The sequence below is a fragment of the Solea solea genome, chromosome 11 (assembly GCF_958295425.1).
Source record: "Solea solea chromosome 11, fSolSol10.1, whole genome shotgun sequence".
NCBI lineage: Eukaryota > Metazoa > Chordata > Actinopteri > Pleuronectiformes > Soleidae > Solea > Solea solea.
In genome coordinates this window covers 21878099-22085294 of record NC_081144.1, presented here as the reverse complement: position 1 = coordinate 22085294, position 207196 = coordinate 21878099, and the positions used below count along the sequence as shown (strand labels likewise).

The window sequence follows — 207196 nt, the reverse complement described above, 5'->3', positions numbered from 1 at the left end:
CTGGTACATGCCCTCTGGTGGCTGACGAGTCCAATGCGTGATCTGCAGACTCGGCCACAGCGGCTGCAGGGGAAGGATGAATCTGGGGTATTCCTCGTCTTTGTTCGTCCGCTGGGGAAGATGCCCGTTGACCACGGCAGCCAACTGGGTGAAGTGAAGATGAGCTTTGTTTAGGCCACCTTTTCTAGGCCTGTCTCCGTGTGGAGCAAGCAGTGCTCCCCTTAATAGGGCTGCTTGGTTGTTCAGGGTGCTGACGGGTAATGTTGTCATCTTCAGGTCAACAATCAGACGACCAATATCCTGAACCGCCTGCATGCAGGATTGGGACTGCGGCTTGGGTGACATCTTCCACCTGCCGGTTCGCTCCTTTCCCATCGCTACAGGGCTTGGGAGAGAGGGGTTTGGGTGTGGATTTATCCCCTGGGCCTGCGCAAAGGTTTTTTTAGGTGAGAGACGGTGTGCAGTGCACATAACTGTTCCCACCCTTTACACCCGGGGTTCATCTGCCATGGCCTAGTAAACTAGGACAAACTGTCATCTGAGATTAGCACAGCACCCCGCGACCCTCCAGTGGAGGATACAGCGGTAGATAATAGGTGGACAGATATGAAAGTATGACTATTTTGTGAATTTTTGGATGACATACTAAAGTATGACCTTTTTGTCAAATTTTGGACCACATACTAAAGTATGACTATTTTGTCAAATTTTGGACTACATACTAAAGTATGACTATTTTGTCAAATTTTGGACCACATACTAAAGTATGACGTTTTGGTAAAATTTTGGACCACATACAAAGGCATGGACTGTGGGAGGGTGCCGGAGAAAATCTACATGGTTGGGGAGAAAATGCAAACTACATGCAGAAAGGCCCTTGTTTCTACCTGGGTTTGAACCAAGATCTTCCTGTTTCAAAGGCAACAGTGCTAACCACTACACCAACATGCAATTGTTCACTATAAATACAATTTATTGGACGACATACTAAAGTATGACTTTTTGTCAGTTCTGGACGAAATACTAAACTACGATTTTTTGTCAATTTTTGGATGACATACTAAAGTATGGGCTGCACGGTTGGTGTAGTGGTTAGCGCTCTTGCATTTGCAGCAAGAAGACCTGGGTTCAAGTCCCGGTTGGAACAAGGACCTTTCTGCCTTTCTGCATGGAGTTTGTGTTGGTGCATGGGTTTTCTCCGGGTTCCTCCCACAGTCCAAAAACATGCAATATGTGGATTAGGTAAATTGGACACCCTAAATTGACTATAGGGGTGTGAGTGAATGATTGTTTGTCTCTGTGTGTGTGGCCCTGCGATGGACGGGCGAACTGTCCAGGGTGTACCCCGCCTATCGGCCTATGTCAGCTGAGATTGGCACAGCGACCCTCTGGTGGAGAATAAAGTGGTAGATGATGGATACTTAAGTATGACTTCTTTTGTCAAATGTTGGACAACATACTAAAGTATGACTTTTTTGTCAAATTTTGGACGAAATACTAAACTATGACTTTATTGTGACTTTTTGGACGAAATACTAAACTATGACCTTTTTTAAATTTTTGGACAACATACTATGACCTTTTTGCCAAATTTTGGACGACTAATTAAACATGACTTTTTTGTCAAATTTTGAAAGACTTACTCAAGTATGACTTTTTATCAATTTTTGGACGAAATACTAAAGTATGACTTTTTATCAATTTTTGGACGAAATACTAAAGTATGACTTTTTTGTCACTTTTGGACGACATACTAAACTATGACTTTTTTGTCACTTTTTGGATGAAATACTAAACTACGATTCTTTTGTCAATTTTTGGACCACATACTAAAGTATGACTTTTTGTCAAATTTTGGACCACATACTAAAGTATGACTTTTTATATATATATTTTATACATATACTTTAGCCCTGTGTATAGTTAGAGATCCTTTTAAAGAAAAACTATGCAACTTTCAAACCGAGATTCATCACTCATATATTTACATTTTTGATGCATCACTGATCTGCAAAAGATACCTCCTTACCCCCACCTGGTAGGAAAAGGAAAAGGAAAGGAAAGCAACTTTATTGTCTTTATACTGGTATTGTACAACGAGATGTCGAGGTCAGATTGAGGGTTGATCAGAGCCGCTGCGACTGAGCGCGCCGCCACAAGGGACCAACCTGACCGAATGTAACTAACATTCTAACATGTTTTGATGGTGGGAGGAAACTGGAGCGCCCAGGGGAAACCCACGCAGACATGGGGAGAACATGCAAACTCCACACAGAAAGGTCCCAGACCAGGAATTGAACCCAGCACCTTCTTGCTGTGAGGCAACAGTGCTAACCACCACTACTAACCACTCCGCCACCATGCCGCCCATGGTGGCGGAGTGTCCTAGCTTTTGTTTTTATTATATTATTATCATTGTTATTATTAATATTATTATTGTTATTATTATTATTGTTGTTGTTATTAATACGATGATGATGATTATTATTATTATTGTTATTATTAATAATAATAATAATAATAATAATAATAACAATAATAATAATCATAAGAGGGAGATGAGATAGAGACAGAAGAAAGAGACCAGGAGCAGATACACAACCACAACAACTGTATAGTCAGTGATGACATGTTTATAGTCATAGAACTACAGTGTAATTTGCATAAGCAGCAGCAGCAGAGATTTAATTATCTTTAATTATAATAATGGTGATGATATGTATGACAATAATAGTAGTAGCCTCAATCTGGATCCTACAACCTGCAAGATGAGGACACAGAGGAAAGGTAGGAAAGACACCAACTACGGGGAGACCATATCTAATATATTCAACAACACTATTTTATTCACCTCCTTTTCCATTTGCTTTTTTTCCCCCACACTGGACACTAGATGTGTTTGTGCTGGCTGTGTCAGTGATCTGCTGTGTTTCACACACCTCTGCTGTTTATACAGTGTACCAGGTGCATGTCTGCTGTGTTTCCTCATTTACCTGGTCAACTTCCTCTCCTGCCTGCCCTATACTATTCAACCCATTTTGTAAATAAACCTTTTACCTCCTACAGCAAAGGCTCTGTGCTCACTTTTGGGGCCTAATCAAATCCTAACCACAACAAGAATTGGTTATTATTTCACTCTTCACAACTTTTGACAATCTACAATTGTATAATCTATAATTTACAATATACAAATAACAAGAGCAGTCAGAGAGTGAAGACGTCCGCCAAGGCTTAAACACTTTTAACAATCACGATTTAGTTTTACATTTTGATCCACTGGATCTAGAAGACTTGATAGAGATGTACAGAACTTTACTTGCTTCACGCTATTACCAAGCATGACAAAATTCATCCTCATCTGTTAAGATGTCGCTGAAATGTATACATCTGAACTCTTTAAATGGGACTTCAATTTAAAAATTAAAATCTTTGTCTGATGGAAGTGTATCTGCTCCTCCATACACATACCAAATTACATTTAAATCCAGCGGTGTAGAGTGGTTAACTGTGGTGAATATGCTGTCAGCCCGCTCTAACCCCATCACACAAAAAGCTACTCACTCAAAGCAGCATGGGTTGCCAGACCACCAGTGCAACTGCCTACAAAAACAGTTTGCACATGATGAACTGACTGACATCTTCACCTTTTATGGTTGGTACGTATCATTGTGCATTTCTAAGTGGTTACACTGAAATGCTGTCCCCTTGGAAGTGGTTATAAAGAGTATACATAGACTACATCACTGTTCAAATCCAATGACTTTCGACATAGGTTTTTTTTACAATTACAGTTATAAGAGATAGGGATTTCTTAAAAATGTGATAACTTTTGTGATGTCATTCTGATTTTTCTTATACTGAATAGTGCAAAGCGACATGACCGGGCGACAGAAGCAACATGATCTGTAAAGGTCAGCTGGTCATCAATCATGACACCCAAGTTTCTTGCTATCTTGGAAGGAGTCAGAGATAGGGGATCAATATTAATGCAGATGTTATGATGCATCTTGGCTTGGCTGGGAAGACCAGCATTTAAGTTTTGGAGGTGATGGGCTTTCATCCATGCAGATATGTCAGAGAGACAATCTGAGATTTGTGCAGAGACCGTGTGGTCGTCAGGTGGGAATGACAGATAAAAACATTTTAAATTCTCAAAATTTAACGGGAACATAGTTGGGTGATCACCAACACATCACAAAAAAATTATGATTGATCCATCAGAAAATGTAGACGCGAAGTTGCTAACAGAAGGACAAACATATCCATAAACCAGTGCGATGAAAACATAACCCCCTCAGAGGAGTACCAGACTAAACCAAGTGGTGGGAATGAGGCGCTAAGTGAGCTGCAGTCATGAAATGGATATATAGTATATAATGCAATATATGTAGTGCACAAACACAATCTTTATATTTCATACAGTATTAACTGTTCACATGACAGTACTAACTTTCCTGCATGATATTGTGCGCACCAGACAAACAAGTTCTCTTCTGGGACTTAAGGGGCTTGATGTATATAAATCTGTCATGATTATTAATTCATTGGAGGCTGACACACCAAACACTGACAGAAATAATAGTAATTCTCACAGACTCCTGAAAGTCTGTGAAAGACTCTGTTTGGGAACTTTGTTTTCAGCAGTAGTGGCTAAAAAAAAGGTGCAGTGACCCCTGAGGGTTCATCCCACTGTGAGGGATTGAGGTTATTATGGGACATATGTCAATTAATCAGACACTGGGGCATGGACAGAAGAAGTAGGTTAAGTTTGTGCCAGTAAGCAGAAGATAAGCCGCAAACGTCTTAGTGCATCAGCCCTTCTTCAGCAGACAGCGCACTGTCACACGTCCATTCAGCAGATGACTTGTATCACTGCAGAACCCCGGCGTCCCTGAACGCATCACTGCAGCCCTCCTAAAATGGACAAAGATTAAAGAGGATCTTATCACTTGTAAACACAGGAAACCACGTTCAAAGGTCAAAGCTGCATTTTTTCAGAACCAAAACTTTATTTACTCAAGTTCTTTCTTTACTCTATCATGGACTTAAACCTAAATATCCCTCTTTCATTTTCCATTATCTGACAACCAAAACAAATCACATTTTGAACAATTTTACAAACGTTACCTTGATGGAAAGTACCGGTGTTCGACAGGTTCATTAATGATCAATAAAGTATTTATTAATTCAGTAACAACAAACAACAACAGAACCAATAAGCTAAGTGCTACTCATGTGTGGTAAATCCGTCCCCCCTGGTGCTCTGCTGTTTAGGAATCCAGAAAATCTTAGGTTTTCCTACATTTTATTGTTTTTTATTATTATTTGCATGCTCGTCAACATTACCTTCTCCATATTTTAACATAACTTATACTTTTATTTACAACTGAACACCACCTATAGCGATGTGGCAAGGGAGCAAGAGCTTGGCACATGCAGCACTTTGATTTCTCTCCCAGAACCGACGGTGGCGTTTGACACCAAGGAGCCAACACACACACACAGACAGAGCCACCAAAAACAATGCGTTTAGATCTTGAGTCATTCCAGTATTATTTTCATGCTACACAGATTTGTTTAATGTCATGACAGATGGAGGCAGCAACAACAAGTAACAAGTAACAAGTACAACAAGTAAATTCCACTGCAGGTCAGGTCATTCATCAGCAGTCAGGGATACCTGCTTCTTGTCCCCATTCGCCCCTGTTCTGTTGCAATGTACACACAAACAAAAAGTCCTCAGCACAAACAATTTAATTATAACTTAGTATTATAATAATAATAAGTTATAATTAAATTGATTCATTGCCTCACCACGCACTATATCATAATCAACACAATGATCATTGTGACGGAGCGGCCCCGTCACTGAGTGAGAGCGCACATACACGCCACACACACATACACGCCACACACAAACGCAACATGCCAAACAATTCCCCGTCCCGTTCCGCCTCTCTGCATCCGACATAAACGCAATCATAATATATTCCCCACAGTTCCATAGCGAGGGTGCACACTCGTTAGCGAGTGTGCAATGAGTTGGGTGTTTGTTTGTGCAAACACCCAACTCATTCTCTCTTTTCCCAGCTCCGACACACATGTAGCAGAACGGTTCTCCGCTTGTCTGACCGACATCTCTCAGTGAATGTCTGACCATCACCTGAAACTCAATCTCGACAAGACTGAGTTTATTTTTCTCCCAGGAAAGGGCTCTCCCACCACAGACCTAACCATCACCCTCGACAACTCTGTGGTAGCTCCTTCTCATACCGCAAGGAACCTGGGTGTGACACTTGATGACCATCTCTCCCTCACTGCCAACATTGCTGCAACAGCTCGATCTTGCAGATACATGTTGCACAACATCAGAAGGATACGGCCTCTTCTAACCCAGAAGGCGGCACAGGTTCTGGTCCAGGCTCTTGTCATCTCATGCTTGGATTACTGCAACTCCCTCCTGGCTGGTCTCCCTGCGTGTGCCATACGACCCCTGCAACTCAACCAGAATGCAGCAGCTCGACTGGTCTTCAACTTACCAAAATTCTCCCACACTACACCTCTCCTCCGCTCCCTTCACTGGCTTCCTGTAGCTGCTCGCATCCGCTTCAAGACTCTAGTGCTTGCGTTCCATGCTACAAACGGATCCTGTCCAGCCTACATCCAGGACATGATCAAAACCTACACCCCAGCCCGCCCACTTCGCTCTGCATCGGCAAACCGGCTCGCTGTCCCCTCACTGAGAGGATCGCAGAGGCATTCACAGAACTCGAGACTGTTCACTGTCCTCGCTCCCAAATGGTGGAACGAGCTCCCCATCGACATCCGGACAGCGGAAAGCCTTCACATCTTCCGCCGCAGACTAAAAACACATTTCTTCCGACTATACCTCGACTAAGACGATGACGACAAAAAAAACCAAAAAAAAAAACGTATACATCGCACTTATGACTAGCACTTCATAGTTTGGTTTACTTGAAGCTCTTACTTACTTCTAGCTCTTATTTGTACCCAAATGTTTAAATGCACTTATTGTAAGTCGCTTTGGATAAAAGCGTCTGCTAAATGACATGTAATGTAATGTAATGTCATTTGTTTGTTTGGTTCTCATCTATTTTTTTCTTTTGTTACTTTGGAAATATTTTTGTTTTTCGTCATTGGTTCTTTGGGGGCACGGTGAATATAAACTTCTTTTGAATGTAACAACTCGACTAAGCCATATCATCCCGTCACAATCATAGTATAGAATGTCACTATGAATGAGGTAATATAAGCACAGGAGAACAGAAGTGTTTTTATCCTCGGCTGATTTCAGTTCTGCTGGTTGTTCCAAAGCTGCTTCACCATGTTTAGTTTGAACTCTGGGCTCCACTATCTGACCTGAGTCAGTAGATCTCAGAGCCCTACTGGGTTTGACATTCATGTATTCTGGACCAAAACCATTCAGTGATTTGCAGGGGTGGAAATTAACGAGTTACATTTACTCTCGTTATTGTAATTGAGTCGTTTTTTTTTGTACTTTTTTGAGTAATTTTTAAAATCAGTAATTTTACTTTTACTTAAGTACATATTGTTGGAAGTAATTTACTTCGCTACATTTGAAATAGCTTCCGTTACAAAGTAAAAAAAAAAAAAACGTGTCTGCATGCCATTAAGTGTCCATCTGATTGGCTCTGGAGAACTGCATCGTCAGAAAGTCAGAAACGTCGAGACGTTGGTGCCATAGAGGAGCTAGCTAAAAGATGATGGAGACGGATGGAGACGCTTTGTAACCATTTTGCTGCAACCAATTTGGAACATAGAGACACGCACGGAGAAGGTGAGGCCAATCCCTGGCCATACTTAAAGGACTTCTTTGAGTTCAAGTCCGGGAATAACAACAATTTCATCATGTGATGTAAACTTTGGATGCCGAAAGAGACGCAGCTATCCACCTACAAAAACTCTGCTTCCAACCTGCGCAAGCATGTACAGGTAAGATAACCTCACATGAAGCTAAATAACGCTACATGCAATTAATCATGGATCCGTGAAAAGACACAGAGCCGACGACTTTCACTTCAACTGAGTTTGTTAATATTTATTTTCATATGTGGGATAATCTTGTTCTGCTTTTATGTCTTGATGAGCTAAAGACAGTTTCCTGTTGATTTTCTGTTCTTATACAGCGAGATGTGAATGAAAGCTCAGGCATGAATCAAGTCATGATTATTTTGTGAAATTTGGATTGATTTGTGCAGTTCTTGATACATGTGTATCTCTGTACACCTGAATATGTGACAGGTGCGTCGGTGCAACTTGAAAACAATACTATTTCTGATTATTATTTCTGACTCACCTGATGGTGCCGAGTCCTGAAAACCAGCTCCTGTTCAAACTAAGTAGCAAGTTTATTGAATAATTAAAGAGGAACTGTAATCTGGATCTATCTGTGATCTACTGTATGTGTTTGCTTTAAAAAAAAGTGAGTTTGAGCTTTGTGTATGTTCCCCCAAAAGAAGTAACTGAGTAACTTTTACTCTGAGTACATTTTAAATTAGCTACTTTTTACTTTTACTTGAGTAGATTTTAAATAAGCTACTTTTTACTTTTACTTGAGTAGATTTTTACACCAGTACTTTTACTTTAACTTCAGTAAAATTTCATCAAGGTAACAGTACTTTTACTTGAGTAGATTTTTTTGGTACTCTTTCCACCCCTGGTGATTTGTAGACCAGTAGCAGAACTTTAAAAACTAGTCCGGGCACATCCGGTTGCGTACATTCAACCGCAGAAGAACTACTCTCGTTGTAGCTGCTGAGATGCAGAGCATCCACCGTGCCAGAGGGGGAGCTGTGTATCTGAGAGCTGGCCTACCAATTACGTCACTTCCAGGTACCTGCCCAATCACAGGACAGTGGGAAAGCTCTCGTTGGCTGGCCAATCACAACACAGTCCACGTTCTGGGGGTGACGAGAGCGTCGGTGAGGAGATATTTTGATCGGCTCGTTTGCAGCGACTGGGAGGTTTTTAACCATGAAAACAAGTTAATATATGTAAGTAGACCTCCATAACTAACATATATGTTCTATACCAGCATTTGATGTCACCTTTAATAAACTCGAGCTGCAGCGTTCTGATGCTGTTTAAGGCTTTTTTGTGGGAGTCAAAAAGAGTAAAAAGACTGTTGCAGTAGTCAAGTCTACGTGAGATGAAAGCATGAATCAACTTCTCCTGGTCTGTTTGAGACATAATACCATTCACTTTGATTTGTTTGATTGATTTAATATGACTGCTCAAGGTCAAATCTGAGTATATCACCACGCCAAGGTTTCGGACTTGGTCCCTAGTATTTAGAGAGAGTGACTCAAGATGTTTACTGACAGCAATCCTCTTCTCTTTATTGCCAAAAACAATGATCTCAGTTTTATCCTGATATAATTGAAGGAAATGTTGGTCCATCCAATTTGTTACTTGCTCTAAACAGTGACACAATGACTGTATTGGACTGTAGTCGTCTGGGGACAGTGCTAAATATATCTGTGTGTCATCTGCATAACTGTGATAGTTTACATTAGATCATCAGAAAGAACAAGAATGAGGTAGAGACCGTGATCGTAATATGAGTAAATAATGTATCATTAGTAACAATTAGGAGAGGGTTTTGGGGGGGGGGATTAAGTTTTCAATGTAATCAAAGTACAGCATGTGCCAAGCTCTAGCTCCCTTGCCACATCGCTATTGGTGGTGCTCAGGAACTTGTTGATCTGATCTCAACACTTCAAAGGTAGATAAGCAAAAACATTGAGCTACCTTAAAGCGGACATAGACCGGAAGCTCCAATTAATGCTGTGTGTGTGTGTGTGTGTGTGTGTATCTGCGTCATTACCTCGTTTATGAAACCCTAAAATTTCAGAACAAACAGTTCAGCCACTGCTGAGAAAATAGGGTTTTATTGTTTTCCTGGGCTCTGCGAAGCGGATCGGCACTTCCCTATGCTGATGATGGTATCAGTAAACCTCACCACTCCTCTCACCACCGTAGCGCCTCCCAGTGCGGGCACTAGTCCGGGCACATCCGGTTGCGTACATTCAACCACAGAAGAAGAAGAGCTACTCTGTTGTAGCTGCTGAGATGCAGAGCATCCACCGTGCCAGAGGGGGAGCTGTGTATCTGAGAGCTGGCCTACCAATTATGTCACATTATCACAGGACAGTGGGAAAGCTCTCGTTGGCTGGCCAATCACAACACAGTCCACGTTCTGGGGGTGTGATTTTGTTCTGAAACAAACAAGGGCGTCAGTGAGGAGATATTTCGATCGGCTCGTGGAGCGACTAGGAGGATTTTAACCATGACAGCAAGTTAATATATGTAAGTAGACCTCCATAACTAACATATATGTGCGATACGAGCATTCGATGTCACCTTTAAAAAATAACAATGTTTTCTGGTTGATAAAACAGCGCTATATACATAAGGAGATATTGATCTTAGATGGTTTAGTTTCTTTGGAAACATTTGCACATTTTTATTATCACCGACATAAATCTGTCCAAGACAGTCCTGCTTCTTCCTCTTCAATGTGTCCTGCTTGCAACACCACACCCAACATAACATGTCTCTTAGTCGTCACTGCCAACAGGAGAGTGGTTATCAGATATAGATCTCAGATATCATTGTTTAGAAAATTGTGCTGTGAGGACTGTGTCTACAGAACAACTATATATTTAATGTTTACCTTTAGTTATGTTAGGGAATCATGAGTTTACCTACCTGCTGACAATGTGACACAGGGACACTCTGGCGTTCTCTGGCATGAGGTTTTATTGCACACACAGCACTTCTTATACTTTTATTTAAAGGTGACATAGAATGCTTGTATCACACATATATGTTAGTTATGGAGGTCTACTTACATATATTAACTTGTTTTCATGATTAAAAACTTCCTAATTGCTGCAAACAAGCCGATCAAAATATCTCCTCACTGACGCTCTTGTCAGCCGCGCTGTTTCAGACCAAAACCACACCCCCAGAACGTGGACTGTGTTGTGATTGGCCAGCCAACGAGAGCTTTCCCACTGTCCTGTGATTGGCCAGGTACCTGGAAGTGACGTAATAGATAGGCCAGCTCTCAGATACACAGCTCCCCCTCTGGCACGGTGGATGCTCTGCATCTCAGCAGCTACAACGAGAGTAGTTCTTCTTCTTCTGCGGTTGAATGTACGCAACCGGATGTGCCCGGACTAGTGCCCGCACCGGGAGGCGCTACAGTGGTGAGAGGAGTGGTGAGGATTTCTGATGACAACATCAAATTAAGGAAGTGCCGATCCGCTTCGCAGAGCCCAGGAAAACAATACAACACTATTTTCTCAGCAGTGGCTGAACTGTTTGTTCTGAAACTTTAGGGTTTCATAAACGAGGTAATGACGCAGATACACACACAAACGCAGCGTTAATTGGAGCTTCCGGTCTATGTGGGCTTTAAAACTTATTTGTTTTGGATTTGTTTTTTCATACTGATACTTTTTATCCAAGCGCTTATCTGTCTTGCACTTAGAGGTTTTCATACATTTAAAATCATTCCTGTAATGACATAAATTTGTATCTGGTTGGTTTTGTTTATGAGCATGGACATAATTGTACTTAACTCAAGTTTTTGTTCAGACTTCTTTTTTGGACAGATTTTCTGGTTTGGTTCTACTTCCAAAAATGAGCTTGTTTTTATGGTCAAAAACCTCATAGTTCCCGCGAACGAGCCTGTCAACTTCTCCAGGCCTGTGGGGGCGCTGCCTTGCAGCTCTACGACCAGCCGTTACGATACTCAGGGACTATATTCATTCAAAAGATCTGTTCAAGTGAACCAAGAGGATACAGATCTCCTCCTGTAACCCTGCAGTTTTTCATGATCAGTATTTTAATTTGGCAGTAGCTCTGGGCATAGTGAGATCTTGTGTTAAAGCAGCCGTCACATGACAGGTCGCTATGTGTTTTCTTTTAATTAAATAATTACCTCACCCTTCTGCTATTGTTTTTGGTGGCTCTGTGTGTTTGTGCGTGTGTGTGTGTGTGTGTGTGTACTACCTCCTCAACCTCCTTCAGTGTTGGCTCATTGGTGTCAAACGCTACCATCAGTTCTGGGAGAGTAATCAAAGTGCTGCATGTGCCAAGATCATGCTCCCTTGCCACATCCCTATAGGTGGTGCCCAGGAACTTGTTGATCTGATCTCAACAGTTGTCACCACACCCAACATAACATATCTCTTAGTCGTCACTGCCAACAGGAGAGTGGTTATCAGATATAGATCTTAGACATAACAACTATATATTTAATTTTTACCTTTAGTTATGTTAGGGAATTATGAGTTTACCTACCTGCCGTGTCTTTTTATTTTTGACAGATGATATATTTGTGTTGCAGTGTTGTTGATCCCTTCAGATCACTTTTTGCAGACTGTGTGAGTGTTTTCCTCATCTTCACTACTATTAACTGAGATTGGATTGTGTTTCCAAAAAGCTGCCACCTTATTGGTCTAGTGCGGTCACATGACGGCCGCTTTACCAATTCCGTGATTAAATATGCTGGCGTTTTCTCTCCTGCAGTTGTTTTGAGATTTGTGTGTGTTTTTGGTTTTGAATCGTTTTGTCGTTTTAACAGCAGCAGCTACTAAAATGTCTTTGCTCTACATTCCTCTTCTCAGAACATACCAGAGAGTACAAACACTCGTTAACCAAAAATAAATAATAGGCAACAAGTGCAACGCCACCTTCTGTGGCTTGGCATACATACCTTGCTCTTCTGGTTCTGGGCTGGTTTGCATGGCGTTGATGCTGTCTTGCATCATCACACACTGTTTTCAACTTTACAGCGACCTATTACCAGTCATCAGTCATTCATCATCTACCGCTTTATCCTCAACCAGAGGGTCGCGGGGGGTGCTGTGCCAATCTCAGCTACATCGGGCGATAGGCGGGGTACACCCTGGACAGTTCGCCAGTCCATCGCAGGGCCACACACAGATAGAGACAAACAACCATTCACTCTCACACTCACTCCTATGGTCAATTTGGAGTGTCCAATTTACCTATCCCCACATTGCATGTTTTTGGACCGTGGGAGGAAGCCGAAACCCGGAGAGAACCCACGCACACACGGGGAGAACATGCAAACTCCATGCAGAAAGGCCCTTGTTCCAACCGGGGCTCGAACCCGGGTCTTCTCGCTGCAAGGCGAGAGTGCTAACCACTACACCACCGTGTGGCCGCGACCTATTACCATCATTATTTATTATTATTATTGTTATTATTATTATTATTATTATTGTTGTTATTATTTTATTATTTCTAATATTGACCAGTCTAGTGTGGGAACTGTGGAATGTGTGGAGCGTTTAGGCCAGTTGGGTTATTACTACTGATCGACCTTGAGAGACAGTTGAGATTCCCGGACATCATTGCTGCTACAACAATCCGGCCAGACATGGTCTTGATGTTCGGGGCAAACAAGCAGGTGGTGCTACTAAAGCTAACTGTCCCCTGGGAAGTTCGGATGGAGGAAGCACATGAATCGAAGAAGGCTGAACTGGTGGATGAGTGTCGGAGGAATGGGTGGAAGGCCTACTGCGAGCCCATTGAAGTGGGTTGCAGGGGCTTCGCAGGCCAGTCTCTACATCGGGTCCTGGGACTCCTAGGGATCTGTGGACTGTACAGGCAAAGGGCCATGAAGAACATCTTGGAAGATCTGGTTAAGGAGGGGGGATGCATGGCGTAGTGCACTACCTGGACACAAGTCGGGGCCTGATCACCCCCAGCTGAGTCACCTGGGTGAGAGTGTCTGATGTAGGACCCGAAACACCCCGTGACCCTGGGTACATCACTGAAGATGTGTCCAGGTTGCACCACAAGGTGTATCCAAGTACTGTACAAAAGCCTTAGGCCATCATTAGATTTGTGTTTCAGAATACATCCAGAAAATTACTGGTAAAACCTGTGTAAGTCCCACTATTTCAAGAAATATCTGCCGTGAATAAGGTCTGCAAGGCTAGCTTTATTCAAGACATTCACTCTCACATTCACACTTATGGACACTTCAGAGTGTCCAATTATTATCTGTATGTTTTGGACTTGGGAGGGAACTGGAGTACCGTGATAAAACCCATGCACACGGGGAGAACATGCAAACTCCACACAGGAATATGTTGTATGTTAAACTCATTGACCATTTGCTAATATACAAGACCACCTTTTCAGTCACATCCTTCTATTTCAAATGCCAACAATAACACAATTCGACAGATGCTGGTGGTGAGATGTTTGGGAGAAAACTGTATGTGAAGTGCATGTAATATGTTTCCATGTTAATGCCCAGTTTGGTTGGTCTAACACAATAATAAGACTTTTAATAATGAGTCATGGCTGTGAATGAAGGAATGTCTCTTAATTATATGGGAACACAGTTTAGTTGCATGGGAACATAATTTGAGTATTTTTGTGTTGAAATCAAATTTAAAAAAAGGTTGGTGTGGTTGTTTGCACTGAAGGATTTCAGGCCAGAGGTTGTGTCCTGCATAGATTTAGACTGTCTTGTTGTTAGAGGTCTGTCTAAGGACAGACCAGTCACGTGGTAACAGTGTAATCCTGTCTCACATGCAGACACTGTTTGGATATATCTCTGCCTCTATCTCTGTAGAGCTGGCTCAATTCCCCAACCTTGTGACTTAACATCAGGTGTGAGCTTTACTTTGTGTTAAACTCAAACATGACAGACAGGCTGAACAGGCATAGTGAAAAATGGTACGATCTTGAAGACATTTATCAAACCACTGATGTAAGGTATGTAAGAAATTGAGGTTAATAAACATTTAATTGGAAATGTGAGCTCAAACAATACTTAAACACTTCACAAGTTAAAACAGTGAAGCCAAGCTAAAGGTAAAGAAAGCTAGAAGTAATTGCTTCATAAGGACATAATATAAGATGAAGAATGGTTCAACTACAGATCGGTTTTCGACCATGGATGTCTGGTTCAGCCTGCGTGGGGGAGCATGTGGCTTCTGCTCGTCCATTGTGATAGTGGATCGATCAGTGTGCGTGTCTTTCTTTTCTATCACTCCCTTTTACAGGGGCGCAACACTGACATTACTTGTGTTGGTTAGGTCATTTACCTATCACCCACTACAACTTGTAGTGGGTGATAGGTAAATTACCTAAGTTTCAGTGAAACCCCACGGTACCCCACGGTACGCTGCTGACTACAAGCCATTAAAGGTCCACTGTGTAATATTTAGGCAGTCTTGTATAAAGTACTTGAAAGCGATACTTGAGCAAAAGTACAAGTATCTTACCAGAAAATGACTTTGGTAGACGTTAAAGTCACCTTTTTAGAATATGACTTAAGTAAAAGTCTTAAAGTACCTGACATTTACTGTGCTTAAGTATCAAAAATCATTTTCAATCAAGTATTAGAAGTAAAATTAAAAGTATTTAAACAAAGTGAGCAATTACAATTTTGAATATGACATTTATTGTGGCTTCTTAACAATGAAAGCATTATAGAATAGGTACAGGGGAACAACATTAAAATGAACCTTCTGTCATGAATGGTGACAAGCCCTCTCTCTCTCTCTCTCTCTCTCTCGCTCTCTCTCTCTCTAAACTTCCCTGTGTCTGCTTGTATTTTTTTAAACTTTTGGAGTCTGTGGAGCTTCTAGACATTTGAATTCAACTTGGAGACAAAATCTGCGTCCGGAGTGTACAACAGAAACCCGGAGACCAGAGCCTCGGTGTCGGACACGGTAAACAACGAGCCGCTGGTGTGTTTTAAGTCCACTTGGAGCCTCCACTTTTATTTTGTAGTAATGAGTAACAAAGATGGTTATGTATCAGAGTAACAGTACACTTTTTATTTAGGACATGTAGTGGAGTAAAAGTAAAATTTGTCAGAAATATAAATAACGAAGTAAAGTACAGATGTGTTAAAATTCTAAAACTAAGTACAGTAACAAAGTATTTCTACTTTGTTACATTACAACACAGTATTTGGGTGGGCTTTATTGACAGAAGCTTGTCAGTCCCTCCAAGAATTCATGATGTTATAATTGCAACATTAACGCAAATTCATCCAATAACCACAACCTTACATTTTTGCCCAATCACTGCAACTTAACTGCAACTTTGACCAGTCAGTGTAACAGGCTATTCTTAATGAGTTAGATTGTAACTCAGCAGTTAAAAAAGTTGATAATTAAAGACTGTTGTTAGTCATTTCTTTTAAGAAAAGAAAATCTGAATTATTTTTTGAAATCTATCATTTTACAAAAACGGCCCACACAATTCTGGAAGAACTGATTTGCAACATTAAACTGTATAAAACTCAAAACTGTTTCGTTTTCATAGAACAAGCCTTTTATTTGTACTTTAAGCAAGGGCCTTGATTCACGGTTCACCATTTTGCTGCATTGTTTTCACAGCAGCACAAACTAAAGTTTTGTATATTAACTTTGAAGAACTTGTGAGCGTAGTCAGAAAGAAAAGAAAGGAGTTGGGAAACAGCATCATAAATCACAACAATCAGTGATAAGGACACTGGAAAGTCGCTAAAAAATAATCATAATCTTTGAAGATAAATCAGCAGGCATAAAAGAAGATAAAAATATACAAGGTAAACAGGGAGTAAAATTAACTAAAAGATAATGGATATACATCGGAAAATAGTGTATCGGATTCAAAGGTACAAACGCAAATATAAAATAAACTGAATTGTATGGGTAGATAAAAAATAATAAATGTATTATAAGTAGACTTAAATGTGGTTCAAAAAATCAAAATGATGCATCAAATATTAAAACTAACTGAGTCGTGCCCTGCAAGCTGAGGATGCTTACATAATTTGTGCGAGCAAAGGCCAGATATATTTACTCAGCTTTCTCAGAGAGCCCGCGGTCTTTGTCAAAGCTGACTAATGCGACCACTGCTCATTCACTCGTCTGCGTCCTGGATGCTAATGCTTCCAGGCAGCGTATAAGGCTTAATCCCATATTACTGTGGCTATGTTAAGTGTAAGCATCTCACTCACACAATTCCAGGAGGAGCCTCCACGCAGAGCAAGGACATAAACATGCACTTGTGGTTGACGATAAGGTTAAGCAGTGTTCAGGATCTGTGGGACGTTACATGGGTCACGGGGTAGACCTGTATCATCTGCTCACTTTCACACCACCTCACCTTTATTTTAATGCACTGAAGTGTGTGTGTTTTGTATGGGTATCTTTGAGAGGACCATATGGAGGGTTAGGGTTGTGTGCTGATTCTTTGTGTGCTCCTCTTAAGCATGCCAAGGTCCACTTCTGCCGCATCTTAGTTGTGTTTGGCTCCTGTAAAGCAGAAGGTGTTCCAGCTTTGTCTACATTTAAGATTGTTTTGGACTGTGAAAGGAGCAGCTAAACTGTGGCACAGCTGAACTTTGGCTTTGGACTTCACCTTTTGGGCACAACAGAGACTCTTCCTCCAACCCCAAGTTCCCCTTACAAAGACTTTTAGCTGTATAGACCCTCAAAAAATGTTTTGTCTTAATAAATAAATAAATAAACCCCTTTTTCTACAGAAACCTTCCCACTCTTGATCGTTTGCCCTGTGCATAAAATGGTCTGGCAGATTTGAATCCACATCTCAAGACACCTTGCTGTGTGTGTTACATATGCACTACAGACTTCACGAGTCTGTTGTTTACATGACATGACAGAGGACATGTGGGGGAGGAAAGTGGCTGGCAGCTGAACCCCCTCTCGTTTCAAGACAATCCTGTAAAGAGATCTTCTTGGCAGGAGCCTCTTGGTTAATTTAGTGCGTGCACATTCTTTGCTGTGCCATTTCTTACATAATGTCTGGCTGAGACGAGAGAACTCTGAACTCTGATGTCCTAACACTGCCTAATGAAATGTAAACACAGGATTTATCTCCAATCTATGCCTGTGCCGAGACAAGTGTATCTATCAATTCACGATACCAGGACATCTGATAAAGTGGCAGGAGTGGCCCCCAGTGCAGTTTGCCAAAACAAAAAATGTTGATTAGATTAACAAGCAACTGACCAGGTGAACCTGATGAAGTGGTTAGTGAGTGTGTTTAGTGTAACTGTATTTCTATTTATTCATTTAATCATGGATGAGGCAGATTCTATCTTGCGGACATTAGAAAACCGAGCTTGTTGTTTCTTGGTTACGTAGATGTTTGGTTTCGAAGCATGAGAACATTCTCTGTATATATCCCCTTTCACTCGGATTGCGTGTGTAGTACTTTGCATTCCATCACATTCCACTTCTCTGCTCGTGGTGTGTTCCAGTGGCCCACTTCTCATCAGGCCGCACCGATCCCTCATCACCTGACGTGGTTCTCGTTGACCAAGGCAACATCCAAGCTGGTATAGCTCTATTAGTTGCTTCACTCTTATCCGATGTGTAGGCATACAACATGAAGGGCTCGAGGAGACATGGGTGGTAAAGGCTGCAGTGGTGCCAGTTGTAATCCGAGTACGGGAGGCTGTGACCCACAAACTGGGAGAGTGACTCCAGTAAATTCCAGGAACAACATCTGAGATCTCTGCGCAGAAGAGCCCTGTCCTAGGAACAGCTAAGATACTGTGCAGAACCCTCAGGATCCCAGGCCTCCGGTACAAGACCCATGACTGAGAAGGACACGCAGTAATATTGTTTTTGACAAGGTGTCCAAAATGGAAGACCCAAATGCAGTTGCAAAAAATGAAATTGAATTTTCACAACTTATGTGTGACACTCTTGTATGATGAAGTAGGGCAACAATTCATGAGAAAAACTGTTGAAATATGTTGGAAAAAAAGTTGAAGAGTTGAAATATGGAGATAAAATACTATACTTATACCTAAATGAATTTGTTAAAAGACTATACTATTATTATGTTTTCACTAGAACTGGACTTAAACTATCACATATAGAAATGACTAAAATTTGACTAAAACTAATAAGCATTTTAGTGCAAATGACTAAGAATAAATATAAAATGTCTGCGAAAAACAACACTGATGCAGACCAGGCTTTGACTGGGGTACAATTCACCCTGTTTTAAGTTGTACTATCGAAGGGTTAACCCGAGACATTATTTAAAGGATGAAATCCTACACTGTGTCACTTCAGTAAATCAAAAACTAAAGGCAAAAACAATCCAAAGGCAAAAAGTAAACCACAAACAGAAAACATACCGTGAAAGCAGAGAGGAACAAAAAACGTCCAAATAGCTCAGGGACAAACCGGATGAAGTGATCAGAAATCAGACACAGGTGAATCACATTAGGGCGGGGCAGACGATCAAGAGGGAAAACAAGACAGGAAGTCAAACTTAAAAGGGTACCCACAAGGAAAAACTACAAAATAAAACAGAAAAAAGGGAAAACAGAAACGTGGAAATAAAGGGCTAAAAACCCAGGATAAAGAATAAAGAAAGAAAAAGGGAAAGTCCAGAGTGAATACTGTCCAAACAGAAAGTGCCTGCAGAAACCCAGGGTTTTTGTTTTATATTGTGTGGGTGGAGACAAGTGTCAGAGGGACAGCAGCAAAAGTGAAAGGTGAGACAGGACAGAATAGAGTTAGTTGAAATTGAACAGTTTGGAGATGAAGTAAGAGAATCAAGGTTGAGATGGTTTGGTCACGTGCAGAGGAGGGATAGTGATTATACTGGACAAAGCATGTGGAAGATGGAGTTGCTAGAGGAAGACCACAGAGGGTTCATGGATGTTGTGAACGAGGACACGAGGAATGATGTTGTCACAGAGAAAGGTGGAGGCAGATGTTCCATTGTGATGACTACCTATTAGCAGTGACAGAGGAGTCATGCGCACACTTCTCTCGCTGTTGCTGTAAAAAAAAAGGTTGAATAAACGTATAGAAATATTTCCCTCAATACAAACTGCAGTGAAACAATTACACACACAGCTTATTTGCAACAAAAGTCCTGTTATCAGATTGATGACTGATCACCTGCAGCTTCTCCATCTGCACAAAATCCCATGAATCATACATGTGAGCCACAGGACATCATGGCCTGTTCCTGGAAACACAGGCAGACAGTAAACGACACCAGCCAGTGGGAGAAAATATGGTGTTCATTTATTGTTATACCTTTTAAATGCTCATCTTTTTTTGGTAATAACTGCATGAATGGAGCTTGGGGAGTTTATGACAACAGAACTTGGCAGATAATACCTTTACTGGGGCCTGAATGAATAAGCTTAAACATTCTTCTCTTAATTCTTTTTAGATTTCTGTAAGAAGACAGATGAGTCACACAGCAACACGAGGTCAAGAGATTTTAGCCTTTTCTGGTCCTATCCAAGATTTTCATTTCCCCAGCAGAGACATATGGAAACTGTCATGTTGTCTTTAAAAGAAGGAACAGAAATGTTAAATACAACACAATACAACAGGTCAGTGTCCTTTATGAAGGAGGCTGCTGCTAGAAGTATTCAGTATATACAGTTTACCAGTGCTGGTAAAATCTCCATACAAAGAGTTATAGTATTAAAGAGCCCCATTGTAAACACTTACAGAAAATACCATTACATGTATAGGAAAAAGGGGCAATTAAATGAATGATTTGATGCATATTTTTTGGTATTTATACTTAAATAAATGAGATAATTCACTAAAAATGTACTGTTGTTTTATAGTGACACCGAGAGAAGACAAGTGCATGCAGAAAAAGGCTTGACGTGGGATTTTAAAGATTCAAAAGATTCAAATTGAATCAAGTTTTAAAGATGCTCTATGTTGTTAGAGCCAGCCTTTGCTAATTCTCTTACGGGACACTAGTGGTATGGTTGTTAGTGCTGGGTCACACTTACCACATGCTGTGTTTTCATTACGCCTTCCATCATTTTCCTGCCCAGTTTGTGGCTGTTCAAGCTTCGTCTGAGAGTAGACTGCAGGGCGATTGCCTCGACTTCCCTGGGATATTTACACTGACTGCAAGGGACTGACATTTTTCTGTTCCTAACCATTTTACTCTGGACCAATTGAACGGTTGGGGGGGGGGGGGACCTATCTTAAATGAGGCTCTGCGTCAGTCTAGCGTTCCAATTTCTCACCAGGATTCCATGGTTGCACTTCTTCCTTGTCTCTTTTGGCTCTTATTCCAGCATCAGCAACAACTGCTTGGGACAATTGGGACAATATGCAATACATGTTAATATTCAGAGTTTCATACATGAAGAGATTGCATTGGGCCATCTGCAGTGTATGAAACCAATGTGACGGTATCTGTGCTTATTTGATGAGAGGAGCTCAGTACATAGAGCCATAATAATAATAATCGTAACAACCTGCAGATGAAGATCACTGTCTACTGCACTTTTAATATCCAAATTTCAAAGAATCCAATCCAGAATGTTTAATTTATAAATGTGGTGAACTAACCAGCCATTTAAGATCAGCATGCATTGACAGTGTGTAACTTTCCGCCCAGTCCAGACTCTCAGTTTTCACTCTGTCCTGCTCTGACACAGGGTCAGTGTAGAGGTGTTAAACAGGAACTAGCTGAAGTGTTAAGCCCAGGATGCACTGCTCCAACTGTTGACAGATGGCTAAGAATGTCAACCAACTGCCATGTTGCCTCAGTTGGCATGTGTTGGGGGGAAAAACACACACACACACACACACACACACCCATCATCGTCTACAGCCAACAAGCTACCAGCACCTTGGTGAGAGGAGACTACTTTCCTTACCAGCAGATGGCAGTAGAAAAACTATACAGAGGCAGGTGGTGCATATTCATTGTTTGCTTATTGTCATCACACAGACAGATGGACTGATAAGAACTGGAGCCGGAGGCTTGCTATGTCTTTTCCATATCTCTTCACATGTCCAACTGTTCCTGTCCCCAGGTTTTAAACCCAAAATAATAGAAGTAGACGAGAAATCTTGCAGGATGTCCTGTGGCTCACTTGTATGATCGGGTACACAGAAGCCAAAGACTCTCATCAAAGATCTCTCAGAAGAAGAGGAGAAGGGGAGCTTCTTGCTCTGTCTATGCAGACGAGACAATAGCTGGGGGACCCAAACAGCAACATAGTGGAACCTGAGCATCAAAATCCAGCTGCATGGAGGATCAGGGAAACTGTTACCCCACCATCCTGAGATGTACTGGAATTAAAAGGATGAAACGTCAAGGAAGGTTGGTTCCCAGCTGATGAAGAGGAAACGCTTTGCAGGAAATTACACCTGTAAATACAATTGAACTGACAAGGTCCAAAAATACTGGACTGATGAGGGGTTAATGGATGGTAGAAGGACACAGAATGGCTCTTGACATGCTAACAACTAGCTGCGGGCTAAAGTTCTTTTGGTCTGTGACTTGCTAGCTGTTTCTCAGTCCAAGGGCTGAATCCTCTGAAGGGTGAGTACTGTGAAACATTTTGACAACGTCAGGTTGACAAATGCATACTCCATAGAATCCAGCCCTTGGATTGAGAAACAGCTAATAGGCCCTCAGAAAATGTCTATTATTAAAGAGTGTTGCCACATAGTGTCGTGGAGGCTGACAGTAACAGGACAATATTCCAATTCAATGGCATAGTTGACCTAAAACTCAACAGCTCAACTTAACCGAGCAGAGAGAACATGCTGACTGTCTCCATGGATCTTGAATCATATGGAAATATAACATCTACATGTAGATTGAGCTGCAGAGAAGTAGGAAAAGCAGAAGACCACAGAGATGTTGTGAAGGAGGATATGAGGACAGTTGGTGTAACACAGTGCTTCTCAAACCTTTTTCTTTCGGGTCTCCGCTTTGGAGGAAGAAACATTTCCATGGCGCCTCCAACACAAACAAAATTGTAACGGTGGGTCACGAATAACTTTTATTAAAACAAACATCTATAGGATGCCAGTTGTGCTTTGTTGTTTACACATGCTGTTATCACAGTATTCACAAAGTTTCCTCTTACTGACGTGACTGGAGTGTGTGTCTTTAAGTGTCTCTTCAATTTATTAGAGTTTTGAGACACAACACACAGAGGAGTCTTTCTTCATCTCCTACCACATGCATGCGAGTCCAAGACTGAGATACACGTCATTATATTTGCTCATCTCTGTGAATCATCATTCACATTGGCTGACAGTAAGAGTGTCCATTCTCCAAACCCACATTCTTTGTCTAGACGAAAGAGAGTGATCACCATGGCAGTGGATTTGTTTCTTCTACATCCCTAAAATGAGTTGCTCCGACGGCAAAACGTTAGTTCTGCCTGCTACACGTTGTGACCTAAAAAAAAAATCACACAACACCCAGGAGTGATCTTGCGTCCCCCCACAGTTTGAGAAATGCTAGTGGATAGGTCAAGATGGAGGCAAATGATCCGCCATGGCGACCTCTAAAGGGAGAAACTGAAAGAAGAAGAACATCTACACTGGACAAATATTTTATTAGTCCAGTCTAACAACCAATAAACTAGACTTACCCTTTCAAGACAAGTCCACAGTGAGTTCCTAAGCAACAAAGATGCAAGAGACACTTGCTGGGGGGATAATTGTGCTGTTTATGTGACTCTTTTTTCAGCATTGGAGAAGCTGGAGGCCGAGAGTTGTGTTGTCTCTCTGTTGCCTAACAGATGGCCTCGGTGTTTTCCGTTGAACTACACTTTAATGTGTTCAACAGCAGCTCTGCTGCACAGTGGACCCACCGCTGGGATCTGAGCTTACATGCTATTCAGAACCTCAGGGCTCCATTAACGTGACACACGGCCTTTGTCTTTGCCTCAAAGTCTCCCGCACAGCCAAGCCAGTTACAAAGTACAGGACGACAACAATGACACAAACGTGTGCACATATTTAAATCGGCTCGGACACGTCGACAGGGCCTCACTACTGACTGACCCTCAGCACGACCCAGTCGACTGGTGATTCACGGGTGATGTGTCAAACAGCCTCATTCAGAAACTCTTCCCATGGGTTCAGAGGGCGACGTGAACCGTTTACTTGTTTCCCCTGAAAAGCTGTTTCACATCAGGCTGCAGCCACAGCCACACTGGTGATAAGCTGAGAGGTGGCGCCATCTTCAGGTGACTTCCTGAACCTGATCGTAAAGGGTTCTTTCTGATCACTAAAAACATACATGAATGCAGGTGTTTATAATAATAAATCAGCACAACAGCAGACAAACAGTAAGAAAAACATGGAGTTCTAAAAGACAATAAATTAATTAATTAATTCATTCATTCATTCATCATCTCATGCTTTATCCTCTACATGAGGGTCGCTGGGCTGCAGACATAGGGCGAAATGCGGGGTCACACCCTGGACAGGTCGCCAGTCCATCGCAGGGCTAAATAGAGATGAACAATCATTCACTCACACCCAATGGTGTCTTTGCATTAGGCACAGCCCCACCAGAGGGCGCTGCTGTGCAGGGGAGGATTAGAAGCGTTTATTGAAGTTTTCCTGCGTCCAAAATGCCGTTGAGCACAAGTTAATAATAAATTCAAATTTGTCCCCAATGAAATTTCCGCAGTTTTCTTTTGATGACGCAATTTCCTCTGTAGACACGTCATGCAGTGTAGCTGTGTATGTCATCAGATTGGCATTATTCAGCTGTCATTTTGTGTCAAAGGTGCGGTGGTCAAGGTATGAGAGTAACACGTGGTATTTCTGGATTGCATTAATAGATTTTCACCAGAATTTCCAGACCAAAATTGCCACTGCTCACACCTATGGGCAATTTTAGAGTGTTGCTCATAGAGTGGAAAATTCTAAAGGAAAATAACAAATGTAAAATTAAATCACAAGTATTAACTACATAAACAATAAAAGGTTTTAGAGGACTGTTTAGAAATTACATTTTTATGTGTGTGTGTCCTTGTATTTCTTACCTCTTTAGGTCCACATGGAGAATTGCTTTGTTTAAGACTGAATGGAAGTCAGTGCTGTGTCCTACAAAGCATAGCTACGCAAACCCCATGTGTGCCTATCACAGATCGGTCTCTGCAGCCGTCTGAAGACCCACACGTGGAGGATGACCCTGGAGACAGGACGGTCATACGCATCTTGAGTGACAGCCTTTGACTCATCTAGGACGCAGCTTTGTGAGTAACAGAAAAAACTTAAACAGGAAATAAGGACATTTTTGTCAAAGTGAGGACAATGTGGCTGTGATGCATTGATTACACAAATTACATCAAATATAAGTCTTTAAGTGTGGATTTAGAGGAAATTATTTTCAAGATTTACACTTGTGCCTTTTATTTGGATAAAACACTGAAATAAATATAATACTTTTATTACTCTTACTGAATGTGTATGCTTTTAATATATTGTTTGTAAACACTATAACAAGCAGTAAGAATGTCTGAGTATTTAATATTGTATTTGGAAACAACTGTAATAATGAATCAGAATCAGGATAATCAATGGCAACGTAGAAAAAAACAGTGACAATGAAAACAAATGAGAAATGACTGAAAATGAATTACAGAAAATACTGTAGAAAACACCATATATTAATAAATACCAACAAATATTTATCATATCATATATTTAATGTTAATACACCCTGCTGTTGTTAATCCTGTGTGTATGTGAGGTTAATGGGATTACTATTACTAATAATAGTAGTAGTAAATATTATTATATTATAAATATTAGACCTGGTGAGGGCGCTATGACAAAGGAAACATCCTCCAAGTAACTACAGTCACTAAACCACTCATCACTGACCTCACCAGCTGATTTCAACAAGTTCAAATAAAGTCACGCTTCAAAATTCATGATAAATAAAAACACAACGCGTGTTTGCTTTGTCACGTTTAATCGTCCAAACAAGTTTTTCCCGTCACCAAGCATTGACCGAGTCATGGATGACATCAATTAAACATATTGTTGCTGTTAGTGGAGAGTTTTTACACGCACACCGTTCACAAACAGTTACCTGTGAGCTCACGGCAGGCGAGACAGGCTGATGTGCAGATTCCATCCTTTAAGCGAACGGAAAACACGCAAGAGTAAGACGAGGGACTCACACTCTCAGGAATGTCATTCGTTAAAGAGTGAACATAAAATCTTTAAATAATCTAACCTCAAAAATAAAAGCTTGGATAAGTCAATGTTTACTGCTAATGTTTACAACACAACATCCCATAATGACCATGACTGAGTCACTGACTGAGTGACAGGAAATGGATATTAAACAGACTTTATTTTGCCTCTGCCTTAAAGGGATAGTTAGGATTTTTTTGAAGTGGGAGGAAATGAGGCACTAATGCATAATCGGGGTGTTACATAAGTGTCTGGTGGGGCAAAAAAAAAAGTATGTGATGTTCTCACTGCACTTTATTTTGAATATTTGATAGTTATCAGACAGCCCTTTCCTTTGGGGCTATATTTTCTCAACATATTCCTGCGTGTATCGTCACAGCTGTGACAGTTTTTATGACACGACAACAACATGATTTCTCTGCCGTCATCGTTCAAGGCATAAAAAAGTGTAAATGAGTTTCTTACATGCATCACACTGTTGACACGGATGATTGTGCGTCAATGCACTGGCAGTGGGGCACGCACCATATTGGATTTTTGTGGAAGACATTTTATCTGCAGTGAAATGATCAGAATATTTTTTGCATACTCGTGTCGCAGCATTTTCTTCATTGTGCAAAAACATAATAGTTGACATAAAGGTTAAGGAGGTTATTCAGCCTACATATCGGGGGATCTCTGCGTGTTTGCTGATACATGATAATACATTTGAAAGCCATTATCGGCCGATACTGATATCGTGCGGATAATATTGCGCATTGCTTGTTGATTTTCCAGTTGCTAGAAGCCGCAGCTTGACTGCAGAAGCATCAGTTTCAGTTGTATTTAAGTTTATTTTTAAGTCCATGTTCATGTGCTTGTACTGAGTGATGAAAAATGAAGCCATGTACTTTAGTACAGAAAATGGAGGACGCAAACAAACGTGTAAACAACATGAAAAAAGAAAAAACTGCGTGTGAAATCACAGCACAGCCGTGGGATTGAAGCAATATTGCTACGTCACATTTTCCAATAAAAGTGCAAGCTGGTGCGTAGCGTGGTGGACTCCTCTGTTCTTCTAGTAACAAAATAAACGTGAGTTCAATACAAGAGCTGTCGCTAAACGGTGTTGGGGTCAAACTTCAATTTTCAGTCCAAAAAACTACAAGCCACAAATTACAGGTAAAATAAATTCATGCATACATGATGCAAAGATATTCCGTTAATATAAAACACACCTTTTACCTCAAGACACATTCAGCAACACTCCAGAGCAGGGTCACATAATAATCCATATACTGCATGTTTTTCACATTTAAAGTCTTTCTGAATATACACCTGTAACATGGCTCCTTTTGAAAATATACATTCTGTCAAATACACTGTAAATAACATAAAACCAACAAACATACAGAATTATATGCTTTGCTTTTCCGCGTCATTGTTTTTTTTCCTGCCAGAGCAAACACATTAAAAACCTCACACGCCACAACAGCTGCAACCTCAGACTTTAAACCACCACCCGCTGACCTTTCAGCAGTCGATATTAATGCTGCACAGCAGATCCTCCAGGGCCTCCAGCTTCTGATTCGCCTCCTCGATTTCACTGTATGTCTGCACGTTGCCCGCAATGTGGTAGCGGATTTCGTCCACCAGGGGGACGGAGTCAGTCTCGTGCCGGTCCTCCAGCGATCCAGCGTCTTCTTTGATGATCTCGACAAACTCTGGCTGCTCCACCAGCTGTGACACACATAATCACATAATTCTCAGTTGTTATTCTTGTTATTCAAATTATAGTTGATGTTAATAACTACATCAACTATAATTTGAAATACAAGAACTCTGGTTATCCTGAAGTATGATAATTGACAATATCAAACAAAGAAAAACAACTTCCTTTCTGATATGTGAAGGCCACCGTAGTTCCCTGAGATGCTTGGGAATGACAGGAGTGAGTGAAGGTTAAAATCTGCAGTGTCACCATTAGATGTCACTAATTCTAACACAGTGGACCTTTAATCCTGTGTGCTGTGATGTAGCTGCTGCAGGACCCCTGACTGACCCCTGACTGACCCCTGACTGACCCCTTTTTTATTGGACAGTTAAAAGTTTTGACTCACCAGCACTCTTTACTTACAGGGTTGTTTTTTTACAGATTTTTTTTTCTCTTGCTTTTGTAAGTTGTATTGCTGGATTTGAGATGTTATATATAAACATTATAATTATTATATTTGCTGCTAGTTGAAAGGTGAGAAAGGGTGTTTTCAGTTCAAAACAAGAGTCAGGCGACTTACTACTATAAATTCACTATCTATCTATAAATTGCAGGAACGTCTGTGTGTCTGTTATTCGCATATCTCTCAGGTTTGACGCTGTTTGGATAAGTAATGCAAAAGATATTGTTAAATACACTGCCTGGGCAAAAAAAACGCTGCCACCTAAAAAAAAGGGTCACATCGTTGGACCGCCTTTAGCTTTGATTACGGCACTCATTCACTGTGGCATTGTTTCCATAAGCTTCTGCAATGTCACAAGATTTATTTCCGTCCAGTGTTGCATTCATTTTTCACCAAGATCTTGTATTGATGATGGGAGAGTCGGGCCACTGAGCAAAGCCTTCTCCAGCACATCCCAAAGATTCTCAATGGGGTCTGGTCTCTATTCAAAACTATGTAAAACATGATGTGCAATAAACTGACACTTTTAATAGCCCTGCCCATTTTGGACAGTCTTTAGACTTTGACTAAACAAACAAACAATTCCAACTGCAAGGTCCAAAAATCACTAAAAACATTTTGCACGGGCACTGCACTACTTACTATAAATCTGATAAACAGAACCCGAAGCTCAGCTTCAAACTCGTTATTATTATTTTATACAAAACAAATAAAAGTAAACAACTTTTTATTGTTTTATGAGGAGTTACGAGTATATAAAGTATATTCTTGACCAATGCAAAATGTGCAGATTAGTCTGTGTGGACTGGACAGCGACTGGTGCGGCCGCAGAACCGCCAGTTGCCTCACTCCCAGTGGAAGAAGACAGGAAGCCGTCTCCCAGTCCAGAGTCAGAGCGCCTCATGCTGAGTGGCATTTGATTTGAGTTTTGTTAGGGTAATGCTGAGTGGCATATGCTGGAAACTGACTTTCCACATTCTCAGCATAGGCTTGATTTCTAAAGTAAATAGAGTTCATTTAAAGTGTGGTTTTATGTCTGTACTAACTATTTTAGCTGTTTCTTTTGAAGAGTCCTTTTTCGTGCAGTTTGAACAGCATCCTCTGCCCATTTCCTTTTGCCTGCCCATTATTTTGTGCACGTACCCTCAGCTCCTTCCTAAAATAATTACTTTCTTTAACCTTATTACATCTTAGTTGTTTATGCTGCTTCCCTTCCACCCCCAACGAGCTGGGACATGACAAGGTTATAAAGGAAAGTATTCGTTTTTGCACTTAAATGACCCAAGCCAATGTATATAAGTCAATAATTGTACAACCTATAACAACCTTGAATTTCCACCTGTACTGATATCAGTCCAATATAGTCTTTCACTTCTTTGAAACTACTGACTTGTTAATAGGATATTTATGCTCCAAAGAAGACAATAAGTCCTTATTTATGTCCTGGTCACATCTTTCTTTACAACATGGCTCCCGTATGGAGGGAAGTTTTTACATCATATTTAAGTTTTTACGGCGTCATTACCCATTATCAAATTGGCTCATCCGTAACTATACAGTAAGTGTATAAAGCAACATTTTCAGCCAATGGGTAAATATTGATTATCATGGACTGACACCTACCAGCTCAATGATCTTGGCCATGTACTCAATGCAGTGATCCTCCAGCCGAGAGAGACGGAAGAGCTTGGCCGTTTTCCACAAGCACAAGACGTTATCTTCACATATGGTCATGGCGAGCGTCTTCCCGCACAGACGCTTCAGTCCCGACAACAGGTATATGTCAGCCACACACAGCACGTCCAACACGTTCTCCACCGTCAGCTGAGGAATAAAACATAGGTGTCAGGAACAGAAAAACAAAAAAGAAAGCAATATAATAGTAACCAAATTAGACTTCACATTAGTAACTAAAACATGTGCATAGTAAGTCAGTGATTTACTACTCTTACTTACTATTGTTTTCCTGTTTCTGCTTGGTTGTAAACTCCTCCTCCTCAACAGCCAATTTCAAAAGATTGAGTTGTTTTTTTTTATACTTAACTTTACTTAACTTTTTTTTACTTTACTTCTTTACTTAAATATTTAATTAACCTGGCAGACCCAGGAAAACCGTTGGGAATCACTGACTCAGCAAGTATTTTACTATTAGGTGTTGTGTACAAATTGAACTGCAATTCCCAACGATCGTTTTCCTATTTTCGTTTAGACAAAGATTCCATTTGTATTGAGTGGAAAGTTTCAAAAAGTATATATAGAGCAGTTGAAAGTTAGTGGTAGCAGGAAGTATGAAATGAGTTCAAATATTTGCTATGTTTCAAAGGTCAAGGAGGCAAACTTGTCAGGCTGTTTAGTTAAACTATGGCTCGTTAGAGCCCTCTGGTGGCTGAATAGTGATGGTGCATGACACTTTGCTCCATGTCACGACCTCATAAACCTTCTCTCTCTCCCCTTGTTTTCTATTTCCGTCGGACTTTTCTGAACCGATTTGAAAATAAAAGCTACATTACTGTGTGGTACTAATATTTTTTCATTATATTCATTTCAAGAATTACTATGTCAATTTAGTTTCTCAGTTGATCAGAAGTTTAGCATTAGTATATTCACATCTAACAAACTGAGATCAGAGAACAAAGAACTACTTTAGTAGTTGATTATTAAATGATTAATTGTTACAAAATTGTAGTAGTGCACAACAATATTTCCAAAAAGAAAACCACTGATAAGCAGCAGGAAATAATAGACATTTACCTGCACTATACTTTAAAGCTGCATTGCACAATTTGGTCTTTGTGAGCCTTCATCTGAAAACAGGCTATGTCAAGCAATACTATCTCAAACTCATCCCACTTGACTATCTCATTTAAAACAAATCACTTGTGCAGCCCAGGAATGTCACAGGGCATTACAACCTCAGCGCTGCCATACTGACACAGTACATTTATTTAATTATTGTGTTAATCTGACTAAAAAAATACTTTTTAAAGACATGCAAACATAAAAGTCCAATTTTTACTAAATCACATTTCTCAAAGTTGGACGAACTGCATGCAACTAGGAGTCAAAATTAGTCAGACCACATCTGTACATGTGTCACAGTTCTCACCCTTGGCTTAAGGCAGAACTATGCTGGATATTTACCCTAATTTAACATCTCTACTGTCTTGCAAGATCAGGGCCGCTGACCCCAAGTCCCCAAGAATCAGGACGTTTCACGAGAAACACGATTGGCTCACAGTTCTACACACACACACACACACACACACACTCTAGCAGGTGTGCTTCTGCTGTTTGGTGCAGAGCAGGAAATAAACATTGTTTTTATTTTAGGGTTTGCCCCTAAGAAAAAAAACACACATTGAATTTTAAAAAGTGATGTGTCTGGTTTGTCATCTTTTCACTACTCCTTGGCTGAATGGTTGACACGGTTGCATCCTTGATGCGGAACAATAACACAAACAAAACATTCCAAGCGCACTCACCTCTGTGGAATTAGTGTAAATGTAATACATGACATGGATGAAGACTTCATGGGAGATGTTGTGTAACGTAATCACTGAGGTGCTGGGCTGGGACTGCAGCTGCTCCCCCTCACTGAAGTGGTCCTCCAGCAGGGCTTTAAAGTAGTCACTGCGCCCGCAGAAAAACGCCTGCAGACAACACACGATTGTGTACGCAATGTGTCAGGACCAGGTTTTACAGAGGAATGTCACGTGACTTTTGTATTTCCTACCTCATGACATAAGAAATTGTAACCCTCGACTCTGAAGCAGATGTCAGGGTAAGTGGGGAATGTGTCAAATCTGTTGAAGGGAAGTTCTCCAAATCCAACCTGGGAGAGAATCGATGACAAAAGACTCGCTAAAACTGCCAAACACAAGCATCTGTAGTATGTTGAAAATGTCATTTTCTAACATATCTTTACAATTAGTTCGCTGGGCAGAGCACAGTTTGCTAACTGAGCCATCTCCTCCTGAAGCTGGCAGCTGCGAGGCTCCAGGGTCAGGACTTTCACACACATTCCTGGCTTGTTGAACACTTCATTGGGGAGAGAAGAAAGAAAGAAAGAAAGAAAGAAAGAAAGAAAGAAAGAAAGAAAACAAACATCGAACGTGTAAAAAAATTGAATGAGGGATTGCGATTACTCTCTGTTAACGTATCGTGATGCCTTTGAAAAAGCTCTAGGTTTAGCTTCACCAGTGTGTGCACTGCAGTGTCGACTGCTGACTGAATGACCCGGATTCACAACCTCGTTGAATCGAGGGCTTTTCTTTATGGAATTTGCATGTTCTCCCCTTGATTGGGGGGATAATTGGACACTCTATGTTTACCATAAATGAGAGTGAATGGTTGTTCATGTCTGTGTGTTGGCCCTGAGATGGACTGGCTACCTTTCCAGGGTGTGACCCTGCCTGCCTTTCGCCCTATGCGGCTCCGCACCAGTGGCCCTGCAACCCTCATGTGGAGGATAAAATGGTAGACAACGGATGAATATTACTACATCATTATTTAAATATTTGTATATGTTTGTGTACTAGTAACAGTGACTAAACACTCAAAAGATACACAAGCACATGTTGAACAGGTTCTGCATTACAGTACAGTACAGTACAGTACAGTACTGTACTGTCAATGTAAATGTAAATGTAAATGTAAATGTAAGGCCTGGGTCATACTTCCCACAGTCCATGTACAAAGACAGCTGCTTTGCATGTCTGCATGCAAGTTCATGGCCGTGGTTCTATTCATACTAAAACAAGGGTGGGCATCAGTGCACTATGCTCTACTACTGCATGAAACCTAACAGACCTTTTGTGTACACGCAGAGAGTACAACCCAGGCCTGAACCAGGAGGTGCATTCTTACCAAATTCATACAGCTGTTTACACTCATTGTCCAGTTCCTCTATGAACTCAGTCATCTTGCACTGTTTGGCAAGTCGCCTGCAGTCCTCCACAAGGCTAATATCAATATCCATCCTTCCTGTGAAATTCAGAAAAAAAAGAGTAAGGAAAGGCAAGAACATGTCTATTTCTGTTTTCTTTTCTTTTTTTTTTTAGTTCAAATAAGGTCTTTGACCAGGTTTCTGTAGTTTTTCACTCAATGTGAAATAAAAATGCCTGTAAACTAGATTACTAGACTAGAGCTGAAACAATCGATTACTAAATTAATCGACAACTATTTTGATAATCGATTGATCGGTTTGAAGCTTTTTTCGTGATTAAAACAAGATTTCCGATTGTTTAAGCTTCTTAAATGTGAGTATTTTCTTCGTTTCTGTTTGTGGACAAAACAAGACATTTGAGAACCTCATCATTTCCGGGTTTGACATTTTTTAAGGTTTTCTAAAATTTTATGGACCAAACAATTAATCAGTGCGATGACAACGAACATCAACATCAAATGCGGCACAATGGACAACATTGTCTTAGCTCTCGTTTATCTCAACAAGACAACAAGCTTTGAGAAAAAACACTGTCGTGAGTGGAGCTGGACTCGCTCCACCCCGTGACATATCATTTTTACTCTGGTACCAAAAACAATTGGAACAGTTTTTTTTTTTTTTTTTGCGATGTATATTGCAATATTAAAAAAATCCAAGAATTCTCACCAGATGGGTATCGTCACAAAAAGAGGGGAGAAAACAAAACCTATTATTATTATAATGCAGTTAGGGCAAAGAAACAGGTTTAGGTGAAGACACACTTTTTTGTCAGAGGGTTTTTTTTTTTTTTTAAATCTCAGGAAAATCTCAAAGCACCCGGCTTCACGTTTCCGTGGAGACAGAGAATATGATACTTTCGGGAAACAATGACCTCATATTCACAGCTCTCTCTTGAGCTGTCAATCACTGTCTTGTGTTTGGAGATTGTTTGACAGTTTTACCAATGACTGTCAATGAAAAGAAACTAAAGTCAGTCTGAAGAAACTAGATATCATATAGACCAGGGGTCCGCCAGTCGATGTCCTGCGGCTCTTATACACTTATTTTGAAATTATTTTCAACATTACATGCCTGTCTAGGGTTTTAATTACAATTGTCTACATGCCTATTTTGATTTAATGTTTCAATTGTGTTTTATTATTAAATCTGTCTGTTTTTGTTATTTACAGATTCATTTTGCATCATAAAGGTTTTTTTAGTGAACTATATGTCAAAATAAACACTTTTACTTTGAAATGGTGTGCGATGTCATCGTAAGTATTTCTAACTGCAACATCATGATGGATTATCAAGATATTATTTTAATTTCTAATCACTAATTGTTGGACTTTTGTAACTTGGCAAAGTAGAAATTCACTGGCCCCCAGGTCATTTTGAGGCCCCTGATATAGAGTGTATAGAGGGGAGGGGCTGACTGTGAGCCCAGAGAGAGAGAGCGAGAGTGTGCAGAGCAAAGATGCAGTTCAGAGATGCTTTTCTGAAGCAAAACAAAATTTGATATGTTCTTAAAAAAGAGAAAACATCAATGTGACTATCTCACATGCGCACATCGCGATGGTGACACTCAAACGTCAGGACTCATTTCTATGCAAAGGTTGCTATTCCAGCATTTGGAGCAACTACCTAGGCTGCAAAGAAACACAAAAAGTGGACAGAGTTGAACAATACACATGAGAGATGGTTTCAAGTCCTCTGACGAAGACAAAGCACCTGCGTATGTCCATGGTTATCTGAGGGGCTTAGGCCAGAGCACCTCCATTTTAAAATGCTATTTTTATTTTAACAATATGGGGGATCAGATTAAACAATGAACAATTTCTCTAGTGATCCTACCTACTGCAACTTTAACTGGACATGGTCAAACCTTATCTTTTGACAAATGAACAAGTGTGTTGCACAAACTCACCTGTATATATAAATTGCATGATCGCTCCAAAGGCTGCAGGGTTGATCTGAAATCACAATAGACATCACATCGTCATGACAAAGTGACGGCCATGTATTGTCGTAGAATACAGTACATGGTAGGATGAAAGTAATAACAGAAAATATATATATTTATTTATTTACCAGTGGGTGTTTGAGGGTTATTAAGTTCTTCCCTTGCCACTTGCTCTCAAACATATGACTGAAGTACTCAGAGCGCGCACTGAGAACGCAGCGATGAGCCTGGAACGTTTGTCCGTGAATCAGGAACTTCACGTCACTGTGTTGACCCTGCTCCAGTAACCTGAAGCAGAAAAAAAACAACCATAATGAGTCATTGGATGCGCTTCATGCACTGTGTATACAGTATGTGCATATTAATGGTAAGCTATAAAGATGCTACACTGCACTTTTTGCAGTCATTTTACATTTTCTTAAATGTCATCTGTCAAAATGACTGAGGTAAGTGAGCTGCTCTGTAGAGAAGGCAGCAGGAACGGTTGCTGGAAGCTCGTTTCAGGCCCAGTTATATAGACATAAATTCTGCAAATGAACTAGCACAAGGAAACGTGATAATTATGTAAAACTGAAATGCTATAATAGTGTTTTTATTTGCAGTGTATGTGTACAAATGAAAATGGGCTATATCTCTGAGCAAATAACACAAACGACCAGCTATTTCTCTCCAGACAGAAAAACTGGTTCTGCCTTTCAGACACTTCCTCCGAATATCATGCAGAAGCTCAGCATCCACACCCGCTCACTGCTCCATTGAATCAGAGAGAAGCTGAGCTTCCATGGAAGTGACGTTTTTGCTGCAACAGTTAAAGCTGTGCCGCTACAGGAATACCAAAATCACGTAAGACGATCCGTCATCTGTGATAAACAGCTGATTCTGAACGGACTAGTGACACGTTCTAATCGCACATTAAGTATTGAAATGTAAATACAACACTATACATATGTGGCGATATTTTAGAGGAAGCCCAGCTTCCCTTGCTATTTTAGAGCAATCATCACAGGAAACCACATATTTGAAATAAAAATAAAACAAAAGTTTGACACTTACATGTGCAGAAAGTAGTTCAAGTCATCGCGCTGCATAGCGTGCATGCTAACGCACTTGTACTCTTTCAGCAGGCGGCGAATAGAGTCTTGCAGGCAGGCGTACATGCACCTCTCGCCATCAAATGTGTTGGCTTCACACTTGGCACCTGGTAGCGACAGAAAAAATAAAAGAGAATGAAATGATTCAAGAGAACATTTCTGTAAAGGCCCTTGTATACGTCCACACACCCAACGCGATACAGTGAACTTCTCCCTCGGGTATTTTTTTCATTAAGGTATGATTTAAAAAAAACTAATGGTTGTGGTCCACAGGAAGTTAGCATACAAAAGAAGTAGCTAAGGGGCTGTTTGATTCATTTCAGTTCAATTTAAAGATGGCAGGTGCCTAAATAGACTCATCAAGTGAAAGGAACACATGGTTGATTTGAATAAAACATAAAAGAAAGTACAGGGAATAATGAATAGATGTATAAATAAAACATGTTAAAAAAGTATTGTAATGAAAAATAATCATTAAAACAATAATAACACACTTAATAGTGATGAACAAAGGGAAATCATATAAAACAATAAAGGTAGGAAAGAAGTATATAAAACCAAGCACAATAGTTATATCAATAGGAAATACTTTATCATCATTCATTTGCCTTACTATTGTTTTCTATAGTGTTATTGTTTGAATATGTATATGTATATACATATACATATACATATACACACATATATCTACTGTTAATAATGTAATCAAATTAAACAACCCTGTAGAAATAAAGCATGAGAGATTCTCAATGGTCTAAAATGTTGTGTTAATTTGTAACAATATTGATCACTGATTATGTAAAAGAAATACTGCTCTTATTTTTGCTTTTGTTTGTTTCTTTTTTACCTGTTGTACACTTTCTGGGTGTGGTTTTTTAAACAACCACACCTACACGTGTCTTCCTCGGCCCCACTCATTCTATTACTTTCCTTAAGTTGTTTTCTTACATTATGTTTTTTTGTTTGTTTTTTTTTAAATCAAAGTTTAAAAAAATAGTGCACTGTTTAGGGTCTCAAATGATGTGTGTTGTCATTGTGTGTTTGATCTTACCACTAGCCAACAGGTACTGGACCAGTTCCTCGTAACCACAGAGGCAGGCATAATACCTGAGGGATAGACGAGGCCACACCTCAGGTTAGGATATGCAGCGTTAGTTACAGGTTTAGACGACTTGCCTCGACATGAACTTACAACGGGGTGCTGTCCCATTTGTCTCTTACATTGAGGTCCACATCTCTGTGTTCAACAAGGTACCTGAGAAAGAGGAAAGACAAGACATGATGTCAGAAGTGCTTGCAGTGGTGTTGTAGTCTACATAGATATGAGGCTGAATTACTGATGGTCCCTGATAGTAACATGCACCCTCAGTGATCTGTGGACAGTCAAAAGTACAACTTTTGTCAAAATGAGGTTTTTAAGCAAATTCGACTGTACAGACGTGTCTGGCGGTAAGTTAATGTATTGCTTTGTTGTTGCTGTCACACACTGAGGAGCACAGAATGCAGCTGCTAGCCCGTCGAAGCTACAGTGAACGACACTGTTCACCTCTTCCTTATATGCAAATACAAACTCTACTCCACAGAAGTCCAAACCAAGGCAGTGACAAACTCATTTGGTTTCATAAAAAAACATGTAAATGAGATGTTAGCGCAAGTAAACAAGCCAAACTGCGCAGCCAGTTGATTACCTGACTCTACTAACGTCGCCCTTCTTGCAGCTGCTAAACAAGTCGTACACATCCATGATGTCGTCGGTGTTGTCGGTGCTCTGTAATGCATTGAGGCGGCCTGTCTGCTGGACAGGAGGGCGATGGTTTAATGAAGTTTCCTCGTTACCTTCTGGTTCCTAGCGGAGATACTTTGCTGGCTGAACCTTCAGTTGTTTACAAACTACTCGAGACCTCTCTGTTATGGTGGTCAAACCCCTTTTCTGCCCCCCCTCTCGCTACGACCCTCCATTGTGATTGGCTAGTTAGCTGTTGTCGTTCGTGTCTGGTTTCACGGAGAGTGATGATTGGTTGTAGCCTGGGCCGTTTCGAGCTAAGTCAATCGGAGTAAGGAAAGGGGGCGGGAGTTCTTTCACCAACAGAGTCACGTGTTAAGAGTGTTTACTTCACTTGCGATACAAAACTATAGGAAAACTATAACCGTTTCACAGGTCGAATGTTTTTGTTTTTTTGTTTTTTTTTCTCCACGTTTATTAATTATCAAACTATATGAAAGACGTCCCCGAAAAGGAATCTTTTTTGTTAATTTATACAACAAACACTGTGTTTTTACGTTTGAAGCTGAGCATAAAGGCCTTCCTTACATAAACGCAGCATTTTTCAGTTTCAGTAAATGTGGGACAGTTCTGTATCTTTGAAATATGAAAAGTGAAACCAATGAAAATATTTGTGTTTCAGTTTGGGAAGTCAAAAAAAAACCCAGATGAATTGAAATTGTGCATGAATCTTGGAAAGTTACAAATAAGCTGTGACATAAGCTGTGTAAAATATTAAAGAACAATTTAAAGTCATGTTGGTCTTTTTGTTTTCTTCTTTCTTTTTTAATCTTTATATTGCTGATATTCTGCGATAGACGTTTGTATAGGAAAAGAAAAATAGCCTATTCCATTTTGGGGTTAGTTACATCGCATATTTCTATGAACCATTTTGTTTTTGTCAGTCTATAACCAAATAATTAATTCATATCACAATCATCACCATTGTTGTCAGAGATAACTGGGGTCTCTGAATGCAGCACATGTAACTGAAGTTAAAAATGGGAGAATAATATGTATATAATTATAAAATGGTTCAATTAAATGATATTGGTATAGCCCCCAATTCACAACATACATTATCTCAAGGCTCTGTAAGGCAGAGACCTTTACAATATTATAGAGCGAAGAGAAATACCCAGCAGATCACACAATGAGCAAACACTAGATATCAAAAACTCCCTTTTAACAGAAAGAAATCTCTGACAGAACCAGACTCAAACATGTGCAGCATCTGCCCTGACCGGTCGGGGCAGACAGGAAAAAAGGGAGACAGAGGAGAGGTGGGGGAGACAAAGGGGGGAGAAAGGACAAAAGGGAGGTGAGGTAGAGACAGGAGAGAGAGACCAGGAGCAGATACAGTATACAACAGCTGTATGGTATGTATGATACAAATTATACGGATATCACCTTTAATTATAGCATCATAATAATGACAATAATACTACTGTTATTGATAATTATAATAGCCTCAAAACTAGATCTGGATCCTGCATTCCGCAAGATGAGGACAGAGAGAGAGAGAGAGTGAGAGAGAGGACAAGAAGGAGACTACAGTAAGGGGAGAAAGAACAAGTTAATGACATAATAATGAGATGGTCCAGGTTTCCCTGAGCCAGCTCTAACTATAAGCTTTATCAACTTTACTTAAACTTAACTTTAAACACAGAGAGAGTGTTCGCCGCCCGAACAGTCACTGGGAGCTGGTTCTACAGGAGAGGAGCCTGGTAACTGAAGGCTCTGCCGCCCATTCTGCTGGGAACCACAAGTCAGCCTGTATTTCGGGACCAAAGTGATCTGGTAGGATGATGAGGTAAAACTAGTTCTTCCAGGTACGAAGGGGTCTGCTCATTAAGTGCTTTTACATGAGGAGAATTTTAAATTGAACTCTAAACTGTACAGGCAGCCAGTGTAGAGAAGATAATGGTCTCTCATGTCCTGAAATAATTGACATCATTTTGTATAGTTCACATTAAAGATCAGCACAAAAGACACAAGTCATGCCCTGCTTAAATCTGATTTTTTTTATTCCACTTTTATATGCAAATCTCATTATTTCACCTGTAGTAGGCTACTTGCATGGTGTTGTATGATCCAGAACTGAGTTTTAACCATGAATATATCACAGGTTTATCTCATATGATTCTTTATTTACAGACTCTTTAACAACTCTTTTTTTACAGAAAGACACAAAAGACAAAAAAAAACAATAGCATAGCTAAATGTGAAGAATTCAAGGTCAACCATTTATTCTTCCACTTTCATTTTGGCAAGTTTCCGTTGTAGTAGAGAGATCTGAAGTTGAAGTTTTTCTTGCTCCAAAAGGAGATTTTCCCTCTGCAGTTTTAACACATCGGCCTGCAAACTCTCTGACAGTAGAAACAAATACATTTAATTAGTAAAGAAGTTCCCACACCTTGGTTGACATCAAATTCAAGCTTTCAAGGACTTTCCAGGACCAATTCATTCAAATTCAAGGGCTGAATATGCTGACACAGCTTATGATGGGAGGACAACTTCTGCTGTATTTCTGCTCCTGGTCTCTTTCTTCTGTCTCTACCTCACCTCCCTCTTGACCTTTCTCTCCCCCCACCTCTCCTCTGTCCCCCATTTTTCCTTTCACCCCAACCTGTCTAGGCAGATGGCTGCACATCTTTGAGTCTAGTTCTGTCAGAGGTTTCTTCTTCTGTTAAAAGGGAGTTTTGTCATTTTGAAGGAATGCTGCATGATGTAGGAGATTCCGAGTTCTGACTACAAATGGAATGCAGGATTAGTCTGAATTTGAGAAATTGACTTTACTGCAGTCATGTAAATGTATTCACTGTGCTTCACAAATATGTACTTCTGTTAAAAATATATATATCGTTGACGACGATAGAAGTGGTGGAAATAGTTTATTTGCTTGGAACTATTTTCTACCTCAGGTTTGGTGCACTGACTACTACAGCAACTACTGTGCTTTACTTTCTTTTAACATAAAATAACAGCTTCAAAGACAGATTTTAGAAGGGTCACTGGTATGGGATTTGTAATAGGGGGTCTCTAATAAGTCTCTTTCTTTCTCACTCTGCACCTGATACGTTGTCCTCGCACTATGTCATTTTGGGGAGCAGGTATGAACACATATGTGACTTAATTATAGTCAGCAACTATATCTATGCCCAACATCTACTATACCAGAATCAGGCCCAGCAGGTTAAACAGTAATGCTGAACTGAGGTCAATTAAAAGGATTTAGAAGTCATCAGATATCTGCCTTTGTCATTGTGGCATGTTTCCTTCAGTGACAGCACACCTGGCAAACATTACATAGTGATGCTTTAAGGAAGTTTAAAGCTAGTATCAAGTGATTCAGAGACATTTGTCTACAAATATTAAATAATATTTTAAATATTAAATAACATTTTACACAAGTAACAATGACACCTAATAAACTATAAGTGGGCTTCAGGAAATGTATGGAGGTATTCATTAAATAAAATTGAACTAATTTACCTGCCGTATAATTTAAAGCTGTAGTGTGTAAGTTTTTGAACAAGACGTCTGCTACTATGAAACCATTGTGAAATAAATGCACACATAACTGATTAAGCGCCACACGACTCTCTCTGTGTTTCTCAGTATAGCAGCATTTCGATCTTATTTTCACATTCCCATTCCCGTGCTACACACAGGAAATTATTTGTTTTATGTCATGACAGACTGAGGCAACAGCAACAGGTATGTGTATGACTGAAAACACAAAGAAGTGCCAACAAAAAGCCTCGGAGGTGAATTCTACTGCTCAAAAATCCCACCTGCCCCTGCTCTGCTACTGTGTACACACAAACACTCCCTTCGTTGACATTACTTCTGGTTTGTGAACACCACTGTAGATTCCTGATGAGTGTAGGTTAGGGAGATTCTGAGTGGAGGAGTCCTCCATTTGTAACAATTTGTATTTGTTAGATCACCATTAGATGGCACTAATTCTTACTCTCCTACTACTCTTTAAGGGCTGGGTCATACATTCCACAGCTGCAGAGCCGCTTCTTCTTCTCTCTGCAAGACCAAACAAGCCCGCAACTCTGTTCATGCTCACACAAGGGTCAGCGTCAGCCTAGCTTGAGGGTGATGTCCCACCCTCGTTTGTGTTTCCTTGTTTGACTTGTCACGTGTGTGGGTACCAGCGGACTTCCTCACATAACTTCATGCAGGTTTGCATGGTTACCATTTTCTTCATTGGCTCTTTCTATGCCAACTGGACTGGAAAGTGTTGGGAGCATGTTGGTGCATACTCTCCTCACACACAATCAAACTGTAGGGACCAGAAGGACCAACGTGGAAAGGGAAAGTATGACCCAGCCCTGACAATGACACTCTGTACGTTTACATGCACAGTTTAATCAAGCTAAGGCCGTAGTCCGACTAAGAGAGGCAATCGGATAACTTGCCAAGTCGGAGCATACTTGCGGAGGAAAAAAACAATTTATTGGCCGCGTACGTCTGACTCCGCCTCTGTAGGTGGCGCTGTATCTCTCTATAAGCTAGTAAGTATGTTTTGAATCAGTTTCCTGTTAACCTTGATGTTTCCTACCTGCTGTACATGTTAATCGTGATACAAATTAAATCGAGTCTGAAGAAAGACGCCGCTGCCATATGATTTCTGGCAACAGGACTGCAGAACGCCTCCAAAGTCCGACTCCAGTCTGACTAGTCATATACATGCAGGAGTAATCGGACTATGAATCGCAATATCCGGGTATGTTAGTCCAACTAAGACAAGCTTGGTTTGAATCGGACTGACATGTTTACATGACATTAAGAAAACCAAATTGTTGTCTCAGTGCAACTAAAACCTGATCTTTACCGTGCATGTAAACCCAAGGACTGTTGCACAATAGGAAACATTATGGTTATTTAAAGACTATTATCTAAACCGCATAACAAATACACAGTGTAAGGAATGTTAATCGTATGTTTTCCTGATTCTTAGTGATCACTATCTGCCTCTGCAAACCAAGTTCAACAAATGCAGATATTATCATTACAAAGGTTTTACCTTTTTTTTACATATTTAAGTCATGCTGTAAAACCAGGAATGTTCCTCTCATGTAAGCATTCCTCTCATTACTGACATCCCGCTCTTGTCTTTCACAGAATCAGCTCCTCATTTTAAATGTCAAGTACACAAATGTCTGAAATGTCTTTGATCTATGTCTGACAATTGACCCACAAAGGAATGTATCACACGTGTCCGTTACCTGTGATTGTGTTGTTGCCTGGTGCATTCTGGGCGTCAACAACATCACACGTTTGGTTGCTTTTACTCATGCAGGGAGGAGGAGCGATGCATAATTCCACCTCCACAGGATAGTGATCGCTTACTCTCAGGGCCTGCGGGGTGATGATGGACATACCAGATGAGTGATGTTGTCGTGACACAGGACGGTTAAAATGAAGGTGTTTTCGTTGCAGTTGTGAAAACATAAACTTACCATTTCTTCCGTCATAGAAAACTCTGTGTGGAAATTGAAGGTCTTGGCTGAGTTCGGCACGATGGCTGCCAACATGTCGTCTCCATACACAACAATCCTGTGGGCAGAAATATTACACTCATGTATAGAAAGTGATTCTGCATGTCATAAATCATTCTTCTACTACTGAAAAACAAACATTTGCTGACAGCATTTCAAAGCCTGTTACGCCCACCTGTCGTAGGTGTGATCGTTGGACGTGTTTGCAGTGGTGTCCACGTCGTCTCCAATCAGCCAGTGGAAATCCGTGTCGCTGCGTATACGGATCGACCTCATTTCTTTGCGCGTGACATACGCACCATCGGCGTTAAAGTCGCCCAGGATCATTATATTCTGGAGGAAATCAACAACAGCCATTAAAACACTAGTAAAAAAAATGCTTATAGTTATTATGTTTAATATAAAAACACAATGAAATGCAATATAAGACTTACTTACTATAATAACGAGATGTAATGTCATAATTATGAGACACTATCTCATAATTATGACTTAACATCTCATAATTATGATTTAGTATCTCATAAATAAGACTTAACATCTCATAATTATGATAGTATCTCATGAATATGAAACCAATTACCATAGAAAATAACTGATACTGCAAAAAAGTCCCATAACAATGTGTTTTTCTTTGTACTTTATTGGATTTTTTTTCATTTGGACTATATAGTATTATATATTTATAACTTATCAGAACTTAATTGGCTTGTTTTGTGTTGACAATCGCTCTATGTGCCTTAAATTTCTCCCTGGGGACAAATAACGATGTTTGAAATTGAAATTGAAGCATAACTGCTGGTTCATAACTAAATATTTTACTTGATTTTACTTGATTTGGATTTGTCCCACTGGATACCAACATGAATCTAGAGAAATTATGCTAAGTTTGAGCCATTTTTTCAAATGTTTCATCTTCATTTGTTCGTTTGTTTGACTAATCATTATTCTGTTACCATAATGGGACATTATAGTCATTGTCTTTGCATTATTGTTTCATTTTTCATCTTTATTTTTTTTCCATTTTGTTTAGTTTGTCCATATTTGAGCATGTGGGCGTGTCAGGATCGTAGTCAGTATGTCCCAGTTTCCTCCTAAAGCTATGAGGGAAATAAGGATATATTGAATGGCCACCAGGGGGCAACTCTGCTAGTTGCAAAAAGAAAATGAGCTTCTAATTTTCACTTGATTAATAATGTCATTAAACATTAGGAATGGTCTCAATCGGTTTCAGCTCCTCCTCAATAAAATATGATATCAATTTTCTAAATGATATTATATTTCTTAACTATATGAGTGAACGGCAGTGTGATTGACAGCTGGTATCATCCTGGTTGCAGGTGTGTCTGTGGACTTTAATTCACTGATCATTCATATTTCATTTGCAATGATGAACTCACATCTGTTTTCCACTTGTCCCTGACGTGCAGGAAGACCTCGTACAGCTCATCCAGCTCTCTTTCTGAGTCTGAAGGTGTGGTGTGGACTGGGATCAGCACTAAGTCCCTCAGCACTGCGACAAGAAACAGTCGGTTCAGAGCACGCCTGCGTATCATGACACAGAACTCCCTGACACAGACTCAATAAACTTGATAAACTCGCTTCCCGCTCGGATTCAAAAGTCAAACTACATTCGAGTGATAGGCTTTAATAAAAACAAACATGTCCGTTACAGGCTCCATATGGACATGACTCATACATACCATGACAACAGTGTTGTGGCAACCAATCAACTCAACCACAAACACATCAGTACTGATGAAATATTCCCGTGTGCTGACCTGTGTAGTGTGGCCTGAAGTGGAGAATATACGGCTCCCTTGCAAAAGCATCCACATCGTTCACCTGGTTGTCTTCGTATTGATAGGAGTCGATGAACTTGACCACATCGTCCCTTGTAGAGAGACCAGATGTCTTTTAAAGCCGCCTTTCAACAAAGTACAACCGGTCTTACAGAGTACACAAGATATCGTCTTACCTGTAGAGAAACAGAAACTGTTCCTTATATCTGTTTCTTCCCAGGCGAGTACTGAGCTGCAGAGAATAGTGATGGCTGGTGTTCACCCTGAGATACACACCAGAGTTCAAATAAAGTGTCTATATACTGTATACATATATATATATACATTTAAGCATTATCAGTAGTATTTGCTTCACTCACCTGTTGAGTTCTTTCATCAACAGTTTGACAGAGTCTCCACTCACGTCCACCACCTCCAGAATCAAAATAATGTCATATCGAGACACAATCTGTTCAAAACAAAGTTAAAAAGAAATGATTTTAGCCTTCTAAGATAAATTTAAAAGCCATTAACAAACAAATAGTGAGAACAAACACTAATAAATATGGGCGTTACTGTCAGAGGAGTCAAATTATGGAATCTTTTCAATAATGGGTTGACAAAAATGCACACCGGGTTTAAATGAATGTTCAAATACAACAATCTAAAAGGATTTTGTTTCTTCTTTTCCTCGTATGTCTTTCTTCATAATGAATGTAACTGAAGCAGAACGCTCGTGATCACATGTGATTTCAAAATTGTAACATTGTTCATCTACAGAGACATGTACTGAAGAACGTACAACATATTAATACTTAAATGAATGAAGTTTAATCACACCAAAGCTACGTTAAAACAGCGTTCTTATTACTTTTTTAGTATTTTTTAACTTTTTCAAAACATTTAAATGTTAGCTACATAGCATTGTTTCTTTTCTTTCTTTCTTTTTTACATTTTTTTTACAAAACTCCATCGGTCTGTGTCTGAAATAAGAAAGGAAGTGTGAACTTATTGAGGTTCTTCTCTACATCATGACTTAAATATTAAACAATGATTGCCACTTCCTCTTTGTTCCCTACATAAGCTAATTACTAACTGGCTGCTTGCCAAACTTTAACCTTTGTTATTATCACAGCACCTTTAATTGCAAACTATTTCAAATGACTAACAAACCACAGAGTTGCTAAAACCAGCCACCTCATGCTCGACTGTGCTTCACCTTAACCAGAGTCGACAGGACGTCTGGGTCTGAGACTTTTGCCAGGCCAAACCGGCGAACATTAAAGGAAGCTATCTTCATGTCTGACAAGAAGAAAGGAAACGAAACAAAAAAGCCAGAGGCATTTAAAAAACATATTTCAAATAATTCAAATTGCTTTAAAAGATACAGCGGACAGACAGTGTACCTACCTCAGTGGTGTGTCTCTGAGTTGTGATTCAAGTGTGTCATGGCAAAGCTATAGAGTAACCCTGCATGAAAAGTGTGAGAAACCTACTCATCTGTAACGTGTTTTCTTAAAGGGAGGCCAGGATTATGCAATCACTGTGAAAAGGGGTGCGAGTTAAGTTAGAGCGTGAAAACAAAGCAAAGACTGAGAGGACAGACGAGTTTCATTGTTTACACTCAGCTATACTGGAAATCATGTCTCCAACTGCACCATTATCCCTCAGTCTTCCTTTGTCTGCAGTAATACAAGACACTCCCAATGCCAGTATGCAATGATTGTGTTAATAATACAAAACATTATTTAGCGTAAGCTACTTAAAAAAACAAAAAAAAAAACAATTCATTGAAATGATGCAACATTATATTTATATGCTGTGTCCTTCACTTAAAAAATGGACAAGCAGAACTATCAGACCTGACGTTTGTTTATATACAGCAGCAGAGCAGGGGTGGGTGGGGTCATACTACTGAATATTGAACATTGTGTGAACTCATTTGACGATGATTTTAATCTAACAGACATTTGTTCATATGTACGTATATGTTTGAATTACAGCTTTAATCTGCCGCTGCCTTTAATCTGGAATCATATGGAATTAGATTTGTGTCAATACAACACATTTCACTAATCACACGACGATGTTGCGATGTACAATGCGTAACTTCCCCGTCGACATCCTCCAAAATAATTGCATAAGTATCTGATGTTTATAATCCGACAAACGTTAGAATTACGTAGAATTATTTTGTTAGAAATGTGGGAAAAATGTGGGGATCTGAACGAGTTCCAGACAGACAGCGACTCCAAGCCCTTGACGACTTCCAGTCCATTCAGCTGTCACTCCAAAACTCCAGCCAATCAGCAGACAGCTTCCTAAGGCCCGTCCACAAACAAAAAACCATGGCGCACTGAACAAATCACGGAGCAAAAAGGACAAGTGTATTTTCAAACAACAAAATACAATATTTTTGAATGATTAAATCCATTTTTTTTAAAAGTGTTGTTTGAAAATATCGACACAAATCTAATTCCATAGAGTCCCATTTGGACAAAAACCAAAATAAAAATGTATTCTGATTTCACAGAATGATCTAAAGTGGCTATTTTCATTTACTAAAGTTTACTAAAGTTTACTATAAGAAAACAGTTTATTGCAGCATACCAGAGGTTGTGAAGCCGGCCTGGAATCCAGTGTGACAACACCGTCCTTTACTTACAGCAGGGGTAGGTGGGAGAACAGGTAGCATACGTCAGACAGGTTAAGCCACATTTGGGAGCCGCATACCTTCCCTATCACCAACCACACCTTGTTCTGTCTATAAAGCAACACTCAAGAGATGAGGGATGCACTGCAGGGCTTAACCACCGCCTGACCTCTTCATTCATCCATCCATCCATCCATCCCCAAAGTCTCCACACATCACTACCATGAGTTTGAGGATCACGCGCAGCACCCGTTCAGGTGTGCAGAGGTCTGCAGGGGGCTTCAGCAGCACGTCCATGGGATCCTACTCCATCCCCCGCATCAGCAGCGGGGCCGAGCAGATGATCACAGCCGTGACCGTCAACAAGAGCCTGCTCGCCCCGATGAACGTCGCCATCGACCCCAACATCCAGGTCGTCCGCACCCAGGAGAAAGAGCAGATCAAGAGCCTCAACAACCGCTTTGCATCCTTCATTGATAAAGTAAGAGTCAAAGCATCTCTGTCTGTTTGTGTTGGATACTCTTGTCATCCTTTTACAGACAGGACAGGATCAACTGTGCCAACTTTGCTTTGTGGTTTTTATGTCTTTGATCAGTGGCATTTGGATTGGAATGATGTGGCTGAAAGATGTTTCTATGTTAGTAAGCTGTCAATCACTTGATATGATATACAGCATGTGTATGTAATGCTCAAGCATGTCTTGAATAAACCTGGAATAATAGGCCTTTTTAGGGCTTCACTCCAGGTTTAAGAGAGTCAGGGTCATGCTGTTGTTCAAGTGTAAGTGTAGGTGCCACCTTGAAGAATTCTTTTTTGGGGTCATTATATCATTGCTTTTACACAATACTGCACATTATTGGCTCACGAAATAAATGTTTTTTCTTTGACCGAATATTTTAAACATGCATTATTTTGTTGACAGGTTAGATTCCTGGAACAGCAGAACAAAATGCTGGAGACCAAGTGGAACCTGCTGCAGGGACAGACGTCCGCGCCCTCAACCGTTGAGCCCATGCTGAAGTCTTACATCCTCAACCTGGAAAAACAGCTGGAGTCGCTCAACAATGAAAAGCTCCGGCTCGACATGGAGAACGGTGTCATGCACAAGAACGTTGACGACTACAAGACCAGGTAAGACGGACTTTGTGATGAAAGACTTGAACTTCTGCAATGAAAGCCATGGCCGTGCGATAATTAAAGATATCCAACACGGTGGTTTCAGGTACGAGCAGGAAATCAGCAAGAGGAACGACGCTGAGACTGAGTTTGTCGTGCTGAAAAAGGTACACTTTGTAGTCATCATGTTCCCTCACTGTGTACACGTTAAATGATGGACGGTGTGTTCAAAGGCTTCCAGCCTGGTTGTGGGGAGTGTAAGTGTTGTCTGTCTCGTGCAAAAGGTCAAGGCTAATTTGTTTTTTCGTGCTGCTTGCAGGATTTGGATTCAGGCTATATGTCCAAGGTGGAGCTGAACGACAAGCTGTTTAGCATCACTGATCAATTCCAATTCCTCAAGGCTATCTATGATGCGGTACACAAAACATTTTAATCTTCACGATAAAAACGGTGCATACAGTGTGTTCTGGACCGGGTCTTCTCACTGCTGCTGCTGCTGCTGTTATTGTTTTGTCAAAAAAAAAAACAGGAGCTGCACGAGCTGCAGGACAGTCTGAAAGAGACATCCGTGGTGGTGCAGATGGACAACTCCCGCTCCCTGAAGATGGATCAGATTGTAGCTGAAGTCAAGGCTCAGTATGAGGACGTCGCTGCTCGCAGCCGTGACGAGACTGAAAGCTGGTACAAGAACAAGGTGAGGAAGTAAAACATGTTTAGAAAAAGATAACATGGATCTCTTTAAAACTTCACAAAAAGAGGAGGGCTCAACGTCAAACACTCATAAATCATTCCGTCATGCCTGATAATTACACGTTTTAATCTGGGTTCCTGTTTCCAGTTTGACCAGGCGTCTGCAGAGGCTGAACAGTATGGCAGCGAAATGCGCAGCACCAAGGGAGAAATAGCTGATCTCACTCGCTTGATCAGCCGTCTGCAGAACGAGATCCAGGCTGCCAAGAAACAAGTGAGTATCAGTTACAGTTAGTGACAACTACAGATGTGAGGAAAAAGGCCAAGGCAGCAGAACGGGCCACTTGATATTAAAGCTGCTGCCAGTGATGTCATCTGTTGGCTAAACTTTGGTTCACTGCCAGCAAACAATCAAAAAGAGGGGCATTAGAGAAAGGTTTCCCTCCTTGGCCAAAGTAATAACTTCCTGTGGAAGGCAGCTGATAACATGACAAACATTACACAGCTGTGCTGGTCGTCTGTTTACATACTTAAGTATTACGAAATACAATGGCATCCTTCAAATATTTTTTTGTCCAGGCGACTTGAACAAAGAGACGTACTCACAGTGGAAGTGCAGTGCGGCGACTGATGCCTGAAATCACTTATCCATGCGCGTCATTTTCAGCGGGAAAGTCTCGAGGGCCAGATTGTGGCAGCAGAGCAGCGTGGGGAGGAGGCCGTGAAGGACGCCAAGGTTCGCATCAGGGACCTGGAGCTGGCTCTGCAGAGGGCCAAGCAGGACATGGCTCGCCAGCTGAGAGAGTACCAGGAGCTCATGAACGTCAAGCTGGCCCTGGACATAGAGATCTCCACCTACAGGAAACTGCTGGAGGGAGAGGAGCAAAGGTGAGTGAGGTCGTTTAGACCAGTGATTCCCAAAGTCTGGGTCGTGACCCACACTTGGTTCATGGGAGATTTTTTTGGGTCCCAAACTAATTTGCAGAATTTTCCCAACCGTTTATCAAAGATTTCTGTGTAAATGTAGTAATGGAAATTCTAAATGATATATTGTGGTAAAAACTATTTCTCAGCCTGAGCGCACAAACTGTGTGCCTCGTTTATTGAAACAGCGAAGCCGAAGTAAACACAAGATGAGGACGTCAGTAACCAACCAACCAGCACAGGGCTCTACGTCATCACTAACATGGTTACTTAAAGGGACCATGATCCCGGAACAGTCCTTCCTACATGCATAACACAATAGGAAATAATCTCATGACATAAGTGTATAGAAACACAAAGTGCAAGGGTGAATTATGCAAGTCCATTCACTACAATGTAATGTTTGGGGCGGAAAATAATATTTTAAAAAAAATTTGGTGGGGGGTAATTTAAACTGATTATAATCTTGCCTATTATATACCTGTATTAATAGTGAATTCTGATACTTTGTAACTTTATACAAACAATGTGCAGTTTACAAATAGGTTTGCAATAAAGTTTCTTAGTACTTATCGCAAGAAAATAAATTCTGATTATTATTAACCTGACTTTAAGAATTTATACCACACCAATCTGTAATAGTTAACATCCTTAATCTTGAACAGTTGGGATTCAATGCAAACCATTGTTCTGGCTTGTTAGTGGTAATAAAAGCTTCAAATATCAGATGTAATTTCTCATTAAGAGAAAGTTAGACTTTTAAAAAAAAAAAAAAAAAATGTAATTGTTATTTTTCTTGTACGAACAATATCCCAGTGTACATCACTGTTTACTGTGTATTCCCTGCTCTTTCCTGAACAGAATTGGACAGGACTCAGTTGTCAACATCCAGACAGTGCCCACCAAAGGTAAACGCTGAAGATGACACCATTAATACCTCTGACCCTAGCGTCATGTTTATGTGAAACTTTTCTCCCCCTTTCCTCCCTCTCTCCAATAGCCATCACGGTAAAGACCCACCAGCGGCGTCGTTCAGGTCCACTTTACATCAAGACAATGGAGACCCTCGACAGATCATACAACAAGAACTAAAAGCCCACATGGAGCTCTCAACTGCTGAATCTCTGCGATTAGAAACTGTGACTCTTACCTTTATGACCTCTGTAACCTGCAATAAAATATCTGCACATATGGGCCAAACGTATGTTTGTTTACTCTGATTTAATGGTATCTTCCATTGATTTACAGGATTCAGTTGTAGCACAATCAGTAGAAACTAAGCTGGGCGTAAAGGCAGTGTAAAGAAATTCAAAAAATCTAAATATTATTTACCCTGCTGTGCAAAAAATAAACATACTTCACAACATCATATTTTGTGTCTTCATTTTTCCACACACACAAACAGAGAGAGACTTTTAGTAAAGTTGGATGAACAAATCTTCTCGTTTGATACCTCACTTATAGGCTTGGACATGGCAAAATGACTATAACGCCCCCTAATGTCTACGGGATATGTTGCATAATGTCAAAATTCATCTGCATTACAGAGGGTGAAGGAGACAGATAGAACTGTTTCATCCCCTTGTCTTTCAACGCTCCAGGCAGCTTTATTTTTGACTTGTTATGGATTACAATGTTTGAATTTGAACTGATTTCTTTCAATTCTGCCTCTGCGTTTAATGTCTTTGTACTGCAACTTGGATCCATCTTAACCTTTGCTTTGCCTTCAAGTCACACAGAAAATAACTTCTTTGAAATATTGACAAATACTTGTGTACTTTGGGGGAAAAAAAACCTAAAAGAAAAACGTTGTATTCGTAGTTTTAGTGGAATCCATATTTGGACTCTGATGACTTTGACTCAGCAATGGGGACTCACTTTGAACACGGGTTCAACACCGAGACTCTACAACACTACAACACTGGCTTTAACTGAAATGGATGAATCTGGGTTTTTATTTGAATGTTTACACTGGGATGTTCTGTTCATATCCCAGAACCAGGTCATCATATCATGTACAAACAAGGTGTGATGAGTTATCCAAACATCCACTCTGACAAGTGCTTCAGCTGGTTCCTGGTGGAGAGGAGGGAGTCAGTCCATGCCCTGCCAATCTTCAATGCACAGACAATAGTAACTACAATTTACCTGTGCATATTTACAGTTAAATATGCAATGTGTTTGTCCAGTAATATAATAAAAATAATACAATATTGTCCACTTTGTGATCAACAATCTGCTCTTATTCCTGCGATGCTGCCATCTGGGCTCGATATTTGCCCGTCATTTCCTTGGGCAGCGGCGTGGTGCCAGGACACGGCACCTGACCGTCCACCTCGCAGATGCACTCCCTCAGACAGTACTTCTTTGGCCCAAAGTTGGCAGGGTTGGACGCCTGCATCTTGGCTTGAGCCTCATCTTGTAACTGTTCTCTGTGGGCAGAGGGAGTAAGAAAAAAAAAATTGTCACTGTTGTGCATACAGTGAAGTTTCAAGGAAATGTTCATTTTTGAGCTCTTTCTAGGGTTGCAAAGGGGCAGAATATTCCCGGGATATTTCTAGAAATTTTGCATGGGAACTTGCGTTTGGGAATTTTGGAAACTTTCCATGGGAATTATTGATTTATTCACTTTTTTTTTCCTTTTAAGCCAATGTAAACACAAGAAATTCCAAGAATTCTTTTTCCATATATTTATTTCTGGGTATAACCTGAAAAGGTTATGTGAGGCCATGACACACCGTGGTTCACTTTAAATGATAAAAACTGAAGCCTTGTTTGTACTACACTAAAATGGTGATGGTCTTTTGAAATTAAACAGGCTATGAAAGCTAAACTAAAGCTATATTAAAAATAGAAATTTTTTTATTCGATTTAGAATCAAATTTTTACCATTATAACATTGTTTAGCTTTGTGTGTGAGTCCTGATTTTGCTACAATAAAATAATACAATACTATCAATTACCAGGACTTTGGAGCTGTTTACAGTTAAGTGAAATAAAATAGTTCTCTGAAGTTATTTGCTCTCAACAAATGAAATAAAAAAAACTATTGTAACTGTATATACATGATGTTTGAACACAAGGACATTATAGTATGTGAATATCTTACTCTGATTTGCCCAAAATCTTCTGAACATGTTTTGCGATTTCTCTGTGCTCCTTGCCCTCCGCATCCACCAGCACCTGTTCACCATCATCTGCAAGAGAGACAGAAGATTAACCTGATGGGATATTGCACAGTTATGATAGAACTGATTATTAAGAGTGGCATCATTTTAATGACCATAACACAGAGTAAAACAACAGTGCAAAGCTACACACCCAGGTAGAACTTCAGAAACGGTGATGGTGTCATATTTTTGAACATCATTATTTGGACCCAGGGGTTCTTGTACTGGATCTGAGGAATATTGAAGAACACAAATTTCCTGCAAAACAACATGAGAAAGTACAACATTTAGCATCGACTTAAATCATAGCTGTTGTGCAGCAATGCGTCGCAGTAACTGAGGAACTGGAGGACAACAACTGCCCATTATTATATGTGTCACTATCCTTGTGAGGTACATGCCATCCGCCCAAGCATTCCCGATATATATGTCCAATATTGTGCATCCCTTTTTAAAACTTAAAGATTCTGGGAAGGTGCATACTTAGATGTAGGTAATTTGTTATTATAAGGATAGAGTTGCTCTATAGGAAGAAAATCTCATGTTTAAAGATAAGGGCAGAGGTTAATGTTGTAAAAAAAGTCTTATCAAATTAAATTCGTAAATGTTACACCTTTGATTGACATGACAGAAAAAACAAACACTTGAAGAGGAAGAATGATATACAGCAGTTTACAGTCAAATATTTGAAGCAACTTTTAGGATAAAGCAAAAATGTGTGTAGATCGTTAGTGCGTGACAGTCTGAAGATGCTCTGTAGCAAATTTCCAGATTCAAAATTTCTTTACCTTGGCTTTACATTATGTAATTCTACGAATAGGACAAGTACATTTAATTTCCCTTGCATGACATCAAAGAATTGTTTAAATTAAAGTCAAATAATAGATGAACCTGTGTTTAGTTAGTTATACTGTTTTTGATCAAACCAAAAATGATGGATTTCATGATTTAATTAGGGTCATATGTTCGTGTGAATTGCAAAGATTACAAATTAGCACGTATTTGTTCTTGTTTTGTTATAAATCTGATCAAGTGTGTTATTATTACATGATTAGGCTTCAAACTTCACACGATAGTTTAATTTACCTGCCTTGAGCACAAGTGGTGTTTTTTTTAGTCGTAACACCGTTTCATATCCCAGTAATAAAATCGCTAGCGAATATTTAACATAATTTATGTAAATACAACGTGTAAATGACACAACTGTGTGTTTTATCTTCCACTTAGACGGAGATTGTTATTAGCGTGCTGCTAGCTCTGACCTTGCTCCTTCGCCCAGCTCTCCGTGAGTGTTGTAATTCACCGTCATGATCTTCACTCTGTTTTTAAAGATGATGTCGCCCTTCTGTAGATACTCCAGCGTCCTCCTGATGGGAAACCTTCCCTTCATCGGCATCTTGGGAAACTAAATCCTTCGTTATTTACAAACTAACATGTGAAGTCCAGCCTCCACTCCAGTCAACGAGTCGCAGATGCGCGGCGAGACGCGTTTTGATGACGTCAAGCGTTGCACAGCAGCGGAGCGAACTGGGAAATGTCGTGTTTCAAAACAATTTCTGTATTTCCTTCACTGGCTGTAAATAAGTCTGATAACATTGATTCCATCATATATATATATATATATATATGTACATATATATATATATACATATACATATACATATACATATTTAAATGTGTATTTAAATATTTAAATCTTTGGATCCCTGCGAAACGCTCTCTCTTTTTGTTGCACTACTTGTTGTATGTACAGCTTAATGACAATAAAAGTGATTTGATTTGATATACATATACATATACATATACATATACATATACATATACATATACATATACATATACATATACATATACATATACATACACACACAGATACCTATATACATATTCATTGATATTTATTATTAACAATGTAATAGGACACAGCTGGGAAACACAACACACCTGTCAGTCACATAAAAAGTCACATGAAAGTCTTCTGGTTCATGTTCACCAATTGTTTGCACCAATTGCAATCAATCATTTTTGATGATCCTTGCATTTGTGTGAATTGAAGGTGGGAAACACCTCTGTTTTGAACTTGCAGCCCCTGAATGGACAGAGGCGCCACTTCTTTTCACTGTAAAATGAGATGAGTTCACATATCTCTCTCGACAAATGGCTCACACACAGGTCAATGTAATTTGATTTTCAAATCATGACTATATCCACTTGCCACTCTTACAGAATGTATTCTTGACAAATGTACTTTCAATGAATTAAAAGCACTAAATGTACACACACAAGTACTGTACATGCTCAGCTCAACTCAACTCAACTCAACTTTATTTATAAAGCGCTTTAAGCAGCCGTAGCTGAGACAAAGTGCTGTACATGAAAAGAAATAAAACAAGGTAAAGGAGACCACAGAAAAACGTCTCACGTCTATAATAGTCTATAATAATGTGCAATATAGAGTGTCTTATATCCCTTTTTGTCAGCACTACCTAGGCAGTCTGATGGAATTTTGACCTGATATAAACACACCTGTTTTAAAAAAAACTTAAAAAAACTGTACTTAAAAAAAAAATCTGAAAGCCATATTTATTTATTCTGCCAATAAACTGTGCTAAATGTTTTTTAACTGTACCATTTCCATTTAAATTATTTTTAATTGTTATTTAAGTAAAGTACTCAGCATACTTAATCTACAGCATAATGTTCACCACGTCTACTGTACTTTAGTTTAATTGCTGCTGCAACTTTATTCTCATCAGTTTGTGTCAAAGTTGGGAAGGTGTTAGTGTTTTAGTAAAACCAGCAGGGGGCGTCAAAGCCACTTCACCCCATCAGCCTTAGTAATACGATAACGGTGTGTGAAATTCTCTCCTTTTATTCTGCTATACAAAATCTAAAGATCTGACACACACACACACACGGAAGGTGAGTAAGTGGAGTGGAATTTGCTTGCGGAAACGGGTAGTTTCCTTTTTATAGTTGTCTAAATTTAGTTAGAATAGAGGTCAATTCTGCCATTTTAGTTTGTTTTGGTAACAGAAGATACACACTGGAACTTTAATACTACAAATAAATAAAAAATTAATTATTTTAGTCGGGTTATAAATCGCACAAGTATATACACATTAGTTGTCAATTACAAACAAACCAACACGAAAAACTGAAATAAACCACTGATTAAAAAACAAATTGCAGGTATGCAAGAGTTTCTCTTCTACGGGAGTTCTGACTTAAAACTCCGAATTCTTAATGTCAGAATTCTGAGTTTAAAGTCAGGATTCTGAGTTTAAAGTCAGGATTCTGAGTTTCAAGTCAGAATTCTGACTATATTCTGAGAATTAAGTTTAAAGTCAGAACTCAAATATTTTTTTCTGTGTGGTCCTAATCCTCCACCATACTCTCCTCTCCGGTCTTCTCTCTCTAGTTATTCCAAAACACGAGACAAATTGCTTTAGTTTTACCTGTTGTCTGTAAAACTAACAGGATAAAACTTAACTCCTAGAGACGTGAAACCCTTCCATCATGTACAGACAGAGTCTTGTTATATTTCATGAATAATTGTTTATTTCTTCCATAATATGTGGCTTCAGGGAAGCCGGCCCCAGAGACAGGAATGCTGTTACAGTCTTTATACATTTGTATTATATTGTCATTGGTATGAGGTAGAAATGTAGGGTTGTGACAAACTTGAGCAAAACTTGAATGCCATAATCTTTTTTTTTTACATGAGCAAAACAAAACATTTATATGGTATAAATCCTTGACAATTGGACATTCAATCCACAATCTGAAAAAGAAAGCCACATTTAGACATTCAAATCAATTTTCTTTTCATATACAGCATTTAATAAAATGGACTTAAGCAACTTCTCCATGCACTGCAATGCACTGTAAAAAAATGACAACAATGTTCCTTATTAGGGCACACGGCAACAAGATTATAAAACCCCGCTTAAAAACAACATGCATTCATTTGAATGAAATTACACGTACAAAGGTAAGTTCACGCCAGTGTCTTTACAAACAGTCTGAACGGGTTTTCAACCCTATTAGTACATTATTGACATTATATATTCACGAGACACAGTCAGTGATGATGTCGTCACTCATGTTGCTGTGGAGGCTTACTCTGAGGCATTAAACAGGGTTCCCACACATTTTTATTTCATTTTCAAAACTTTTCCATTAGATTTTACCAAACCTCCATGACAATTTTTTAGCAAAAGTTTAACAAAAGTTGAATAAAGTAGTAATGAGGCTTTTACTTTGTAGCCCTATCGCAGGCTTTGAAGCGAAAATGTAACATGGATTTTGGAATGGAATATCTTAGTCAACATCCACTCATTTCTGCTGATTATCATCCTGTTAAAGCTTGCTCATTTCACTCAAGAGTGAACATAATGCATACTACAGGTATCACATGTATCATGTGACATAAGTGAGCGACATTCATGCATTCATTTGATATCAGATCAAGCCAAACTTACAAATCAGTTCATGACTGTGGGAACCCTAATTATAGTGGCAAAGACAATGGATGTCTGACAAGACAGTCAGCGTTTCCCATACTGTTGCTTTGGGGGGGATTAAAATGTGAAAAATAGAAAACATATAAAGAGGGAAATATGCAACACTGCCTCACAAGATGTGAAGCGAGGAAAAAATATAGTAGAGTGCTAATGTCTCGGGTAAAAACTGACGTCATACTCCTTTTTCCTGTGTTGTCATGGCTGCCGTTTTGTTGGCAGTTGCATTCGAGTACCGATATTTCCGACTCCGTCAATAAATAGACTGCATTCAAACAGGGTTGTTTGCTACATAGCATCGTCACATTCATGATCTGTTTACTCAACGTTTTCCAAGACCTCAAAGTTCAGGACGTCCCTCCATATGATGTGTACGTCATTACTACTAAGTTTCCCACGCAGCAATAGACACGGAGCGTAACGAGCTGCTCAGTTGTGGCTGAAAGTGGTTTTTAAAGTGTCAGCTGAAGGCAATCTTCAGGGTTTTAATCCCAAAGAAGGGTTATAGTTCAAGTAAAAGGGCTACAGGCATGGAGGGATCAGGGAAGAACAGGGTTTATAAAAACTGCCTGGTAAAAAAAAAAGTCGCCACCTGGACCCATCATGCCTAGTACCTACTGTACAAGTCTGTGGGAGCAGTGCTATGATCTGGGGTTGCTGCAGTTGGTCAGGTCTAGGTTCAGCAACATTATGTGGCCAAAGAATGAGGTCAGCTGACTTCCTGTATATACTGAATGACCAGATTATTCCATCAATGGATTTTTTTCTTCCCTGATGGCACGGGCATATTCCGAGACGGCGATGTCAGGATCATCGGGCATGTGAAAGAGTGGTTCAGGGAGCATGAGACATCATTTTCACCACAGAGTCCAGACCTTAAACCCATTAAGAATCTTTGGGATGAACTGGAGAAGGCTTTGCGCAGTGGTGCGACTCTCCCATCATCAACACACTATCTTGGTGAAAAATGAATGCAACACTGGACAGAAATAAATCTTGTGACATTGCAGAAGCTTATCGCAAACAATTCCACAGCGAATGAGTGCCGTAATTAAAGCTAAATGCGGTCCAACCAAATATTAGTGCGTGACCCTTTGTTTTTTTTGGCCAGGTAGTGTATTTGTTTGCCGTTTTTCACCACAGAGAGCTCTGTAAGTGAAGGATGGGCTCCAAAATGACTTGAGCTACCTTTCCATAAACTCATAAGTTAGCGCCGGGTGGTAGTGAGCAGAGGTCCACTAGTGTACGTAAATTACATCATCCTCCAACGTCTGCTTACATTCACACGGCCAACGTACACACCTCCAGTTTGATTTGTGCCAGCTGCCTTTAGCAAAACACTTTCCCAGTCCAACTGCTGGCCCGCCCTTGTTTTGGTCCAAAGAAGAAGGTAACCATGGAGACTTGCTTGAGTTTATATGAGGAAGTCCACCAGTACCCACACATGTACAACTCAGAACTCAAAGAATACAAGGAAACACAAATGAGGGCAACTTCATGGTGAGAAATGGCTGCTACTGGAATGGAATTTGAGATCGAGTGGGCAGGCATGGAACGCTAGACTGACACGGACCGTTGCATAGCAGTGCTTTTAAAATGTAATTTACTTAATTTATGCACTCTTTTTCTTTTTTCTTAGTAGTTATGTTTGTCTGTGTTCTGTTTCAAAGAGGTTGAACACTCTTAAAGTGCAATTCAAGCTTTTGGAGGCCGTTCCTTTGTTCATTTCTGCAACGTCACTGTATTAATTAAAATCAAAACAAAGATAATGGGTTACGAGCACTGCTTTTCCTCACAGAAGCTTTCCTACTCGATGCATGTGTGGAAAAAGGGAAAACAAACTTGTCATGTCTGGAGCCTCCTCTCCTCCACCAACTAATTCAAGTACCTCAAGCTAATTTAAAAGTAGACAAAGATCAGTTTGATCTACTTCTAGAATTTTACAATTTGGTATGAACATCGACAGTCAGGTTAGTGAGCACATCTGATGTCTGTCTTCATTACAAATGGGTGGAAACGATGCTGAGATACATCCAGTAATCTGAATCTCAGGTCAAAACATCAAAGAAAAATAAGTGCAGTGGATGTCCCGCTCTCTAACAAAACCATGGAAACACTGACACCTAAGACTGGCTTCACTCATGAGCTTTGTATTCCTCACTTTGTTTTTCTGTTGTTATTTTTTTTTTACAATCAGGGTAACCTGCCCAGTACTTTTAAGTACACTTCATATGCAACAAGCAAATTTGTACACACAACAAATCAAAGTTTTTAGAAAACATACAAAACACAAACATTTTAGTCAGAATGACTGCAGCGAAACACCACAAAATCTGATTGATGTGCATTTAGCAGCATACAAATGCAAACAGTATAAAGAGTAGCATAGCTACCCATAAGTAACATTTCTCAACTCAAAGACGTGAAGATGATGCCATATTTTGAAGAAATACTTGCCACTAATGATATATACGGAGTGCAGATTGAGAACACGACAGGAGGGGAAACAGCGTTTCAACTGATTGTCGTAAAAAGATGAGTGACGTGGTGATTGCACTGCTTAAAATATAAACATATTCACAGTGGCCCAGAGTGTATCTACACATAAAAGCTCTGAATGTGTTTCAATATAAAAGAGAACATTTGTTTTATGTGATTCCGAGGGCGAAAATTAAAAGTGAATAATTGGGCAAAATAAATAATTTGAAGCTTAATGGTGTGATTAAGGGCTTATGTTTCAGTTATTTCTTCCTGACTGAAGTGCTGCCAATTATTATTTGGATTTTATTAGAGTGACAACTGTGTCACTATGGAAATTTAAAAACAACAACTTAGAATAGTCGTTAGGCATTTAAGATAATAATGAAGCAGTATTCCTAGAGGCCAACATAAATAAAAATAATTTACAGCCTAAAAATACAGTTAAGGAATAAGATTGGAGTTTAAAATATGTGAACTTTTTTCAAACTGTTTAAATAATGTCTCATTTGATGACACCTTGATAAACTTGAGAGCATGGTTAGGCTTTAAAATGTAAAAGTATTTGACAGGTGTGGCTAAAGGGTAAAGTTCACATGTAACAAGCTTTAAGTGCTATAAATGCATTGCAGGAGATGAGTGTGGCTGCAGCTGCAGAGATTTCGCTCAACATTTCTTTCTCTTTTTTTTTTGGTGTGGCTTAGTTTAGGCCAGAAACTAAAGAGGACCACAGTATATCAGCTCCAGAAGACATTCAGAGTGTCATCCAGGTCCTGAAATGATGGCTCGTCTTAACATACCAAGGATTCCTGCATGACTTTGGACCATGTACCACGTACAGTCAGAAAACAAGAGGTTACTGCTGGATTTAGACTGGAGTTCAAAACTAAACCCTTTAACCTGTGACAGAGACAATGGCATGTCTTAATTAGCATTTGTGAGTCCTGGAGTGGTGGCAATGTCAGTCTGTAGCATCAGAGTCTTGGCTGTTATATTCAGCTGTCTCCATCTTGAGGATGTAGGGAATAATGCTGTCAATAGAAACATTACCTATTAAACCAGTGAAGAAGAGCTCCTCTGTGATACTTGAGTTCATGAGGCGTAGGGCGGGGAGACGAGTCAAGATACGGGTCAACCTGAGGAGACAAACAACACTTCAAATCATCTTTATTTGTGTTGAGATAGCCACATGATATGTCTTTTTCCTCTGTGAGCCAGACACTTAACGCTGCAGTGTGTAACTTTTGGTGATTTTGGTTGTTGTTGATATTATTCTTTTGCTTCTGTTTGGGCTTTGTGAACAGAAACGATGTAACACTATTTGTATGCTGCATCCTTCATCTGAAAACAGACTCTGTCCAGAAAAACTATCAGACCTGACTGAGGAAGCGTTTGTGTGTGTATACAGCAGCAGAGCAGGGCCGGGGGTAGAGTAGAGTGTAAAGAGGTGTTTATCCAGTCAAACTGCTGAACGACAGAAAGGAGAATTCATTTCTGAAACTTTTCACGGACACTTCTTGTTTTCAGTCATTTCACTTCCTGTGTGCAGCGCAGGAATGTTGTGCAACTCTCACAAGAGAGTTGTATAAACTGGCTTAAGTGGCTTTATCAGCATTGTGGTCATTCAATGTTTGTTTATACTTAAAAGCCACACACTACAGCTTTAAAGCGCCTACGTATGGATCATTAGAATTAAAAAAAAAAAGGCCGATAACAACATTTGTAATGTTTTTCACATTTGGCTGTATACAATAAATATCCCTGGCATAAATATTTTTTTTATATTTGTATTGTATTATTTATTCATAGTTGCTTGATTGATTGCTTCAACTGACACAAGACCACTTTTATTTCATCCCATTCATGCAACAAGCCTCTGGTGGCCTCTGTTGGTCATATTGGCAAGTGCAAGTGTGGAAGCACCAACAAACAAACAGACAGACAGACAGACAAACACACAGAGCCACTAAAAACAACACTTCACTCCCACTCCATGGGGTGAAGTGACTAGCATAGATATGGATACATAAAAACAAGCTGAAGGTAAAGATCAGGCTGCTACGATGTAAACTGGCAACTGAAAATACCAACTAAAGGTCTCCGGTTACACAAAGATGACTGAAACCTTTTGCCAGAGAATAAACTGAAAGTGCTAACCCTGTACATTTCTCAACTGTTTTTTGACAGAACTTTAGAGAGAAAGAAGAACATATTCCTTTCTCACTCCAGTTAAACCAGCTGTGTTTGTGCACAGTATGTTGTATAATTGTATGTTGTGAACGGTGAAAATGTGGCTTCTCTACTGGTTTGTTGATTTTGTTGTCGGTTTTGTGATTTGATACCAGAGCATTTACATTTGTTTTATTTTTTGTACAAACACAGCTGTATTTGTTCAAGGCAAAGAGGATAGAATGCCACAGAGCAAATCAAAACAAGTCATCGTATTAAAATATGACAAATTATATCAAACACACATGATATGAAATAAATACCACTGGTGTAAATGATCAGAGGTGAGGCGATTGGGGTGATTGATTACATTCAATCAGTTAAAAAATGCCAAGATTGGCTTTGATTGGATACTTGAGTTCAGGATGGGTACATCCCTTATTTAGGTATATGTAAACATATATGAAAACAGCTGAGGTGTAAAGTAAATTGAATCTCCGTGTTAATTAGGCAGTGATTATAAATCAATAATAAATTAAAGTATAAGTATTATTGAATAAATTTTACTATAGGTAACATGCAACCACTTTCTAAGCAGATTGGGCTGGCTGGTCAGACTGGAAGTATGAGCGCACCTGTACATGTCGTCAGGATATGTTTTCTGCACATAGTCCTGCAGCTCCATCAGCGCCTTCTCCTGTAACTTTTCAATCTGTCCACTGCTGTCCACACCTGGGTGATCTAACACACAATTATCTTCTCACAAAATGAAGTTACAGCTATAAATATTAATCAGATTAAGACAACCAGATGCTTCTATAAGCAGACTCACCTGGGCTGAACAACACTATAGCCTTCAGGTAGGCATATTCGTAGCTGTCCGTCTCCAGCCTTGTCATGCCGTTACAGAATTCCTGGAACTTCCAGATGTGCTCCATCACCTGCTTCACCCTCTCCCCTGAAAGCTTGTCTTAGATGGGAGAAAAGAAAATGTACGTTGTTTTTTTTTTAAGCTTCATCCAAACAGCCACTAATAAGGTAGGAACTCTTGTGAAATGTTCATTTAAGACAGATTGTGGTCATGGTTTGACATAATGACAGCAGTTTCATATATGGACAATGAACCACATATGAAAAATGGACAGAGTTTTCTGGTTTCCTGGGTGATGTCAATCAAGAAGTGAAAATATATTGAATGCACGACCTGTTGTCACTTGGTCAGGACTCAAGAATGCATATATTTTCCAATTTAGGGCATTCAACTGGTGGTATACTATTTGGGCTGTCACCAATAACACATGGAAAATAATGCAATCATGTGCCATCTGTGCATCTGACAAATGTAGTGGTAAAACACGATATGTCCGAGTTCCATCATCATAAAATTTAAAAACACTGACAAATCAAAATTCTCAAGGTTTTTGTTTGTTATTGTATCAACTTCAAACAGCACATTTCATCTCCTGTTTGTGTGTGTGTGTCCTACTGTGAAGTGATGACGAGGTCTGTGGTCCTACCATCCTGGTTGCTGCTCTGTAGGTGGTTAATGATTGCAGTGAGGATGGTCGACAGATTCATCATGTGAGCGCACTGAGCCAGACCCAGAGTGAACAGCTCATTCCAGCAGGCTCGCACCAGATTGGTGTTTGCCTCTTGACTGAAAAAAATGAAATAAAGACAGCGACAAAGAGGGAAAAACAAGCGTGAGCTCACAGACAACATCATATACTGCGAAGACTGGAGAATGGAGCTTGTTGTGTTATAACCTGAGAGTGTAATATAAGTCTGTGAAATATTTTCTCACCCGAGTGCTGAGAAGGCAGGGATAGAGCGTGCCCAGTGCATGGAGAGAAAAAGAAGCCTGGACGCTGACTCACAGATGTAGTGTACATTCAGATACTCCGGCATAGGGCTGGGCATGGTCAGCTAGACAAACATGCAATGACATAATGAGATTATTACGGGGAGATTATTGGACCAATGTTTTGAACATTGAATAGCGTTCGTCTCCATCCACCTTAAAGCCGACATGGCTGTCCGTGAGCAGTGGTCCCTCCACTTCAATGATGGGGGTCTCCTGGTCTCTACCAATCAGCTGGATTGTTGTTCCGCTGATACACTTATCCAACAGACTCCGTCTCTCAGGTGGGTTGAAGACTTTCGCCAGGGTGTCAAAGGCACTTTTTGTATACACACACACACACACACACACACACACACACACACACAGTCCGTTAACATAATTTTATGCAAAGCAATGTGTTAATAATCTATACATTCCCAACACATATTTACTCTGCGTGACACTTTCTAAGCTATCCCAGTGAAAAAATAACTCTATAAAATATTATAGAAAATAAACAATTAAAGATACAGTAGGCATACTACACAACTATTCTATAATAAACAGCATCATGTAAATCAAGTGATTTTGAGCAAGAACAACACTTGTTCACTTCTACTTTACAGCCTGCACTCAATCTGTCCTTACCGCTTTTAACCTAATAAATCACAGAGCAGCTTGGGGAGTGAGAGAGAGCATGTGCTCCTATTGACTGTTCCACTACACCTACTCTGTGTGTATTGATTCACATGTGATCACATCTAAATCACTACGGCAGCAAAGGGTTCCAGGCTGTGACCATTAAGTCACACTTTGGAGTCAAGTGTGAGAAAATGTTCCAACTGGGAGCACCAGTGCCACTTGCAAATATGTTCATAATTGTTGCACAGCTCAGTTGTTAGGCAGAGGTGATGCACATGTGTGTGCCACAGAGCTGTTGTAGTTGTGTTCAAGAATGGTATGTAAAAGTAAGATGTTTCTGTGTGAGAGAAAATTGCTGTAAGCTCATAAACATCATCCTTCCTGGATGTACAGTGCTGACTGACCGAGTTATCTCACTGGCAGACTGCTCCTCTTGTTGGCTGTCCAACGCATTGCCATTGTTTAGGTTTTCTTTCAGCGAGTCGCTCATGTTGGCCAACGATGTCACCACATTGGCTAGTGTCCCCAGGTCCCCATGCCCAGACTCCATCTGAAGACAACACAAATAGTCCAGAATTTGAAGGTCACATGAGACTTGATCCATTCCAGAGACAAAAAATAGAGGCATGCAGCAAAAGGAAACACATGTTGCTTCTTAAAACAAACTGAGGAACTAAATTAAGAGTGAGTCCACTGTAAAAAAAAAAAGGCAGCAGAACAGAGCAAAGAGATGTTACTGACCTTTGAGTCAGTGGCCAACAGCAAAGTTCCATCAGTTTGGATGACCGGCTGCTGGATGTTAACCAGCATCCCCTGGTCCAGCAGGCTGGATCTGCACATGTCAGAAAAAGACATTAGTAAAATCCACTTCACGCCAACAGCTGAGAACCTAGATCTAGGTTTGTTTATGGTACTGATTCACACTGACCTGGATCCATCTGTCTCTGTATCTGAGATAAAGGTCGGTGTAGCGATGAGTGGACTGTTTAGGTCTTTGCGAATGTAGATCTTCTGGGTGGAGGCAGCACAATTGGCATGTTTCTCCCTGGGCAATATGTCAATGGGTTTTCTCTCACTCTGGACAGCTAAGAAAAACCAAGGGGCTCAAATCAATAGTGACCAATACTTACTCAAGTACACACCAGGATAAATCAATAAATCCATTTATTTTTCTTAGATTGGGATACAAACTCACACTCAGTCTTCATTCCCATCTTAAGGCATTTCCTCAGCCGACAGAACTGGCAGCGATTGCGGTGGTGTTTGTTGATGACACAGTCCTGTTTGCTGCGGCAGCTGTAGGTCAGGTTCTTCCTCACACTCCTCTTGAAGAAGCCTTTACATCCCTCACAACTGACTGCTCCATAGTGACGCCCTGAACACAAACACAAGAGATTAAGACTGTGTGTGTGTGCATGTGTGTGTGTGCATGTGTGTGTGTTTGTTGACACTATGTGTGACATTAACTGCCTAAATATCACAACTGTACCTGAAGCCTTGTCCCCACACACCACACAGTACTCTATTGGCTGTGACCGGCTCAGGTCCCCCGACTGTCCTAACAACCGTTCCATAGACACTGGATCTGTGACAATCTAAAAAGCAAAATCAAGGGAAGGTTGGTGAGCTTTTTTGTTCTGTCTGAGCCCCATTCCAGAGTTCAAACCAATCCTGAATGAAACCTGACCCAAGTCTGAAGCATTTAATGTAAGCTACATTGAATTTGTGCCACCCTGTCTCTGACATTAATTCGATGCATCTCCATTCAACCCACAACAACTATTTGAGTGGAAATACATTGGAGACTCCGAGCACAGCTAAAGTGAAAGTGGCAACAAAACTGTGCTACTCTGCTTTTGTTGTTTTTCGCTTGTTGAAGACGACTTCATCCCCTGTGTGAAAAAGCAAAGAGGAGTCCATACAATAGTCCATACAATAGCGCAACTTCACGTGAGGCTACCTCTGTTGGGTTAGCAATTGGATATTGATGTGGACACTGGAGGCGCCTGTTAATACCAGGTGTAAATGGATGTGGTGAAGCGCTATCGGTCCGCTATCTGATCACAGAAACCGGGTTCTAATGCCAGGGTGTAAAGGGTACCAATGCTGCAGAACCTCGACTTGACAAACTGAAGTAAGCCCAGATAAAAACACTGAAGTATATGATTTTTTTGAGTATACTGTAGCCCAAAAAAATCACATACTTCAGTGGTGCAACATATGAACTCTGGTTAGCCCAGCCAGCATGACCAAATGCGACATGAACCTAAATATAAAGTATTTGCCCGAAGTAGGTGTGACCCGGTAGGTATTCGATCATACTCAGCATATACAGCAAATTCCTTCAATATGGCTTACTACACTATGAAATTCACAAATATGGTGCATATGTGCAGTAAGATGCATGATGCAAAAACACACAGTGTATCCAGCTTAATAATGATAATGAACATGAAGACCAAGACATTGCATCATTGCAGTATGTGTCAACTCAGGGTTTGATATTCTGGGTACAGGTGTACCTGTATTCTTCCTGGCATCAGGCTGTCTGCAGCAGTGAAGATCAGCTGCTTAGTGTTGTGGCTGTCTGGTGAGGCCAGGATAACCTTGCCCCCTGAGCTGTCAGCTGTTGTAAGAATAAACTGTTGCTTGGGAGCAGTGGATGATGGGTTCATCGTGGTCACTATCTGAATCTTCTGACCTGTCTGCTGGTCAGTTACAATCTGAGGGTGAAGGTGGAAAAGGGAGATACATAGAGAATGAGGACACACCAAACTTAATTTATTTGACAAAGTTTAGGTTTTTGATGACCCGCGTATGACTGCAACTAATAATTATTTTCATAATTGATTAATCTGTCAATTATTTACCTGATTAATAGACTAGTTTTTGGTCCATAAAATGTTGAAACATGTTTCCCAAACCTCTAAATAATTATGTTCTCAAATGTCCAGAAACTAAAAATTAAAAAATATCTTTTTTTTGTGACATGGAGCAAAGAAACCAGAAAACATTCACATTTTATGATAGCTGGAATTTTGATTTAGCTGGAAAGAGATTGTACTAATCTTAAAAAACAAACAAACACAAAAACCAACTATCAAATTAGTTGACAATTAATTTATTATTAATTAATTAATTAATTTATTATTAATTAATTAATTTATTATTAATCAATGAATCGAGTAATTGTTTCAGCTCTTCAGTCGGCTTCAGACATAGACAAACCAATATCAGTCAACCTCTAACTAACACACCTAAACAACAGGCAAGAGCAGTGTCGCATTATCTTTCATAACTACAGCAAACTGCAGTAGTACCTGTATACGCTGTGGTGTTGTCGCAGGCTCAGTTGAAATGAACTGAAAGCGCTGAGGAGACTCACTCATTGCGGAGTCTGACGGAGAGGACGGAACCTATCAGTTGTAAAGCATTTATGTGTTAAATATAGGACATGTAAAACAACACATCAGCAACACAAATATATTTCACTCGACTCTTTGTAAAGCACAAAAATGTCATTGTAAAACACTTTCATTTAAATTCAAGAGGCAACTATGTAGAGACTGTATCTCTGTTAAATAAAAACCCCTCATGGCTTTTCGGAAACAACTCAAAAAGGCAGCAACTCTTGTCCTGTGCACTCACTCACCTCTGCCTCGTGCTCAGAATCCACTTTCTGCTGAGCGAGCAGATTCAGGCTGGATGCCATGATGATGTGAGGTCATTAGTGAGGTCTGTAAGGAAATATGGCACACACATTCATCTGTGACAAAGGGGAAACCTGACTCAGAAGACCAGGACAACAATGGGACATTTTCAAAAAGAAAAATACCATTGCATTTCTTCTGTACGATTTGTGGAGATTTTATACCTAATTTATGTGACATAACTGACATAATCTATGTCATATATTAATTAAAATGGAGGCCCTACACATCACTGTTTAGTATTTGAAAACATGTGTATCAGCACATGGTAATAACCTTTGAGGACACCAACAATTACAACTAATGGCTGTTGACATGATTGTTTATTCTTACAATTGTTTAAAATGTTAAACACAGTGACAACAGTAATAATAATAATGACTGTGATCATTATCATTATTGTTAGTGACATCTACATAATCATCACAAGTATTGTTGTTGTTATTATCAACATTATTATTGTCAGATACAGGTTATATTTAGGACAAAGAAAGGAAGAAAAAAAAACCCACAATCTTTCAATAGTCCTTAAGTGCTAACAAGGAAAGGCAACTGGACAATGGAAAGATTACCAGTCAAATCTTTCAATATGTCAAGAGAGCTTATTACTTTTCTGTGCGTTGCCTAATCAGTTAGTAACTAATAATTTAAGTTCCTTTTCTTTACTGTATTAACTATGTTTGTTGACCGGGGCTCAGACTAAAACCACACTTTTTTATTACTGATGTTTACATTTTAATAATTCATAAAGTACAACACAAAAATGTCGTAGTTTGGATATAATGTCTGTTTATCTATTACTGAACAGTGATTAATGTTCCTGCAGTACTCCATAGGCGAGCACCATGATGCTACTGTTGCTTCGTATTGTTAACTGATTGGTTCAACACAATGTCCATCAAAATATCTCTGTCCCTGAACGCATCATTACAGCACTGAACAAAATGGAGAACCTGGCAGTCATCCAAAACACTGGAGACGAATACTTATTAAATATACTAGAGGCATTTTCTTTCCACAAATGAAATGAACGACAGTCGGTGTGCTGGTAGTGCGTGTAAAAACGCCGCTTTGGTGAATGAAGTCAGAATTATTTGAAGCCATTCCTGTCCCCGGGGTGGCAAAGGTAAAAGGGTCGAGTTCATCTGCAGCAGCTGCGTCTCTCCACTGTTAGCGCTGTCAGCTAGTGTTAGCTTAAACCTGTTTACCAGACCGCAGCTGCTCGGAGCCCTTTCTGCCCTTCTATGCCCCCGAGTTTGTCACATTAGCAAACGTAGGTCAGTTCAACAAGGCGGTCAAACGTCGACATGTGTGTAACTGTCTCTAAAGAACACCAGCTTCATCATAGCGAGCCCAGCATCCGTGCCCAGACCCCGAGTTACCGGAGACGGACAGGAAGGGGAGCTCCGCATCGGCAAGCTACCAAGCTAACCGGGATGTTAGCTGCACTGCTTTATCATCCTGTATCTTTCCAGAGCTTTCTGCGGTTTTCAGTCCGGAACTTAGACTTACCTGCGGGGAACGGTGCTCGTGGATTTGGGACGCTCTGCTGTTTTAATAAATGTTTGTTTTGGTTTTCTTCTTTTAAAGGTCATAGTTCGTGACCCCGCACCGCTAGGGCGCTGATGATGGCTGAGGTTTTTTTTTCCCCCTCCTTCCTCTCTCGCGTCCCCGTGCGCCCCCCTCCTCCTCCTCCTCCCTCCCTCCCTCCTTCGTGCGAGCGAGCCAGACAGGAGTGACGTCATCGTGTCTGGGTACACTGTGGTTACGTTTTGATGAGGATTTTCACACAAATCAAATAAGTTACACTTCTCTAAATCCTCAGACATTGTGCACCTGACATGTTAGCTCATCTACTGCTTATTACAGCGGAATTCACTGAAAACTATTTCATATTAAAGTATTTTAATTTTAAAATTCAAATATTAAAATTACAGGTGTACATTGAGGTCCTCAAAGGTCATTTTGTTAATATATATTCTGTTTGGCAGAAACTAACATGTATATTTTCTAAAAAAGCAAATGTCCCTTGATTTAATACTGTGAGTCTTTTAAATCATGCATTTATTTAAAATGTTTTTTCTTCATTTATTAGACTAGTTTATTATTACTTTATTATTATTGTTATTATTGTACTGTCATGATCCTTTTTTATTTTAGTTGTAAAACATTAACATACTCAATATAAGAGACAAGGACTCGAGCTATAGATTATAGGGCAGCAACAGTTATTCGATATTTACTATTACTATACTATTTTGATAATCGATTTGAGAGTTTAATGATTTTTCAGCTTCTTAAATGTGAATATTTTCTGGTTTCTTTGCTCCATCTGACAAAGAAATCATTAAAACGGAATAATTTTTGTTTGTGGACAAAAGAAGACATTTGAGAACATCATCATTTCTGGGTTTTTGACATTTCTCAACATATTCTGACATTTACTACTTGCTACAGTATTTGAATAATCGGGAAAATAATCAACAGATTAGTCGATTATGAAAATAATTTGTAGTCCTAATACAGATTAGATTAGGTTATTTTGCATATATGAAATATTATTTGTTCTGAGTTGATGTGGAATACAGCTTTGAAGAAAAAGGATGTTATTTCAGGAAAAAGCATGAGATGGTTTCTTATTCAATGTTATTTTACATAGTAAATCTTCATAATTATACATATAAAACCCAACATTCACTAGCACAGGTGACTCCAAGATGGCGGTAGCTTGGAGTCACCTGTGCTTGACTATTATGTAACAGTATAAATTGGATTAGTTGTGTTATCTGCACCGTGCCACTGTCTCTTTTGTTTGTTTGTTTTACTAACCTTTACTAACCTTTACTAACCTCTGTGTGTACGTGTACCACCAGTGGTACGCAAGCTTTCTGTGGTAGAACTTGGAGGAAAATTTAGACCAGAGTGCGTAGAAAATGAAACAAATAACAACAACAACAACAAATAGTAATTACATAATAACAATTAGAGTCACCTTATCTCCCGCTCCATCATGATCTAATTTCACGATAGATAGATAGATAGATAGATAGATACTTTATTCATCTCACAGAGAAATTCACGATACCAGTGTGTGAAGTATATGTGAGGAAGAGATTGGGAATAAATCTGCCTCCTGTGAAAAGTTGTTACTTCAGGAGCTTAATATTTTCTCAGGTGGTATAATAAGTTTAAGAACCACTGCAATAGAGGGTAGTAGAATCACAAAAGTTGCCTAGTATTAATGTATTAAGTTGCACAACAGCAGACATTGCTTAGCAAGCAGGTTAAACAAACACACTAAAACAAGGTGCTTGAAGATCTCTGGCTTGGTTTTTATTTGTACTGTAAATGTCAGTGTGTCATGTGACCCACTTGTCAGTTTGACTTAGTTCTTGGCGACGGTGCATAGCAGCATTTGTTTGCTCATGGATTTAAAGGTTACCCAAGCGGAATATCAGATCATATTTTTATGTTGTTTGCTGCAAATAAGATTTAAATAAGTTTTAGGGCAGGAGATGTTTAAAAAAAAAATAATAATAATTCAATTTTTCATTCTGTGTTGTTTATTGTGTCTATCGTATGTGGTTTCTGAAGTGTTTGTGGTATCTCATGTCATATAGGGTGTTTTTGTTCTGCAACGCACACTTTTCTGCAATGCATTAAGCACCTACACGGTTATGAAACCCTTTTGCATTGGCGAGCTACAGACTACTTACCGTGTTCATTTTAGGTAATGTACATGTTTCCAAACACATTATAACACAGCACTATTCTGTCATAATTAAGTTTCATGTGCACTCTTTATATGTATTTGTTCCTTCTCTTTTTCAACACATACTTGTATGAAGACAGTAAAAAGCACCACAGGTTTCAATGTCAGGTTTTTGCCAGTAATACAATGCAGTTTCTTTACATTTTAAGTGTTTTAGGGTAGGAGCAGTATTTTGTTGTTTATTGTCTATTTTCTTCTGTATGTTTCTTATCGTTGTAGATGCACACTCTAAATGGAGTGTCAAGCCACCATAGAAAACCTCAGACAGGGCTTTAGCCGGTCTATAGTATCTGACAATGGCACTTGCTTCACAAGCCAAGAGTTTGGGTCATTCATAGCATTCAGCACATGACATCTGAGATGGTCGTGTCATGAGACGGCCTGTCGACCAAGTCAGAAAATGACACGCAACAGTGATCGACACAAACATGCCAGAGGGGCCTGAACAACCCGCCAGTTTTCAGGAGCAACTGGCAGAAGTTTGCCCGGCAGTCCCAGATTTAGGAGGAGGGCATGTGAAGGAGCCTGATGAGCCTGATGTGACAACTCAGGGCCAACCACCAGCTAATGATACAAGAGAGGACCTGTTGCCAGGGCTACGACGCTCAAGATGGACTCTATCTGAGAGACTTTGTGAGTCAGTAGTGAGCTCTCTCAAGCAAGAGCAAGAATGCTACCCACCTTCCTATAGTGAGTTGGTCAGAGGTCCATAATGAAATAATAATGCTTGTGAACTGTATGGTATTTGTCCAGATTTTGACTGATCGATCCTTTCAGCCCAATAATTCCAGCCCAAAGTACGGCGGGAACAACTCGAGTGTCTTTCTGAAGATTTATTTCTCACACACAGATAGTGCTAGTTAGAGAACAGTTAGACAGCAGTTAGTTAGTTTAGGTTGTAAAACCGACAAGTCGTACAGGTTCTGATGATAGTAGTTCTGACAAAGGCACATATGAAGGTTAATATATAACAAAAGAGCTTTGATGACCAATTACAACAATAAATAGATAAATAGAATGATAGCTTTGCCTGCTAGAAAGTTCTACAGTATTGGATGTCTTTAGTTAGTTTAGATTATAATCTGAGATCTATCTATCTATCTATCTATCTATCTATCTATCTATACATGTACATATCTGTATTCTTTTTTTCAAGATGCAGAATGTTTGGAAAAGAAAACAAAACAAAACAAGCATTAGCACTAAATGTCCACTAGGTGTCAATCTGCAGCTGCAAGGACTGGGTATAAAGGGGGAGAGATGTAGTAGGAAATACATATAATAATAATAATAATAACAATAATAACAATAATAAACATGTATTTCTGTCAGGTTTCCCCTTTAGGGAGGCTGGTTTTCTCCTCCAGCTCTGCTCCTTCTGTTGTCGACCTCCAACACTTGAGCACTGCAGGGTGGAGGAGGCCCCGACAGTCAGAAGGTGCTGCGTGATAAGAAAGACGAAGTCATGCTGGAGTCAATGTGCATCGTCGGATATTCAGCTTTTAAAAAAAAAATCAAAAAAAAAAATCGCCACTGCTGCTCATGGTCAGATATTTACTCATTTTTCCAGATTATAATATTCATCCTCCTGTGGACATCTGCTTACACCCCCACTGTATTTCAGATGTTTTTGCAGACCAGTGCAGATTGTATCACATTCGTTACTCAAATCCAATAGGCGCGTCGAGATCAGAATGGAGCCCATTGAGCCAATTACAGTTTCTCAACAACATCAGAGGCTCACTTTAATTGGCTGCTGTCTCATAAAGCATAGGTCACAATCAGCCTATAGGCTGCTGTGCTATCAACTAAACAGATGGTCTGTGTAAACCGGGTTAACGTGTATTGATACAGTTAAGGCTAACAGGAATCAGCGTGTCCGATAGAGAAGGAGAAAAAAAATCAACGAGTAAGTGGTGTTACGAAAAAAAAGCATTACCACCATCAGTGGCGTCATTAGGCCCATTTTAGGGGGGCTAAAGCCCCCCTAAAATATTCTTAAGCCCCCCTAAATAATTTTATGTTCATTTATAAAAAAAAAGATTTTTTTTTTTTTTTTTTTTACAAAAAGTGCTGACAAATTCAATATAATGTGGCGAGAATTTGAGTTTAGATAAATAATCATATAACCAGTTATTATTAACTTAAATGTGATCATAAATCTTAGTTTCCCTTATGGAAGCGGTAGAGAGTCAGAGTCAGTGCGTCGTTATCGAGTCCATTCCACTTGTTCATATAGAGCACGCCCAAATCACTGAAATCCAGTCCACGTTTTCCATGCAACCTAGCTTGCACTCGGTACCTGGGTACCTGCAGTGTGTGTACCGGGAGCGGAGCACACAGAACCGACTAGAGCAGCATTAGGAGAAGAACGTGAGCAAGAATGGATATACGACATTTTTTCAAGAGAGTAAGTATCACTGCTGATAGTAACAATAAGTTAGCTGCAGCCCCCCAGCTAACAGCAGAAAGTCCCACGTAATTGCCAAATGCTCCGTTTGACAAATAAAAACCTGGCTTACACACTCTGTAGCCGAGAGCCCCCTTTACAGGAGGCAGCATGAGATGCGTGCTGTTTATCTCTGTGCACGTCTTACCTTTATTGTTTGCGGTCAAAAGTTACATTTCAGCTCCAAAAGAATTCTGCTACTTACAGTAGCTAGCTAGTTAGTCCGAAATGCAATGTGAAGGTCCTGGTTGTTTATAGAGTTAGGTGTGCACTCTTCATATTATCTTTGGGGTGACTTCCTTCTGGAGCATCAGCTCCAGCATCAGATGCACACCGAGGAACAGCTCATTCACGTATGATTATGTGGATAATAATAATAATAATGATAATACGGTAGTAATAATAATAATCACTCCACCACCCCTATTGACCTGAAGGAGTCAGGGCAGAGGAGCAGAGAGAGTGAGAGGGGAGAAACCTCTACTGGAAAGGTGAGTCTAAAGGATTTCACAGGATAGAGTCATTTGTGATGCAGACAGTCCTGGAATTTTATGGAACTCAATATGAATATGAAATATGAAACATTTCAGTCCAAGTGCACCATACAAGACTTATTTAACTTGAGCTTTTATTTAGGAGAGTAATGATTGGAAAGTGGAGATAGCCAAGAGAGTGATGTATAAGCCAAATTAGCCTGGCCCAAATATTTTCAAGAGTACCTTAATATAACTGTAATTTATGTAATTAAGTTATATTTTTTCAGGGCTTAAAATTACAACCATTTTAGTCACATATGTGCCCAAAATATATTCTGTGTGACTTCAAAATATTTGGGAGTAAACAATTATTGTGTTGTGAGTGAAAGTCATGGCATTACCCTCTTTGTTGATCAGTTATTAATTCAAATCATTGTGTAAACATACAGTACTTCCTGTGTTTGTTGTTGTACTGTGTTAAAAATGTAATGGTGGCCTAAAACATTTGCACAGTAAAGTATCTCTGTTAAATCTGTCCAAAACGTGCCATTTCTCAGTTTTTGTTAGCTGTTTGTGAAATTAAACGTTCGCTCACATTCTGTGCATCTCCTGGGGGCTAAGCCCCCCCTGTCCTTAAAACCTAGTGACGCCCCTGACCACCATCATCAGAGGGAGGACGAGCATCGGAGCGCGTGTTTCCACATGTGAAGGTTGCAGAACAGAGGGCGAGATAAGAGCTGCAGGCTGTGGGTGACCGTTTGATTTGCGCAACTGCATAAAGGATGTGTCCTTTCAGTGGAACTGACTGAGTTGCAGAATCACTACCACTGAAACTGTGCCTTCCTCCTCCTCCTCATCCTCCTCTTCCCGCTGCTGCTGCTGCTGCTGGTCTGGATCTCTGCGCAAAACCGCAATACAGGAGACGCGCAATAACGCAAACACAGAAGAGTCGTCGGGAGAAAGAGAAAGGCGGACAAGGCAGAGACTGAGGAGGCGCAGCAGCTGCAGCAGCTGCAGCAGCAGTCAGGATTCTTCAGAGCCGAGGTCGGCCATGGTCGGACGGGGACTCTGGGCGTGTAAACCCCGGTTAGGAAAGCGTGGGAGTAGACTCGGGGTTCTGCCTTATTATCTGTGCGCGGCTGCAGGGAGCGCAGCTCTGCTGGCGCTGCTCTTCGTGGACTTCATCGAGTCATGGGTGACCGCCATGAGCATGAGCACTGTGCTGGAGCCGCACGCCGGCATCATCCCCCCGCAGAGCGTTCCTCCTACCAGACCCGAGGAGTTCCTCCTCATGCCCAGCCCGCTCGTGTGCCAGCGTGCCAAGCCTTATCTCATCACCATGGTTACCTCGGCTCCTGCCAATCAGAGGGCACGGCAGACGATCAGGGACACCTGGGGGGGAGAGGTGGAAGTGAGGGGCCTCCGGGTCATGACCCTCTTCATGGTGGGCATTTCCTCTGACCCGGGACTGTCCAAGTTGCTGGTGGAGGAGGCCCGGGAGCGAGGTGACCTCATTCAAGGACGTTTTGTGGACACGTACTCCAACCTGACCCTGAAGACCCTGTCCATGCTGGGCTGGACCCGCCGCTTCTGCCCCCAGGCTCACTTCATGGCCAAAGTGGACGATGACGTCCTGTTCAATCCCAGTGCTCTCCTGCACTTCTTGAACAAAAGCCGCAACCCCTATGAACAAGGAGACTTGTACCTGGGCAGGGTGCATCTCCATGTGGCTCCAAACCGCGACCCAGACAGCAAGCACTACCTCCCTGTAGGAGCCTACCCTCCATCCGTCTTTCCAGACTATTGCAGTGGTTCGGCTTATGTCCTGTCCCGCTCTGCATTGCTCAAAATTTCCCTGGCAGCCTCTGCCTCTCCTTTATCCACACCTCTGCCCCCTGAGGACGTGTTTGTTGGTCTGTGTGCTCGGACAGCTGGGGTGCAGCCCTCACACTGCCCTTTCTTCTCTGGTGGGCCAGGCATCCCTTATGGCCGCTGCTGCTATAAGGCCATGGTGTCCATCCATCACATCTCGCCCAGGGAGATGCTACAAATTTGGCCTGACGTTCACTCATCTCCTCCCTGCTCCTGGCTCAGTGTACGCGCTTCCCTGGGTGTGTGCAAAGTCAGGGCGATGCTCGGGACGGCCCTGGGCCTCGAGCGAGGGTTGTAAGAGTGAGACGGAGGAGAACACATGAACAGGCGAAGCTGTGCCTTGCTTCAATGCTGTGAACAGCTCAAGTGCTCTTCAAAATGTGAAGCTACACGGTGTGCACAGAGAGAGTGGCAGTTTATATTTATAGCTTTATTTTTTTATGCTGTATTTAACAGGCTTTTTCTTTCCAGAAAAAGGTGGATGACCCGGCCGGTTGTACGAAGACCTGTCTTGTCTTTGAACTGACTGTTATAGCTTCCTGACACACACACTGTAGATGTAGGTAAACAACACAGGCATGCTGATAGAAAGTAATAAGCAAGCACACCCTTCTAAGTCTGACATCTACAAGCTGCTGCTGTCACATATGAAATATATCACCGGGTACTTAAATTGTAGATGTTAGTCCTAAAAAAAAACACATGATAATGCATGTCTCCAAAATGAACCCACTACAATAGATAATATCCAGTCACAAAATTCATATACCCATTAGTAGGTAAGAAATAATTATTAACAATAATAATAATTAAAAAAAAAAACAATAATAAGAAGGAAAAAGATAAGATGTGTAACTGCAGGGATTGATGGATCAATCAGAGACATTTAGGTCGTCTCACACCATGGACAAAGTCAGTGTTTTTACACTCAGGAAACAGATGTAAGAATCCATTATGGTCACAAATAAATAACTCAGTATCTTAACTAAGATGTGTCTGACGCTTTTCTTGAAGTCTTTTTAAGTTAATAGCATCTCAAAGGAAGGTATTTATCACCACAGGGAACATATACTGTGCAGAACATTAACAGGTTCCTGGTAAAGAGTTATCAGCAATGCGGATACTCTGATGCACAGTCATTATTTCCTGGCACAACTTGATAGTTAACCACATGAGTGCTTCACAAGGACACACGTCTTGTGTCCTCACTGCAGGGAAGTACCCACAATCCTTTGTGCACACATGTTGTGACAAATAGTGAGAAAAACTATTTCCTGTGTTCACACTGTAAATATGTTACATCAGGGGCCTAAAACCCAAATGACCTAGACAAAAGAAATCTAACTTTTTGAGAAAAAGACATCAAAATAGTAAAATTTACAATGATATTCCACATAATTTAAAAATAAGAGTGCTTGTTTTGCTATGGAACGATAAATTGTTCACAATATAAATGTATTTATGATGCAAAATGTATTAAAAAAAATCATACATGTGGTGGGCCACAAAAAAGAGATGGGGGGGGGCCCACAAGTTTGAGACCTCAGTGTTACATGAAAATAAAGCACAACATGCAAATGTGACATTAATACACAGCTAGAAACCACTAACTAAAGCTGTCGTGGCTGTTTGTTAGCCGGCATTGCTAGTTAGCGATGCCAGTTATTAGGAGTTACATGATAGTTTATGTTGTTTTGATGTTGAATTCGGGTGAAAGATGCAGAGGGAGACAGAGACCAGAAACACAGCAGACAATAATAAAGAGGAAAGAGGAACACTATTCACACACTGCATGATTTCAATGTCCTCTCGTCGACCAAGAGCAGCTCAGTCAGGTCCAAATACAGTCACACGGGTCTTTTTGAAGTGAGCAGAGACATCTCTTGTGTCAGAATCAACACAATGGATCACTGGATCACTAGAGACAAATCTTAAACCAAAACAACGCCATTTTAGCAGGAGGCCACACTGTTTAAATCCATAGACTTATTTTGAAAAACCACTTCCTAACGTCGCAAAGACAAAATACCTACTGGGGAGAGATTGTTTCATGCTGCTAGTTATTTCCTCCCCAACACAGGCAACGGATTCTACTTGTAAAGTGATCACCTCACAATCCAATTCTTATTCATTTTAACATCTTAAGTTTTCAGGATTTTATTGCAATGTGTAGACATTCTCGGGAGTAGGATGAGGGAAGGTTCATAAGAAAATTGAAGATAAAATTAATTTTATTTGTATAGCGCCAAATCATTACATGCAGGCAGAGACTATTTAGAGAGGGAAGAGGAACCCAACAGTTCATACAAAATAGACAGTGGAGAGAAAGAAAAACAGAGACACTAGAGGAGCAGATATATATCATTTGCATTTGCTCATGATAATTTATAGTATAGTAGTGTCATTTATTCTCCAGCTTCCTCCCACAGTCCAAAAACATGCAATATGGGGATTAGGTAAACTGGACACTCTAAATTGATGGGGTGTGAGAGTTGTCTCTGTGTGTCCCAGGGTGTGACCCCACCTTTCGCCATATGTTGAGCCCCCCGTAGCCCTCATGTGGACGATAAAGACAAATGTATCCTGGATCCTGCAGACCTGGAGTCACAGGTACCTGCAGAATGAGGAGGCATGATGTGGAAGGTCTAGAATATGTCCACATCAGCTTGGATTTAAAGTGCTCATTTTTGCAGAAGCTTTTCCTGCCACTTTTTCCAGGTCAATACATTAAAGGTTTAAATCACAACCCTTATTTTTTTCCAATACCAACAGCAGCCTTTTCACTCTTTTGAAGGTCAACGTTCTTAAGAACACAGTTGTGCTGATGTCATAAAATAAATCACATACATGCTTTACCCACCACAACCTGTCAAGATGGAAAAAAGGGCCATTAGTGAAGATATTCACAACTACTGATTTCCAACATATCAAATTTCTCTCAGAGCAGAAACTCCCCTGGTGAAGTGAAACCAGCCTCACCACCACGTCACAGCTGAATTGAAGAACTTCCTATACCAACACCTGATGAAGTGAACATGAAATATATATTAATAAATATTGCAGTTGCTTGCTGTCAGTGGAAACATTGCTACCACAAGGACTAACAGACTTAAGAGGCTCCCTTAATAAAATCCACACCTGTTTAGTTGAACCTGATTCCTTAAGAAGAAATGTGCTGCTTTATTTATTGTCACAGCTTGCAGCGTGCAGCGTGCAGCGTGCTGCACGTGCTGCTATAATGTAACGGGTTCTTTGCACAGCTGCCATTTTGACACATTTAGCAGGGAATCCACAGGCGTAACTGATCACTTCGACAGCGGCGTTGTTCAGTTTATAAAGGTCAGGACAGTGGCAATGAACCGAGGAAGCTGAACTGAATTCAGCTGGGATTATTTCTAATATTTTTTACGTGTTTTTCCCACTGAAAAAGTGAGCCCATTTCAATGCCTTACCTGCTTGTTACTTAATTACTCCAGTTATTGCTTTTTATCCATATTTTGGGAAACCAATTGTATTATCAGGCCATAAAAAACCTTTTTGTATAGTCTGGCATATTTACAGAATTGTTCATCAGTATGTAATATCCATGTGTAAATACACAAATACATATTATTTATATATCCATTGACCCAGATTAGCCTGCTCTTCTAACAGAGCTCAAAGTGTGTGCAGGCAGCATATTTTATCCCCTTACGTGCAGATTCTACATTTAAAATGTGTCATGCAACACTGAGTTCAGAGAATTTTCTTCACGTTATTTATTTTTCTAGGACACACTCATATAAAACATTTGACAAACTATTCTCCATCAGTTTCGCCCATGCCAGTGACAGAAACTGACATTATCGGGCCATGCAGACAGGAAGTGCTCCAGGCTACGTGTGTTATATTGAGCTGTTATCCCACTGCACTGATTACAGATGTACGGTCACTATCAGAATGTCCTTGTTACTTATCAATGTCATGGACAGTCAGTGTTTTGTTCCTGCAGGGTGGCCATAAAATGAGCCATGAATGTGAAGTTCAAAAAGGTCACTCCCACAAAAGGTCACTGGCCTCAAAGACACAAAGGCTCCATCTTTTCTATTTTTTAAATCTGTCCAGAGCAGATTTCTGCCCAGATAATGACGACGCCGCCTCCTTCCCAGTGTCCTTTTTTCGCAGTTTGTCCTCCACACTTTGCTTGATTATATCCTGGAGTGGAAATAGATCAAGAGAGGTCAGCTCAGCACTGCAGCTATAAAAATTATCACAGTGTCAAATATAAAACTTTTTTTGCCTTCTGGTTTACTTACCCTCTGGTCTTCATGAGCCACTTGCTTCTTGCGCTTTTCAATATTGCCAGCAGAACTACGTCCTTTTTTCTTGTGCTTGGGCACAAACTTTTCTTTGGCGAGTGGGTCAAAGCCCTGAGAAGGCAAACATTTTCAGAAGGTGGTCATGGACATTCAAAAGCACAGATTTGTATCGGACAATAACATCTGACGCGTCACAAACACTGACCAGGGCTTTGACTCGATCTTGGTGCCGTTGTTCAAAGGTGGCGTAGTCGACTTTTCCCAGTTCACTTGGATCCAGGGTGATGAGTTCGGGCTGAATCTTCTCCAGTAGAGCTTTGACCTCCCATTCCCGCTTCTGCTTCACACTGCGGTACGGATTTGCATCCAAACCGTCAAAGTTAGGTTCACCAGCACCTGTGGATTTTATTTCAGGACAACAGAATGAGAACTGCACTGCACTGCTGCTGTATATACACAAATGCTGCCTCAGTCAGGTCTGATAGTATTGCTCGACAGATCCTGTTCTCAGATGCAGGAATAGGAATGGTGTGAATCACCTGTGGCTTTACTAAGCCAGCTAATTTTAGTGTCAGTATAAACATGAATGGTGTCATTTTTCTATCTCCAATACACTGTGTGAGCGGTTTTACCAACACAGTCACAAGTTTAAGCTACAAAGTGTTTTTCAGCTTTAAATTTGACTCTTTAAAGTGGAACTATGCCGGATTTTGACCCTAATTTAAAGATCCTGTAAAACAGATTCAGCATTTCTTGTCTTCACACATTGTATATGTTAGAAAATAGTGGCTGAGAACATTATGTTCTGAGGTTCTCTCAATGAATTATGAAGTCTTTTCAAAGATTGAAGGTGTGTCTAAAAATACGGCTTCACAACACACAGGAGTCATAGTTAGGTCAACTCCTCCTCGATATAAAAACTCTCAGCGCCTTTAACTGTGGTCTCCTACACTACTGCCTTTGTTTTGACAGCTGGCTGAGATGTCCTTGTCCCACAAATGTGTAACACAGAAAAGCTCTGACACTTTATATAAATTACCTATTTCCGATAAGGAAATGAAGTAGAGAAACAGAACAGAAATAGGAGCAGACTCCTGCTGTGAGGCTGCAGGTAAAAGAGTAAGTGGGAGAGAGAGAGAGAGAGAGAGAGAGAGAGAGAGAGATTGAGAGAGAGAGAGAGGGGGGAGGACTGCTGAACCAGCTCTGTTTGTGCAATATGTCGTTTAACTACAACCAAAATGGTGAAAATGTTGCTTCCCTATACGTTATTGGTAACATATAGTTTACCATAGCATTCTGTACAAACACTGATAAATCCTGACGGTCATGGACTCTGATCCCCACTTGAGTGGGAAGACAAGAAGACCACACACCACTGTGTGTGTGTGTGTGTGTGTGTGTGTGTGTGTGTGTGTGTGGCCACGCCCCCACAGTCTCAGAGCAGAGAATGAAGCTGAATTTTACAGCATATTTACTTCTTCTTTTTTAAATAACTCAAATTTGGGAAGTGATACTTTTATCAATTTACAGGATCTTTAACATCTTTAGTGTCATTGTGATGGTTTAACGGCTTGTTGTGGGGAAACTGGGGGCCGGCCGTCTCCACTCCCCGGAAAACCAGCCTCAGAATCAGGAGGTCTCGTCTCCCGAGAAACAAAAATTGCTTCATGGCACTACACGCGATCCCTAAGCAGGCTACAAGATCAAGGCAGCAATGACATTATTTTAGACGTCGAAAAAGAAAGAGTTGTAGGAGTTAGTGAGGAAGAGGAAATGACACGAGTAAACATGACCAGCATTTTTCAAACGTGGAGCATTGAGACAGTCAACAGCACGCAAAACGGATGCTGACCCGTTATTGCTTGGGCACTTGTAAGCATCTTTGGAATAAACCCTCTGTTCTCAAAGCGCGTATATGTACTTGCACTCTCGTGATGTTTGCTATTGTTGTAAAGACATTTTTATCAACAATGTCTGTTGCTGGTTTGTTTCTCGGTGGGCGACTGCCTGTTCTTCCACTGGCATGGAAATGTGTGCATCTGTGTGTGTGTGTGTAATGTGAAATCATTTGGGACCTGGGACGAGCATGCTGGTGAAACCGTCTCCATGTCCCACACCGAGGACGTCCTCAAAGGGACAGAACTGCAGCCCCCACGCTGTTCCTCGCACTCTGTGGGCCATGTAGGGTTTGGTCACTGGACAGCTCCACACGTCCCTGTACACCTGCATGGAGACACACGGGAAAGGTGGTCGATAATTATTATAAAATATCCTTAAAATATCAATTAATTGATTTTAAGGGTTTATTATTAACATATATAAAAGGCAAAGATGACGATGTATGCCTAAAAATCAGTTTTAAGATGAGATAAACTTAATTTCACTCCATTACAGCAGCAAAAACATTTAAGACAGACGTGCAGATAGCAAAATTAGACAATACACAAAAAGTACACGGAAGTAAAAGTTAAGTGTTTCTTGGCAATGTGTAGACGTGAACACCTGCAGTACTCTGGGAGTAAAACTAGCCACCTAGATTACTTAATCTCTTATCAAAGGTGCAAAGTGCTGAGCTCCTCAAAGACAGCTCAGCAAATACTGTCTCAGAGATAATTTAACATAGGTGAACAAGCCCAAAACAATTCCAGCTCGAAATCCATAGAAATCTGTATCTTAAGTGAAGATAATGGACTGTTTTCAGGGGTCTAACAAAGAAAATGACGCAAAAATAAAATATACATCAAATCTTATTTATACTTTTATTGATGTCCATGTAATGTTATGAATCTGTACGATAAAGCTGGTGTGTTGTTCCTCCCTCCAGCGTCTTTAGACATGTGTTAAGTTCTCCTGCTTTAGCCCCTGGACTGTGGTCAGGAGGTTTGTGTGTGTGGGGGGGGAGGATGTTTCTCCAGGGCTAAAAATGTCAATGTTCAGGCAAAAAGCCTCCCTTCATACTGACAGATGATAAACACACAGACACTTCGATCTGGTGCATTTATTTCTTCCCACTGGCACAACACGTTACACATTAGTGTCTTTCTTCACATTAACTGTGCCTGGGCCCCGGCTCCTCGTGGGCGATATGGCTCATAAATAACATCTCCATATCTTTTATGAGATACAAGATGTATGGGGGGATATAAACCTGCACACAGGTTGTTTCTCTGGGCTCATGTAAAGCCTTCTTTTAAGATGTTTTTTGCACTCTGAAAGAATACTGTTTATCATCTTATTATTATTGTCATAATAATAATATAGATAATTGTCAACATTTTTTTCGCAATGCATTTTTTAACAATGCAACAGCAACTCTTGCTTGACCCACAAACATTCCCACACTTGCATGGTATGGCGTTTCAAGTGAGGGCAATCATTGACATGAGCCTCTAACTCTAATCTAACTCTAACAGCACATAAATTCCTCCCCCTGACCATTAACTGAACCCAAAATAAAACCAATTCTTAAAAGCACTTATTCTGTATTTTCTCTCCTCAGTGTTATTTTAATTCTAAAAAGGAACAAATGTAATGCACAATTAATAAAGTATCTTGATTGTGAAACAAACTTTGTCCTCACAGCCTACACATACACACATTAAAATATGGCTGTAAAGGGAGGCGCGGCTCTCTTACAACACTGGAGTTGTAACAGCATCACTCATAACTTAAAATTACAACCTGAATCTATATCAATGAGTGAACAACCTGTGACAACTCCCAAGACAAACATCCAGCCTACAGACACTCAATACCAGGGGTTTTCCACCAAGTAAGTTACAAGTAAAGAAGCCTCCTGGAGAAAAGGTGACACATCTTCTCAGACCGAACACAAATCATCTCCTTTTTCTTACTTTGCCTCTAATTTCTGCCATGAATGAAACGGTAATAATAATTTTGTTCTCAGTGTGGCCCAGAGCGATGGGCCACACAGTAGAGTAGTACAGGAAGGGCTTTCTGTGTGGAGTTTGCATTTCCTCCACATAAGCTTGAGGGTTTCCTTCCCAGTTTCCTCCTCTCATGCAGAGGTGAATAAGACACCGCTGCCAAACTCAATTTTAAAGGGGACGCAATTAAATATCTCATGTATCTGAGCCAATATTATGCTGCAGTCAACTCTTTCTTATACCTGGCACAAACCTGGTACCTGTCATGCAGATAGCAAATGCTATTTGCTTATCAGTGCAACCGTCAGTGTGTTGCTCTTAAAATGAGGTGTGGTGTAAGGTGCAAATGCAGGGACGTGCACAAGTTTATAGACGCCTTAATAATATGTTTTCAGGCCTTAATAACACAATATGTAGATTAATTCATGTAAAATTCATAAACAAAGTACTTAGTTGTGTATCCTGTGTAGTTGTGAGTGTTATGTAATTGCCATTTCTTTTTTTTATTGTCAACATGAGTTTATTCACATCAGAGTTCTCAACGGGCCTGAAAATTACAACCCGATGCGTCCCAGCCCGCGGGTCTTTAAGCCAGAACCCAACCCGGCCCGACACACCAGCATGAATTGTCTGCCAGAACCTGACCCATTCCGAAAGACATTTTCCAAGCGCGGTGTTTTATTTGCAGTTGTTGTCCTGGCTTGCGTCATCTGGGTCCTTCGGTACCGGCTGCAGCGAACAGGCGAGACTTCACATACTGTTGTACATTTGCCCTTTGGTCAGCGGGCAGCATCCGCAACTGGTTGAATTTTGGCCACAGGAATGTTGTGGCTTTGGGGAGTGGTGCGCAAAACCAGTGTGCATGCCGTTGACGCACAGCTGCCAGCTGTGCAGTATCGTTGGCATTTTGCTGGCAATGATGTAGGAGTCGTTCTTCCCATAGCAGCACAAGATGCAGAGTGGGATATTTGTCCCCCTCCAGTTCCCGCTGAGCATCATAAAGGGCTCCAAGGGTTTGTCAGGCCGGCCCGACCCGTTGAGAACTCTAATTCACATTATCATAATACTGAGGTTTGGAAGACGTGCAATTCAGCTGCAATTCTAAAAAGCTGAAATATGGCTCTTATTAAGCACGTTGAATAAGTGGAACGTGACATGTTAGCCCACACAAGAAAGTTATGTTAATGAATCTATAACTCACAGGTTCAAGTCGCTCCACTGTCACGTCAGCGTTTTTATAACACTTTTTTTTTACATTTTACATTTTTCAGATTTATTTAAGCACAATTTCATGAAACTATGACCAAACAACGCGTAACTTTGATAAATGGGCAAATTTTACAATCTCCCTTGCGGGTCGAATTAATATTGTGAGAATGACTAGACAAAGTCCTTTTTTAGTGCATTCCTGTTCTCATTAATAACGCCTTCTTTGCCAAACTAGACTCAGCCATATCTCAATTTATCTGGAATAAAAAACCTCCAAGAATTAAGAAAGCTTTTCTTCAAGTCTTCATACTGTGTATATTCTGCTGTCTATAATGTACATTCAACATTCTACTTTAAACAAATTTTTTCTAGCCTAAGTGTTAATATCTTAGTATAATTTAATTTTCTTTTTTGGTAATGCATGTTCATTATTATCTTTATCTTTACTGTCTTGCTGCTGTAATAATGCAAAGTTCCCCACTGCGGGACAAATAAAGGACTATCTTATCTTAAGATCTAAATCACTTGGGGGTATGGGGTTGCCTTGCTTTCGGCTCTATTACTGGTCTTGTAACATTCGATCCATGTCATTTTGGTTCCACATGCAGGGGGCTGAATGGGCAAGGATGGAAATCCAAAATAACTTTCCAATACTTTTTTCGGCTCTACCAGCACCAAATGTAAAGATGAAAAACCCAATCATTTCACATTCATTCAAATTTGGTCTCAAATACGGAGGCATTTTTGCTGGCAGACTTGTTCAGGGTTTTTGCCATTAATAAATAACCACTCCTTTCCTCCATCACTTTCCGATCAGTCGTTTCGCAATTGGTATTTACAAGGAATTCTGACAATCAACGATCTTTTCATCGACAACATTTTTCCCACATTTCAGTGACTGAAAGAGAAGTGTAATATTCCCAGCACTGACTTCTTTAGCTTTTGATTTGCAAATCAAACATTTTATAAAAAAGACATTTCCATCCTTCCCAAACAAACCCCTAGTTTCTCCGATGGACACACTGTTTTTGATTGACCCACAAACAAAAAGGGCTATTTCTAAGATTCATGATGAGCAGACACAAATAGATGGTACAACCACACTGGATCATTTAAGAGAGGCCTGGATGGAGGATATAGGTGTGGAACTCACAGAGAGTCAATGGAAAAAAAGCCTAAGAGTTTGTTCACTCCTCTTCTGCATGTGCCAGAAATGGATTGATACAATTCAAAATATTATACAGACTACAATTATCGAAACTGCGGCTGTCGAAGATGTTTCCTATAGTCGACCCTCTATGCGATCGATGTGGTCAAGCTTCAGCCTCTTTAGCACATGTTGTGGAACTGTTCAAGTCTCGGTAGCTTTTGGGTCAATATCTTCAAAACATTATCTGAAGTTCTTAAAATTCGACTCAAGCCAGATCCAGATACTATGATACGTTACGTGACTCTGTTGGCACGAAGGTTGATATTATTGAATTGGAAGCAGAAAAGCCCACCAGCCCATCCAACATTACTGAAAGAAGTGATGAATCTCTTACAATTGGAAAAGATTAAAGGGAATGTAACCCCTTATCAATAATTTTGAGAAGACAAAGTAGGGACTGATAATCATATATCTAGTGGCACCCCAGCCTTTTTTTCCCCCATGGCATCCTGTAAGATTTAGCTGTTTGGTTTTTGTGTGTTTGTTTCGGGGGGGGGGGGGGTTATGTAAAAGCAAAAGGTAAAAAGGTGTGATACTGTGTATGAAAACTTCAATAAATAAATAAAAAAAAAAAAAAAATAAATAAAAGGGGCAGGGCTCAAGCAACCCTTGGGCCTTATGTGTGCATCTGCCTGGTCTACCTATGGCACACCTTCCAGCTCCTCCTCCTCTTCCTCAAATAAATGCATTTTGAATGTTGGTGCAATTCCTTATGCTGTGCAGTCTAATGGAGTTAATGGAGTTATTGATGGGGCAGAGGATCTGCCGCCACTCCATGAGTGAATTGTTATACTGCTGATTCAGCGGAGAATTTAAATACTAATAAGCAAAGTGTTTCACACATTAGTGCCGACGCCATGTGTCGTCTTAAATGTCATCATCATCATCATCCTCCGCTTATCCGGGGCCGGGTCGCGGGGGCAGCAGTTTCAGCAAGGGACCCCAAACTTCCTTTTCCTGAGCCGCATTGACCAGCTCCGACTGAGGGATCCCGAGGCGTTCCCAGACCAGAGTGGAGATGTAATCTCTCCACCTTGTCCTAGGTCTACCCCGAGGCCTCCTCCCAGCTGGACGTGCCTGATACACCTCCCTTGGGAGGCGCCCAGGAGGCATCCTCACCAGATGCCCGAACCACCTCAACTGGCTCCTTTCAACTTGAAGGAGCAGCGGTTCTACTCCGAGCTCCCCCCGGATGACCGAGCTTCTCACCCTATCTCTAAGGGAAAAGCCAGCCACTCTATTGAGGAATCCCATTTCGGCCGCATGTACCCACAAACTCGTTCTTTCGGTCATGACCCAACCTTCATGACCATAGGTGAGGATAGGAACGAAGATTGACCGGTAGATCGAGAGCTTTGCCTTCCGGCTCAGCTCCCTTTTCGTCACAACCGTGCGGTAAAGCGAATGCAGTACCGCACCAGCCGCTCCGATTCTCCGGCCCATCTCCCGCTCCCTCGTACCCTCACTCGTGAACAAGACCCCGAGATACTTGAACTCCTTCACCTGGGGCAAGGAGTCACTCCCTACCCGGAGAAGGCAATCCACCGGTTTCCTGCTAAGAGCCATGGCCTCAGACTTAGAGGTGCTGATCCTCATCCCGACCGCTTCACACTTGGCCACGAACCGATCCTGTGAGCGCTGAAGGTCGCAGGCCGACGAAGCCATGAGAACCACATCATCTGCAAAAAGCAGCGACGTGATCTCAAGCCCGCCAAACCACAACCCCTCTCCCCCACGACTACGCCTCGATATCCTCTCCATGAAAATCACAAACAGGATTGGTGATAAGGCGCAGCCCTGGCGAAGGCCAACACCCACAGGAAACAGGCCTGATTTAGTGCCGAGAACCCTGACCCAGCTCATACTTTGGGCGTATAGGGATTGGATGGCCCTAAGTAGTGCCCCCCTCACCCCACACTCCCGCAGGGAGATACTGTGGGATGTGCTGCGTCTTAAATGTAAACAACAATTTTTTTATTTTTTTATTTTTTTATTTCTTTGCCTTTTTTAAATCGTGGCCGTACATCATGTGAGGCCATGTGAGCTCCTGTTTCAGCTTGTTATCTTCAAACCCGCCTTTGGCAAGTTCCTCATTCCCTTCTTTTTAAACACTGATATTCATCTCATATTTTTTTTATCTTGCATTCTTTCTGCCACACGCAGCTTCATCTCATGCACAAGCAGATCCATCTCGCCATTTAAAGAGCAATGTGCCACAGGCACAGACGTACCTGGCTTTTGAAAGGAATGACAAGCTCTAAATTGGTTTAATTTTATGCCCAAAACACTGTCAACGTATAATTCAGACACTAAATACAATTCCTTTCATCTCACTTTGTGCCGAGATAACACTCGGTCTAAATACCAAATTTGGAGAAGAATGTGCCCTAACTTTGGGTATCCCATAGACAAGAGGAAAGGAATTGGGCTTGTAACCAGATGGTTGCCAGTACAAAAAATCCCTGGACAGGTCAAGGGCAGGACATCCAATCCCTGTTGCTACCCTGTTGTTCACTAGTGCAAAAATAACTCAAACCCAATGCATCCAATGTCTCACTGGCCAAATACAATTGTACTGTATAAAATATCTGATACTTTTCAACATCCAGAGACAATAATCCTACTCTAAATTGTATTCAAAATGGTTGAATTTAAAGTACACCACTGTGTCACTGTGATTATTCGTGACATAATGACAAAGATGTAAAACATCCTTTCTTTCGACTCAGACAAAAAAAGAAAAGAAAAAAAAAGCACTTACTTGTACATCGCACTTATCACTAACACTTTATAGTTGGCTTACTTGAAGCACTTACTTAATTCTAGCGCTTGTTTGTACACAAATGTTAAAAATGCACTTATTATAAGTCGCTTTGGATAAAAGTGTCTGCTAAATGACATGTACTGTAATGTAACAAATGTTTTATCAGTGATTGCATGGGGAAAAAAATATTTTTTACAAGGTGGCAGTAAGATGAGTTAATGGACGTCATGTGTGTTTGCATAAGTGATGAAATTCACAAGGTTTTTGAGCTCATCTTGAAGCTGCTCACTCACTCCATGCTATACATCCCACAGAAGTGATGACATTTACCAGGGTCATTGAATTAATCTCTTTAGCTGCTCAACACACAGTGACCCTGCATTACTTTCACTAGTTCAGAATGGTTCATTAATTGTTCCATGCTGCTCTGTTTTATTTTTGCTTTTTACTTTTAGGGATTAATATAATTAAGAAAAGATAACTATAGTAGGTTCTTTCCTTTTTTGTAAGCACGCATGAGTAGGGGGCCACAATGTATACGATCATAAAAAAATATGGGTACCAAAAAAAAAACACTACTGACCTGCACAATATCTCCTGTAGCTGCAGACAGAAGCCCTCTGTGGCTCAGTGACAAACAGGAAGCTCCAGCGGGGAGGAAGTAGGACTTGAGCGGCTTGAAGGCTCTAATGTCATAAACCTTCAGCTTTTTATCCATTCCAGACGTAACCATGTATCTAGCAAAGGAAGACAGCCAGGAAAAGAGACTGATTACATCGAGCTGCACTCGCTGGCTAAACACAGAAAACCAAACCGACAACAAAGTGGAGCTGATTCATCATTAATAGGTTTCCTCTGGTAACATGTTTGCCTTATTCCCACCCCCGCACAGCCTGGGGACAGCAGCAACAGCACTGTACTAAATTCACACATTCTTGGCTATACATGTATACATACACTGCACGTATGGACACAGACAAGTATGTTTACTACTCCTATATGTACTTAATGAATTGCTGGGGATTGGGTACCACTCACATATTATTTGAGCTTTTTTTCAGGACTTTACCGCTCTTTATATTGACACAGTTTCACCAGGACATCATGGTGCACAGCCAGGAGAAGGACAAATAGTCCATTTTGAAATTCAATTTGTTTCCCATGAAAAGAGATGACAGTGTATGAGATCAGAGTATATTTAGATAAAGGGCATGCCAGATGGGGCCCGTGGGGCCTTTGGCTGCTTTCACACATGATGTGTGTGCGGTGTGTTATGGCTGCAGAGTCTTTCTTGTTTCATCTCACAGCAAATACATACAGTAACTGTGAATTTCTCTGTTAGATGAATAAAGTATCTATCTATCTATCTATCTATCTATCTATCTAAAAATGAGCTTTCTTCACAGTTTTAGCATGTTTATCTCTTGCATAGCAACACATCCTGTTATTGCTTCACAGTAAAAACACTGTGGCATTTCAATTCCCCCGATTCAATCGAAATATGTGCAACACTGACATGTGCGTGGCTTCATACTGTGGTGAAACCAAATTTAAGTTCCATTGTTTTTGCATTCCCATAAGGAATAGTATCAATAACCAGCCCCAACCCTTCCGTTCTTTGGCATCCTTCCCTTGGAGTACCAGAGTAAAATGTTTCAGTAAAGTCTAGCTCCACCCACACAGTCTATTCTCATACAAAGCTCGACGTCTTGTTGAGACAAACAGCCACAAACTGAGCGGGAGAAAAGAGCTGCTGGATGTCCTGCATTGATGTCTGTTGTGTTTTGTATAATGTCGTTGTTCGTCAACATTGCATTGATACGAAGCCAAGCTAAGTAAGAAGTGGGAAAATGGCATAATATGCACCAGGTGTGCCCAGGTCAGCTTGAGTCCGACTCTGGTCCGAATGAACATATACATGCAGTAATAGGGCTGGGTATCGTGTAGAATCAGAGAATAATGTTAAGCTGCAATTGAGCTGCAATTTACGATTATTTTCATAATCGATTAATCTGTTGATTATTTTAATGTCTTGTTTTGTCCACAAACCACAATTACTAACTTTTAATGATTTCTTTGTTATCCAGAGCAAAGAAATGAAGAAAATACTCACATTTAAGAAGCTTAAACAAACGGACATCTTACTTTAATCATGAAAAAAGTTTTGAAATGATCAATCGACTATCAAAATAGCTGTCAATTCATTTAGAAATTGCTTAATAATGAATTATTAATTATTTCAGCTCTACTAATGTAAGTGATTCCCCCGGACGGCTTGTTGTCAGAAGCTAACGTTAGCGTAGTGTGATACCTTGTCAAGTGGTTTCTGAGGTTTGTAGTCTTTCTACAATAACGGACCTCAGTTTGGCAGATCTTGCAAGCCACTTTGGTTTTATCCTGCTCTTTGTCCTGTGTTGTTTTAAATCCGAAAGGGTTCCAGACATCTGACTTAAGTTGGAACGGCTCGTTGAGTGGAGTTTTACCTGGTCAGCCATTGTGTGTATGCACGCTTTTGAGCTTCAACTGGACATAAAAGCGCTTCTGCTTCATCGCATACAAGACTACTAGGGTTCATGGGAAAAAAAAAAACGATCTCATGCCTTATGAATTGATAATGCAAAATTTAAATGAAATTGATCGACTCGATTTTTTTCCGCAGCCCTATGCAGTAGTAGCTTGAGTATCAAACACATTATCTGAGGGGTTTTAAAACACTTGTTAACATGTTCAAAGTCTTTGCCTCAGAGCCAGTGTAGTGTTTAAAATAAGCAGCCCTGCATGAAAAACACGACAGATATCAGGTGAACACTATTTTCGTCGTTGATTTGGATATGGAAAGCAACATTACCAGGTGCTCAGTATAAACAAGTGTAGTTTGGTTTTTCTGTCATCATTGCACTGTGTTATCAGTTTTCACATCAGCATAATGATGCAAAACAGTAGCCTTTATCTGATGGCAGCTTTTTTAAACATGTGAAACATATGATACAGTCTCTTTGTTTTTCTGTGTCAGTGAACAGAATATCTTCAGTTGGTGGACAAAACAAGACATTTGAGGAGGTTCAGACCAAACAACAAAGTGATTAACCATGAAAATGGAAAGATTCATTGAGGTAACTCACGTGCCGGTCTTGTCGACTGTGACTGAGCGAACACCGCCCTGGTGACAGAGCATCTTGACGAGGGCTTCCTTTTGGTTTGGTGACCACAGGGTGACGGTGCCGTTGGAGTGTCCAAGGTGGATGACGGCATTATGAGGGTTCTGGCACATCACGTCCAGCCGACCGGTCTTGGTGCAATAGGCTGCCACCTCTTTACCCACAGACACGTCCAAGTACTGCAGGAAACTTGTAGAACTCTGAAAATGAGCACAACATCAGGAGAGTTTTTCAGAACTGGTGACTTAAACCTCCCAAGGAAATCATTATATTTATGATAAAACCACTATATTGTAAGAACGGTATACACAATTATGTACAAATGATAAGCGATCAGGTTGAACCGTTAAACATGTGTTGTTTTCAATAAGATGTACACAAGGATTTCTAAGATCCATGATGAGTTGACACAAATGGACTGCACAGTCACACTGGACCATCTAAGAGAGGCCTGGATGGAGGATTTGGGAGTGGGGAAAAAAAGCCCAGAAATGTGTCCATTCCTCTTCTGTATGTGCCAGACATGGAGTGATACAATTCAAAATTCTACACAGACTACATTTATCGAAGCTATGGCTGTCCAAGACGTACTGTGACACAAGTGTATATTTTAAGCAGTGTTTAAGTGAACTTACCGCTGTGGCTAGCAAAAAGTGGTAGGGAAGGAACTGCATACGCAGGACATCGTTGAATTTGCGGATGCAGTGAAGCTCTATTCCCTTAGAGTCATAAATATAGAGCCACTTCTTCTGAGCCACTGCATACATTTCCTCACTGTGGAGCCACCTGAACAAAACAAACACAGAGAATCCGTTGACACAACTGCGAACCTCGGCATTTTGTGAAGCACACCGTCGAGCAAGGCTGGATGGCTTACTTTACGTCACTGATGGACTCCATCACATTAATTTCACACATCAGCTGTTTGGACTGCCAGTCTATGCAGGCAACATGACCTCTCCTCCCACCAAGCAAAAGATGACTGAAGAAGACAGAAAAAAACAATCATTAATAACAAAAGTCAAACAATACTTTCACCAATAGAGATTGGGATTATGAGAAATATTATACAACAGTGACAGAATATGGAAGAACCCAACCACATGTTGGCATGGATCCAGTTAAAAGGTCCTGTGTTTAAAATGTTGCGAACAAAATTACACTTGTTTCTTCTATAAGTAGAATGACCTAATTGCTTTTCCTTCCTTTTGAGTTTTGAACTGAACGCTACAGGTTCTCCAACTTATTTGGAGAGGTGAGGGATATTCAGCTACATGTGGTACCCTTATTTTTTCATCAGTTTCTGTAAAATAGGTAATTCTCATTGAGTATGGGTGAGAAGCAGTGGACACAATGTATCGTCACATTAACAGTATCCCAATAAATCACAGCATATATCGTATCGTCGTACCTGTCTACACAGCTCCAGTTATCAGGTTGTGAGGAGTATTTCAACAATTATATAATACAAAATACTACATAAATACAATATAGAATACATATAACAAAGAACCAAGATTGTTAGTAAACTGGCTTCTACATATATAAAAAAAAGTATATATATATACTTTTTATTAATATTCAGCAATCAATGTTCCATGTGCATCAACTTCAATTATTAGTTACTTTAGTTACATCAGCCTGAATATCCTTTTTTTATTTTTTAAAGGACAAAAAGAACATAACAAGAACATGAACAGGTAGGGAGGAGTAAGATATAATTTTTAATAATAAACATGTATTCTCTAAGGTTAGCAGAGTCAAAGTCCGGCCTGTGTGGTATTATATATTCCACCCATTTCTCCCATCTTTGTCCATCCTGTAAATCTCCATTGTGATGTCCATCCACATATTTAAAGTCAGGCTTTTTTTTTTTTTGAGGGCCTTTTTTCCTGCCGCCAACAAAATACTACACAGGATATTTCTCTCTTTGTCCATCCTTCAGGCATGAGTCCAAAAATAACATTTCTGCATTCCAGAGGTGACTGCCTGCCAAGAAAATCTCTTGTATTGCAGTATGTATTCACTTCCAATAGGTTTTAATCACATGACAGTCCCAAAAAAATATATAATGATTTGCTTTTGAATTTCTACAATTTGTCCAGCAAACCAGGGGAGTAGGTGTAATAAAATGTCTTATCAGGTATCTCCAACCAAATTCCCTCCAGCTCTCTGAGCTGCTACATTTCCATTGATATGCCCATAGTGTTTTCCATTCTTGCTGTTATATCTATTTTTAATTTTAATCTTTTCCTGGCATCTATATTTGGTCACACACATTACTCAGCATGTATCACAAAAAGTGCGAGGTGTGAGATTCACTGATTCACATTTGAGGTTTTGAAACAGAAACAGAAACAGATTATACAAATGACTTCGCTGTAAACATGTGGGGGGGAATGTGATCAACTGGGATGACACGTAGATGGTGTAGATATTAAAATCTCTTGGTGACATACATTATACACTATCTAAAACACAATTATAACACATTACTTCATTCATCACAATCGCACATCATCATGGATATCTCGACTCTTGTGGTTACTGCAACGTGGTGGTGAATGTTTGTGTTGTGTTAGGACATTCTTGTGCTGCCCCCAAGTGGTAAAAAAAACACTAACACAGGTCTAAACTGAAAACAATTTGAAGCTGATTTGTACAGCTTTCATCTTCCTAATACTGATTTAAAAAAAAAAAAAAAAGAACCAAAATGGTGATGATGTGAGTGTAGAGTGCACGATACTGACCGTCCAGTTTTGTTATAATCCAGTCGATATGGTCCAAATTGAGACAGCTTCAGGTTAAAATACTAAACAGGAACAAAGAGAAAAGGGGGAAAACAATCAAACCAAGGCAGGAATAGAGGAAATTGATTTTGATATGAAATACGGAATGGATTTCAGTTTAAATGTAACCCAGTGCGTATATCAAATAACTGCTGCAGACCTTCTGTGAACATAAGGTCATAAACTTTATGTTCACAGAACGTCTGCATTTGATAGTATTTTGATAATTGATGAATTAACATGTTTGAGTTTTCTGATTTGAGCTTATCAAATGTGAATACATTCTTACATTATTTGCTCCTCTATGTTATCAGTTTGTGGACAAGACATTTGATGATGTACATAGTCATTTTGAGTTCTGGGAATAAACAGTCAACATTTTTCACCTTTATCCCTGACTTTTATGGACCAAATATCGATTTGATTATTTGAGAAATTAGAAAGACTAACTGACATTGAAACTGACCATTAGTGACAGCCATAGTTTTATATTTTAACCTCATTAATATGAAATGTAGCATGGACCACAAATCAAACTGCACCACCTCATCAACATGGGGGAACAATTATGAGGATTCTACCATTCTAGTCTCTATAAAGTCAGAGACACCGTGAAGAACATACAACATTAATGTTAATCAAACTCTTCATGAACACCACTTTGACTCATGCATGCATACTCAATCTCATTTTCCATTAAAGTAGCAGTGACTGGAAACTGTCCTGATTTGTGTTGTATTCTTTAAGCACCGAGTCATACATGCATGGGCACTGGCGGATTTTCTCATATAACCTCATGGAAGTTTCCATGGTTACCATCTTCGTTGTCTCTGGATAAAAACAAGAAATACCACCAACTGCGATAGAAAGTGATGTGATACAAGGAGAATGAACTGCTGGCACAAACAGTCCATGTAAAATCTAAACAAAAGGTGTGAATTAGTTCCCGTAGTTTCTGCATGGACTGACCAACACGAAAATTAGTGGATTATAAAATTTGGGCCATGTGGATATTGAAAGTATGACCCGGCCCTGGTAGCATTTAAAAGTTAAATGCTTTATGATTTTCAAAAGCAAACTAATTAATACACAGTAGACGCTGTGCAGCTGCTTTGTGGCAGGGGAACAGGAGACAAGCAACTGGTGTGAACGACAGAACTGGGGGAGACATTTCACACCAGAGGTATGCAACACACAACCCTAGCAGGCTCGTGGGTCAGGTGGACTTAAAAGAAAATACAGAGGGCACGGGTGGGTGAAAAGATGACACCATAATAAATAAACCATAAACTCTCTCTTCCTCTTCCTCTGGGTATCCTGAATGCTTTTCCTTTTTTAGATAAACCACTGGTGCCAAAAATCAGAGCGGAGTTGTGTATCCCAGCAACCAGCATCTCAAGCAAGAGTGCATAATCACTGCTGCACATGCATCCAGCGAAAAACCTGCCTAATACCTCAGCACTTAAAAGTGAAATCTTCAAAACACATCCAGTGAGTGTCCCCACCTTTGCTCCAGATGTTATATCCACAGCATCCGCAATATCATCCTGAGAGATAGTGCATGTGTCCTCGTCTTTGTCCCCTTCTAGAAACCTGAGATTTAGAGAGAAATTTACAGGTTACAACGCAGTTTCCAACTTTTTTTTTTCTCCATCAGGTAATCTTTGTTGAATCCGAGTCACATGAAAGAAAATGGCAGCTTTTTACCCTGCGTCCTCAGGGAGAAGGAGGTCAAAGCGAGCGGCTTGTTTCTTGGCCATCTCACAAGTTTGTTCAGAGTGAGCTATCGTTGCCCTCAACGTGCGTTGGCCCTTGCGAGGCTACATAGAGTGAGAATGTGACAAATGAAGCGTTGGTAGATGAACACAGTTTAACTGCATGTAATGTCAATAAAAGAGTCACTGCATTGTTTACCTTTTTTATTTTATCTTTCCTCTTGAACTTCTGCAGCCTTTCTTCAGGAATCGGAGCAGGGCCAGGGAAAGGGTCGGATTTCTGTAGAGTACAACCAAATTTTGAGAGTTATTGTAGATTTATTAAGTACATTTTTATTTACTTATAAACCAGCGGGTTATGCTGCAGATTCAGCAGGAGTACTTCCTCCGACAGCTCAAGATAGGTCAAAGCAAGTTTGGACGGGGACGTCCCAATATCTGAGGAGTTTCAGAACTGCAGCTCAGTGGAGGGGGTGTTTGCAAATGTTGATATTTCAGCATGGCTTTCATGTTAAGGCTGGACATTTAACACAACGTTTACTTAAGTAATGTTTAGTTCTCTTCATCCACTGCCCATGTCACTAACACATGGCACTGGGAATGTGTGTGTCCTCTCTGAAATAAAATCCAAATTAATGGTAGTAGGTGACACTAGATTATCAATTTATGTTTATGTGTTTAGAGGGGTGTGTGGGAGGAAAACTACAAATAACCGCCTGATAATACCCAGCACCTGTCGATTAGCTCCTTTGCTTGAAATGCCCATCCCTCCTACATATCTAGAAATTCACGTAGAGAGGATATGAAATGAATGAAAGTGGAATACTGAAGCTTAGGTGGTCACATAACAACCACCTTTATTCTATCAGAGTAATAACAACAATAATAAATGGATAATTCAAATAGAGTAAACATTCTTACTCCTGAAATGAATTTATTTCTGTCTCGTCGGGTTTCCTCAAGTTTTCTTTTCTGTGTCCGGCGTGGAGCATGTTGGGCTTTTCCTCCATCTTTTCCATCTTTGTTTTCATCATTATTTCCTTCCTCCTGCTGTAGTTTATCCCAGTACCGAGCTGGAGGCTGTTGAAGAGGAGCAGACAAAGGTATGATATTAGAAGCACTGTTGTGACATGTAAGACAACCTACAGGAGCCTATGGATATGAACTCAGGCATCTTATCCAACGCTGTAATTATTCTAGGCAAATATTCTATCTACAACTCAGCACAGAATTTCTGCTGGTGGATTTTCAGAAAGAGCTCTCTTTATATTACAAGTAACTGAAGCTAATGAAATAGAAAGGGTAAACATGTTGATTTTTAAGTGGACTTTAGTCTGCTTTTAGGTTTATTTTGTTTTTTTCCTCACACCATGTCATCTTCACAGGCCTAATATCGCTGTAGAGTTTAGAATTGATTCATGTTTATTGTTTCAGCTTCACAAAGCGTTGATATGGTTTGGTTAGTTCACACTTCGATCTGCTTGCACATTATCTGCTCTGCTGCTGGCGCTAGCGAATACACCACTGTTACTCAGTGTCTGTTCGCACGGGTTAGCGCCGACAATATTAAGAAACTGACTTGGTTGTATGAAAACAATTTTACGGGTAAAATAATCACATTTACCTTCTTCTTTTTCCCCACGTGTGGGCTCTTCACATTAGCCTTGCCAGGAGACGCCATCTTTGTTGTATACACACGTTGTTGAGTTCCTGTGACGTCATATTCGCCAACGTCACTTCCTGTTCTGGATGCGCAAACAACTAATATCTATTGAAACAGATCAAAATATTCAAATCACAGGTAGAGATGTTGTAATATACTTTTTCTGTACGTTTTCTGGAATCTCCCCTAATTTGCTGATGGAATTCAAGGAATTATTCGCACTTTAAAATCTGTTAATACGAATAAAAGTATAAAAACTGTTCATTTCTACACAAATACCCCCAGTCACGTACTTGTTTATTTTAAAATTTATTTTGATATTGTTTTTTGTAAAACCCCATTGACCTATTTTTTTTAGTTCAAATGAAATAAATAATCACGTATACTACTCTATGCTCTGTGTATTGGAAGTTGGAATTTCCGAGTTGGAAATTCCGATTTAAGGAGCGTTTCAGAAGTAAAAAGAAATCAGTCTGTGAATATAAATCACTTCCACTGAGCAATCATTGCATTCAAATGTACAGTGTAGCTACTGTCAATACATTTTCATTACATTCAGAATCATCAGAATCAGAATACTTTATTGATCCCCGAGGGGAAATTCTTGTGTTACAGCTGCTACTATTTAAACTATACATATTCACAAGTTAGAATTAAATGATTGATTAGACAGTTACAAACTACAAATTCAAACCTGATATGGTAAAAACAGCATTATGAGATGAAATGACAGCACCACTGTCTCCAAGCCTAACATCATAGCAGGTCTCACTACTGTCTTGTAGATCTTCCCTTCTAAAATCCGTCAGTCAGTCATCATCCTCTCATTTACCTTCTTATATACGATATATAATCTGTAATTATGCACAGCTCAATCTAAAGATGAGTGTGAAACGTCACAGTGGTGGTGTTCATCTCTTTCTAGTAGTTCATCAAACTCGTCAGACGATCAGTCAGTAACATGATGAGAAATAAATGTCTTCTTCCTCAACTCCCTTTTCCAACATTTAAATGTTATCCTCCATACCTTTTCTCATGAAAGGAGACACCTTTTGATCAATTTCTTGGAAAGTGGAATAGTGAGCCATTTTGTTTTTCTATATATTCAAAACTCATTTTGGTCAGGACACAATCGTTCTCCTCTAACGAAGGAGACAAACCAAGGAAGGTACAGAGGTGGTCGAGCTCTCGTTCAGAATCCTGCACACATTCCACAATCTCACTGTCAAAGATATGTCGGTTCTCTTTTCCAACAATTCTTTATATTCTCTGCAACAATTTTGAGGATTGTGCTTAATAATGATATGTCCTTATTCTACAGTCTAGTATGAAAAAAGCTTCTGTCTTCATGGCTACAATCTGCCCTGTTGAATTTCATCATTCTGTCCGTGTCTTCTGTCATTCTTAATCTGTCCACCAGATGTCCTCAGACTGTTTTATCTTGTTGAACCACACAGGGTCCAAATGTTTCCAGATCTGAATTTTGTAAATGCATTATTTCAAATAGTGATTTTCTTTGGAGATTTATGAATCATTCAGCCCTGAAAAAAGGGGATCAGTATTTGGACAAAAAGTGGGGTACTGGTGGAGTTCCTCACACATGCTCAAGCAAAGCATCCATGGTTAACGTCTTCCCCGTTGTCTCTTTTTTTTGATAGAAGAGGACAGATGACAACAGTCACATGGACCAGAGCGGACCAAAAAAAAAAGAGGAAATGGTAAAATAAACAAAACACTGTTACATTGCAGATTAATTAAATTTGACACATCTGAACTTGTGTCAGTAAATGTTATCTTCTCCATTAATGCTGTGTTGTGTGCAAGTCTGTTGAGATGATGTTGAGTCATGGTAAATCTCAGGTAGGTCTTTATCTGCTTCAATGCTCCTTTGTGCACTGGTAACTAGTCCTCACAGCCACTTTTACCTGTTGAAATACCTGTAAAGGGCTAGTGCAAACAATAACATGCAAATGCTGCATGTTATTGTTTGTGTGTTAGTGTGTTAGACAATGCCTATAAATATGGTCAAATAGGTATCATATCACAATATACAATAAAAACTGTTTTAAGTTTGGTTGCCTAATGTCAAAATGCAAAGTCACTGTATGGCTTCATGTTTTTGAACTCAATTTATCTGTTGCATTGCCAGGTTTTTGCGGCTTTTACAATGTCTCTTTCATACAAAAGTTCAACTAGGGACTGGAGTTGTAATTTAGCAATTGCTATAAACTCTGTGCAGCAAATCAGCTTCATTCTCTGTCTTGGAACCATGTCAGACGGCATTGTCCCTAAATAAATAGATACAATAAATAAAATCGACCTGATTTTTGCCTTGTGCAAACACTTCACTTCACCTCAAACACTTCACCTCCCAACATGCTTGTAACTCAAGAATCATAGATGCGAAATGATTACAAATTCACGATTACATTTCTTCCAAACATAATACATTATAAGTCTGTGGTGACAAAGATATAAACTGTAACCCATAAAGCACCTTGACCTGCTGGCAGAAGCACAGAAGCAGTCAGAGGTGATTCTAGTTAACAATTAACTTTAAACTCGAACCCTCCAAAACAAATGAGAACCAAGAGAGATAAATCGAGTAAAATATGCTGTAAATCTCTTTAAAACCTTCTTGTAAGTGCTGTAGAACATTAACATGGACACTTTTGTGTTTATACAATCCTGTGCAAAGGTTTCAGGTCATCACCGCTGTCTGCCTCAGTTAATGGAAGAGGATTAGGGCAAAACAGGGAAAAAAACTCTGACTTTAATCTCAGAATTCTGACTTTAAACTCAGAATTTCTGACTTTGAATTTAGAATTCCTGACTTTAAGAATTCTGAGAATAAAGTCAGAACTCAAATTATGTTTTTCCTGTGTGGCCCTAAATCTCTTCCGTAATAAATGATACGCTAGGAAAACACTAGTAAAAATAAAAGTGTAAGTGTAAATATTTCTGCTGCACATAATCAGACTCAACATGTTTTAAGGGCAGCCTAATACATGGCCAAGAGGAAAGGATTTGGGCTTGTAACTAGAGGGTTGCCAGTTCAAATCCCAGCGTAACAGACCATAGTATACTCTCAGTTCAGAATAAACCCGGGGTTACGGCGGCCTATGCTAGATTATACGCTGTCTATAGACTAGAATATACCCCTCTTGTGTAAAGAGGTTTTGATTGTATTTACACAAGAATGACTTAATTGTTCAACATGTTATTGTGGTTTCAGGCTGGGTCATATATGTTAAGTGAGAAAATATCACCCTAAGAAAATGTGAAATGTCAAAAGTTTGTTCGTAGTTAGAGATACATTTTGGATAAATGTATGAAACTTGCTAAAGTAGCCGACGACTTCTATATATTACATTTTGTTAGGTTGTATTTTTGGCTTAAAGGTCGATCTTTCCAGGGTAAATACATTTTCCTGTTCCTGTTTATAAATATTAGTAAGGGAATATACTGTGTAAATACAATCAGAATCTCTTTACACAACAGGGGTATACTCTGCCATAGAGGGGTATACCCTGGTTTAGGCCAGTTTATTCCCCGGGCATATTCACGACAAACTATACCCGGGGGTTTATTCTCGGCAGGGGTACATTTGGTCTGTTACACTGGGACTGGTCAAGTGTGTGCTGACCACTGCTCCTGTGCCTGGCTTGTGAAATGCAGAGGTGAAATTCACGATCACTGATTGATGTGTGTGTACAAAAAGGACTAATTCTAGAGCTTATATAAGTTTATGTATCCCAACAATATCATGCACGTAAAAGGTATTTTTCTAGTCCAATTGACCATTCAAAGCTACAGTTGTTGCCCTTCACTCATTCGCATTCATTCACTCACACACTCATACAGCATGGAGGAGAGAGAATCTGCTTACATATGGTCAGGAGAAAGTTACAACAGTCAGAAAATGGTCAGGAGAAAGTTACAACAGAGTCAGAAAATGTCATGAAATGCAAGCTCATTTGAGGGAAATGAGGGAAAACAACTAGATGCTTGCTTCACAGTGCAAAACAAGAACACGATCACATGTGCAGTGTGTGAGTACATGTTTCTCAACATTTAACTGACACTTTTGAAAAAGGGGAAAACAAAGTAAAAGGGGATGTGTAGAAAAGGATGAAAGCATGATCAAGAGGAACGAGGGAAAAGGAACACCCCCTTCGAAACATCTGGCATTGGATGTGAATGATGAAGACCAGCTGTTTGCCTTTAACCACTGACATACTCCCCTCATTTTTGTTCACAAGTCAAAAAACAAACAAAACAAAAACACAACAATATCATGAATGTGCATGTGTGTGTGGTGCATATGCAGGAGAGATGCCTCGATAAGACTAAGCACAAGGCAACAAAAGATTCAAAAATACAATACAAAAGAGGTCAAAAGGCTACAAGTAACTGATCTTAAATATTTTAATTATCTTGAATACGGGCAAGGATGAGATGAGACGAACTGGCAACAGACACGGAAACATGCACAGGTGGAGGGATTACGATAAACAGGTCTAATCACAGAGGAGGGAACCTTTACAGGAAGCAGACAGTGAAACGAGAGGCAATTGTCGTAATTATTTCAAAATAAAACAGGAAACAGAACACAAGACAACTCAGGGTGTTACATGAGGGGAATCTACATGACAACCTTGGGGTGGTGTGTGTGTGTGTAGCTGTTTTCATTTCACAACACAATCATTTACTGCTGTATTATGTCATTATGCCATATCAATCACATAACTTTTTATTATTGTGTCATGCATAAGGAATATGTCAAATGTCAGTACAAGATTCAAAGATTTAATATTTAAAGACTTTTATTGTCAAATGTCTATATGTACAGGACATACAGGAAAAATCGAAATACCGTTCTCTCCTCAGTACTGAGAGTCTTTAAATAAGAAATAATAAACAACACTAATCATCAATATACTTCAAGTGTGTTCATGATTAGTTAACTTGAAGCATGCTATTTTGGAACAACTAATTTTTTACTAAATATATTTTAATTGTAATTAAATTGTAGAAAAGCTCAACTTGAAGTGTATTTAGTGTACTTTTATGTGCTAAAGTGGAACAACTTAAAGTATATTTTGTATACTTTAAGCATATGGCTTTATATGTACTAATGTATGCTTAATTAGTCAAATTAAAGTGTACTTTGTATTATTAGTAAATTCAAAATTATTTGTTAGTGTCTTAAAAATATATAAGCTTTATACATTTAATATCTTCTTACTGTGCTAATAATATGCTTAATTATACTTTTGGCTCATTCCAATTACTAAAAAAACATACTTTGCAATTAATAGTCAATATACTTTATCATTACTTTGCTATATTACTTTCTGCCTTGCACATACTTGCAAATGTATTACCAGTATACTAAAGGCTGAAAGACTTGTGGCACAGTATTTGTACCATATCCTAATTAGAATAGTACATTTTAAATATAAAAAAAACTTGTACTATCTCTTCACAGTCACACAACAAATGTATGAACATTTACATTATGGCTTTTAAACGTTTTCAAATATTGATACTGTAGTACACCTTGTACAAATAGGTCTATTTAAGGCAGCGTACCTAAACTTTACATAAAACTGAGAAATAGTGATTACACCAAAATATGCAAAATTTGAGTACACTTAGCACATTTATTTTTCAGCTGGGTCTTCTTCTCTACTCTCTCTGACAGAAACGAGACTCCCGAAACACCCCCCTTTTTATGACGTCATCCTTTTACTCTATATCCGTCGATGGTCGTAAATCACATACTTTGCAGGACTCTGAAACGCAGCAGCTCGACGGTGCGCTACAGAAGTTGAGGTAGGTAACGTTATTCGTACTTGACTTTCTGGAAGTGTCTGCTGCATCTTGTTATGTTTGAATGCTACAAGTCCATGGTTTATTTGCTCCGTTTTAAAGTGAAGTATGTTTTTACTTCTTTCTCTGCCACAGTTGTAGTGTGAAGGTTGCGTTGTGGCTGAACGTTGTTTTTTTCCCCCACACTTTTAACTATCAAACTAAATCTCCCACAGAAACTGACCAGACCCGTAAAAATGATATTGTGCATATCAAGGGCCAGTAAATGACAGACCAGACCGGTCTATGTCAGAACATGGACCTATAAACAAGACATTATTATAACTTTTACGCGGTTCTCATTTAATTTGGTCACTTTTCAGTTCACTTCTCAGCACTAAAGGTCCAGGAAATCATTACGTAACGACACACACACACACACATTTTTTTGGTGCATGGTCAAGTAACAAATTAATAGTTTAGATTCTCATTTGAATATGGAAAGATCTAATGAACGTCTGTCCAGGGCACGCACACCAAAATGAATAAAGTAAAAAGTCCATATGGACGACATCTGTATGTTGTATGCGCTGCCACACATACAAAAAAAGTGGGGTGCTCAGTATTACGTTATAACAAGAAACTATCACGTTATTTCGAGATAAGATTGTTTTCTCGTTATAACCAGAAACTATCTCGAAATAACGCTGTAGTTTCTCGTTATAACGAGTGAAGTATATGAACTAAGAAGAACACATTAACACAGCTAATGTTTAATACTTAAATGTATTGAAGATTGACATTAATAAGTAAACATGAGACAAGAGGGTCTCTCAGACCATACGCTGTACAATAGGCATCCTGTATAGGACAAGAAGCTTGAGGGTCTGTCTTGGATAAGATTAGTTAGGAAATATAGATGTCTCTTGTTTGACTAAATGGTGATATTGTCCAATTTTAAGATCATGGGACAGTATGGTATATCCGGACCCAACTTGTTTTTCAAGTTGTTGCATTATGGAAACAGGAGAAAGGCGGGGGTCAAAACATGTAATGCCTGCAAATAGGAATGCTAGAGAATCTATATAATGTTAGTTTTGCTTTTCTGAGGCAGAATTGTTTGGAGATTCGGCAAGAACACATTCTCCCGAGCTGCTGCAGAGAAAACAATCTTATCTCGTAATAACGAGAAAACAATCTTATCTCGTTATAACGAGAAAACATCTTATCTCATTATAACGTGTTAGTTTCTCGTTATAACGACATAGTTTCTCGTTATAACGTAATACTGAGCACCCCTGTTTTGTGTATGTGTGGCAGCATTACGCTTCTGTACACATGCAAAAGTAAACAGCATTTGTAGATTTTTGTTCCTATTCTCGCAGTGTATATAGATAAAAACTGTCCTGTGCTTCCATTAAATCAAAACCAAGGTATTGCCTTTTTTTTGTTTTTTTCTTACCGGTGAGTCTTTGGTTCTTTTACGTTTCTCACACAACAGGAACGTGATCAGGTGTTGGCGATAAATAGCACATCACACCTGTCTTCCTCATCCTGAAGCTCAGTTTGAAATTCAGCAGGTCATCTTGACCATGTCTGCACACACACACACACACACACACACACACCTAAATGATTTGAGTTGCTCCTGCCATGAGATCGGCCAACATTGGTGTGACTTTGTCTCACAGATGGACCAACTTCGTCCAACACTCATCGACTTCCATGGAGTCTCCATGAGCAAGTACTTCACCGACAACTGGGACGACATACAAAACTTTCAAGCCAGACCAGATGATGTTGTTATAGTTACTTATCCTAAAGCAGGTGAGACACTGTGTGTGTGTGTGTGTGTGTATATATGTAACCTGGTTCCTTTGGCCTCATGGTTAGAAATCCATAATTTGGTGGCTGAATTGATTAATCTCTGCTATCCAAGCCACTGTCATTAAATGTGTTTTAATTTCAGGGACCACATGGGTCTCTCACATCCTGGACCTGCTGTATTTTGGGCAGACGAGTCCGGAGCGGCAGAAAACCATCCCAATTTATGAAAGAGTGCCCTTCCTGGAGATCTTCATACCCTCTCATCCAAAAGGTTGAACATGCTGTATATATTACACACTCAAATGATATTCATGATGACATTTCATAGAATTTCAAAAGTAAAAGTCCTTGATTTGATATGGAATGGTGTATAATTCAGATTCAAAATATTTATATAGAGAGAGAGATGTGTGTGTGTGTGTGTAATTTAATGTTGAATGCAACACATTTAATAATGTGATTAGTATGATATTCTGTCTATATTTTATGAGCTAGGCCTCAGCCACACACACTGTGTTTAAAGGAAGAGGAGGTCACGGCTCATGTTTTCATTATAATATGATATATTAAGTTCCCAAACTTTCCGCTGTCCATGTAAATAGTTTTTTCGCAACATTATTGTAAGGTAACAAAGTAAATTTACTTAGTGACTGTACTTTGTTATTTGCATGTCTAGCAACATTTACCTTTACTCCACTACATTTCCTAAATAAACTGTGTACTTTAAGTCCACTAGATTTCCTCTAACTATCTTTGTTACTACCAAATAACATCAGAAGAAGAAGAGGTGGTAATGGGTCTGTATTTATAAAGAGCTTTTCTCTATAAGTGTCTTACTCACAGACACAAATAGACTACAGAGCCAGGAATTGAACCCGCAACCTGTCAGTTAAAAGACAACTCACCTTACCACCTTAATTCCTCACTGTTTTTAATATTTTTACTTCTAAAACTAAAGTACATTTCAAATCAAAAAATTACTTTTGATACTTAAGTATAGTAAATGTCATATACTTTTACTTAAGTACTATTATAAAAAAAAGTGACTTCAACTTCTACCAAAGTCATTTTCTGGTAAGATACTTGTACTTTTACTCAAGTATCCCTTGTAGGCACTTTATACAAGACTGATAGTGCGTACCCCCTACTTCGGTACAAAACACTGCTCTACATGATTGGCCAATTACTAAAGTGGCAGCTATTTTACAGAAAATGTCCTGAAAAAGTCCTGATGCACGACTCTGTTTTGGATTTTGTGTGTCAATTGTTATTTTTACCATGACCTCATTGTTATTGGATGCACTCAATATTCAGTTTTACACATTGATCATGTACAGTAAATGGTTAATGTGTGACTTTTTGACTGTTGAAATTCATGATGTTGTAAAATGACTAAGCAGGACATTACCACTGTTCATTGTTTGGCCTTTTTGTGTCATGTTGCTTTCTGTTTCCAAGTTTAAATAAGCAGGTGATGCGTGTAAACAGTCAGTGACAAATCTTTCTCTTCATGAAGGGACAGAGCTGGCAGACCAACTCACCACCTCTCCTCGTCTGATTAAAACTCATCTGCCAGTCCAGTTTTTACCCAAGTCCTTCTGGGAGCAGAACAGCAGGGTAAACACCTTTAAAATGTACATATATGTATGTATATATATATACATACATATATATACATATATGTATATGTATATATATGTATTATTACATTACATTACATGTCATTTAGCAGACGCTTTTATCCAAAGCGACTTACAATAAGTGCATTTAAACATTTGGGTACAAATAAGAGCTAGACTTGTATATATATATATATATGTATGTATATATGTATACAGTATATATATATATATATCTGTATATATACATATATCTATATATATAGATATTCATGTTTACATTTCACATTTCCTCTCTCTGTAGATCGTCTGTGTTGTCCGAAATGCTAAGGACTGTGCAGTGTCCTATTATCACTTTCACCGTATGAACAATGTCCAGCCAGAACCAGGAGAATGGAGCACGTTTCTGAAGGATTACATGGACGGGAAGGGTGAGTCTAAAGTCATGTTTCATAAGAAAGGAGGCTCGTTTACTCACTCTAACTTGGTCCACCTCGCATTGTTCTGTGGCTCCAGTGGTGTTCGGGTCGTGGTATGACCATGTGAACGGCTGGTGGGAGAAGAAAGAGACTTACTCGAATCTGAACGTGGTCTTCTACGAAGATCTGGTCGAGGTAAGCCGAGGGGTGTTAGAGTGTGTGTGTTTTTAAAAGAAATAGAAGGAAATATTTAGTCATTAAATCTATAGTCTGTAATTTTCAGAATATGTTGAAATCCTCTTTATGTCCTCTTAGCCATCAATAAATATTAGGTCTAACTTCTCTGTAGATGTCCAGGGTCCATGTGACATAAATGTTAACTAGTTTTAGCAGATAGATAGATAGATAGATAGATAGATAGATAGATAGCTATTGCATACAATTATAAAGGCAGACAGAGATAAAAAAAACAAGTATGTAATAAATAATTATGTACAATATGTACATAACTGTTACACTGTGTGTAACAGATAAATAGTGAAAGGCGGAACCTAAATAAATGAAATGAAAATTGCACTGTTAATTGTTAAACTAAATAAATAAAAATAAAAATAAAATAAACTTCATACCTAGTTTGTCCAAATGAAAATGAAAATTTGAAACAATACATTTAGAAATTTGCAAAAACTGCAATCTTGTTCTTCAGAGCGTATCTTCCATATAAGGCTTAATAAATACATACATGTTGGAAACAATGTGTATCCCAGAGTTGTCATACTTGCATGATAATAAAGTGTAAAAGAGAAGAATTTGAACACAGGGAATAATTAAACTGAACATTAACAAGAAAAAACATTATCTAATTTAATTGCAAATGCAATTTCAGTCCTACCTGTTAGCCCTGCTTTCACTATGCTATCCTCTTGTCTAACGGGGCACAGTTTTGTGTCAAAATGACAACTATCCATTTTCACAGGCAGGTTATTAGAGGCAGGTGTGCTTAAAAGAAATAAAGTCGTCTGAGGACATCTGGTGGACACATGAAGAATGACAGAACGATGAAATTCAACAGGGCTGAGGAACTGTTACAGTTCATTTCTGTCACAATGCTTTTCTCAGTTTGGAGCTTTTGTCATCTCAGATTCTTGAATAGGAGGGATATGGTTATTACCTGTAGGTCTACATATATTGTGGAATGTGTGCAGGATTCTGGACGAGAGCTCGACCACCTCTGTTCCTTCCTTGGTTTGTGTCCTTCGCCGGAGGAGAAAGAAAGTGTCCTGACCAAAATGACCTTTGAAAATATGAAGAAAAACAAAATGGCCAACTATTCCACTCTCACAGTCATGGATCAAAAGGTGTCTCCGTTCATGAGAAAAGGTACTGTATGAAGGAAAGAAAATATCTGCATAGTGGTGGATCTCATCGTGACAGTGACTGATCGTCTGTGTGGTTCTGCAGGGAAAGTTGGCGACTGGAAGAACCTCTTCACCGTGGCCCAGAATGAAGAGTTTGATAAAGACTACAAGGAAAAGATGAAGAACTCCACCATCAAGTTTCGCACTGAGATTTAGATTGAGCTGTGCTTAATTACAAAGATGCAGTTACCGCATATCGCCACTAAAACACACCAAAGCACCATTCTCATGACTGATAGGGTATACTAGAGTCTGAGCAAGTTATTTTTTTATATCATTTTAAATAATGAGGAAGTTGTCTGATTTACATAAATCTATCAAATGTCGTATATAATATAGTTTTACTGTATAATGTTTGCCTAGTGTATCTGTAGTGCACGTATGATCTCAAGAAAACTTTCCAGTGACTCCAATCATTCCTACTGTTCACATTGATGCGTCATCAAAATCATATAATGTCCGATTTGAATTTTTTAGTGCCTATAATCATTAATCACCATGGTTTATTCCAGGGTCTGGTAGCTGCAGTGTAAGCTTGTGTGAGTTGATTGTGAGCACCCAACAGTGCTCACAGTGCCCGAACATGGGTCGGGATTCCGAGAACACCCGATGGGACGCAGTTCTCGGCATTCCCCGGCCAATCAAATGACAATGTGAAGGCGGTTGTTCAAAATCAATCCTCGTGTCCAATCCTGTAGCAATAATTCCAGTAATGCTAGCCTGTGACTCATGTAAATAGCTTATCCCTGTAAGTATTTACTGAATGAGCCTTTATTCCTGCAATTAATTACCCTAATAAAATTGCTGTGTTATGCCAGTTTTACCCGGAATGTTAAGAGGTGGACATTTAAAAGTAACGCAATAGACGTATCCGGTGAAGTACCGGAAGTCAACAAGCCGCTGCGGTGGTATCTCCCTCCAGTGTACGCGCGATTGAATGGGATCTGTCAAAATAAAGTATACATTTCTACTTTTACCTGTACTTTTTATGCAGCATTCATTTTGACAACGATGTCTAGGAGGTCAGGGAGAACCTGCGCAGTTCTCGGCTGCTCCAACAGCAGTGGAAAACCTCAAATTTGGATAAAAACTGAATAATGACCACTTTGTAAACATCAAGTAGCTGAGACGTGAGAAGAGAGTTGCGGGAGTCAAGATGATCAGCTTGTGTGTGAGACTATGACAAAAAATGACCTTCCAGTTGTCACTCAATTTCTTGACACCAGGTTTGACAACGTTTTCCTGCAAGGTTCATTCATGGTGACTCGTCCAGGTTTTCTTCAATACAGCATGATGTCCACTTTGTATTAGAGGTTTTGCACACACACCCCAAGCCCAATTCCTTTCCTCTTGCCCACGGGCTGCCCACATGATGTAAATCATGATTAATATTTCAAATCAAAGATATGATAAAGACCTGCATGTATTTGCACATGGACACTGTGTGACTGTCAATGACACGTTCAGGACACAATGAAAAACATAGGTTTCTTTTAGTTATCATTATGTGAAAATATGACAGTGAGGTGAATTTAGGTTCCTCGTTTTTATTCAGTATCCAGACACAAAATGCAGCAAGAAATACAAGAAGAAAAGTTCAATGAGCAAAATAAATGAATCAAACTAACACTGTACTTCTGCACTGTGACTATAGACTAGAGGGGGTATGATCTCTCTATGTATCGTCTCTATGTTCTATGGCACGAAACACTTTGTTGAGAGGAAAAACACTGTGGATCCTGGATATACCACTGTGGTCATGAAGAAAAGGAGGTAATGGCGATAACGGGAAATCTTACAGGTTCAGTGGAATGTAGACAACAACACAAGGCCGTTGTAATACAAATATTAATCAACTCAAATCTGTCACATCACTGGGAGGCGCTGCCAGTCACGGATTGGCTCTCACCAGGAACAGAGGCATGGAAACCTATTAGGAATGCACCGATACCACTTTTTCTGACTGAGTACAAGTACGATTACTTACTTACTTACTTAAAACTTAATACTACTTTTCGCCTCCGTCTCTTTACAGTCTTTTACTTTGACATCATTGCTTAGTTTAAAGTATTTCCACTGCTGCCATTTCAAAACATCTGCTTATCGCTGCACACCTGCTCAGCTCACTTGAAGATACTTAAAGTGGTATCAGGTGCAGCAGTATCATAGTACAAATACAAATATATGGGCAACATGGGACCCTACACTGGCATCTGTGCATCCCTAATGGTCATTTTAGAATACATTACACAAGCAGTAATCAGTGTCGGCAAGTCTCACTTTTACAGAATTTAAAACAGGGATATTTTCAGAAACTGTTTTCAGAGTTAATAAATAGACAAACTTAGGTATGTGTTTCATTTCTTCCTTCACAAATGCATTTGTAATCATTCAAAATCAGAAAAAAAAGCCAAACCATGGCCATTTGACATCATTTTGCAAAAACCAGAATCATCATCATCATCATCATAATCCCGAGCACAGCCCAGAAAGTCCTCATCATGCAAGTCAAGTATGGACGGTCACAGCTCTGTCCGATGTCAAAGCACAACAACTGTCCACGTGGCTCACAGACATAAGCAACACCACTTTAGATTGTCTTTCACAGTAACACCTACAACTGTTTCAAATACACCTTTATTCATGAACATCAAAACAAACAAACGGGGGAAGAAAAAAAACAAACAACCAAACAGTATTTACACTGTTGCTTATACAACATTATACTTGAAAGATATTTTCCTCTAGAGTAGTAAAATACTTCAGTCTAGTGCTCAGGCTTACAGTTAAGTGTTCTGCTAATGAGTTAAGCATAACAGTTCAGAGGCTCATGCCAAGTCAGTCTTGTGTGCTGCAGGTTCTGCAAGGCTGGAGATAAATGAGCACACAGTGTGAATTGACTTAAAATGTCCAGGGAAATTTAGGTGAAATTATTTTAATTTAGCAGTAATTGAAGATTAAATAACAGGGCTCTCAAGTCTCACGCATTGGGCGTGAGACACACGAAATTACTAGGACAACGCCCACCAAGGTGCCACACACCAGCCAGTCAAAAAATAGCATTTTTGTATCTGGGTAAAATTTACGTGATCCCGCTACAACTTTCCAAAGAAGACAACGGACCGACTTGGATGACGTGGCAGTGCCATATTGGATGAGTAGCCTACAGTACAGTAAGTCATCTCATCATTTGATTTTTGTATTTCCTGAACAAAATTACTACTTGCATCACAAAAATAACGACAGTTGATGTTGGGGAATATTGTGTTCAGCTAATAATGTTTGACCAGAGTCTGTGAGCTTGTCTAGAATCATAACTAGACTCCCCTTCCCGACGAAATCTCACTCTAAACTGACTAAAAAACTTGAGAGCCCTGAAATAATAATCATTACCGCAGAATGAGCCTTTTAATCTGATATCAGGAGCCGAGTGTGTGTTCCAGAGGTGGCCATTTTCGACCACCATGCTCATACAGTAGCCCACAATGGACAAACTAACCATCTTTATGATCAACTTTGATGCTAACTCAAGGCTACATACAGTATGTGCTCCAACACACTGACATGCAACTTCACCAAAGCGGCTACATTTCACACACTGTACTTTCAATGCAGGATTTTAATGATATTGAATATTCTTAGTTAAATGATGTATAGATGCCCTCATAGATGAAATGCAGTAACCTCACAAGCAGATGCTTGAATTCATTTTTAAATCCAATTTCAGCTAAAGCTAAAAGCCTCGGTGACACTTTAACACGTAAGCACGAGTCTTCAGGAGTCCTGTTGTTTACTGCCTGCCAGTTTCACATTATCATACAAGGCAGACTAGACAACAACAGCAACAACAACGACAACAACAACGGCGGCAGCATATTAAGAGCTTAGAAGTAGTAATCCATAGCTGAGTCACTATGATACCGGTAAGACGCTATAGAGTAAACCCAAATATATGGGTTTATAGGGCATTTAAAAACAGCACAGAACCAACCAAGGTTATGTATATGGCACATCTTTATATCACAGATCAAACGGAAATATGGAAGACTGTCGACAGACTTTATCAAACAATGAAAGTCATGATTGATCACATGCAGAACAGAACAGAAATATGACCTGCAGCCACATTTTTCCTGTCACTCCATAATGGAACTAGGTGTCTTGTCGGGTATATAATCCATCATTTTATGGATTTTAAGAAGCTTTAAAAAGCTTCTCTATATGTAGATCAGGTGTCAAACTCGGGGCCCGCGGGCCACATGCAGCCCTCCATTCCATTCCATATGGCCCACCACTTAATATTTTTTTTAAGTAATAGAATAATTTTGCATCACAAATACATGATTATCGTGAACTAAATATCATTCCATGTCAACACACTTTTATTTTGAAATTCTGTGAAATATCTGTCTATTTTTCACCTAACTGGCCCCCTACTGGCCAGACTAGGTGCTCTGTGGCCCCAAGGTCATTTGAGTTTGAGACCCCTGATGTAGACAGTTTATCATCAACTGTCCAAAGACCAAAGCACATTCTCCCTGGCGTGGGCTAATCTGGTACATAACGGGAGAGTTTAAACAATCACAGGACAGATCACAGATAGAGGGCACTGCAAAGCATCCTTAAAAAAGGAAAAAGAGTGGAAGAAGTGAGACGGACGATAAATGTAATAAAATACAAGTATGTCAGAAAATGCCTAAGGTCGTCAAAGCATTAGGATTTAATAACCCAGCATCGAAACTCAACAATTAAATATTTTTTCCACCAATCTTGCCTCATGAAGCTTCAATGGGAAAAAGAGATCCATCAGCATCACAAAATTCACCCCAACACCTGCTGAGGAACCATTCTCAGCACTTGTTGGAATGTACTTTATACTTGGTCCCATTTTATTCAAGGTCCTGTCAGTGTGATGCAGGTATGTGTATGTCTTTTTAAAAAAAGAGAGGCCAAGAAAGAATAAGAATGTATGTATGAGAGAGAATGGAGTGAAATTCTGTGGTTTATCTGTGCTATAGCTCCCAGTTTTACTCCTAGAGTAAAATGTGTACCATTTCTGTTCAACAAACCCCTATAACAAGGTGAACAGATTTTTCAATGGTCTTCATTAGGAACAATGTCTGTTAAATGGGTACGTCTGACATGCAGTCATTGGTCCTCATGTCCAAGGTTTGGTTCATAAGTCAATTATTTCACTGCTGACACTGGCAGAGTCGTCATGACGGCCGACCTCCAGGTAGCTCCGTGAACCTGCCGGCCTTGTGCGTCTTCCCCGCATTCTCTCTGAGTCCGGCGTGATGAACGGCCGTGTGTCGTCCACTCCCTCGTCTTCCAGATTCCCCGTGGAAATTCTGGAGGGACGAAGTGACACAGGACAGGACACGGAAGAGGGGACATTTCCCACCCCGTTCCCAGCCCACCTGTGACCCTGATGGGAAGGCGTGGGAGGAGCAGTCACCTGTCTGCTGGGTACACTACTGAGTATGCTGCCCCCCAGTGGCATGGACGACTCTGTTGGAGCCTCGCTGCTCTCAGACAGCTGAGGATCACTGTTCCTGCGGAGCCATGGCCCCTGGCTGACCCCTGAGCCCTGGGAGGGGTACTGTGAATTCTGGTTCAGAGGATGAAACAGGCTGACTCCTTCCAGCAGGTGTTCCCTGTGCAGAGCCTCATCGATGCTGCGGGTCAGGTCAATGGGAGACGGGGGCCGCAGATCAAACTCACATAAAGAGAGGGAAGTGTCCCTTTCATGATCCAGGCTGCCACTTGCTGAACGCTGAGGGGGACGTCCCAGTGCCTGCAGTCTCAACAGCGAGCCTGTAGAACCATCAGATACCCCTCTTTCTGCAGACTGGCCTCTGAAATTGCGCCCACTGTTGATGTCTTTTATGTAGCGAGGCTGAACAGAGGCCTGCTCGTGGTTTTGGTTCCTGATGAGACTTTTACTGATGTCAGCTCCAGGACGTTCCTGACCAGCCCAGTTGTTAGGCACCTCCCCTGGTCCTCCTCCACCTCCTCCGACCCCATTACTGTCCGATTTTTTACATGGCTTCCCTTTCAGACTTTGCACTATCTTAGACCAGCAGGTATGTCTTTGAGTGGACCCTGTCGATTGGCCAGGAGACGGCAGGTCTCCTGATGCTCTGCCATCCGCTGCACCCTCCTCCCTTCCCTGGCACCCTTGAGGCCTCCAGAACACCCATGAACCCAGGAGGAGAAGTGAAAAACCCCAGGAGAGTTCTAAGAGCCGGGCCCAGAAGTGGACCAGCCACCATCCCCAGCTGAAGTGTGTCCAGTCTCCTAACAGTCCATAGAGCCATAAGATAGCGTAAACATGCAGTCCACAACATATTGTCCCCAAAACTGCACAGACTGCCAACACTCTGCCAAGGATGACGCCAATCCTCTTGTTTCCTGTCCAAGCCTTTCTGCCACCCCCTTCAGGGACTCCAGGCTGAGGGACAGGAGGGCATCGGATACGGGGGAAGACATGAAAGAGGAAGCCCAGACAGAGGGCCAGGCCCCAGCACACAGACAGGACCTGCAGAGTGACAGGCACCACGGGGGACAGAGCCGGGGAGAGCAGATCAGCCGCCAACAGCAGGGTGCACTGCAACACTGCCAGCACAGCCACCAGAGGAGGACGCTCCATGTTTGAAGGTAACACACTTGTCCCTGCCACCCTCAAGGCCAACAGTGCCAGGGCAGCGTGTGTCCACACCAGTAGGTGTAGAGGTAAGTTGTACAAGGCCATAATTGCAGGGCGAGGAAGCAGTCTCCGCGTGCCGTAAGGATCGATTAGAAAGAGAGCTGCCCTGAGGCCTCCGGCGAGAAACAGCAGAGCGTTGGCGAGCGCAAGAGCACCCCGATGAGGACAGTTTATGCCAGGGGACAGGGTGAGACCGAGAGCAGCTCCAGCAAACAGGAGGAGGAAGAGACTCGCCGAGCCGAAGACATGCAGCTCCCAAGCGAATGCCAGTGTCCTGCTCAGGTCACCCCAGGAAAGAAATGTGCCATTCGGGGATGGGCTGTTGCTGGGGGAGGGGGCTGGATTGGAAGTGGAGTGGGGAGCTTGGTGAGGATGTCCCAGGAGAATAGAACGGTTCCTTTCAACAATACCAGACTGATAGGTGGTGCTGACCCTCAATCTGGTGACTGGGACGACACCAGTGGTAAGGAAGGATGTGGTCCCTGGAAATGAAAACATAGTTTTGAGGGTCAGATTGTATTTAAAGTCAAATGCAACTGTAAAACTGTGTAGTTACAATGATTTTTCTCTCAAAGCCATCTAACTGGGGAGCTACTATGCCATAGAAAGATATGCATTAATATTCAGAGCCACTAGAGGGCTGTAGTTCACCATAAAGGTCAAGAGACACAACCTTATAACTCTAATCAGTTTTGTACGCACCAAACATTTATACAGCCTTAATACCAACTTTAAAATGTTTTTTCTCTTGTCTATGACAGGTTAGTGTGTCACTGCCCATCAGTCTTAACACTGTATCACAATAAAAATAACACAAGGATAGTTTATTTTACAATGTAATTAAAACTACACACCATAAACACACTAGTAGGTGCATTTATACTACTGCATGTGCACAAATTTCAGTAGGATTTGAATAACACATCAGACATTTTGCTGAGCAAAACTCTTCTGTGTGTGATCTAATTGGATTAGATCATATAATTAAGCTCATCTGCTTCACACGCTGCAGTGCAAAGACACCATTTCGCTGAACATGGAAATCCCTGTTGATACGTGCTGTTTTATTTACAATGCTTAAATCCCTCATGAGAACACATGGTAATTCCAGTGTCTCACCTCGTCATGCGCACGCTATCACATACACATGCATGCACGCGCACACACACACTTTGTGTTTGTTCAAGGCCCTGCACCTTGTCCTGTAATACCTTGGAAACACCCAACACTATAACAATAGGGCCATCCATTACCGAGTGCTTCGTAAGCTATTTACTGTAATTAAACGGATAAAGCATTAAAGACATACAATGAAAGAACTAAGTAAGCACTTAAACATTATGTGTCTGTCAACACAACTAAATTCTGTAAAATACGACTCGAGTAAGTGACTTTATCTCACTGGTTGAGACCCTCTTTATGCCCCGCTGATATAGCCATTAACAAATAAAGTTATCTGGAAAAACATCCTAACTGTCACTAGGTGACTGACCTATGTGTCTACTAGGGCTAGGTAGGGCAGACTTTACTACAACAGCAGTTTTATTTACTTTTGACATCAAGGAGAATGGATGTGCACCTTATTTTGATAGTCCATTGTTGACTCCCTAGTAATCAACAGGTATTCAATATCAACAGATAATCAGTTGACACTTATTTATATTGCTACATGGTCCTGACACACATTGTCAGATGCAAGTGTAGTTCCCCTACACATAATGTGTTGTGAATAACTGATCTACTAATGAACTACAACTAATCTATTACATGTTTACTTGACAATAAACATATTGTCAACAGATAATCAAATACGAATTGCAAATAACTAATAAGACGCTGACACAAACTACAGAGAAGTAGTGAAGTGACGGCTAATAACAGTGCAATAAAGAGTATTTCTAGGGTTAAGGTTAGAAACACTTCAAGCACCATTTATAGTTTACTGGCAGCTCGTTAACGGTCCCTTATCAGTGCAATAAGTGTCAAGAAGTGTATTATTATGTCAACTCTGCACGTACACCATTACAGTCTCAAGACAACAATCACAGCATCTGTAGCATCTAAATCAATACTACAGGTGTACAGCAGCCCGAGTGCTTATTATTGTACGTGGGATTCAGACATGATGATGTCATCAGCATCTCTCTGCATTAGTCAGTGTGTGTATGATGGGTTGCAGGTGTGCATGATTTAGTGATTGTACAGGTACAGTTCCAGTTTATGAGTCCTGATCACCGGCATCAGCTGCAGTCGGCTTTTAACTGAACCACTCATAGCCGCCAGACTGTCAGCCATCTTGTCCTTGTTTTTAATACGCATTTTAAAATGCTTTGTTTAATGTGCTGCTGGTGGTTTCCAAGGCAAGGAGTTGGGATCATGTTGCTAATCGGGTTTTCCCTTGGTCTTAACAATATGTTCAAATAAACAAATTAAATATACATTACATTTGCATCACATCTCATTCTAATGGTCTAATGGAAACATATGTATCTATTGTGTGTCCACAGGTACAAAGCAGAAAAGAAACGTGCAAATGAAAATCTTACTCTGATTATTTATATTTTCTTTTTCTTTTTAATTCTTTAATTTAATGCTAATTTAAATGTTTTGTTCTCTATCATTGTCCTGTTACTTTCTCTATATTTAGGTACACTGCTGTGTGTTTTCTGTGCTCCTCTTATTCTGTGACAGCACAGGCGAAGCATCTTCTTCCACCAGAGTGACAAGTGAATCCCAAAGTTTAGCCTCTCTTTTGTGCCCTCCCTCTTTATCAGGAGTGTCCTCCACAGCTCTGAGTGTGACTTGATGTGGAGGGACACTCAGGAGTGAAGTGGTAGTGGTTTGGGACTGGGCCACAGTGTGTGCTCTGTGTGTTTTGATGGCTGAGCTTTGATGACAGATCAGACCGATGTATCGGTTACACTGTGGCCCTGCTATAACAAGCTTTTCCAGACTCCTGTTAAACTGAATTATTTCCACAGACAACTTTATTTATTGATGGCTTTCGGGACGTGAAGAGGATTTTAAAAATGACATTAAAATAACAAAAAAATCTATACTAAAAACACAAGTGAAAATTGGCACTGAATGCAGGACATGTGCACATTTTTGCCCCCTTTATGGCAAAATAACATAATGAGTCTTATTCTCTTTTCAGGTGTACATTCAGCTGAGTTTACTTCCCCTTGGTTGCCTTCTTTTGAGATTACGACAGATTTCTCCCTCGTTTTAGGCTTAAAAGTTGCAATAGGTTTTTTCCTCCAAGGTTTTACCAGCAAATGGTCTTTTTTTGCTTGAGATTTGTCAAGCAAAAATCCATGAAGTTAAGTTTTTATTCGTCTATTTTAATCTGACACAGGAGCGTAGGTTGTCATGTGGAACCTTTGTAATGTTCTGTCCCCCATGTTCACTTTTGGGGAGCCCACCTTTGTCTCACCCTTATCTCTCCCCTCCTGCTGCTGTATTCTGTGGGAGAGGTAAGCGACATGTGCTCGTGTTATTTCCACATTTCCAACTCCACCGGCTACACACGCAGATCACAGACACACTTCTTTATTTTTATAAAGGTATGTTTTACTTCCTTCCCTACAAACTACCATTTTTTTTCTTCAAAGGAGTGACATCCAGACACATTCCAGATGTGCTGATCACATTTCACAGCTGGACACACTTAAAGTTACCCATACCCTTGAGTTTTTTTGTTCTTTTACTGCTTACACAGCTTTATACTGTATGTCCACACGGTGCAATTAACTAAAAAGTAAATATCCTGTTCCATCTCATAGGAAACACAATCATTTTTATGGCTCTGATAAATGTAGACAGTAGACGAAAACATTAAAACCAGTAACTGGCTTTTAGAAGTCCAGTGTGTAACTTTTAGCAGGGGTTTATTGGAAGAAAGTGTATATACTACCCAGAAGGATGTTTATATAAATGTATAATCACTTTAAAATCAAAGTCATTAGGTTTTCTTAGCCTTAGAATAAGAATCTTTTACATGTACTTTAGAAACAGTTTACTACCTTAGGCTGGATATATGAAATGGACTGAGGGGAATGTATCCTTCTTCTGACTTGATTTATAACATTAGTAAACATTTTCCTGAGGAGTTCATTGTGTTTTTATTCAATAGAACATAATTTAAATTTAGTAAATCATGTTCCGGTTTATAGGAAAATAGAGCACAAATAAGTTGACACCCTGTGATTGACATATTGATGTCCAATCATCTGGGAACTTATAGTCAAAATGTGACAATTTATTAGAGCTGAAACAATTAATCGATAACCAAATTAATCGTCAACTATTTTGATAACTGATTAATTGGTTTGAAGCTTTTTTCATTATTAAAGATCCCATAGCCCGGAAGTGCCAATTAACGCTGCATTTTTGTGTGTATCTGCGTCATTACCTCGTTTATGAAGCCCTAAAAGTCCATAACAATCAGTTCAGCCAATTGGTTGTACAGAGCTCAGCAACAAGAGTAGTTCTTCTTCTTCTACGGTTGAAAGTAGCAATATAAGGACACAGCACCAAACTTCACCTAAAGGAAGGAGCAGTGCCAACAATACGTATATAACGGTCTTTGTGTCCTTGTTTAGCAATAGCCGGCTACAGGCTAAGCTACACGCTAAGCTACACGCTCGGCTCGTGTTTCATTTGCATGTGTGTTTATCATCTCGGTAACCACAACGTTATCCAAGGTGTCCTGCAGCAGTCTTTCACTTGTCACAGTGTCTTCTGACTCTGGGTCAGACTCCGGGTCAAATGCGAAAGGGATTACGGCATTACTCAATGTTTTGATAATTGCTAGCAGTACATCCGCCTTTCCAGAGGGGGTGCTGCAGGTCTGAGAGCTGACGTGCCAATTACGTCATTTCCAGGTAACTGGCCAATCACAAGACAGTGGGAAAGCTCTCGTTGGCTGGCCAATCGCAAGACAGTCCGTGTTCTGTGGGTGTGGTTTTGGTCTGAAACGGCTGACGAGAGCGTCAGTGATGAGACATTTACATCGGCTCGTTTGTAGCGACTAGGACGTTTTTGACCATAAAAACGACTTCATGTTTGTAAGTACACCTCCATATCTCACATATAAGTGAGATAGGACCATGCTATGGCCGCTTTAACACAAGATTTCTGATTGTTTCAGCTCCTTTAATGTGAATATATTCTTTCTTTTTTTGCTGTAACAAAGAAATCATTAAAAGAGAACCATTTTGGTTTGTGGACAAAACATGACATTTGAGAACATCACCATTTCCAGGTTTGACAAAAAACTGATCCACATTTTTTAACGTTTTCTGACATTTTATAGACCAAACGATTACTCGATTAATCATGAAAATAATCGACAGATTCATCGATTATGAAAATAATTGTTCGTTTTTTTGTATATCCGGCTAATGTTTAGGAAACAAACGAGGAAGAATGATGTCCTCTCTAGGAAACCAAATCCCCGTAGTTCCCTGATGCACTTGGCAAAAGTTGGGGTGATTCATTGATACATTTCTGTCGCCTTCTTTTGCAGCATCATAACACATCAGTCATCTGTCAAGACTGAAACCAGTTACCAGTTTCTCATAGCCAACTAATACACATACTCTTTTCAATGACCTACCAACAAGCAACTATTTTAAGACTTAAAACGCAGTTTTTAAAAGGTCGGTATGATGTTTTTCTCACAGCATCTAAGAGACTGCCTCATGCGTCCCATGTGTCGTGCTTTTCTTTTTCCATCGACTTTTCCGTAACTCCCTTCCCTTCTCTTCACTGCTTTCCCTCTTCATCTGGTTTTCATTACCTTCCCCACTCCCTCTATTCCTCTGCCTGTACCTTTTGCTCTGCCACACTTTCACCCACCCAGTCTGCTCCCTCATCTGGATTTCCAACAGCTCATTTCGGGACCCTAATTTTTTCCCTCCTGTCTATCTCTCTGCTTGGCTGCTATCCCTCACCCCCCTCCTCTTCAGCCCCCTCTCTTTCCTCCCACTCATAGTTGCTCCCTTTGCTGTGTCTACTCCAAACAACTACCACCCCACTTTCCACGGAAAAGTGTCTCTTTTTTTCCCCTTTGAAGCCCCCCCCCCCCCCCCGATTCCCCCCATTAAGAAAAAGTCCCAGCTGCATAAATAATTCCACTGCAAAAACATTTAAGGACAAAGAACCCATCAATATGTCAAACACAACAGCATGATTGTCTCTTACCTGTCTTGGACGATTGTACAGTTGGGTTAGCTGTGTTCTTTCCAAGTTGTGTTGCTGTTTTGTTGGGTGCATTATCTGATGCTTTTGAGGACCTCCTCACTGCCTCCTCTGTGGTAGTAAGCACACTTGTACGTGTAGATGTGGTCGTTGCTTGTGGTGTTGTGGTGTTTGAATGTGGACTCTTCTGGGTTTGGGCAGAAACTGGCAGCCCCGAACTCTGAGGCTGTTTGTGGGAAGAGCCATTGGTGGCAGTAGTCGTCACAGCAGCAGAGTCCAGCTCTGGAGGAGATCTGTCTGTGGGAGGAGTGTTTGCTGTCAGTTCACCTGAAACATGGCGGAGGAGACAATATTTGGAACATTTGTGTGTTAATATTCTGATCTAACAAAGTTCTAATCTAGGGTTGAGTATTTCCTACAACCTCAGTACGAGACATATCATGATACAGAGGCCACAATACGATAAATGTTGTGATACAGTTGTATTTTGGATTATAACCATGTTCTACAAGGCATTCAATACAACAGCTGTGAGCCAAAGATGCAGAGATGTTCTACAGTCTGTTTCTGCAGACCTTAGCTGTATTTAGCGACATATTTGGTGACGTGTTAGGCGACAAACTAAAGAAATAATAGTGGAGGCTGTGCACAAAGGCATGCAACACCATTTTAATTTTAGGCCATGTTGAATCACTCAGGGCTAACTACTGAAACAACTACTGAAATTTGATGTAAGTGTTTCCAAGACATCGGAAGTTGTACTAGCTAACATTACCTTACAAGGTGCAGGTTTCTCATTAGCAACAACTGACGGGCAGTTTTTAGAGATACTTAAAGGAATACTTCACCGATTTTCATTTAGTTTTGTATTACTAGAATAGGGGTAGTTTACCCTGAGGTGAGAAATATCTTCATTCTTTTCTTTGTTACGTGCCCACCAGTGACACTTTGTCCTGTTAGCGTAACTGTTAGCAAAGATGGCGGACATTGTTTACATTTTGGGAATGAGGTCAGGTCCCCCTACGAGTGCGTCTAAAAAGGGCAGAATTATGAGAGGACCAACTGTCACTGGTGATGAAGAAATTTCTCAACTCAGGGGAAACTGAGGTTGGGAAGCACCATTTTTCAAAAATACTACCCCTATTCTAGTAACACAAAGCTAAGGATTGTATTGACTTCTTAATACCAAGAGTATACGCTGAAACTGGTGTAGCTACCTGTGTAGCTACCTTGCACAGCCCAAGTACATTTGATATCTCACCTGTTAATACTTCATTGCCAGGTGTTGCTTGTGTTACCACAGGGACGTCTGTGGTTAGTGTGTCACTCTGTGCTGTTGCCGAGGTTTTACTGGCCTCGGTGAGCGCAAACAGGGGAGGGTTTACGCTGTGACTATCAGATGGTGGAACCTTCACTTCGGAGACCGCAGTCTGAGCCTGTGGTTGATACTGTGCCATTTCATCACCGACCGTTGGCAGTGGCACAGGTGATTCCTTTACCACAAGCATCACTGTAGGATTACTCCCTGATCCTAACCCCTGTGAATCACCAACCTCTGACTCGTTAAGAGCCTCCTCCTCTGGTACACTTGTTGTTGTTGTCACTGGTTCACTATCAGCAGGCTCAGTGGCAGCAGTAGGCAAAGTTGTAGTCAAGCCTTTTGTAGTAACATCTCTCTGTCCAAACGCCCTGCTGACTAAACTGTCTGTGTCAGTCCTGGGCCTGGAGGCAGGTGGTTGGGTTAAAATTGGCCCACTGCTAAGGTTCTTCGTAGAGAGGGCAGATATAAGAGACGGAACGGACTGTGCAGTGGGACGGGTCATTCTTCGCCCCTGCGGCACTGTATTTGTCAGCCTATCCCAGACTGTAGCTCTGATAGGCACATCACTACGCCCTCTGGGAGGGAAAGAGGACCCGAAACTATCAGTTTGCTTGGTTGGTGGAGGTGCGGCGTTAATCGGCAGGTTGAGAGGAGTAATTGAGGAGGAGGTGCCAGTGATGGTCTGGGCATTGGAAGAATGGAGGGAGGAGAGGACGAATCCCAGATAGAGGAGGGACACAGGAGCCATGGTCTGTCTCTGAGTGGTGAGCAGTGACTGGTCCCTCTGTCTGTGTCTGTATCTGTCACAACATCCTTCCACTGCGCTTCTGTTGGCAGAGAAAAAAAAGGGGGCAGAAGTACAGTTAAACAGCTTTTATTGGTGATTCAGATCAGATGAGAATCCTTGAGTCTAGAGATGCATCTCTTTATTGGCTTTACTTCAGAACTGTACATTCACCGATACGGACCCTGATGCTGTTTTTTCTTTCTTTCTTCTTCCTCTCAAGGGTTGCCCATTTTTATGCTGGATAACCTTTATGACGCAACCCTCCCATTTAGTTAAGAAACAAACAAAACTAGGCAATCAGAGATGGCAGACTTCACGCAAAAAGCCTCTGGCGGCCTCTGTTAGTCATATTGGCAAGTGCAAACAAACACACAGAGCCACCCAAAAAAAAAAACTTCAAATAACAATGGTGTCAACTGTCAACTGTCAACAAACGTTTTATTTTAAACAACAAGTGGTGCCTCGGTGCTTTAGTTCGTTGCAGAAAGGTTGTCTAAGCAGGGGCAAAGGGTCATAGATGGCTCAAACAATACAGTAAATTGTGTGAATAATATGTATGACTTTGCAGTTATATATAACTCCAGGAGTGTACACTGCAGCTTCGTGAGAGCCTGTCAATGAAACACCCACATGGATTCAGCAGCGTGACGCCAACAGACACACAGGGTGTGGTAAGGTATTCTGTTACAGAATAAATGACACACGGACAAACACAAAGGCAAGAGTTCAACGTTTAAGTTATATAAGGAGCACTGTCAAAACCAGAAGGAGACACAGTTGGTTTCGTTCAGTAGCAGATGGACAAATTAACTTTTTCCCCCCTCCACCACACTATCTATTTTCCTGCCATAAAATGTCTCGTGGATGGATATCAGTTTCTTTTTTACTCTACTCCCTTTTCTGCATTGAGTCTGAGTCACGGATGCCAGGGAGCTGACAGCTGTAAAACCGAGCGTGGTAAAGCTCAGACAGTCCAGTGGTACACAGAAACCCCCGGGGCCGTGAGAATTACACAATCCTACGAGTCTTCTCGCTGAATGGCTGCCAGTCGCATCTCAGCGTGCACTTGCTATCCTCAAAATTAAAAAAAAAAGAATACAAAAACACTTCAGCTTCACATAAATCTCCCTCGTTTAAACTATAGCCTCTGACTCACAGTGGAAGATAACCCTCAGGGAGACAGAGTCAGGATCATACTGAAACTTTAGGAGGAGGGAAAGCACAGAAACAAGACATCAGTGCCTGAAGGAGAATCCATTCTGCTGTGTATGACTCACATCAGGTCCCAGAAACTACTGCAGCTGCAGCAGCACTCACAGTTGCTACATACATTTGGACACATGCATGAGAAAATCTGTGTGTGTGTGTATATGGAAAATGTGTTTAAGTATGTGTGCGCATGAAGGTCAGTCACCAAGCAGGAACTTCCTGAGTGTGCTGTAGGTGTGTGAAAAGATTTAGACCAGCACACGCAGCAAAGACATGCTTTTGCGATTGTCCCTTTACAGATGTTTTACTTCTCTGTTTACTCAGTGGCCATGAGTGTGGGAATAATATGTGTGGCGCTTTAACTCAATCTGCACCCACTCACAGTAACCTCTATCGTAGCATTTATATTCTTTTCTGTCTCAACCACCTCCTCCACTCTGGACTGTTAGTCAAGCCCGATCTCTGAGTAATCCCTGTTTTTTCCCCCCCTGTCTTCGTTTAACTTTTCCGCCATTTAAGCACGATATTTCAACATCGCAGTAAAGCATGCTCCTGGATGAAGGTTGAAAGAAGGCGCTGACAGATAAGAAGAGATAAGTCGAAATGGAGGAGGTGGACGTACAAATGTCGAGATAAGAGAAGAGGCTCACAGGGAGGACATCGCAGCTGGAGGGGAGAGGCAGAGATGGAAAAGTTGGAGACACAGTGACGTAAATTAATCTGACAGTGGAGGTTGTTGGCGGGGGGGGGGGCGCTAAGAATTGAAGGGAAATTAAGGGTGAGATCATGTAGAATGGGCAGGGGTGGACACTAAGGCCGGGTCCACACTGAATATGTGCATCACAGAATGTCCTGGTCTTCTTTTAGAGTGATGTCAATTCCGTCATCTGCACATTTCTGCCGCATGGATCCAGTGTGGACAAACACAAGCACAGTCCCAGTGTGAGTCCGGACCATACTCGCCAACTGCTCCCTGTGTTACAATTCAAGGACTCAAGAGCAGGACTCCACACAGGTAAGGATAAATTCAGGATAAAGACAGTCCAATGAGCAGGGGTATCCAATATAACTCTCAGGCAAGAGGCTAAATCCTAATCAACAAGACTGGGTCATACACTAGAAAACTGACACGAGGAAACTGCTGGAACTCTGACTGGAAACAAGATGCTCTGACAGGCTGACTGAAGCCCACCTGACCCTTCTGACAATCGGGAAAAGCTATTAAGTTGACAACACTGACAATCGGCCTCCATATCTGTTTATATTCTTAAGTCACGTTAAATCACGTGAGTTTCTTAAGATCCCAAATCCCCTCCCTGAAATCATTAGATTAAACGTGTGTGGTCCTGCGTCTTGACTGGATCGTCTGGTCTGTGCTTTCTCAGGATTAACACATTTCAAAATCAGTTAAAACGTTTGTCGTGTCTGTCGTCTAACACGTTTTATAATCAAGTCAGATTTAAAAGAATCCTCCAGTGTGGGGCGGGAATAAAACACACGGGGAGGAGGGTTAATGAGACACAGGTGTAGGTTATTACGGCGGGGCAGATAATCAGCACAGGTGGGGAAGACACAGGACGGCAGAAAGTAAAGAGAGGTAAAGAGAGGTACCAAAATAAAAGAGGAGACTCTCCTGTCAGATTTCAGATCCTGAACTCAATGCAATCAGCTCATTCCTCTCCACTGTTGATCCACGCCCCTTCTCATCTGCATCTCATTAGTTACCCTGTATATGTATATGTGTATATACTGTATATATATATGGCTCACTTTCACCTAACCTCTGCCTGATTGTCTTGTGTTAAGCTCTTTAGTTTTCTGGTCTACCTGATCTAACCTGTTTCGCATTCTGACCCCTGGATCGAAGCGTGCTGTTTATTGGATTTGTTTGCCTTATTGGACTGAATCTCTGGTATTTTTGACCCCTGACTGCTTTGACCTGAAAACAACAACAACAACAACAACAACAACTAAGAACTTCTGTGAACTGTTACCCTTTCCAGTCTGGAACTTGCTTTGACGTTAGGAGGTCTGCTGGTACCTACACACCCAAATAATACAAGGACACACATAAGTGGGTGATTTCCGAGCGAGAAAGCGCCACTACTGGCTTGAAATATGAGCTAATGTACACATGCGTGGAACGCTAGTCTGACACACACACTTGTTTAAGTAAGAACGGAACTGCGGACATGTACGCACTTGTGGAAATGCGAAGCGACTCACTGTGGACATAGAAAATATGACCCAGCCCTTATAGGCACACATTTAAACTGATCAGAGCAGCCACACTGCCTGAGTGGAGATGCCCTCACAATAACCCATACACAGCAAGTGAGCCACACAGCTGTTTTTGGAAAGAGAAACACTGCCTCTTTCTTTTTTTTTCATGAGCCACGTTTTAAAGTGAAAACTCCACAATCTATCATCCGTCACATAAATCACAAACACAACACATCCCGTACCTGGTCTTAAAATCAGAACCCAGAATCCACTGATGTTTTTCCACAAAGCCCTGACATTTACGGTAGTTAAAAGCCTATTTTCATGATTTTCAAACCCTGTGTAAAACATAGCAAACGGTCCACAGCAGACAAGCTCCCTGTGAGAAACAAAGCAGATCGGCAAAGGCAACCATCACACATTGCACACACACCCAACCTTACCGTGGACCCAACCACAGAGGCAGAATATCAGAGAAAAAGAACACGAGTCCTGAGGAAACTAAAACAATTTTTCTGGATCAACAGGTGTGTTATGGTCCGAGCAGAGCTATGGCAGTCCGTCCAGAAGGCATGCGGGGGGAAAAGGAGCCCGCTTTACCTTTGCTCTGAAGCTAACTGGCAGGTGCGCAGTCTCTGGCAGCCGGAGATAAACAACCTGACTGTTGAGAAATGGCTTTAAGTAAACACACGACCATCTTGATCCAGAGTAATCCGCCGTGAGTCAGACTATGTGTATGAAAGTTCTGTAGGTAGAAGTGATGAATGAGTCTCCAAAGGCATTTAGCCCGAACACATTGGTGAAAGAGAGAAAACACGCTGCTCCTGCTGCTGCTGCTGCTGCTGCTGCTGTATTTGAAAACGCCGTCAGCATTAATATCATCTTCACACATGGGGCCATAAGTACAAAAACACACACACACACACACACACACTAAAATGTTTTTCTTGACTGCATTTCGACAATTTTACTACATGTTTCCACAAAAGTTAAACTCTTGGAGTTGGAGCGGACTGGAAGCTTCTCTAAACGGTGGGAATTTCAGGCTTGGAAAAGACTTTGTAGGATTTTCATTTCCAACCAAAACACTCCAAGAATCACATCAGTATAATCAGCTGTGTTCTGCGTGTGGACTGAACGTAGACCCGCATGTTCTCAGCCAAACACAGCACATACTTACATATACTACACTCATTTCACAAGGGAGTATAATACAGAGATACACACACAAATAAAACAGCACGTTCCTCTGTGAGTGTCCAGGGGGAGAGTGCACACGAGTGTATTTTTATCCCATTCATCCGCTCTGGGCCAGGCACCCATCCCTTTGTATTTGAATAGCACTGGCTTGTGCATGTTGTCAGTCTTCTCTTGCACAATATGTTCTTTATCCCAGGCAGGAAATGCCCATGGATCATATCCATCATTTGTAATATCCCTTCTTCAATATGAAAGATTCCTGTAAACTCCTCAACCCACAGTATAGACCTGCTGGTTATACAATCATATGACTCATTACAACAGCAGCTGCTTAAGTCGTGCAGTAGTGATTCCATGTCTACACTAATGTACTAATATGGCTGACTAATGCCACTTTACGTAAGGAGCCAGGCAACTAGGGTGGGGTGTGCAGTCGAGATTTAGGACAACCTCCATTATTCTTGTAAATCACTCTCTCCCTGCAGTCACTGTGGTATTTCCAGGGACAGACATACACCCATTAAGGGACAGAAGGGTCTGTGTCTTCTCAACAAAGGCCGCTCCAAGCTACACTCAACTCCATTATCATTGGCTGTGGAGCCTTCCTTTACTGTTTGGTACAAGTTTGCAAAGGCCGGTTTGCAGCGACAAAGTATTTCAAAACATTTTGACCCTAATTTGAGCGCATACCGATCATTCTGAGGAGAACATAAACGTCCATTAATCCATTATCTATCGTGCTTGTGCTGTAAGGGTCTCACATTCACACCTTTCATCAATTGAGAATGTCAAATTAACCTAAACCTGATCTGCATGACACTGGGAGGAAGTAAATACAAAAGCCAAGTGGTCCACACTGCAGTTCAGCTCACCATGGTGCACTTTGAAACGGTAAACCCTGATCTGGTTTGCGTACTGTGTAGGCTGGATGGTAAATGGTTTGTATTTAAATAGCGCTTTTCTAGTCTAATGGGGGTTCAGTGTCTTGCCCAAGGACACATCGGCATGTAGACTAGCAGAGGTGGGAATCGAACCCACAACCTCCGAGTTGCCTTCGCTCCTGGCGGTAGATGCTTCAACATCATACCAGCATGACATAATGTAGCCTACGGAGAAATCAAACAAAGAAGAGCGGTGTGATGCATTCCTTGGGTCATAATTTCGATGAAAAATACAATTTTTGATTCAAACGTGTTTTAGAACGTAGAGCTGCTAATTTGAAGGTCTACTAATCATAATATCAGAGTTAAATGTTTGCAAGATTAGGTAGCTTTTATGATTGGAAAAAGGCAATAAACTTGCACACTTAGTGCTTCCTGCATGACCTGAGCACAGACTCCTCTGTTGAATGTTGAGATTTTAAAACTTTTAAGTCTGACACTCTGCCAATCAGGGGCAGGCAGTCTGTCGACGTCACACACATGGTGGATTTCCACCGGCTCTACACGCCTCACCTCGCCATGCCACGGCACATTTTAAGTAGCGTTTCCACTAGCATAGCACCTGGTACCAGGTACTATTTTTAGTACCCGCTCAGGCGAGGTTCCAAAAGTGTGCTGAGTAGGTACAACGCGATGATTGGTTCAGACTGCCGTCACAGGAAGAGACGTCCCACACACAAATCAAGCCGAACAGCGCCGAACTGTAGATCACTTAAAACTACTTAACAATCCTAGAAACGTGGGAACAACTACAACTACCTGGGAAATCTCTATATTTAACAGAGGAGTCAGGTGTATTTAGGGACAGCACTGCCGATCGCAGACCCTGCAGCTGTAGTCTGTGGAGTAGGAGGCTGTACTCTGGAGATGTGTGGACAGTGCCCAACTGTAGATCAGTTTAAACTACTTAACAATCCAAAAAAACGTGGGTTATCTCCAACAACTACCAGGAGTCTGGTGTAAAGTCACTAGTCACTTGTTTGTGTGTCACGTATAAAACGAAGTCAACGCAGTTTCACGCAGCCGTGCAGTGATGACTCCACCCATGTTAAATATGTACTTTTTTTGTAGTGGAGACCTAAACCGTGCCGTGCTGAGGCGAGTAGAGCCGGTGGAAATACGCCAATAGTATCAGCTCCGCTCGCTTGGAACCTTGTCAGGTACTAAAAAAAAGCACCAGGTACCAGGTACTAGGTACTTACAGTAAGGCAACAATGCTAGCCACTTCACCAGTGTGCCGATTTATATACCACTTTCTGGTGTAAAGATGCAATACAAATAGTCGACATACAATAAAATACAACGTTAAAGCAATAAAATGAATAAAACTAGATACAATAATTAGCTTAAAATAATGCAAATGACGTTGAATTAAGAGAACGCTAAGCTAAAGGCACACAAGCATGAGATTACAAGGTCAGGTCTGACTGTGTGCCCAGTGCAGTATCCAGTGTCAAGGTGGCTCACAAATGAGCAGGACCTAATGGGGTCATTACCGGAGAAACGCACAGCTGAGAGGGACAGCTGGTTCACGGAGGATGGGGATGGACCCAAGAGACACCAGGGGAAATGATGAGCTAATAAGCTTTCTAATAAAAAACAACAACAACAACAGGAAACTGACAGCAAGAATTTCATTACAAGGTGAGAGGAGGAGTACAGTAACAGTATTTCTGCAGTGACAGCAAGGATGAATGGACACGGAGGAAAGACAGAGGAACAGTTAGGATGGAACGAGAAGGCACCGATGCAAAAAACGTGACTGCTTCACCATCAGCTCGCTGTACACATGTGTGACTTATTTACACGGCACTGGCCGGGGTGGTGAGCTGAGACTGTGAAGAAGTGCATGTTTGTTCATTTGTGTGTATGTGACACGGAGCGAGAGCGCGAGAGAGAATCAGGGAGAGTGGGGAAATGGGTGGGGGACTGTATGTGGTTATGCTGGTATGTGAGCAGTGGGGGAGGTCGCTGGTTTGACCGTTGAAAATTCCACACCTTGAAATAACATATGTATAGCAAAAACAGCACCCACATTATTTTCTTGCCCTATTTGAATCTCACTATCACAATTTTTTTTTTTTTTTTTTTTTATAAAACAGACACTTCAACCTCCAACTCACAGTTTAACCTTCAACTAACAGTTTCAAAAATGTTTTGATTGGCCACTGACGTGTAAAAGTGAGAATGGAGCCTCTTTCATTCCACCCATGTACGTTTTTTGAGTAGGAACACAGTGAGGAGTGTGTAACTTAAAGATACTGTCAGCGATATAATTTTTTTTGGGCTAACTTCCTGTTTGTTACTGTCCTGCTACTAAAGGCATTCCCCTATCACCATCATCTAACGACTACTTCCAGTTGGTCAGTAGGTATTGTCAAGATCTGGCTCTTAGTTGGAAAACGTGGGATACTCGAAAGACCTACAGTCTAAACAACTACTCATTCACTTTGAATGGGTCAGTGTGCGAATTATGAGTCATTATAAATTCCCCAAAAGTGAAAGGTTTAAAAAAAAAAAAATCTCGAGGGCTGCACTTCTGTTGAGACGGACAAAAACACAGACCTTCAGAAACTATAACCTCGTTATCTCCATTCATTTCCTGAATTGTTCTTATCAGCCGTGACTCATCCACTGTATCTGCTGTGAATGAAAGGCTCCATTGACACTAACTTTTATTTTCACCTCGTCGTCAGTCTAATAAGACAAATCCATCTTACTTTTCACCATTGTCATTTCTGGTTAGCAACTAAAGCCTGTCCCACACTAGAGGATTTTCTGACCTGATTTTAAAAAAAACTTGGGAGACAACAGACACGCAACAAACTTTGTAAGCATAATGTTTTAATCCTGAGCAAGCACGGACGAGACGATCCAGTAGGACCACACACACGGCATTTAATCAGACGATTTCAGGGAGGAGAGTCCAGGGATTTGTGATCTCACAGAATCTTGTGTGATTTAACGTGACTTCAGAATAGAGCTGAAACAATTCATCAATTACTAAATGAATCGACCTATTTTGATAATCAATTAATTAGTTCGAAACTTTTTTTCATGATTAAAACAAGATTTCCGAGTGTTAAAGCTTCTTAAATGTGAGTAAATTCTTAATTTCTTTGCTCTGGATAACAAAGAAATCATTTAAAGTTTTCATTTTGGTTTGTGGACAAACTAAGACATTGGAGAACATCATCATTTCTGGGTGTAACGAACACGATCAACATTTTTAGAGGTTTTCTGATATTTTATAGACCAAACGATTAATAGATTAATCGAGAAAATAATCGACAGATCAATCGATTATGAAAATAATCGTTAGTTGCACCTCTACTTCAGAATACAAACAAACATGGCGGCGGACTGTTGTGAACGGGCAGTTCATACCTGTTGTGTGTGTGCGATTTTCTGAGCTGAGAAGACGGGATCAACTTTGAACAAGTTACGGTTCTAAACAAAAGTATGCAACATCTGTTTGTCGGTCAACTCGTTCTCATTGGATATTGAGGGGTTCTGCTCACGCCCCCATCGCTGTTCACTCGTAAATATCAAACATGTGCACGCATCTGTTGAAATCAGTCGAAATCAGAAGACACTAATCTGTCCAATCATCTTGTAGTGTGGGGCAGACTGAAGCAAACAACTGCAGAGTACCAAAACACTTCCTGCTTTCATCTGCATGCACATGCACAAGTGTACCCGGATGGTCACATGATATACAGTAAAGTCGTGTTTCCACCGAGTAGAACAGTTCTTTGGTACATATTATGGTACATATTTTTTGTGTTTCTGTTTGGAATAGTACCAAAATAACTGGCCTCGACTGTTCCATTCTTCGGCACCCTACCCTTGGGGTACCAGTACGGTACGATCGTGATGGAGCTGGACCAGCTCCACCCATGAGAGGCAGCTGATTGGGTGACAGAAAAACCCATGGAAGTCGAGGCACCCGCAGCCTATCCTCAAACAAAGCTTGACAACTTGAGACAAACGGCCACAAACCGAGCAGGAAAAAAATGAGCTGCTCTTGGACGTCCTCCATCTGTCTGTGTCATGTTCGATGTCGCTGTTCATTATTGCCGCATCAATTTCGCGCTACGCAGCTATGGGGCAGAGACCAAGCCCCGCCTACCAAGTTAAGGCACTGCTCTCAGTGGAAATGTAAGCCTGACCCAGGACTGTACCACGATGGAAACTAAGCATAAGTTAATAGGCAAATTAGTATGCGCTGCATCGCTAGTCTGGACAGAGATCGTATCACATATCACTCTTTCATTGAGGCTACAGTGATAGCATGTCCAGCAAAACTTACATAGTGTTGCTTTCTCTTTTCAGTTCATTCTACATTGATTTAAGAGACAGACAATATCTTCAAGGGGTTTTTCAACTATCTTTGAGGCCTCTGGTCCAGACTAAAGCAGTCTATTTAGCTCCTACGTCAAACCAAAGCCTTTCAAAAAATGCCCCTATCCTAGTGACCTGCTGCCCCTGGGGGGGGCAACCGACCACACAGCGAGGTCATGCTCTAGGGAGAGAGGAGGCTCCAGAACCAATCACAGATGCTTTTGATCCTCATCTGAAACGGATGTCCAGTTTAAAAGTGCTGAGCCTCCACAACATCTTTGACTGATGTCCTGCCGTCATGTGAACCACAGGCCAAAGGCTGAAGAAGGTCAGCCTTAAAGGAGTAAGGCATTTAAACTGTCACTCCACCACACACACACACACACACACCTAGCCAGACACAGCCCTCCGCATAAAAACACATGCTCCAACTACCGACATATGATAGGTGAGCAGTTTACCAGAGAGCTGACACAGTCCACAAAGATCCAGTAACTTATCATGACAAAGTGTGCGCTCCCATGTTCAAATTAGCACGCACACACATTCCCAGAATTACACCCCAAGAGAGAGAAAGTGAGGTGACTGATGAAGACAGCTGCTGCACCACGAAACACTCGCAGGAAAACTGGTTACAGGCATCACAGAGTCATAAACTGTGTGTCTGCAACAGGGAGTGAACCACGGCTCCACATCACCCACACTCTAACAGCTGCATTCAATAAAAACACTGCTGTGTTAAGTGGTGTGTTGCGTGGCAATCACTCAATTTGCAGGCAAATCGTATCATATAAACACAGTATTAGCCTGGGCATGGGCCTTGTTGGTACATATTTACGACTTAAAGCAGGGAATTTACTGGATATTCCTCAGATGCACGATATTGGACTTTTTGCCGATATCGGACATCGGTGCGATACCGATATATAAACTTTTATCCTCAGGTGCTTTTGTCTCTTCTGTAGTGAAATTAACATAATATTTTTCGTAGTTGCGTTATAGCAGATGTAAATCTAATTAATCCTTATTGTGCAAAATAATTAAACATTAAAAAAAATAGTTAGACAGGGGTGCAAGCATAAAAGTGGTTACAGACACTATATTTAAAAGTCAATATCGGCCAATGTTGACAATACCGTGCATCAGAACAATCATTGTAAGTGTATTTTTTTCTGTTTGCTCTCCTTTGACAACAAGCTGAATATCTTTGGCTTATCGCATTTATTCTGAAGGCTCGAGAAACATCTCAGTTTGGACATTTTGTGGGCCGAACTAAACAAAGTGATGAATCAGAGAAAAACATTATCAATTCATCAATAAATGAAAACAATCCTAAAGTTGCTTCACTGATTGGGTTGTGCTCCTCTGACAGTTAGGACTTTCTGTTCTGAGAGGTGTGACATGCCTGCGGTGTCATGGCAGTTTAAAAGCATCTGACCTGTAATATGAGTGAATAATATTTTTTACAAGGTAAGCCATGAAAGACAGTCGTCATGGAGCATCGTCGGCCCTGGAAACCCTTTCAAAACACACTTCTCCATTAAAATACACTATCACAACAGCTTATAAATCCTTTTTATAGCTACTTAAAACCATAGTGAGGCTTTTCCCTTGTCAGTGCACTGGAAAGTAAAGTGATTTGGCTGTGCCTTACATGCCGTAGCAATCTTTCGCCCCGTGAATGTGCTCGGCTCCTGATGAGGAGCAGGTGCAGACTCTGACACGCCACCACAACCTTTCTCCTACACATGCTGAGGTTTGGCCAACCCTCGTAAACACAACGTACACATGCGGACAGACACAACACGCTGCATACCTCCAAGCTGTGGCCAAATGGAGAAACGTTACTCCACTTGTTGCTGTGTCGCCACATAAGTGCACAGTTATTTCCACTCACTGGACACACAGGCCCCTTTTATTCCCTCATATATTTGAGTGCATTTAAGTGCTCCAGTCCAGTCCCAACGCCAGATTACCCGGTTTGTACCTTTTATACTTAAAACTCTGGGTCATTTAATGAACCCACAGTATCCATAAGCAGCTAGCTAAGTAGTTGGCTGAAGAAAGTAGGGATGAGCTGATCTAATGCTCAATATCAGTACAATCTGCATGGGTGGCTTTGGTAACAACAACAACTTCTAGACTGAGATGCCAAGGTAGAAATCTGATATGCATTGTATTTCAAACCACCTCCAAATGTGGGTTGAATCAGATTTGTTAGATTGTTTTTGGCCCGACTTTCAAAAGCCATTGTGGATAAAATCTAGATAATCTAAATGATTTTGTTTCCTGACGGTCTAAACAAGGCCAACATGTGGGGACCAAGCACAGGTAAAACTCTGACATTAAAGGGCGGTTTTACCCATTTTTTTCCCCACTTGGTCAAATGAAGATCAAACTTAAAATCATTATGTTGCTGCTGTATTTGTTAAATTCCCATTCTATTACAGAGTCGGAATAAATTTGACAAATTTTTTTTGTTTGATGAGACATTTATCTCAGATCCTCTGTCTGATGACCGAATAACACATTTATCTCTGGAAACATTTATCTCTGGAAATGAGTAAAAAACTGTATATTATTTGAGAGAAATGACCCTTTAACAGCCTGTGAAACCCAATGACTGTGTGGCTAATCATTTTGGGCTAGCGATGGTCATTATTTGCTTTATTACAAAGATTAAAAAGATACAAAACAAATGTTTTTATAAAAGATTGCATTAATAAAAACAAATATCTCCACTACAATGACTCCCTAATTTGTGCTGCATCTTTTGTCACAAGGCAGCAGCTGCATTTGGCTAGTGGACTTGAATGAGTGTTCTTGAATGCATCTTGTAGCTGCTCCTCCAAGCTCAACACACTGTAGATCCGGCAGAAGTGATTAAATTTACCAGCATCTTTGAATGCATCTCATGTTAACTCAACATACAGTGAAGGCTCCATAACTTTGTCCTTTTTAACGTCAGAATGACATATCACAAATTGAAATAGTGACCAGTCAAAAATACAGTATTCCAAACTGCAATTATGGATAGTTATATTATTGTGGATATCGATAATATGATGGATTTGGAGGTTTTTTGGCCCATAAAATTACAGAAAATGTAGAAAAATGTTGATTGTGTTTCCCAAACCTCTAAATGATGATCTCAAATTGATTCCGTTTAAATAACTTGTTTGGTGTATGGAGGAAAAACACAAATCTAAATATAATTGAAGGCAGCTTAAATTTGAGATATCTTTAACTTTAAGTCTGCCTATTCAAATGATATCTTCATTTGAGACTAAATGTAATTACGCCCAGTCAAAAATGATGACGCTGACAGTTGTGATGTCAATTCTGGTCAGTCAAACACAGCCATTCCACGTTAAAACAGCTTACTACATCGTGGACACACAGTCTCGTACCGCGGCACAGGTTGAGTGCGCGTCACGCGTGAGTCACTGCGCAAAGTATCGCCGCATAGCAGCCGCTTCACAACTGTTCAAAAAAAAAAAAAAAAAAGGAAAGTCCGTCACTTACCTGCGGCACTGAACGCCCCGATGGCGCTCGCTGCGGCAGGATACGAGGACTAAGACATAGCAGGTTATCCAGAGAAGAGGAGGAGAAAAACAAACGTGTTTTTAATACGATAAAGAATAGAAACGTTCCTCTCGCGCACATGTACGCAGACGCTCGCGCTCTGAAGCCTTGTGCCACTGCCAGCTCCCTCCAGTCATGAGCTAGTGAGGAGATGAACGCCCCCTCCGCTCCTCCGACACCTCCATCTCTCCTCACATCGCTCCCTCCCTCCCTCCCTCTCTGTCTCTTTTTTTCCTTTCTTCACAAGCGGATAAACACTGCCGACTACAGATCAAGCTGCCGCGTGTTACGCAACCGCGGTGCGACACGCGGCCTCAGCCTCGTTAATGTGTGTGTGCGTGTGCGTGCGTGCATCATTTACCTTTAAACAGCAGCTTGTTAAAGCGGTGCCCGCTGGAAATGTGACGACACTGGCAGTGACGTCATCAGAGCCCGCAGTGCACGTGCACATTTCGTGCTGTATTGTGTGTGGGTTTGTTTGGGTTTTTTTTTTACAAAAAAACAAAAAAATGAAACTTGTGCTTGTCATAATGGCCAAAAAGTTACTGAAATAAAAAAATATTTCATTCAAATGAATTGATACTAGGGCTACTTAGTCCATAAATCGATCCCTAAATCAATCATCAGCATTTTTGATCAATTAATTGGTTTAAGTGTTTTCTTTTTAATAATTAAAACATGTTTTCCAGCTACTTAATTGCGTTTTCTTTACCACGCTGAAATTAGCTTCCAATGTGGCACTTAAGGGGAAAGTTAAGCGGAAATTAACTTAATGTGCAGTGCGACTGTTTGTCCACTGATTGCCTGGTTTTTGTCTCACTTTTTGATGTAGAAAACACCGACACCCACTATTGTATTTGTGAAAGTCTATATTTTATCTGTGAAAATGCTAAAGGGGATATTTCACTATTTTTGTTTTATACCTAGACCTCATTAGACCAGGTCCTGATCCAAAGCCACTGTATCTAGCCTTCTCAAATCTGCCCTAGATTATCCTACAGACCCTGACGATTTAAAAAAAAAAAAGTGAAAGCAACTATTTCTTCACCATCATACAGTTTAATGTCTTTAAAATGGCTACACACGTCATTAGTCTCCTCTAGATTATAATCCAACATCTATAATGTACTGAAATGTACTTAATATTATCGCCATAATTTAGTGTAGTGTCTATAAAATAAATATAGACTTCACTGGTCTCCTGTAGATTCATTTTGATACAAAAAACACCTTTTCACAATTTTCTGGGAGTTTTCTTTTTCCAAATATGTTTTTGTAGTATGATTTTGCTGTGTAGATTTGAGGATTGTCATGTTTCAATTCCTGCCAATAACCAGCTATCCCACGTAGCCACTAAAGAGGAGTGGACCAATATTCAGCCACAAGCAATAACCTGATCCATCTGTGTAAAGATGTGTGAGGCCAATTGTGGTCATAACCCACCCTAAAAATGCTCTATATGCATTAATTCAGTGCCTAATATGGGGTTTCTTCAAGATAAACTGCATAGTTTGTGCAATAATTATGCTATTTAATGAGCATTTTAATATGCCTCGCCTGCCAGGTGCATGGGTTATTGTAGAAAGGTGTAGTCCTCATTAAAACACATTTATGAAGCAAAAACAAAAGTGTTGCATTCATATTTTTTATTGAGCGTACATGTGTGTGTTTTCAGCCCAAGAGGGATGTCTAATTTGTGGGAAGATTTGAGGACATGCATATATGAGCGTCTGTGCTCAGATCAGTCACTGCTGTGTGTGACTGTATACAGTAACTTTGTCTATGCTGCAACTACCACTACAACTGCTCTGCACTGAGTTTTTAAAGTGGCCAGGTGGTGTCATGTGGAGACAGGTGAGGGGAGGAGGAGGAGGAGGAGGAGGAGGAGGAGGCACCTGACATTTCTGGTGCAGCAGCAGCAGGAGCAAATGACTATAAGCTGCAGGGAACAGAGCTGCATGTGCATGAAACTCTAGCCTCCCTCTCCTCTCCTCTCCTCTCCTCTCCTCTCCTCTCCTCTCCTCTGCTGCCCTCCAACCAGGGTTTGGCCAGTTTGAGCCAACATGATACTGCCTCCTCATGCTGCACCTTGGCTCAGTGCCTCCCACATCATCCATCGCCCGATTGTCTCTGCCTTGCACAAACACCACACTCCAGTTGGGACATGTCGTTGGAGCCCAAACTGTGCTGCTGAAAGCGGTCAAGTGCTGATAAAGACTCTGAGCTTGTTTACCCCTCCAGATAATCATCACACTCTCATATTTTTTCCCCTATATGCGTATGTGTCACTCTCATTAGACTGTGCTGTACAGCCTCAGAGTCCTAAAATAACCCGCGCAGCTCAGAGGATTGTCCCTAATGCCATTATCTTACTACTGAACCAGCAGGAGAGACAATGACAGGGGTGGACACTCTGAACAGGGACACTTCAAGATAGTAATCAGATTTATTACACATGGATTATGACTAATAGTCTACAGGTACAGGAAATAAGTCAGCAAACTCTCACTTACATAATAGAAAAGACCAGAGCATTAATATCTATGTGACACTTTTACATGAAATGTAATATAATTTAGAATATTAGCACAATATTATGAACTCTATCCATGGGTGTAGTGTGTATTATATGAACGGAATTGTTATTCAGTTACATTTCTCCTGTAACAAGCTTACTGTAATCTGCTGACAAAGCTGCAGGGGTAAAAGTAGTTTGAAATGCTTGTTGTACTATGACCACATAGCTTGCATTGCACAACTCAATGCATTCGTTCACTGTTTTTGTCACACTTCAACCAGTTTGCAGTCGCCTCACTTTACTCGCGCAATGTTGCTGTTGCCTCCGTTTGTGTTGACCTTAATCAAATCACTTCCTGTGTACAGCCCAGGGACGTTATGCTGAGAAGCACAGAGAGACATGTGGAGCTGATAGACTCCCTCAGCTCTGTGTGAACTCATTTGACGATGAATCTACTGAACAAAATCGCCCTCACATCCTGATAGCATCAATAAACAACGTTGTCTGGGGGGAAAAAAGGGAAAAAGAAAGTGGTAGTACAATACTCTCCCAGCTGCTTTCTATTGGCTGTGCCTCAGTGCTCTGTTATTATTATCATCACTATTAGTCTGGATGGTTCATTCTTCATCTATGTTTGTGTCTTAGTCCCAGACCAAAAATGGGCTCCATGCACATCCACACTTTCCGCCGCTTTCAGTGATGTGTGTTATTGCTCCTGAGCAGTAACAGATGTTTTATATAACAGCATCTGACACAGTACCTAATATGGATCAGATTTAAAGGGAGTCGTGTTGATTCACCTTAGATGTGGTGAAAACCCAGTGTAGCTGCAGAAAGTCATGGGGGAGCCAGTCCCCACATTTGGGGCCCAGATTTGGGGGAGATCATTCATTCTTTGGTGTCTAGACAACCAAAGAGGCAAAGCCACAGAAAGACAGACAGAGACAGAGCTGGTGGAGGTGTTTTACATCTCATGTGTGCATCTTAGGCTTATACTGTGGTCAAATATTGGAATACTTTCTCCCATGTACTGGAGTCACTTGTGAGCTGACTGTGATCAAGCATCAGTGTCTTCTAGATTGAGGTGAAAGAAACACTTCCGTCTGCTCCGGTATTACATTTCAGAGCCTCCGGCGCGATCAATTCAAACAACCAAGTGGAATGTATTCTACACATTCCTGGACAAAGATGGTATAGAAACACAATCCACACTATGTGAGATAGCATTAGCTACTCACATTCCGTGTGTTGTGTTAGGTGCACATCAGCGTTGGTGCAGCAGAACCTTTCCTTTTTAAGGAACCGTTCATTTTTGAAGCTTTAAATAGGGCTCTGCTCTGACTTTATTTAAAGCCCACTAAAAACTCCTCACATGTATCAAGTTGTCAGGCGAAGGTGATGTGACATACGTATACGTTACAGGACTGACCTGCATTATTTAAGATAGGTAGGAGGACACACTGGTGGAAAGTATTTTAATCAAGTTCTGGAATTAAAGCTTGAGTTAGTCATTTGTTTCTGAAACATGTTTTCATTCGTCCACATCTGGATAACCTGGTAGACCAAATTAACCCTAACCCTAACCCTTTACTGTTTCATTTGTTTCCCCTTTACAATCATTACGGATGAAACCAATCAGCAAAACAGAAATATACACAAGATTTGAAGATACGAGTAAACACATCAAACAAAAAAAAAATCCCAACTTGAAATCTTGAGTACTGAATCAATCTCAAAGCCCACTGGAGATCATTACATAAGAAACTAATTAGATCTTGTAACAGATAACGCTGTCACTCAGCATTACTTTACTTTACTTAATTAATTACTTAATTACTTAATTTGAACATTATTACTGTTTTGTAAAATGTAATCTCTAAAGCTGTTCTTAACTTCAACCAGAGTTCTAAAATTATCAGTTTATACCTGAAAAGGTGCTCAAAACAATTGCACAAACACCTTAACATTTGTGTATAGCATTTTTAGTGAGGACACTCACCTTAAATTGTCTAACCGTATAACCCTTAACCTCAATTCTAGCCCTAAAACTTAAACCACAGTCTTAAGCCTCAAAAAGGCCTTAAGAGTTGTGTGGATCACTCAAGGTGTCCTCACAAAGATAGGTTTCAATCAATCTGGTTTCCATGACTTCAGAGGACATTACATTAACTTACATTCACTTCCTGAAGACCTTAACCATGACTACTATTGGCCTAACCTTAACCTTAACCACAATTCAAATTCAAATTCAAATTCAAATTCAGCCCTAAACTTAACCAGTTCCCCAGAAGTGAGGTTCTGCCTCATTAGGACCCGGTTTTGGTCTCCATGGGGACTACTGGTCCTCGCAAGAGAGGTCCCAAATACAAGTACACAAACAGGTTCCACATTTCTCAGACTCATCTACCACAGAATCACCTTCAGATGTTGTTGTCCTCCACAGTCTAACTGCTGCACATCAGAAACAGACAGAAGCCTTGTGTCACTGTTGCTGACATCCCCAATGTGGCGCCCCCTGGTGTTAGTCAGAGAGGCTTTTCGAAAAAGAGGGCAAGTAGAAAGATGAACTCTGCACTCAACAATTCCTCAGGGCTGAACACAAGCTGTGACCCAGCACTTACATAACAACACAGACTAGTGAGGTGTTGTTTTTGTCTCTGTGTGTCATCCTGTGTGCACATGTGGCTTCTTCTTTTAAAATACATGCCCTCAAGAGCACGTTCACCTTCCATGTTCTCCAAACTCCACACTTGTTGTTTTGTTTCTGTCTTCACTGAGACTCTGTGTCCCAGCTTTTGTCCAGCTCATCTGGAGTGAGGATGAAGGATGAGTCAGTCATTAACTCACATGGATGGCTGCACACCATTCCACAAATATAACAAATGCCCTTATGGTTGTGTGCACGGATGCAGCAACGGCACGCATAATGTGCCTGCTCACATAACATGTCAGATATATATAGATACATAGACCCTAATGCTGGACAAAACAAAACTCACCACAGAAAACGTGTGATTTGCACTGCATACTGCCACCCTGTGGCCACTTCTGGTATCATTTAACCTGAGATAAATACACTGAAAAACAATAGGACAAAATATTTTGCTTGTGTCCAGGTATGAGACTGGACAGACCCCCCTTGAGTGGAGATCCAGAGAGGTAAGGGGGGGGGCATGGCAGATTTGTGTCCGAGCAAGGAAGGCCGTAGCCTGGATGGGGGGTGTATAGAGCCCCTGGAGCAGAGTGGAGGTCCAGGGAGGGAAGGCGAGCATGAGACACCTGAAGCCAGGCAGAGGCCCTAACATTAACAGCTGTTGAGATATGAATAATGTTATAATGTAATATAAAATATTATTATAGCATGATAATTCATTTATAAGAATTCATTTTGTGTAAATCTGTACTCTCTGAGTGTTTCTACAAATTAAGCTTTGTGTCTTCTTGTAATCAAGGAGCTGTACAAGCCTGTTAAACTTTCATTCACTGAGCTGCTTCAACAAATCCTAAAGCAAGATGAAGATAAAGTAGCAGGTTTGTTGTTTTGTTTTTATTTTTGCCCAAATTTACACATGTGATATTTGAGCAAACTCCTCAACAGAGCTTTTGTGCTATGAACTTCAAAGTTGGTCATGTCAGTCTGGACATGATAAGGATTGAAAAGCTTAACCACCTAATGTCACATGGTTTGGGAGCTAAAGATGACTTTATCACAACCAAACTTGCTATGATTGATAATTAGAGTGGTTGGCCGACACCTGTGTCAAAGCGACACCACACCCTGGGTTCTCCAGACGATTATGTTGGACTATGCTGTGTGTTCTAGTCTTTGATGTTCTATTTTTGTTACCTCAGGTTTTCCTTGTTCCCCCGATTCATTTTGTAGTATTTCTTTATGTATACCTAGTCACTTCCCTCTTGATTGCCTGGCCCTCCCTAATATGATTCACCTGTGTCTTATCAGTCTCACCTGTGCCTCATTATTCCTGCCTTCCCAGTGTCTGCATTGGTTCATTTGTTTCAGTGAACCCTGTTTACAGATTTTCATGCATTACTGTTGCCTGTGTTTGTCTCTATATGTGTCCCTGTGATGGACTGGACACCCTGCCTTTTGCCCTATGGGATTGGCACCAGCAACCGCCACAATCCTCAGGTGGAGGATAAAGCGGTAGAAGATGAGTGAGTGCGACTTATTGTAATTGTAGGAAATCTTATTATTTTTCTAAATTGGCATGCAAATCAGAACTGGAGAAAAAGCAACTATTTAGTAGATGAGAAGATGATAAATACAAAAAAAATTAACATCACGATACTCATGATACACTGCCTGGCCATGAAAAACTCGCCACCTGGATTTAACTAAGCAAATATGTAAGGGGGTTGCTGCAGTTGGTCAGGTCTAGGTTCAGCAACATTATGTGCCCAAAGAATGAGGTCAGCTGACTACCTGAATATAATGAATGACCAGATTATTCCATCAATGCATTTTTCTCTTCCCTGATGACATGGGCATATTCCAAGATGATCAGGCTCAAATTGTGAAAGAGTGGTTCAGGGAGCATGAGACATCATTTTCACACATGGATTGGCCACCGCGGAGTCCAGACCTTAACCCCATTGAGAATCTTTGGGATGTGCTGGAGAAGATTTGCTCAGTGGCCCGACTCTTCCATCATCAATACAAGATCTTGGTGAAAAATTAATGGAACACTGGATGGAAATAAATCTTGTGACATTGCAGTAGCTTATGGAAACAATGCCACAGCGTATGAGTGCCGTAATCAAGGTGGTCCAAAGAGTATGTGACCCTTTTTTTTTTAGGTGGCAACTTTTTTTTGGCCAGGCAGTGTATCACAACAACAACAACATTTGTGATGATAATTCGCCCGAATTTCAAAATAAAAGTCTTTGTTTTTGTGCGGAATGGCGTGCAATTCATGATAGAACACATTTATGATGCAAAATAAATCTGTAAAATTAAAAACATACAGAAAGAAGGGTTTATTGTGGTTACACACCACTCTCCCTCATTTGTGAATAAGACAAAAACAGCTGTGATTTCATGTTTTTTTCCAGTCATGTCTCACCTGCTTCCTACATTATCATAAACCTTGACAATTTTAAAATGAAACTCTGAAAATGCATGTCTGCAGCCATGGTGATTTCACCATGTTAAAAGACAACTGTCAACTTGTTTACATCATAGCACCCTTTCATTCTTGACACACTTTGTTGCTTTCTTACAACATGCTGACTTAGTTTTCCCATGCTTCACTGTCTCTTTGCCCTCCGTCTTCATCTTAGTCTTCTTGCACTTTGTCCTCACTTCTTCTTCTTCTTCTTCATCCTCTTCCTCTTTCTTTGGCTGCACCAGACTTAAAGTTTCTTTCATCTTTTGGAACTTTTTCAGGTCAGCACAGAACAACACCTAAAACAGAAGCAGACACTTGTTATAGGACACTGTAAAGCCTGAACTTAATAAAAGATTGTGAATTTTAAATAACACTTACAGACTGTGCCCAACCTGCATAGGGACCCCACAGATTTCTGAAAAACTCCCCTGTATTCAAAATACAACATAGGACTGTATTAAAAACAAGTTGTTGTTTTTGCTTATAATCGTCTTAAAGTAATGTGTGAAGACCGACCAATATCTCTATGAAGTTTGTCAGTGATGGTCTTCTGTGTGCTGCCAGAAGCAAATTTGTAGTCGCGCTTAGCAATCTGCCACACGTGAGTGTCGACAGGCACGGCCTCGGCCTTGTCCAGTGACATCAGACATACACAGTCTGCCACCTACAGGATGAAACAAAGCGTTCATTAAATTCATTCATTTAAAAATTAAATAAATAAATAAGAGGCTGCTGTACCTTAGTGCCTACACCGGGGAGAGTACGCAGGGCATCACGGGCCTGTGGGTACGGGACACTGCGCAGACCTTTGAGCCACTGGAGCCCATGAGTTTCCAGAATCTGCTTCGCACTCTGCTGCAGGAACCGAGCCCTGTATCCAAAACCAAGATCCCTGAGACGTGCCTCTACACTGCTGTCTGCCCGTTACGATTCAGAAAACATACAACAGCAATGTGTTTTGAAATCTGGTACATTTACACACATACTACTGATTGAATACAAACAGAAGTTTGTATCACTTAGAGAAAATCAGCTATTTTACATGTCGGCAAACAGGAATTGTTAATCCACTGCTGCCCCTGTCAGTAAGTTGAAATGTGTTATTTTGTGAGTTCAGTGTTCGAAATCCTTCATCAGGATTTAGTGAAACTAACTTACCAAACAAGACAGCAATGGACCAGCAGCTCCTGTATCTTTGTGAGCTAAAAAAAAGCTGATTTTCTCTACGGACTTAGGTGTGTGAGAGTGAAAGGTTTACAGACTTCAGTCATAAAAGGCTGTTTAATAGTGAGATAAAGAGATATAAATTATCACTAACAGTGCTTCATAAAACCACATTTAAAAGAAACGGAACTACGATAGACATTTTTTTTGAGAAAGAAAAAAAAGCACCTGCAAGTGCAGTCAGGGATGGAAAATCATAGTAAGTGGTTTGGTCCACCTGGCACAGTGGGCTGCCCAGAGCCTGGCACAGTCTTTCCACCATGCCCTGGATACGGGAGATGTGGTTGTTAGAGGTGCAAATGAAGGAAAACAGGCATTCAGTGGGGTCCTGGCGCAGCATTCGCACACCTGAGCAAAACCATGTTACACATTTAAGACACAAACACATAAAACTGGACTTAGTGATATCGTGACTGCACCAGTTTGCACTGACCTGTGAAGATATTTGCAATTTGCTTCAAGTGAGGGTCTGCTTTTCCCCAGTGAGTGTGCAGCTCCTCCAGATTCACATTCAGCTGGAAGTAATCTCTCAGCGTCTGTTCTTCCTCCTTCACCGGAGTCACAGCAACTTGCTCATCCTCTTCCTCCTTCACTTGCCCTTTGAATTTCTTTTCTGACTTGTTTTCCTCCGGGGACGATATACCAGCTCGCCTCTTCCTGTCACATCCCTTAGTCTGTTCTGCTTTGTTTTTATAAACATGGTACCACAGGGTGTCATCGGTCTGGGTCAGGGTCCACACTCGTCCCCCTATCACTCCAGTCCAGTGGCCCTCTGACGTTTCTCTCCATCTATGGGGGGAGATTTGTGTCAATGCATCTTGTTACATGTAAAGATCAAAGTAGGGCTGCATGATACATCGAAAATGTATTGTCATCATGATGTCAAGATGTGCAATATACATGTTTGTTTGGCCGAGAAATTACCATAAAGGTTTTTGTTTTGTTTTTTCCACTACTTGTTGCAGTTTTAATTGTGTTTATTATTTTATAATTACACATACTAAGAAAGAATGAGAAAGACACTATATGTAAATAATAAATGGGGGAAAAAACATAACAGGGAAAAAAGAAAGCAAACGCATCATAAATAAAGTGATACAGGTGTCCAAGAGGAAACGATATTGGGATTTACAAATGCTAAAATTATGTTATGACAATCAGTGAGGGATGAATGGTGAATTGGTTCACGATAAGAAAACTATGGCTTACTTATTTTATTTCTTCTTAAATTTAGAAGACAGAAATTCTGTTCTAAAGAAAATGAGGTGAAGTTTATGGACTAACCTTGTATTATAATTGTGGATTAGGGAATTAAACTGAAATACAGTACAGTACATTTGGAAAATAACTGATTGAAAAATGGTTTAGGGGAGAATGCGTAGAATGGGCAAATGTTTTAGAGACTGTCACTTTTACATTTTGGTAAACTTTTTAGTAGTTTTAATTCGCGACATCAACCAAGATAATTTTCCTTAACCAAAACAACTTATTCTGGATGAGCAAAAATATTTTAACTAGATATTCGTAATCTTTTATTCCCTGCATGACAACTTGAGTAAACATGTAGTTCAATCTAGTTTGACTTTGGGTTTGGAACACGAGATATTCACAGTTCTGATCTCCTGCGATCACAATATTCAACAACGTTAACGTGTACCACATGACTTCCAAATGTAGTGCACTCCTGGTTCAAAATGTGTAAAATGTGTGATTCTGCTCATCCTACCGAAAAGACTGTCCACAGGCGAGAGTGAGCTCGAGACGCAGCTGTGACTTCACACAGCCCACAGATTTCCACAAATGTGTCCCTGATGAAAACACCGCATGTTTGGCCATTGACGCAAACCTCTTCGTTTCTACACACTACAACAATGCTACACTGACATACATTGGTGTCTTTGTGAAAGAAAATGCAAAGTAAAGCGACAGTGTAAGTGTAAACAGCGTAATCATAACATTAGCAGCATTTTCAGTTATGCTACACTTGCAGCAGGAAGCGTTAACAACTTTCACGGAGTTTAGCTAGCATTTTTGGATGGACAACAAAGACCTTACACTGCGCTCGAAAGACGCATGTAAGACACTTGTTATTTAAAACGTTATCGGGTGCAAATAAGAAGTGATTGTTGAACTAAACGTGTTCAATTGTTTGAAACTACAGTAAATGTGTTAACGCCATTATTGTGAGCATGTTAGTATACCTCTTGTGTTACGGCGAGCGCTAACCTGCGTCAAGGTGCATTAGCGCCACCTACTGTATTGGAGTGTGGACCATTATAGCTATCCCCATCTTCTATCCATCCATTTTCTACCGCTTTATCCTCCGAGGGGGGGTCCCGGGGTACCGTGCCAGTCCCAGCACACCCTGGACAGTTCGGCAGTCCACATGGGACACATATACAGACAAACAACCATTCACACTTATGGTCAATTTAGAGTGTTCAATTTACCTAATCCCCATAACTAATCCCCAGAAAACGTTAAAAAAAATAATATATATGTATATTAAAAAATCTACTGATCGTACCGTTTCCGTCAAATAATGAAATAAGCTTCCCCAGTAAGGAAATACACTTTTTTTTATTAGATTCAGTTGTTCCTTCAGTGTATCAGTCAGAAAATGTGTGCTTGTTTATTTGATGCATTACGGTATCAGTGTTTGCAGCAGACAAATATCGAAACAGGTGTTTTCATTTCATATTATTTAGACAATTATATTGTCTGTAAAAGGTTGATTTTTAAGTCAGCTTTTTTCATGAATGAATGATATAGAATGATATCTATGAGCCCTAAAGGGTCATACATACATACATACATACATACATACATACATTTTGTATGACATGTATGTATGACCCTTTAGGGCTACCGTACATTCTTACTGCAATTCCCCCCCCCCCCCTAATTTTGCAGCCAGCTGCAAGAAGATTTAAGAACTAAAGTCATCAAAGGACTCATGAAATTGTTGCGGACAGACTGGTTGCATTGCATCATAGTCTGTCGGAAATGATTTATTAGAAGAAAAGTTTCCTGTGAGCACACTTCTCTCCGCGGATTCCAACAGGTGGCCTTTTTAACACTCCATATTTCTACAGTAGCACACAGGGGGGAGAGCCAGGAAGAGGTTTGTTAAATATTAAGGATTGTATTATATATATGTATATATTTTACAGTATTGCCCACTGAGCAGAATTAACCTTTAGTTTTCTTTATATATTTAAAGTGAAATTGCTAGAACGTTGACAAGAACAATGTGTTACCTTAAAAAGAATGGATATTTTACAGCTGTAAATTGTGGATTGTACTGATAAAAAATATAGCCGACTCTCCCTTTAGCGGTTATGTTATATATTGTTAGATTTAATAATAATTTCAGTGTTGTTCTTGGCCGTTTAAATGCATTATAGCGGTCAGGAGGTCGATTTCCGATTTTTTTTTGTACTGTGAAACTGATGCAACATTACGGTTTCCTGTAGCTCCTCCTTCACAGTGTCATACAGCCTCTGATTGGCTCCTCAGTCGTAGTAGGCGGGTTCGTTGAGCCCAAACAACTTTACGATTGGTTAATATCTCCCCACCCGCTGTCGCCAGTTGGTTCATATTTTTGCTCACCTTTTATTTTTTCCTGCGTTGGGTGTACAGGAAGTGACCGTAACCGACTCGGCTCCTTTTCCCAGCAGAGAAGTCGCGCAGGCAGCGTGTGTGTCTCCAGTCTAGCCGGGGATTCTACGGTGGAAAATGGCGGACACGTTGATACTCTTCACTTCCATAGGTCTCAGCGAGCAGAAAGCGAAAGAAACGCTGAAGAATGAAGCGCTGAGTTCTGCGCTGAAAGAGGCTATTACTCAGGTAAGAGCCAGTGTGTGGAGAAACTGAAGTGCCTGAAGGGACAGCTGTGACATTCCGTAGTTTATGCTCTCTCTCTCTTTCTGTTTAGTTCTTATTTTCTCTATATATGGCTTTACAGATAGCTGATTATATAGAAATAAACCTTTCTGGAGACTCTGAGTAGTTATATGGTCACTGTTGTTTCACTTTCGTTAAGTTGTATACAATAAAACAACATCAACAACCAGAATCCAAGGAGCCCTTAAAGCCTTTATTTCATATCGTTTTGTTCCTATGTAGTATTTTATAGTATGCAATTGTTTCATTTCAACAATTTCTGAACAGTTTACAGTTACAGGACTTGCAGTGGAACTGTGTATACATTTAGTTTGACACTGACAGTAGATGGGGCTCAACTCACAAACCCATAACCAGAACTCTATTGATGGATTGTTTTGATATAACAAATTGCATAGTAGTCTTGTGAAATAAAGCCTAATTGAAACAAACATCAATAACATTGTAACTGTACACTGAGTGTTGTTTATTTTGAGACGACTATGCTTTGAGGTAGCCCTTGTTCATAATGCTCAAATTGCAGTAGTGAAGAAGATGTGCCCTTTCCAAACACTGCTGGAAAATAAGCATTTACTAACATTTATTTTTGATATTTTTTCAGTTGAGTTTCAGTTTCTGTCTCCTAATACACCTTGCTCTCAAAAAAAACCCGACAGTTTCTCAGCATTTTACTTGATACTGTGCACATTTCATCTTTTCTCACTGATTTAAATAGGCCCAGAATGTCAAAGGAGTATCAGAGGTGGACAAAGCCATGGGCACGCTGCTGTACAGCATGGCATCTCGTCTCAAAGACACAAAGTGTGTGGCGTTCCTCTCGGAGAACATAGCCCAGCGCAAAATCTCCACAGAGCTACAGTTGGCAGGTAACTTGTGATATCAAAACGGTGTGATCAGGAAGACAATAGGAGAATAAACACAATGTTTCAGATTAGTCACTACCATAGAGGAACAGTTAAACAATATTCACTTTCCCACTGTTGTGCATCACATTGTTTCAACCAGGACATGTTTTTTTTTCACCACTTTAATGTGACTCTGTTCAAACAATGTTCTGAGTCATTTTGACACAAACTGCTTTAGAGACACAACATTTCATAAATGCACAGTGAAAGTGTCCTGCATTGTGTCCTGCATTGTGTCCTGCATTGAGGAAGGCAGAGACTGTTAACGGGATTTATTAGGTTGTGGATAAGGATCTATGTCATGTTGCTCCATTAACCATTAATTTATTCTTTCTTTTGATCTTTTTTTTACAGCTGCCCTAGAGTTTTTGATGAGTCACCCTCATGACCCTATCAACCAAAAGGAATTTGAAGACGCATGTGGAGTGGGTGTGGTGATCACCCCCGAGCAAATTGAAGATGCAGTGAGTGCACTGGCTCGCGCTGGTCAGACGTATGTGCTTATATTTGAGCTGTGGTGCATTTAAGTGACTGTGGAATCTTGTGCAGGTGGAGTCAGTGATCAAGAAGCACAAGGAGGAGCTGTTAAAGGAGAGATATCACTTCAACATGGGACTACTGATGAGTATGTTCTCACACGTAACGCCTCGCCATACTTTTCCACATTCTACGTCAGCACTCGCACCTCCTTTTTAAAAAGAGTGTCTGCATCTGTCTTGCATTCCACACGTGTACCTGACTCCACATTCTATTCCAATGTATTGTCTTATCCGTAAAAGCAATGGTCCACGTGGTCACAAAGATTTGGGCTGCACGTGGATGAACAACTTTTAACTGTTTGTTACCACTGTGTAGCCAGTGTTAACATTCACATCTTATTACTTCAGCATAGACCTTTATTTGTTCACTTGCAAGAGTGTTGGAAGCAAAACACATCATCTCTCATTTTGTGCACATTTCTGTCACTTTTTATCTCTACTGTACTTGGCACATTCAGCTATATCCTGGGTTTTTAATCCTGGGTTTAAATTTTTCAAATACACGTTCACCCCAGGGACAAACAGCTCTGCAGTGCAAGCTGGTTTTAGTCGGTTTTGGCTCTGATCTGATAATGGCATACAGTAAATGTGGACTACATGGTTGCATGTCTCCTGTCAGCTTTATTGCTGAATCCCCTGGCCAACAGTCCTTACTACCTGTCAGGAAACCACAGTGTGGATGGACATCAAAATGTGGAGTCACATTGATGCCGCAACACATTTTAATGTCATTGTTAAATCATTTTAGCCAGCAGAATTCTCTACTCATGGTTTCATTGCAGTCTTTTACTGCACCAGCAGCCAAGTAGACCTTGCCCGTCCCTTTTTAATTAAAACAAGTCCAACTGCGATGTCTCATTGAGCTGTTGTGTCTGTTACAGGAGAAGCACGTGGTGGCCTAAAATGGGCCGATGGGAAAGTCATCAAGAATGAGGTGGACATGCAGGTGAGTTGGAGACAGGGCTGCAACTAAAAATTATTTTTTTAATTGCAGAGTAATCCATGGATTATTTTCCAGATTAACTGAATAATCATTTGGGCCATAAAATGTTGACCAGTGTTTTTTTTCAAACCTCAAAATGGTGATGTTTTCAAAAATCTTGTTTGTCTATAAACTAAAATGATTCAGTCTTAATGATTTCTTTTTTTATATGAAGCAAAGAACCTAGAACATTTTAGAAATCAGAGAACTTGTTTATCAAAAAAATATTTTAAACAATTATATAATGAGTTGATGATTAATTTAGTAATTCATTAATAATCAATGAATCAATGCAACCCTGCTAGGAACTACAACAATTATTCACCTTTAATTATTTCTTTGTTATATGAAGCAAAGAACCCAGATAGTATCCTCATTTAAGAAGCTAAAAAAATCACAGAGCTTTTTTCAATTATTAAAAAATAAATTATTAATAATAATAATAATAATAATAATAATAATAACAACAATAATAATAAAAAAAACACCCAAACCTATTCAACAATTATTGGAATAGTTGACAAGTAATGTAGTAATTGATAAATAATATAATAAGCCCTAGTCTGAAACAGTATTTTCCAAGTATTAGTAGTAGTATTGATCTATTGTTATATTGATCTGAAGTAATGATGTTGTTCTCACCACGACTAATTCTGGTCTCATAGGTCCTACACCTTTTAGGACCCAAGACAGAGGCTGACCTGGAGAAGAAAACGAAGGTAATGCTTCAACATATTTCTTGCACCTTCAACGGGAAAGCTGATTCATCTTACTGTGTGTTGAAAACTTAAGTGTACAGGTGCTATTGGATTGCAGTCCAATCACAGAAAACACATTTTAATGGCAGGTTTAAAAGGGGCCTATGAGTTTAACAGCAGCTTGCATCCATGATGTTCCATCACTGCTTTCCTCTGGAGTTCGAAAACTTCTACTCTACCCAGTGCATCATATTCTTTCTGTCTCTTTCTGTCTTGAACAGCCACTGTCTGTTCCTACCCTGTTTGCCCTAGTTCCTCCACCATATCCTTCCTCTCTTTATTTTTTATACAGTCAATAAGTATGTCCTGTACTGTCTCATGTATGTGACAGTGTTTATGGTTGCCTGTTTGATGTTTCTCACATAGAATAGACAGTTGTTCTTCTGCTGAGGGTGACCTTCTCTGTCCTGTTTATCTCTACGTTCCTCTTTTAGGCCCCGAAAGCGAAAGTTGCAGAGAATGACGTGAAGCCGAAGAAGGAGGAGTTGGCAGTGAATGGTACGGCAGGCAAAGTGGATGGTAGATGAAAGTGAATTCAATTCTAGTGTGTATTGATGTTTTTTTACACGTGTGTGTTTGTGTGTGCTGCGGTTGTTCAGGTGAGGCGACCACCGGGGAGGGAATGTCACTGATGGAGCAGCTCAGAGGAGAAGCGCTGAAGTTCCACAAAACGGGTGAGAAGAAACCACTTTAATGATTTAGTTTCCTCTTCATATTCATACACAACTGTGTGTACACTTTATACTGACCGTGTTACTCTTTCACTTTTATTTTCAATCTTACAGGAGAGAACTATAAAACGGAGGGATATGTGATGACACCAAACACAATGTCCCTGCTTAAAAAGCACCTGGACTACACTGGTGGTCAGGTACAAACTTTACATGTCTGATTAAAAGTGCAGTAGGCAGGTTTTTTTCAAGTGTTATTGATTAGTGCTTCCATTATAATCTTTTAGTATAATGAAAAGCAAGTTATCTGAGAGAGTGATACTCATTTACGTCTTCTGTTCTACTGCTATTTCTCTGCTTACGGGCCGCTACGGTCGTTCGATAGTTACTCCAGCACCAGCAAAAACAGCCTATGCTGTAAAGTAACCCAACGTTACACGTCATGTATGAAGTAAGTGCATCTGTCCATGCTCTGATGAGAAGAGCTCCGGACAGAGAACTTCGGTCCCAAAGCGAAAGTCAACAATCACCATGGTGTTCTTGCCTATTGCAGCCTTAACAACAGAAATTCAATATCAGCAACTTAACTCTCAACTTATCTACTCCTATAGTTCCAGCTTTTCAATTTTTTTTTTTTACTTTTTCTTCTCTTTTATATTTGTTTGGGCTTTTTGCCTTTAATGGATAGGACAGTGAAGCGTGGAAGGGGGAAGAGAGTTTCGTTGTTCCGAATGTTCAGAATGAGCTTTATCAAGATCAAATATTGGCGTGTAGGACATTGTAACATTTTATCCCAACAAATGAAAATGATTGTATGTATTGTTTCCTTTAGATTCGTACCCGCTTTCCTCCCGAGCCCAACGGCATCCTTCACATCGGACACGCCAAAGCTATCAACTTCAATTTTGGTTATGCAAAGGTGCAAGTCTTTTTCTTCTTTTATCAGCACATTAGTCGTTTCATTTTGAAACCGGTGTTTTATTTAACTTTCGCGTCTTCCTGTAGGCAAACAATGGAATTTGTTTCCTGAGGTATGACGACACAAATCCCGAGAAGGAGGAGGAGAAATACTTCACTGCTATCAAGGACATGGTGGAGTGGCTCGGTGAGTTAGATTGACGCCTTTTCTTTGGGTCTAAATACAGCTTTGCCAAACATGCAGTAGTACATTCATTAAGATGTTTGTTTACCATTATAACTGTTTTTCCACAGGCTACAAACCTTATCAGGTCACTCACGCATCGGATAACTTCCAGCAACTCTATGATCTTGCTGTGGATCTTATTCGCAGGTAAATATAGGAAGTACGGTGACAACACAGTATGTGTTGGTGAATATGCTTTCATTTTCAATAGAGGCAAAAGGCGTATGGATTAGGTCTGTTCTGTCAAGTGGGCACTTTGAAAAACTTCTTCATGTATTTATTACAAGTAGGGTTGGGCATCAAGAACCGGATGAAACGGGGATTAACGTTTAGATAACATTGGAATCGTTCATAATTTTTTATTTTTGGTTCCTCCAAACGATGCTTTAACAATTTTCTGCCAACCCTAATTACAACCAGTCTAGACTGTTGTAATGCACACCTGCTCAGCTCACTTGAAGATGCGTAACGTGGTAGTTTTATAAATATAAGTACACAAGGCCAGCATCGGACCCTATACGGTATCAATATCGGTGCATCCCTAATGTATCCTTGTCATCGCTCAGGGGTCACGCGTACGTGTGCCACCAGAAGGGGGAGGAGCTAAAGGGCTATAATGCACCTCCGTCACCTTGGAAAGACCGTCCCATCGAAGAGTCCCTGGTGTTGTTTGAGAGGATGAAGAAGGGTCTGTTTGCAGAGGGGGAGGCCACACTCAGGATGAAGATGGTCATGGAGGACGGGAAGACGGACCCCGTGGCCTACAGAATCAAATACACGCCACATCATCGGACAGGAGATGAATGGTAGAAAACCCTATTTTTATTTTTAACGACCTGGTTTGATTAAAATAGAATGTCTTTCTCACAACAGAGCATGTTTTAATGACATTTTTTTTTTCTGCGCAGGTGCATCTACCCCACTTATGACTACACCCACTGTCTGTGTGACTCCATTGAAAATATATCACACTCGCTGTGTACCAAAGAGTTTCAGGCCAGGTGCGTGTCAGCCTCTTGCAGCTCCAGAGTTCATCCTCTGGACGTTAAAATATGAATGTTTTCAGTGCTCTGTCCTGAGCTCCTCCCACCAGATAAGCACGGAGGGACACAATCTGTTGCGATGTAATCTGTCCTTCTGTGACTACTTTTATTTTACGACTCTATCGCTGTTTTTAGTTTAGATGAAGAACAGAAGTGAAATTCTTTGCAATATACTGGAATTATTGATCAGTCGAGCCAAATAAATATTGACTAGCTCAGCATGATTGATTTTTATTTTTTCCTGAGGGCGCACAGATGCATTGTTAACATTCAGCTTCCCTGGTTGTTTGTGTTTGACAGACGCTCATCATATTACTGGCTGTGCAACGCTCTGGACGTGTACTGCCCTGTGCAGTGGGAATACGGCCGCCTGAACCTCACCTATACTGTCGTGTCCAAGAGGAAAATCATCAAACTGGTGGAGACTGGTGTTGTCAGGTGAAATTCACATTTCTGTCTGCTACGTTGGCCAAATATTTACAATATGTAATATATAGAACGTACATATACAATACACAATACCATACAAACTAAGTATTCAGTATGAAAGTATTAAATGCTGGTAAATAGAGGTGTGAATCAGAATGTCTTTGATTTTCAATTCAAAATGATTTTTGATGATAATCTACTCTGTGCACTTGCCACATGAAATCAGAGTAAAGAGTTTCCAAGATGAGGTAGATTTTATATTTGGAAAAAGTCAATGTAAACACAAGCAAATAAAAAACAACAACTTTTATTGAAGTATCCTGAGTAAAACCTAGAAAGGTTATTGGCGGGTATGATATACCTTGGCTCAGTTGTAATCGTAAAACTGAATGCTTCTTTTTCTACTGCGCTGTGATGGTGAAGGTTTTTTGAAATGAAAATGAAACCATTTTTACATGAATAAAAATTTTTTTGACACCTACTAGTTATTGTACAATCTGAAAATATCACAAAATGAGATCAAGCCTTTCAACCGTTACACTCAGGAAGTCTCTCCCCTTTGATTTTTACCCAAATCACACCTCAAGCTCCTTTTTGAGTACTTCTTCTTCGGCATTTTGTATTCAATTTATTTAAACTGTGAAGCACTTTGCTACATAATTATTATACTTATAAAAGATAGAATTTGTCTGAAGCATCAAATTAGACAGTGACGACAGCTGGTTGAGATCCAAACAGCATGTACTCACTTGAATAGTAACTGAGAGATGAAACCGTGTATTAAGCCTCAAATAGCAATACAAATTTGTATGTGATTTAGAGTTATTCATTTTAACAGATTATTTTCTTGATTAATTGGGTGGTTTTTGTGTTCCACAATCAGAAAATGTCAGAAAATGGTGACCAGTTTTTCCCCAAACCTCAAAATGATGACAAATATACATTCTTATTTTCTAGATTGTATGTAGTACATGTGTGATTTAGTGTTACTGTTCTGTCTTCATCCTACATATTGTCATTTAGGTGACTGTAAACAATATCTTTTTTCACATCACAGAGACTGGGACGATCCTCGTCTCTTCACTCTGACTGCGCTGAGAAGAAGAGGTTTCCCACCAGAGGCGATTAACAACTTTTGTGCACGGGTAAGCAGAATGGTTGAGGGAAAAAGAAGAAGTAATAAACTGTAAGAGGACCGTGCTGTTGTACAATAACGGGTGGCGTCTCTCTGCAGGTCGGAGTCACCGTTTCTCAGACGACGACAGAGCCCCACCTGCTGGAGTCGTGTGTGCGGGAGGTGCTGAATGACACGGCACCCAGAGTCATGGCCGTGCTGGAGCCTCTCAAAGTCACCATAATGAACCTTCCTGAGAACACACAGGTTTGCACATTGACACATGAAACTGTAAATATAGTGCACAATTAAACGTCACCGGAGCTCAATCTTCCTGCTGTCTTCCCTCAGTCGGAGGTGCGAGTACCAGACTTCCCCGCTAATGAGGCCAAGGGCAGCCACACGGTTCCATTCACTCGCACCATCTTCATCGAACAGAGTGACTTCAGAGAGGTCAGAGAGAAAACGCACGAATATACTCCCTCACAGTCTAAGCAGCAGCCTGTCCTTTGTGGGTCTGTGTGTGATGGTGGACTTTGTTTGCTCTGTAGGTGATGGAGAAGGGCTACAAACGCTTGACCCCGGAACAGCCTGTTGGCCTGAGGCATGCTGGGTATGTCATCTCTGTGCAGAAGGTCCTTAAGGTAAGATCTGTTAAGACTCTTAAGTTATGCAAAATATTTTAGGTTTATCTTAAGATGACATGGAAAACGGTACAATTCGTTATTTTGAGGACTCATTGTGAGTCTGTGTGGAATCCAATGCAGAAGACCTAAACAAAAACTAAGTATAATACAAGAATCTAATCTCTTTTAAATAGTGCAAAATGTCTGTGTGGTGGGTTTACGCAGTTTGCGTAAATGATCTGTGGCCCAATGCAAAAATTATCTTCTACTTAAAAAAAATAGATGAATTCAAAAGGAGTCAATACTTTACAATAAGGTACACAAAAGGTGAAGTAATCGTGATGTTATATTTACCTAATCATTAACTAATCATCACTCAATTATTACTTTATGATTAGTTAACCTTTTTTTGCATACCTAATTATCAAGTGTTAAAAAAGTTTTCAGTGAATTGTGACTTTTTTTTAAGGTCTAAAATATGTTGTGTATCCCATTGTCAGTAATGTTAATTCATATTTTTGTGTACAGTTTATAGCCAAGTTAATTTATACAATAAAATAGTTTTAGGTCTTGATCTTTTCATCTTCCCTGTCCTCTGATCTTTGTTAGATATTATATATTAACGCATCTTAAATAGAATTGAATGTACTCATTGTAGACTGTGTTTGCTTCCATCGTCCTTGTTAATCTGACGTGTCATCACAACTTGCTCTCGTGTCCTCAGGACCCTCAGGGTAAAGTGGTGGAAGTGGAGGTGAACTGCTGCAGTTCTGACGCTGCAGAGAAACCCAAGGCTTTCGTCCACTGGGTCAGCCAGCCGCTGCAGTGTGAAGTGCGTCTCTATGACAGACTGTAAGTCACAAACCCACCTCTGCCATTCACAATCCTCTTCACTCCCTGGGAAAAAAAAAAAAGAAGAATGGGGAGCCCTCACTCTGCTGTAAATAAACCCAACTTCTCACTATCTTTTTAGGTTCCTGCACAAACACCCAGAGGATACATCTGAGGTGCCTAATGGCTTCCTGAGCGACATCAACCCTGTGAGTAACACACCTGTGACTGTGTAAAGTCCTGAGTGGGAACATTGACACTACTACCTGTTCAATATGCCTGGTTTTTTGGTTGTTTTTATCCAAAAACCCTCAAAGTCAACACAGCACTCACTGGTGTTCTTTGTAAGTCATCGGCTAAGTTTGAAGCCTCTCAAGCAACTTGTTGTAAAGTCACACGATTAACAGGCTCCATATTTAACAGTGGAGTCTAGTGTAGCGGCATTACAAACCCTATTTTTTATTAACTGATTCTAATGATTCAGTTACACTGAAAAACGCTGCTTTCCAAGCCACTAGTTTGTGTGTGTCGCGTGTAAAACGAAGTCAGTGCAGTTTCATGCATCCCTGCAGTGATGACTCCGCCCACATTGAGTAGGTACTATTTTTATAGTGGAAAAGTAACCTAAACCGTGCCGTGGCTAGACGAGACAAGCTGGGACCATAGTGGAAAAGGGCCATAACCCCTCCTGTATATGACTTTATTAACATTATTAGCCTGTTTTTATTCATTTTTACTGTACTGTTTTTTTAAACTCTGCCTGTAAGTGTGCTTTGAAAGGCTCCTAAAATATTATAATAGATAGATGTTTCAGTAGATAACAAGACTAATTATTATTTCTTTGTCTTATTCAGGATTCCCTCCAGGTGATCAGCAGTGCCTTTGTGGATACCTCTGTAAAGAGAGCCAAAGCTTTTGACAAATTCCAATTTGAAAGACTTGGCTACTTCTCTCTGGACCCTGACAGCACCGCAGAAAAGGTACAGCTCTTACTTCTAGTCATTAATTACTGCTTCTGTCTTTTGTTATTTAATAATCAACCCTGGTTAAAAAACATGGGATTGCTTCATTATACAAGCAATAACCACAACTGTGATTTTCTTTTCCTCACAGCCCATCTTCAACAGAACAGTCACTCTGAAAGAAGACCCTGGGAAGATCTGATTGTCTGAAATCAAGTGGTAGAACCTGCTTCCCATGAGCCCATAGATACATGCCCACTGAAGGTGTAATATCAGTAAAGGCACAGACTGACATGAACTCTGGACATTTATAGTTCACTATTCACATATGACTGGGTCACGCTCATTTACAACAGCACGAGAATCTCTGGACATAAATGTATGTCTTTATAAAATCGTTGTCCATCAAAATAACAGATTGATCCATCTCTTAAAGTGTTTTTTTTTTTAAATATTTATGACCGTAATATTCACCAACAATGTTTCCTCATTGTTGAATGTATGCAACTTGACTTGCTGTTCAACGAGTACCTCATGCTTGCTTGTTTGCTCTAAGCTCTAAGGTGAAGCTCTCAATTGCCACACATGATTTTGTAACACAGGTGGTCGATCAGTGCCAAACCACTATGTGCTTTTTCTAAGACTCAGATGGACGCATCTGTGTGCTTTTTTACCACAAGACAAGAATAAATAATGTTTAAAACCACCACTGTCAGTGTTATTCCGAGTAAAATACAATTGAATCAATCTGAATAACCATGGACGATTACAGGATAGTTTAGTTAACCATTAAATATATAATGGCTACTTAACCTTTTTTGTATGTTACCACTTTTTAAATTCATCTTAATTCCATTTAAGACTCTTTTAACTTGGGTATTTTTAAATTAGCACTTCCGTTTCATTTATGTCATTACTAAACATTCTTCTGAATTATATTTAATGATTTGGCTTCAAGTGATTTAATGCAGTGTGAGGACATCTTCAAAATGTGGCTGAGGAAGAGAAAGTATGTCACTGATGTTTTAAGAAACAAACAATCAATTAATTGGGAAAATGATTAACAGATGAATGGATTGATTATTCTGAATCCAATCTAAAGGATATCAATCTACACATGCTGTTGTGCAGCTGCAGCATTAAGCTGCAATCATGAGAATCTGGTAAATTAAATACTAAAAAATAAATATTATGAAAAAAAGAACTATAATGGAAATCAACAAACAAATGGCCAACGTTAAAATAAAAATATGTGTATAAACATACGCTATAGTAAACGTCAACAAACATCGGTCATAACACAGACCTACGTGCAGGCCATGCTGAGTTTTAGTGCGTGGGAATTAACCCTCAGCTGCCCGGAGCTTCTTGACCACCACCCACATATTTAGTTCATCTCTGTGCGACCACCTTAAAAGATCCAGAAGCTAGTGAACCACTAGGAGCGCCTGTCTGAGGATAACTGGATTTTAAGGTGGAGCGACATCTACCAGATCAAGTCTGCAACTTTGTCTGGGAGCGGCACCTTTAAGAAACTAACCCACAGCCTACACTTACCGCGAGACTATGTGGTCGAAGTACCGCGATAGCATGGCTGAGTTACAAATCGCCTTCTCATTGGTCTGAAGGTACTGTGTAAAATGGCGCCCAGCGAAATATGAGCAGCCATGAAAAAGAAAAACTACAGTTAGCCATCCCAGAAAAATCACGAAAAATAAAGAATTAAGCAGCCACAAAGACACAATAGTAGCGCTTCACCTCCCCGTTGCCTGGAAGAGGAACGCTGTCTCGAAAGCAGAGAAGGGCTTGTGAGCGGCCCGACCCTCGGCCCTGCTGAAGAAGAGAGGTAGCTAACGCGCCTGCTAACGTTTAGCCTGCTAGCCACTAAGATAACAAAATACTGTCAGGCTAACGTTACCTCGAAGGGATGGTAACTTCAATTCCGGTCAAACTATATGCATGCAAAACCTGTTACCAGTTTATTACGCTGTCATTCACGTAGTTGTTGCATTTTTATACTTTGCCACACAAAATAGAGACGAGTGTTACTTGCAGACTGCACGCGGCTAGTTAGCCGTCTACCTGGCTCACCCACCGTGTTGTGTAAGCAGCTGTCAGATTAGCTTTTATTATTTTATCGAATTATACCCATCGTTTCAACTCAACCATAGTGTAAAATTGCGTGTTTACATTGCGCTCCACTGTCTGTCACTACTTTGAATACTGCTTAGAATTTGGAAAGTGACCGCGCTTTTGTCCCAGCTCACATACACTCAGTCATTATTAACCCTTTCCTATTACCGTCTGTGTGTTGTTGTGGTTCGACAGTGAACTGTAGATCGATGTCATCATTGAAGTTTCAACTGTCCTCATTGTCCTGATTAAGCATCTACTTATCTGTGTTGTTTTGTCTGTAGAATGGGACTTTGAGCTACAGAGCTTCAGACTTTTTTTGGGGAAATTGAGGTCCTTAAACATTTTGCATAACGTTGTCGGCCCACAATTCGTACATCCTCCTTATTGCCAATGAATATTCATAAGAACGAATGATCTCACTGTTAATAAAATAATTGTGATAACCATTTCAGCCACAACTGTGAAGCCCCGTGTGTTTTTAAATAAACACAACATTCACCAGTAACCTGTGAACATTAATAATAAATTAAAAAATTCTGTTAAATTAATATTAAATATTAATGCTATAATGTAAATCCAAAGGCAATGTCTCTTATTGATATTGTCTCATCAATTTGCTTTTCATTTTTTGTTTTGTTTTTACAAACGATTGTGTTTCACTCATTGTTTGGTAAAGTAAGACATTTAGTTTTGCAACATTTGTGACTAAAAAAAATTGCACGAATACAGACATTTATCCATTCAAAATAAATGAATATAGAGTACTGACATATTGTTTGCCCGCTTACATATCTAAAAAAAAAAAGACCACAATAATATTATGAATTAACATTTTGGTCAGGATAATTGTGAGAGGAATTTTTCATATTGTCCAATTCTAAGGAACATAATCATAGCATGATGTTGTAAATGCATGCAAGCTTTATTTTAAGTAAAAATCAGTTAACATAAATTCACTGCATCTACAGATACTCCTGTAAAGAGGGCACTGAGCAGCAATGAATAACTCTCTGGAGGGTACAGGCTCCTATGAGGAGCTGGTGAGGCAGAAAGCTCGGAGCATCCCTCAGCATCGCATGAAGGAGTTCCTTGAGTCATTGGCCAACAAAGGTCCAGATGCCTTGCAGGAGTTCAGCCAGCAAAGCGGAGACACTACAACCACCACCACCACTATGGTTTACCAGCAGGAGGCTAATTGCATCTACACAGACAGCACAGAGGTGGCAGGATCCTTGCTGGAACTGGCTTGTCCGGTAAATTAGTGTGCAACAAAGTAATCTGTGATTGAGTAGAGGGTTTATTTCTTGTTTTGAATGACAATGTTTTCTCATGCAGGTTCAGGTGCAGGTTCAGCCGCAGCAGCAACAGATACAAGAGTCCACATCACATCAGCAATCTATTCAGCAGAATACAGAGCAACAGATAGTGCAGGTATGTACCTATATTGCACCATAATGCTGCATTTGTCACTTAAACTTTTTCTTCTTCTTTGTGTTTTTATTTCTCCTTCTTTATTGGTTAAAAAAAAATTATTCTCTAATCACTGTTTCTTGTTAATTATACAACAATACAAACATATGCCTTTGGGCATTATGTCTATAAACACAGATATGCTACACATATACACACGCTCAAACTAACAGAGAGAATACATAAAAATGCACATGGAAAAACATTTCAGATAGGTTGCTCAATTTACATAATATCTAATATTTACCTTGGATATTAATAGTTTGCAGGTGAGACCGAAAGATATTTTAAAATGTGCTTTATGTTATATATTCAACCATTTTTCTTCTAGTATATGTATTTGGTTTCTCATTGTCATCGTAATGTTCTCCAACTATATATTTCATTCATAATATTTCTATTATTATGATTATTGAAATTGTGCTTTTTTAAAGCCAATTTCTTTGCAAATTGTTAAATTATTGCTACTGTTTTTATTTAAAAAATATTAATATTTATAATTTCCATTTCTTCAGTTATGTCCCCTTCCCAAAAGTAGACTTGGTGGTTTTTGCTGATTGAGGTGTCAAAGACATTTAACAAGTGATTTGTTAAATCTGTTTATGTATTATCTATTGGTGGAACAACGTGACAAAAATTAAGTGATAGTTTAATTCTTGCACTTTTTTTTAAGGTTCAGATCCAGGGCCATCAGCAAGGTCAGATGTTGAGTCAGGTCCTTCAAGTGCCCTCTGGGTCACAGCTGATTCAGCCTGGGGATCTCACAGAGGAGCAGCACCAACAGGTACACTTAACCACACACGTGAATGCATATTGTGTCTGAAACTTGAGTCATTTATTTATATTTTAAAGTTAAATCACTTTTCTTGGTTTAGTTTCAAGCCCAATTGGTGGCAGCTGTTGCAGGAGGACAACAGATCCAAATTCAGACAGTGGGGGCGCTCTCTCCCACCCAGCAACAGGACAGTACAGAGAGAAGGATATTGGGAACCACGGTTGCTACAACCCAGGGAGCTGGTGTCCTCCAACCAGCCAAGAAGCGTAAGGTGGACATGCCCATCACCGTGTCCTATGCTTTGCCTGGTCAACAGGTAGCTACAGTCCTGGCCATCCCACAGGGGCAGGGCCAGCAGCAAAGTTACGTATCCCTGCGGCCAGACCTCCTAACAGTGGACAGTTCTCATCTATACAGTGCTACAGGTACCATTACCAGTCCCACTGGGGAAACATGGACCATCCCCGTGTATTCTGCTCCCACTGGCTCCGGAGGCCGTGAACAAGTGACACACATTGCCATCCCCCAGGAGGCTTATGGAACAGTGCAGGTCACAGGGGCGAACACCACAACAATGACCACATTGCCGACACAAGTCACTATTGAAAACGACAAGATGAAAAACCAGACCAGTCAGAGTCAGACAGTGCAGGCTGTTTCCAGCATAACAAGTTCTGCAGGAATGGGGGGCCACGAAGAAGTGGTGCACACACTGTCCGCCAACACGCTGTTCCCTGCCCAGCTGATGAATGGAAACATCCACATCCCCGTGGCGGTGCAGGGTTACCCTAATGCTACACAGTCTCTCATCTGGGACCCTCAGCAGCAGGTGTTGCACACCCAAGGGCTGACCGGACAGGAAGCACAGCAGCTCCAGGTACTAATGCAACCGTAAAGCCATTGTTTGCTCTTTTTATTATTTGTGAGTATATTAAAAATGAAACTGATGATTCTATCTCTTTAACCTCCTGGTCATATTATTTAGCCTTGTTGTGAGTCTAGGTCTAAGAGCTAGAGGACGAATAGAGCCATTTTAGGTTTACAGTGATATGTTCTCTGCTAAACTACATGCCGGTGTGTCCTTGGGCAAGACACTTAACCCCACATTGCTATTGACGGCTGTTCCGGCAGCATGTGAATGGGTATGAAAGATGAGTGATTTGCTACACATAGATGCGCTGTATCAAAGTGTGATGGGTGAATGGCATAACTGTTGTGTAAAGCAGCTTCGAGTGGTCATCGAGACTAGAAAAGCGCTATATAAATACAAACCATTTACTATTTAAATCTGTGGTGTTGTGCTGTAGAGACAGGTAAAGGATTTCCTCTAAGGATTTCCTCTGGCAGCTCAAACAGGTCAACACAACGTCTTTATTAAAACACGCATGAATGTCCCCTCAACAGCAGTGTTTCAGAGCTGCAGCATAGCTCTGTTATCAAGTTCATGATGAGTGGTAGGGTGTTAACAGTGTTAACGAGGAAACAACTACTATAGAGAGAGATCATTTTTGCTTTATTTGCCTGTCCTTAATACATGCATACATATGCAACCTTTATTTTTACTTGAGAATTGATTGAGAGGTGACCCGCATTGATATTAACTTAAAGCATAGCAAAGGAGTATTGAGTACAATAAAATGCCGTAACTGCCATAATTGTAGTGTAAGGCTGTAAGGCTGCTTGATAAGCAGCTCAATAGGGCAAATTATGTAATGCCACTTTTAGTCCACCCTGTACCTGCGCCATAGTCGCATAGTACACAGTCAAACCAAAGGGGGTCGAAAGGGTCTATTGTGATCTTTTGATCAAAGCTGTGTTTCCATCATGGCACAGATTTGGTTTGGTACAGTTTGGTGCAGTTTGGACGGTTAAGCCCTTGGTCAGGCTTGCGTTTCGACTGAGAACATTACCTTTACTTGGTAGGTAGACAACAATGGAGGACACCCAGCAGCTGGTTTATTTCCTGCTTGATTTGTGGCTGTTTGTCTCCACAAGACATCAAGCTTTGTATAGACTGCAGGCATTGAAGAAACACCAGTCACAGAGGTGTGACACTTTTCTGTCTCTCAATCGGCTCACTGTCGTGAGTGGAGCCAATCTGGCTCCTCCAATAGTCTGGTACCCCAAGGGAAGCGTTGTAGTTGTGTGTTGTAGCAGGGTAACATCTAAAACATGCAGGGCAGTGTTCCCTGAGGACCAGGCTTGGGAAACACTGCAATACAGGAAAAAAACGCAGCAACAATATAGACAAACACAGACATTCATTGTGTGGAAACTTCTGGTAGTTTCCCAGTCAGAGCTTTATAAATAAATGAATGTGAATTGCGTCTCTCTTGAGGACATGCCCATTTGAGTATACAGTGATGAACATGCTGGTGTGTTTGTGTATGTACAGGCTCAGACAGTGGTAGCAGAGATAGATGGAGGCCAACAGCACGTGCAGGTGCAGGAGCTGCTGCTGCCTGCCATACTGAAGCCAGAAGAGGGGCTCGACGTGTGGCGGCTTTGGGCTCAGCGGAAAAACGCAGAGTTGGAGAAATCAGAGAGTACTAAACTGGCTCCAATAGGCAGTAAGTGAATGCACACACTGTTTGTCATAGTATTGAATAATTGTTTTTTTTCTTTCCAGCCAAGTCATGCGACGTGTATGTGTGTGTTTCAGGACGTCAGGCTTTACGTTTCCAGGAGGACTTGGTGTCATGTGCAGTCGCTGAGCTCTGCATGGGTCTCTCTTTGATGACAACAGACGCCCGGGGGTTGGAAGGGGAATCTTATGAGGCTGATGTTCTTTACTATGTATTTCTGTGCATACAAAAAGTAAGTTCACTACTCGCACCCTACTGCTGTTTATTGCTATTTGGTTGATATGTGGAGACACAAATTGCATAAGCTGCATCTGTCTGTCCTTTCTCTTTTCTGCAGTATCTGTTTGACAATGGTCGCGTGGATGACGTTTTCTCAGATCAGTACTACACTCGCTTCGCTCACAGTCTGCACCAGATCCTGGAGCCTTGGAGACCAGCTGTTCATCCATTAGGTCAGAATATTGATGTTTATCAAACATAGTGTGGAGCATTAATGTGGGTTGTTGTGTTTACTCAAATATGCACCGTGACATTTGCCTTTTCTTACATTCTGTATGTGTCCAAGACAAATATCCTGCAGGACAATAAATCTTATCTTGTGTACCACAAAAGTAGTGAAGTTCTATACTTAGCCCCACCCCGAGCTGAGGACAATCGGCCTGGCTAATTAGTTATACATTACATGACATTACATTTGAGTTTCTGTGCTCAGTTGGTTCCATGTCTCCAGAGGGTCAACACCTTCAGCCGAGTTAATGTTTTAAGGTTTTGAAATAAACTGAGTAGGTTGTGTTTAAATCTAAAGAAGTTCTTTCAGAGGTCTGCAAATAAGCCACACTAAATATTGACTTTTGCATGTAGAAGCCATTTTGTTATTATTAATATTATGATGCAAGATCATCCTAGACATAAATTATGTAGAGGAGCTGGCTGTGTTTTGGTAAATACTAAGAATTCCTTATTAACATAAACTAATCAATTCTGTCTTGCTTGACTTGTTTTCAAAACTACTTGAGGTTTATAGTCTCATAACCTCTCCTTCCAGGTTACATTATTCCCAGTCATGTGACAGAGGAGATGCTGTGGGAAGGTAAACAGCTGGGAGCTCATTCACCCTCAACACTGCTCACAACTCTAATGTTCTTCAACACAAAGTGAGTCTCACAGTTCATCACTTGTCACATATGAGTGATTTTGCTGCTTTACATTATACAGTCTAACAGTGTGACATCAACACACACTGTTTCTACAGATATTTCCACCTAAAAACAGTGGATCAGCATCTGAAAGTGGCCTTTTCTAAGGTGCTCAGACACACCAGGAAAAGTCCTAACAACCCCAAAGACAAGAGCACCAGCATCCGCTATCTCAAGTCCACAGAGAGGTTTATAGGCCAGAAAGGTGAGAGCACACACACACGTCCCGCCTAAGAGAATAATCCTACACTTATCAGTCACTTGATTAGGAGACACCTAGTAATGGGGCAGGACTGGTACCTGGTGTGGTCTTCTGCTGTTGTAGTGCATCTCCTTTACGGTTCAACATGATATTTGATTAGAGATGGTCCTCTGCATACCTCAGTTATAACTATATATAAATATATATATATATATATATATATATATAAGTGGTAATTTGTGTCTTCTGTTGCCTTTCTATAATTTGGAGGGGGAGACTTGGAGTTGATACACAGCACTCATATTTCTGGGGGATATCGCAGCAGAGCTGCATAAATTCAGCGGAGTTCAGCACGAGCGGGAAAGGAAGTAGGAAAATAAAACATCAGATTTACTTTTCACAATAAAAGATCCCGTGTTGACACCACATCACACTTCACTTTACTACATCAGAAAGAGTCCTTGCGAGCTTAGCGTGCTCCTGTTTATTCGCTCGGTAGAAATACTGCCCCCCTGCAGTGCTCACTCACCCCCCACTCACCGATAACTCCCTGCCCACTTTTTGTAGATTTGAAGGCATTGGGCGGAGTCAGCTTCAGAACAGGGGTTGAGTTCCTCTTCCCATTAGATCATTATTTTCTAAAATACTCATACCAACAACCAGGTCAGGTGTTCAAAGTCAAGTAAATCACAGTTTTCCTCATTCTGATGCTTGGTTTGAACTCAAGTAGGGTTAGAATCAACAAGACTAAATGCCATGTGATTGATTGAGAAGATGGCCTTTGAGTGTATATTTACCTAATGTACACATTTTTCTATCTCTTCAGTGACAGATGACATGTACTCGGAGCAGCTGGAGGATCCAGAGAACCCGCTGCGATGCCCCATCAAACTCTATGATTTCTACCTCTTCAAATGGTAAATATGATTCATAAAGATGACAAAGGGATTCAGTGAAAGGATAAATATGATTTAATTCAGGATAAACCAGTGATAACATAAACACAAATCTGGCAGTTTTTTTGTGGTACAAAATAATCCTTATTCGGTCCTGGATTACTCATAAGAAGAGTCAAGAGATTTTGTTGTGCACGTGCTGCTGTGATACCTTTAAATAAAATCTATTTGTGTTATTGACATGCGAGGTGGCGTACATGTTGCACTCAGTGTTCAAGTGCTAAAACCTGCAGAAGCTCTGTTGCTAGGCAACTGGCAAAAACATGGATGCAATATAATAACTTTCCCTTTTTTCTTCTCATCAAATGGTGGAATGTATTTGTCCCACTCAGTGTATATCCTGTAGAAATGTGCCTTATCGCATTTAGCGAGGACATTTCTAAAATCTTATTATTTAACAGAGGAGTCTGATGTATTTAGCGACAGCACTGCCAAAAGCGGGCGATCATGAGCTGAATCACAAACCGTGCAGCACTATTTCAGCTCAGTGATGCAGGATGTACTGAACTAATATTTTTAATGATCTGATTCTAATGATTCAGTACACCAAGAACAACTGCTCTGCTTGTCACTAGTGTGCAGAGCCCTTCTGGTGACATAGGTGAAAAGTCACGCACACATGTCTACCGTAAAGAACATAGCAAATGTGCAAGCTCATTGTGTATCCTACCACATATGACAGTTATATAACTACCAGGGACAAAACTCAGAGTGAGGAGAGAAATACTCGACTGTTATCTTTTGTGTTTTCATTTTATTGTGTAAATTTGTCACAAAGTGATCACAGCTACTCTTAATCTGTCCATGGACAGCTATTCCCATAATTCCTTGTTGCTTCACGACACAAACGAGTGCTGCATACAAACACTGCTACTTTACCGTTAATATAATTCTATTTGTTTCACATTAAAATGGTCTTATAAATTAGTCGTAGAAATGACATACAATGCATTTTACATCATCATCAAACTTTTATCATGAAAGCACACTTCCCCACTTCATTTCTCTCAGTTCCCTAAAGTATTTAATTATTTTTTGACGCACACAAACGGACTGAAACTCTAATATTGACTTGATAAGCGTGACTTGAACTCGTCCTCACACTGTGTTCTCTCTGCTTCTCTTCTTCAGTCCACAGAGTGCTAAAGGTCGCAATGACACCTTCTACCTGACTCCCGAGCCCGTGGTCGCCCCCAACAGCCCCATCTGGTACTCGACTCAGCCGATCCCAAAGGAGCAGCTGGAGCAGATGCTTTCTCGCATCCTCGCCGTGCGTGAAATCCAGGAAATCATTAACTTGTCAGAGAGCGTGCACTAGTTTGACCGCAGGAGAACCATATAAACGGACTAGACTCTCCCCCTCTTTCTCGTCACCCAGCCTTTGATTGCTCATTATCGCCAGTAGTTTTTATATTCTTACCATCTTGTGGTCTGTAAGGGTGGCATGTATATGTTTATAATCATTATATCTTACACCCATGGACTGTACATACACAAACCCACAACGCAGATGATCATTTGCCTTACTGAGGCTGTCGCTCAGAAGTCTTTTTTTGTTTGTTTTTGGCCAAACGATGTGTTGTCTTATCTTTTTATTGGACCTAAACTCTAATTTAAATATTATTTTAGCTGTTGTTTCTGTTCACCAATAGTAATAAGGCAATTGTTGATTTTCTTTGTCTTTTGTTTTTAATCTGTAATATAACTCAAATCTATTTTCACTAGGGTTGGCCTGCACTATTGTTTTTCCTTAGACTACATTCAGACTTGGTATTAACATCCGTCCAGGCAGAGGACATGTGGCCACATTCCTGAGCTGCAGGAACACAAATCTGTCCTCAGGATGGATTAGAGACTGCCTTCCAACCTGAAGTCCTCTGATCCACGTTTATTTGCAGCCATTTCCACAATATTACCACTGGTCACCATTTATTTCTTTTTTCTACTCTGGCATGAGTAGAGCTTCGATTCACTTCAGACTTGTTAAAGACACAATTTTATGGGAAGCCAGATCTGATCATATGTGGTCACAGTAGTCCAACTCAAGGTTGTTCATATGCAATCAAATCACAGAGGATGGATGTTAGTACCAGCTCTGATGTTGTTCATTGTTGTCTGCTTTGGTCGCTGTAAAGTCTCACAGCGAATACTTCAGTGGTCCTAAGACACCATTAAGTAACCAAACGAGTGTGAATTCATCTTTTGCATTTCACTTGTCTGTCTTGAGCGGAGGTCACGTGTGTTCACACCCAACAGTGGCACAGAATCCCATCAGGATATTACTCCAGTAATGAACTCTATTGCTCAAGTGTCACTTATTCGACCTGCAGCTACACGCACTTGCCACATGGTGGAGATGTGGCAGAGTGAGGGGCTGAGGAAGCAGACTGCTGCTGCTGCTGGACCCTCCTGTCCTCTCACCCTCAGTACAACCCCAAAACTCACCCGCAGAGGGATCTCTTGTATCATAACATGTTTATTACACGGACGGATGAAAGAAGAAGTGGAATAGCCCTTGATATTCTATACTCTATAATAGTCATGGCTCCTCTATGTATTATTAAGGGTTTTCAGCCATGTGAAGGAGGAACGGCAGTGCCTGTGTGTTTTTGAAACATGACCTTTTTGTACAGCCACGATACCATGTGTCTGCCTTTGTAGCAACTCCAGCATCAATTCTGAACACACATTTTCTGCATTGTGTGATATAAAATGATGTTAAAAAAAATTATTTTTTCCCCCTGAATTAAAGTCGTTTCACCATCAGTAATGGAGGCAAACTATAAAATCAGCAATGAATTGGTCAAAGTTGTTAAATCAAATATTGGGTATTAGAGGTGCAACATCTAATTGGTTAATAAATTACTAAAGTAAATAATAATAATAATAACTAGGTATGGGCATTTCTAGCATCAAATATTGTAAACTCCAGCACATGAGCGAGTGAAATGAATTCAAGATGCATTCAAGAAACCTGGTAAATTTCCTCACGTCTGCAAACACATATGAAGTCCCCTAACAATGCTTGCTTATGCTGCCACCTTGTAATAATGGAGTTACCGCACATAAGGCAGTCATTGGGGTAGAAAGATTAGTTTTTATAAATTATAAAACATTTGTTTTATATCTTCTTCTTTATACAGTTTTACATTATGAAGTCAAAGTCACAGTAACGGATCATCTTTACAATCAAGGGGCCGAAGGCGGGGTACGCCCTGGACAGATCGTCAGTCCATCACAGGGCAAACATAAGGAGAACAACAATGATTCACTCTCACATTAACACCCATGATCAATTTAGAGTGTCCAGTTATTAGCCTCTACATGTTTTTGGACTGTGGGAGGATACTGGAGAGCCCATCTAGTCACTTCAACATTTAATGACATCAAATGGTGAAACTGCAGAGGGCAACAATGACGGATTTCTTTGCTCTCCCTTCTCCTCTCTCTTTATCAAGCGCGACAGGGAGCTACTGTTGCCTTCGCATGCCAGAAACACTCTCTCCCAGCTCTCCCACTCCGTCTTTGGTTTCCTCCTCCTTCATTGGCTTATGCATCAGGTTTATGTAAGTGGAACCTGAAGTACTTCTTCTTTCAGCTTCTCACACAGTGGATCATCTGCCTCCTTCTCGTCCTCTCCCTTTGTCCTCATGTCCTCCTTCCAAACATCAATGCATCTTCTCTCCGATCTTCCTCTTTTTCTCCGCCTTCAACATCCTTTGTCCAGTTCAACCACGATCCCTCGTCTGCACGTGACCAAACCCTATCAACTTTGCCTTTATCTTACTTTATTTCCAAACCCTTAAAAAAACACTTTTTCCAAGGCCTCAGAAAGTATCAAGGCAAATATTATTTTATAATATATGTTACCATGTACAATTCCACTAAATGTAGTTTTTCTGTCCATGCTTTTACCTGACAGACGTCAATTGGTTTTCCATTTGTCCATTTTTGTGGATGCACCTGTGTCTCAAGCGTTACCTCTTCTTCTGTCAGAATTTAAACAGTGCCTGTACATTAAATTCAGTGTTCACTGTACGGTACATCCATGCTTAATGTTAAACACTGGACTTCTGGAAGTCAACATGTGCAAATTATGTCTGGCGTAAAGATGTGAAGACTGAAACGTTAGTCATTGGAGACATCTGGGTGGTTTTATAGTTAAAATTGTCCTTGCGTGCACTGGTCTGACCTGAATGGCCGGGGATTTACTTAATCTCTCCTGGTGAAAAGTGAAAATACCAGTCTGTGAATTCCTTTACCAGCATGTATTTGCATGTTGTCAGGCCAGTTTTGTGCCTGCAGGGCCTGACACTGTCTCCGAGCACACGCAGCACTATTTCTGCAGCCTCTGTCCTTGTTTCTCACGTACCGTGTGACCAGTGTCTTTGCCTTTGTTATATCAGCTTAATGCCATATGAGTTCAGGGGGCGTTAGAGCCTGGATTTAACAGCGATGACGAGGGCAGCAACCTCCTCAGCAGGTTTCCCGGGTGTAACATCTGCTGTATTGTGTTCTGTGGCGGCTCTGGGGGAGATTTCTGTCCATGACGGTGATGTCTCCTCCTCCCTGTTCGCTCTCCACGTCCTGAGGAGCCATGGGGTTGATCCGGATTGTGGGGGTTAATTTTCGAACCGGCTCCCTGAATCTGTGGGCCGCTGAGGAAGAGAAGACACCTAATTAAAATGTCATCATACGCTACACTGACTAATAATATGCTGCCTGTGCTCAAACTGAGAATGGTGTGTGTGTTGGGAGCTTATTTCTGGTCTCTCACCCTGCCGAGCTCCTTCCTGTTACTCCGCCGAGCCACTTCAGCAGACACTGATACACGAAGATGTACTGCTCCTGGTTACATAGGAATGAATGAGCAGGTGAGGAGGATAATAAATAAAGGGAACACGGATAGGGGTAGTATTTTTGAAAAATTGTGCTTCCCAACCTCAGTTTCCCCTGAGTTTCTTTGTTACGTTACACTTACAGGACCAAGTGTCACTGGTGGGCACGAAACAAAGAAAAGAATGAAGATATTTCTCAACTCAGGGGAAACTGAGGTTGAGGAAGCACAATTTTTCAAAAGTTCTACCCCTATTCTAGTTATACAAAGCTAAATGCAAATCGGTGAAGTATTCCTATAAGTAAAAGATGTCAGTATTTGAGTATTGTACCGACCAGATTCTGGACCATCCACATCCGATGTAGGCGCAGATCTTCCACAGCGGCGCGGATGTCAGGCGGGATGCCACGAGCGCACAGCTGCATCAGCCACAGCAGAGTCACAAACGTCCCCGAGCGCCCAACACCTGCACTGGAAGCACACAAAAACACGGGGGTTGACTTCAAAAAACAAAACAAAACCCTCCACCTGATGAACGTCACTAAAGGAGTGAGCTCTGGGCTTCAGGTCCAAAGGTCAGACCTGCAGTGGACCACAGTCGGGCCCAGGCGAGGGATGGCCTCCAAATGCTCTCTCACGTAGTCAGTGAAGGCACACAGAGACGACGACTCTTTAGGGATGCTACGGTCTGGCCAGGAGTAGTAGTAGTAGTGTGTGATTACGCGGTCTGTTGGACAGTCTCTCTGAAACAACAACCACAAGGACTTTCTTTGATGGATGACTTGCATGGTCAGTGCACACGGAGGCCAGCAGCAGCAGCAGTTTAAAGGCAGCGGGGAAGATGATGAATGTGTCTTTCTCTCACCTGTCTGAGGTTAATGGTGGTGATAAAATAATCTGGACCTTTCCTGCAGGTCACTGTTGTCACTTGGATCAGTCCGTGATAAACTGTCCCTCGTTCCACAGGCCAGTACCTATCGCACAGCACCTGAACACAGCAGAGGAGGAGAGAGCGTGAGACATCTCTATGAATTTTAAAGTGTGTTGTCTGAGGCCACTCTCATGTTTGTATGCTGAACATTCAGTTGCCCCATGGAAACAAATCTGGACTGACAGCAACCTATTTTGCATCTTCCACACCAAGCCTTAGTAAAAGAGTTGTGTTTTTATTAAGAGGCAAAAAACAGACGTTTGTGAACCTCTCACTCTCCCGCACCAAAGTCCATAAAGAAAACCAACGTTTTTAGCTTGACGGAGGCTGAAATCGATGAATCACTCCTGTGTCCAATGACATAAAATCACGTTTTTTTTGGTTGTTTAACTGTGGACGTTATGTTTCTATGAAGGTAGTGTAACAGACTACACCCTTTTTACAACCGCTCAGCCATGACAATTAACATGTATTTTTTTTCCATGCATTACAAATACTGCTTATATTGAGTATATTGAATTCATTTGAAAACAAACAGAGAAAGGTCTTGTTTGAACTGGGATTTGAGCCTACTCTTATTTTGTGTAAATGTGTAAATACGTATGATTCTATTCAATACATTTTATGCTGTCTATTGTTTTACCTGACAAACATGTGGAACTTTTTGTTTTCAGGCACATGTTTCCCTGTTTTTGTCCTTATTTACATATTTTATTGATGTTTTATTGTCATCTGTTCTTTTTTATTATTTCATCTGATCAGATGTTTCCCTGATAACGATATCCAGGTGTGCTGGAGCAGAGAAATAGAATCTAAAACACACACAGGGCAGTGGATACACAACGACCAGGATTGACAAACATTAAAAAAGAATGATGATATTTCTCGAAACTGAGGTTGGAAAGCACAATTTCTCAAAATTCTACCCTTATTCTAGCTAAAGCTAAATGCAAATCGGTGACGTATTCCTTTAAGTGTGTCCGCCTCCTCTACACTAGGTGGCGATGTGTTCAGCTTGTTAGTATTATACATTTTCTGGTTCACCTATGACATCCCAGACCTAAACAACTTTAGCTGGCAGCTAGTTGTTAGCATCGAGTGTCTTTCTACCATCCATTAATGTCAAAAATGTGTAATTATTTAAGCTGAAAGAGCCTCAATTCAGTCTCCTCATCAATCCAGAAATGTACCACTCTTGGTTTTTGCCATGGTTTCCCATTGTTGTCTTCTAGCTTCTATTATTTCTGGTTCAAAGCCTGGGGGCAAGGATTGTGGAGTAGGAATGTACTGTAATGCAATAATACTTCAGCTTCCAACCACATTATTTAGCTGTAATACTGTAGTCTGATATTTCAAAAGTCTGGTTTTAGTCGGGATAAGACAATTCTTTCTTTTTCTAATGTCATGTAAACGTTATGATCACTTTAACCAGGGCATCAGAAATATTAAGAATAAGCTGACAAGGTTAGTAGTTTGTACCAGAAAAGCTCCTTAAGAGATAACAAAAAGAGTACACACACACACACACACACACATAAAGAATATGCCTTTTCTTACAATGTCCTTGTGTTTCAGAGCTGTCACCATGACGATTATCTGGACGTTTTGCTCCCACACCATCCTCCAGAAGTCTGCCATGGTGTTGGGCAGAGGTCCCTGTGTGCAGATGAAGTCTCGCTCTGACCCTCCACCCTGAGAACACACACACACACACACACACACAGAGTCACGGGTGCAGCAGGTACACAGATGCCACAGATGTTCAGGAGTTAAAACCCTAAATGATTGATCTCTTACAGGCACAAAGTTTGCATTGATGTAGTCCGTGTGTGGAATGGAGTTTTGAACGGACAGCCTCACGCGACAGTGGTCGTCTGTGTTGGATCAAAACAAATAGAAATCAGACAAATGGAACTTGTGCACGCCGTGTGGACATTCTTCTGTGTTACGGCACATTATGCACTCACATGGTAAAATGTAGGGATATCTGTTCTTTTCTCTGTTGACCTCTGACTCTGCCGCTCTGGCCGGGAGCTCTTTGCCAACGTCATTTAGCTCCTTCACACAAATAAAGTGGTTGGCACTCATTTCCAAAGCTAAATCTAACACAAGTTCACTTTCTAAATACACCAGTTACCTCAAACTCCTTTCTAAAGCCTCTGTTTTCGTAAGCAGCGAGTGTCTGGCAGCGGAGATGAAACTCCTGCAGAATCTGTGCTCTCGTGAAAGTCTTCACCCTGTGAAACAGAGGATGTCGGATCATCAAACCACTCATAACCACACTTATGAGTTGTTAGCATTGAAAAAAATATATCATTTAACCAATTTTCTTATATCTTGGTGGGGTATGGCCCAAAAAAGAACAGCAGCAGAGCGAGTTAAAGTTCCAGTGTGTAACATTTAGGAGGGTTCATAGGCAGAAAGTAATATTAAAAGAAAAAGTAAGTGTATAATTACTTTAAAACAAAAACCATTTCTTTTTTGTAGCTTTAAAATCCGCCTTTTAACAAGCTTTCTATGCAATCTGATCAGATCTTTGATGTTGGCAGTTGTATATTCTCTTGGATCACTCTCTAGCTTGATTTTGTTTGTTCCTGCCTGCTTTGGTCCCAAAAAGTATTAAAACAAGAGTCTCTGTCACTGTCATTATTACCCAAATGACAACAAACTATTTCATTCTAATAAGAAATAAGAAATGCTGTCCTTCCTACCTCATGTCTTTTCCCGCCGATGTTGTACTTTAACCAGAAATCCAACAAATCCAGCGTCAGGATGTCGGTTGATACCAGGTCAGTGTTGATGCTGAGAAAATGATCACAAATTCTGAACTACTGTGAACACATCTGTTTCAACCTTGTGTTTTCCCCTCCCCCAAGTGGTTAAAAAGGAATTTTAACCCTTCGACAGAGGCATTGAACAATAGAAAAACGCCTATAATAGACCTGTAATTACAGATATTTAAGTTTTTTTTTCTTTTACCATGGTTTAAATAAAATCTTTTATCTTCCTTGTCTAATTCCACCCCTCCTCCCATGTCCTCATTACAGTGGAAAGGCAAAGTGTGTCTAACATTCACACAGGAGAATTAGTGACACTGACCTAACAGGAAAGAAAACCTGTTCTGACGAGTTCTCAACCCTGAGCACAAACAACACAGAGGTGCATTTCAACAGCTCCGGTATCACCGGGATTACCTTCACACTCCGTCCTCTGGTGAATGGTTTAAGAGGAGAAGGACAGAGGCAGACTCCAGGGCTCCAAGTCATCTTAAAGATGTCTGGTTTTAATATTCTCTCTTTCTCTCTCTCTCTCTCTAGGTGTGTGTGTGTGCACAGGAAGAAGTGTAATGGGTGGAGACAGTGGGTGGAGACAGGAAGACTAAACTCCAGGAAGGGATGGATGTCATTATGTGCCGGCTTCAGGTTCTCTCTATTTAGCAATGACTAATATTAATCTCATGACGAATATTACATATTGAAACCGTCATTCGTGTGAAGACGTGGACTTGATGGGGACCAATGGGGGTGTAGTTTATTATTTCTCTACTTATCCTATACATCGTATAGATACATATAATGTAATCTGATGCACTGACTCCCTGGGAAACTAACAAAACTGTTAAAACAAAAAAGAAACTGTAATAATGACTCCATTCTGTTGCTGTTTCCAAATTTTTTCCGGCTGGAACAAGGACTCTGGACTCTTCATTATCTCCAAGGACATTAAACGCATCACAATGATTCCTGTGTTGCTGTTAATTGACCTGCTGCATTTCACGCTGTCAGTGAATCTCTCATAATCACCTCAGAGGTCATTGATTATGTGAGGGGAAAGAAACTCAACAGGCTGATGATGACACAGAGTTTTTAATATTTTTTTTTTTACATTTTACGGATAAAACACATGTAAAGTGTCCAGGTTTTTTTTCTAATTTATGGAAATCCTCCTCTGCACTAAAGAACTGGTTTAAAACAAACCAAATGTGTGAGCACTTTTGTTTTGTCATAATTACTGTGAGAACTGCCTGTACTTAAACGTACATAACACTCTCACGTCACCATGCAGATCCAACACAGTGTGTCTTGTTACTTGTTGTTCTTGTCATGCTGTCGTTCATGTGTGTGTCACATGAGTCGTCTGTCTGGTCCTCATGCAGTGCAGACTGCACGCATTCATATGTTGTTACTGCTTTCATCACCGACTGCCTGCAACAAATGTACACTTAATGAAATATGATAGAATTAAGGAGGTTTAGATTAGATTAGATTAGCCTTCGGCTGCAGACTATAACAAACGTATGTAAATGTAAAATCCTTTCTTTGGCTGATTTATCCATTCAGACTGCTATAGAAACATGATGGCTGAAATATGTGCCACCAGAAACTGAATTTGAAATGCTTATCTTGAATAATTGCGTTAAAAAAACTGAATTTGAATCACAAAATTTTAATTGGTATTGTTTAATTTGAATCATTGCATTGGAAAAATTCTTTATATTTTCACATTCAGTTCTCACAATTTAAATTCAGTTCTCAAAATTTAAATTCAATTCAATTTATTGATTTATTGACTAATTTAATCGAGCACAGATACAGTCACTGGAGACTGGCAGGTTTTGGGATGCCCGACTCCTCTGTTAAATATTGTTAAAAATTCAAATTATGTGATTCAAATTCAGTTTTTAATGCAATTATTCAGGTTTAGCAGTTTAAATTCAAATATAAATATAAATTCAGTTCCTGGTGGTACATATTTCAGACAATATTGGAAGTCAGAACTCGGAGTGACGTCACTCGAGTTCACTATGTTGATATGTCTTGGACCAACGTTCTACATAGTATTTTGCACACACAAACACAAACAGCGTAGCAACATGTCCAGTTACATGTTGGTCGGTGAGGTTGCTCTGAGTTTCCAGGGTGTTCCTCACCCAGGAATGATCTTGGAAATTCCGAGTTGTGACTACAAATGGATCAGACCTTTCTCTAAGGCTGCGGAAGCCCAACACTTTGTATTTTAAAGCAACTCTACAGTATTATAGTCTATATACACAAACATATTTAAGAATAGTGTATTCAATTTCTGCCAATATATTTTACACACTTTAATACAGACCTCAAGTAGACTTCAGCTTCCAGCCACCAGGTGGCTCTCCTACCAGGTTCCAAGTGTTTATACTGAACTGCGGAAAAAAAGCCTTTTCTTACTTTGCCCTGTGTACGTAGAAGCCACCTAATCCACTTAATTTTTTTTTAAAATATAAACAAGGACTGTATTATATGGAGATTAGTGAGAGTAATTTATACAACCACAGTAAAAAAAGAAACCAAACCTGAATTATTCCTTTAAATGAAATGAAATTAAAACATTTTGGTTTACTGTTTACATTCCACTTTCCTTTGATGCTGGATACTTATATTTAATATAATACTTATATAATATTTAACCCCTTTAATTTCTTACTAAATCTTTCTCTCTCTCTCTCTCTCTCTCTCTCAAACTTTATTGATAAAAACATACATAACAGCAGACCTGCACTTCTTGCATATAACACATACTGTCACAGTACTGGATAATTAGAGCATATTACAGAAATGAAATACAGCATAAAACACGTACTAAAAGTGAGCAGAAATTAAAAACATGTGAGTGTATATATGTACAGTGCCTTGTGAAAGTATCCGGCCCCCTTGAACTTTTCAACCTTTTGCCACATTTGAGGCTTCAAACATAAAGATATAAAATTGAAATTTTTTGTCAAGAATCAACAACAAGTGGGACACAATCGTGAAGTGGAACGAAATTCATTGGATAATTTATACTTTTTTAACAAATAAAAAACTGAAAAGTGGGGCGTGCAATATTAGCCCTGAGCAAGGTACCCAACTCCCAATGCTCCCCGGGCGCTCCTCATTGCGGCAGCCCACTGCTCCTAATTCTAGGATGGGTCAAATGCAGAGAATATCAATACCCAATACCCCTTAATACCTAAGGGGGATTAATAAAGTATCTAAAATTTAAAAAAAATAAATAAAAATGGGCCTCTTGGCTGCATCTCTGATCAGTCTTCTCCTTGTTCGAGATGAAAGTTTGGAGGGACGGCCGGGTCTTGGTAGATTTGCAGTGGTCTGATACTCCTTCCATTTTAATATGATTGCTTGCACAGTGCTCCTTGCAATGTTTAAAGCTTGGGAAATCTTTTTGTATCCAAATCCAGCTTTAAACTTCTCCACAACAGTATCTCAGACCTGCCTGGTGTGTTCCTTGGTCTTCATGATGCTCTCTGCGCTTTAAATAGAATCCTGAGACTATCACAGAGCAGGTGCATTTATACAGAGACCTGATTACACACAGGTGGATTCTATTTATCATCATCAGTCATTTAGGACAACATTGGATCATTCAGAGATCCTCACTGAACTTCTGGAGTGAGTTTGCTGCACTGAAAGTAAAGGGGCCGAATAATATTGCACGCCCCACTTTTCAGTTTTTTATTTGTTAAAAAAGTATAAATTATCCAATGAATTTCGTTCCACTTCACGATTGTGTCCCACTTGTTGTTGATTCTTGAAAAAAAAATTAAATTTTATAACTTTATGTTTGAAGCCTCAAATGTGGCAAAAGGTTGAAAAGTTCAAGGGGGCCGGATACTTTCACAAGGCACTGTATGTATATACTGTATGGATGTATAAAATAACAAAAAAAGCCCAAAAATACATGGCAATAAAGTCAGAATAAACTCGATATGTATGGAAATGAAGTATGGCGTATGTACAGTACAAGAATAAATGTGTAAGAGATTATGGTTCCATGTTATATAAAAACTACTATTTGTTTGAATTGAGCAATTTGAATTTAGTAAAAGTAAATATATAAAAGTGTATATTGTGTAGGATTTTATTGCCATTCTTTAATTGTGTCACTAATGCAAAATCCATATGGTAAAAGCCAAGACTTTTATGAGATAATGTCATCAAAAATGTTCCCAAAAAGCCTTTTCCTCTTAGGGCAATCCTTCTTTTCTCAAAATAAAAGACATCGTCACATAAATCACATGAAAAATTTAAAATATTACATCTAAAATCTCTTTTCTTTGTATTCTCTCCTTGTAATTAATGATGATTTTCCTCTTCTCTTCCACTTTCCGCTGAACAGCGCCATCGTTTGGTTTAATCACAGTTGTGCGCAGAGCGACTCGCTGCTCTGCTCTGCTCTGCGCATGCGTGCCTCCCACACTGTAGTGTCGCTCGGTATCGATTTCTTTTTTTTTGCTCTTATTGAGAAGACATGTGCGCGTGTCGCTTCAGCCTGACGCTGATTGGACGGTTTGCAAAGAACGGAAGTGAAACCGTGTTGCGACGCACTTCTGTCAGAGAAGTTGTCCGTCTGTAATGTGACAGGAGAGTAAGTTCAGGAGGACGACACACAGACACAGAGACAGACAGACAAACAGACAGACAGACAGACAGGAGCGTGAACTTTTACAGTCGACATGTATTGTTTGGAGGAGAACACTGTTGTGTTTGAGGAACATAAACCTCAAACAGGAAGAGACACGGACCATGTTTGGCCGAAGGACGCGCTGCAAAACAAGGTAAAAGTGACAAGTGACAAGTCACTGCATTCACACGTTCAACTTACACCTGCTTCTCTTTCCCCCCCCCCATGTTGTCATTGTCCCCCTTTTATTGTATATATATATATATATATATATATATATATATAAATAAATGTGTCGTTTTGCAGTTTATACCTTTGTTTTTCCTTCTCTCAGTCCTTCTTCCTTCCTCTGCCAAAGCCCTTTGTAAACGTGTATAAATACAATTACTATTACTATATAATCGTTTAAAACAGAGGTTAAGCTTTAAAAAAAAGAAAAGGAGACGGGCAGGACAGGACTACCTTAATGATGAGTCATGGGTAGATCAATGTAGGAATATAATAAACACTTTTCATGTAAAGTATGTAACAGGACAAAGTCCTCAACAACCACCACCAATTAACTAACACACAACCACAACTACCCACAAAAATCATGTATGTGTATATGTATATTTATATACAAACCAGGGCACTTGTTAAAATTGAGTAAACACAGAGTAATTAAATAAGAATACATACAAATGTCAATACACATACACACAGTGCCAACATAATCTTATTAAAATTAAACCACATACTTAATTGCTACATAAACATATAGAAGCACACATTTATGTCATGTTTGCCTCAGCAGCTCATAAAACAAGGGACACCAACAACATTTAATCACGTAATACAACACACTTAATACAAGTAGGGCTGCAACGATTATGTGATTAATCGTCGACTAAATTAATTGTCAACTTTTATTTTATACTCGATTAATCCGCTTTAAAACAAGCTTTCTGATTTTTCAACTTGTTGAATATTTTCTGGTTTCTTTGCTTCATGTAACAAAAAACCAACAGATAATAATCAACAGATGAATTGATTATAAAATAATTGTTTGTGTGCAGCCTTAAATACAAGTATCCACACAAAATCAATCACATCAGAGATTGACTTTGATTTAAGTTGTTCATGAAGAATCTATGGTTTGATGGTAATAATTAAGTACTCAGAGTTTAAAACATGTTTAAAACCTCATAGATGATGGTGTTAGCCAGTCTTAGTATGTTGTTATTTTTGGCTGATCCACAGAGGTTCTATAAAAGTTGACCTTTGATCTTTGAGCGCATTTTTTTATTGTATGAAATAAAATGTAGCTTTTAGTGCAGTTGTTGCCCTTTAAACATGATATGATCTTACAATACAGCTCAGAATTACAGAGGAAGAATTAGTTTGCTCACACCCAAACGATCAAAGATGCTGGAGGAAATGGATTCTCTTCCTCCTTTGGCAAACAAGTTCAGTGTAATATTTCCAAGACAACAAGTAATCGAGCACTTATACTCCTCATTGTGGATAGTATTGGGGATATAATGAGAGTTGGACGGTGACCCTAAAAACTAAACTAATTCCTCAGTCCAGTCCAAAAGAAACACCAGTGAGGAACAAAGCAAAAATGCCATCATTAATCTCAACAATCTGCAACGAGGAGACACAGGAAAAATACTAATGACTTCATAGATCATTATTTCTCCACCCACAGTCCCAATACCTCAAATCAAAACAACAAAATACTAAATAAATAAATAAATACAGAGCCATTTACAAATTATATCTGCAATTCCAATCATCTTGAGCAGTCAGAAATATTAATATTAATAATAATCCTTTTTTATAATAACCTCTACTCCTTGGCTTTTAATTTTCGGTCTCAGTCAGTCAGTCAGTCATCATCTACCGCTTTATCCTCCACCAGAGGGTCGCGGGGGGTGCTGTGCCAATCTCAGCTACATCGGGCGATAGGCGGGGTACACCCTGGACAGTTCGCCAGTCCATCGCAGGGCCACACACAGATAGAGACAAACACCATTCACTCTCACACTCACTCCTATGGTCAATTTAGGGTGTCCAATTTACCTATTCCCCACATTGCATGTTTTTGGACTGTGGGAGGAAGCCGGAGAACCCGGAGAGAACCCACGCACACACAGGGAGAACATGCAAACTCCTAATTTTCGGTCTTTTGATTATAATTTTGTTTCACTTGTTTTAATATTGTTTTTAATATTATTTGTTATAGGCAGTATTTTAATTGTGTATATAGTACTTTGTTAAACTGTTGTTTTTTTAAGTGCACCCTTAATACTGTGGCCAGCAAATTTTCAAATGTGTAGAATTTTACATGATTTCAACCTAATTTTCAACACTTTATCATTCAAATCTAACAAAGGTGGTTAGTAAAACATTTTCCCGTGTGGTAACAAAGTTACAAAGAGATCATTTTCATCCCTTTACGTGCACCATGTCTTGCTTGGTTCAGTAAAATACTGCAATGGTAATAATAATATCACATCCCAGCAGCTGTGACACTAACTGTGAATAACTTTACTGTGTGCCCAGGCCTCTGCGACGCGGCACAGCAATGAGTCTGTTGACTTGATTCTCAGTGACGTCTCCATGTCTCCTGATCAGGTACACGCTGTTCTCACACGTCACACACATCTCATAATGACCTTGGATTCCTCTGCTCTCACGGTGTTATTGATGTTTTACTCCTCCGTCATTTAAGGACGAGAAGAGGCCGATCAGAAGAGTGCGGAGTCCTTCCAGACCGAGGGCGCGGGGGTCCAGTTCTTACAAACCAAAGTTTGAAGGGCACTTCTACAAACAGTGGTGAGACTTTTGTCCTGGTCGCTGATTCTTTTTCTTCTTCAGTTCAATCACTGAATCTGTCTCTTTTTTAGCAGTGTACCCACTTTTTGAAGATAAAATATTTAAGACAAGATTAAATTTGTGCATAATGTAGCAACTAATTTAGAGCCATATCTTTATATCATATATTTCAGTTGTTAACTGAAATATTTAGTAAATTACAGCTTAACTTTATACCTGTTATTTAAATTCTTAACTTAGAGGTTGGGAAAATTCAGTAAATTTGTTTGGGGACCCCCAGAAAATCTCCTGTGATCCATCTGTGGCCCCCGACCAAGTCTTTGGGCAAACTAGCACTGCTTATGATACTGAGGTTGATGATGTTTTCTCCTCTGCCGATGATGCAGTTACACAAAGAACGAACATCCCTCCTACAAACCGGGCTCCGGAAGCCAGAGGTACCACCACTCCAGTTCGCGGGCTTTCCTGGACCGGAGACATCACTTGCACCCTAAACCTCACCACAGCGTCCTGAGGGACAGGGAGCGAGAGAAGGAGAAGAAGTGGCAAGAGTGGCGAGAAATTCCTGATGAAATTTCACCGCAGAAGAAAGACAACAGTAAGTCTGCGTTTGCACCGAAAGCCGAGTAAAATACTAAGTCTGTGTTTAAGGTAAATCCTCCAGTGATACAACAGTGCAACTGTTAATCATTTTCATTATTAATTAACTTATTATAAGATGTTTGGTCCATAAAATGTCAGAAAGTGGTGAAACGTGTTGATCCTAAATCAGTGAACTTGAAACAATGTAGTCATTCATCGATTAGTAATGAACTATTTTGATATTCAGACCTTTTATGGACCAAACAACAATTTCATTAATAAACTGATCATTTGAAAATGAAAATAGTTTGTTGCAGTTCCAGTGTCAATGTCAGTCAGTGAGTTATTTTTAGCAGCATCACAGAACCTGATGCTGAAAGTGCTGCATCCTGAATGTGAGAACCTCACGTACTGCACATCCTGTGAATGAGGAAGTCACAATAGCAGAGGAATATGCACTATCATGTCTTTTTATGTTTGTTCTCCTGTTCATCTTAGGACACAGCATTCATTTGGACAAACTACAAAGTGTTAGGTTAAAATGATACCTAACCCTAACCTATATATCTATATATGTATATAGATGTATATGTATGTATATATATATGTATATGTATATGTATATATATATATATATATATATATGTGTATATATATATATATGTGTATATATATATATAGTTGATTTATATATATATATGTATATATATATTTATAGTATATATAGTTCTGTATAGTTTCTTTATAGGACTGTCAGTTGTCAATTTGTCGAATCTGCTGTGATTGTGAGTAACCCTGTCTTTACATCTCAATCCTGAAGTGTGTAATAAGTAAATTTTGAAATGTAAAATCACAGGATACGTGTAGCAGTAACACTAAGGATGCATATTTAAATGACACAGTTTGTGCAAATGACTGCACTCACCAGTCTGTATCAGTGAGGAGCACTTTGAGCTGTTGAAGAAGTCCAGTGGTTCCCTGCAAGAGCTACGACGTGTGCTTCTTCTTCATATCGTTTTAAGCAGACCTATTTTACCTGATTTAACAGTTTCAGAGTCATTGTGATGGTTAAATGTCTTGTTGCGGGGAGATTGGGAGCCGCCTCTACTCTTGCTAGAAACACAAATTGCTTCACGGCAGTAGACACACACACCCCTTATCCGGATACTGGTTATAAGATCAAGGCTGTGATAGTGTTATTCTAGACGTTCATCATGGCAGAGCGGCCGAAAAAGAAGCAGAGAAAACTGTTGTCGGAGGAAGCGAGGAAGAGGTCATGTCCATGCTCCATTAAAACAAATGCACATGGCCAGTAGAGTGTAAGAGTGTAAGGTTGAGCGTCAGCGGTGAGCGAGGATAAAGCAGTAGACAATTGTTGAATGGATGTTTACGGTGGTGTCATAAAAAAAAATTCAATTCAGTCAAGGCACACCATCATGGAGAGCAGAGAAACCCTGGAACTGGAAGCCATGGTAATGTCATCTCAATGACCTCAGTTTTTTCTGAGTTTAAAAGTAGAAAGTTATGCGTCATCCAGGACTTAATGTCTCTGAGACATTCCTGGTTGAACAACCTGATTTATTAAAGTGTATGTTGTGCTTTCAAATAATGTTCCCTAAAGGAAGCATATATAAGGTAAAAAGTATAGGCCCAAGTACTGTGCCCTGTGGAACTCCATAATTGTAATTCGCAACTCTAGGGGGAGCTCTGTAGAGAAAAAGCCAGAAAAAGCCACAGTTTAACAGTTTCTGTTAAGGGTAGAGTGTAAGATGTGTCTCATGATACCATTTGAATGGTTTCTCTCAGTCTTTCCTCCTCTACAATGCTACGTGTTTAGCTATCCATTTAGCCTGTAGTAGTTAGCTTTTCATTTACATGTCCAGTGTCCTAGACACAGGATCTATTGGACATCATTTACACAGGGGTTTTCCATTTAGAACTCTATATTGTTCACATTTGACTGTAGCCATGGTGGGGTGGAGGTTTTTATAGGTGTGATGCCATTTATAGTCAAAGGTCAGCCACCGCCCAAGTAAAGAAAATACGGCTGTGTATTGCAGAACTACTTTTTATGATGTGTTAAAGGTCCAATCTTACTCTCACCCTTTCCCTTCCCAAGCATGTCAGAAAAGTTCTCTGATCTGGTTAATGTCATCATGTCATCATGTCATCAAGATCAAGGCTGTGATAGTGTTATTCTAGACGTTCATCATGGCAGAGTGGCCGAAAAAGAAGCAGAGAAAACTGTTGTTGGAGGAAGCGAGGAAGAGGGAACGTCATGTCCATGCTGGTCCCCAGCGTGTGTTCCCAAGCTCCATGAAAACAAATGCACATGGCCAGTAGAGTGTAAGGAGGGTTGAGCGTCAGCGGTGAGTGAGGATAAAGCAGTAGACAATTGTTGAATGGATGTTTACGGTGGCGTCATAAAAAAAAAAATTGCTACTTGATGTCTCCTTGCGATGGCGCTGCTTAAATAGATGAAGTAAACTTGGGTTGAGGTTACCTGGCGGAAGAAAATGGAGTTTACAGCAGGATAATGGTGGAGAAAGCTAAGAGATGCTCCATCCATGTTCAATTCATAGACTTTATGCACTTTGTTCTCTATGTTGTGAATAAATAGAGAAGTCGTTGTTTCTGTTATTTAGAGATATTGTAATGTATCGCTATTTGTATATATGACGAGGTATTCTGTGATTACCACCCCTATTATACATATTATGCGTATTTTTGTACTGTACAAGCTTCAAGTTTGTATGTCATAGCACATTCAAGTGTTGTAAAAACACTATAAAATATAATAAGGTGAAAACAACAAATCAAGTAATTAAGTATATAAAAGGGAACAACGTTACTCACACCCGAATGAAATTCATAATGCGTAAATATCGAGAACAACTGGAGTTAAAATCCAAAGCAAAACATTTACACCAGGATTGATGCGGTCACAAAAATCTGTGAGTTTTGGGGTATGGGAAAGGCCTCAAAAAGCGATTTACTTCAAGGAATAATAATAATAATAATAATAATAATCTTCCCCAGTTTATTAGGGTTCTACGCACTTTGTGCTCGAACCCTAATAAACTGGGGCAAAGACTTAAAACTGGGCCGCTCTCATGTGAACAGGCTGTCGCCCTTAGTTTTTTAGAACTGGGACATTTTCCTTCACTTCATTAAACCACCATCAGGTGTCAGTATAAACAAGCAAAGGCATGACTTACATGTTGTTTTCCTTTGCATCACAAATGCTCGGAGGGCTTCTGCTGTGCCCTGCTCTGCCTGTGGTATCTGCTGGTTGGTAGATATAGTCACAATGTGGTAGCAACAAACCACGTTACATAACACTGATCACTTTGAAGCTTTTTTTGGACTCACTACATGGATTATGTCACCGGTGAACTGATAGTAGTCAACCCACTGCCTGTGTGTGTGTGTGTGTGTGTGAGAGGTTATCTCATGTAAACTGAGCAGCACAGTCAGTTACAGGTGGATTTGATTTTAACCTGAGAAAATTGGGTTTTGTTTGAAAGTGGAAGGAAACCGAAGCTCTTTAGCATCAGATTATGTTTCCTTTGTTTCACCACCACTGCCATGTTGCAGCTTATTGTTAAAGTCGCATGTTCTGTTGTTTTTCTAACAACTGATTCATAGAGACTGGATGATTTTTATCTCCTCTTGCAATCCAGGCTCTGCTGCAGAACTGTGGAGGTGTGTGTTTGTGTATGTGTGAGTGAGTGAGTGTGGAACAGGTTTTTTTTTGTGTGTGTGTGCATGTATGTGTGTGCCTGAGTGATGGTGTGATGATGGTGACTCATCGCTGATTTGTGTATATGAGAGTATGAGAGAGACAGAAAGAGAAGGGGGGGGGGGGGGCACCAGTATATAATGAGCCATAACAAAGCTATTGCTTCACAACATGTCAATACACATTCTCTCCTTAAATATCTGCAGATTCTGCCACGAAAAAGAACATCTAGTAATGTAAAGATACACACGTTGATGCCATAGATGCTCATGTTGTGGGGAACAGCAATAGAAAAGCCCTTGAAACGTGTTTATTAAGAGAGTACACACACACACACACACACACACACACACACACACACACACACATTTTTCTTGTTGTCCTGTTGTGTTGATTTTCTGGTTTCTCTGTTTCCCAGCTACCAGACCGTTACCCAGATCCAACTCCAGCAGAGACAAGGACATGCAGTTCACTGTAAGTGCAGCAGCACTCTTCTCTTTTCATCAAAAACAACAACAAAAAAAGAATGTTGAAGAATATACTAAGAAAAGCCTGTCCATTTCTCAAAAATTACCCAATACCATGTTTCCTTGCAAAATATCAAAGCGATATGAGGCGGCATAGTCTGAAAGCTCTCATATGTTTTATAAGAGTTTTTTTTTTTACAGAATATGAAATGGAAAACATTTGAAGACAACAGTCAGGGGAACGAAATGTCAGTTTTAGCTGCAGCAGCTGGTGAAAATATCAAAAGACAAATGTTCAGCAGCTATTTTAAAATCAATTCAGTTGTTTCACCTAAAAAAAAAAAACAGTTTGAGTTCAAAATATACAGCCTAGAGGCACATCAGACCATCTGGTTTAAGTAGCAGCAGAGGGCCCTCTGAAAGCTGTAGATCCATTTTGAGTACGCTCATGTCCCATCATCACAGTACCATAGTGATGTTATGTTTTTTTTGCTGTGAAAATGCTAAAGCGACGCAAGCTAAAGCGACACAAGCCAAACCGACGCAAGCTAAACCGACACAAGCTAAACCGCCCTTCAGTGAACAATCGTGACGCCAAGGCATCTGAGAAACAGCGTGTGAATATTTCACGTTCTGTAACATAGAACAAGGGTTCAACTCTCCCAAACAATAGTAACAATGATAATGGAATAGCATGCGTTATGTTTATTCATTGAAATCATAAGGTGACTTGGGCTTTTTTCTTTGCCTTATTTTACTTGCTCAATTTCACTTCAGCTTGTTGATGGCTACATGATTATTACCTCCACCAAGAAGGTTATATTGTACATTTGCAACTTCCTGTCTTTTTTGTGATGGGTAGGTGATCACCCAAGTATGTTCCCATTCAATGTTGTTAAGAATGAGCAAAATAAGTATATTATATCATGACATGAGACAAGATATGGTCTTAGATTTTGGATATCGTCATATCGTGATAAAGTATGTGATGACCTTTCCTGGTTTTGAAGGCTGTTGCATTGATAATCATCTTATTTATTATATTGAATACCTTTTTAAAATACTAACAAAAATATGTAAACAATAACCCTTTTTTAATTTAAAGCCTAATTATTTGTGCTAGAGCAGAGTTTAACCATATTTATCATCAATTTCATTGTTTCAAAGACATAAATATTAAAAAGCCAAAAAAATAGAGCAGGTATTATCTGAAATGAAAAGTAATAATATTGCCTTTCTATATTGCCCAGACCTACACTGATGATGACAAAAAAATACAACATTTTAAAAAATAAAACAAAATGGGCAAAAGTTTAGGAGTCATATATTTGTCAAAATTCATCGGACTTGAAGATGGAATTTGGTATGTGTATGCAGAATCAGACACTCTGAGACAATTGGCGGCAATTTAAATTTAACATGGCTCAGTCCAATTTAACAAGTTCAGATGTGTATATCTCAGTGACATCGTAACAGATCAAGATGAACTATATGGTAAGTGGATCCAGTATATCAAAATCAAAATGTAATAATCTCAGGTGCCGCATGTAAAACGCAGACCTTCTAACTGCATCGAACTATAGATTTCCCCCCCAAACTTCTACTTTTACCCCAAAACATCATTCAATTCCAGTCATGTCCCGCGTGATGCCGCCTGCATCACATACAAAATCCTCCACCTCTCTTACAAATCCCAAATCCCAAATCCACAAACAAAGGCTCTGGCTCTTCAATACTCATCTGACCTCAGATCAGTCCTCTGCACCAGCCCATGGGTCTATGGTGACAGGGCATCAGGGGGGCAGCCTGCATCCATTGCAGATCTGCAGAGATCTACAATGCCTGACAAAAACAAAAAAAAGTTAAATTGTTCATAGAAGCTTTTATCTGCTGTATTTCTACTTTTTCTTTGTCCTCACTTTGGTCTTTTCTCTGTCAACTGAACTTCAAGTTGAGCTGAATTGCTGTAATTTAGATTTTTCTATGTCCTATTCCAATAGAAAATGTAATACTCAAGTGCCTTGGTGTTAATATAGTAGTGGTGGGAATCACAGGGCAATCAGACTGTTGGACTTCACTGTTGTTGTTATGCGTTTGCTTGTTGATTCTTTTTGGAAGAGAGCTCAGTACAGCATTATAGGTGGCTGATAGTTGGTGTCTTAGCCCACTTCCTCTGTTGAGTGATGGTTTCTCCAGTCTAAAACTCCTAGATGGATGTCTAAATACATCCCATTCATGAGTCTTTTGTCACCAATTTTCCTCTGTTGAATTTGTCCACCAGGTGAATTTTGCATCCACGTCAAACCCCCTTCGAAGCCTGTGTAGCTCAGTCGGTAGAGCATCAGACTTTTAATCTGAGGGTCCAGGGTTCAAGTCCCTGTTCAGGTGGAGGTGTAATCTTTAAGAAATAATTCCACTTCATAGAGAGAAGTTGTCCCTGACACAAGTATGGAATTCATGCATGTCAAAAATGTTCAATGTGAGATCAATTATCAAGCTTAGGGATGCACGAAGTTGGAGTTTTTGCCGATATTCTGATATGCTGATATAACGGGAGCGCTTGGGCCAATAATTGATACCATTTTTACCTGCAGCCAACTTCAGTGGTCATTTGGTCTCTTCTTTAGTGGAAGTAACATAATATTTTGCCTACTCAGCAGCAGATATATAGGTAGCAGTCTATTTAGCCTACTGTTATAGTCATATGGACAGATATGATAATACATTTTAAAGCCAATATCTGCTGATACCAATCGAGTCGATAATATTGTGCATCCGTTATCAAGCTAAACTCACTGCCTGCTCGTGTTCATATTTATTTACACATCCATGTGATCTCCATGCTGTTTCTGTTTGTCAGACACGAGTTAAAAGCAAATCATGACTTTGACTCTGAAATCAAAAAATGGCACAGGTTGTTTTTTTTTTCTGACTTAAACCCAGCGAGGAGCAGAGCAGGACATGAATCACAGCTGGTCACTGCTGGACTTAAGTCAACGTGAAGACACTGAGAGAAAGCAAAGTATATCCGGTCATTTCACCACAGTCAATATTTCACACAGTGTGTGAGTGTGAGCTGCCTAAAGGTACAAACCTGGGATTAATGGCGTCTTTTATTGTATCACCTTACTAATTACTTTTTCTTTTTTTGGGTATTTTTTGCGGATGTGTGTGATTTTTTTTTTTTTTTACTTCAGCAACTTTGCTAACACAACGCAAACAGATCAATGTTTTTAATTATGATCAGTTAAAGGATTCAGTGTGATTTATATGGTCAAAGTTTGCCCTTCGAACTTTTAACGTGACCAGTCGCCTGCTAAAAAAAACTTTGTAATGTTACACATGCTTTATTGAGCAGCAGTAAATGAGTTTTCCTGGCTGTGAGGCGTGGCCTCAGCTGGGGTTTGTCCTTTTTTTTCTAATATAATAATGACTTGCTATAATTGTTTATTCCATCAAACTTTTGAACAACCATTTGCAGTTCTCTCACCTTACAAGCACAAGCACAAGTTGCTGTTGCATCTCTCATCTCTCTGTCTCTCTGTCTGAAGCCTTGAGTTTGGAGATTTGGTTTGCTCCTTGTCTTGAAACAAGATTCCATTTCCCTCTACATGGGAATGACATTTTCAAAACTGACGTCATTTCCTAATGAAAAAGCAAGTCTATTAATTTAACAACTTAACCTCTTTCTTGCACAAAATTTACTTTTAATGACTGCAATTTTTCAAATACTTTCAAGGATTTTAAGGAGCCATGGGAACACGGACAAGAGCTCAGCACTGTTATATTGAGAAACAGGTCTTTTCATTTTACCTTCCAATTTTGTCCCCAAGAAATAATTCACTAATTTGTCACTGGTGGGCTCGTAATAAAAAAAGGAATGAAGATATTTCTTGACTCAGGTGAAACTGATGTTGGGAAACACAATTTTTCGTAAATACTACCCTTATTCTAGTAATACAAAGCTAAATAAGCCTTTGACACTAAATGCTAAAATATCAACAAATGAGCTACAAAGCGTTAATCCAACCAGAGGCCTAATGGGAAGTGTTTATTATTTATTAACTTCACCTTGACTGTAAAAATGTCATTTTTCCCACTGTGGGATTAATAAGGGATTATTTTATTTTACCAGCTTTTCTCTGTTTCCGAAAAACTCTGTTCTGTTGTACATTTTCTGCCGCTGAATACATATGCAGTCCGAACAAATCCTGAATGTCTAATTAGCCTCGGTGTTAAAAGTCGACATGTATGTATGTTTATTTATTTCGGTCATGTCAGTTAGATCACACATCATCTTAGTCTAGTCCACACAATACACATAACCAAAAGGGAAAGCGGGAGAAGCAAAAGCTTATCTAGTCCCGCCCCCATTACCCACAGAATACATGTATTCATCGTACAATACATAATTTCATCATACTAAAATTTTTTTATTTTTTTTTTATTTTTCTTATGACATTTTGACAAAAACATGTTTCAGCATCAGGTGGCACTCAGAGTAACAAAATGATCTTTGTTAATGAAGTTGTCTAGCCTATCGTTAAATAGATTCTCCAGAATTTTTGACAGTTGTGGTAGTATTGAGACTGGTCTGTAATTAGTAAATGTGTGTATGTCCCCTTTCTTGAACAATGGCACTACTTTTGCCACTTTCATTTTGGTGGGAAATGTCCCTGTCTGCAGATATATGCTAGAGGTGAAACGATTCCATCTATGACTTTCTTAATTAGCTTCATGTCGAGGTCATCTACATCCTTGGATGTTTTTGCTACGCATTTGTTGACCATGTGTCTAATCTCTCTGTCCTTCACTAGGGTGAGAAACATTGTGCTGGGGTTTCTGTCTCTATCCTTATCAAAGTGGTCCCAGTGAAGGAGTGAGTCAGGAATGTTCAGATTCGGCCCCACATTGACAAAGAATTCATTAAATCCTTCTGCTATGATTTCCTTGTTATCTTCCTTTGTTATTATCCTTGAAGTAGGTTTTGTGTTTTTGTTCATCGTTTAGAATATCCCATAGTTTTTTAGTATAGTTCATGTTTTCTGCTAGCAGATGACTGTAGTATTCTTTCTTGCGATCATTTAGGATGCTATTTAGTTTGTTCCTATATCGTTTGTATCTCGTTTCTGACTGTTCCGTCCTTAATCTCATGTATTGTCTATACAGGGTGTTTTTCTTCTTGCAGGCATTTATCAATGTTTTCGTTAGCCATGGTTTCCCCTCCTTATTCTGATTTGCATGTCCTTCCTTTACAGGACAGTGTCTATCATACAGTGTGAAACTTCACTTGAGTCATCTCCTGGTCAATAGCAGCTCAGTCATCGTCAATGTTTGCACCCATGCTTTTAGCCAACTGTCTGATTACCATAACAGTCCAACTCCCTCCTCATTTTGTTTTTCCCACTTCTTCTGCTTCTTCTTTTTTTGTGCGTGTTTGCCAGAATGACTGGAACCGTAACAGGGAGCAAGATCACAGAGGGTCCAAAGGCAAAGAGGGGGAACAAAGCAGAGAGCGGGAGCCTCCTTTAACTGTGAGCCAGGCGGCGACAACACGAGGCCGAGCCATCAAAAAGAGGAGGAGAGAGCTGGATGAGGTGGTAGTGATTCATTACACACACATACACACACACCTGGGGAGAAGGAATAGTTGTAAACAGATAGAGGGAGAGGGGAGATAAGCGAAGCTGGAATTAGAGAGAGATTGACAGAGGAGAGATCTTAGAAAGTGCTGGGAGACATGAGAGAAGAAGAAGAAGACAAAAACAAACTAACATTCATTTTGAAATGCTGAGCCCGAGGCGTCTTAACCGTCATTGTTCTCCTCACTTTGGTGAGCCTGACAAAGCAGGGCCGTATTTATTGTTTGACATGATTGATGGTGTTGGTCTTTAATTCCTGTGACCAAGCAAAAAGTTAAAATGAGGCTGTTTATCTCAGTTCACCTGCACCACAGGCGGCTATGACACGTGCTTTAATGCTGCCTTCAATGTGACAGACATCACATGAGGCTCTGCTTGTCTCTGTGTGTGTGTGTGTGTGAGAGAGATTCTCCATAGCTGCAGAATTACAGATTACATTACAAGAAAGGCCAGTCTGACAGCAGGTAGCTGATAAAATAATAATAATAACAATATAAAAACATGTCCACAAAACTGTAAAAAAAAAAAAAACGTTAAGTTGTGATAAGTTTTTGGGTCAATCACAATTCATGAGGATAAATAGACCACAATAAGGATATTATCATGATACAGTGATTCTGCAATAACCAATATTAGGGGTGGGTCAAAATATCGTCGTCCTTCCTCGCTATTCATGAAATGAATAAAGTAAATAGACTTTATGCACTTATGTCCTCTTCTTTGTCCTCTATGGTTTGTTGTCTTCAGTTGGACAGATATCGTGATTATCACAGAATCGTATCATGAATCGTATCATGAGGTACCCCGTGATTCTCACCCTCGAACCAATATATTGCAAGACAATAATTCATCAATGATAAAATAAGATAAAAAATAAGGTCTTATAGTTTGGATATCATACATTATCTGTGATAACCTATCCTGGTTTTAAAGGCTGTTGCATTGATTATCATCATATTTCTGATAGTGAATCGTTTTGTGAAGTACACTAAATAAATTGAATCAACTAAAGCCTAATTATTTGTGTTATAGCAACATTTTACTATATTTATAGGCAATTAGGTTGTTTCTAACACACATACGTACATATAAATATTCTTCATTTGACATTGAAAACCTGGTGTGTGTGTGTTACAGATGTATTACCAGGAGTGTGAAATGTTTGTAGTCGTTACAAAGATGCTCATAGAAAAGGATCCGTCGCTGGAACGTCCCATTCAGTCCGCGCTGCAGGAGAACCTCCGAGACATCGGCAAGCGCTGTGTGGAAGCCATGGAGAAGTTTATAGATAGATATGACTCGTTGCACTAATCCGACATGCTACCTCTGCTGTTTGTGTATATATATGTAGTGTGATTTTGTATCTGATGATTTGATTCTGATCTGATCTGATCTGATCTGATCTGATCTGATCTGCTGCCTGGACGAAGGCCTGGTTCACATCAGACTTTCTGCATGTGTGAGTGTCTGTATTTGAGTTTCAGCACAGATAGACAAATGGAAAAAGATATTGATACTGACATTCTACCAGCAATATTGCATAAAACTGTCGCCTGTGACAGAAGTTTTAATGTCTAGGTTGAACCTGCATACATTCATTCATTCATTCATTGTCTACCGCTTCAGCCTCCACATGAGGAACATGAGCCAAAAAACAATTCACTCTCACATTCACACCTACGGTCAGTTTAGATCATCCATTTAACCTCTGCATGTTTGTGGACTGTTGGAGGAAACTGGAGAAAACCCATGCACGCACTGGGATAACATAACAACTCCACACAGAAAGGCCATTGGTAGAGCGGGGATTGATAAGTGGTGGCTACAACTACAGGAAAACCCTAAGTAGATTATAATTATATCAGGTGAAGGGAAGATTCTCTCTCTCTTTTTGTTCATCTGGTTGAGCAAAAATCATGTGATGTTTACACCTTTTCTGTAAATAAACGTTTTATTGATGTGGCAGCGATGCACGAGCCATGCATTCAGTGTGAACCAGGTCGGAATCCACAATTGAATATTTTATACTGATTCTGGCTGTTGGAATGTGATGAATGTGATGAAAGATGCACTGGCTGTACTGCGTTAAATCATGTTTTTTTATTTAATTTGTACAAAGCATATTAAACCTTTATGATGCTGAAAATATTTCTGGTGTCTTTTTTGTGTTGAAATAGACTGTTGTAGCAGGAAATATTGTACCCGAATGTGTCGGCAGGCGATCAGGTCGTATGGGTTTACGTAGAATGAGGGAAAAATGTAGAGCACTGTATTATGAAGTGTAACGTTAGTTATACACGTAGTGTAAGCTTCAATTTATTTTGGAGTTTAACAATGTTGAGCTATACAGTCTGAACAAGGTTTGTATTTGTTGTAGTTCTTTATTTTCACCAGCAGGATGCGCATTAGTCACACACATAGTTCCTTTGTGTTTTTTTGCCGGACATCGCCGTTTTATTGTGTTTTTCCAACCGTTAGTTCTTAGCATAGCATGTTAGCGGCTGCCGACCACGGCTAATTACTCACTCATTTCATGAATATATCATTATTATGTGCCGTTATGATTCTGGAAAAATGTTTTCAACCAACTGGAGGTATATAAGTGTGTGTTGAATTTGAGAATGTGATTAATTGTGTATTTCTGTGTGGATAATTGTCTGTGCTAATGTTAGCAATTGGGCTATTGCTACACAAGTGATAGTGCTATTGTTATATGCTAGCTAATGCTACAAAGCTTAAACGAGTTGGCTTTGTGAGCTAAAACATGTTCAGTTGTTTGCATTTTAGAGAGACAGTACTTAAATTAATCATTCTCAAACACGATTGATGTGTGATTTAATTCATAATTTATGTGCACTATGTGGTGGTAAAAGTTAAGAACATTTAAAAATATTACGTATACACACCATTTTGAGCGAAACTATATCTTCTGATTTGGCCTAAATTGAAAGTACATGACATTCACCACAGCTTATGTACAATAGACCGTGTTACATCTGTTACAGAAGTAAGATTGGTGGCTCAGCAAGATATGATGAGTCTAAAGCCAGAGTTTTCCATGTCATGAAGGCATCTCTCTTTTAATCTGGCTAGATCACCATGGCAACCTATGCTACGAACATTATGTTCAGAGTTTCATTTTGAAATCGACTATAAAAAGCGCTGCACTTTAACTTATCAGTCTCTTTGGATATGGTTTTATCTTTATTAGATAGAACAGAGACCCAGGTCTCTATACGGGGCCTTTGCCCTACCAACTGACCTATGCAATGCCCCTGGTTTGACCGTTATTGTGAGATTCCATGGATTTAGGTGCAGAAAGCAGCTCAAAAGCAGTTGAGCTGACCAGACCCACTTCTCCCTCTCCAGTTTTACACACAAACTCTCTGTGGTTCTCTTTTTTCACGTGTCTTAACATTAATGTGTAACAGTTTCTGAAACACTGCATCAAACTAAAATAATAAATTACGAACAGTAGCAATTTTTTGTGTTCTAGCAGAACATGTGTGACTGTTTTTTTTAGCCTTTTTTTTAGCCTGAAGTAAAAGTTGCATCTTACAAATTGTAACGTTCATTATTCATTGATTCATTGCTCAAATCTCACCATTAGATCTTTTAGAAATGCTATGACCATACAGTATAATTATTTCTCTATTACTTTGTTGAATAAGACATATATTCCAAAAATACGGAAAACCCTTTTTTATCTAAAGAAATTCAAGAATTTAGTGTGACCTACCCTTACAAGCTGTCTTAAACCTGTTGTAAAATCAATCCTATAATTCATTTTACATGTAATACCTGTGTTTGTTCTATTTCATGTCAACAAATATCTGCTGTGACAAAGGTCTATTACACCAGATTTATTCAAGACATGCTTGAGCATCACATACACATGTCGTCTGAGTTAACCTCATTGACAGCTTGCTAATATATAAGTCCAACTTTCAGTCGCATCATTCCAATCCATATGTCAATTATCACAGGAACTGACATAAAAACAACAAAGCTGGTCGTGACCTGAGACTTGTGCACACGATTGTATGTGATTAATTTAATCAACCACAGCGCTGCTTTTAACTGGTAACCCTTTGAATAGTGTTCTGTCTCTAGAAGGTTAATAACGTCAAGTAAATGGAACATGATATTGTGCGAAAAGAGGACATCTGTGCAGGTGAATAGAGAAGAAAACCTGGGTTGACAAAGCCGGTTGATAACCACCATCCTGATCCTCATTATCTCTGACTGAGGCTTTAGGTTTGTGGAGTCAATCACACAAAGACAGTCTTGTTCTGTTGAGCACACTTCGTAGTGCAGCCCTCAGATTTCTTTCGATGCTTGATAGCTTGACAGATATTGACTTAGGACTCGGATACTGAGGTTATTCAGGAAGACAGATTGACAGCCTGAGTAATCCTGATGATCTTAAAGAGGATTTGAAAATCCAACATTTACAATAGAAAGCCTCCATGAAAAACTGGAGGCATGGAGACGAAGACAGAATTTGCATTTATGCTTTGTAGGAGCTGTTGTATTTCAGGAGCACTAATACTAAAATGTGGACGACATACTATGACTTTTTTGTCACATTTTGGGTGATTTTGTAAAACATACTGTTGTATGTGTCCACAAGGTTGGTGTAGTGGTTAGTTCTTTTGCCTTTGACATAGAAGACATGGGTTCAAACCCTGGTTTGAACAAGTACCCTCTGCAACCTGGAAAGTGTTGGTGTCTTTTTGGACGACATACTATACTATGGCTTTTTGTCACATTTTGGACAACATACTATACTATGACTTTTCTGACTAATTTTGGACGACATACTATACTATGACTGTTGTCTCATTTTGGACGACATACTATACTATGACTTTTTTGACTGATATTGGACATCATACTATACGATGACTTTTTTTGTCTTATTTTGGACGACATACTAAAGTATGACTTTTTTTGTCTCATTTTGGACGACATACTATACTATGACATTTTTGACTGATTTTTGGACGATATACTATACTATGACTTTTTTGACTGATATTGGACAACATACTATACTATGACTTTTTTTGTCTTATTTTGGACGACATACTAAAGTATGAATTTTTTTGTCTCATTTTGGACGACATACTATACTATGACATTTTTGACTGATTTTTGGACGACATACTATACTATGATATTTTTGACTGATTTTTGGACGACATACTATACTATGACGTTTTTGACTGATTTTGGACGACATAATATACTATGACTTTTTTAGGTGATTTTGGAAAAACATACCGTTGTGTTTGTCTGCAAGGTTTGCGTAGTGGTTAGTTCTTTTGCCTTTGACATAGAAGACCCAGGGTCAAACCCTGGTTTGAACAAGTGCCCTCTGCAATCCTGGAAAGTGTTGGTGTCTTTTTGAACGACATACTAACCTATGACTTTTTTGTCACAATTTGGACGACATACTAAAGTATGACTTTTTTGTCACATTTTGGACGACATACTAAAGTATGACTTTTTTGTCACATTTTGGACGACATACTAACCTATGGCTTTTTTGTCACATTTTGGACGACATACTAAAGTATGACTTTTTTGTCACATTTTGGACGACATACTAACCCTTGACATTTTTTGTCACATTTTGGACGACATACTATACTATGACTTTTTTGTCACATTTTGGACGACATACTAAAGTATGGCTTTTTTGTCAAATTTTGAAAGACATACTAAAGTATGACCTTTTTGACAACATTTGGACGACATACTAAAGTATGACTTTTTTGTCAACATTTGGACGAAATACTAAACTGTGACTTTTTTTGTCTCATTTTGGACGACATACTATACTATGACTTTTTTGACTGATTTTAGACGACATACTATACTATGACATTTTTGACAGATTTTTGGACGACATACTATACTATGACATTTTTGACTGATTTTGGAAAAACATACCGTTGTGTTTGTCTGCAAGGTTTGTGTAGTGGTTAGTTCTTTTGCCTTTGACATAGAAAACCTGGGGTCAAACCCTGGTTTGAACAAGTGCCCTCTGCAATCCTGGAAAGTGTTGGTGTCTTTTTGAACGACATACTAACCTATGACTTTTTTGTCCTATTTTTGACGACATACTAACCTATGGCTTTTTTGTAACATTTTGGACGACATACTAACCTATGACTTTTTTGTCACATTTTGGACGACATACTAACCTATGGCTTTTTTGTCACATTTTGGACGACATACTAACCTATGACTTTTTTGTCACATTTTGGACCAAATACTAAAGTATGGCTTTTTTGTCACATTTTGGACGACATACTAACCTATGACTTTTTTGTCCCATTATGGACGACATACTAACCTATGACTTTTTTGTCACATTTTGGACGACATACTAACCTATGACTTTTTTATCACATTTTGGACGGCATACTAAAGTATGGCTTTTTTGTCACATTTTGGATAACATACTAACCTATGACTTTTTTGTCTCATTTTGGACGGCATACTAACCTATGACTTTTTTGTCACATTTTGGACGACATACTAACCTATGGCTTTTTTGTCACATTTTGGACGACATACTAACCTATGACTTTTTTGTCTCATTTTGGACGGCATACTATACTATGACTTTTTTGTCACATTTTGGACGACATACTAACCTATGACTTTTTTGTCACATTTTGAAAGACATACTAACCTTTGACATTTTTTGTCACATTTTGGACGACATACTATACTATGACTTTTTTGTCACATTTTGGACGACATACTAACCTATGACTTTTTTGTCACATTTTGGACGACATACTAACCTATGACTTTTTTGTCACATTTTGGACGAGATACTAACCTATGACTTTTTTGTGACATTTTGGACGACATACTAACCTATGACTTTTTTGTCACATTTTGGACGACATACTAACCTATGGCTTTTTTGTCACATTTTGGACGACATACTAACCTATGACTTTTTTGTCTCATTTTGGACGGCATACTATACTATGACCTTTTTTGTCACATTTTGGACGACATACTAACCTATGGCTTTTTTGTCACATTTTGGACGACATACTAAAGTATGACTTTTTTGTCACATTTTGGACGACATACTAACCTATGGCTTTTTTGTCACATTTTGGACGACATACTAAAGTATGACTTTTTTGTCACATTTTGGACGACATACTAACCCTTGACATTTTTTGTCACATTTTGGACGACATACTATACTATGACTTTTTTGTCACATTTTGGACGACATACTAAAGTATGGCTTTTTTGTCAAATTTTGAAAGACATACTAAAGTATGACCTTTTTGACAACATTTGGACGACATACTAAAGTATGACTTTTTTGTCAACATTTGGACGAAATACTAAACTGTGACTTTTTTTGTCTCATTTTGGACGACATACTATACTATGACTTTTTTGACTGATTTTAGACGACATACTATACTATGACATTTTTGACAGATTTTTGGACGACATACTATACTATGACATTTTTGACTGATTTTGGAAAAACATACCGTTGTGTTTGTCTGCAAGGTTTGTGTAGTGGTTAGTTCTTTTGCCTTTGACATAGAAAACCTGGGGTCAAACCCTGGTTTGAACAAGTGCCCTCTGCAATCCTGGAAAGTGTTGGTGTCTTTTTGAACGACATACTAACCTATGACTTTTTTGTCCTATTTTTGACGACATACTAACCTATGGCTTTTTTGTAACATTTTGGACGACATACTAACCTATGACTTTTTTGTCACATTTTGGACGACATACTAACCTATGGCTTTTTTGTCACATTTTGGACGACATACTAACCTATGACTTTTTTGTCACATTTTGGACCAAATACTAAAGTATGGCTTTTTTGTCACATTTTGGACGACATACTAACCTTTGACTTTTTTGTCACATTATGGACGACATACTAACCTATGACTTTTTTGTCACATTTTGGACGACATACTAACCTATGACTTTTTTATCACATTTTGGACGGCATACTAAAGTATGGCTTTTTTGTCACATTTTGGATAACATACTAACCTATGACTTTTTTGTCTCATTTTGGACGGCATACTAACCTATGACTTTTTTGTCACATTTTGGACGACATACTAACCTATGGCTTTTTTGTCACATTTTGGACGACATACTAACCTATGACTTTTTTGTCTCATTTTGGACGGCATACTATACTATGACTTTTTTGTCACATTTTGGACGACATACTAACCTATGACTTTTTTGTCACATTTTGAAAGACATACTAACCTTTGACATTTTTTGTCACATTTTGGACGACATACTATACTATGACTTTTTTGTCACATTTTGGACGACATACTAACCTATGACTTTTTTGTCACATTTTGGACGAGATACTAACCTATGACTTTTTTGTGACATTTTGGACGACATACTAACCTATGACTTTTTTGTCACATTTTGGACGACATACTAACCTATGGCTTTTTTGTCACATTTTGGACGACATACTAACCTATGACTTTTTTGTCTCATTTTGGACGGCATACTATACTATGACCTTTTTTGTCACATTTTGGACGACATACTAACCTAT

At 40.1% G+C, this 207196-nt stretch overlaps 14 protein-coding genes, 1 long non-coding RNA gene and 1 other non-coding gene across 27 annotated transcripts; 7 read left to right on the top strand and 9 right to left on the bottom strand.

Annotated features, from left to right (window-relative positions):
- Nucleotides 1-19985: 19985 nt before the first annotated feature.
- On the bottom strand, nucleotides 19986-22148 carry LOC131468805 (uncharacterized). Its single transcript, XR_009241741.1, has 3 exons — nucleotides 20849-22148; nucleotides 20127-20385; nucleotides 19986-20055 (listed from the first exon to the last, which is right to left on the bottom strand). It is a non-coding gene; the product is annotated as an uncharacterized LOC131468805 (long non-coding RNA).
- Nucleotides 22149-25792: 3644 nt separating this feature from the next.
- abtb1 (ankyrin repeat and BTB (POZ) domain containing 1) lies at nucleotides 25793-38100 on the bottom strand. The gene is made up of 12 exons (XM_058643349.1): nucleotides 37859-38100; nucleotides 37363-37425; nucleotides 37222-37277; nucleotides 36133-36277; nucleotides 35208-35367; nucleotides 35044-35089; nucleotides 33059-33175; nucleotides 32118-32230; nucleotides 31926-32024; nucleotides 31675-31842; nucleotides 29816-30016; nucleotides 25793-27755 (listed from the first exon to the last, which is right to left on the bottom strand). Exons 1-12 carry the CDS (start codon nucleotides 37912-37914, stop codon nucleotides 27549-27551), a joined length of 1431 nt encoding a protein of 476 aa, XP_058499332.1. The 5' UTR covers nucleotides 37915-38100; the 3' UTR covers nucleotides 25793-27548.
- Nucleotides 38101-39936: 1836 nt separating this feature from the next.
- On the bottom strand, nucleotides 39937-47979 carry LOC131468520 (deoxyribonuclease-1-like). Of its 3 annotated transcripts, XM_058642883.1 has the most exons (11): nucleotides 47840-47970; nucleotides 46640-46772; nucleotides 46449-46531; nucleotides 45610-45698; nucleotides 45427-45513; nucleotides 45230-45342; nucleotides 44849-44961; nucleotides 43624-43781; nucleotides 43410-43506; nucleotides 43176-43308; nucleotides 39937-40301 (listed from the first exon to the last, which is right to left on the bottom strand). In XM_058642883.1, the coding sequence occupies exons 3-11, from the start codon at nucleotides 46527-46529 to the stop codon at nucleotides 40180-40182; spliced, it is 993 nt and encodes a 330-aa protein (XP_058498866.1). In that variant the 5' UTR covers nucleotides 46530-46531; nucleotides 46640-46772; nucleotides 47840-47970; the 3' UTR covers nucleotides 39937-40179. The 3 variants fall into 3 exon arrangements, with proteins under 3 accessions (XP_058498866.1, XP_058498864.1, XP_058498865.1); XM_058642881.1 differs by lacking the exon at nucleotides 46640-46772 and having other exon boundaries at nucleotides 47840-47979; XM_058642882.1 differs by lacking the exon at nucleotides 47840-47970 and having other exon boundaries at nucleotides 46640-47281.
- A 31-nt stretch (nucleotides 47980-48010) lies between these two features.
- Nucleotides 48011-51981, top strand: LOC131468519 (keratin, type II cytoskeletal 8-like). The gene is made up of 9 exons (XM_058642880.1): nucleotides 48011-48363; nucleotides 48805-49013; nucleotides 49105-49165; nucleotides 49318-49413; nucleotides 49528-49692; nucleotides 49837-49962; nucleotides 50356-50576; nucleotides 51474-51520; nucleotides 51613-51981. Exons 1-9 carry the CDS (start codon nucleotides 48106-48108, stop codon nucleotides 51702-51704), a joined length of 1275 nt encoding a protein of 424 aa, XP_058498863.1. The 5' UTR covers nucleotides 48011-48105; the 3' UTR covers nucleotides 51705-51981.
- Nucleotides 51982-52549: 568 nt separating this feature from the next.
- On the bottom strand, nucleotides 52550-55260 carry mrps25 (mitochondrial ribosomal protein S25). The gene is made up of 4 exons (XM_058642884.1): nucleotides 55045-55260; nucleotides 53934-54040; nucleotides 53722-53809; nucleotides 52550-53044 (listed from the first exon to the last, which is right to left on the bottom strand). The coding sequence occupies exons 1-4, from the start codon at nucleotides 55176-55178 to the stop codon at nucleotides 52855-52857; spliced, it is 519 nt and encodes a 172-aa protein (XP_058498867.1). The 5' UTR covers nucleotides 55179-55260; the 3' UTR covers nucleotides 52550-52854.
- A 4442-nt stretch (nucleotides 55261-59702) lies between these two features.
- On the bottom strand, nucleotides 59703-71085 carry nr2c2 (nuclear receptor subfamily 2, group C, member 2). 5 transcript variants are annotated; one of them, XM_058643023.1, is made up of 15 exons: nucleotides 70660-71085; nucleotides 69090-69174; nucleotides 68758-68853; nucleotides 67960-68160; nucleotides 66927-67032; nucleotides 66633-66812; nucleotides 66366-66522; nucleotides 66179-66269; nucleotides 65842-65987; nucleotides 64970-65132; nucleotides 64757-64878; nucleotides 64470-64609; nucleotides 63785-63922; nucleotides 63588-63708; nucleotides 59703-61919 (listed from the first exon to the last, which is right to left on the bottom strand). In XM_058643023.1, the coding sequence occupies exons 2-15, from the start codon at nucleotides 69147-69149 to the stop codon at nucleotides 61745-61747; spliced, it is 1896 nt and encodes a 631-aa protein (XP_058499006.1). In that variant the 5' UTR covers nucleotides 69150-69174; nucleotides 70660-71085; the 3' UTR covers nucleotides 59703-61744. The 5 variants fall into 5 exon arrangements, 3 of the variants coding, with proteins under 3 accessions (XP_058499006.1, XP_058499008.1, XP_058499009.1); XM_058643025.1 differs by having other exon boundaries at nucleotides 63588-63693; nucleotides 70660-71084; XM_058643026.1 differs by lacking the exon at nucleotides 67960-68160.
- A 5415-nt stretch (nucleotides 71086-76500) lies between these two features.
- Nucleotides 76501-78705, top strand: b3galt4 (UDP-Gal:betaGlcNAc beta 1,3-galactosyltransferase, polypeptide 4). The gene is made up of 2 exons (XM_058643224.1): nucleotides 76501-78109; nucleotides 78188-78705. The coding sequence occupies exon 1, from the start codon at nucleotides 76896-76898 to the stop codon at nucleotides 78012-78014; it is 1119 nt and encodes a 372-aa protein (XP_058499207.1). The 5' UTR covers nucleotides 76501-76895; the 3' UTR covers nucleotides 78015-78109; nucleotides 78188-78705.
- A 2745-nt stretch (nucleotides 78706-81450) lies between these two features.
- On the bottom strand, nucleotides 81451-100463 carry wdr46 (WD repeat domain 46). The gene is made up of 14 exons (XM_058643223.1): nucleotides 100371-100463; nucleotides 99668-99826; nucleotides 98946-99026; nucleotides 98739-98851; nucleotides 98537-98624; nucleotides 96993-97054; nucleotides 95120-95224; nucleotides 94878-95028; nucleotides 94207-94442; nucleotides 91668-91821; nucleotides 84090-84237; nucleotides 82220-82410; nucleotides 82012-82125; nucleotides 81451-81910 (listed from the first exon to the last, which is right to left on the bottom strand). Exons 1-14 carry the CDS (start codon nucleotides 100425-100427, stop codon nucleotides 81800-81802), a joined length of 1770 nt encoding a protein of 589 aa, XP_058499206.1. The 5' UTR covers nucleotides 100428-100463; the 3' UTR covers nucleotides 81451-81799.
- Nucleotides 100464-106125: 5662 nt separating this feature from the next.
- Nucleotides 106126-112482, top strand: LOC131468362 (cytosolic sulfotransferase 2-like). The gene is made up of 8 exons (XM_058642490.1): nucleotides 106126-106247; nucleotides 107915-108050; nucleotides 108193-108321; nucleotides 109567-109667; nucleotides 109974-110100; nucleotides 110186-110283; nucleotides 111294-111468; nucleotides 111550-112482. Exons 2-8 carry the CDS (start codon nucleotides 107915-107917, stop codon nucleotides 111660-111662), a joined length of 879 nt encoding a protein of 292 aa, XP_058498473.1. The 5' UTR covers nucleotides 106126-106247; the 3' UTR covers nucleotides 111663-112482.
- A 555-nt stretch (nucleotides 112483-113037) lies between these two features.
- On the bottom strand, nucleotides 113038-140433 carry LOC131468361 (proline-rich transmembrane protein 3). 3 transcript variants are annotated; one of them, XM_058642488.1, is made up of 4 exons: nucleotides 140391-140433; nucleotides 125681-126567; nucleotides 124423-124746; nucleotides 113038-118697 (listed from the first exon to the last, which is right to left on the bottom strand). In XM_058642488.1, the coding sequence occupies exons 2-4, from the start codon at nucleotides 126486-126488 to the stop codon at nucleotides 116683-116685; spliced, it is 3147 nt and encodes a 1048-aa protein (XP_058498471.1). In that variant the 5' UTR covers nucleotides 126489-126567; nucleotides 140391-140433; the 3' UTR covers nucleotides 113038-116682. The 3 variants fall into 3 exon arrangements, with proteins under 3 accessions (XP_058498471.1, XP_058498470.1, XP_058498472.1); XM_058642487.1 differs by lacking the exon at nucleotides 140391-140433 and adding an exon at nucleotides 139970-140196; XM_058642489.1 differs by lacking the exon at nucleotides 140391-140433 and adding an exon at nucleotides 139970-140196 and having other exon boundaries at nucleotides 124423-124716.
- Nucleotides 140434-147521: 7088 nt separating this feature from the next.
- Nucleotides 147522-151129, bottom strand: ogg1 (8-oxoguanine DNA glycosylase). Its single transcript, XM_058641887.1, has 7 exons — nucleotides 150627-151129; nucleotides 149334-149689; nucleotides 149069-149248; nucleotides 148415-148593; nucleotides 148193-148340; nucleotides 148055-148104; nucleotides 147522-147972 (listed from the first exon to the last, which is right to left on the bottom strand). Exons 1-7 carry the CDS (start codon nucleotides 150734-150736, stop codon nucleotides 147745-147747), a joined length of 1251 nt encoding a protein of 416 aa, XP_058497870.1. The 5' UTR covers nucleotides 150737-151129; the 3' UTR covers nucleotides 147522-147744.
- Nucleotides 151130-151871: 742 nt separating this feature from the next.
- qars1 (glutaminyl-tRNA synthetase 1) lies at nucleotides 151872-163271 on the top strand. Of its 3 annotated transcripts, none has more exons than XM_058643987.1 (24): nucleotides 151872-152024; nucleotides 152578-152749; nucleotides 153522-153672; nucleotides 154066-154175; nucleotides 154261-154336; nucleotides 155132-155196; nucleotides 155898-155951; nucleotides 156425-156488; nucleotides 156590-156664; nucleotides 156776-156861; nucleotides 157494-157580; nucleotides 157667-157766; nucleotides 157874-157952; nucleotides 158372-158611; nucleotides 158714-158806; nucleotides 159149-159286; nucleotides 160335-160422; nucleotides 160512-160658; nucleotides 160743-160844; nucleotides 160943-161035; nucleotides 161742-161869; nucleotides 161991-162057; nucleotides 162703-162828; nucleotides 162962-163271. In XM_058643987.1, the coding sequence occupies exons 2-24, from the start codon at nucleotides 152639-152641 to the stop codon at nucleotides 163010-163012; spliced, it is 2331 nt and encodes a 776-aa protein (XP_058499970.1). In that variant the 5' UTR covers nucleotides 151872-152024; nucleotides 152578-152638; the 3' UTR covers nucleotides 163013-163271. The 3 variants fall into 3 exon arrangements, with proteins under 3 accessions (XP_058499970.1, XP_058499969.1, XP_058499971.1); XM_058643986.1 differs by having other exon boundaries at nucleotides 151887-152024; nucleotides 152543-152749; XM_058643988.1 differs by having other exon boundaries at nucleotides 152007-152024; nucleotides 152581-152749.
- Nucleotides 163272-164369: 1098 nt separating this feature from the next.
- On the top strand, nucleotides 164370-174769 carry LOC131468645 (transcriptional regulator QRICH1-like). The gene is made up of 12 exons (XM_058643135.1): nucleotides 164370-164656; nucleotides 165915-166199; nucleotides 166282-166377; nucleotides 167090-167200; nucleotides 167292-168068; nucleotides 169587-169761; nucleotides 169854-170008; nucleotides 170114-170228; nucleotides 170822-170930; nucleotides 171029-171177; nucleotides 172001-172091; nucleotides 173262-174769. Exons 2-12 carry the CDS (start codon nucleotides 165945-165947, stop codon nucleotides 173446-173448), a joined length of 2220 nt encoding a protein of 739 aa, XP_058499118.1. The 5' UTR covers nucleotides 164370-164656; nucleotides 165915-165944; the 3' UTR covers nucleotides 173449-174769.
- A 1754-nt stretch (nucleotides 174770-176523) lies between these two features.
- LOC131468646 (receptor-type tyrosine-protein phosphatase V-like) lies at nucleotides 176524-181250 on the bottom strand. Of its 2 annotated transcripts, XM_058643136.1 has the most exons (11): nucleotides 181093-181250; nucleotides 180610-180700; nucleotides 180036-180135; nucleotides 179866-179956; nucleotides 179696-179772; nucleotides 179456-179590; nucleotides 177833-177955; nucleotides 177550-177710; nucleotides 177303-177438; nucleotides 176908-176978; nucleotides 176524-176788 (listed from the first exon to the last, which is right to left on the bottom strand). In XM_058643136.1, exons 2-11 carry the CDS (start codon nucleotides 180612-180614, stop codon nucleotides 176554-176556), a joined length of 1134 nt encoding a protein of 377 aa, XP_058499119.1. In that variant the 5' UTR covers nucleotides 180615-180700; nucleotides 181093-181250; the 3' UTR covers nucleotides 176524-176553. The 2 variants fall into 2 exon arrangements, with proteins under 2 accessions (XP_058499119.1, XP_058499120.1); XM_058643137.1 differs by lacking the exon at nucleotides 181093-181250 and having other exon boundaries at nucleotides 180610-181054.
- Nucleotides 181251-185231: 3981 nt separating this feature from the next.
- On the top strand, nucleotides 185232-200742 carry LOC131467992 (periphilin-1). Its single transcript, XM_058641813.1, has 7 exons — nucleotides 185232-185492; nucleotides 187889-187960; nucleotides 188058-188161; nucleotides 188548-188759; nucleotides 192904-192959; nucleotides 198397-198549; nucleotides 199732-200742. The coding sequence occupies exons 1-7, from the start codon at nucleotides 185391-185393 to the stop codon at nucleotides 199903-199905; spliced, it is 873 nt and encodes a 290-aa protein (XP_058497796.1). The 5' UTR covers nucleotides 185232-185390; the 3' UTR covers nucleotides 199906-200742.
- On the top strand, nucleotides 195268-195340 carry trnak-uuu (transfer RNA lysine (anticodon UUU)). Its single transcript has one exon. It is a non-coding gene; the product is annotated as a tRNA-Lys (tRNA).
- Nucleotides 200743-207196: the final 6454 nt, after the last annotated feature.

What these genes read in the sequence shown, in the direction of transcription:
- wdr46 (XM_058643223.1), bottom strand. Translation starts at nt 100,427, where the DNA reads ATGGCGTCTCCTGGCAAGGCTAATGTGAAGAGCCCACACGTGGGGAAA. An exon ending in ACGTGGGGAAAAAGAAGAAG is followed by an intron (nt 99,827 to 100,370) that starts GTAAATGTGATT and finishes CCTCTTCAACAG; the next exon opens with CCTCCAGCTCGGTACTGGGA. An exon ending in CTTCTCCCTGAGGACGCAGG is followed by an intron (nt 98,625 to 98,738) that starts GTAAAAAGCTGC and finishes TCTAAATCTCAG; the next exon opens with GTTTCTAGAAGGGGACAAAG.
- LOC131468645 (XM_058643135.1), top strand. Translation starts at nt 165,945, where the DNA reads ATGAATAACTCTCTGGAGGGTACAGGCTCCTATGAGGAGCTGGTGAGG. An exon ending in CTAATGTTCTTCAACACAAA is followed by an intron (nt 170,931 to 171,028) that starts GTGAGTCTCACA and finishes CTGTTTCTACAG; the next exon opens with ATATTTCCACCTAAAAACAG. An exon ending in GATTTCTACCTCTTCAAATG is followed by an intron (nt 172,092 to 173,261) that starts GTAAATATGATT and finishes TCTCTTCTTCAG; the next exon opens with TCCACAGAGTGCTAAAGGTC.
- LOC131468362 (XM_058642490.1), top strand. Translation starts at nt 107,915, where the DNA reads ATGGACCAACTTCGTCCAACACTCATCGACTTCCATGGAGTCTCCATG. An exon ending in AGTTACTTATCCTAAAGCAG is followed by an intron (nt 108,051 to 108,192) that starts GTGAGACACTGT and finishes TTTTAATTTCAG; the next exon opens with GGACCACATGGGTCTCTCAC. An exon ending in CATACCCTCTCATCCAAAAG is followed by an intron (nt 108,322 to 109,566) that starts GTTGAACATGCT and finishes CTCTTCATGAAG; the next exon opens with GGACAGAGCTGGCAGACCAA.
- ogg1 (XM_058641887.1), bottom strand. Translation starts at nt 150,736, where the DNA reads ATGGCCAAACATGCGGTGTTTTCATCAGGGACACATTTGTGGAAATCT. An exon ending in GCCTGTGGACAGTCTTTTCG is followed by an intron (nt 149,690 to 150,626) that starts GTAGGATGAGCA and finishes CTCCCCCCATAG; the next exon opens with ATGGAGAGAAACGTCAGAGG. An exon ending in ATGCAGGTTGGGCACAGTCT is followed by an intron (nt 147,973 to 148,054) that starts GTAAGTGTTATT and finishes CTTCTGTTTTAG; the next exon opens with GTGTTGTTCTGTGCTGACCT.
- mrps25 (XM_058642884.1), bottom strand. Translation starts at nt 55,178, where the DNA reads ATGCCGATGAAGGGAAGGTTTCCCATCAGGAGGACGCTGGAGTATCTA. An exon ending in GAGCTGGGCGAAGGAGCAAG is followed by an intron (nt 54,041 to 55,044) that starts GTCAGAGCTAGC and finishes GTTGTTTTGCAG; the next exon opens with GAAATTTGTGTTCTTCAATA. An exon ending in AAGATTTTGGGCAAATCAGA is followed by an intron (nt 53,045 to 53,721) that starts GTAAGATATTCA and finishes CTCTGCCCACAG; the next exon opens with AGAACAGTTACAAGATGAGG.
- LOC131468646 (XM_058643136.1), bottom strand. An exon ending in GCTTTAGAAAGGAGTTTGAG is followed by an intron (nt 179,957 to 180,035) that starts GTAACTGGTGTA and finishes ATTTGTGTGAAG; the next exon opens with GAGCTAAATGACGTTGGCAA. An exon ending in TGTGGATGGTCCAGAATCTG is followed by an intron (nt 176,979 to 177,302) that starts GTCGGTACAATA and finishes CTATGTAACCAG; the next exon opens with GAGCAGTACATCTTCGTGTA.
- nr2c2 (XM_058643023.1), bottom strand. Translation starts at nt 69,149, where the DNA reads ATGGCATCCAGCCTGAATCTGCTCGCTCAGCAGAAAGTGGATTCTGAG. An exon ending in TGATGCCAGGAAGAATACAG is followed by an intron (nt 67,033 to 67,959) that starts GTACACCTGTAC and finishes TTTGCTTTTTAG; the next exon opens with ATTGTCACAGATCCAGTGTC. An exon ending in TATAGTGTTGTTCAGCCCAG is followed by an intron (nt 63,709 to 63,784) that starts GTGAGTCTGCTT and finishes TTTTGTGAGAAG; the next exon opens with ATAATTGTGTGTTAGATCAC.
- b3galt4 (XM_058643224.1), top strand. Translation starts at nt 76,896, where the DNA reads ATGGTCGGACGGGGACTCTGGGCGTGTAAACCCCGGTTAGGAAAGCGT.
- LOC131468520 (XM_058642881.1), bottom strand. Translation starts at nt 47,924, where the DNA reads ATGCTACCTGTTCTCCCACCTACCCCTGCTGTAAGTAAAGGACGGTGT. An exon ending in GGCCGGCTTCACAACCTCTG is followed by an intron (nt 46,532 to 47,839) that starts GTATGCTGCAAT and finishes TCTTCTTGTCAG; the next exon opens with ACATGAAGATAGCTTCCTTT. An exon ending in CTTCAGGCCACACTACACAG is followed by an intron (nt 44,962 to 45,229) that starts GTCAGCACACGG and finishes TTCTTGTCGCAG; the next exon opens with TGCTGAGGGACTTAGTGCTG.
- qars1 (XM_058643987.1), top strand. Translation starts at nt 152,639, where the DNA reads ATGGCGGACACGTTGATACTCTTCACTTCCATAGGTCTCAGCGAGCAG. An exon ending in TCAATTTTGGTTATGCAAAG is followed by an intron (nt 157,581 to 157,666) that starts GTGCAAGTCTTT and finishes GTCTTCCTGTAG; the next exon opens with GCAAACAATGGAATTTGTTT. An exon ending in ACCAAAGAGTTTCAGGCCAG is followed by an intron (nt 158,807 to 159,148) that starts GTGCGTGTCAGC and finishes TGTGTTTGACAG; the next exon opens with ACGCTCATCATATTACTGGC.
- abtb1 (XM_058643349.1), bottom strand. Translation starts at nt 37,914, where the DNA reads ATGGATGTGTACGACTTGTTTAGCAGCTGCAAGAAGGGCGACGTTAGT. An exon ending in GGCGACGTTAGTAGAGTCAG is followed by an intron (nt 37,426 to 37,858) that starts GTAATCAACTGG and finishes CCTCTTTCTCAG; the next exon opens with GTACCTTGTTGAACACAGAG. An exon ending in TTTACACTAATTCCACAGAG is followed by an intron (nt 30,017 to 31,674) that starts GTGAGTGCGCTT and finishes TTTATTCCTCAG; the next exon opens with CTGACGGTGGAGAACGTGTT.
- LOC131468519 (XM_058642880.1), top strand. Translation starts at nt 48,106, where the DNA reads ATGAGTTTGAGGATCACGCGCAGCACCCGTTCAGGTGTGCAGAGGTCT. An exon ending in TCCAGGCTGCCAAGAAACAA is followed by an intron (nt 49,963 to 50,355) that starts GTGAGTATCAGT and finishes CGTCATTTTCAG; the next exon opens with CGGGAAAGTCTCGAGGGCCA. An exon ending in CTGGAGGGAGAGGAGCAAAG is followed by an intron (nt 50,577 to 51,473) that starts GTGAGTGAGGTC and finishes TTTCCTGAACAG; the next exon opens with AATTGGACAGGACTCAGTTG.
- LOC131468361 (XM_058642488.1), bottom strand. Translation starts at nt 126,488, where the DNA reads ATGGCTCCTGTGTCCCTCCTCTATCTGGGATTCGTCCTCTCCTCCCTC. An exon ending in TGGCAATGAAGTATTAACAG is followed by an intron (nt 124,747 to 125,680) that starts GTGAGATATCAA and finishes GCCATGTTTCAG; the next exon opens with GTGAACTGACAGCAAACACT. An exon ending in TGTACAATCGTCCAAGACAG is followed by an intron (nt 118,698 to 124,422) that starts GTAAGAGACAAT and finishes TTTCATTTCCAG; the next exon opens with GGACCACATCCTTCCTTACC.
- LOC131467992 (XM_058641813.1), top strand. Translation starts at nt 185,391, where the DNA reads ATGTATTGTTTGGAGGAGAACACTGTTGTGTTTGAGGAACATAAACCT. An exon ending in AGGACGCGCTGCAAAACAAG is followed by an intron (nt 185,493 to 187,888) that starts GTAAAAGTGACA and finishes CTGTGTGCCCAG; the next exon opens with GCCTCTGCGACGCGGCACAG. An exon ending in ACAAGGACATGCAGTTCACT is followed by an intron (nt 192,960 to 198,396) that starts GTAAGTGCAGCA and finishes CGTGTTTGCCAG; the next exon opens with AATGACTGGAACCGTAACAG.